This window comes from Mirounga angustirostris, unplaced genomic scaffold, assembly GCF_029215605.1.
Source record: "Mirounga angustirostris isolate CCGP_5_RB_7025 unplaced genomic scaffold, mMirAng1.0.hap1 SCAF_4, whole genome shotgun sequence".
Lineage (NCBI taxonomy): Eukaryota > Metazoa > Chordata > Mammalia > Carnivora > Phocidae > Mirounga > Mirounga angustirostris.
In genome coordinates, this window is record NW_026991712.1 from 187701484 (window position 1) to 187960607 (window position 259124).

General features: G+C 57.7%; 7 protein-coding genes across 26 annotated transcripts; 3 read left to right on the top strand and 4 right to left on the bottom strand.

The window, feature by feature from the left end:
- Positions 1 to 84957: 84957 nt before the first annotated feature.
- CUNH1orf174 (chromosome unknown C1orf174 homolog) lies at positions 84958 to 93808 on the top strand. Of its 3 annotated transcripts, none has more exons than XM_045898847.3 (4): positions 84958 to 85116; positions 91137 to 91247; positions 92303 to 92788; positions 93174 to 93808. In XM_045898847.3, exons 1-4 carry the CDS (start codon positions 85102 to 85104, stop codon positions 93282 to 93284), a joined length of 723 nt encoding a protein of 240 aa, XP_045754803.1. In that variant the 5' UTR covers positions 84958 to 85101; the 3' UTR covers positions 93285 to 93808. The 3 variants fall into 3 exon arrangements, with proteins under 3 accessions (XP_045754803.1, XP_054369151.1, XP_064446132.1); XM_054513176.2 differs by having other exon boundaries at positions 91137 to 91238; XM_064590062.1 differs by lacking the exon at positions 91137 to 91247 and having other exon boundaries at positions 84988 to 85116.
- Positions 93809 to 96829: 3021 nt separating this feature from the next.
- Positions 96830 to 112164, bottom strand: DFFB (DNA fragmentation factor subunit beta). 15 transcript variants are annotated; one of them, XM_045898854.3, is made up of 8 exons: positions 111883 to 112160; positions 110710 to 110851; positions 108694 to 108726; positions 105726 to 105941; positions 104850 to 104929; positions 104568 to 104738; positions 102733 to 102833; positions 96830 to 98038 (listed from the first exon to the last, which is right to left on the bottom strand). In XM_045898854.3, the coding sequence occupies exons 1-8, from the start codon at positions 112003 to 112005 to the stop codon at positions 97804 to 97806; spliced, it is 1101 nt and encodes a 366-aa protein (XP_045754810.2). In that variant the 5' UTR covers positions 112006 to 112160; the 3' UTR covers positions 96830 to 97803. The 15 variants fall into 15 exon arrangements, 10 of the variants coding, with proteins under 10 accessions (XP_045754810.2, XP_045754807.2, XP_045754806.2 ...); XM_064590057.1 differs by lacking the exons at positions 96830 to 98038; positions 108694 to 108726 and adding exons at positions 98045 to 98410; positions 102032 to 102176 and having other exon boundaries at positions 105726 to 105914; positions 110725 to 110851; positions 111883 to 112164; XM_045898851.3 differs by lacking the exon at positions 108694 to 108726 and having other exon boundaries at positions 105726 to 105914; positions 110725 to 110851.
- Positions 112165 to 113170: 1006 nt separating this feature from the next.
- CEP104 (centrosomal protein 104) lies at positions 113171 to 149092 on the top strand. Of its 3 annotated transcripts, none has more exons than XM_045898855.3 (22): positions 113171 to 113378; positions 117471 to 117596; positions 120259 to 120432; positions 120787 to 120925; positions 122356 to 122418; positions 122720 to 122796; positions 125193 to 125361; positions 125764 to 125919; positions 126857 to 127078; positions 128819 to 129013; positions 129563 to 129730; positions 130337 to 130510; positions 131946 to 132122; positions 134812 to 135018; positions 135415 to 135522; positions 139916 to 139952; positions 140285 to 140351; positions 140883 to 140991; positions 143118 to 143256; positions 143423 to 143490; positions 145500 to 145590; positions 146669 to 149092. In XM_045898855.3, exons 2-22 carry the CDS (start codon positions 117484 to 117486, stop codon positions 146782 to 146784), a joined length of 2769 nt encoding a protein of 922 aa, XP_045754811.1. In that variant the 5' UTR covers positions 113171 to 113378; positions 117471 to 117483; the 3' UTR covers positions 146785 to 149092. The 3 variants fall into 3 exon arrangements, 2 of the variants coding, with proteins under 2 accessions (XP_045754811.1, XP_045754812.1); XM_045898856.3 differs by having other exon boundaries at positions 146672 to 149092; XR_010411139.1 differs by lacking the exon at positions 140883 to 140991 and having other exon boundaries at positions 113173 to 113378; positions 146669 to 146805.
- Positions 149093 to 161593: 12501 nt separating this feature from the next.
- On the top strand, positions 161594 to 172720 carry LRRC47 (leucine rich repeat containing 47). The gene is made up of 7 exons (XM_045898858.2): positions 161594 to 162274; positions 167694 to 168152; positions 168949 to 169065; positions 169711 to 169826; positions 170384 to 170486; positions 170773 to 170862; positions 170991 to 172720. Exons 1-7 carry the CDS (start codon positions 161654 to 161656, stop codon positions 171237 to 171239), a joined length of 1755 nt encoding a protein of 584 aa, XP_045754814.1. The 5' UTR covers positions 161594 to 161653; the 3' UTR covers positions 171240 to 172720.
- Positions 172721 to 175088: 2368 nt separating this feature from the next.
- Positions 175089 to 177544, bottom strand: SMIM1 (small integral membrane protein 1 (Vel blood group)). The gene is made up of 3 exons (XM_045898860.3): positions 177415 to 177544; positions 175609 to 175728; positions 175089 to 175344 (listed from the first exon to the last, which is right to left on the bottom strand). The coding sequence occupies exons 2-3, from the start codon at positions 175716 to 175718 to the stop codon at positions 175218 to 175220; spliced, it is 237 nt and encodes a 78-aa protein (XP_045754816.1). The 5' UTR covers positions 175719 to 175728; positions 177415 to 177544; the 3' UTR covers positions 175089 to 175217.
- Positions 177545 to 178551: 1007 nt separating this feature from the next.
- Positions 178552 to 193128, bottom strand: CCDC27 (coiled-coil domain containing 27). Its single transcript, XM_064587569.1, has 12 exons — positions 192853 to 193128; positions 192332 to 192464; positions 191189 to 191299; positions 190455 to 190612; positions 187389 to 187682; positions 186381 to 186461; positions 185706 to 186072; positions 185410 to 185540; positions 183081 to 183158; positions 182592 to 182804; positions 180457 to 180561; positions 178552 to 179066 (listed from the first exon to the last, which is right to left on the bottom strand). Exons 1-12 carry the CDS (start codon positions 193126 to 193128, stop codon positions 178941 to 178943), a joined length of 2073 nt encoding a protein of 690 aa, XP_064443639.1. The 3' UTR covers positions 178552 to 178940.
- Positions 193129 to 208159: 15031 nt separating this feature from the next.
- Positions 208160 to 228040, bottom strand: TP73 (tumor protein p73). Of its 2 annotated transcripts, XM_045898864.3 has the most exons (11): positions 227804 to 228040; positions 214834 to 215020; positions 214427 to 214542; positions 212973 to 213082; positions 212465 to 212607; positions 212159 to 212247; positions 211448 to 211569; positions 210976 to 211124; positions 210570 to 210708; positions 210257 to 210350; positions 208160 to 209196 (listed from the first exon to the last, which is right to left on the bottom strand). In XM_045898864.3, the coding sequence occupies exons 1-11, from the start codon at positions 228017 to 228019 to the stop codon at positions 208858 to 208860; spliced, it is 1704 nt and encodes a 567-aa protein (XP_045754820.1). In that variant the 5' UTR covers positions 228020 to 228040; the 3' UTR covers positions 208160 to 208857. The 2 variants fall into 2 exon arrangements, with proteins under 2 accessions (XP_045754820.1, XP_045754821.1); XM_045898865.3 differs by lacking the exons at positions 210257 to 210350; positions 210976 to 211124.
- Positions 228041 to 259124: the final 31084 nt, after the last annotated feature.

Consider the following 259124-nt stretch of genomic DNA (forward strand, 5'->3'; position numbering starts at 1 on the left):
TTGACCCCTTTCCTGGCACCTAAAATCCTTAGAATTTCCTAAGTGCTGAGAGCAATAAAGGTGTCTTCTGTTATATTAATGAGGTGACTTTGGGACCACACCTAAGATTGGGGGCTGGAAGCCAGTGCAGCCACCCATGTGATTAGAGGGTTGGAACTTTTAGTCCCACCCCCTCTGTAGCCCCTCCCCACTGGCCCCTGGTGAGGGGAGAGGGGCAGGAGGCTGAATCAATCACCATTGGTCAATGATCTGATCGATCATGGCTATGTAATGAAGCCTCTGGAAAAACACAAGGGACAGGATTTGGAGAGCTTCCCAACGTTGGTGCAGACGTGGAGGTGCGGGAGCGTGGCTTTCTCCCAGGGCGTGGAAGCTCACGCCCTTCCCACGTACCTCGCACTGTGCACCTCCTCCAGCTGGCTGTTCCTGAGCTATGTCCTCTTGTAATAAACTAGTGAGCTCGTAAGTAAACTGTTTTTCTGAGTCCTGTGAGTCACGCTAAAAAAATTAATCAAACCCAAGGAGGGGGTCATTGGAACCTCTAATCTACAGCTGATTGGTCAGAAGCACAGCAGGTGACAAACTGGACTTGCGAGTGGCATCTGACGGGGGATAGACTTGCGGGCCGGAGCCCTTTAATTAGTGGGACCTGACACTAATTGCAGGTAGACAGTATCAGAATGCAGCTGAATTGTAGGATACACAGCTGGTATCTGAGATTTGCTTGGTGGATGGGGGAGGGCACCCCACACATATTGGAATTGGAGCTAAAATTCTAGAGGCTTCCAATGGCCCAGTAAGTCTGAGAATTAATGCTGGTTGCCTTCCCAGTTCCCAGGCAGCAAGGACCCCCCATGGCTTCAGGAGGCTCATCTCCAAAAATACACCGAGGAAAGTTTTCCAACCCTGCAGTACTGAAACCCCATCTGTCTCTCTCTGAAGATTGAAAATAGTAAGGTAGTCAATAAACCTACCTTTTGGGTGCCCTGTGGAAAATATTAATTAAAATGTGCTTGTTTACCTAAAAGTCTTATGAGAAACTGGAATGCCTAGCTAGGCTCTGGCTCCCTGACCTACTAAACAGGGCTCAACTTGACATAAAATATGGAAATTGACAATAGTTAGGCTCAGAGAAGCTCATCACCTACCGAAGGCCACACAGCTGGGATTTGAACACAGCCCACTTGAATCTAAAACCCACGATCCTCCCCCCATGTCCCTGTACTTCCCAGTGATGACCAGTACCAACCAAAATGGAAGATCAGTACTCAGGGAGCAAGTACCATGGGATGGTAAGAACCAGGGACAAGAGGGAGACAGAATACGGGTTTCTGTAGTTGAATTTGGATGTGGTTCCAAGCTCCCTACAGAACAGATAGCAGGGTATGGATAAGAGAGAGTCACTTATCAGAAAGGAGGGGGCACACACATTCCTGAAAGAAGGACTCTGTGTAATTGATGCTGGGAACCCCATGGGATAAAGCAAAACCATCCTTGATAACATTTCTGTGGAAAAGGACTGTGACTGCACTTCATGCAGCTGTTGCTCAGGAAGATCTCAGCAAACGTCAGGGGCATGGCAGAAAACGTGACTCAGTGAAGACCCGGCTTTGCCAAGATAGGGTCCTGTGGTCTCCATATGCAGGCTTCTTGCTCCAGAGAGAGGATGTAGAGCACCCAGAGGCATGGACACATTGCATACCCTGCAAATGATCATCTATTTTTAAAAGTAATCATTGGGCTTTTGTTAGAAGGCACAGAGCACATGCACTATGGTGGCTGACGATGGATGGGTGTTGTTGGTTAGGTTGACCAGATAGCCAGATGAGTAGCTTAACCAAAACTTCCACCCTGATCAAAGGTCCCTGTCTCCCAGAGATAGTCTGCAGGGAACCAACTGTTTATTCATAGGGGTGGCTTTGGCTTCAATTCCAAAGATAAAACATGATCACATCTCCCAAATTCTATACCGTAGAGCATGGCCAAGAGGACGTGGCTGCGGAAACGCCGTTAGCCCACCGCAGCTGTGGAAAACCACATGCGTGCCACCTGGACCATCTGATTTTAGCAACAGAGAGTCCCAAAACACCCTCCAGATGAAAGAGGTATGAAATGGGCCTCTGACAATTGAATAAATCAACCTTCTTTATGAAGCTATTGTTCATTTCAGTGTAATTAGATTCTCAAACATTTTGCTTAAATTTTTAAGAATCCAACAGGATTCATGGGGGGAATTTTCTCTTGGTTTGTTGGGGTTTTTTTTCCCCTCCATTCTGGTGGGAGAAGTAAAATGTGCTCATGATTTTCTTCTGGTTTAATAAAGAAAAAATAACAAACATTTATGCCTTCAAGAAAACAAAGACATCTATTTAAATATTATTGCCAGGGCAACACATTACCCATTCAGATGCCTTATCGGAACCACAGCCTGCTTTGAAGACAAAGGTTGCTTTCTCGAGGCACAAGGACACTTGCACCCAGGGTCCCCCAAGGTGCCTCTGTTAGCAGTGACGTCTGCAAGCATGGCATGCGTTATCACAGCTGTAGGGAAGTGAGTGCCTTTGCTCTGTCTTATCTTTCTGGGACATCCTTTGTGACATTAGACAGAGCCACAGTTCCCAAGCTACACCTGAGAAACTCAACACCAGTGGGCAGAAAGAGGAGTTTGTCGAGTTTCACATGCACACTCCTGAGTCATTCAGACAACGATTGAATAAGAGTGGAAACCACATCGGGTTTGTGCGGTAAAAACCATACCGTTGATGTAGGGGAGGGATCTTGATGCATCCAGAACATGCCCCACCCACCACCAAGGCCATAATGGGAATCAGGAGTCAGAGATGCAGAAGGGCCAGGGCAGCCGCTGGTCCACTCATCACTTGATGAGGGAGGGGAGGATTAGCCATGTGACCCCGTTGCAGTCACAGGGGTGAGTGGGGCTGGACTCAGTGATGGGTCAGGGTGGGCACTGGGTGTCCAGGCTCTGAGATGACCCCCGGGTCCCCACCTCCTGGTATCTACACCTCTGCACAGTCCCTTCCCTCTCTATCAGGACTGGTCTATGTGACCAATGGAAGATGACAATGTAGTTGTCACTTCCAAGATTGGGTTATAAAGGGCTGTGGCTTCGCTCTCAGTCCCTCGACCTCTCTCGCATTCTGGGGCAGGTGAGTGGCCATGCTGCAGGAACCCTGGTGCAGAGCTCATCAGGTGAGGAACAGGAGCCTCCAGCCAGCAGTCAGCAAGCACTGAGGCCGCCAACAGCCATATGAGTAGACTCGGAAACAGTGTGTTGGCCCCAGCTGAGACTTCAGATAAGACGGCAGCCTGGCCATCCACGTGAGGGACCCTGAGCCAGAACCTCCCAGATAAGCCTCCCTCCCCCCTGGATTCTACTGACTCCCAGAAACCATGAGATAACAAGTGTGTGGCTCTCACCTGGGCAGCCTGTGAGCCGCCTGCTTGAAGATGATAGGGGACACGGGGACATGCACACTGCTGGGCCACGTGAGGAGGAGGGCTTCAGCTCACATGGAGAGAGGCCCCCAGGGCCAGAAGGAGGACAGTCAGGGAAGGAGGCACGACACCATGGTCAGACCCCTGAGTCCAGCCCCAGCTGGAGGGCCACCTCCAGGAACTCCCAGTCTGCATTCCACACACCACTCTGAAGCAGGTTTATTTCAACTCTGCAAACCCCAGGCGAACCACAGGCTCTGAGGCTTGGCCCAGCCTGCATCCACCAGGACCCTGAGGGGGTCTCAGGTCAGCAAATGGGCAGCCCTGCAGGCTTCCCTTACACGGACGTCATTCAAGTTGGTGAGTCTTCCTTGACCCAGGGGCTGTGGCAAGTGGGGCTGCAGTGAGTTTGGCTGCCCCTAGCCCCCAGTCACGGCGGTGAGCAGGGGCCACGCGCACTGCCTCACCCCTACGTCATCGGAGCTCCCAGGTGGGTGCAAACCCCCCAGGGCTTGGCTGGGTGGGCTGTCCTCCCTCCCCCTCCTCCCTTGAGCTCAGCCAGCTCCCTCTGAAGTGGGGACATCACAGTGCTGTGACGCAAACCTATTTTAATGCTTGCAAAAAGCCTGCCACTTAGCAGTTACCCCACCAAGGACCTCCATGTGAGGCAGAAGTTCTCTCTGGAATGGGAATAATCCTGTGTTTAAGTATTTAATCACAAGCGCAGTCTCCTCCCCCTCTCACCGTGCTTCATGGCAGATCCTCCGGACTCGTCCCTTGGGATCCTAACTGGCTCTAGTGTGTCTGTCTGCCCCAGGACAGGCCCATGGGTTACACCTGTGTGGCTTGTGACAGACACAGCACCTGGCTCAGAGCACCTTCTGCCCGAAGTGGAGAGTGGAGGCCCCCGCCCCAGACCAAAGGGTGCGGATGTGGGCACAGCCTGGGTTCGAATCCTCATCAGGCATTTGTTGGCTGTGTGACTTTGGTTGGTTTATTTAGCCTCTCTGTGCCTTGGCTTCTGTACCTTCTACAGGGCGGGGGTTGAGGATACCAACACTGGAAGATTGTTGTGTCAATTAAACATGCTAGCCCCAGCGAATGCTCACATAACAAACGAGCAAACGAGAGAATGACCATGCCTGCGGCAAGCCCTTCCTTCCCCCTCCCGGGAGCAGAGAGCCCAGCAGCACCCCATTCCCTGAGGGCTGGCAGCTCAAGGCTCCCAGGACAAGGTTCCGTGGCCCGAGCTGTAGCTCTGGTGACTTCAGGCCACCCACCTGCCCCTCAGCCTTGGCCCCTGTCATTCTCGGGGCCCTGTATCGGCTCCTGCCACCTGCACCCCATCTTTGGCTTTGGTACGCACCCTTGCTCTTCAGGCTCCACTGGAAAAGCCTCTTCCTCTACCAAGGAGACCCCCGACCTCCCTTTTGTTTCTGAAGGTAAGGAGTAGAAGGTTCTGGAACTATAGTGATTGAGAGCAGAAGAGCGGGCAGACGGAGAGTGCAGAGTTCAAGAAGTGGAAGCTGGTGGGCTGGGCATGGAGGGTGCTGGGCAGCGGGGGGTGGGGCAGAGAGGAGGCAGGGAGCGGGGAAGCTTCCTGGCTTACTGAGCACACAGGACTGGCCGGGGTGCAGGCTTTCATTCCGACAGGAGTGCAAGGTTCAACAGGAAGGTCAGTTTGGGGCTGCCGCGAGAAGCCCCCCACTCAGCAGCCCCAGCGTCCTGAGTCTCTGACCTCCGGTCCTGCCACCCTCTTCTATTTCGGGGACCTTTGTGATTACACTGGTCCACCTGTGGGTAAACCGAGATCAGCTGATTTGCTCCCCTTTAGTGTAGAAGTTCACCTGGTCACAAGATCCAGGGCTTAGCGCCCGGGCATCTCTGCAGACCATGACTCTGCCCACCGCAGTGAGCACACGTCTCTGGCTGGAGGGAATTTGGGGTTTTGACTGACAGCTCCCCCCACCCCCGCCGTGTATCTACAATGGTGAATTACATGGAGCTGCGTTGCTGATTTGTGCGACCTATCACAGAATGGACTGACCCTATATTCCAGGACTGATCCCACGGCTCCCTGGTGTGGAAAAGCAAGCCGTGTCCCAGCCCCCACGCCCTGACCTGGACAATCTCGCCAGAGCAGGACAAGGGGCAGTCACCAGAGGCCCTGGTCACGGTGAGCCCACAACCACAGAGCAGGTACCCCTGGGGCCTCACCCTCCCTCACGCTGCCCTCTCCAGACCCTATTCAGAGATGTTTGACCTTTCTCATGCAACACAAATTTGAACCATAAACCATGAGAGATGCCAAGGGCTACTTATGTGACATAGTTGAGGACCAGCGACTCCTGGGGATGCCACTTAACAGTATTGTCTTTGCGAATGGCCCCCCTAGGGTTGTGCAGTTCTCCTGTGCAACCACATGAGACAGCCCTGAGGATAAGAGAACAGGACATCCTTCGCGTGGGATTCGAGAGGAAATAATGAAGCCCACCTTCTGCATTTTCTTGGTGTGGACACATCCATCATCTAACCTGTCTTATCCTCCATAAATTCCAACAATTTCTCAGTGGGCACCTGAGTGTTCCCTGGGTGCCAAAACATGACAGGTGACCTTTGCTTAGGTCCAAGATAGATTAGGAAAGTTAACCGCATTCCGGCAGAGGCTGAGGTAGGTAATGTCCACTCCCATCTCACAGCTGAGAGGGGGTACGGAGACAACAGTTTGCCCAGAGCCACACAGCTACTAGGGAGACCCAGGGTGACAGGTGGATAGGCAGGCTCTTCTGCCACCGTATGTTGTGTGACCCTGTCAGAGACACTGTCCCCATCTGGAAAATGAAGTCACAGCTCCCACTGGCTCCGGGGCACCCTGCGCCCCACGGGCCTGCAGACAAGGAATGGGGCCTCAGGGCCAGACACAGGCACAGCTGGAGCCGGGCAGGTGCGCTTCTTCCAACAGCCGCACAAGGAGGGGCCAGTGTGAAAGCAGCAGGCATCCACGGGGCCTTGGCTTGGGGTGAGTAATGGGGGGAGCTGCATCCGTCCCCCGAACTCTGCTGCTGGAATCATTAGCTGGGACTTCTGAGGTGGTAATGTAGCACCTGACTCGGCCCTGAAACGTGGGCTGGTAGCAGGAAGCTCGTCCGCTGGCCTCTCTGCCCCAGCAGCGCGGGACCTGCCTCCCGGCAGGGCGGGGAACACGGCAGGCCCCTGGAGCCAGCAGAGCCCCACAGGAAGACAGAGACAGATCCGAACACAGCAGGGTTACAGCCGACACAGAACCACCCCAGGAACCCTTGCCCTTACCCTGCACTGTCCCCTGTAGAAGCAATTTCCCACCCCGCGTCCTACCTCGATCATGTGACATGACACCCTCATGGGGTACTCTAGGCAGGTGTAACTGTTTCCCATTTTACAGAAGGGGTACCTGGAGGCACTGATGTTCTGCCTCCCTGTCCATCAGCTCCCCGGCACAAACCCACTACCCATCCAAAGGGCCTCCCTGCCGTGGCCCTAGGCGGCACGATCAGGCAGAGGACAGATGGAGGCCACGAGGTCCGCGTGCTTGCTGGCCCCTCCAGAGCAGCTCTGCAGAAATGTCTAAGCATAAAGGCCCATATTAACCGAAGTATTGTATTAAATACAGAAACTAGAAACGGTGTATTCCACATGCCCCGCCTGAGCCAGGCTCTGTGCTGGCCCTGACACAGCCAAGCTTCAAGATTGGACTTTGTGATCGTGTGGGACAATCTCTAGGGCCCAGGTAGCAGGGCGGTACTGGTGAACAGATGGACTGCACCTCATCTGATGCTGCACACAGGAACGTTCTCTATTATTCGGGACCAGTGCCAAATGGAGGCCTGGGGGACACATTGTCTGACGACCACCACTGCAAGCCCCCACCCTGTTTCCTCTCTCTGTTTCACAGATACCTAAGCTCCTCTGTTCAGTCACACCCATCTCAGCAAGACCCCGAGCGCTGAAGGGCTAGCATGCCGCACTCGCCCACCTGCTTGCGAGGAGCAGCACCCAGGCCCCTGCCCCAGGGATCTGCCTCCCGGACCTCCATCGTGCCATCAGCTTGTTGGGTCGGCGTTCACCGCCTCTTGGCATTAGAGGAACAAACATCCTCTTTACCAAGGCTCTGGATGCCCTTTCAGGCCACTGGGGCTTGCTGTAATTAATCCCCATGCCCCTCGGGGACCCCATATCCACTGAGCGCACTAATGCAGAAACCACGCTGGGAATGGTCCTTGCCATGGCCCCCGGTAGCTGAAGGCTGCAGAACATCTCCCACACGCCCAGCTCAATACGCACGGGGTCTTCCCCAGAACCCCGCCAGACCGGCGCTCTTGCCATCCTCCTGGTGGTCAGAACATGAAAATAAAAACCCTGAGCTTCAGGGGCGCCTGGGTGGCTCAATTGGTTAAGCGACTGCCTTCAGCTCAGGTCATGATCCCAGAGTCCTGGGATCGAGTCCTGCATTGGGCTCCCGGCTCAGCGGGGAGCCTGCTTCTCCCTCTGACCCTATCCCCTCTCATGCTGTTTCTCTCTCTCTCTCTCTCTCTCTCTCTCAAATAAATAAATAAAAATAAAATCTTAAAAAAAAAAAAAAACCCTGAGCTTCCACTGGCAGTGTGGGGACCCTCACCCTGGCCTGTGTGGCCCCAGACCAAGCCCAACACCAGAATCAGAGAAGCTGTGGTCTGAGGGTGTAAGTCACCGCCCCTCAGCAGCCTGCTCTTCTGGGGAAGCATGCTGACGGAGAGATGGGTTAGTCGGAGTCAGGGGCCAGCACCCACGTTCCTGGAGATGCCATGCATCTTATGCCCCGGGAGCAGCCCTTGGGAGGTCTGGCCCCCTCCACCGAGGAGACACCTGGGGTTCTGACCATCATAGGTCCCTGCCCTGCAGAGCCAGGAGCGGAACCTGGGGATGGCGCAGTGGGCCTGTCTGTCCCCAGGGGAGGCAGGTGGTGCAGGGGGGTGTGGGCACTGCCCAGGGGAGACCAGAAGGCTAAGGATGGACTCAGGGAGCACAGAGGAAATGTGGACCATCCCCTTCCCTCCCCTCATCTCAAAACCACACATCTTCAGGACAGAACAGGGAAGCCACAGTGCAGCCTCCTCCCAGCCCAGTGGGCGGTGGCTGACTCCTCTGTCACGTGTCCTTCTGCTGGACCTCAGAGCAATGCAGACTCAGGGACACTTGGTTGATTCATGCAGGTCACAGCCCAGCCTTGGGGCATGGCATCTTTCCCAGGGACATGGGGACCCAGGGCCCTGCACCCAGGTGTCTCTAGAACTTCTGAGATCCTCCCCACCAAGCATGGGTGCAGCCCCCTCACCTCCCCTGGGCTTTGCACACACCTCTCACGGCCCTCCCCCATCATCCGGTTCTCAGTCACAGCCTCCCTCCCAGACCCTGGAACTTCCCTCCTGCAAATGTGGCAGGTTGCAAGGCTGTCATAGAATGAAATGACTTAAATCACAGGCAAGAGTGTCCCTGACAGTGTAGCAACTGTTGCTGTATTTTATTGAGAATGTTTCACTGAATTTAAGACATGGTACATAGCAAAATGCTCCGTTGTTTTATGTACCACTAAGAAAGAAAAAACACCACCAATTAAACTGACACGATGTTTCCTATCCCTTACAATTTTTATTTTATACGTATTGAAGGAGCTCTTCTGGACTTAATTAGACAGGGCTTTTTATTGGTTATCACTTCAATGCACACATAAAAATAAAGATATAAGCAAAATGAAGTGGTTAAAGAATTCCTAAAACTTGTGCACACTGAAGTCCACATCCTCTGATTTGGTTTTCCCCACGTTGGCATCCTCTGAGCCGTCAGGGGGTTGGCTAGTCCTAAGAGAACCCACAAAAGGAGAAAAAGCAGCTGCAGGGCCCAGAACAGGCCTGGGGCTGGTGGAGTGAGCCCACTGTGTCCACTCAGGGAACTTTGGCTAAACAGCTGATTCTCCCCATCCCTGGTCACCTCCCACAACTGTCTCTTGGGGCATGCAGCTTCACTGTGGTCTCTAGAATTACACCCCCAGGCCCACAACCACCTGCAATTTGAGGCAGAGTTGAGATATTCAAGTGGACATCTTTCCCTCGTCCTCACAGGGTAAGTCTCCTGCAGGACAGATAAGAACGCACAAGGCTTCTGGGTCTCTGACTACATTAGTTGAGCATGTTAGAGCCAAAGCAGACACGTGCTCAGCCAGCCGCCCCTCCGTCCATGCTGCGAGTTTCTGAGCACTTATTCTATGCCGGGTGCTGGGACAGGGCCGCTCCCCGCAGGCAGGTGCAGGCTGAGATGGGGTGTGTGCTGTAGGTCATGGGAGACCAGAGAGGTCCTCCCCGAGGGGTGATATATATACTCAGCAGGAAAGGAAGGTGTGAACCAGGCAGAGGGAGCAGTGTGTGCTGACGGAGGTGATGGGGAAGGGAAACAAAGTCAGAGAGACAGAAAGACAGAGGTGGGGGAGGAGGGCAGGCTGTGATATGGTTGGTCTGAGGACCTACCAACAAGGGCCCTGCACAGAAAGATCACAAAACAGCACCAATTCCTTACCACCCGGGGCTCTCGAGACTCATTGCATGAGACATGGTTGGAGTCCAGCTGGGGCTGGACGGTCCTACTCAGAAAAGCCCTGGAGACCCACTGGCTGGGGTCAGTGCCAGGCCCCTGGCTCCCTCAGTCTCCTCTCGTCTTTGCAAGAATGAATGAAGCCAGCTCTGTGTCTTCTTTTGTTTCCTGGTGCGGTCCAAAGAAATGCACAACCGGGGGGCTTAGAACAACAGACACTTTTTTCTCCCAGTTCTGGAGGCTGGAAGTCTGAGATCAAGGTGTCAGCAGGCTGGTTCCTTCTGGAAGCTCTATAGACAATCTGCCCCATGCCCCAGCTTCTGGTGACAACCAACAATCCTTGGTGTGTTTTGGCTTAGAGACACACACCCCTAACCCACATCTCTGCTCTCATGTGGGCCTCTTCAATGTGTCTCTTTTGTCTCATAAGGACACTGATCATTGAATCCAGGTCCACCCTCAAACAACATGGCCCTGTCTTACCTGGATGACACCTGCAAAGACCGTATTTCCAATAAGATCACATTCTGAGGTTCCCAGTGGACATGAATGTGGGAGGGGAGGACACTGCTCAATGCTCAGCAGGTTGGAAGGTTGAAGCAGGCTTAGGGCTGGAGGTCACAGGTTGGCATCCACCACTCACGTGCCTCGAAGCCTCATCTCTGTCATCTGCAAAATTAAGGCCAGTAATACTTGCTTTATGGAGTTGGGAGGATCCCAGGGCGGGGCCGGGGGCGGAGGCGGTTTATGTGTCAAGACGCCTGGCAGAGTTGGTGTAGTATAGAGGAAATGAACGAGTGAATGAATGAATGAGCGAGTAGATGACGGGCCCCACCTGCGCCAACAGCGAGGCCCCGCAGGGCCCGGCACAGGGGACCCGCCGGGATCTGACCCGCAGCTCAGCAGCCCAGTCTCCGTTGCTGGGGGAGGTTAAGCGTATTATGCAGATGCATTTGCGTGTTTGTAAATCTCTTCCCGGCGAGGGATTTGATTCTTTGAGTGCCGATAAGATGTTTGAGCAAACTCCAATATTGTCCTGATCATCACTATTAAGTTGCAGTTGGCATAGCGTGGGCTGAAGAAGGGGATCTATTTTCCCAGTTAATAAGGTTTATTTTTACTCTAGCTGAATAATACATGATCAGTGTCAAAATAAATTACAATCCTTCCATTATAAACCACTTTGCTGTCCTACATCCGTGCGGCGTCTGCCTTTCTGTGACTCCGAGCCGCCTTCCCTTCTGGAGCTCCCGGGAAGACGCCCTTCCCTGCCTGCCGCGGCTCTGACATTCGTTCTCTCCGTGGCAGAACTGTATATAGATCGGGTGCCTCCGGGACCTGCAAAGCTGAAGAACACACTGCATTAGGAATTGGTTTTGTGGCTATAAATTATGGAACAGCTCCAATCCCAAGCCAAGCTGGTATTTTCATGTAGGGTGTAAATAAAAACATTAAAAGATTTTTCTAAGTGTTTTGATTTTTCTTCTGTGGTTTATTCCCCTACTAAATTTCTATAAAGGCCCATTTATTCATCTTTGGAGAAAAATATATTAAGCAGTTGTCCACTTGGTATCAACAGAGTTGGGGGAGCTCCCAGGCCGGCCCCTGCCTGCAGCTGACCCACAGGCTTCTCTCCTAAGCCTCTCTGCCTCAGTTTCCCCTACATGATGGGGGACACAAGTGACATTTTCTGAAGGGCTCCTTTCAAGTCGAAAAGAGGGAAATGGGAGCAGCTTGAAACAGAGCAACGCCGGTCACTGGAGTGTTTGACTTGTATGAAATGTCAATACGGGCCCAACACCCATGCCTCCTGGACCCCGGCACCAGGAGTCACATAACTTTAGTTGCAATGATACTGACTAATGTGGGTGCCAACCAAACAGAAAAAGTGTTCTGATGTGAAGGGTAAAGGGGTTTTTCTTTAAGACCCAGAGAAAGGATCTTGCCCAGAAACTCCTTTGTCTGGCCCCCAAGGCCTTCATGGTGTCACCCATCTCATATCCCACCAGCCACCATCTAGCAGGTGTCAGCCAGACGGTCTCCTCCAGCCTAAACGTGCCCTACCTGCACTTCCGTCCCCCAAGGCTCTGGCCAACCTCGACAACTCTGGGTCCAGCACAGTCCTGGGTCCAAGTCTGGATTCAGAAACTTACCAGCTCTCCATCTCCCTAATAAAGGGCCTGGCCCTGGTGCAGCCACCCACAGAAATGGCCAACCCCAGGGCCTGACAGAGGAACCCCTCACTCAACGCCCCTGGGAGGCCCATGTCACTGCCTAGCCTGGTCCTGCAGCCCCCTCCTCATGTAGTTGGAGGCATGACTATGCCCGACTTGCTGGCAGGCCCTTCAAGAAGAAGGGCCCACCTTCCCTTCCTGGGATCTCCTGCCAGGGCTCAGGGTCCCACAGCCAGGGGGCCACTCAGTGGCCTGGCAAGGCTGTCCCCGTTACCCCACTGGGGATATAAATGCCTACAGTGTTAGGGTTCTGTGCATTCAGGTGGCGTTTTCACATGCTGGTAGCTGCACAGTATCATCTTCCTCCAGAAGCCCCTTGGAGACACCCATAGAAACAGACACCCCCACCTCCCACTCACTCCGCTGCCACTTTCCTTCCAGCTCCAGAACCCAGCAAGATTCTGAGCTGGGTGTGCAAACACCAGGATTGCTCTTTTTTTAACCAAAAGGTCAGCTAAGTTTTCTTCGATATAGGCTGGCTTCCGAGGCTAGATTGACATCATGAGGATATGCGTCCGCCTGGTTCCTTTTGTCAGGCAGGAAGCGGGTCCTACATTTCCAGGGAAGTCAGGTGTGGCTGCTTGGTCATGCGTGACCTCATTTGCTTAACCTGGACACAGACCAACAGATCTGCCAATGTCACTGTCCATGCTGACGCCACGGGCGGAAAGGTCTATGTCCTGCGTGACTGCCTCCCTTTCATTAACCATGCCACTCTGGATCACTGTTATTATTAAATTATTAACTACTATTAATGGGAAGCTCCCCCAGACCAGAAAGGACAGTGGGAACCCTGCGGCCGGGGCGTGTAGGAAGAGCTCCCTCCCCACCTCACTCTCCCCACCCCCACGCCCCACAAAGATAACGAGAGCGGGAGGCACAGACGACTTTGCCTGCCACTTTTACCGATCGCAAGGTTGATTCATGCGGCAAGTCAAAACACTCTTCTGAGATTAGGATAACCTTATTTCTTTGGAACTGAGTTAATGGCTCGAAGACAAAGAACTCCCTGTTGTGTGCTCAGCTGGGCCCTCTATATGGAGACAGGCAGAAAGTCAGGCGGCCTCCGTGGTGGAGGCTGAAGCGGCTGTGAAAGCCTGCCTTGTGGAGCTTGCTGGCAGCAGAAATGCACCCCCACCCAGGGCAGGGCTCCTCCAGACCCCCGGCCCCAGGGCCCCTGCGCAGCAAGCTCCTGCTCACATCCAGGCCTGCGGTGGCCGCAGACCCTGCTCTTGCAGATGGCATCTGGCTTTCCATACTCACCGTTCCTTCCAGCATTCTATCCTTTTCTCACACTTCCAAGAACAGAAAGAACAATGTCGCACGGATAGCTGATACGGGGGTGACCGAGCTCTCTGCACCCTGCCCTATGAGCCAGAGAGAGTGAACTTTTCATGATAAAACGTGACATTGCATCTTTTTAAAAGCAAATCGGTGTTTTTAATTCAGGATGTGTACTTCCTCCTGATTTTAAAAAAGGATTTGAAGCGGAACTGCTTTATAAAAGGTGTTTATATGTCTTCACCCCAAACAAGAACAGACCTGGGGGTAGGTGAGTGTGCGTTCCCTCCACAGAAATGTTTTGCTTCTATTAATTGCAACAGGGAGAATGATCAAGAATCTTCAGACTCCCATCTGCCCTGAGCATCTAGAACAGTGTTGGGGGTCGGGGGAGACCCGAACCAATATTCAATCCACAGACACGTTGGGAAAGCTACATCGCCTCCTGTCCAACAGGGGCATGGATGGGATTTATGGAATTGCTTTCGGCACAAGCCGCTTTAAAACTCAGAGTCAAAATGATTGTAAGCCCTTGAGTCCCAATGACATGGTGATGGATGCTCCTGATGAGTCTCTTTATGACAGAGCTGCAGCGTCTGCTGGTTTTAGGGTCTTCGTCTCAAGGGACCTTTGTTTGTTTGGGTCTTTAGAACATGTTTTATGAGCACAGCAAGGAGCAGCGGAGGTAGAAGTGGCCCCTCCGGGAACCAGCTGGGGACGGGGAGGCAGAAGTCAGACCAAGGCCTCTAACTGTGCCCCACCCCCCACCCCCAACATGGAAGGCATTTAAACATGTGCATGCATTCTACAAGTAAAAAGAAATAATTTTAAAGGTTTGGTCTTGTTCTGGTCTTTTGTTTGTTGATGAAAAACCCACAGAGCCGTCTCTTGCTGTTTTTACAAGGTTTTCGGCAGCTCAGATGTTTGCTTCAGGGCAAATATATGAGACTTGGGAAGCCATCAAAGCCTTCCTTTCGGTACCCTGTGTGCATAAAGCTAAAAATCACTCAACAACAAAAATATAACAATAAGCATCCTTTCCAGAAGTGGGAATATCCTTTCGGTACCCTGTGTGCAGAAAGTTAAAAACGACTCAACAACAAAAATATAACAGTAAGCATCCTTTTCAGAAGTGGGAATAAATAGCAGTCATTTAAAGTTGGAGCTCAGCACCATGGAACGTTCCTCCATGAAGGCTCTAGAACTTGGCGTGTCCAGATCACACCCGGGCCTGGGATCCCCCAGCTGGCGTGACATGCCCACTCAGAATGCTTCCCCCGCCTCTAACTCAGGACTTTGTCCTGTTGGGGAACCCTCCCAAATACACACAAATCCAGGTCCCCAGAGGTTCAGGTTGGGGGGACCCCCCTACCCTTTCTTTCTCGATTGTGCCTGACCCAGAGTCTGATCCGAGGCCAGACTCTAAGCTGCAATAAAACAGCATCAGACCACCCCAGGAGACAGGGGAGGGGGCACCTCTTTCCTGCAAGCATCCCCCCACCACCCCAATGAAACCCACTTCCAACAGAGAAGGTAGGACCTGCTTTCCAATAAAGGAAGGTTATCGCCATGAAGTGAATCAGCAAGATTTTCACACAGGTTCCCTGCTCTTGAGTGGTGTTTCTGGCCAGAAAGTAGTCATAGTCCTAAAAGTAGCTCACATTTATGGAGAGAACGGGGTATGCCCGGAATGGCATGGAATGACTTCACTGCAACCCTTACTTGAAAGCCCCAAGAAGGTGCCAATATGTTCTTCATTTGCAAACAAGGAAATGGAACCTCAGGTAGATCATGTGGCATGTCTGAGTCCCCATGGGTTCGAGTGACAAAGAGCCCAGGTGGCAGACGCCAAAGGCCTGTCCCTCCATCCCTTTCTTTACCCAAAAGAAACAAGTTTTTTTAAATTTTATCCTTATTACTAAAAAAATAAATAAAATTAAAAAACATGTTTATTTTAGATAATTTTTAAAACAGAGAAGAGATGTAAACAAATTTAAACTTCACCCACCTTTGCACTATTGGGCTATAACTACCCCTGATAACATCATAATATACGGGAGTATATTTGTTCAATATTGTCTACATTTCCTTCTTTACAGAAATGGGACTGAATACTGTATATGCACCTTTGTTCCTCGTCTTTTTCCCCCCCAAGATGGGGTTGGTGCTCCCTGAGCAGAGGCCTCCTCCTCCTTCTCCCCCCTGTTTGGGATATTGGAGCTCATCTTCTCTGGGTGATCTGTCCTGCCGGGCCACCGGAGAGGTCTTGCCTGCCTCCCTACACCCCTGCGGGGTCAGCTCCCCCTCTCTCTGACCCAGGAAGCAGGCCCCAAAGGCCACCCAATCTGGAGATGGCATCAGGCCCCATAAGCGCATCACCTTCCCCCCAACACATACGTTGGGGGGGGGGGACCTTCAGAACAATTGTAAATAAGAAAAATCCTAAATAAGAATTTTAAAAAGGAAAACAAGAAGACAGGGGGAACCAAGTGAAGGGGCAGGAGCATCCATAGGGTCACTTTCTTTCCAAAATCTGCTTTGATATCTGTCCTGCCTTTGTTTCTGGAACATGATCACTGGCACATGCCAGCCACACGCCAGCATTAGGCAACGCGTGGGTTTGTGGGGGCTGCCTCACACACACGTGGCCTCTCGCAGTCCTGGGAGGTCCAGGTGTGGGCAGGTTGGTTTCTCCTGAGGCCCTTCTCCCTAGCATGTGGGTGACCATCTCCTCTCCTCTGAGCATCTTGAGCTGGGACGTGGGCACCCTCACATCTTCCCTCCACGTGTGTCTGTGCCCCAACTTCCCACTTACACCAGTTACACTGAGTCAGGAGGGCCCCCCCAATGACCTCATTCTACCTTAATTACCTCTCCAAAGACCTGTTTTCAAAATAAAACCATGTTCTGAGGTGCTGGGGTCAGGGCTTCAACATATGAATTTGTGGAGAAGGACACTATTCAGCCCATAACAAGGAATGAAAATACGTTTTGTCATCACAGGGCAAAACACTTGGGGAATAAAGCAGGAAAAAGCGACTATGGTGCTGTCTGCCCTGGGGCATCCATGGCAACCCCTGAGCCCTCCACAGCCCTCATCCCGTGCACAAGGACAGGGACCCTCGAGGGAATGTTCCTGTCCCGACAACCAGCTCCCAAGCATGGCCAAGATTCAAGTACTACTTGCTTCTCACACTTTACGTCCTAGGCCTCCTGCTGGGATTCCACCAGAAAACAGGACATCCCGTCACTTCTTAGTTTCCTTTGGGGACCCCACCATGGGCTGGCCAGGGTCCCAGGCAAGACTGCCAGTTAGACAAGCTGCTAGGTCAGCCCTGCCACCTGAGGGTCTCCACACCATCAAGAACACCAGCTTAGCACACAAGACCTTGGTTTCAAGTATGATAAGCCCACTCACCCAGCTGGTTTCAGGGGAAAAGCGAGTGGTTTAGAGGCAAAGCTCAGAACTCAAAGCTGGGGCATTACAGTGGAGCTCCATGGGGCACAGATGCCTCATTATTCTCTGTGCAACTTTGAAGAATGGGGGAGGCGCATGGGCAGCAGACACCTCTTGAGGGGTCCATCTCCAGCATGCCATGACCTCGTGCTCACAGCCATGCTAAAGGACCCTCCCCCGGCACCTTCATTCTTCAGCTGGAACTCAGACACGATGCTGCCTGGATGCCCTTGCCGCGGTCCCGAGAGCATGAGCACACACGCACCCTAGTCGTAACCACCAAAAATGCCTCCAAACATAGCAAGAGTCCCCTGGGAGGGCAGAGCTGCCCTGGTTAAGAATGACTGTAGAGCCACTCGATCTTAAAGGAAAGGTGAGCCCAGGGGGACCCACCACTGAAGGGCATCTGGCCCTATGACTCGTCCCTGGCTGGCCCCATTTGAATCGAGGTACCTCGTTCCCCTGTTCCCCACGCCCTGTGCCTCTGATGTTGAATCAAGATTTCAGAGATGGAGTCTCTGAGCTGCAGGCCAGCGTGTCCCTAAAGATGTCACATGCCCTGGGTTCAAGCCCAGTTCTGCCACTTAGACAAGCTCATCAACTATTTAGAGACCCTTTCTTCCTCTGTGAAATGGGATCATAACAACAGTAGGACAAGGAATGGATTCTCCCAAGTGGGGCATGCACCTGTTGGGTGTGGTTATGTTATCCAATCTCTGCTGGAAGCCCCCCAGTGATGGGCGCTGGACACCTGAGGAGGTTCTGTTGTACCATTCTTCCTTGAGATCCTCGGAATAGGGCCAGAACATTCCAGGCAGGCCTTGGGCCAGTTCACTCACCGTGTGCTTAAAAATACTAAGAGGCACAAGAAGGGATTCCCATGAAACAGTATTTCTGCAGAACAGGACGCTGAGTCTCAGGGAGCTAGGTACTGTGAATAAAGGCAGTTACTGGGTGTCCCTGACAAAGGGCCAGGGTAATAGCTCATGGGGCCCTGGTGAGGGGCTGGGAGAAATTGGGTCCTGCTGCCGATTACAGCATCATGACTCAGTCCCACAGGTTAAAGCCATGAGTGTCATGGTCGCACGCCCTGAGCTTCCACCACACCCTCCATAAGTCGTGAGCAGGAACAGCAATGCTGACTTTGTGATCATCGGGCCCAAGTCCCACACCTCCCTGCAGGTCCAGAGATAGCAGGCTTCGTGCCCCAGGTCCCACCGGGAGTTTGCACCTAAACCAGGACTAGATCCAAGCCTACTTGCTCTCAGGCTCACCAGACAGCACCATGCTCTGGGCATCGACATGCTCCCTGGTATGGACACTTCCCATCAGGGATGACAGCAGGCTGACCGGGGCCATGCTGGCCAGCTGAGGACCCAGGACAGGACCTGTCCAAACCTCAGGAGAAGAGTTCAGCAAACCCCCAATTCATCCACAAGCAATGGGCATCTCCCACCCACTGCCTAGGAGAACCACTGCCTCTCCCAGAAGAAGCATCTCCCTCCAGCTGGGACCCTCCAACCTATCCCTGGGCACTGCCTCCAGGAGAGATTTCCCAAGGTCATCCAGTCCCCACAGAGCAGACACAGGGTTTTGTTTATTGAAACAGGAGGGGAAGCTGCCCTACAACCTCGCCCAGAGTCCCCTGAGCCCTGGTGTTCTCTCTGTTTCCCATGGAAGCTCAGGCCTGGGCAGAGCCAGGGCCCTTCCCAACACAGACCCCCCAGGACACCTCGCCTTGTGTCCCTTCACTGGCCACTCCACCAGGACACTGACGGGGAGAGAGGAATTACATTTGAGCCTTGACTCCATAAGGACAATCATGAAAGTGTCCAGGTACAGGTGAATCAAGAAAACAGCACAGCAATTGGTTAAAATACACGTTGTTAAAGATCTGGGGAGGGGGACCTCCGGGGGCCTCCAGGGCCCACAGCCGGGCCAGGTGTCAACGGAGAAAGAGAGGACAAATTTGCCTGGTTGGGAGGAGATGAGGTATGGCCAGTGGGATGTGCCCTCCCTCACACAAGGGCCTTTGTTCAGCCAAAGGGTTGAGAAAGATCCCCAGACACCAAGCCACCCCTCAAGCAGCTGACAGTTGTAGGTGTAGGGAAGGTGTGTGTGGTTAATATAATACCACATGGTAATTCCTCACTGCAAACATGAACCCAATGCAAGAGGGCAGGGGAAGGAGACAAGAGTCTCCCCTGGGGTGGAGGCTTCTCGGATTGCCTCCCTGTCCTCCTCTACAACCAGGGCCAGCAAGTTAGAATGGTGACTTCTCAGCCTCCCTTGCAGCTAGGAGGGAAAGGACTGTGTCATATCATCCTGGCCAAATAGATGTAGGCAGAAGTCCCTAAGGAATGTGTCCCTTCCAAATCAAAAGAAAAACCTTCAAGAAAAGGTGGTTTTGCCCCTTCTGCCTTCTTCCTGCCTAGGATGTGTGCACAATGTCTGGAAGCATGGCAGCCATCTTGCAACCTTAAAGATGAAGGGCACCTGCTGTGGATGATAGAACAGGAAAATGGACAGAGCTTGGTTTGTGTCCAGCCTTCTACTGCCTTCTTCTGGACCTCTTGTTAAAAAGATTTAGAGGCAAAAAAGGAGGGAGAGAACACAGTCAGGAGTTAAAGGTGACGCCAAAAGCAAGGTGGAAAAAGCGTCCAGTGCTCAAAATGATCTTCTGGGATATGGCCCAAGAAGAAACCACGGGATTTGTTCTGTTCTCCAAGTGGCTGGTGCCTCCTCATTCTTCAGGTCTCAGAGCTAATCACTTGATTGGAGAAACCCTACCTTGACCACTCTGGCTAAGATACCTAATTTTAGCCTTCCCAGGGCCCTGTGTGCTCTGTGAGGCAGGGACCCCTCCATCTCCTTCACCATTCTACCCCCATCCACAAGGATGGGTGCATGGATAGATGGATGGGTGGGTGGATGAGTGGATGAATGGGTAGTTGGATGGTGGATGGATGGATGGATGGATGGATGAATGGATAGGTGCATGGATGGATGGATGGGTGGATGAATGCATGGATGGATGGTGGATAGATGGATGGATGGGTGGATGGATGGTGGATGGGTGGACCAATGGTTGGATGGCTGGATGGATAGGTGCATGGATGGATGGATGAGTGGATGAATGGTTGGATGGGTGAGTGGATGGATAGGTGCATGGATGGATGGATGAGTGGATGAATGGTTGGATGGGTGAGTGGATGGATAGGTGCATGGATGGATGGATGAGTGGATGAATGGGTGGATGGATAAGTACATGAATGGATGGATGAGTGGATGGATGGATGGGTACATGGATGGATGGATGGGTGGATGATAGATGGGTGGATGGATGGATGGGTGGATGGACCAATGATTGGATGGACAGATGGATGGATGGACCGATGGTTGGATGGATGGATGGATAGGTGCATGGATGGATGGATGAGTGGATGAATGGTGAGTGGGTGGGTGGATGGATAGGTGCATGGATGGATGGATGAGTGGATGGATGGGTGGATGGATGGATGGATGGATGGATGGATGGATGGTGGATGGATGGACCGATGGTTGGATGGCTGGATGGAGAGGTGCATGGATGGATGGAGGAGTGGATGAATGGGTGGATGGGTGGGTGGATGGATAGGTGCATGGATGGATGGGTGAGTTGATGAATCAGTGGATGGATGGTGGATGGATGGATGAATAGGTGCGTGGATGGATGGATGGATGGATTGATGGATGGATAGGTACATGGATGGGTGGATGAGTGGATGAAAGGGTGGATGGATGGATGGATGAATGGATAGGTGCATGGATGGATGGATGGATGGATGGATGGATGGATGGATGGATAGATGAATAGGTGCATGGATAGATGGATGGATGGATGGACCAACGGTTGGATGGATGGATGGATGGTGGATGGATAGATGGATGGATGGATGGATGGTGGATGGATGGATGGATCGACCGATGGTTGGATGGCTGGATGGATAGGTGCATGGATGGGTGGATGAGTGGATGGTTGGATGGATGGATGGATGGACCGATGTTTGGATGGCTGGATGGATAGGTGCAAGGATGGATGGATGAGTGGATGAATGAGTGGATGGATGGATGGATGGATGGATGCCCAGGGATCTCCCCATGTACCACACTGCCCTTCAAACACAAACTTGTTTAAATAAAATGTGATTATTTCACATGGAGAGAAAAGCAAAAAAACTCCCTCTTACCCATGAAGACATGGCTTGCACAAGAAGGAAGCACCAGAGAAGGAAGCACACAGGGCAAACCCCTGGTCCTCTCTGAGCCTCAGAAATCCACAGGGATGTACCAGGGGTTTTGCTGGGCTGTAAAAATCCAGTCATTTAATGATCAAATTAAACAAGGTTGCATTTTCCAAAACCAGTGGCTCAAAATGGCTGTCACTCCAGGTCCTTGAAATATTAGCATTTGGCTTCTGAACCCCCTTATCCCCGTGGACTATATAGTTCTGGGAGCTTGCCAGCACCACTCCAGAGCAAGAGGCAACTGGACTGAGGTTGGTTCAGGGATGGGTTTCCCTCCAGGAGGTCAGTTGGGGGCTTAGCATCCAGACATCAGGGGACCCCGAAATGCAGGGTCACACACCTGAGCAAGGGTCATACACCTGACCAAGGTCACACACCTGCCGGATGGACATGGCTCTTGTTGCAGGTTAGGGCCAAGTCCCTGCTGAGAGCAGGTACTCTGCCTTCCTGGACAAACGCCTCCCTGATGGCACTCAGGGGAGAGGGGACCTCATTATACCAAATTAATGAAACATAAGTATGGGCTCTGAAATCTAATAATAGCTGTTTTATATGCTAAAGAGGCTGTGAGGAGGAAGTTCCAATATCTTCCATCCCACTAAGTGCCACCAGGGCCTGGCGGCTCACTGCAGGTGAGTCTGTGTTCTCTTGGTTGGACACATACCTCGCAGGTAGCCCTCACCTAGTGGAACATATTCATTTATAACAATGAAAATTTGTTAGGTGAATCTGACTTCCTTTTGACTTTCATAAATACAAACAAGGACATGTTCCCTCAGAGAGAAAAAAAAACCAGTAACTATTAGGACTGGCAAAGCAGCGTGGTCTTTGCATAGTGGGGGGGGTGGCCCACAGGATATGCCCCCACAAGGAGGGAAACCGCTTCACAGCTGGATGAAGGACAGAGTCCTACAACAGCCAGCCTGTTGCCTGAACCTTGCACCCAGTGAGCCCTCAGGACGTATTTATGGACCGGAATGAGAACGGGTCCCAGCACACCCAGGTAACTAACCTTGCCCTCTCATCCCCGTGGAGGCTGGTTCCAGCCTTCGCTGACCCCACTGCCCACTCTCCCCCAATTCTTAAAGCCTTCCCACTGTGACCTTCGGAGCCCATAGCCACTCATCACCAGAATGCCCCATATCCTCAAACTCTTGTCTGGAGAGCCCCCTCAGGCTTTTGCTCTGTGGGGTCCTGGCCCTCCCCTGCAGTCACTGCTCCCCACCACTGCACCTAGAGGTAGGGGAGGTGGCCTCCTTGCTTTTCAATGTGGCTTTCTGATGAAACCAGTTAGTTTTGCTGTGTAACAAATTATCCCAAAGCCTCGTGGCACTAGAACTAATGTGACATGTGTTCTTTCTCACGGGATCCTGTGGCTGGTGAACTTTCTGGTCTAAGCTATTCTTGGCTGATCTCTGCGGGGCTCTCTTGCAGGTCTGTGGACCACAAATGAACTGGCTAGCACCTGGATGGCCCAGCTTGGCCTCCTCACCTGTCTGATGTCGGGCAGACTGTCAGTGGCTCCTTGGATCTCCTCCTACAGCGCCTCATCTTCCAGAGGCTGACTCGTGGTTGTACACATGATAGCCTCAGGGCTGTGAGCACAGAGAGAAGACTAGCCTCTGGGCACAGGTGCTTCTAGGCTTTGCTGCTAAGTCTCAGCTGGTGGTCCCCTCCAACGTCAGCCCCTCCTCCGCCGGCGCACCTCCCGCTCCTACCCTGTCAGACTTCCAGCAAACCTTTCTCCTCTGCATCTTCAATTATCCCCCTCTGCTGTGTTACTCCCAGCAATATGTGAAATTCACTGAGCATTTTTTTCCCACCTCAGAAAACTGACAAGTACACAGAGATAAAGCTCCGCTTCTCTGCCCCCCTTCACAGAGGAGCTCCGCAAGAGCTGTCTGCACTCAGCCTCTCCACCTCCCCGGCATTCCTCTCCAGAGCCCACCACCTCCAGCCACTGCTCCACGCCTCCACCACAACTGCTCCAGCGCAGGCGGTCGGTTTCCTGCAACCTGCAGGTCAACGGCCAACTCCCGGTCCTGGCCTTCTGTGACTTGTCAGCAGCTCATGCCCCGGTCCAAGGCCCCCACTGGCTTGGCATGCTCTCCTCACCTGGCCCCCAGGACACCACACCCTTCTGGCCTCCCACCTGCTTCTCTGCTCACTCCTTCACCATCTCCTCTGCTCAGGGCGGCTGTGTGTGGCCACACAGGTTTACACTACACAATTCCAGGGGCACAATGCACATGGCAATGTGGATGCCTTGCCTTTGCCCACTCCCTCCTGTCCCAACATTGGAGGCCCCAGGTTCTCATTCTTGGAGTTCTCCTCGTCTCTACCCACCCTCACTCCCAGGATGGCCTCGTGCAATGTCATTCCTGCTCTCAGGACCCCCAAACATGTATCCTCTAGCCTTGATCTTGCCCCAAATGTTTTCCTGCCAATTGCCTAGTAACTGTACTTGGGTGTTAAGCAAGAATCTCGTATTTCACATATCCAAAACCAAATTCCTCATCTTTATCCCCAGAGCGGTTCCTTTGACAGTCTCCCCACCTCCGTCATTGATGACTCCATCCTCTCAGCTCCGCCAGCCCAAACAGTGAAATCAGATGATGTCACTTTGCTCAAAACCCTCAAGTGGCTTCCCAGCTCACTCAGAGGAAGAACCTAGCTCACCAGAACTGCTTTGAGTACCTGGCCTCCTCGCTGCTCCTTGAGCTGGGTGGGCACATTCCAGCCTTGGGGCCTTTGCACTTGCTGTGACCTCTACCTGGAATGCCCTTTCCCCACAAGTCAACATGGCTCCTTCCTTACCTCCTCTGGTCTTCTTTTAACCACACCTTCCCAGGGAGGCCCTGCTCAGACACCTCGTTTTAAGCTGCAGTTCACCTCCCTATCTGCTTTTGTGCTCTAGCTTCTCCACAGGGCTCACCCTCAAACATGAACATATATTTACCTTTTCAACAACTGTTCTTCCCCCACCGGAATGTCAGCTCCACGAAGGCAGGGATTTGTCTATTTTGCTAGTCACTGCATCCTAGACAGCAGTGTCTGGCACACAAAATAAATCTTCCTTGGCACTCAGTAACTTCTAAATGAACAGTGAAATGAATGTCTAAATGAACAGTCAGGCTAGAAGCATGGCCGGCGGCCTTCCTCCCAACCTTCGAGGATGCCCCAACTCCAGCTGCCAGAGTTCACTGACTCCCCGCCCCGCCCCCCGGGTTTTGTCTCCTCTTGTAACCCTGGGAGCAGCCAGCCAGCCCGACCTGCGAGCGCATCAGATGCTCAGCCTCTCCCAGTGTGGGTCCTGGAGTGGCAAGGACCTGGGCAAGTGTATCAAGCCTTAAAGGAAAGCCCTAGAACTCTCCTGCCCTGGGAGTCTGGGCCAAGGGGGGCGGGGGGTGTGTGTGCATGTGTGGGTGTTAAGAGGCTGCCTGCTCCTTACTTGTTCCCAGCTTCAAGTTGTCCTCATGTCACCTCACAATCGTGAGGGAAAAAGGGCGTCCTGGATGTCCCCATCCTGGGATGGATCTGTAAAGTACCTCGCCCTCTGGAGCAATGAGATAAGGGACAGCGTCTGCTGCCCTCCTGGGCCATGCTCCCTGGCATAGGACGACTTCCCGAACTGGCCACACTGGGCTCCGGTGTGGTGCCTGATGCCCACTCCGGCCACACTCCCTGCTGTAGAACCCACTTCCCGCTCCAGCCACACCCCCTCCTGTAGGAACCATGGTCTGCTCAACACGCACTTCTCCAGTGAACAGTTCTCCCTACTTGTGATGTTCTCTCTTTGAAGACAAGTGTTTGCCAATCTCACAATGGATGGTGGCCCCCCATCCAAGTCCCCACTTGCCCCATCTGCTCACTGCATGCCAGAGCCGGAGCCCTACTGCCCCCCACCCCGGACGAAAATAACCACAGTGCTGACGGCTTCCAAGCAGCAAAGCTTGGCTCTCTCTGCCTTTTTGCCCTTCTTTTAAAGTCTGAATAAAAATGCTTCCCAGCTCTGTGTTTAACCTACAGCCAACCCTGGCACTGAATGAGCCGGTGTTTCCCAGCATCTCTGAGACAACTGTAATGGGTGGTCAGGCCCCACAGCAACTGACAGGACATCACAAGTTGTGGATTGCTGTGGGTTCACTCCCTAAGTCTCCCCTAGATTCTGTAGAGAAGTGGTTCCCAGAAATGTGCTAGGAATCTCAAATGCCTGGACAGCACAGTGAGGGGTGGGTCTCTGAACTCAGGTGGAAGACACATTCTCTGCAAACGGGCTTGTTCTGGACTGCAGAGTTGAGAACTGGCCATTGGTTAAGTCCCTGATACTTCAGCAGTGTGCTTATGTCCATGGACCCTTGGTCCCAGATGCCATTTACCCTCTGCATGGTCTTAGGGGAGCACTTCACCTCCATGTGCTTCAGTTTCCCCATCTGTATGACTGAGGGACATTAATTGCCCCCTGCCTTATAGGTTATTGTGAGGGATTAATGCACTAATGCATACAAAGCATTTCAAACTGTTTTGAAAAAGCATTTATAACTAAAGCATTTATAACTATTATTTCAGAGCACAAAAGCATTTATAACTATTATTTCAGAAACTCACAGGTTGGGTCAGGTACCAGGTGACCAGGTTCTCCAACCGGTTTGGAGCCCAGATATCGTATTCTCAGTTCTCAAGAGGCAGTCACTAGGATTTTCAACCCAAACCTCTACGGTACTGACCAGCAGGAAAAGAAAGATGCTGCCAAGAGCCGGCTTCTTTTTGATCTTTATTTAAAGGGGATTAGGAAATCCTGCAGTATTGAAAAAGCCTACAGTGAGGCTACTGTAAAGATAGAACTTTTAAAGCAGACAGATCAAAGAGGTAGCTCCTGGTGCTTCCAACATCTGAAGCCATCTTTATAATCACTCCTCAGACTGCCTCGAGCTCAGCGGACGACCATGTGGCTCATCGTCCCCAAACCTGTGGGCTTTCCAGGCAATGAAACCACAGAGTTTGGTTTTCTCCCTACAATTAGGAAAAGGGAAAGGGACAAACTTTCATCACGCATTCAGTTGTGTGCCCCATACGAGGCCAGCATGTCACCTGCCTCACTTCATTAATCCCTATGACAACACTATGAGGTGAAGAGTATTATGCCCTTGATTTAAATGAAGAAGCCAGTGCTTGGAGAGACTTAGTAACTTGCTCAAGGTCACACTATTTGACTAATGGCCAGCCAAGACTCCATTCCAGGTCTGCCCCCAGTGCACACTTTCTTCCACTGCCCACTGGGGAAATAGCTTTCGATCCTGAGCTCTCAGGAAAGTGAAAAACAGGTTAGGAATTATTTACATCCTTAAACCCTATATCCCTCATTTTTCCTCACTGGGTCCTGGGGGCTCGAGAGCAGAGAAGCCACAACTGAATACCCCTGCATTTAATGATGTGCTCAGGAGGTCCTACCCTAGGGACCAACCACTCATAAGCTTTCCCTCTGCCTGCATGGTCTTCACATCCACCCACATCCCAGATGCTCAGTCCCCTCATGATGGGTCTTCTGCAGCTAACAAGGTCAAAGCTACAGCACATTTTTCAGAGAGCCGCATGCAGCCTTTAGCAAGTGCTCCTGGGCCCTTCACTCATGAAAGGTGAACATTATGTCTCTTTTATGGCTGGGAGACCTATAACTCAAGGGTGCTGCAGGCAGAAGAAAAAAGCTGGGCAGACTTCAGAAGTAGAAAAAGTAATACAATTCATCGGTGAGCTGTTTAAACTCTCCCACGGGGGAGCACTTTGTTTTTGATGAACCAGCTGATGTTTGTCTCCAGGAGCCCAAACTGAGAAAAATGGAACAGCCACTATTTTTCCCAGCCAGAAATTACAGTGTCCTGACCTGACACCCCCTGAGGTTCTAGCAGACTACTTGACCAAAATACAAAAAAAAAACAAAAACAAAAACAAAAAACGGAATCAACATGATGCTTTCTCCACGCACAGATGCAACAGCTGGTTGTCTGATTTTTCCCCTCCACAAACAAGAGTTGACAAACAAGTTACAGACAGGCTCCCAGCTGGTGTACTGCCCTCTGCTCTCCTGGCACAGAAGCTGCGTGCCACCATTAATGTAAATCCATAAGGATTTTAGAGGTTGAGCTGAAGTGCCAGGACAATAGGTAAAGGAAATTAGATCTTTGAGGCAAATGCATAGTGTATGGCAGGCGAGGCATAGTGCATCATCAGACTGATGACGTAGTCAAGTGTTTTGGTAGCATTTTGGATCCAAATCTACTTGTCAGGAATAGCAGACACTGGTGGTGTTCCACACCTTAGCCCCTCAGCACACCTGACTTCAGCACTGTGGGTGTGGACAGCTCCCCCATCTCCCCCAGACCTTTTTGCATCAGGGCTCTCTGCCCTGGCTTCAGCACAGCCCATGATGTGGGGAATATTACACCCTAGAGGCAACCCTAAAAAAATATGGATGGATGGTGCAAAAATGGCCCTGTCTCACTCTCTTCAGAGGCACAATAACAAGAGGCATCCTCCACAGCGCTTACAGGGTCCCCAGTGGGACTGAAGCTCAGCTGAACACAATGGTAATTATCTTCATAGCAAATTCTTTCACTGGATTTTCCTCCTGCCCTATTCCATTCCCACTATCCCTGCTCCCACTCCTTGGGATCACTTCCCCATTAAAGTACCTGTACCCTTTCTGAGGAATCCAAACCAAACTTAGAAAGCAACCTTCAAAATGGAATCCTGAAATTCGATTACTCCCTTGTAAGACAGCAACAAGGACCCCGTTTGTGGGTGACAAATAGAGTGATGACAATTCCTGGTGTGCAGTAGCCCTGCAGCAATGGACACTCTCACCTATAGAGCGTTGAATGAGGTACAGGTGGAAGCATTGGCTTATACAGTAACTAGCCCTTGTAGTGTATGGAAGCAATGGTAGCTGTAAGACTGGGAGAGTTTGCTGGCTTTTGTTAACTGCTTTAGACGTCAGCTCAGGGTACGCCATCAAAGCCAGAATGCCTCCATGACAGCATTTTAAGTGACCCTCATCCCCTGTAGCCAGAGGGTAGTTGGTATTCAACATCAGGCATGTAATTACACTGAAGGGTAGAAAACTATAAGGGACTGAATGCATAGCCTTGGCAGGTTTCCAACGTGAAGGTCCTGGGCTGATGGAGTGAAACCCTGAGCCAAGGGGTGGGGATGTTTGGATGTATGCACCTAAGAATCTTTTTTCTTTTTACTGTCTTTATTCATTTTCCCCCATTCCCCTAACCCCATCTCTAGCACTACTAATCTGTTCTCTGTATCTATAAGCTTGTTTTGCTTTTTAGATTCCACATATAAGAGAGAGCATACGATATTTGTCTTCTCTGTATGACTTGTTTCACTTACGTAATGCCCTGGAGATCCATTCCTCTTGTTGTAAATGGCAATATTTCATTCTTTTTTATGTCTGAGTAATATTCCATTGTATATATGCACCACATCTTCTTTATCCATTCATCCATCAATGGACACTTGGGTTGCTTCCACATCTTGGCTATTGAAAATAATGCTACAATGATCAGATAGGTGCATATATCTTTCCAATTTATTGTTTTTATTTTCTTCACATAAATACCCAATAGTGGAATTGCTGGATCATACAGTGGTTTTTGTTTTCATTTTTTGAAGAACCCCCATAGTTTTCCATGGTGGCTGCACCAATTTACATTCCCATCAATGGTGCACAATGTTCCTTTTTCTTCACAGCCTCACCAGCACTTGTTACTCCTTGTCTTTATTATTATTATTATTATTATTATTATTATTATTATTATTATTATAAGCATCCTAAGAGGTGCGAGGTGATACCTTGTTGTGGTTTTGATTTGCATTTCCCTGATGATGAGTTATGTTAAGCATCTTTTCATGTGTCTGTTGGCCATCTGGATGTCTTCATTGGAAAAATGTCTATTCAGACCTTCTGCCCATTTTTTATCAGATTGTGTTATTAAGTTGTATTAATTCTTTATAAATTTTGGAATTTGTCCCTTATCAGAAATATGATTTGCAAATCTTTTCTCCCATTCAGTAGGTTGAATTTTCATTTTGTTATGGTTTCCTTTGCTGTGCATAGGCTTTATACTTTGATGTATTCCCATTTCTTTATTTTTGCTTTTGTTGCTTTTGCTCTTGGTACCAGATTTTAAAAATCATCACCAAGACCAACATCAAAGAGTGGATTTTCTGTTTTCTTCTAGGAGTTTTATGGTTTCAGGTCTTATGTTCAAGTCTTTAATCAATTTTGAGTTAATTTTTGTGTGTGGTGGAAGATAGTGACAGAATTTCATTGTTTTGCATGTGACTTTTCAGTTTTCCCAACACCATTTACTGATGATACAATTTTCCCCACTATATATTCTTGGCTCCTTTATCATAAATTAATTGACTATATATGCATGGGTTTATTTGATGTAAATGAGATTTTAAAGTCCTATACTATGTTGTATTGTTGTCTATTTTTCCCTTTAGGTGTGTTAATATTTGCTTTATACACTTAGGTGTTCCTTTGTTGAGTGCATATATATTTACGAGTGTTATATCCTCTTGTTGAATTGATCCCTTTATCACTATCTCACACCCTTCTTTGTCTCTTTTTACAGTCTGTGTTTTAAAGTCTGTTTTTTCTGATATAAGTATTACTATCCAACTTTCTTTCGGGTTCCATTTGCATGGAATATCTTTTCCTATCCCTTTACTTTCAGTCTGTGTATGTCCAGACATCTTAAGTGAGTCTTGTAGGCAGCATATAGATGGGTCTTTTTTTAAATTCCATTCAGCCACTCTATGTCTTTTGATTGGAGCATTTAGTCCATTTACATTTAAAGTAATTGATAAGTATGTATTTATTGCCATTTGGTAATTGTTTACTGGCAGTTTTTTTAGTTCCTATCTGTTCCTTTCTTTTATTTGCTCTCTTCTTATGTAGTTTGATGATCTCTTTTTTTTAGAAACAGAGAGAGAGAGCACACACATGCACAAGTGGGAGCAGGCAGAGGGAGAGGAAGAGAGAATCTTAAGCAGGCTCCATGCTCAGTGTGGAGCCCAATGCCAGGCTTAATCTCACAACCTTGAGATCATAACCTGAGATGAAATCAAGAGTCAGACGTTCAACCAATGAGCCACCCAGGCACCCCTGATGACTTTCTTTAATGGTTTGCTTATATTCCTTTCTCTTGATCATTTTGTACTTACTATAGGTTTTTGTTTTGTGGTTATCATGAGGCTTACATATAATAATTTAAATCTAACAGTGTATTTGAAGTTGATAAGGACTTAAGTTTGTTCCCATTCTAAAGCTCAACATCTTTCACTCCCCTCCCACATTTTGTTTTTGATGCACATTTTACATCTTTTTATCTTACCTTAAATAATTATTGTAATTTTAGTTACAAACAAAAGTTACTACTTTTGTCTTTTAATCTTCATACTAGCTTTATAAGTGATTAATCCAATACCTTTATTATTAAATATTTCCCTTTCCAGTGAGGTTTATTCTTTCATATATTTTCCTGTTACTGATTAGCACCCTTTCTCTTTACCTTAAGGAAATCCCTTTAATATTTCTTATAAAGCTGGGTTGGTGGTGAGGAACTCCTTTAGCTTTTGCTTGTCTGGAAAAACCTTTATCTCTCCTTCAATTCTGAATGAGAACTTAGCCAGACAGAGTATTCTTGATTGGAAGTTTTTTCTTTCAGCACTTTGATTATATCATGGCACTTTCTTCTGGCCTGCAAAGTTTCTGCTGAAAAATCTACTGATAATCTTATAGGGGTTCCCTTGTATGTAACAAGTTGTTTTTCTCTTGCTGCTTTTAATATTATGGCTTTGCCTTTAATTTTTGACATTTCAATTATAATGTATCTTAGTGTGGGTCTTTTTGGGCTCTTCTCATTTCGAACTCTCTGACTTTCTGCATCTAGACTTCTATTTCCTTTCCTGGGTTAGGGAAGTTTGCAGCCATTATTTCTTCAAATAAAATTTCTGCCCCTTTCTCTCTCTTTTCTTCTTCTGGGAGCCCTATGATACAAATGTTAGTCTGTTTGATGTTGTCCTGAAAGTCCCTTAAGCTATCTTCACGCTTTTTTCACTGTTTTTTCTTTCTGTTGCTCTGGTTGGATAAGTCACACTGCCTTGTCTTCAAGTTCACTGATTCTTTATTCTGCTTCATCTAGTCTGCTGTTAAATAACTCTAGTATATCTTTCATCTCAGTTATTGTCTTGAGCTCTGCAACTTCTATTTGGTACTTTCTAATATTTTCTATCTGTTTGCTGAAGTTCTCACCATGTCCCACCATTCTTCTCCCCAGGCAGTGAGCATTTTTAGGACCATTATTTTGAGCTTTTATCAGGTAAATTACTTATCTCTCTTTCATTCAGGTCTTTTCTGAGGTTTTTTCTTGTTCTTTCATTTGGAACATATTCCTCTGTTCCTTGTTTTGCTTGACTCTTTGTGTTAGTTTCTATGCAATATAGATGAAACAACCACCTCTCCCAGTCGTGAAGGAGTGGCTTCGTGTAGGAGAAGAAACTTGTCATTCAAACCTGCCCAGCTTTTTGCTGTCTGTCAAACCTCTGTGCTTGTCCAAGTAGCCTATTATATTTTTAATAGCTCCCAGTAGCTGAGGATATGCCAAGACCTGTCAGTATCTCAGTACCTAGATCCAGGCTATTTGCAAGCCAGACCCTTTGGTAGCAGCTTTTTAAAATGTATAAATACATATAGTCCTGTGGGACCAAAAGTGTGAGCCCCACCAAGCACCAGTGCCAGGTGATGCTCCCGGGCAACAGCCACAAGCACTGGGACAGCAGACATAAAAGCCAGGGCACCAGGTGCATGTAAACTCCCCTCCAGCAGTCACTGGTGCTCTGGTGCACAGCAGAGGGGGAGTGAAGATCACACCCACATTCTGAGGCATCTGGAGAGGATAACAGTCAGCCCCCCAGATGTCTGTTTAATTAGAAGACTGCCCTTCAGGCCACAGCCATGATGATTAGCTGTTCCAAGCCTCCTTCACAGAAAGACAAATCAGGATCTGTTGCCTCTTGCTGTGTCCTAGTTGTCATAGCAATTTAAGAATTCTTTCTCCAGGGGCGCCTGGGTGGCTCAGTTGGTTAAGCGACTGCCTTTGGCTCAGGTCATGATCCTGGAGTCCCTGGATCGAGTCCCGTGTTGGGCTCCCTGCTCGGCAGGGAGTCTGCTTCTCCCTCTGACCCTCCCCCCTCTCATGTGCTTTCTCTCTCTCATTCTCTCTCTAATAAATAAATAAAAAAAAAGAGAATTCTTTCTCCGTTTGTTGCAGTCCTGTGGGACCCACAAGTGTAAGTCCCACTGCACCATAGCCAGGTGATGTAGAGGTGTGCCCTGGCAACAGCTGCAAAAATCAAGGCACCAGACAGGGGTCTGAGCTCCTTTCTGGGTGACACCAATTATCACAGTCCATGGAATGAGGAACACAAGCTTCCCTGGCCTCCAGCATCAGTGTCTCGAGGGGAGTCCCCTGGGCAGTGTCTGCAATGATTGGGGCACCAGGCACATGTAAAAGCTCCCTTCCAGGAGATAATGATGCTCTGGAGCACAGCGGGGGGAAAAAGTGTGAAGGCGGCACCCACCAACTTCATCCCCAGAGAGCGTTCCAGTAGAACACAGCTAGATGCATGTGTTACTTTAGATGCCTCCCCTCAGATCCACACTTTAATATAAGCTGGTGACCCTCATCCACTTTAAGTCTGGGTGTGATCAGCTATCTCTGACAGAGGAGCCTTTGAGTAGATTATACTCTCCTTGGATAGGCCACATGTGGATATGTGCCTGGTTCAGGAGATGACCAGTTTTCATTAATTGGCTTTAATTGTCAGTGATTTAAAACATGGAAATACATTAAGTCATGACAATTATTGACTTCTCCCATTTTCTGGGGATAAAGTTCTTGGCTTACCTCAGTTTGCTTCAGCTTACATGGTCCCCCATGAAGCAGCTCCTCCTGACTTCTGTGACCACATATCTCCTCCCCACCCCATCCTGACACTGCATGTGTCTTGTGGAGTGACTCTGTTCTTATGGGACCCATGCTCCCTCTCACCTTCTGGCCAAAGCCCCAGGACTTAACCATCTGGAGGAAGTCTGTCTCTCCCCACCTTGTGCTCACCTGAGTCTATTCTCACCTAATTATCCTTCAGCTGCCCTGACACTCCCCTCTGCCAGGATGTGCTGGGTATCCCTCCAAGGTGCTCCAAGGGGCTTTTCATGCTTAGCCCACATGTCATAATTATGACAATATTTTGATGTGATCTATTGACTTGTGCCTATAAACCACAGTACTATAAGCTTTATGAGAATAAAGACTGTGTCTCACCTGTTCCTATAACCACAGAATCTAGCACTTTTCAGGGCACGTGGCAGATGCTCAGTAAATAACTGTTAGGAAAATGAGGTTGGTGCAAAACAGTCATAACTACAAATGTCAATATAGTCAATTCATGGATGTGCTACTTTTCCCCAGACGTTGTAAGAAAGTACCACAAGCCGGCTAGCTTAAAACAAAAGAAATTAATTCTTTCACAATTCTGGCAGCCAGGATCCAAAATCAAGGTGGCAGCAGGTTGATGCTCTATCTGAGACTCTAGATAGATCCTTCCTTACCTCTTCCAGACTCTTGGTAGTGGCCATCAATCTTGGGTGATCCTTGGCTTGCAGCTTCATCACCTAATCTCTGCCTCTGTCATCAGATAACCTTCTCCCTGTGTCTCTGTCTTCATACGGTGTTTTCCTCTTCTTATGAAGATACCAGTTGCTATGAACTGAATTATTTCCCAAAAATTCCTATTTATTTTCATAACCACATTACTGATGAATAACTGAGGCTCAGAAAGTTTCAATAACTCCTTCTCTTGGTCATTTTGGGGCTGCTGCAACAAAATACCACAGACCAGGTCATTGGAGTCTGAGCTGGAGGCTCCGGCAGATCCGGGGACAGCCTGCTTCCTGTTTGTAAATCGCTGTCTTCTTGTGTCCTCACATGGTGAAGAGCAGAGAGGGAGAGAGCTAGCTCTCTCCAGAAAAGAGCACTAATCTCAATCATGAGGGCTCCACCCTGCTGACCCAATTACCTCCCAAAGACCCCACCTCCTAAAACCATCACCCCGGGGGTTAGGACTTTAACATGAGAATGGGGGGGCACACAAACATTCAGTCCATAGCACAGCCCCCAGACCACCCCGCTCCGAGGGTGACAGCAAGGGCATATGGTCTATACGGGGGCACAGCCACTTCCAGGCCAGTAACTGCCTATCAACGGAGGCCAGCCAGGAAGATCGAGAGTGTTAAATTCCTGAATACTTTTAATGTATTCTAAAAGGACATGTTCTTTTCCCATTTTTTCTTAAGGAAGGCAGCAAGATATGGCAAGAGCACCCCCAGCGAGGGCTCTGAAGTGGAAGCACTTGCTGCGTGACTGTGAGTGACATGCGTGTGCTCTCTGTGCCTGAGGAGTCAGACCTGTGAACCGAGGCTCACGATCCAGGGGCCTGTGAAGGGCCACTCATGCATGCGTCTCAGCTGCCCGGGGCGCTCGTGGCCTGGGACACATGCATCTCTTGGTCACTCCACAGGCCCCCAGCTTCCTCAGGAGTATCTCCCGAGTTCATGCTGCTCTGGGGTGGTGGGGGGGGGCGGGGAAGGAGGGAGTCTACAGGGGGGCTGGAGCCCGCTCACTGCTTAGTAGGAACTCATGTTAAATTTTCAGGGATTTTAGGAGCCAGTTGTTAAAACATAGCCATTACTACAAATTAAAGATTGCAGATTCACAACTAAATGAATTATAAAAAAAAAAAAAAAGGTAATAAGGACTCAAAATTCCTCATTCCCTAACGAGTCTACCACATGTTACTGTTTTCTGTGCCCTGAGCTTACCGTGCGTCTGCCTGGGGGGCTCCGTGACCTGCCTGACTGCCCACCTCCTCCCAGCCCTGCTTCTCCTGATAACCCCCCAGGGGAGCTGCAGCCGAGCCATGGGAGAATTTACACCACGGGAAGTGACGATCACTATACATCAAGGCTTGATTTACTAGCTCCAAGGAGGCAGGTCAAACTTAAAAGTGTGTTCTGCGTGCATTCATTGGTGACACTGCGTAGAACACAAACAATTCAGAAAATATCCTCCCAACATTTGAAAACCATCATCCAGTTCAGCAAAGGAATCACTCACATCGTCGGGCAAACTCTCGAAGTCCAGACATGCGGCTCTGTCGTTTTACTTTTGTCTTCCTCCCCAGCATGAACAGAAGTATGAGCTCACATGCATGTCAGAGCCGTGTTCGTTCATCGACGGCAGGCATTGGTTGACTGCGAAAAATACAAGAGCTTGGCAAAAATCAACAAGAGCAATCTGTGAGAATCAATTGACCGCATGGAATTTATAATAAAGAGTATTGCATATTTTATTATTACTTGTAAATTGCATGCTGTGTATCCTCCTCATCGGTAAAAACACATACTGACTTGTGTGCACAGCTGTGCATACACTTTGTCAGAGAGCTGGTTGTTACACATCACCAGCACACCACTGACTCAAGCGTTGCCAGCCTTGACCTTCTGAACCCTCAGCCCCTCCCACACCTTCATTCTCTGTGGTCAACGGCTCAGCTCTGGTCCTAGACTGCCTAGCCGCAGTCACTGGCCTCACCACGTGGGGCGTCAGGCCCCGGGGGCTGCCAGGCGTGAGTCTTTTCAAGGCTGGCTGAAGGCTCTGGGGCCCCACGGGAGAGAGGAATCTGTTGTAGGGGACCAGTCACCAGGAGGAAACGTCATCTCTGCATACATGTGGTGTCAGCCTCAGCCTGCAGACCCACCTGCTTCTAGGGGTCAGGCAGGCAGACAGGTGGGTATAGGCTGACATACCTGCAGTCCAGAAATGCTCCCTTTGAGTTTATGTGCCTTGACAAAGACTCTCTCTTTTACCAAACTCTCGTCTGCAGGACTCGACCTTGTCCATCCCTGCGGAGCCTGCCTCAGCCGGTCGTAGCAGGAATCCTGCAACATCGGCTTGGAGGGAACCCCTGCCCTGGATCCACAGCCCCCACCGTCCCCAGGGGAAGTCTGGACACCGTGGCCTGCCGTCAGCAGAAGCCTGTCAGGCCTATTTCACCAGGATGCCCCGCACTCCTGATGTCCCTCTCGGTGATTTCCATGCACTGCCGCGGCCTGCTCCCCACTTGTCCTTGCTGTCCTCAGAGCTGAGACCAGTTCTTCCCCAAGCTCTCTTATCCCTACTGCAAAGATCCTGAATAAAATCTGATGTCACCTCCCGCTCTGCAGCCCGGGGCAGCCTCCCCCCGCCCCCCACCCTGGGGCCCCACGTGAGTGTCTGGGAAGGCATGTCCAGCTAGACCCAGTAGTGGGCTTTCTTGACAAGAGAATTTGGCTTTTTCTAAATTGTGGTAAAATATACATACAATTTACCACCATAATTATTTTTAAGTGCACAGCTCAGGGGCATGAAGCACATTTGCGCAGTTGCACAACCATCCCCACCCCGTCTCCAGACTGAAACTGTCCCCACTAAACACTGACCCCTTCCCCCTCCCAGGCCCTGAGCCCACCCTTCCACCTTCTGTCTTTATGGATCCGACCACTCTGGGGTCCTCACAGACGTGGAATCATGCTTCTGTGACTGGCTTATGTCACCGAGCACGGTGTCCTCAAGGTCCCTCCACGTTATAGCAGGTGACGGCACTTCCTGCTCTTTAGGCTGAACGATACGCTGCCGTGCGGCCCTACCCTCGTTTGTGTGTCTGCTCACCGTCCGCGAACCCTTGGGTTGCTTCCACAGTGTGGCTGTTACGAATAACACTGCTATGGACATGCGTGTACAGATACCTGTTCAAGTCCCTGCTTTTAAGTATTTGGGGAGCGATAAGGGCCAGAAGTGGAAATGCCGGACCATATGGTAACTTCATTTTTAATGTTGTGAGAAGCCACCACCCTGCTTTCCACAGCGGCTGCACCACTTTGGATTCCCACCGACAGTGCACGGGCCCCGTCTCTCCACATCCTCGCCAACGCTTGTTGTTTTCTGTGGTTTTGAGAGGGAAGCCATCCCGATGAGTGTGGGACGCTCTCTCATCGTCCTGCTCATTTGCATTCCCCTGACGATGAGTGACGTCGAGCATCTCCTCGCGTGTCTGCTGGCCATCTGTATGTCTTCTTTGGAGGAAAATCTATTCAAGTCCCTTGCCCTTCTTCTGAATAGGATTGTTTGGGGGTTTGGTGTTGAGTTGTAGGAGTTCTTTATATACTCTGCATATTAACCCCTTATCAGATATGTGATTTGCAAATATTTTCTCCCACTCTGTGAGTTGTCCTTTTACTCTGTCGACAGCATCCTTTGATGCACAGAAGGATTTTTCTCTGAAACAGCCCAGGAAATTCGGCTTTGAATTTCAGACCACAGATAATTTCAACAAGCCCTCGGATCCATCCTGGGCCTGCTCTGTGTTAGGTTCTGGATGCCCAAAGAAAGAGCCAGTGCCGCCTGCAGTCAGCAGGGTGGACAGACTGGCAAACAGACAGCAACAAACCGTCACGCCTTGGTTATGGCACCAAACGCAAAGCCCTCTAGAAAACACACACACACACACAAACACAGGTTAGCGCAGCCTCAAAGCTAAGGAAACATCTGGATCCTTCCACAACCAAAGTGACCCTAGGACCGTCAGCCGGCAAAGCGTGGCTCTCTCAGCCCCCCTGAGAAACAAAAGTCACCATGGAGGGCCCAGCAGACCCAAGGAGGCCCGGAAATGAGAGGAATGTGCTGGGGATCCCCGTCTTCACCCCCAGGACCGCAATCCCAGAACCTCAGTGAGGCCTCGTGATCTGCTGGGGACGTGACCACAGTTGGGCTCATGACTCGCGCCCACCCCCCAGCCCCATCTGTGGAAGGGAATAATGATCCATTTGTATTCATAAGACTATTGCCGGGAAGATTAATTAAAAGGCGAGGGTATTTTTAACCATCTGTACTAATTTAGGGGAAGAATTTAGAAATATAATTGTATTATCTGTAACTGAGGAATTCACAGATCCCTCTTGGAATCAGAATATTAATGTGTCTCTCAAAGAGACTCAGCAACTTGAGCAAATCACGGCTGCCATTCCTCCTAAATTAGCCCAATTAAATAAGGATAATTTTAAGTGTTTGGCTTGGGGGGTGGTGGGTGGGGGAGTGGAGTCACACACCAGCAAGAAGACCAGGCTTTCTCCCCCAAGTCTGGGGAAGCCACATCTCTGACACAAAGCTGAAGGCCAGCCCCATGGCTGCTGCCCAGGTCCCCGAGGGCTGGGATTCAAGCCCGAGGGGGTGGGAATGGATGTTCTCCTGTAAATAATGCAGCAGAGAAATCAAATCAGCCTCAGGGGTGGGAGGGACGTGTTCAGAGATGCAGCCCAGAGATGCAGCTGAATGGGTCCTCAGAGCTCAGCGTTGGTGACCCTAAACCTCTGTCCCCATGGGGCCCACGGAAAGCACCAGCCCTCAGCGTGGCCAGACTAGTCATTTATTGAAAGACACAAAGGAATAAAGCCCCAGGGCGGGTTTGAACAGGGGGCAGTTGGGAAGGCTTTTGCTGGGTGGTAGTGCCCGGGGACAGGGAAGGGTCCTTCTGCAGACCCCAGGCTGTGCCACCTCGCCTGGACCCATGCTGGCAGGGGAGTCAGCCTGGAGGACTCTGCTGGGCTCTGGGGAGGTGCTGAACTTCCACGCCAGGTCAGAGGCCCCGCAGGTGCTCCTGGCCACTGAAGGGCTAAGGAGACGGAGGGGGTTGGTTTCATGTGTGCCCAGGCACGATGAGGGCAAGGCACTGACACTTAGAAGGCACACATTCCACTAAGCTCCTTCTGCTCCTGGAAGACTTCCCTGAGCGTCCTCCCAAAGCCCTCACGATTCAGCGGCTTCGCTGAATTTCCTAACACACGTTCACGTATGTGCTGCCAGGTTAGCTGCTCACTAAGGGATGCTGCACCACAGGACATGGTGTCCTGTGTGATCTACAGGTTCATACACACGTGCACACGTGCCCTTGCATGCACACACGCGTGAGTGTGCACATGTATGCAAACGCACATGTGAGTCCATGAGTGCACATGTATGCACACGTGCCCTTGCATGCACACATGTGTGGGTGTGCACACGCATGTGAACCCACTTGTGGGTACATGAGTGCACACACATACACACGTGTATACATGTGCACACAGGCTTTGAAACGAGGGTTCAAATCTTGGTGCTGACCTATACTAGCAATGTGACTTTGGGCAAGCTTTGGAACCCTTGCTGAGCCTCCAATTCCTCACCTGCAATGACGGTGGGTAAAATCCCAGTCCACAGGGATTGGTAGAAATGTGGATGCTAGTGGCTGCTTTGTTTCGAGAAAGCACAGCTGACAGGCAGGACCTTGATTCAGGAGACCCTCTCCTCTCTCCATGTCCCCCACCCCACCACTCTCGTATGCCCCCGGAAATGGGGGAGGCGTCCATTGAGTGCGCGAGCAGGGAATCGTTTTCCTAAAGGAGCAGGGAAATGGGAGCTCAGGTGCAATAAAGCAGGCAGAATGGTCACAGCCAGCCATGCGTGCACGCAGCGTTCTCCCCAGAGGGTGCTCACCGCGGCCGGCATCGGGCACCTTCCTGGCTCTGTGAAGGTGAACCCTTCTCCAGGAGATCTCCCCTGGCTAGCGTTAGGTACAGAGAAAATGAACAGAGGAGCCACATCCAAGAGGCTCTGTGAGACACTGGGCAAGGGGGAGCAAGGACGGACCCACGCCTGCACCCTCCTGGCGCGCCTGTGAAAAACGGGGTCCAAGTGCCCCCCACTGAGCAGTAAACCCCCCATTCTCCACCCCAAACAGCTACTTTTTCCATTACCAACGCCCCCCCCCCCCCCATCCAGCTTAGCCCAGGACTTGCAGTTTTGGCTTCCAGAGTGAACGCACATTTTTGATCAAACAGGCCAACACGTGTGCACTGAGCACCTACTGAATACAAGGCCCTAGGTCACGACGAGATCAGGGAAAGTTGAATTAAGTGAGGTTTCAGGACAAAGCACAGCTCCTTAGACCATCAGAGACAAAGCAAAGGAGTTCCAGGACTAGGGACAAGGACTGAATAGACTGGGGAGAAGCTAGGCAGCCAGAGTCCCTGGGCACCCTATTCTGTTATTTGGGAGGAAATGAGATGCAAAATAGCACTAGGGCCTCTGCAGACGCGGGATAGAGAGGGTGTGGTCGAGCTGCTGTCCCCAGACAGGCTGGGTTTCAGAACTCTTGCCCCACAGCTTGGTGGCAGTTAGGGTAGAGTGGACCCCACTTTGACACACACCATCAAGTCCCAGGTGGACAAACTGAGGCCAATGGGAGAGGAGCTCAAGGTCCTGACCCAGGCCCTCCCTTCCAGGCCCCCTTGAGTTCTGGGGGGGAGATCCCCCCGTATGCCACCTTAGTCCTATTTTGCTTAGCAGGAAGCTGTTGATGCACCCACGAGGTCCTCCCGAGACTTCCCTGGGGCCTGCCCTGCAAAGCCCTCCAGGGGACGGGGACACTTGGGGCAACCCTGGCAGGGCTCTGCCCGCTGCACTGACACTCCCCGCACCCCTGCACCTGTTCTTCCAGCAGCCCTCCAGAGGTCACCAACATGCGACCATTCCTTCATCCAACAAGCACTCGTGATCGCCTTCCCCGGGTCAGCCTGCAGGCTGAGATCTTCAGACACAGCCAAAGCCCGGCCGTTTACTCCCGCCTGGGACAGAAAACGCTTCAGCCTGATTCTTGAGATGCTGACACCTTACCGTCAAAATATTTTCCCCATGACGGCAGCCCCCCCCATGACCGCAGCCCCTCCCCATGACCGCAGCCCCACCCCCATGACCGCAGCCCCTCCCCCATGACGGCAGCCCCTCCCCATGACGGCAGCCCCTCTCCATTTTGGCAGCCCCTTTCCCAGGACAGCAGTAGCCCCGCCCCATGATGGCAGCCCCTCCCCACTAACGACAGCCCTTCCCCTCTAATGACAGTCCCTCCCCCAGGGCAGCAGCCCCTCCCCATGACCGCAGCCCCACCCCCATGACCGCAGCCCCTGCCCCATGACCGCAGCCCCTCCCCCAGGGCAGCAGCCCCTCCCCCAGGACGGCAGCCCCGCCCCCAGGACGGCAGCCTCGCCCCCAGGACAATGGTCCCGTTCACCCCTTACAATAACCCTCTAGAATAAAGTGCGTCCTCCCTGAGTTGGGCCGTTTTCCCGGTGCCCACAGAAGCTCCGCCTGGGGAGCTCCAGGGGAAAGGACAGAAGCACGGAGAAGCCAGCTGTGCAGAGCTTGGGAGGAGGAGGTTCCAGGCAGGGCGAGGGGGGCGAAGGACCAGCAGTGGAGGGAGGACCCCGTGCAGGGCAGCTGGAGCGGCCTGGGCTGCGGTGGGTGAGGGGACGGTCAGCCCCCCGTGGACGGTTGTGCAAAGGGGAGCAGAGGCCTGGGGCACAGCGGCGGGTGGGTCAGGAGGCCCCCCAGAGCTGGCGCCTACGATGGCACGGCCGGCGCCCACACAGCGACCGCGACAGGCGCATGTGAGGAGGCAGGAGAGCGGATAATTGCAAGGCCTTGAGGAGGCGGGGGACGCGAAGCAACGCCAGGACCCCGGAAACAGGAATTGCCCACCGCACCCCTCTGCAGGACTGCCCGCCGGCACGGTCCCCGGGGCCAGGCTCGGAGGGCCCTGTGGAGAGGCAGACGTGGTCTGGGGGACGCACAGTCTGTCTGTAATAAACCCGCCAGTGCCCCCGCCGCTCTGCTGGGTCAGACGGACCCGGTGAGCTGCGGGCTGTCCCGTTTCAATCTGGGGGCAGCCGGCTGAGGGGCCGGGGGGCCAGGGCTTCCCCTAAAACCGCCCGCCTGATCTTATAACTCCCTTCCAATGTCTGTGTGAGCCTCACACCCTCTCCTCTCTCTCCTTTCTCCTCGAAACACTTGAGTGGCTACCCTGTTCCTGCCCAAGTCCTGACTGATAGCAGCTGCAGGGAGAGGGAAGGGTAGGCCTGTCCGGGGAGAGGAATGCTGAGCACCTTGTGCCACGGGGACGCACCCCCAAGGCGTGGGAGGAAGATGCAGGAAGAACAGGGGGAGAGCCGCACTCTGGCTGGGGTGTAGAAATGATGGCAGGAGCTGGGGCAACCATGTTGCGATAACAGCCACCTGTTGAGCGCAGTGCACCCGCGAGGACTTGGAGGAGCCGCCATATGAAGCCTGTGCTGGGACAGGTCCATGCAAGAGAAACTGACTTCGGCCACTGTGACACTCCTTCCTTCCTGTTACAGCCGCCGGAGGCTGTTTTAACTCATGCTGACCCTGAAGCGAAGCTTCGTCCACTCAGGAGGGCTCAGTGCTAGAAATCTATCCGCAGAGGCAGAAACTCCTGCTGCTCTAGGTCTGAATTTTTTTTGATCTGGTGTCCTTGGGCAGCGACCAATGCAGACTTCTATATCAGGAGGCAAAATAGTGTGTACCATCTACACCCGATGGAAGTTTCTAGTATTATATTAGGTAAGGTAATGCTCACTGTTCTAAAAAAAACAAACCCAAGAACATATAATGGCCCAACACAACAGCAGTTTACTTTGTGCCCAGATAAAGTCCCAATGGGTGTTCCTGACGACCAGGCGGCTCTCCTCCGAGCTGCGGATCCAAGCTCTTCCCATCACCAGGGCAGCAGAGTCCTCCCCTGGATCCTCTCATCCAGTCCCTCGATGGGGAGGGAGAGAAGAGAAGTGTGTGCAGGTGAGTGCTGGAGTAGCTTCTGTCCTTCTCTCCATACGTCTGTCACTTGACCCTGCCTAGTTATAAGGAGCCTGGGAAGTACGATCCCTGCCTGGAAAACCAATTCCCAGGACCAATTTTGGATGGATAGCCAGCTGTCTCTGCCATGACTCCCAAGAGTCCCATGATGGTTCCAGCCACTTACACTAAGAATACATAAAAATAAGGGTACTTTTCCCTGCATGGACATGAGCTACTATCAACCCTCCATTCTCTGCACTGAGGAGACAAAGGTGGGGACCGGAATAATGCAGACACTGTTCCTTTGGGCTGGGAGATAAGAGTCTATTCCTTTTGCAGCAGACTCGGATTCCAAATCTCTTGTTGTTCCCAGGCTGGGGGGAATGCATTTTCTTCACCAAGTGCCCCAAAGTCTCATGTGAGGAGAGAGAACCAGATGGGAGCCAGAGGATCGCATGTTCAAGGAAGAAGGGTTCTCCGGTTCATATCATTTCTTGATGGACATCCTGCCTCTGTCTGGTCCCGAAGGGATTCAGCCTAAGTCGGGAATGTAACCCAGACATCAGCTGGGGTCCCCTGCGGTCCGGTCTCCATGAGGACTTGCGTTCAAGGATCTGCACTGTGGAGCATCAATGGTCTGATTTGTAGTCCTCGGCCAGACCTCCTGGAAGCTTCTTCCCTCACTTCCCTAATCCTCTTGTTTCCATATGTGTCCCAGAGCCTCTCACGGGGAAAGCCCCAGGAGCTCTCTGTGACACCGAGCACATCCAGCTCTTGGCATCCCCCTCCTCCTCATCGCATCTCTGTGATGTTACGGAGATCCGCTCAGCCTTCTTCTGCTCCGGCCTTTCCTCTGGCCCAGCTTCACCTCAAATCCAGAGGACGAGGAGGGAAACCCCACAGTCTGTCTGGGAGGACACTGATCCCTTCAGTGGGTGGGGGCGGGGCGGGGAAAAGGCCGGGACCCTCACAGGCTAACAGATCTTGTCCCATCACCTGAAATGCGTACAATTCACTGAGACAGTGTGAACCGCGAGTGCTTGAGGACGATGGGCGAATGAAAGCCAAGGCAACACGGTAACCCGGAGCTGGAAATGCAGCAAGCTCCGTGGACCCGAGGCTACCGAGGGCCACACGCACAGAGCCCTGGGCAACCCCCCTCCGACTGTCACTTGTCGGAAAAGGGGAGGCGGCTCAGACAGCCTGCCTGACTTCACCCCCCGGCAAACGGCCGAACCAGCACTCAAACCCAGATCCATCTACTGCCGAAGCTCAAGTGTTTAATCCTTCTAAGAGGAGAAAGGACACACTCCCGTAAAGAGGAGCCTGTGTGACAGACCCGAGCTGCTGTAGAAGGACTCCTTCCAAGGGCAGACTTCCCGGCTAGCTCGCCGCGGTGCACCCACTCGAGCGTCCCCGCACAGGGTGGCTTCCCTGTCGATGTAACTTTGCCTGACCCCACGCGGGTCCCACACTTCCCCACGTGGCGCGGGGGTCCTTCCTCCCTGGTGAGCAATGCCATCTGGGGGAGGACAAGTGGCCGGGTGGCAGTGGCACTGAGGTCAACACCGTGATGAGCGTGGCTGAGAGGGTCCCCAGACTTTCTGGAGCTCACTCATACCCTGGTTTTGCTTTTCCTCGGCTGGTAGGAGTCAAGGGGGACCTGCCTCTGCCATGATATTGGCGGCAGTTCTCATCCCAAGTGGAAGACGGCCTGTTGGCTGAAATCAGGTGCTAACCTGGGAAGCATGGGTGGGAGGAGAAGAGCGGGGGGCAGATGAGGCTGGGCCTGAGGCTGGCAGGAGCAGGGAAACAGCCGACTCCAGCGCATCAGAACTGCAGGTCATGGGAGCCACGGGAGCTACCAGGGGGAGGATTTAAAAGTGAGGGAAAGTCCCTTTTGCCTTCAGATCCTAAGTCGTGGAGACCCTAACACTTTTAAGACATCCCACAGGGAACAGGGTCCCCCTGAAGCTGAGCCCGGGGGCCACCACCCCTAACAGACAGCAAAGTTGTGCAGACTGGCCTGGGCTTCCACTGGCCAAGCTCTGGTCTTTGCCCACGAAATCCAGCCATGCCTCCAGGGCTAAATCGTTGCTCCTCAGGGTTCAGGTTCCCAGATCCTGCCCTCCCCCCAATGGGCCTATTAACAACCCCACGGCTGGCCCAGGGCTCCTCCCCAGGCCCGGGATGAGCCCCCCCACCACCACCACGACACACCTGTTCTTGCCCTGGACTTTGTGTCTACCCCCGGCCCACCTGTCCTGGGGTCAAGCCCCTAAGGACTCACTGGGCGGCCCTGGGGGCTGTGCGGAGTCCCCATGTGTGGCCTCGCTGCCCCTGTTCCATACACACCACCAGCTTCACGCTCCTCTGGGACTGGCACCGAAGCGCTGGTCCCAACCGTCTGCCCATCTGTCTCTGTCACCATCACTTTTGTCCCCATGATGCAGTGTGATGTAACAGAAACGGTGGGGTCCATTTGTAATTAGACTGAATTACTTCTGGACATGACAGAGGCAGGACATACATTACATGAACCATTCGGAAGGGAGGAGCATTGGAGTGGGGGCTGGAATAAAGGGCAGGCCGAGCCGTGGGGAGGGTCCGGGCAGAGAGGGTGAATGGCACACGGGTCAGCAGATTTTCCTTGCAGTGTGCAATGGACTGAGCTGTGTCTCCCAGATTCCTGTTCTGAATCCCTAATCCCCAGTGGGACGGTATTGGAGGGGGGGCCTTTGAAAGGCGGTTACTGTTGGATGAGGTCATGGGAGGGGGGCCCTATGATGGGATTAGTGTCCTCGTGAGAAGGGGGAGAGACACCAGAGCTTGCTCTCTCCACCACATGGGGACCCAGCAAGAAGGCCACTATCTGCAAGCCAGGAAGAGGGTTCTCACCACGGACCCCTGATCTCAGACGTCCAGCCTCCAGAACCGTGAGAGCTAAATGTCCGGGTTCAAGCCCCCAGCCTGTGGAATTTGCTACAACTGAGCTGAGACAAGAGCATCTCCATCTCATTCGGTGCCCACATAACTCATACACTGAGTTGGGGAGTGTCTTCTCCTCTTTCATTGTTTGGAAGAGTTTGTGAAGGTTTGGTATGAATTCTTTAAATATTTGGCAGAATTCAGCAGTGAAGCCACCTGGGCAAAGGCCTGTGCTATGTATTGAAGGCAGAATCATCAGGAGGTCAGAGTCACTGTGAGGGCAGAGGCCAGCAGGTGCCTGCAGGGGCCTGCGGGCCACAGTAAGGAGGGTGGGCATCAGGCAGGGAGAGGTGACCAGATCTGCCTTGGGTGGTACAAGGCAGCATGGTCCAGCATGGCTGGAAAGGCTCTGGCAGGACAGGAATGGATACCACGAGGCCAGGCGGGTATTGGTGGGGTGGGCTCTCACTACACGGCACACGTGAGCTCGTCAGGGTGGGCTCTGGGATTTGGGTCCCCTCTATGGAGTCCAGGGTCAGTGCCCACGATCAGCTCAAGGTCACCTTGGGGGTAGGCCATGTCTTGGGCCCTCCCTTCCTCCCAGCTTCCTGCCTACCTGGCTTCCCACGGCGGGGTCCAAGGCTCTAGGAGGACTCCAGAGAGTACGTTTCATGCTCTTTGGAATACAAGTCATGCTCACCACAAACCATGATGGCCCCTTGAAGTCGTCTGAGTGGCTGCATGAGGAATGAAGAGGAAGGGGAGGGGGAAAAAAAAAAATTTACAATTGCAAATTGGAACTTGTCTCTCAAAGTCTGCACAGTAATCTAGCTCACGAGACAGATGGCAAAGAAGCATTCCAGGAACATGTTATAACACATCACTGAACAGCCAAGAGCAGACGGGTTCCAGAAGGGCCGGCTGCCTGTCATTCCACCTTGTGGGGCTGGGACAGGTGGCGGGAGCTGGCCCCATCCACCTCGCTCTTCTCTTCTGACTATCCCTCAGCCCTCAACTCTCTCCACTGCAGGGGCTTAGAGCCACGACCTCAGGGCACCAAGACCCCGGAGTCACAGACGCATAAATCACACACCCACCGTGTGCAGGTGTTTACGGGGGCAGGGGGACCAGACGCTGCCTGTCTGCTGCGCTTTAAGTTCAGGACAAGGAGGACAGTAAGTCCAGGAGGGGTGCCAAAGCACAGTCGAGTCTGAGCGCAGCTCAGGTGGGGGACCTGCGGGAGGGAGGGGTGGACAGAGGGAGAGAGAAAAGCCCGAAGAGGGAGGAGAGAACCCCCCACCCAGGTCGCTCTGCTTTATGCAAATGAGAACAGGTGTACCAAAACCTGGAGCATCTGCCACCCAAGACACACATCCTTGGTTCGTCAATGCCGTAAGCATGGCCTTCCTGACGCCGGAGCGGTGCACTTTTTAGGCGGAAAAGAAAGGCTTCCCTCCATGGATGGGTTTTCTTAGTCATCGTGTTGTCATTCCCTGCATGCATTCATTCACTGCACCCGCGGAGGGAGGCCCCTTGTGGGTGATCTGGCCTCGGAGAGGCAGGTGGGGGGTGGTCGGGTGTGGCAATAGCTGGACACAGGGCTCTGGCTTGACTTGGGGGCCGGCGGGGGTGCTGGATAACAGGAGGATGGCGAGATGGCCAGGCGGGACCCCAAAGCCAGGGCGAGGGCCAGCAGAAAGGAGGGTCCACCCAGGTGGAATCACCTGAGTGTAAGCACAGCGGACTGACAGCGGGGACAAAGCTGGGGACAGCTGGAGGTTCCGTCAGACCAAGGGACTCTGGAATTTTCTACGGCTGAGTCTTCGAAGCAAACTGGAAATTTTGAACGACACAGTAACAAAAGGTGTGTGCAAGCAGTAAGAACAAAAACACACGCATGCACACGGATTGGACAGAGAGGGGTGGGGGAGCCGGCGCAGGGAAGGGAGGAGAGAGGGGGCGACCGGCCCCGGCGCCGGGACCTGCCTTTTCCGGTGCCTGCTTTGCTCCTAGCCGCCACAGGGTTGTTGGGAAGCACCAAGGATCCGGAAGGTTCTCAGGACCCGGTGCTGCTCTGTGAGATGTTAAGTGTTTTCAGCGTACATCCAATACATTTCACAATTTCCTTAATGCACCGCCTGCTTCTCCCTGAGAGAGCAGAAGTGATTAATAACGTTAACAATGGAAATGAAAACCCCCAGAGATCATTTGAGGCCGTGCCAAGCCACACTTGGATTTGAATCAGGACAGCAGACTTCGCTCCATGGAGAGGGCCTTGGAGGGACACAGGTCCCCCGGCAGCCCGGTCCTCCTCTCCGGCAGAGACGGCCGCTGGGCCAGGACTCCTTGAGAGGGAGACCCACCCGCCCCCAGGCTGGGGCCACACCCGGCCTCACACCACGGCCCGGGAGAACGGGACAGCCCTGGGCAGCTCCGCTGGCCCCCGGAGAGCCCCACAGGCCGCTGGGCTCCGGGGACGTGGCCTGTGGTGGCCACGCAGGGCTGGCGTCTGGCAGTTTTCCTTGGGGAGTCATCCCGGCAGCAGGACTCACTTGCTCAGTCCTTCATTTATTCATTTGTGAATTGTGACGTTAACTCCACAAATATTGACAGAGAGCTCTAGCAAGCTCTGTGAAGGAAAAAAAGAAGAGCCTTGGCAGAGTTCCTGCCTCAGCCTCTGTCTCTCTGACTCAGGCTTCACGGGAGGCCGCAGGGCCGTCTGCAAAGTGTGCTCATGTTCCTCCTACCTGGAGACACCAGCAGGCTGGACACAGAGGCCACTGGTTCAAATCCTGCTCTGCTGTCTCTGAACCTTGCAGAGTCACTCCGCCTGTGCGTCGTCAGTCTTCTGGGGATAGTCTGCCATAATAAAACACCATAGACCGGGCGGCTTAAAACAAGAGAAATCTATTCTCTCACAACCCTGGAGGCTGGACGTCCAGGATCCAGGTGTCGGCAGGTTGGTTCCTCAGAGGTCCCTTTCCCTGGCTCGGGGATGGATGTCTTCCTGTCCACACAGTGTTCTCCCTGACGGCATGACTTATGTCCCAACTTCCCTTTCGAGGACACAGGTCCTATTGGGCCAGGGTCCATCTTAATGATCCCTCTGTAAAGACCTATCTCCAAATAGGGTCACATTCGTGGGCACTGGGGGTTAGCACATCAACATGTGGATTTAGGGACACACACACCATCTCTGAGCCTGGATCTCCTTACACCTGCTCCAGCTCCCTCCCAGAGCCTTGCAGGACCGAGCTGACCAGAGTAACCAGTGTTCCTGGCCAAGGACAGGAAAATACAGCTCTCTGGCGGGTAGGAGAGGATGCTAGCTGGTGCTCGACCAGCAGAGAAAATCCTTTAAGAAAAGCCAAGTTTCCTTGAAGAGGCATGAGCGTAGGGTCAGAAACCTGGCGTCAGACCAATCTATTTCTCCCCACTAATTACATGGTCTGCCCAGCTGGTGGCACGAGATGCTAACCAACACCAGCATAACAAAAAAAATAAATAAACTAAAAAAAAAAAAAGGCAGCCCCTTGGTGGGAGGGTTTTTGGCGTTTCATCTGAATTCCATAATGAATAATTTATATAAAGGCTTTATTGGAGCCCAGCATTGCACAATAAATGCTCCATGAGAACATACGCAAACATTTCAACATCAATTTCTCTCTGGTGGGTTCGGCTGACAGCCCAAACCAGATCCGACTTGCTACATTGCTTATTTACGAAAAATATCATAATCTTACTTTTATTTGCATTTTTCCAGGCATTCGCAGGGCGATGAATTTGAGAGGCACCGGCCGCAAATGCAGCTGGTCCTGTTGGATCCAGGAGGGAAGGGAGGTCCTGAGTTTGGGAGCAGAAGTGAGGTGAGGGGCTTTCTGCCCCCAAGCAGCAATGAGAAAAGAGACAAGGAGGGAAAGAACCACCTAGTTTCTGGGGCATAAAGGGGCCAGGCATGTTGCCACGGGTCCTGGGCGTTCCCTAGTTGGGTGGGGAGGGGAGCGGTGCAGGCACAAGGGGCTTGAGAATGCCAGCCTGGCAGCTTGGGAAGACAGCTCCAGGGAGCGGGCATGGCCGGGAAGCCTCCAGGAAGCCTGGTTCAAATCCTCCCCTCACTGGGTTACATGGCTCTCTGAGCGGTCACTGCCCCCACTCTCCAGGGCAGTCAGAGGGTTTTAATGAGGTGATGCGGGCCATGTGGCTGGTGCACTGTTACTCGTGCTCAACAAAAGTGTGTCGAATGGATGGGTACATGGATGTGCAGAGCCCAGCACCTGCCGGGAGCGGGCCACCAATTTGAACTGTCGCTGTTGACGTTACTGTCTCCATGGGCAGGGAGGGGGTGTGGAGAGGGGATGGGGACAGAGGGGCCCCCCGACACCAGCTCTGCCCTTCCCACTCCAACCAGGGGCATGGGCGTTCCTGGTTTCCAAGCTGCCAGAACCACCTGCATTTCAAGAACTCTTCGATGTGGCTGAGGGTCCCTGAGCAGCCCGTGCTTTCTGCCCACCAAGGACTCTCAGCCCTGGGTGGGAAGGAGGGGCAGAGATGGGGGCACAGTGGGAAGTCAATGGGGTGGGACCCAGTGCCCTGGAAACTGCAGAGACACCCCATCTTGAAAAAAACTTGGTGGTCATCCTCAGGCATGGTGGTCTGTGCTGGGGACACAGGCACCAGCCCCCAGCTGCGTTGCTGACCAGCTGTGCAACTTTGAGCAAGTTTCTTAGTTTCTCCATGTCTTCATTCTCTCATCTCAAGGGTGGAGTGATTGTAATGCCTTCCCAGATGGACGTCGGGAGGGTCTCTGGTGGGATCGTCCCTGTGCAGCCCAAGGCACAGCGCCGATGTGATGCCAAACATACACCCAAGAAATGCAGGTTGTTGCATATGCTTATTTGGGGAAGAAAAGAGGGACACCTAGAGTGTAGGGGACTTCCCATCATTCTTCTCTGTGTCTCCTGGGACACAGGTCACCTGTGGCCTTCCCCACGCCTCCCCATATTTGGTCTGGTGTCCACCTCTCCTTTGCACTGCCCAAGGACTTGGGTAGCCAATTCCATCTGTCATTCTGCCTGAATCCTGATTAGCCAATCACAGTACGCCATCCCCCTCGCCAGTGATTATCTCGGCCAATCGGCACAGGGAATTCTCCTGGTGATTTTATAGGTCCAGGCAGGGACACATTGTCCAGGCTGGCCAATCAGAGCGATGAGAAGGACTTGCACTCCATCTATCTTTCTCCCTCTGGGTGTTGTCCATTCGGCAGCTGGCTGCACACGTCTTAAAGCTATGAGGGAGGCTGCCTGCGGACAAGGAGAGGCAGAGTCAAGGGAATCACAGAACAATGAAGCTAGAGCCTTAAGGGCACCGTGCCTGCAGCTGACCTCACCTCCAAACCCGTGCTTAAGTGAGATGATGCATCTCTTTGTGGTTAAACCATCCTGAGTTGGCTCTCCCGTTACTTATGATCCCAGGTGTCCTCACTGGCACAAGTCTGAGAGTCATTCATTCATTCACTCACTCATACCATCTTCGCCGAGAATCCCGTACACCGGGGTACTCTCTCCTTAGTGCAAGGAATAAAAAACCAAGTAAGAAAAAGTCCTCTGCCCCGAGTGCAACAGGACATGAGGGCAGACAGATAATTAACAGACATGTACCACCAGGTGAGGGAAGGACAATGAGGGAGAGTCTGACCAAGCTTGGCTGGAGGGGTGGGGGCTCAGGGGAATAGCATCAGGGAAGTTCCCAGCAGAAGCCAACCTATGAGCCATGGTTGTGTTCCTCATAGTCCCTCAGATGAACCATCTGACTACTGAGAAATGTCCCCTATGTCTAAAGTCAGAGGGTCTCAACTGTGGCCAGACCTCCATGGCCCCTCAAACGTCCAAGCCTCGGCAAAGTGTGAGTCAGTAAAGGAGGGGGATAAAAGTAATGGCCAAATTAAGGTTATCACCAGAATTTTATTCTAAGCTTTGTGAGTAAGTTCACTTCTGTTTTCAAAGACCCACACAATGTACTTTCAAATTGAATTTAAGCTCATCCCTCACCATCCTGGAAAAGTCCATCAGAAGAGCTTCCTTGGGGGTGGGGAGGGAGCTCCCTGTTGAAGCCTAAGCCTATCCTCTAATGAGGCAGGACACTGGGGTGGCCGAGAGCCCCACTGCCTGGGATTGACCTCACCTCTCACTAGCTGAGTGACCCCTGCAAGGCTCAATCACCTCCTGTGGAAAATGGGATAACAACAGTGCCTACTTTACTAGGCACTGTGAAAAGTCTATGAATAAGAGAAATAAAGTTCTTAGCACTGTTTCTGGTATGCAGTGGGTGCTCAGTAAGTGTCTTATTTTCTAGACAATTTCACTCTAATTAAATGGCCTATCGAGAAGATTAATCCTTCTGGCCAATTGGTATAACAGGGATTTACTTTCCCAACTAAAATAACAACAACAAAAAAAAAGGAAAAGTATATGAAACAACAGTTTTCATTCCATGGACATCCGGCAACAAAAGAAAGCAATTTCTAAGACATAGGAAATGAAAAATGTGAGCCTGAAGACCTCCCCTGCTTCCTGCATTGAGTGAGTTTCCAGACGGCAGCACAAGCACGGAGAACCCAGGTGGAGGCCAAGGGACCCTGAGTGGAGAAGACAGAGCTGAGAGCATCCAGGATTCCCAGGACACAGCACTGGAAAGGAGAAAGCTGCAGAGAGAACTCTGGAGATCTGCAGAAGACCCCCTTCAAGGAGTGATCAGTGCGTGTGGGTGAGGAAACTACCCACAGCCAGGGAAAGAAGCTCCCAAAAAGGATTAGCAGAAACAGTGCCAGGTGCTCACACAAGGCTGAGAATTTACTGTTCCCACCACCAGACTAGGAAATTCCATAATTCACAGGGTATTGGGTAGAGAAGCAGAAGGGTCTTGCCTCAGTCATGGGGATCTGCTACCCCTAGACCAGATGCTGATCTCCTCTGCAGTAATTGCTAGGAATAATTGTTACTGATTTGCCAGCCCCACCTAACAAATCTTAAAAATGATATCTGAAAGGATCAGAATGTTCCCAAGTAACTTAACTGGATCCCAGAACAAAGCTCAGGGATATTTTAGATCTATTTAAAAAAAAATCCAGTAACTAGCGATGTAAAATTTGAATGTCTGGCATCCAATCAAAACTTTCTGGGCATGCAAAGAAGCATGAAAATATGATTCATGATAAAAGGAAAAATCAATGAAATCAGAGCTGACATCCATGTTAGAAATAACAGACAAGAACATTTATTACATGGGGACATGGGGAGAATGGTCAAAATTGGTGAAGGGGATTGAGAGGTATATACTTCCAGTTATAAAATAAATAAGTCAGGGGGACAAAAAGTACAGCATAGGGAATATAGCCAATAATATCGTAATAATATTGTATGATGACAGATGGGAACTATGCTTGAGTGAGCATGGAGTAATGTATAGAATTGTTGAATCATGATATTATACACCTGAAACTGATATAATATTGTATGTCAACTATACTTCAATTAAAAGAAAAAAACTACTGTGTGCCTAAAAAGAAAGCTAGCAAATTTCAAAGGTCCTTGCTCCCAAATAAAGAAAGAAAGAAAGTTACCACAGCCAACACAATATTGAAAGAGAAGAACAAAGTTGGAAGACCGACACTACCTGACTTGAAGACTTACTATAAATCTACAGTAATCAAGACAATGTGGTATTGGTGAAAGAACGGACAAATAAGTCAATGGAACAGAATAAAGAGTCCAGAAATAGAGCCCTATAAAGACAGTCAACTGATCTTTGACAAGGAGCAAAAGCATTACAAGAAGCAAAAATCAATTTACCAAATTAAGCTGGAACAACTAGACATCCACATGCAAAAAAGTGAATTTAGACATAAGACTTACACCCTTCACAGAAATTAACTCAAAATGGATCACAGATATAAATGTAAATGCAAAGCTATACAACTTTTGGCAGATAACGTAGGAGAAAACCTCGTTGACCTTAGATTTGGTGATGCCTTTGTAGAGAAAACACCAAAGACACAATCATGACAGGATTGATGAAAAAGCTGATCTTCATTAAAATTAAAAACTTCTGCTCTGTGAAAGACAACATCAAGAGAATGAGAAGACAAGTTCAGACCCGGAGAAAATATTTGCAAAAGACATATCTGATAAAGGACTGTTACCCAAAATATACAAAAAAAAAAAAAAAAAAGAACTCTTAAAACTCAACAATCAGAAAACAAACTATCCCATTTCAAAATGGGCAAAAAAATTATTTTGAAAAATTGCCGGAGAATTAGCGAGCTGAGGAACAACTTCACACAGCCTGATACAGTGTAACTGTAATCACCAAAGTAGAGGAACACAAAACCTATTTAAAGAAATAATGGCTTAAAATATTCCAAATATGATTTAAAAAAAACTACAGGCCCACAGATTCAAGAAGCTCAGTGAACTTCCTGCCCCGGAAAAATAAAAGCACATCATTCGTTTAACCTCAATGATAAAGAGAAATTTGCAAAATTAACCAGAGGAAAAAGACATGTTACATAAACAGTAACCAAGGTCAGAAGATTTCTTATAGCAAACAATGTAAGCAAGAAGACAGTGTATCAATATCTCTACTGATTTTTTTTTAAACTGTCAACTTGGAATTTTATACAATGAATTATCTTTTTTTAAGACATAGAATTCTTTTTTGTATTTGCATATGATTGACACAATATGTTACATTAGTTTCAGGTGGACAACATAGTGATTAGACAAATCTATAAATTATGCTCCACTCACAAATATGGCCACCACCTGTCACCATACAACGTGCTATTACAATACCATTGACTCTTCCCTGTGCTGTACCTTTCATCCCCGTGACTTAGTCATTCCATAACTGGAAGGCAAGGACTCCAACTTCAGATAAGATAAAGTAAGCACACTCCACCTGGTCTCTCCCACTAAACGAAACTGTAGCACCTGGACACATATTTGGGGCACTTATTTAAGAGTTTTGAAAAGTAAACAGTAGCAGGCAGATTGAGAAAGAAACCTAGATTTTTTTTTAAGTACCAAAAGTGGACACTGGCACAGAGGAAACTTAAGGAAAGCCTTCTAATTCTGACTGACGGAGAAAGAACTGAGCCTCCTAATGCTCAGAAAAAACGTGGACATCCCATATCTTTTCTCTCCTATTTTCTCACGCCCCAGCCCCCACTTGATCCTGTGGCAGGGCCACACTAGAAACCAACAAGAGCCAAAATTCTGAGGCAGAGGAATCTTCCTCTTCAGTTAGTCGATCTAGGATCCCAAGAGGGCAGGGGAAGTCCCACTGATCCTTTTCCTCTGTCTTTCTCCATCACTGGCACCAGATAAGGACATAGTCACAGAAGTGCATGTCAGGACAGGTTCACTAGAGCCCTAGGTTCCTGGCCAAAGGACTACAGAGGGCCAGGGATCATGGGGAAGACTGCAGAGAGGGAAAGGCTCTGGAAAGCAATCCCATAAAGTTGCTATGAACTCCTGGTCTCACCTCCCCAGCCACACATGGCATGAATCTGATCCTAGATGGTATACCATCTAGGATCAGATTGGAGACTTGGAGAACTGAACCACCAAGACTTGGAGAACTGAACCACCTCTAGCTCAAAGACTGGCCCCTCAGCAGAGCACACGTGAGACAGATTTAAAGGGTGTTCCAAAGGCTTTGAGAGCTGAACTGACCTCGGAGCCACAACCCACAGAAGATGCGTTGGAAAATGAGGCCGGACCCCAACCAAGCTTATTGTTTGCTGAAACAAAAACACCACCATTCCTCAAGGTATATAAACAAAGCACAGTCTCATAATATTCACAATGTCCAGGATACAATCCAAAATTACATGGCATATGATGAACCAGGAAAACCCCAACTCACATGGAGAAAATCAACAATCATCACCAATGCCAAGATGGCACGGACGTTCCAATTATCTGACAAAGACTTCAAAGCAGCTATTACAAAAATTCTCCAAAAGGCAAACTCGAATCCTCTTAAAACAAAAGAGAAAATACAAAGTCTTACTTAGCAAAGTAGAAGACATAAAGAAAAAAAAAATGGCAATTTTAGAACTGAAAAAATACAATAATTGAAATGTTAAAACTCACTGGACAGGGTCAAAGTAGATCAGATACAAGAAATGAAAGAGTCAGTAAAGATCAAGATAGATCAATAGAAATGATCAAATCTTAACAATGCAGAGAATGACAATTGGAAAAATACAGACAGACTCAGGGATCTATGGGACAATTAAAAAAGAAAGTCTACCATTCATGTCATTGGAGTCCCCGAAGGAGGTGAGCAAGAGTACAGTGTGGAAACAGTATTTAAGTAATGGCTGAGGAGCTTCCCAAATTTGGTGAGAGACATAAACCCACAGCTTGAAGAATCTGAGTAGACCACCAACCGGATCAACCCGGAGGAACTCCCTTCTCCTCGGCCAGAACTTAGCGGTGGGCCATTACGAGCATACATGGCTCATCTGTTCCCACGACGTGCCCAGATGGGGAAGCAGCTGCAGAACATTGAGTTGTCGAGAGGCCGCTACTAAAGTGACGTTGGCCTCTCTCTCCTTTCCTGCAGTTTTCTCTCAATCTCAACAGTCAGATCCAGCACTGGGAGAGGTATGCCTACAGCTTCCTTCTGACTGGGGATGGGGAAGGACTGAGAGAAGTCTAGAGCCGCCGGAGGTGTTTCCCACTTTGGCTCCTCATCCCAGGGTCCACCTCCCCTCCCCAGACTCCTCCCAGCCTCCAGGGGGTATGCTGGACGCTTTCTGCCCCGCTCGCGTGCCACCATGGCTTCATCCCACAGCTCTTGGTACCTTCAGCCCTATGTGTACCCTGTGCCCCTCTTCCCCGTGAGACCATGCAGGATGGTGACTTGGGTGCATGTATCCAACAGAGCTAGGAACAGTTTGAGCCCCTCTCCTCCCTGAAGACCCCAGCATATTTGGACCAGAGCATAGGGCCTTTGGTTCCTCCTTGGGGACAGAGACCTTGACCCCACCCTTAACATGGAAAACAGCTGAGGTCAGAAAGGACGACGGGATCCGGGAGATGCAAAGGAAGTGTCTCCACGCCAGTGTGGGAGACACATTGACTTACCGTAGCTGCTCATGGCTCAACTGCCCTTCTCTTGGCCCCCAGCAGCCCTACCCCAGCTCTGGGACCTGCTGAACCCTTTCTCCTCCTGCCTGGAGGGGAAAGCTAACACACAGACACACTTCCAATGTTTCAGCCCACCCACAGTTATGTGACTGCGATAGGGGCTCCTTTTTCCCTCGCATCTAGAGGAGCTCACAGCTCGGGCTGCTGGTGTTAACCCCCTCCCAACATTCAGCTTTCACCCACCCCCACCCCCCCTCATTTACAGGCAACAACCGAGAGGACCAGGTATTGCCCGAGTGATCCCACTGTTTGGTCTGCTAGCAATTCCCATGGAATTTCTCCCAAACACATTAACCAACCCTCGGGGCCCTCAGCTTCCTCGTTCTCTTGACATCACTGACAGAATCCCCTCCTCAGCACCAATACGGCTCAGTTGGAAACCAGGATGGGTCTGAGGTGTTGCCCTACTCGCAGGCTGATAAGTCAGCGGCCACAGCTTTACAACACATTCAGGCAAAAGAGCACAACACCGCCCTCGGGGATAGCAGAGATTTGTCACCCCCGGGCCCATGTGCCCCGGGCTGCCACACCCAGAACCCCACAAGTACAAGACTTGGGGCTCCTTTGGGGGGCTGGCATGTCTGCCCATCCCTCCTCCCAAGAGACTTCATCCTTGCTCCAGAATGAAAACACCCCGCCCCCAGCTTGAGAGGGAAGGCCTTTAGGCTTCCTGCCCCAGCTCATAAGCAGAGGTCTCTGAGCAGAGGCATGTTTGCTGTTCCATCAGCTTGCCAGTGCCCTCTGCTCAGCGAGCCCGGACTGTGCAGACCATAACGTATTCATGGAGAATTATCTCCCCCAAATTAAGGACTCCGTTGGAGGGATTTGTTTCTTGTTTGTAACTGAAGTAGAAGGGGGAAAGGGGGGTCATTTGGCCCCGGGTGGGCTCCTCCAGAGGCCACCCATACAACACTGCTGTGGACAGACGGCAATGGCTCAGGGACCTCAGACAGATGGAACAACCTGGTCTGGGAAGGACAGGGCTCTCAGAGGAGGCAGTCACCGGGTGTCTAGTTCTTGCAGGGACGGAATTGGGGTCTGTGTGGGTGGAGGTCCCCACGCGGCCTCACCCTGAGGGCAGGAGTGTGTGCATTGGGCACCCTGTTGCCCACAGTACCACACTGGACCACTCTCCAGGTGAGGCAGGGGCCCCACAGCCTGGGGACCATTGGACCACTTGGCTGCCAAGTGGCCTCTGTCTCCTGAGGCTATGTCCTTGACATTCCCCACTCTTCCCTGCAGGAGCACAGCCCCTGGAGCTGGACATCCTACGTTCCAGTCCCAGCTCTGCCACTTGCCCCCGTGTGACCTTGGGCAAGTGTCCACCTCCCCATGTCAATCACGTGGGGAAAGGGCAGTGCCTGCCTGTCTGAGCACTGAATGAGGTAATGAGGCACTTCATGCAGTGTTGACTACACAGAAAACGCTCAGGGGCTTTTAGAAATAGCTCCCCTACACTTGGCTTCCCAATGCAAGAAGTGCTGCTCAAATACAGACGAGCTCTTCCCCCCGCCCCAGTCACTGCCACCAATGAGGGCCCCCCTCTACCCGCCTCCTCCCAGGAGGAACCAATGAGGACTGCCCCTCTACCCACTTGTCCTCCAATGAGGGCTCCCCCTTCTACTCTTCTCTCCTCTCAGGAGGGACAAAATACAGCTGTTTTCGTTTCTGCGGCGGCAGTAACAAAGCACCAGAGATGGGGGCTGGGGAGGGGGCTTAAATCACAGACATCTCTCCCCCGCCCCAGGTCTGGAGGCTGAAGTCTAAGATCGAGGTGTGGGCAGGTGGGCTCCTCCTGAGGCTGAGGCTCTCTCCTTGGCTTGCCGCCGTCTGCATGTTTCCATGGCGCTCTCGCTGACTGTCCAGGTTTCCCCTGTGAGGACAGCAGTCCTATTGGAGTAGGGCCTCGTGCAACCTGAATCACCTCTTTAAAGACCCTCTCTCTAAATAGGGTCACATTCTGAGATAAGCCCCTCAGGGCTGCAGCATATGAATTTGGGGGGACACCATGCACCTGTAACCAGCTCTGGGTTAACGCCCTTCCCTGCATGAGCTCTGAGGAGGGGTCTTTGCGCCAACAGCAGGCCAGGCGAGGCTACAGCTGGGCTGTGGGCACCCCGCGCCCCCCTCGAACTGCCTGCTGTGTCTATTTTCTACTCCGTTGTGGGGGAAGACAAGTCCTTTGTACAGTTTCTTAGGACAGAGAGTGCTCTTTATACTGGCCCTTTGGGAGGGCGGGGGAGGTGAGGCAGAGAAGGGGCCTGGAGAGCCAGTGTCCAGGCGACTCTGCAGCCAGCAGATGCAGACACGTTACAAATAGGGCTCAAGTGGGCTCCCCGGCTGCCAGCACAGCCTCGGGGCTCCACCAGCCTCTGCACATCTGCCAAGAGGAGGAGGCCAGAAGCTGAGTTCCCAAATTGTCCAGGTCCAAATTTCCCTTGCCAAGAAAAACAAAACCATCAGGCGTCAGCTCCCTGGTTATTCTCTGCTTACTGTCTCTTTGGCTCCAATAATTACCCACCGCGCTGGTAGCCGCATCAGAGGGAGCCCTAGGACCCTGCTGACTGCAGCTGGGCCTGGGCATGACCCCGAGAACCCAGAGGGTCACCTGCTGGAGGAGTGTCAGCACACCCGGGAGTGGGGTCCCCCAACCTCCCTGCTGAGACCACTCGGAGGCGTTCAGAGAGGTACTTTTGGTGGGAACTTAATAAACTGTGGCATGAAATATTTATCCACTTATACCAGCTTAAGGAATTTAAGTTTGCTGGAAATCAGCATCAAGTTTTCATTTTTAATGAGCCTCTGTAAAGCAGCCCCTTCTGTCTTGGCTGTCAGGGGTTGGGGGCAGGAGCTTCCTTAGCCAGATGCAATTTTAATCTCCCTCCACAAACAATGCTGAATAAGGCACCGTTCGCAGAAGCCTTGCCCGCGGCCAGAAGGAAGCTTGGCCTTTGGTCTAAGCAAGTCCCAAGTCTGCTAAGGTGTCTCCTCCCTGGTCCCCCTCCTCTCAGAACACAAGGGACACAGGTCACTGCTTAAGCAGAGCCCACACAGGCTATGGTTGGCTGAATGATGGCCCCCAAAGGTGCCCCCATCCTAGTCCCCACAACCTGTAAACGTGTCCCCGTACGCAGCAAAAGGGACATCGCAGATGCAAGTAAATTAAAGACCTTGAGGTGGGGATGATCCTGGATTATGTGAGTGGACCCAGTGTCACCACAAGGTCCCTATAAGAGGGAGGGGTGGGGGACAGCACAGAGAGGAGGTGTTTTGCAGACAGAGGAAGGGTCCGCAAGCCCAGGAGTATGAGAAAAAGCAAAGAAACAGATTCTCCCCTAGAGCATCCAGAAGGAGCACAGCCCTGAGGACCCATTTCAGACTTCTGACCTCCAGACCCACAAAAGAACAAATGTGAGGGGCTTTAAGCCACTGAATGTGTGGTCAGCAGTTACAACAGCAATCGGAAATGGATACGGTGAGTTTCTCTCTTCCAGCTGCCCCCCAGCCGGTTGGTCCACACCGGCCACCCCAGTTCGCAGATGCTGGGCTTCAAACCCACCTCCCACCGCGTCCTGGCCCTGGGCCTCGGGCTGATGCCCGAGTGCTCTCTCAGATAAGGCCGAACCCGTGGGCGGCCGGAATGGGCTGTGAGCGGGCAGTGCGGCCACAATCCCGCCCCCTCTCAGAGCGGTCTGCAGATGGCCCGGACTGCAAGTCACACGTGGAGTGGGACTGTCTTCCACATAGCTGCCAGGTGCCTGAGACAGCGCCACCAGCAGAGATGAAGTGAGGAGCGCCCACGGCGCCGTTAGGAACAGTGACGGCTGAAGGTAAGCCACGTGGCTCAGGGTGGGGGGAGGATTCGGGCCAGAATCCCGTGAGGGACTCTGTGACTCACTGTCCAGGACAATAACCTGGGAGGCCTCTGCCTCCCTCCCAAGCCTAACACCGCTTCAAAGAGAGAACTGAGCTCCCCGAACATTTCGATTCATGCAGCCCACATTCTGAGCCCCGGGGTGGGGAGGGGGCAGACAGGGCCCCTGCCCTCCAAAAGCCCGAGGTGGGGGTGAAGGAATATTGCTGGGCTGCAGTGAGCTCCTGGAGATGAGCATGCAGGGGAGGATCCCACCTGTAGGCAGGGAGGGCTTCCTGGAGGAGAAGGTATCTGGGTACGCACTGGTCCAGATGGTCCCAGTTAGGAAAGGTGTTTGCAGTCTACTTGGAGACAGACGTGTCCACATCTCACTGTGATTCTGGAACCCCCGAGAGGTGCTAAAGGCCACCCTGGGCGGGGGGCTGCAGGGGAGGGAGCAGGTCCAAGGGCTCCTGAGGAGGCAAACAGACATAATTGGGAGGCCACTTCCCTGAGGGGCCAGGGGGTATAGGGACTTGCGGGGACTGGCTGGTTCTGGCCTGGGGGCCTGGAGCAAGAGGCCTGAGGGTGGGCCAAAGGTCAGAGCCAGGCTGGGGGATGCAGGAGTGACATTGGCTTGGGCCTGCAGACTTGGAGTACCAGGCAGAACGTCTGTGGGCAGACACGGGCTGCTGCCACCCAGGGTTTGCTCAGGAGACAAGGAACAGTCAGAGCCAGACAGATGAGGCTGCCGACCGGCCGGGAGCCCTCTCTGAAGAGCAGACCCTGTTCTTCCCACGCGGGGATTTTATCTCCCCACCCTTGTTCTTCTCCCCATGGCTGACAGCAGGAAGAGATACCTGTCACTCTCCTCGCCCACAGTGACAGGGCCCTGCCTAAAAATCCATCCGGGGAATGTGTGGGGGCAGCTTCCCTGGCAGGGGGTGCGCAGGCAAGGAGGGGGCCCTTGCCAGACAAAGGGCAAGCGGGCCCTGCAGAAGGAGGAGGAAGGAGCCAGACATGGCATTCTTGGGCTGGGCAGCAGGGCCCGAGCCAGCTCCTCAAAGATATCCTAAGGTCAGTCTCTCCGGCAAAACCCTGGGGAGGGCAAAGCTCACAAAGGCCCACTTGGGAGCCCTGTCCCTGGCTCAGCAGGAGCCGTCAGCGTGTCTGTCTGTAATGACCTTGGACTTGCTCTTAATCCCTCCAACTCTGTGAGTGCCATACATATCCACCCATGCATCACCAAGGGAACGTGGAGTGCCATGCCCCAAGTGACCCTGACCTGTCTGGACCACAGGTGGGCTGGGACAGGGGCTCCCCCTTCTTGTGGCCAAGAGGCTGCTCCCAGCTGCAGCTCCCCACAGAACCACCCACGGGGATAGCACTTCCCAGGCCCAGGGTCCTTGGGGCTGGGCTGCTGGCATTTCCCACGGCCAATTTCCCTCACGTGCCCCATAAAATGCTGGGTGTTCGGGGAGGCGCTTTGTCCCAGGCGCTTCCTCTGGGACACAGACCAGGCCTTGCACCCCTCTCACTGCCAGGCCCAAGGTGGAGTCTTGTCTCACCATCCCCTAGTCAAGCCAACCCCTTAACCCACACTGTGCGATGTCCAGGGATGTGGCCCAAACCCAGGCCCATCCCTGGGGAAAATGAGGTCTGTATTCTGATCTCCCTCTTCTCGTAAGGACAGCAGTCACTGGATGAGGACCCACTCTAACCCTGTTTGGCCTCATCATAACCTGATGCCATCTGCAAATAAGGTCACATTCACAGGTACCAGAGTTTGGACTTGAGCATCTGTGGTGGGTTGGGGTGGGGGGATAATTCAGCCCACTATAGCTGCAAACATCAAACCAGAGTGAAACCAGACATGACGTGCCTCTGGATGAAGGAACTCAGCACCTCGCGAAAGGGACCACACTGGAGTCCGACTAAGCTTCTGGTTTCAGCTGCCACTTGCCAGAAAGTCCCAAGGATGGAGGAACATGACAAAGCACACCATGAGGATGCAATCAGCAAACTCAGAGTGTGGGCACCTCCACGGCCCAACGGCCCAGGTCCTTCACAGAAAAGGTGTAAGGGAAAGCAAAGGACGGATGTAGAACCTGTCAGTTAAAAGAGAGATAAAGATAGATCAGGTTTAAAATAATGGGTAAGACTAAACCAAGTTCCATTTGTTGACATGGGTCGGGGGATCAGGGCTGTTGGCCTTAATAATCCATTAAGCTAACTAACAGTTTTCTGTATATGTGCTTTATTTTACAATGAAAAGGGTTTGGGGGTTTGGGGAGGGGCAGAGAGAAAGAGAGAGAGAGAATCTCAAGCAGACTCCATGCCCAGTGCAGAACCCGATAGAGGGCTCAATATCACCACCCTGAGATCATGACCTGAGCCAAATTCAAGAGTCAGACGCTTAATGGACTGAGCCACCCAGGCCGTGGCTCCTACAATGAAAAGGTTTTAAAAGCTAACTACTATAATTATTATTAAAACTAGCATCATCTCCATCACCATCATCATTATCCTTAAATCATTCCACAAATATTTCTAAAGAGTCCCCTATGTCTGGCACTATGCTGGGTGCTAAGTATCTGGGGATAGAAATGCAGGCTTGATCCCTGCACTCGTGGAACTTACTGCCTGGGGCAGGTGGGTGGTGGACAGGCCAACATCTGTCCGTGTAATATTGCACAATAACTGCAGTACCCCAGCTGAGCTGTGTCGGGGCAGGGGCAGAGGGAGGCCCTGAGTCTGGGGGCAGCACGTGAAGCCTCAGGAAAGGTGGACATTAGCCCACAGACATTCCCCTTTCCCACTGAAGAGAAGATGCAGGGACACCTGGGTGGCTCAGTCGGTTAAGCGTCTGCCTTCAGCTCCGGTGCATGATCTCCGGGTCCTGGGATCGAGCCCAGTGTTGGGCTCTCTGCTCAGCAGTGAGCCTGCTTCTCTCTCTCCCTCTGCCCCTCACCCCTGCTCATGCTCTCTCTCTCTCTCAAATAAATAAATAAATAACATTTTTAAAAAGAGAGAATGCATCTTGCTTCATGGGAAGGATAGTAAGATGTGGCAGCTAGCCAGTGATGATGATCACCACGTCCTGGCACGTCCCTTACTAAGAGCCCGACATGGTGTCTCAGTTATCACCATCCCCATGTGCATGTGGAAAAAGCAAAGAGAAGTACCGGATGGCACCGTGGAGCACTGTCAGCTGATGTATGATCTACACTCAGAAACAAATGTACCATCTCAGTGTTCCCCCCAGAGCGGGGCAATTCTATCCGCCCACATCACCACCGCCCCAGAGGAGAGAGCAGAGTCTTCTCCATCAGCCCAGAAAGTCCCTGGAATCCCATCCCCATCCATTGCCGCTCTTCTGGAGGCCTCCCTTCTCCGTTGTGGACACCTGATCCGGGCAGATCTGTCACAATCCTAAATCGGAGGCCAGGCCTGGTTGCCGTCCCCAAGGCCTTTGACACATCACTGCCCATCGTCACCCCCAAACCTGCAAACAGGGGCAGGGGGGCGTGGCACGCAGGTACCTGTCAGCCTCGGACCACAGAGTTCACCCAGCCCCCCTGCCTTTAAGGGGAACCAGAACAGTCCCAGGCAGCAGGCTGGCAAGATTCCAGAGCAATCCCGGGAAAGGGAGGGGATGGGGTGCGGGAGCCGTTCCTGCGTGGTTAGAAGTACCACTGGGACTGGACGGCCAGGCGTCTTTGTCTCCTCCTCCCGGGCTCCCAATGGGCAGAAGAGCTGGCAGCAGCTCGAGTTTGGATCTTTCTCTGACAGTTCTATCTGCTGTTCTATCTGCTGATCAAAACATCCCTGTTTTGATCACCCTGCAGGTGCTCAGTCCTTGGAGGTGACTTATCCCTGCCTCCTTGTGTCCCAGCTGACCACTAGCTCACAAGCTAAAGTGGCAGAGGACGTGGGGGTCTGCAGATAAGCCTAGCCCCCCACTCCCCGTCCCTGCCGCCTCACAGAGCATCCTTTCCAGAAGCAGGAAAGAGCATAGCCATCCGCTGCCACCATTGAGAAAGGGAGGTGTGTCGATGCAGATGACTTTCAAGCCCTATTTGGTAAAGGAAAAAAATGGTCCCTGTAAAAGCAGCTGATGTCTGTGGGCTGGGAGTAAGTGGCAGGAGGAGTTGACCTCTTGCTGGCCTTCCTGGCACACAAAGGCTTCCTCTGAACCAAGTAGGAGCCCCACGTGAGCCACAAAGCCACAAAGGGCACTGGGGAGGGCAAGCCCTTTGTTGCTGGTGAGTCTCCCGACAGGGGTCCGGAGGCGGGAGGGAGGCAACCAGGGGCGTCTTGCCGGAACGTTCAGGATCCCATGGGCACCACGCTTCTGTGTCCCAACAGCCCTCTGCTTCCTCTTTGGCAAATCCCTGGGGCGGGAATCCTGGAAATAAGCCCCAGTCCTATTTGCAGCCCTACGGGAGGGCTGCAGGTCTCAGCGGTGTGGTCACAACCTGACATCCCTCCACCATCCTGGTTGTTTGCAGTGGGCGTTTTTGGATGAGAAGGACCGACTCCCACTCCCGGGCCAAGAGTGCGATGTAATCCGGATGTTTTCCTGTGTGCCCTTCACAAGGCAACTGCACAAAGACAGCCTGGAAGGGGTCCCCCTGCGGAATATGCTGGCAGCCCTGTTCTCCTGGGTGACCCTCGGAGGTGAGCAGACCTGGGGCTCGCAGGTAGGGGATCTGTCCTCAATTCCTGGGCCGGAGCCCGTCCTGGTGGCTTCTCTCCGGACGGCCTGAAACCCAGAGTCATAACCTGTACTCTCCCCGCTTTCCGAGGAGGAACTGAGACGCAAAGGGGTTAAGTAGCAAGGTCAAGTTCACACAGCAGCTGAGTCGCAGGGCTAAGCTCTTCACTCAGATCTGTCCGAATCTGCCCGAAATGAATCACATGTGTCATCAGATCCACGCGCAGCATTGTTTTATAGACCACTAAGGAGCGTGGAGGGCGCCGCCGACCACACTTTCTGGTCACTTCTCATCAATCTTAGAATTCCTGGAAACAAAACTCCTGCGGGTTTACTTACAGATGTCTTATGCCCTCTCTCCCTCGTGTGCATGCATCTGAAGGGAAATGTCTGCGTGAGAAGGTGCCGGAGGTAGGGTCTCGGCCACACGTGGAGCCCCTACTCCTTCACACGGTCGTGTGTGGCCCGTGGCCTGGAACAGCCACCACGGCCACCATGAGAGCCTCCGGGGATGACCCCAGCCAGGCTGCCGTGCCCGCTGCGCCCGCACCCCGGGTCGGGGAAGAACGTGCATCGGGCTTGATGAAGTGGGCTTGTCCGTACATGGCGCTCTGCCCTCTGCAGAGCACGTGCTCACTCACTATCTCACTTGATTCTGAGAACTTCAGTGGAAGGTATTTTTATCCGCACTTTACTGTGAGGACCCAGGGATTTGGAAGTGTCCCCAGGCCACCCAGCAAGTAAGTGCCAGAACCCAGATTCCAACCCGAGCTTTCTGTTTAGCACGAAGGAAATACCAACATGGAGAAGAACAAGGTGGTGCCTTGAAAATGCTGTTTGTAAAGCTTGCCTGTCATCCAGGTCTTTGGGGGGGTGCAAATCACAGCACCCCTCTTCCCATCCAAGTTCTGAACTGAATACGAAATCAGACGAATGAGTCCGTGCATGGAGAACCAAAATCTCCCTGTGGTCGTGACGGGTTGGGGGCGCAGCTCTGTGGCGGAGCTGAGCGGGCTCCCTGCCCCAGGGCAGACCTGGCTGGCTGCCCCCCCCACCCCCACCGCGGTCCGGGCAGAGAGGAAGGGAGGAGGGAGACCCAGTCCCTTCGGCTCATGACATGCCCTCTCCTGTCTGCATCCTACTGGCAAAGGTGGGCCAAGGGTTGCCTCCCACCCACCAGGAGGTTCGCTCCACTGAGGAGGGAGGAGAGCAAGGACAAGAGGCCCGGAGCTTTCCACAAAGGGACGTCTGTTCCCTGGAAGGAAACATCAGGAGCAGGCGGTGACCACCCACCCAGACACCGGGGCCTCCCCATGACACAGAGACAGCACCCAGAGCCCCCGTGAGGTCGGACAGGTTTGGGGAAAGACCTGCTGACCCCCCATGCAGCATCCTCTCCTCGTGAGCCCGTTGGGGCCAGTCAAGACAGCAGAAGCACTGCCCACGTTTTAGGAAAAGGGAGTTTCTTATGGGATTATGGCTTCTGAGAATGTTGGGGGTGTGGCTGGGGGAGTGAGGGTCTGGAGGGAGGGGAGGGGGGAGAAGGGCCACAGCCCCCCCCCCAGCCTAAAGCAACAGCAGGTGGGGCCCTGAGTCCCAAGAGCCGAGGCCACGAGTGTCTGGCCCCAAGAGGTGTCGCACACGGGGTCTGTGGAGGGCTGGCTCAGCCCCAGCTGCCGCCACGCCTCCATGCTAGCAAAGCCCCTGTCTCAGCACCACCACCTCTGGCCGCCGGGGCCCCCAGGACACACACTGGCTGACTTCAGCTGCCCAGAGCCCCATTCCGCCCCCTCGCACACAGCAGCCCTTCGTACTGACCTTGTTAACGCTCAGTGCCTCCCCGCACTCCCGACCCCCCACCTGGACCCGTTGCCCCCATCGCCCTCAGTGGGGCCCAGCACGCCGTGCAGTCTGCTTAGCTGCATATCCATACTGACGTCTAGCAAACTCCCCCGCTAGACCCTCACCTTCCCAGGCCGCTGCTGTGGCCCCAAAACTGTCTACATCATTACCGGGCACGAAATGGGTACTCCATAAATGCGTGCTGAATCAACTGTATTCTATCCTAAGCCTGTCCCGTCGAGGCCCCAGAAAAGCCTCCTGGTTTCTGTGCACCATCCTCAACGCTAACAGGACGGTCTCGCACTCCTTCCTCAGTGTCATTTGTCAGGTGCCCCCCAGGCTTTCAGAAGCCTGACCGGCAGAAGCTGGACACTGAGTGCCTGGGCATCCCTGGGGAGAGGCGTCTACACAGGGTCCCCTGCGAGGGGAGTGAATTTCAGAGTCATGTCCGGAGTGCAGGGAGGAGCACATGCTTGGCCTCCGTCCACACCAGCAGGACCACTGCACCTGGGCACCAAAGGCCGTGGTTCTTACAGGTGCCGCTCGCCCAGGCGTTGGGGTCTAGAGCTGGGAGTGTGGTCGGGACAGAAAGAAGCGTGTGCCAAACTTCTGCGCCTCAGCCCCCACCCAGGTCACCGGAGGCCCAGACACAGTCCGACGGCAGAGTCATGAGAGTGCGCCCCCCAGGCCCCACAGCCAGCAGCGGGCCCTGGACGGCAGGCCAGAGACGGCCCTCCACATCTCGGCTCCGCCACCAGATGGACTGTCCCGGAACCACGAGGGACACAGGCTCCCCCTGGGGTCCCCATGCAGGTCCGGCAGCAGCTCAGGACCACAGCCCAGAGGACCCCCGTGCCTGTGATGGGTCTCTGGGTTCTCGCAAAGAGATGCCGCGGCCCCGGGTAACCCCTGTGCCCACTGGTCTGATGGCAGCCATGGGTGCTTAGGTCCTGCCCCATCTCTTGGCCCTGGTTAACTAAAGATTTGGGATAAAGGTGCCAGGGTGTGTCCCCCGGGGGGGCCTGGGAACCCCCGAGGCTGAGTGTCTGTGGGGACTGTTCAATCAAGGCTGGCCTCTCTGGGGAGCCTGAGGGGCACGGCCCCAGGAACTCGGGGACCCGTGGGCTGCTGGAGTCCCCCCTCCTGCTGGGCCAGGGGCTTGGCTGTGTGGCCCAGGAGTGAAGCCGAGGAAGGAACAAGGTTTGAGACACAGGACGGGAAGGAAAGGTGCGGGAAGAAGAGGGGAGGGGGTAGTAGCCGCTGGAGTGGCAAGCAGAGACACAGAAGTGATGCAGAGAACAGGGCCCTGCCCCCAGGGGGAGGCACACACCCCCAGGAGCCACCCAGCCAGGGGCCCCAAGGCTCTGTCACTCTGGGCCTCAGCATCTTCCTTCATGACTGAGGGGTGTGGACCAGCACATCCCTCCTTCCACCATGATTCATCGGAGGCCCCACAAAGGAACAGAGGTCTTCCAGAAGAAGCCCATGGATTGGGGAGTGGGGGAGACAGGGAAAGTCTGCAACCTTGACCTGGGTCCCAAGTCCTGGCCTCCTGGGTCCTCCAGAGGCCCCGTGGGCGTGGGGGGCTTCGTGTGGCCCACGTGGCAGTGTCCCGAAGAGCGCCATGGAGGGCCTGGGCTCCAGGGCTGCAGAGGGTGGGGGAGGGCAGGGTGAGCAAACTCCACCCGCCACCAGGACCCCCAGCACAGAAGGTGCGAACGCCAGCATCTGGCGGATCAGGTCAGCGTGGCCTCCAGGCGTGCGTGTGGGCGCTGTGCAGGGGTGTTTCCTGCTGGCGGGGGGGCAGGTCAGCCCCTCTGTGATGAACCTACCCTGAGGGCGGCTGCCCGTCTTGGCGATTCCCATTCAATACGCTGATTTCAAGCCCCGCATCCACCAGGGTGTTGGGAACCCAAGAGGCACTTTCTCTACAGAGGTAGCTGCTGCTCACTCGACCCTGGTCCACCTGCAGATTCCGAAGGTCGTCAGGGACGAGCCACTTTCCCTGCCCCGCACCTGCCACCCTCCTCCCCAGCCTCCTCCAAGCGTCCCCGGTTCCCTGTCTCATCCTGCCCCCTGCTGTCGGGACCGAGACACCAGACTCTGCAGGGTGAGCGGAAAGACGGCTCTCCAGCGGGCCACCCTCCCCTCAGCACGTGTTCAGCACCTGGTACTTCCCCTCCCTGGGGGACAGGGGCCTCTCCCCTGCAGCCCCACATGGGGGGGAAGTTCGGGCAGGGGCAGGATATCGAAGTCCAGAACCTGACGCCACCACCTCCTTGCTATGGGGTCTTGGGCCCGTCACCTCTCCTCCCCAAGCCTCAGCTCCCCAGGTGTAAACGGTGCAAGAAGAAAACCCATCTCAGGGTGCTTCGAAAATCAAGTAAGACAGTGCACGGAAGAAGCTTGGAACAGAGCCAGGCACGATGAATGTGCCCTCGGAACATGTAAGTGTCACTGTGATCACCCCATCGGCCTGGGGGCTCAGACGCCGAATGTCCCCAGGGTCACCTGACTTGGTTATTCCATCCACGGTCACCCGGGGCCTGCTAGGGGCCCGGCTCTGTCCCAGCATGCCCCCCCTCTGTGTTAGCCAACTTTGCAGGTGGACACCCTCTTCTCTACAAAGGTGACACCCTCGTGCTGGTCAGTAGCTGGGGTGGCTGAGTGTGCAAAGCTGGGGCCCCACGCCTCTTCTGATGCCGGCATGTCCTGCTTGCCCCGCCGGACTCCCAAGACTTCCCCAGAAGACACCAATGGCCTCGTGGTTCAGAATGTCCTTGGCATAAGAGCTGGCCAGGCCAGAAGGCTTGAGAGGTACGTGGACATTCGGGCCTGGACCACTGGACCTCAGCAGCAGCTCTGCTATCTCAGAAAGTTAGATGTTAACCTGACACTGCAAAGTTTAAAAAGCCATTGCCAGGAAAAGCCCCGCAGAGACTCTCGAGCTGAAAATATCACCATCTGGACACAGCACTATGCCCTGTGGGCAACGTTAAGTAACCACCAACTCAGGTGCCGCTGGGCACGGAACCAACAAGGGTTTACTGACCTTAAAGCACATCACTTTTTAAAACTCCAAGTAGTAAATGAACAGCAAGAACAACATCTTCCCTTTGGAGATAGAGGTAATGAGTTCGAGGCTGACGGGGACGGCTGGCCTCCGGTGAGCACAAGGGGCCAGGGGCGCTGTGGGTCGGGCGGGCAGAGGAGCCTGGCTTGGGTCCCGGGGGCGGTTCTGGGGAGGGGCAAGCCTGAGCCTCCGCCGCTGGCCCGGGGACCCGTGTTTCATCATCTCAGTGAGTTGGCGGGAGTCGTACAAATCACTGCGGTTTGGCGGCCCCTGGGCTTTCGCCGGCCTCACTTCGAAGCAGCGCAAAATCATAGAGCAAATATTAAAACATCGTTATCTGTGTGCCTCTCCGCTGGAAGATTGCATCCTCGCAGCAAAGGAATCCAAAAATTTTAGTAAATTAAAAAATTATTCAAAAGAACATTTCTCTCTCACCAAGAAAAAGGCAGGGTGCTTCTCATTTTCCTGAGAGGAAAAATGTTCTATAAAACCTTTCCCTTTGTAATCAGGCGCATACAATGGGCCTTGGTTCCAGGGAATTCAGCAGAAATCAAGAGAAAAGAGATAAGAAAGTTGCGACCAGCCTATGAGAGAGGGAGGAAAAGTTACAGACCCACAAGGTCACTATATTTCATCTTTTCCATGGGGCAGGGGCAAATAATTTAATCTGGCCTTTGCCCCCCCACCCCCCCACTTCTGGGCAGTCGCCTCTGCAATGTCCTGCCTGATAGAAGGGCCTGCCTTCCTGGGGGCCTTGGGTCACCCTGGGCAACCCAACAACGTGATGCAGAGTGGTAGTCCTAGGGTAGGGCTGGCCGTGCCAGAAAGACCAACCCTGCCATTTAGGGAGGGGCTTCGGGTCCCAGGTACCACTCATCTGGAGACTGAGGTCAACAATGCAGGCGACCAACAGTCAATAATCAGTTGATCGCTCATCAGTCGTACCTCTATGAGGCAGCCCTATCTAGTGAGCATATGGGGCAGTGAGGCTCGGGAGGGCTTCCTTGTTGGCAATCCTCCCTGTGTGTTGACCCCATGGGGAGGGAACTCGCTTTGGGCACTTTCCAGAACTCTGCTGATGCGTCTCTTCCTTCAGCTGATGTCAGTCTGTGTCCTTTCCCTCCAAGAGCCCTCGGTGAGTCCTTGGTGAGTTCCTTCTAGAGAATTAGCCAACCTGAGGGTGGTCTTGGGGACTCCCAAGCTTGCAGCTGAAGTAAGGCCTTGTGTGGACTGCGTCCTTTAACATTGAAGTTAACTCATGCCGTGTGTGTGAGAGAGACAGACAGAGACAGAGACAGAGAATGAATATCGGTCCCCCAACTCCTCATCTGGTACGAATGCATCTTCTGGGATACTGAAGTTCTATATCCTGGGACTCACAAATCCCAGGGAAAAGATTATCCCCACCTTTTCACCTCTAAACTCATGCCAACTGCGTTAGTTTGAAAATGTCCAAGAATTCCAGATGGTTCAGTCATAAAACCCTCGACAAGGCACAAACCTTGTTAGCCGCTCCCTGTCCATGAGCCAACAACCCCACGAACCAAGAGACGTGTGTGGAGACCAGATAACAAAGCAGGCCCTGCCTTCCACTCGGTGCCCAGACTTGGAAAAGGCGGCTGGAGCATGACGAAGCTGAAGCCGTTCCATTAAGCAGCCGGGAGGGACTGGGGCGGAATCCAGCCTTGGCAGCAGCACCACCGGAAAAGCAAGGTTACCTCCGTGACATTCGCCCACACCGACTAGCTGCTGCAGATGAGGCTGCAGGTAACCCCAGCTATGCCACTTAAATGTACCTACAATGCCATTTATCCGGCACTTAGCTCCCTTGAAATGCACTGACCCAAATCTGTTCTGGATTCTCAGCAAGTAGCAAGACAGGGATGCCAGCCGCGGGGACGCCAGGAGGCAGATGCCCTTCAAGGAGAGTGGGGATTCCTTCATGCAGAGCAGCCAGCCAGAGTGAGGGGCGGCTGACCACTTGCCCCGCTCCTCCCCGTGCCCAGGGAGCGGAGGAGGCCTCCGCTGACCCACGCGGGGCGGCGGGGGCATGGAGGCCCTTCTCGAGTCCCTGGGGGCCCCAGTTTACTCAGAGCAGCCTTCCGGGCTTGACCCACAGACTCACATCAGGTATGATGATTTTGTGAATGAACCACTTCCTCTTTTGGACACCTTTCTCTGTTCCCTGAGCCAGCCAGCATCCATGTGATAAGGGGAAGTACGGGGTTCACCCTGACTGTGCCATGTTTCCCAAGAAATACTGCTGATGCAAAAATCTCTACAGCCCCACGTCACTGACAGCAAAACTGTGCATAGTAACAGCGCGTCTTTGATGTGGTTGAAAGGCCACGGGAAGGAAGGGCTTCGGGCGTTGTTGGGTCCTCCGGGGGCGGGCACTTCTGCCTTCCTGAGCTGGCTCTCCCCTGCCTGCCCTCCGGCTGCCCTTGCTGCCCCTCAGAGGCCTTCATCACCTGCACTGACAGCCAGGGAGGATGCAGCACCTGAGAACATCTCTGCAGCCCAGAGGAAACTCATCTGATTTGGCATCTGATGGAATTCAGCTCTCCACAGCCAGAAACAGACCTAGCCTCGGGATCAGCTGTTCCTAGTCCTGTTGGGTCTATGTCCTGCCAGAATGTGACATCAGTGCGACCTGGCAGGGCCACCGCTGTGCCTTCTCCCGGGTGGGTGTTGGCGGGGTCCTACCAACACTCGGGATTCGGTGCCTGGGACTCAGACCGTTCCAACAGAACTTATTCCTGCACAGCCACGGACCGTGGCGGGGCCACGGAGGGGAAAACAACCCCGGTTAACGATCATATTTGTGGACAAATTTCATTTCTTTGGCGGCTGTCCCTAACGTGTCACTGATGCTTAGCCAAATGAGCCAAAAGGGCAATGGGACACGGAAGCATTTGTGAGTGGGAGGCAGAAATAAGCCGGCTGTGAGCACCTAATTTACACATCTCAACTCCGCAGCCGGAACCTCGCTTGGCGGTTAATATGATCATAAGCTGATTTCCACCACCACCACCCCGCTTGCTTGAGGGCAAGGGAGCTCTCAAAATAGGGTTTTTCATCTTTGTGTTTTTCTTCCTGCCTGCCCAAAGTTTCTCATAAAACGGCATTTTCTTCATCTAGCTGGAAATTTAGCCTTTTCCAGGCTCTGCAAATCCCAGGCTTTTTATTCAAAAGACATTATAACTGCGGTTCCCCCCCAACACACACACACACACACACACACACACACCACGTGCAGCTGGGGAGCTTCTAGGCCAGGGGGATGTCAGGGTTTGTGGTCTGAACGCTCCACGCTGACTGCAGCTCGTCCATACCCCCAATGGGAGTGTTTTCTGTGCTTCTCGTGTTGTCAGGGCAAACTGAGGCTGGCCTGGTCTCTAGGCTTCTCTCTGCTCACTTTGTGAGTGTTTCTGTCTGTCGAGATCGCAAGCCCCTCCCTCCTTAGGTCAGGGCCCCAGCGGTGTGATGTGGCCTGCCATGTTTCTGGAGCCCACACAAAGCTCCACAAATGTTTGGTGAATGAGATGAATGTACAAGGGTAGCAGTTACAACATGCTGAGGAGGTGTCAGGAGACAGTTCCTGGCTGATTCCAGCTGATTTTCGCTGGTCCAACGTTGGTGGAATGTGGAGGCATCATAAGGATTTTCCTTCATGCACATTTATATCTGACTACTTCCCAAAATGACTTTGAGTTGCTATCAATAAAAACAGAAGCACTGTTAGATTTTTAGGACACACACCTAATTGCAGAAAAGACAGAAGGCAAGAATCGAAAGCCAAGGGGACGGGAAAAACAGTGTCAAGGAATCCTGAGTAAAGACCCTCCGGGGGCAGGGGGTGGGGGGGGGCATGTCCAGGCGACCACAGCTGTGAGCATGGAGGGCACCGGGTCCCCTGTCTCCGAGGAGCCAGAGGAGAATCGGGCCCTGGATAATGACCTTCCGTTGACCATGAACTTACCAAAGCATGAGCACGTGTAATCACCCACGCTTGCACATGCTTCCCAGCAGGGTGTGGGAGATTCGAAGCAGAACACAGCCAATTGTTCTCAAACATTTTAATGCCACAAACTGTTTGATTAGCCTGCAAAGTGAGCTACAAAAATCCCACTGTGCTTAGCCACGGGGGGAGTTTTGTGAAGGCGCAGCTTCAGGCTGCATCACGCTCTCCCCCCAGCCCTCCACCCCTGCACAGGTGTATGCACACATTCCCCTCTCTGTGTGCACACGTGTTCTGCACGCTGCCTCCTCCAAAAAGCTCTTCTTGCCCAACCTAACTCTATGGTGACCACTTCCTTCTCAGCGCTGGCGGCCCTTTGGGACACCGCGGCACTTCCTGGCGGCCGCAACAGGAGCTCTGCATGCCTCTCACGGGCCCTCGGGGGCTCTGAGCCTGCACACCCTCCTTCAACGGCGTCGCGAAGATGCCTTACACCTAGTGGGGCCCCAGCGAATCTGTGTGGTATTAGCCCATGTGAGGAGTTGAGATATTTCACCCTTGGACAGCTGTCCGGCCATGGTGCTGTGCTTGGCCAGACACATACGATGAAAAACCAGGCTGTGAGCTTTGCCTTCCTTTTATTTTTTTTAATCAACGCTCAAATGTATCACATCCCTTTTCTAAGTAGACCTGTTTTTCAGGGCAGTTTAGGTTCACAGCAAAACTGAGAAGATACTGAGAGTTCTCATATTTCCCCTGTCTGCCCCCAACTATCACTCAGCCTCTCCCACTACCAACACCCCCCCCTCAGAGTGGGACGTATGTTATCATTGATGAACATATGTTGACACGTCATCATCCCCCAGAGTCCACAGTTTATACTGGGGTCCATTCTTGGTGTTATGCATTCTATGGGTTCAGACAAAAATAGAAATTACTCACCCAGAGTCGCTTCACTGCCCTGAAAGTCCCGTGTCCTCAGCTCATCCGCCCGCCCCCACCCTGGCAACACCGACCTGTGTGCCCCGTCTACTTTTGCCTTTTCCAGAACGTCACATGGTTGGAATCATACAGCATGTCTATTTTCCTGATTGGCTTCTTTCTCTTAGCGTGATGCATTTGAGCTTCCTCCATGTCTTTCCATGACTTGAGAGCTCATTTCTTTTTAGCGCTGAATAATATTCCATTGTCTGGATGGACCACTTTCTTTATCCACTCGCCTTTTCAAAAGGACTTCCCGGTTGCTTCCAAGTTTTAGCAATTACAAATAAGGCTGCTAGCAACGTGCTTGTGCAGGCTTTTGTGTGGACGTAAGGTTCACCTCCTTTGGGTGGATTCCAAGGAGCATGATTTCTGGATCACATGGTAAGAAGGTGTTTAGTTCTGTAAGAAACCACCAACATGTCTTCCAAAGTGGCCGCACCATGTTGGATCCCACCAGCAATGAGAGAGTTCCTGCTGCTCCATATTATTCTGTGAGCTTTTTTGCTTGTGGTTTTCCCTCACTATTTAGAAAAACGATTATATCTGTCTTTTAAATATAAAGGGCCAGCATATAAGAGACAAACCTTCACCATACAGGCCGCCATCTGCTGGTAGTAAGGATGAACCCCGTTAACGAGTCCACTGACTTAATCAACTGAAAATTCCCTTCAACTTTTTCGCCAGCCCCGCAGTGTTTGTGGAAGGCAAATACTGAGCTGTGGACATAGCAGTGTATGGGTGGTGAGCTTGTGTTGTGGGCGAGAATACAGAGTTTCCTCCCAATCTTCAATCCACAACTTCGTTTATATGCATTCTTACCACCGTCCATCCTTTCAACAAATATTTGCTGAGAACCTAGTAGCATGTCCCAGCCACTGAGCCGGGCTCCAGGGCCATGGTTGCGAGCAAAATACAGGCCTCGCCTTCCAAGAGCCGAAAGGTAGGGGCACAGCTAGTCTGGAAGAGGGAAATGAAGGGCATGTCAGGAGAGAGAGCATCGAAGAACATTCTCCTCCACCAGCTCTGGGCTTCTCACCTTACCAGGAGGGGCGGCCTTGGCCCAGGACTGGGCTCCTGCCTGCTTCCTCCTGCTGGACCTGAAAGGGACTTGGTCCTGGAGGGAAGAGATGACCCTGAATAACTCCCAGTCACTTCCTACAAGGAGCCTTATCTGACAGCCCCAGCCCCCACCCCCCTGCACCCTTGCTGTACCCTGAGCACCCATCCCCCACCCCCACCCCCAGTTGGACTAAAAGCATGAATGACAAAGGCAGGCAGGGTGACTCGCTTGAGTGCACCACCATTGTAATGCCAGGCCTAGCTCAGTCCCAGGCACACAACAGGAGCTCAGCACACAACAGGAGGTCAGCAAACACACACTGAATGAGTGAGCGGAGCGAGCAAATGAACATGCCATGCTCCAGGAGAGGAAAGAGGCAAGTTGCCCCTCGTCCTGAAGGAAAAGCAGAATGCCAAATAAAGCTATGATGAGGAGACTCAGCTTGTGGGGTGGCCTGGAGAGACAGCTGGTAATGCCCCCTCCCCCCAGGGACATGCAATTTAAGCTGATTTGAGGTTTGAAGTGGGGATTAGCCAGGAAAGATGGGTGGGGGGCTGGGGAGAGCAGGTTTTCCAAGCAGAAGACACAGCACGGGGCTAGGTGGGGAAGGCGATTTGCTGCACTCTGAGAGCCAGGAGGGGAGCGTTGTGAGCAGCTGAGGGTGAGGGGAGAGGGCAGCAGGGCTAGATGAGTCTGGAGGAAGGGCAGTGGTGGGCACCTCACCTCCTACACATCCATTCAACAAACATTCCCCAAGCACCTGCTATATGCTGGGCCTTAGAGGTCATGTCACGTCTGGTTCTTGACCCTAGAAGCAGTGAGGCAGGTCCCGAGAGCTTCAGGAGGGGGTCAGGCCACCACTGGTAAGTGACCACTCCGCTGCTGTGGGCAGTGTGGGCAAGAGGAGAAGGGGGACGAGCTGTGCGGTCTAGAATTAGCAGGAATGGTCACTGATTGGAAGTGGGGAGTGAGGGAGGGTGTGCTGACAGGGGTGGCCCTGGGTGTCAGGCCTGAGCAGCTGGGGGGCTGGAGATACTGTTCACACAAACTGGGGTGGGGGGAGGGGGACAGGGCATCTCTGTGACCAGAGATGAAGCACTCCCCTCGGGGAGGCTGAACTCGAGGCCCCCGGGGCTCGGGCCTCACCGAGTCGGGCGTTGCCCAAGCAGTGCTCCCGACATCCGACATCCGCTGACGCTGCCCTGAGCAACTGGAGAGCCAAAACCTGGCTGGTGGCAATCCACTCCCAGTTTATGAGAAGTGGAGTTCTGAAGGACTCCAGAATAAAACCACTGAACCTAGCCCATTAGGAAACCGATCTCAGCGAAAATGGGACACGTTAGTTGTTGAACACGGTTTGGCCTTGGGTGTCCCTCCAACAGCTAGCACTGTGTCCTTTCCAAATGGATTTTCCTGCCAGCCCACATTTGTCTTCTCCCTTCCACACAGACCGCGGGAAATAACACAGTGGGAAACACAACCCTGGGATGGAAGAAGGATCCAGCAAGCCACCAGGTAGATGAGCGCGTGTGAGCGCAAGTGAGTGTGTGAGCATGTGTGAGTGCGAGTGAGCACTGTGGGCATGTGAGCGTGAGTGAGCATGCGAGTGTGTGGGAGCACGTGAGTGCGTGAGCACGAGTGAGCCCGTGAGCGCGTGAGAGCGCATGTGAGAGTGCATGTGAGCGCGTGAGCATGTGTGAGCGTGAGTGAGCATGTGTGTGGGAGCATGTGAGTGTATGAGTGCATGAGCGTGTGAGCGTGAGTGAGCCCGTGAGTGCCTGTGAGCGCGTGTGAGAGTGCATATGAGCACGTGAGCATGTGTGAGCGCGAGTGAGCATGCGTGTGAGAGCACGTGTGTGAGTGCATGAGCGTGTGAGCCTTGAGCACGTGTGAGCACGTGTGAGAGCACGTGTGAGCGCATGAGCATGTGTGAACGCAAGTGAGCATGTGAGCGTGAGTGCGTGAGCATGTGAGCGCAAGTGAGCCCATAAGCGCATGTGAGCACGTGTGAGAGTGCATGTGAGCTCGTGAGCATGTGAGTGTGTTGGAGCGCGTGTGTGAGTGCATGAGTGTATAAGCCTGAGAGCACGTGTGAGCACGAGCGTGTGTGAACGCAAGTGAGCGTGTGAGCATGTGTAAGTGCATGAGCATGTGAGCGCGAGTGAGCACGTGAGCAGGCGTGTGAGCATGTGTGTGAGCGCATGGGCGTGTGCGAGCATGTGTGAGCGTGTGTGTGAGCGTGAGCGCGTGTGTGAGTGCATGAGCGCGTGTGAGCACGTGAGTGTGTGAGGGCGCGTGAGCGTTGTGTGAGCATGTGCGTGTGAGTGCGCGCGTGTGGGAGCGCATGTGAGCATGCGTGCGTGAGCGTGTGCGTGTGCGAGCGCGCGAGCGCGTGTGCGCGTGTGTCTGCGAGCGTGTGTGTGCGCGTGCGCGTGTCTTCAGGCGCCGCCGACCCGCGTGCGCGAGCGGAAGGGGCCCCGGGCGTGCGAGGCGGGAGCGGCCGAGCTCCGGGCTCACGGCGCCCGGGCGGGCGGGGGCGGGCGGCCGGGCCCCGGGCGGCCCTTGGTCGGAGCAGAGAACAAGAAGGCTCCGGGAGGCGGGTGTGAATGTCCGCGCGCCGGGGAGCAGCGCCCACAGGGACCCTCGAGCGGTCCGTGGGCCCGAGCACGGCCGTCGCGGTTTAACTGGAGAACCGAACGCGTCCGACGAAACCGCCTCATGTAAACGTTCTCACCTGTAAACACACGGTGACAGACGGCGCTCTCGTCGCCTGCCCGGCGCTCCTGTGGCCGCTGTGGCCGCGCCGCCCGGAGGCCAGTCCCGGAGGGACACCAGGGGCGGGGGGGCAGGGCCGGTGTCCCCCAGTCCCGGGGGTGGGGGGACTGAGGGGCGGGGGGCAGGGCCGGTGTCCCCAATCCCGAGGGGTGGGGGCCTGAGGGGCGGGGGGGAGGGTCTGTGTCCCCCAGTCCCAGGCGGTGGGGGGGACTGAGGGGCGGGGGGCAGGGCCGGTGTCCCCAATCCCGGGGGTGGGGGGACTGAGGGGCGGGGGGCAGGGCCGCTGTCCCCCAGTCCCGGGGGTGGGGGGACTGAGGGGCGGGGGGCAGGGCCGGTGTCCCCCAGTCCCGGGGGTGGGGGGACTGAGGGGCGGGGGGCAGGGCCGGTGTCCCCCAGTCCCGGGGGTGGTGGGGACTGAGGGGCGGGGGGCAGGGCCGGTGTCCCCCAGTCTGGTGGGTGGGGGGACTGAGGGGCGGGGGGCAGGGCCGGTGTCCCCCAGTCCGGGGGGTGGGGGGACTGAGGGGCGGGGGGGCAGGGCCGGTGTCCCCCAGTCCCGGGGGTGGGGGGACTGAGGGGCGGGGGGCAGGGCCGGTGTCCCCAATCCCGAGGCGTGGGGGCCTGAGGGGCGGGGGGGCAGGGCCGCTGTCCCCCAGTCCCGGGGGTGGGGGGACTGAGGGGCGGGGGGCAGGGCCGGTGTCCCCCAGTCCCGGGGGTGGTGGGGACTGAGGGGCGGGGGGCAGGGCCGGTGTCCCCCAGTCTGGGGGGTGGGGGGACTGAGGGGCGGGGGGCAGGGCCGGTGTCCCCCAGTCTGGGGGGTGGGGGGACTGAGGGGCGGGGGGGCAGGGCCGGTGTCCCCCAGTCCCGGGGGTGGGGGGACTGAGGGGCGGGGGGCAGGGCCGGTGTCCCCAATCCCGAGGCGTGGGGGCCTGAGGGGCGGGGGGGCAGGGCCGCTGTCCCCCAGTCCCGGGGGTGGGGGGACTGAGGGGCGGGGCGCAGGGCCGGTGTCCCCCAGTCCCGGGGGTGGTGGGGAATGAGGGGCGGGGGGCAGGGCCGGTGTCCCCCAGTCTGGGGGGTGGGGGGACTGAGGGGCGGGGGGCAGGGCCGGTGTCCCCCAGTCTGGGGGGTGGGGGGACTGAGGGGCTGGGGGCAGGGCCGGTGTCCCCCAGTCTGGGGGGTGGGCGGACTGAGGGGCGGGGGGGCAGGGCCGGTGTCCCCCAGTCCCGGGGGTGGTGGGGACTGAGGGGCGGGGGGCAGGGCCGCTGTCCCCCAGTCCCGGGGGTGGGGGGACTGAGGGGCGGGGGGCAGGGCCGGTGTCCCCCAGTCCCGGGGGTGGGGGGACTGAGGGGCGGGGCGCAGGGCCGGTGTCCCCCAGTCCCCGGGGTGGGGGGACTGAGGGGCGGGGGGCAGGGCCGGTGTCCCCCAGTCTGGGGGGTGGGGGGACTGAGGGGCGGGGCGCAGGGCCGGTGTCCCCCAGTCCCGGGGGTGGGGGGACTGAGGGGCGGGGCGCAGGGCCGGTGTCCCCAATCCCGAGGCGTGGGGGCCTGAGGGGCGGGGGGGGCAGGGCCGCTGTCCCCCAGTCCCGGGGGTGGGGGGACTGAGGGGCGGGGGGCAGGGCCGGTGTCCCCAATCCCGAGGCGTGGGGGCCTGAGGGGCGGGGGGGCAGGGCCGCTGTCCCCCAGTCCCGGGGGTGGGGGGACTGAGGGGCGGGGCGCAGGGCCGGTGTCCCCCAGTCCCGGGGGGGGGGGACTGAGGGGCGGGGCGCAGGGCCGGTGTCCCCCAGTCTGGGGGGTGGGGGGACTGAGGGGCGGGGGGCAGGGCCGGTGTCCCCCAGTCCCGGGGGGGGGGACTGAGGGGCGGGGCGCAGGGCCGGTGTCCCCCAGTCTGGGGGGTGGGGGGACTGAGGGGCGGGGGGGCAGGGCCGGTGTCCCCCAGTCTGGGGGGTGGGGGGACTGAGGGGCGAGGGGCAGGGCCGGTGTCCCCCAGTCTGGGGGGTGGGGGGACTGAGGGGCGAGGGGCAGGGCCGGTGTCCCCCAGTCTGGGGGGTGGGGGGACTGAGGGGCGAGGGGCAGGGCCGGTGTCCCCCAGTCTGGGGGGTGGGGGGACTGAGGGGCGGGGGGCAGGGCCGGTGTCCCCCAGTCTGGGGGGTGGGGGGACTGAGGGGCGGGGGGGCAGGGCCGGTGTCCCCCAGTCCCGGGGGTGGTGGGGACTGAGGGGCGGGGGGCAGGGCCGCTGTCCCCCAGTCCCGGGGGTGGGGGGACTGAGGGGCGGGGGGCAGGGCCGGTGTCCCCCAGTCCCGGGGGTGGGGGGACTGAGGGGCGGGGCGCAGGGCCGGTGTCCCCCAGTCTGGGGGGTGGGGGGACTGAGGGGCGGGGGGCAGGGCCGGTGTCCCCAATCCCGGGGGTGGGGGGACTGAGGGGCGGGGGGCAGGGCCGGTGTCCCCCAGTCTGGGGGGTGGGGGGACTGAGGGGCGGGGGGGCAGGGCCGGTGTCCCCCAGTCTGGGGGGTGGGGGGACTGAGGGGCGAGGGGCAGGGCCGGTGTCCCCCAGTCTGGGGGGTGGGGGGACTGAGGGGCGGGGGGCAGGGCCGGTGTCCCCCAGTCTGGGGGGTGGGGGGACTGAGGGGCGGGGGGGCAGGGCCGGTGTCCCCCAGTCCCGGGGGTGGTGGGGACTGAGGGGCGGGGGGCAGGGCCGCTGTCCCCCAGTCCCGGGGGTGGGGGGACTGAGGGGCGGGGCGCAGGGCCGGTGTCCCCCAGTCCCGGGGGTGGGGGGACTGAGGGGCGGGGCGCAGGGCCGGTGTCCCCCAGTCTGGGGGGTGGGGGGACTGAGGGGCGGGGGGCAGGGCCGGTGTCCCCAATCCCGGGGGTGGGGGGACTGAGGGGCGGGGGGCAGGGCCGGTGTCCCCCAGTCTGGGGGGTGGGGGGACTGAGGGGCGGGGGGGCAGGGCCGGTGTCCCCCAGTCTGGGGGGTGGGGGGACTGAGGGGCGAGGGGCAGGGCCGGTGTCCCCCAGTCTGGGGGGTGGGGGGACTGAGGGGCGGGGGGCAGGGCCGGTGTCCCCCAGTCTGGGGGGTGGGGGGACTGAGGGGCGGGGGGGCAGGGCCGGTGTCCCCCAGTCCCGGGGGTGGTGGGGACTGAGGGGCGGGGGGCAGGGCCGCTGTCCCCCAGTCCCGGGGGTGGGGGGACTGAGGGGCGGGGGGGCAGGGCCGGTGTCCCCCAGTCCCGGGGGTGGTGGGGACTGAGGGGCGGGGCGCAGGGCCGGTGTCCCCCAGTCCCGGGGGTGGGGGGACTGAGGGGCGGGGCGCAGGGCCGGTGTCCCCCAGTCCCGGGGGTGGGGGGACTGAGGGGCGGGGCGCAGGGCCGGTGTCCCCCAGTCTGGGGGGTGGGGGGACTGAGGGGCGGGGGGCAGGGCCGGTGTCCCCAATCCCGGGGGTGGGGGGACTGAGGGGCGGGGGGCAGGGCCGGTGTCCCCCAGTCTGGGGGGTGGGGGGACTGAGGGGCGGGGGGGCAGGGCCGGTGTCCCCCAGTCTGGGGGGTGGGGGGACTGAGGGGCGAGGGGCAGGGCCGGTGTCCCCCAGTCTGGGGGGTGGGGGCACTGAGGGGCGGGGGGCAGGGCCGGTGTCCCCCAGTCTGGGGGGTGGGGGGACTGAGGGGCGGGGGGGCAGGGCCGGTGTCCCCCAGTCCCGGGGGTGGTGGGGACTGAGGGGCGGGGGGCAGGGCCGCTGTCCCCCAGTCCCGGGGGTGGGGGGACTGAGGGGCGGGGGGGGCAGGGCCGGTGTCCCCCAGTCCCGGGGGTGGTGGGGACTGAGGGGCGGGGCGCAGGGCCGGTGTCCCCCAGTCCCGGGGGTGGGGGGACTGAGGGGCGGGGCGCAGGGCCGGTGTCCCCCAGTCCCGGGGGTGGGGGGACTGAGGGGCGGGGCGCAGGGCCGGTGTCCCCCAGTCTGGGGGGTGGGGGGACTGAGGGGCGGGGGGCAGGGCCGGTGTCCCCAATCCCGGGGGTGGGGGGACTGAGGGGCGGGGGGCAGGGCCGGTGTCCCCCAGTCTGGGGGGTGGGGGGACTGAGGGGCGGGGGGGCAGGGCCGGTGTCCCCCAGTCTGGGGGGTGGGGGGACTGAGGGGCGAGGGGCAGGGCCGGTGTCCCCCAGTCTGGGGGGTGGGGGGACTGAGGGGCGGGGGGCAGGGCCGGTGTCCCCCAGTCTGGGGGGTGGGGGGACTGAGGGGCGGGGGGGCAGGGCCGGTGTCCCCCAGTCCCGGGGGTGGTGGGGACTGAGGGGCGGGGGGCAGGGCCGCTGTCCCCCAGTCCCGGGGGTGGGGGGACTGAGGGGCGGGGGGGCAGGGCCGGTGTCCCCCAGTCCCGGGGGTGGTGGGGACTGAGGGGCGGGGCGCAGGGCCGGTGTCCCCCAGTCCCGGGGGGGGGGGGACTGAGGGGCGGGGCGCAGGGCCGGTGTCCCCCAGTCCCGGGGGTGGGGGGACTGAGGGGCGGGGCGCAGGGCCGGTGTCCCCCAGTCCCGGGGGTGGGGGGGACTGAGGGGCGGGGCGCAGGGCCGGTGTCCCCCAGTCCCGGGGGTGGGGGGGACTGAGGGGCCGGTGTCCCCCAGTCCCGGGGGTGGGGGGACTGAGGGGCGGGGGGGCAGGGCCGGTGTCCCCCAGTCCCGGGGGTGGGGGGACTGAGGGGCGGGGCGCAGGGCCGGTGTCCCCCAGTCCCGGGGGTGGGGGGACTGAGGGGCGGGGCGCAGGGCCGGTGTCCCCAGTCCCGGCGGGGGGCTGATGGCCTCCGCGGCCTCTTCCGAGGCACATGTCCTGGCCCCCAGACCTGGGGCTGGGCTGCTTAGAGGCTGCATTTCATGCTTTTGAAACTCTCAGAAGCGGTCACGGCTCTAGCGCAGGGCCCTGCGCTGCCCAGAGCCAGACACCGGAGCAGGCGGCGGGCAGCGCCGCGGGCCGGGCACCCTGGGGCCGGGCTGCGGAGGGGCGGGGCTGGGAGGGCTGAACCCGGGAGGAAGGGCCGTCCGCGCTGCGCGAAGAGGGGCTGGCTGCGGTCCCCCTCGGCCGGGGACTCGCCCGCCCGCCTCCAGCCCCGAGGCCAAGCGCACGACAGAGAAGTCGCGACGCTCACACACCGGGGGCCCGAGCCCAGAAACCGACCTTCCTCGCGGGCCGGAAGAGACCGCCCTCTGGTGAACAACCGCTTCCCGCCTTCCCCCCAGACACGTGGCCGGCGCTTCCGGGAGATGCCCCTCACAAACATGGCCGCCGCCCCGCCTCGTTGCCCTGAGCACGGAGGCAGCCCGGTGGGTGCCCCTCACAAACATGGCCGCCGCCCCGCCCTCTGCGCGCGTCGCCTGCTTTGTTGGGTCACGTGCCTGGGGACGCCGGGCTGTGATTGGCCAGCCTTCTGGTGGCGTCAGACGCCGGGGCGCGGGCGGAGGGCCGCCGGTTTGCAGGTCCTCAAAGAAGCGTTAGGCCGGGACGCGGCGACTTGGGGCGGTGCTGGGGGCGGCAGCGCGCCGCTCACACTCATGAGGAGCCGCAAGGTGAGGGGCCGAGGCCGGCTGGGGACTGCGCCGAAGAGGCTGGCGCTCCGGCCGCCCATTTTCTGGGGAGCTGAGGAGTGGCCGCAGTACGCCCAGGGCCGAGGGGCGGCCTCTGGTCGGCACCCACAGGCCGCCCCGGGGTGCGGGTCCCCCAGACTACGGCCCTGGGGAAGGGGGTTCCCAGACCGCGCCACCGGGAGAGGCGGGGTATCCTGGGTCACGCCCCTCGGGTAAGGGGCTCCCAGACCACGTCCCGGGGGGGGGAGGAGCGGGGGGAGAGCATCCTGGGTCACACCCCCCTCCTCCCCGGGTAGGGGGCTCCCAGATCACTGCCCTCGATAGAGGGGCTACCAGACCGCGCCACCGGAGAGGCGGGGTATCCTGGGTCACGCCCCGCGGGTAAGGGGCTCCCAGACCACGCCCCTCACCCGGGTAAGGGGCACCCAGATCACTGCCCTGGATAGGGGGGCTCCCAGACCGCGCCACCGGAGAGGCGGGGTATCCTGGGTCACGCCCCCCGGGTAAGGGGCTCCCAGACCACGTCCCGGGGGGGGGGAGGAGCGGGGGGAGAGCATCCCGGGTCACACCCACCCCCCCTCCTCCCCGGGTAAGGGGCTCCCGGACCACGTCCCGGGGGGCGAGAGCATCCTGGATCACACCCCCCTCCTCCCCGGGTAAGGGGCGCCCAGATCACTGCCCTGGATAGAGGGGCTACCAGACCGCGCCACCGGAGAGGCGGGGTATCCTGGGTCACGCCCCCCGGGTAAGGGGCTCCCAGACCACGCCACGGGGGGGGGGGGGGGAGCATCCTGGGTCACGCTCCCCCCCAAGGGGCTTCCATATCACTGCCCTGGATAGGGGTCTCCCAGACCACGCCACTGGGAAGCGGGGCATCCTGGGTCACGCCCCCCGGATAGAGGGCTGCCAGACTACCTCCCAGGAAAGGGGGTCTCCTCCAGAACTGGTCTGGACCCCTGGATACCGCTGCCACCACAGAAGCCCTCAGTTCTTCAGCTTGGCTGCAGTCAGCTCAAGTGCAAAGTGGGGCGGGAGGGGACTGACCGGGGCGCTGGTTCGTGCACTGGGGACCTGGCGGTGGACCCAGGCCCACAGTTGGGTCTTGGGGTGGGGGTGGGGGTGTTTTACCAGCCTGACATCTCTGTCTTTTATGGAATTGTTTGGCCCGTTCACATTTAAAGTTACTAATGGACTTGGATGCACACATGCCATTTTACTTTTGTTTTCTTTAAACATGTCTGTTTTCTGTTTCTTGTTTAAATGGGTTAAAATGAGTATTTTCTAATGCGGCATTTTAACTTAATTATTTATTCACTATTTTTTAACACATTTCCCCAGCAGTTGCTCTAGGTTTTACCATATGCGTTGTAACTTAATGGAATCGGCTGCAGATTTGTAGCCGCTTCGTTCCAGTGAGATAGTCCCTTTACCCGCGGCCTCGGGATGTTAACTTATTCCATCTCTTAGTGTTAGGAGCCCGCAGTCCCTGCTCCGATTCTGTCCATCTGTGGGCATTCCTCAGCCCAGTGCAGCCTTGCTCCCACCCTGTCCTTTGTGCTGTTGTTGCCGAATAAAGCACATTCCTTTTTGAGTTGTAGACGTGTTTTTGTCTACAGCTGCTTTTTAAATCAGTTCAGAAAGGAGGTACATATGCATGTCAACAGGGTTCTGTAAGGACAGAATTACTTTCCTGGTGCTCTCTTCCGGTGAATTTGAATTCCCATGGGGGTCACGGAACTTCCTTTAGTATTCCTTGTAAGGCGGGTCTGCCGGCAACAAATTCCCTCAGTTTACCTGAAGTGTCTGTTTTGCTGTCCTTTTTGAAGGATAGCTTTGCTAGATAGAGGATTCTTGGGGGATTTTTTTCTTTGACAACTTTAAGTATGTTTGACTGTATCCATTGTTTCTGCTAAGTTAGCGGTTTATTTATAGAGCTCCCTTGTAAGTGAGGAGTCGCTTTCTTCTGTTTTCAAGATTTCCCTTGTCTTTGGCTTTCAGCATTTAAACAGTGCTGTGTCTGTTTATGGCGCTCGTTGCATTTCTCCTATTGGGAGTTCAGTTCTTTGAGATTCCTGTGTGTGTCGGTGGTGGTTTTTCAATAAATTTGGGAAGTTTCAGCCATTATTTCTCTGAATATCTTTTCTGCTCCTTTCCTTCCTGGTACTCCCATTACACGTATGTTGGTGCACTTAAGTGTGTCCAGTGTTTTCTCAAAGACTTCCTTTTTCATTATTTTTTCTCTCTGTTCAATTCTTCAGTTGTGCTTTCTTTTAGCTCTTGAACATGTTCATAATGGCCACTTTTAAGGCTTTTTCTGATAAATTCAACCCTGGTCACTCTCATGGGCTCTTCTGTTGCTGGCTTTTATTCCAGTATAGGGGTCTGCTTTCCTGTTTACTTGCATGCTCCATGATTTTTTGTTGAAACTGGACATTTCAGATAATATAGCAATTCTGGGTTCCTGTCTCCCACCCCCACCCCCACCCCCATGGCTTGTCGTTGTTAGTAGGCTTTTTATTTGTTTAGTGACTGGGCAGATTATTCTATTGGACTCCTTATTTCCCCCCTCTCACCAGGCGAGGGTCTGGTCGGCCTGCCCCGGGAGCGCTGGGCACGCCCACATTCACCATGGGTTGATGCTCTTCCTCTCCTCCCAGACCACACCTTGGCTGTTAAACTCCCATTAAATGCCTTTTGATTGCTCAGTTGTTTTCAGCAATAGCCTGGGGCATAAATTGCTTCGCAAACTAATCTGTCACTGGGTGGCTTCTTTGAAGGCTGAGGCCTAATTTCTGTAGTTGTGTTTCATACTTGTTCCGACCCCAGGAGGGCTCCTCCAGCTTTGTTTCCCTGCTTCCCACCTGTGGACTATCTGGCCTAAAGTTTATCTTGATTCTTGTTGTGACTGCCTTTTTTCCACATCCTCTACTGTTCTTGAGAGCCCCCTAAGGCCAGACCTTCCTGACACTCCTGCAAATGAAGTCAGTTCCGTAGGGAAGAGATTAAGAGCTCCCTGTGTTAATGTCTGCCTCTCCCTCAGGCAAAGTCTGTGAGTCGGTGCTCAGTCTAGGGACAGTGAGTGACTGGCTTCACTGCAAGACACCTCTCATCCTGAGTGCTCTCAGAGAGGCACGGTGGTGGTAGCAGCCTGAGAGCCCCTCGGCTTGCTTCTCTGGGCCTGGAGCCACTTCCACAAGCCAGGGGCGGGGATGATGGGGCCCCAGTCTTCTTAGTGCTCTGCCCAGGGTGAAGCCTCTGTCCCACAACTGGGGTCTGGGCAGAAGGAAGCCCCCTCCTCTCAACCACACTCCTCCCCCAGGACTTAGCCTCAGAACAGGTAGGATGAGGACAGAATGAGAAAGGCTGACATCCAGGGGCGCCTGGGTGGCACAGTCGTTAAGCCTCTGCCTTCGGCTCAGGTCATGATCTGGGGGTCCTGGGATCGAGTCCCGCATCGGGCTCCCATCCTGCTCAGCGCGGAGCCTGCTTCTCCCTCTGCCTCTGCCTGCAGCTCCCCCTGCTTGTGTTCTCTCTCTCTCTCTCAAATAAAATAAAATCTTAAAAATAATAATAATAAATAAAAATAATGGCAAAGAATTAAAAAAAAAAAAAGGCTGACATCCTGCCCCGAGTGGGGGGAAAGCCCTCTGTCAGAGCGGTAGGGCGCCCTGTGTTCTCGCCCGTGGCGGTCTAGAGTTCACATACCGCTGAGTTTTGTAAGTGGTCTTGAGTGTTTCTTCATTTGCTCTTTGCCCATAGGACCATTTCCAAAAGCCTTAAATGGTTTTCATACTTCTGCCAGTTCTGTAGGTGGTCAGCGGGGTTCCTCATGCTGTCCTGTTGGAGGTCGGTCTTGTCCTGCTCTTTTGGGAAACCACATTTTTGCCTTTGACATTCCAGTTTTTAACAGTTTGGGAAGGTGGAAGACCTCAACAATGGGAAGTTTTTCCTTTGGGGATTAAGTGGAAGCAACCAGCTCTCCAAGGCAGAAGAAACTGCTCGATCCTTGATGTGTGGGAGCAGGCACCTTGGAGTGGGTTCCACCGTGATTGAACTAAAGCCGGCATACCGCCAGATTGGCCTACAGCTCCCGAGTAGGTGACAGGTGGGACCCAGAACAAGCTCAGCTCCTGAGTGTCGGCCTAGACACACCAAGTTTGCGTCTTCAGGGGTCTGGAAAGTCGGAGATGAACACTCCCACCCGGGAAGCCAGGTGCACCCCGAGACTACAGTCCCTGCCTCAGAGATAAAGACAGAAGGCATCTAGAAGCACACTGCCTTGGAGAAGACCCAGGACAGCTGCCCCCCTGCTCAGCCCCCTCGGAGCAGCCAAGCAGCTTCATGCAGGCAGCTCTTGGAGCTCGTATGTGGGAGAGCCGTGCGAGATGACGCAGGGCAAGGAGGACTTGGAGGCCACACATCACTTGGCTGACCTCAAACAGGCTCCTCGCCAGAGCCATCCTCGTCTTAAAGGGGGGAGGCTGCTCCTCGGGAAGCTGTTTAAGCACCAAGCACAGCGCCTGCTGCATGAGTACTCAGTGATACTCGGTGATAGCAGCAGCTGTCCTCGGGGCCAGTTGTCCAGTCCGTCCGTCCGTTCCCCCCCGCCCCCAGCCAAGCACAGTCACACGGGAAAGTGTTGGGAGGAGGACTTGTAACAGAGAAGAGAAGACAGTTGGTGGCCTGGGACAAACGTGGCCATTCCCTCCAGGAGGGGAGAGGGTTTCAGGAGGTGTGCTGGTGCAGGGCAGGGAGGAGGGGCATTCTGGAACCTCTTCAGGCTCTGCTCCCTGTGTGTGGCTATGACCCCACCGCTGCCAGGCTTCAGCAAGCCCCGCTCTCAACACAACGTGGGCCCAGACCCAGTGCACCCACCCGGCAGGCCCTTTACCTTGTCCAGAGCTCCTTGTCCCCAGTGTGTGCACAGCTGGGAGGGTACCCTGTCCTTCCACAGGCCACTGCCTTTCCTTTGCCTTGCATTTTGAATCCTCTCCGGGAACGCTCCTGGTATCTCACAGCCTGGGTGAGCCGCCACCTCTCAGGGCCTCTGGAAACCTCTAGGGCTGCAGGCGGGGATGGGTGAGAAACCACTGTAGAGATTTCTAAGCTAGCTCGTCTCCCTTTTGACTGCTTTCCTCTTCTGTTGACATGCTGCCCTTCACCCAGCCCTGGGGCCCCCAGTTCTGGGGCCTGCTGTGATGAGAGCCTTCAGCCTCCCACCTGCATGCCCACCCATCCTCGCTCACTACTCTGTGTGACCCACTTTTATTGTCAGGTTTCAAGCTGAGCTTTAAATGTATCGTTTTCTAAGTGCATTTGGTATCTACTCCAGAACGGAAAAAGGAATTAGGGGAAAAACTGGTGAAATTCAAATCAAGTCTGTAGTGTAGTGAGCAGGAAGGGCTGCACCAATGCAGACTTCGTTTTGCCAGATGCACCATGGGTTATAAGTTTTTTACTGTTCCAGTTCATTCCTTCCTTGTCATTAGAAGACTAACTTGCATTCGGAGTAAAATGGACACAGACCTTTGATAAGATTAGCCAGAAGTTCACTGCTTTACACCAATAGAATCAGGACTGTTTCCCCGTATAATTTGAGGAAGGGTGGGGTGTGGGGGTGGCTTTTGTTTTTCATGTCACCTTTTATCAAGAACTTGGACACCATGTAAAAGTTAGAAAACGTTCTGAGAAAGGGTATGTGCTGCTTCTAAACACATTTGAAGTTTACTTGATATCTACTAACTCCCAGATGGAGGTTCCTAAAAATGTGTAAGGTAAAGGAGACAAACCGCCCCAAGCTTCCAAGACTGTAGGAAAGAGTAGATCTGCATCTTTTACCCAAAACAGTTTTGTTTGAATTTGCACAAGGCCACAGGTGTTTTTCCGGAAAGATGATGGAGACGGGTAGGAGGGACTCTCCGGCGTCGTCTTCAGGTCGGAAATCCCTGTGTCCACGCTCACGTGTCCTAAGCGCACTTTCTGACACTGTGGTCCTGGTCTAGCTCACAGGTACAGTGCGGTCCTCAGCGCGCCTCCGAGCCCGCCGTTGCTCAGCCAGGTTGGCCTCTGCTCGGGAAGCCGGCACCGCCACGTCTGCCAGGACGGTATGTCAGGTGAGCCTTGTTACCGCAGAGACGCCGGGACTTGCCCGCTGGGTCCATTTTTGTACAAAATGTTGGCCCTGAGGTGTATCGGGAAAGAGTTGTGTTGCTTACACCCCAGGGAGAAGACCACGGTGCTGCGATCGCTTTCGGAGAGAGCTGTGCTCACCCCGCGGCGGGCATGCGTGTCTCTCCTCCGTCTCCACACGCACCTTTCCTAGTCACTCTTTTTTTTTTTTTTTTAAGATTTTTATTTATTTATTTGATAGAGAGAGAGAGTACAAGTAGGCAGAGAGGCAGGCAGAGGGAGAGGGAGAAGCAGGCTCCCTACTGAGCAGGGAGCCCGATGCGGGACTCGATCCCAGGACCCTGGGATCATGACCTGAGCCGAAGGCAGCCGCTTAACCGACTGAGCCACCCAGGCGCCCTCCTAGTCAATCTTGTAATGCCGCCTCCCGCGTGAGGTCGGTTGGCACGGGGCCCCGCCCCTTCACCCCTAAAGTCTTTGAGAGGAAGGTCTGCCCACGTCTGCTGTACAGTTGCCAAGCAGCCCTAGTGCCCAAGGCTGCTGGAAGGCTGAGCTCCCTCAGGCCGCGCTCACAGGTCTGGTTGGGACTTGGTTTGACACCAGCAGCTAACAGGTTCACTTCCGTGCGCTGCTCCAGAAACCGTGAAGTCCCTTTAACAAATAATTGCTGAGCCCCTGCTCTGTGCCGTAAAACAGATCCTGCCTTCGTGCAGCCTATGTTCTAGCAGAGATGCGTGGAAACGGGATGTTTTGTTGGCATTTTATAATCTGTCAATACCCGCTTCTGAAGTTCCCTCAGCAACTACAACGCCCCTGGGGGAGCTGGCAGGGGTGGGAGCGGCGGCGCTGTGTGTCTAGATCCCTCCCAGCCTTTGGAGGCAGTGACCTAATCACCCTACCGTACAAGTGTGGAAGGAGACCTGTATTGTCTAAGGCGTGAGAAGGAGTACTGGCCTCTGGGACTGAGACGTTCTGAATTTGCTGTCTGCCCCCTAATCCTAGACGTGTCTGGTTTCCCCTTACACTTTCCTCTTGACAGACCTCGTCACACAAAGCCGCCGACAGGCGAACTTCCAAGAAGTTCAAGTATGACAAAGGTCATCTGGTGAAAGCAGAATTACAGAAACTCGTCCCCAAGAGCGATAGTGCTGCTTTGCCCAAAATACCACCCGAGAGCCCTCGTAACAATGAGCCTCTGGGGTTTGCTGAAGACCACGTGCCACCTGCAGGGAAGGGAGCTGGTGCTCCCGCTCAGCCGGAGGCCGCGGGGCCCCCCCTCGGGCCCTGCACAGCTGTGGGCGACGCTGGCCCGGCAGAGACTGAAGACGGCCTGTGCCTGCCCGCCCCCGGGGCTCTTACAGGGGAGGGGCCTCATGGTAGCCGCGTGGCACGGGGCAGCTCAGCGCTGCAGGGGGAGCAGGCCCCGAGGCCCCCGCTGCAGACAGATGACAGCGTCTTTCTGGACGAGGACAGCAACCAGCCGATGCCGGTGGGCCGGTTCTTCGGGAACGTGGAGCTCATGCAGGTAAGACGGACGCCCCCACGCAGGCCGCACGCTTGGGCAGCGCTCCCCACTCAGGGCATGTGTGTGGCGCTGCCTCAGGACAGACTCACATGCCCGCGAGGAGGAGACACAGCGGCTACCTGGGAGCAGCACCCCCCTGTCCTGAGCAGAGGATCCTGCCAGGGCACCAGCTTCTGCTGGGAGGTCTCTGCTTCCTCGCTCGGCCCTCGGGGTGCGGGCTGGTGTGTGACTCTGGGCCTCCCCCTCAGCTGTGGGCAGGACGCAGCCGCCCCATGCTTGCTGGGCATCCTCTTTCCTCAAGTCAGCTGGGGGAGCGAGCCCTCACCTCGAGGGCTGACCGGTGCGGTGCGCTGGCCGTGCCTGAAATGTGTTTTCTTCCTCCAAGGACCTTCCACCAGCGTCTTCGTCTTGTCCTTCGATGAGCAGGCGAGAATTCAGGAAAATGCATTTCAGAGCCAAAGATGATGAAGATGATGATGACGGTGCAGAAATGTAGAGAATAAAGTACATGGTGATCTCCTTGCATATTTAATACCGTTAATAGTTTGACAGTTTAGCAAGTGACGAGATTTATATCAAGTTTATCTCCCAAGAAAATGTACTCTGAACCAGACGTTGAGACAGACCCGGGAAGGTCCTCGTGCACAGCACCAAGCCCCTGGAGCTTGACACTCGCGCCCAGAACCATCTCTGAGTCTGCGCAGCCGCTGCTCCATACACGTGCATTTTCTTGCGTCTGTGTGTCTGTGAGTCTGTGACGACGGTTTGAGTCCCCCGAGGGGCGTGGGGTTCAGTGGGAGAGACCTTTCGGAAGAAAACTCCTCACTTAAGCCCTTTAGTTTTGATAACACGAGTTTATTTTCCATTATCGAAATCTGATCATTCTTGTGATTGAGTCAATGCCAGTTCTTAAAGAACTCTCCTTTATTTCTGTATATGAAGCTAATGTTTACCTTGAAAATTTTGCAAAATACATATGAGAAAGAAAGAAAATATATTTTGAAAATATTTTTAAAGAAATCTCTATGTTCCTAAAACTCTATTTCTTTCAAAAATGTTGCGGACCAAGTGGAGAAAACGAATCCTTACCTGTGTTCTGTGTGTAAGGCTGGGTCACCAGGGGGGAGGTGACACCCGTGAGTGCCACCCCAGAGTGGAGAGCTGAGGCTGCGCACCAGAAGGGACGCGGCACCCCCTTGTGTAGGGTGTGGGGTTCCTGAGACAGCAGCGGTGCCCCGCGCAGTCCTCGCCCCGTGTGGTGACGAGGCTGTGTGCTCCTCGTGGTATAGCGAGCTACGGAGGTTGGGGTGAGGGAACACCAGGAGGGAGCCTGGCTCCCGCATGGCCAACACAAAGAGAGACGCTGCCTGCAGTCAGGAAGACGGGATTGAACATCCGCTCATGAGGAGGAACAGCCCCTTCTTGAGCTGTGGTTGTGCCCCGCCCCCAACCCTTGTCCGCAGTTTTAGTCACCCACGCTCAACCGCGAGTCGGAGGCAGATGTCCTCCCTGTGACGCGTCGTAGCCCAGCGCTGTGTCGCCTGCCCACGTCGCTCACCTCCATCTCCGCACGTAGGCAATCATCATGTCACATCCTCCCGGGGAGAAGGGTGAGTGCAGGCCAGGGAGAGCGGGAGGCCATGGTCATCTAACCTCACGGCAGTGCATTGTGATTGTTCTGTGTGACTCTTAGTTCCTTCCTGTGCCTCAGTCACACTTACACTCGATCACAGGTGTGTGTTCAGGAGAAGAGTTAGCACCTAGAGGGTTCGGGACCAGCCGCGCTTTCAGGCATCCACTGGGGGTCTTGGAAGGGACCCCCCGCCGTTAACAGACATTTCTGGCTTAGTTATAACAGCAGCTAGATTTAACCCTATGAAAATGTCCCGTGAGGCACGGAGGGTACCTTACAGGAAAGATCGTTTGGTTCACGCAAGTAGCGAAGGTCCTTCAAACGCCCACGCGAGAGATCTTCCCCCACAGCCCCTCCACTTCCGATGTGATCATCTTCCCATTAGCAGCTGTGACCTCTGCCTACTCTGGATAATTTGGTGGTTTATTGATCAACAAACTACTCTGTTTAATCAGTTGAAATTACTGCTCCTAAAGGGATTTTGATGGCAGCCAGGGAAAACAACGAACTACTAGAGGTTACTGTAGAAATAACTAGTAATCACAGCACCTGGGTTCGCGGTGACCAGGCTGCCTCAGATTCCAGGGGTCTCTGTGCCCCACGTACTGGCTTCTGGGAGAAGCATATGCCTGAAGCGAGCACACCCGCAGGAGATGTGCGGCCACATTCCCACCAAAACGCAAAGTGAAAACTGCGTGCTCCTAGGGGACCAACCCCTGCTCACGCCACGCAGAATATCTGGGGTTGGGAAGATGGTACAGTTGTGTAAGTCTGCTGGTTACTCCCAGGTGACGGGGGACGTTAGCAGGTGTCCCCTGCGGAGTTGGCACCGATCGGCGGAGCTCACGTGCTGCAGGCAGCACAACAGAAATGTCACCCTGAGGCCCGTGCGGCGTGACGTCGGCCATATGGAAGGAAGCAGGCTCAGCCCTGGGGACAAAATGAAGTTTCAGGAAGCCTATTAAAAGAGCTGTCAACTCTCACCCACTTGAGTTGTGAGTGCTCGGTGATCTATCCTGCCTCGGTCGTCTGCCAGTGTTTAAAATGAATGCTGGCTCCAGGCCCTGTTACAGTGTGAATTTCTAGAAACACTCTCTAACGTGGGTCTTCACACAACGACGGGCCCGTGGTTGGGTGAGCGGTGTAGGAACTAGGAGAGCCGTCCTGCCGCGCCGTCTTCAGCGCCCGTTGTGCAGGGGACCCTCAGACCCGCTCCTACAACTCCGAGGACTCAGGAGAAGCCACGATACTCACGGTCCCGTTTGTCACGGGGAAAGCACACACGGGGCCAAGTGCCAGAGGAACGGCCTCCCGCGGTGTCTCCCGGGGGCGGCACAGACGCGGGCCTCATTCTCCAGCCACCCGGGAAGCTCCCCCGGGCCTTACTGGGATCAGTCACACAGGCTCGGAGTGCACACCTGGCACTGAAACCCACCCCCACCCCCCGCCTCTCCTCATCAGCCCCGGCCTTGTTCACACCCCTCACTGGCCTCCTTCGGCACTGACCCCCCCACTCCCCGCCCCGACTCTGCACGGCCGGCTCCCTCTGGCTTCCCTGCCCAAGCTCCCCATCCTGGCTGCCATCAGAGGCTGACTGCCGGCCGCCCCCTCCCGTAAGCTGCAGGACGGGGGTCTAGAGGTCCTCCCTCTGCAGCCTTGCCGAGCAAAGAGCCTGCGGCAAGTGGAGGGCCTGCCAGTACAAGGGACCTCATGCCCAGATGTCACGGCAGTTCTGCACCCGCAGATCACCAGACCCTACACTCCCAGCTCCTAGATTTTCCCTCCCTTCCTTTGTTGAAAACAGACTGCAAACCCCTATTTTGCAAAGAGGTTGTGCTACCAACTCTAACCTGGGAGTCTGAGGGGGACATAACTGCCTGGTGACCCCCTCCCGTCTGTAACAGTCACCCAGCACCCAGGCCGAGGGCCCCGAAACAAGTAAACTCAACCGCATCGCAACCAGGAGAGCCTCGCAGCTCTTGCTCGAGTCAGACTGGATTTCCGCGTCCTGCATCCCGAGGGGATGTAAGTGCCCGTCAGAAAGGTGAGCAGGAGCCCGCTCAGGAGCGGAGGGCAGTGGGGGAGGCAGCAGAAGTCCTAGCAGATCAGATCTCTGAGGCCCAGCCGGGCGGGCGGCCCCTGCCCCGCTGCTGGGCTGGAGGAGGGTCCACAGGACAGCTCAGCAGACTCAGTATCGGGCCCACGTCCCGACCCCCCCCACTGGTGCGCTTCCCTGTGGGGCCAGGTGAACACCACGTGCTAAGGTCCCACGTGCAGGACTGGCTCATCCTAAGACATCTCTATTTCAGTGAAGAAAATGGAATGATTTGCATCATTTTTTAAAAATCACTGACCCTTTGTTTTTGTCCTTATTTTTATCATTCCCAGCAAACTTTGGACACGTCTACTTCTGAAAAATCTTTATTGGTTTTCACGATTATACAAAAGTAAAAATTCAACTACGATCTGTAGGACTTTAAAAATAAATTTTAAAAGATTATGAAATAAGTGCTTATTTCAAAAACTTCAAGTTTTATGAAATACATGATTTGGAAAATTAGCCCTTTATAATCCAGTGCACCCCCACCGCGGCCCCAGGGTTATTGTTGTCCAGACGGCACGTTTCCTCGCAGACTGTCCCGCGTGCACGAACACGCACGTGCGACACACACACACAGTTATAAAAGCAGCAGGGCACACTCGGCGTGGTGAAGCCACTGACCACCTTCTGCACCTGACGCACAGCCCCCCGTTTCCGTACAGAAGCACAAAGCTGCTACACAGCTTCGCATAATGTCGATGGGTAGGACTGAATCGTGACACCTGACCATTGCTGATTTACGAGAACAGCAATTTCCTGTGGTTCAGCCCAAGACCACAGAGAGCCCTTCCCCTACGGACACACATGTGGAGGGTCTCCCGCTCTCCGCCATCATAAACGGTAGCGCATGTCCTTGCACGTGCTTTATGGAATACGAACATTTTACCCCAGATGGGCTACAATCAGAAAAGCCCAGAGGACAGAGCTCTGCATTTGCCGTGGGAGTGGAGACCCAGCCGGGAGCTGACACAGACTACTTGTCCCTCCAGCCAGCACCGCCACGTCTGGCCCGACGCCGTGTCAGTGGGAGGCCCCACCCTGCGTGCGCACGGCAGCGGGACCTTCGGGGCAGGAGGGGCCCCTGAGCTGAGGACAGGGCCTTGTCCCTGCAGACCCACACGCGTCCCGGCCACGCACCGAACTGGTCCCCTGGCGCTTGGGCTCTCAGAGGTGCAAAGGCCGATTCGGAAATGTAATGAGGACCTCTGCAGTGTTTCCAGGAGCCATCAGTAACAGCCACTGGAATCCCGCACACCCAGGGGAGGAGGCGCGTGCGGCCCGTCACTGGCACTTGCGGGCCGGCCGCCGCCTCTTCGGCTTCGTCTGCGGTTTGTAGATCCTGCGGGGGTCACAGCTGAGCTTGTGGGTGGTTTTCTTGTGGCAGGCGATGTGGACCAACTTCAGGTTCTCGGAGGTGAAGAGCAGGCTGTAGAAATACTCCCAGGCCACTTCTCTGCCGTCTCGCTCTGTAACGGCCTCAGCCAGCGCAGGGACCACCGTGCGCTTCTTTTCTATTCTGCAAAGGAAGGGAGAGCAGTCAGCGTGCACCCTCGCCGTCCCGCGCACCTGCCAGGACACCTACTGCGACAGCACAGGACACTCCATACGGCCTCCGCTCGGCCACTGCAGCTGAACCACGAACCGACGTGGGGGCCCACAGGAAAAGACACGAGCACAGTGGTGCACGTTTCAAAAGGAGCCACACTTGGAAACACCCGAAGGAGCCGCGTGTCCGGGACCCCTCATCTTGCTGTCGGCAGGAGGAAGACTGGGGGACAGTCCTTCTCGGGGGCATCACCGCACGCGGCCACGCCCGCCGGCCCGGCTTGGTCCAAGCAACTTGGCTTGTCTCCCGTAGAACGGCTGGGGTCGTGCACTTCTTTAAGTCCTGGGAAGTACGCAGAAGGAAAGGGGTGGGGCCCGGCGTCCTCAGTCCCTCCTCAGCAGAACCCCAGAAATAAAGCCTTCCCCCTCGTCCTCCCTGGAGAGTGTCGTGGTGAGGGCTGACGTCTGTCTTTCCAACCCTAGCCTCATGCTTGTGTGCGTCCACACTGCTTTGTGTAAGCCTGTTTCACTTATAAACAAACCATTCAAAGCCCGTGTACTAATGGGGACGGAAGCTTGCGGACCGACAAGAAGGAATCAGAAGTACCACAGCTGGAGGACCAAAGCACACAGACTCGTGTCCCCACGGCACAGAAACGCTGAATAAAAGGGAAAAGAAGTACATACTTGAGATCACAAGAAAGAAGGGGGGCCCCCCTGCCAGAAACAGAGACGTCCATGCTTGATCCGCAGGGGTGAGCCACCCTCCTGCAGCCCACTAGGGCTGTGGTCCAGAAAGGGGCCCAAGGGGAGAGCCGGGGAGGTGGGACGGAGACCCCACTGCAGCTGTTAGTGTGGGAAGGGAAGTGGCAGGGAGCCCCGGGCTCTGGGGAGGGAGAAAAAGCCACCCCGTCAGCTACCTTCTGCTGCATACCCAGCCCCAGAACAGAGGCCTGTGGGGGTCAGTGTGGCAGGGCTCCTGCTGACCCTGACCCACTCCTGTGGCTGGGCTGGCCAGAGGGCTGACTGGGGGCCGGGCTTTCTCCCCAGGGAGCCAGGTCAGGCCCCTCCCTGGGAATGGCAGCGCCCAGAGAACAGGCCCCAGCGTGCAAGCACGTATCAGGCCTCCGCTGGTATCCGGTCTGCTGGAGCCACGTGGCCGAGCCTTATTCAGTGACGGGAGGCGTCGGGAGAACCCACACGGTGCAGGGAGCGGGAGGTATGATTCGGGGAGCACCAACAGCATGACCACTTCCACAGTCACCCAGGAAGCCAGGACCCTCAGCTCACTGTTCACAGACACACAGTCCGACCTCACGCCGCCACACATGTGGGAGCCAAGCAAGAAATTAATACTCAGTTGTTTCAGAGCCACTGAAAGCCCTGGGTGTCCGGCGGAAACAAATGCAAAACCACTCTGTGGGGAAGGACAAGCCAGCACACACAGGACGTCCACAGAAAACCATCCTGCTGAGGATGAACTCGGAATCCAGACCCAGCAACGTCACCAGGAGCACACAGCAACGGGCAAGGACCCCCGAGAAAGACCCGGGCTACAGCCTCTGAGGCAGACCGCTGAGAGCTAGGGAGGGCTCCCTGAGACCTCTTCCGATGCCAACCGTAAAGTCCAGGGCTCCCCGAGACCACCCACAGGTTTGAGAGTTGGCTCAACAGGCTCAGACGCCCCTGGACACTGTTATGCTCACAGCTGTGGCTTATAATCATGAGAGGATGCAAATTAAAATCAGCCAAGGGAAGGGACTCACAGGTTAGAGTCCAGGAAAGTTCCAGATGCAGAGCTCCCGCCGCCCTCTCCCTACGGAGGGCACAGACCCCTTCGGCAGCGGTGGTGAGCACACGCCTGGGGTGGTGCCAGGCAGGGAAGCTTCCCCAGGCCTCGGTGTCCAGTCTTTGTCGGGACTCGGACACGTGGGCATGGCCGGCCACCCGATGAGGAGCCTCATCTCCGGCCCCCACGGGACCCACAGCCCCCACCGCAATCACACTGCTAGACCACGCAGCGAACCACGGCCCGCAGGGGAGCAAGGACCCTCACAGGCAGGACACTCCAAGGGCTTCAAGGTGACCTCCCAGGGGCCAGGGGCCGAGGCCACACCTCTCTTTGGACACAGCTCAATTCCTTACAGCCGTAAAACAAATATGCTTAAAATGAATAAAGTGATTTAAAACAGAAATAATAATGAAAAAGGCTGGCTTGGTCAGAAGGGCATGCGACTCTTGGTCTTGGGGTTGTGAGTTCAACCCCCGTGCTGGGTGTAGAGATTACTTAAAAATAAAATCTTTAAAAAAATAAAATTAAAATAAATAAAAAATATAATGAAAACAGACTGGTATGGAAAGGCTTGTTTTACAAAGAACCCAGAAGCACTTCCAGGAAGGAAATACGGACGTGGTGGACAGACAGGAGGCGCCCCAGCTGCAGAGGGAACAAGTGAATGAACAACAGGCAAGCGTCCGAGGCGGCCCGGGCGCGTCACAGACACCATGCTCTGGGGGCGCAAGCAACAGACGTAATTTCCCCGAGTTCAGGGGCTGGGGGACTGGGGGGGCCGGCCAGGGCGAGCTGAGAGTCCCTGGCTCAGAGAGGCGGCCTCTTTCCTCACGGGACAGTCCGGCAGGTCAGGCCTGCCCTCGCCACAGCCGCCCTGGGGACCCATCCCCAGACACAGTCACGCTGGCCGTCAGGGCTTCGACGTACGAATGCGGGGCCACAGCTCAGCCCGTGGCCGGACGTGGCCGGATGTGGCCAGGAACACCGCAGCAGAGCTGGAGTCTGAGCCGATGGAGCCCGGGGGAGCCAGGACAAGAAGGCCCAGCATGCAGCTGTGGAGAGTTCCAGAAGAGCCGGACAGGAAGAAGCCGAGAAGTCGTGACTAATAAATGCTCAGGAGTCTTCCAAAATCCAGGAGGAAGTTGTCCCAGAACAAGGAAGACAAGTCCCAGGCAGAACGTGAAGGAGAGATCTGCACCCTCACACGCTCCATGTTCCAGGAGAAAGCCGCTCGAGAGCTGCCACCGAAGAGGCAGAAAGCAGCCGACGCCCGGACACCCCGCTGTCCCGCCTTCCAGGTTCTGAAGGGGGACCCCTGACGCCCCAAACAAGCATGCAAGAGTCCAGGCTACAGGGACGTCTTCCAAGACGAAGAGCACAGAGCGCCCACAGACCCGCACGGAAGCCACGCGTCTGAAATCAGAAAGGAGGCCGGAGGTCAGACGCGCAGAGAAGCCGGCCGGGCTGCTGGAAGGCGTTAGTGCCGTATTCACAGAGAGAAACTACGACCGAAGCCACCAGTGCTCCCGCGTCTGCTGCCTCGTCTGCACTCCGCTCCAGGCTGGCCTGTCCCGCCCTTTAAAGCTGGGACCGACCCCTCGATCCATGTCCCCACGCCCCAGTGAGTCACGGAAAGTAGCAGACGATGAGCTGGAGAGCCAGGGGTCATCTTGGGGTGCTCGGTGCCCGTCAGAAGGGGTGAGACCCTGCGCCCTCCCTAGAGGGGAGCTCACCCCGTGGCTCAGGCACCAGGACAGTCCTAGTCCCCTGGAGGTGCGCCCCCCTTCCCGGCACCCGGGTAATGGCCAGTGGGGCCCGAGAATCTGCCTTCCTGACCAGGCCCCAGATGCTGATGCAGCTGCCAGCCCACAGACCACACCTACATGGCCCAGAACCAGAGACCATGCTCACCCCAGGCTGTCCTATAAACGGTGGAAACTTAGACCAGACACGCCTACCGGTACGGAAATGCAGGTTCCCGTGACATTCTCACAAATGTCCACAGAGTGAAGCGCTCACAAATGTCCCAAAGCTCATCCCCGTAAGCATAACGTAGGATGGAGAAGCACCATGCGGCATCACCACGTGTGACCCCACTAGGTCCGTTCTCAAACTCAGACCTCCAGGGGAAAGGCCTGGAGCCTGATACCTATCAGAAGGAAACGCACAAACCTCAGAACAGTTCCTGGGGGCGGAAGGGAATGGATCCAGAAGGGGTGGGACGGCAGCCTCGACTGTCCCCATAACGTCCTGTATGCGCTCAGTACCATCTGATCCCCAAAAGCGGTATGGCCACTTGAAGGGCATTGGAAGATCTCTGTCTTCATAAAGCAGAGACAAGGACGTCATTATATCCCAAGAAAGCATCTCCGTTAAGATAACACAATTTTATTTCTGCCGTTTCTTAAAATGAGCTCGTACACATAGAAAAACAATCCTGCTGGCCTTCACTCATTCGGGTGAAAGTAGGAAATGCCCTACATACTGAATCAGAGCTCCCGCTCTGAGCTCATCCTGGTTCAGGCAGGAGACCCCCCACCCCCACCCCACTGAGTGCGCCCACTGGGCCCCACAGATGGGAGCTGGACGGGATAGAGGGGGCATGCGCCAGGTCGCATGGATGTGGACGGGGCTCTGGACCGGCTCCTGTCAGAGCCTGCCACGGAGAAGGACACCTAATCACACAGGTTAGGAGCGTGCATCCGGCACCCCACCTCCCCTACACACTCAGGACGAGCTCAGCACAGGAAACACAAGGCAGCCGGCCAACCACGGATGCCACGGCACAGACAGGCCCCAGCAGCTGCTCTTCGGGTCCGCGAACTTAGCTCTCAACAACAAACAGCCCTGACCTCCCCGGAACCCGTACTCACATGTGGTCCAGGTTCCACGTGCTGAAGAGGACCCGGCTCTCCCTGTTACCGTAGGGATTGATGGAGTGTTTGGACGCACAGGTGTCCATGTCAAAAGGACCCTAGGTCAAAAGAGAACAAGGTCCACCAAGTGAGCCCAGCTCTTACCCACTGGTCTTATGTCAAGTTAGATGAGCTGAGAAGAAGGTCCCACCCGGTAGGGGATTCAGTCTGTTTGGGCCTATTAGGAATTCTGTCTTTGGGATGGTACGCCCTTTTCCCTCGTGACCCCCAGTATGATACTCCACATTGGCCATGGGGACAAGCTAGCTCCTGCTATTGTTAGGAAAGCCAGCTTCCCGACCGTGCACCTCCTGGGTCTCCACACCCCGACAGACCCACTGTGTCCAGCCCTCCCCACGTGCCTGCGAGCACACGCCATCACCCGCCCTCGTGGGAATGAAGGCCCATGGCCAGCGCCCACATGCTGGCTGCTCCCTATCTGCTCCACGTGCCTTCCCGGTATTTCCCCACAACCCCAACGCAGAGGCTGGGCATCAGAGACGTCAAATAGTCTGGACTGCCCGGCTTTGGTTTTCCTGTGGTCAGCGTTCCTGGCCATGTCGCACCTTCAGTCACTCCTTTCACAGATGTCTGCTGAGCACACGCCACGTGCCGTGACCCCATCCACCGTCCTGTGTTCCAGACACCCCCAAGGCTCGCAGCTCCCCAACAGAGCCCACTGCCCCCACTTCCCCACCCTCGTGCCCTTGCGGGGTCACTTGTCCACTCCCACTGCACTGTTCTAGGGCGTCACCTCCTCCCTGAAGCCCCCGGCTCACCCCACCCAGGACTAGCCTGTCCCCCGAGGGCCTGCACAGCCTCCCAGCTCCAGGCCCACTGCCCTCACTTGCTTACAGGCCTCGGGCCTCAAGCCTCCCGATGATGTCAGGCTGAAATCTTTTGTCTTTGCTCCTCCTCCGTGAAACACCTGGGCTCAGGCGACGCTCGGGGAGAGTACGCGTGAGGTCACTCAGAGGCTAACGTGCAGTTGGTTGGGAAGGAGCAGTGTTCTGCTGGTCAGGGCCCATCACCCACGGAAGGAACTGCCCAGGCAAAAGCGCTGGGAGCCCGTCTGTGGGAGGGAGGCCGCGCCGGCCTCCAGGGTCTGTACCCTCAGGCTACCAGTGGGGGGAGGAGATTTTACTGGAAATGCAAAGGGGCCCAGGTACTCGCCGGAGCCCAGGAGGCCAGGAAGGAGGCGTGGGCAGCAGAACGGCCCCTGCCCATCCTTGCAAAGGCCACCAGCTCCAAGCCCCGTGACTCATGACCCTAGTCGGTAGCCCGTTGGACAGTGGTGCCTCTGTAATTTCTCCGAGTGCCCGGGAGGAGGTCCAGAACGCTGCCTCTGGCCGCTGCGACCCCGCCAGGTCACATCTGGCCACAAATCCTGAAATCTGAGCTGCCATCCAGAAAGCTTCCCCGGGGGGCCACGTTTCAGCAGCTGTGACACTGTCCTTCTCTTATCTGCCCATCCCCCTCCTCCCAAGGGGAGCGAAGGGGAGGCCTCCACTCCCGGGACAACCGCGCACTCCCACCACATCAGCGGTTCTCAGACGAGGGCCCAGACCAGCAGCGCCACCAGGGACTCTGTCAGAAGGGCTTCTGAACCAGCAGCTGGGGCCGGGAAGCGGGGCGTCTTGTATCGACCGTCAGGCGGGGAAGGGGGTTCCAATTCCACTGCAGTCGGAGAGCCACGGGCTGAGCTGACCCTTCCCTCATGCCGACGCCCGGAGGGAAGCCAGGGGAGGGCTGGCTCAGCACCCGCCTGGGTGGCCCTGGGACCCACGGCGCACCTGGCAGCAGAACCAGCCCTCGGACGTGCAGAGCCGGCCGCCTGCCTCGGCGCCTCTGTCGAAGTAGCTGCCATTGTACTGCGCCGCCCTGAGCTCCCGGCACATGACGTCCACGATGCGGGAATACTCCTCCTGAGCCTCCACGCCGACCACGGAGGCGTAAGAGTTCACCTGGAAGAAACCAAGGGCCACGGCTGAACGCTGGCGCACGATGTCCCAAAACCCAGAGTCGGGCGGGCTCCACGGCCTCCGCCCCCCTGCCCGCACGCCCCGCGCTCCGACCTCTCTCAGGTAGCTCCGGATCCGGCTCTCGCAGCTGTACCTCAGGTACCCAGACTTACTCCTGAATCGAGACTCCAAACCTGCCAGGAACAGACAAGGGCCCTGTGGCGTCCGCGGCCACAGGCTGGGCGCACCGCCGGCCTCACCTGAGAAGCGTGCGGTGTCCTGCTCGCAGGCTCCGGTTCTCTCTGCCTGGAGAGGGTCCCCGGGCCCCCCACGTGGGCATCTAGAGGCCACCGAGGGCCTCTGCTCCTGCCCCCCAGCCCCCTCGTCCATGGAGCTGCTCTGACCGGCTTAAAGGCCGACCCCGAGGTGGACGCACCACGTGTCCGTGACCAGGTGACGGACAAGCAAACGTGGTCCAGCCACGCAGGAGAATGTGAGTCAGCCTGAAGAAGGAAGGAGGCTGTGACACACGGGACGACACACGTGGCCCGCGAGGGCACGGTGCTGAGTGAAACCGGCCAGGCTCGGGACACACCCTGTGTGATCGTGAGTGAGGGCCTACGGGAGTCAGATCAGAGACCGGGTGAGCAAGCGCGGGCTCCAGGGGCCGCGGAGCGGACGTGGGGGCTGGTGTCTAACAGGCCACGGTCTCAGTTGAGGAACGTGAGAAAGTTCTGGAGACGGATGGCGGTGACGGCTGCACGCCAAGGCAAACGTGCTCAACCCCATTAAACTATGCACTTACACTGGTTAAAATGGAAAATTTTATGTTACGTCCACTTTTCCCCAGTTCAGAAATAAAAAGGCCAGCCCCAGGGCTGCGAGAGCAGAGGAGCCAGGCAAGGCCCCGGCCCGGGAACTGCGGGGGGCCCGGCCCCCCCTGCAAGGCCGGCTCTGAGCCAGCCCTCCCACCCCCAGCCCCCCAGCTACCTTCGAACCACGGCGGGTCCTCGGCCCTGGTCTCGGCCGCGATGTTCTCGCTGACGGTGTGCAGGAGGTCGGCCAGCAGCTTCTGCCGCAGCGGGGCCTGCTCGTCGGAGAGCAGCTGCTGGGCGGCCTGGATGAGGCCCGCGTGCGGCTTGTGGAACGCGCTGAGGAGGCGACTGATGTCACTCACATCTGCCACCAGAAGGGGGACCGACAGAAAAGCGAGCAGTCCTTGAGGGCCACCGCGGGAAGACACAGAGCTGCCGGCCTTGAGAACGGGCTCTCGCACGTCCAGCACCTCCTCGCTTCTGGAACTGCCCAACCTCAGGGATGCCCTGGGCCCCAGGCCTTGCCCAGACACCAGCGAGCCGTTCCCCTGGGCCCGCGCCCGGGTACCCGCCCCGCAAGTGATGTGGGGTCGGATGTGGAGGGGACACCACCCAAGCAAGTGGCTGCCCTTCTCATCCCCAAACGAAACCTCCCACATCCTTGGGCTTCCTTCTAGACCTCCCTCTGGGTCTCCCCCCGACGGTGCTGCCCCCCCGGAAGCCTCCACACACACCCCTGCTCATGGCCGAGCAAGCACTGAGGACCCAGCGGACTCAGAGTCTACCAAGACCCTTCGTGACGCCTCAGCCATAAATGGCTGTGTGCACAAAGAACGATGCCCCACGCCCCAGCGGGGTCGCTCCAGGGACGAGGCTGTTCGGTGCTCAAGAATCAACCAGTATCGTCCGCCCTTGATGGACTAAAGAAAAATAATCCCATGATCACGTGAATCCGCTGATGCAGGAGGCTGCGGAGAAATTCTTCCAGGCCAAGGACTTGGTGAGAAGTTTCCAGACTTAGCCTGGAGAGCACGAGCACAAAAGGAAAGCACGGACAACGTGGGCTTCACCAAAATGGGAAACTTCTGCTCCGTGAAAGAGCCTGTTCCGGGGACGCAAAGACAAGCGACAGAGGAGGAGGAAAGCCCACAAGCCACACACCTCACAAAAGACTTGTATCCAGAACACATCATGAGAAAAACCCAAAACTCAGCAGTTAAAAACTCCAATGAGAAGACAGACAAAAGACAAATGGACAAAAAGACACTTGCCCAGAGAGGACAGATGGATGGCCGACAAGCCCAGGGAAAGGCAGCCACACCGAGACAGCCCTGCACACCCATCAGGGTGGCAGGGACAGAAGACAGCCACACCGCCCGAAGCTGGACAGGGGATGGGTGCTGCCACTCTGGAACACAGCCCATTTCTCTGTTTGAAAAAAAACCACTTGGGGCGCCTGGGTGGCTCAGTCGTTAAGCGACTGCCTTCGGCTCAGGTCATGGTCCCAGGGTCCTGGGATCGAGCCCCGCATCGGGCTCCCTGCTCGGCGGGAAGCCTGCTTCTCCCTCTCCCACTCCCCCTGCTTGTGTTCCCTCTCTCGCTGTGTCTCTCTCTGCCAAAAAATAAATAAAATCTTTAAAAAAAAAGAAAAAAAAAACACTTGATTGAGATGGGGTCCCCACCCCTCACAATTCACCCACACGAAAGGTACAACCCCGTGCTTCCTAGTTTGTGAGAAAATGGGCAAAGGTTATATATTCCACCGTGCGAATGCACACTTTGTTCACCCGTTTGTCTCTCAGGGGACACTATTCGGGGTTCCACCTTTTGGCCATGATGAATAAAGCTTCTCTAAGTAATCATGTGCAAGTCTTCGTGTGGACGTGTGCTTTCGTTTCTCTGGGGTGTGCACTAGGCGTGGGACTGCGGGGTCGCAGCTGATGCTGTTGACTCATGGGGGGGCCACCAGCCTGTCCCCACGGCAGCTGCACATTTCACACCCTCCAGCAATGGGCAAGCGTTCCGGTTCCTCCACGTGCTGCTCACCAGCATGTAACTAGCCCAGCGGGTGTGAGGGGACGCCTCCCTGTGGGTGTGATTTGCATTTCCCGGATGACGAATGGTATCATCTTTCCATCTTGTTTGCCATCTGAGTATCTTCCCTGCAGAAATGTCTATTCAGACCCTCTGCCCATTTTTAAATTGGGTTGTCTTTCACTGTTGGGTTGTAAGAGCTCCTTATTAACTCTGGATACAAGTCCCTTACCAGACACACGATTCGCGAATTCCTTCGTCCATCCTGTGGGTTGTCTGTTCACCTCGATGCTGCCACAAAAGTCTTACATTCTTAAGTCAAATGTATCTATCCTTTTTCTCTGGTTGTTCACGTTTTTGGTATCATATATAAGAATCCTTAGTCAAATTCAGGGTCATGAAGATTGACTGCCCTGTTTTCTTCCGAGGGTTTTAGATTTTTAGCTCTTGCGTTTAGGTCACTTACCGCATTTTGAGTTGATTTTTGTTTATGGTGCCAGGTGAGGGCCCGGCCCACTCTTCGGCATGTGGATGTCCCGTTGTCCCAGCACCACTTATTAAAGAGATTATTCTTTCCCCCACTGGATGGTCTTAGCGCTCTTGTCACCATCAGCTGATCACAGACACATCAGTTCATCTCTGGACTATCTTCTAGTCCAATGTCTTGACTACTGTTGCTTTGTAGTAAGTTTTTAAATTAGGAAGTGTGAATGCTCCCCCTATGTTCTTTCTCAAGATTGTTTTGGCTATTTTGGGTCCCTTGAAATTACATATGAATCAGGGATTAGAATCAGCTTGTCGGTTTCTGCCAAGGAACCAACTGGAATTCCAATAGGGACTGGGATGATCTGCAGATCAATTTGAGGAGTATGGACATCTTAACAGTGTTAAACCTTCTGACCCATAAACACAGTGTATTTTCCCATGCATTTAAATCCTTATTTTCTTGGAACAACATTTTATACTCTTCAGATTATAAGTTTTGCACTTCTTTTGTTACAGTATTCCTAAGTGTTTCATTCTTTTTGATTCTACTGTAAATATAACTGTTCCCTTAATTTCATTTTAGGTTATTCATTGCAAGTATACAGAAACAAAGTTGAGTTTTGTGTATCGATCCTGTATCCTGCAGTGCTGATGAACTCACTGATCAGTCTAAGACTTTTTTTTAGTGGATTCCTTAGAATATTCTATACACAAGATCACAGTGTCTGCGAATAGTGACAGTTTTACTTCTTCCTTTCCAATCTGGATGCCTTTATTCTTCTTGACTAACTGCCCCGTGTAAAACCTCCAGGACAACGTTAAAGAGAAGTGACAAGAGTGGACATCCTTGTCGTTAAAAATTAAACACACACTTACGATACGACCCAGCAACTGTACTCCTGACATTTGTTCCAAAGAAAGGCAAACTTATGTCCGCACAGAAACCTGTACCTGACCGGCCGTGTGGGCTTTATACGTAACAGCCCCACACTGGAAACCAAAACGTCTCTCAGTAGGTGAATGGGTAAACAAACCGTGGCACAGCCACGTCACGGAATGCCACTCAGTGACAAAAAGGAACAGACTACCGGTACACACACCACGTAGATGGCTCTCAGGGGCGTACTGCTGAGTGAGAACAGCCCATACACTGTGCGAGTCCATTTCCCTCATGGTCTCGAGATGACGTTACAGAGACGGAAAACACATCAGTGGTTGCCAAGGATGAGGGACAGCGGGGCTGCGAGGGGAAGGCATGGTTATAAAGGGGCAGCGTGCGGCAGAACTTTGTGGTGGGGGTGGGACGCTTCTGTACCTTGACTGCGCACACACAAGCCCACGCAGTGATAAAACGACACAGAACACATGCCCTGCACCAAGGTCAGCCTCCTGGTTTGGATGCTGCACTATGACTATGTCAACTGCACCCTTTAGGGTTCACTATCTTTGTAACTTCCTACGAATCTATCACTATTTCAAAATAAACAATTTAAATTTTTTTTAAAAGAAGTTTACCAAGTAAAAGGACTAGTGGTCTCAGTGGAGAGAGGGGGATAAAGTGCCAGAGAAAGAGAGACATAAAGAAAGAGGGAGGGGGAGATAGGGAGAGAGGGAAGAAAGAGAGGGAAGAAGAGAGAGATAGAGGGAGGGATGGAGGGAGACAAGGAGGGGGTAGGTGGGAGCGGGGAGGACAGCAACCCAGCCTGGTCTGCTCTCAACTACATCATGAAATGGGAAGGAGAAGGAACAGCCAAAGATTCTTAGGACCACAACCCCGTCCTGCCCAGTCCCCACCTCCTGCAGGAGGCCATCCCAGGTGGCATCACGGTGACTCTGCTTTCTGGCTGCCTCCTCTAGAAGGACAAGGCCCCACAGAGAAAGAGCACGTGCGACCTCAGAGCACGCACTAGACATGTGACCCCTCACTGCTGACAGCAGAGTCCCAACGGCAAGGCAAAGCCACACGCACACTACTCTAGGGCGTCCTTCTGGACCTCAGGCCGAAGAGGTGGCTATCTCCACCCTCCGGGCTCCCACTTCCTTCCCCGGGCGACAGAAGCATCTCCTGAAATGTAAGCCACTTTGCATAAGAGCCACACAACCCTCCTAGGAGGAGAGCACACGCGCTTTGCCACTGGCCTACGGCTGCAGTGTGGAACCTGTCGTCCAGCTGGTGCTGAAATACAGACACCCCTAAGGAACCACCCCTGGAAATAATTGCTCTGATAAGGCCCCCAACGCGATAGCACGCCAGCAAGCACCAACACAGAACAGACACTGAGCACAGCTCCAGCCACCCTCGGAGCCACATGGAAAGGCGTCCCTCCCGCTGGCTCTGCCTCGCCCACAAACCCGTGCAGGCCCCAACCCCCCCAGCCCCTCCCTTCTGCCCTCGGGAGTTACCAGGACAAGGAACAGAAAATTTAAATAACTTAGAAAAGAAGAAAAGACACCTTAAACACCCAGCTGGACCACTGGGGTCCTGGGCAAGAGGAGGGGCAGCTCACCCTGATGCTGGGGGCTTCCCCCTCTGGAGTTCCGGGCAGGAAGACCCTCCCCTTCCCCCCTTCCCAGGCTGGTGTCCATGGCAGGCCCCCAGCACCTCCAAAGCCAGTCTGGCTTCCCCGCCAAGCTCCCACGTCCCCGCCACTTACAGCCTTGCCAGGTCTGGCCCGAGGTGAGAAGCAGCAGCTCCGAGTTGCCAGGGACACCCCAGAAGTAATCTCCGGTCAGCTCCGTGCCATCCTCGTAGAGGCACAGGCGGGAGCCGGTGACAGGGAGCTGCGGAGAGGGAGGGCAGGGCAGGATGCTCCTGTGCTGGGTCTCAGGCAGGCCCAGTAACCTGAGCCTTTCCGTCTGCGGTCCTCACAAACGTTTTAAAGAGTCAAGAGCGGGATGCTGTCCACATTCTACAGGTGGACGAACACCTGAGACAGGGCTGGGGTCTCCAGTACCCACGTGTCGAAACAGACACCTCCTGCAGGTCGTTCTAACATACAAGTCGTGTAAAAATGTAGACACAGCGGGGACGACTTTGCAGAATTCACCGCACAGACCTTTTCGACAGGAGCTCCTGAAGGGCTCTGAAAATCCCAGCCTGTTGCAGAACAGGCGGCTGACTGCTTCCGCTAAGCGCATAAACACATCCCCATCAAGAGCGCACATCCCCTGACTGGTGTGGAGACACACCACTCGGCGCACTCTGCATCCTAGGCGATGACTTATTAAGGGGAACATCTGACTGAAAAGGACTCACGGCCTCTGGCTGACAGGGCGTCACCGGCACGCGGTACCACTGGTCCGGTACACTTGCTGGACTCTGATCAGCTTTATGGACGTTGATGGCAAGTCCGCGCGCACCTGCACCCACCCACACCCACACCCACACCCCACGCTGCTCCGAGTCCAAGTCCAGCCAAGAAAACAAATGCGTAAGAATCCAGCAGGGACGATGACTGGAATCGCTGGAGCAACAGCGCTAGAAGGGCCTTCGTGGGCCTCTGAGCTCAAGTCCTTCATTTTACAGAGGGGGCAAACCGAGGCCAGACAGGCCACGGGGCTGTGTCCTGGGGCACACAGCAAATTAGCAGACGTGCGCTAGAACCGGAGTCCCAGGATCCCAGGCCAGGGCGGCCGCGATCCTCGTGGTCGGAGAGGGACGACTTGTCCCAGAACCGCTCCACCAAGTCCCGCTGAATGGGGCTCAGCAACTAGAGGACGACGTGAGAGGCGGCGCCCGGCCCCGGCCCCTGGCCTCGGGCAGCTGCACGTGCAGGCGCCCGGCACTCCCACTCCCGCCCCGCGCCAGGCACCTGAAAGTGGCGGCACCCCTTCTGCAGCACCTCCGGGCAGCTCCACCCCGCCACCCCAAACTTCCTCTGGCTGTGCAGAGCCCGCAGCCTGAACGTCTTGGGCTTCCGGAGCACCGCAGACATCCTCAGGGCCTCCGACCCGCCGGCGGCACGTGCTTGGCGGACCGCTCAGGCGGGTCCTCGCCCAGGCCGCAGAGATCAGCCGAGCGGCGAGGGTCCCGCGCCTTGTGGGCTCTGCTGCGGGACCAAAGTCGCGCGGAGTGCCCCGGAAACTCCATTACCCAGAAGGCCCGGGGAAGCGGAGGCGCGGCCCCGCCTTGTGCGCAGGCGCCGTCCTCCAGAGACTCCATTACCCAGAGGCCCGGGGAAGCGGAGGCGCGCCCCGCCTTGTGCGCAGGCGCCGTCCCCCAGAGACTCCATTACCCAGAAGGCCCGGGGAAGCGGAGGCGCGGCCCCGCCTTGTGCGCAGGCGCCGTCCCCCAGAGATTCCATTGCCCAGAGGCCCGGGGAAGCGGAGGCGCGGCCCCGCCTTGTGCGCAGGCGCCGTCCCCCAGAGACTCCATTACCCAGAAGGCCCGGGGAAGGGGAGGCGCGGCCCCGCCTTGTGCGCAGGCGCCGTCCCCCAGAGATTCCATTGCCCAGAGGCCCGGGGAAGCGGAGGCGCGGCCCCGCCTTGTGCGCAGGCGCCGTCCCCCAGAGACTCCATTACCCAGAAGGCCCGGGGAAGCGGAGGCGCGGCCCCGCCTTGTGCGCAGGCGCCGTCCCCCAGAGACTCCATTACCCAGAAGGCCCGGGGAAGGGGAGGCGCGGCCCCGCCTTGTGCGCAGGCGCCGTCCCCCAGAGATTCCATTGCCCAGAGGCCCGGGGAAGCGGAGGCGCGGCCCCGCCTTGTGCGCAGGCGCCGTCCCCCAGAGACTCCATTACCCAGAAGGCCCGGGGAAGGGGAGGCGCGGCCCCGCCTTGTGCGCAGGCGCTGTCCCCCAGAGACTCCATTACCCAGAAGGCCCGGGGAAGCGGAGGCGCGGCCCCGCCTTGTGCGCAGGCGCCGTCCCCCAGAGACTCCATTACCCAGAAGGCCCGGGGAAGGGGAGGCGCGGCCCCGCCTTGTGCGCAGGCGCCGTCCCCCAGAGATTCCATTGCCCAGAGGCCCGGGGAAGCGGAGGCGCGGCCCCGCCTTGTGCGCAGGCGCCGTCCCCCAGAGACTCCATTACCCAGAAGGCCCGGGGAAGCGGAGGCGCGGCCCCGCCTTGTACGCAGGCGCGGCCTGGCCCGGCCGGCCTGGTTGTCATGAGAGCAGCGGCCGCGGCCCTGGCGCTGGGCGCAGGAGGCCGGGGCTGCTCCTCGGCGGCCGCCGCCGCTGCGGCTCGGGGGTGCGGACCGGCCGTGGACGGCGGAGGAGGCGCCACCTGAGCTCCGGAAGGCGCTGCCGAGGGCAGGCCGAGGGCCCTGGGGACCGAGCAGGCGCCGAGGTCCGGGCGGGCCTTCGGTCCTGACAGGTACCCCGAGCCCCGACAACGCGCGCACCCGGGATTCGGGGCCTGGCGGGTGTGGGCGCGGCCGGCACAGTCGGGGGCCGGGCTGGGCCCAGGGCGCGGGGCCTGCCGGGGTGGGCGCGATCGAGGGGCGGGGGTCCGGCCGGGGGCGGGAGCTAGTACGCAGGGCGCCCCTGCCGCGGAGGGCGCTGCCCGCCGCAGCCCAAGGTCCGGCCGGCGGTGGCCTCCAGCCCGCGCCGGGTTTAGCGCCGGGTGCGGTCCGCACGTCCGGACCTGCCTGGTCCGGGCGCCCAGATGACCCAGAGCCCTACCTGAGCCGGGGGAAGAATGTGGCTCCGCCCCTGTGCGGTTCAGCGTCTCTCCACCCCCTGCCCCCCGTTTGGCACCTATTCAGCTTCAGACAGGCCCCGCGGCACTGCCAGCCTTTAAGATTACTTGACCAAAAATTACTTGCTCGTGTAACATTTACGTTTTCATAAGAAGAAAAAGTGGAAACAAGGTTTGTCTCCTCGTCTTGTAGCAAAATTTGGGAGGTCGCTGAATTGTTGCGGCTTAATTCAGAGATGTCAGCAATCCTGATACGTAAGTGGAAAGGTACACGTCGATGGACTTGGTGCGGAACCCGCGAGCTGCCTTGGTCCGTGCAGGCGCCCGCGTAGCGTGGAAGCCGTGGGCAGCGGGTGCCGCCTGGAGGCCCGCACGCGGACGGCTGCGTATTCAACAGAGCCTTGATCTTCCCCAGAATGTTAGTGGTGATTTTGCAGGCCACGAGTAGCATCCTTTGGTGACACCGCAGGTATCATGTAACACTCTGGAGGGTCTCCTCGAAGGGGACCTAGAGGACAAGGTGGAAGAGCTTTGGAAGAGGGTAGCCAAAAAGGAATCCCTTTCAGCTGCTTGAAGTGAGACGATAATGTTGTCTCTACAGCGCCCAGGCATGTCTCCTGCCTGGTTCCTAAATGCCAGCACTTTGTTTGGGATTTTTGAGGCGGTATAGTATATGGTCACAACCTTTGGACTTCAAAGGTCCTGTTTTAAGGCTTAGAACCGTAGCAGAGGGTTTTGGTGAAGATCGGAGGCTCTGGAACCCAACCAGCTAAAAGCACTCTGGCTCCGTGGCTTACTAGCTGTATAACTTTGAGCAGGGGCCTCTCTGTACCTCAGTTTCCATGTGTCTAAAGTTGTGTGACAACAAACCTATATCACAGATGTTACGAAGGTGTAAGTATGGTCTAGGGCTGAGGACGGTCCTCGGCACACAGTAAGTGCTTTAAAGGTAGTGTCCATCTGCAAGCGAAACTACTATGTAAAGGAATATATGTCTAAATACAAGAGGGGCAATATGAATGGTATTTCAGATTTTGGAATTTCAAGATATACTTACATTCAGTTGAAAATATTTAATGGGGCACCTGAGTGGCTCAGCCGTTGAGCGTCTGCCTTCGGCTCAGGTCATGATCCCAGGGTCCTGGGATCGAGCCCCGCGTCGGGCTCCCTGCTCTGCGGGAAGCCTGCTTCTCCCTCTCCCACTCCCCCTCCCCCTGCTTGTGTTACTGCTCTCGCTGTGTCTCTCTCTGTCAAATAAATAAAATCTTAAAAAAAAAAAATTTAATAAGGGCGCCTGGGTGGCTCAGTCGTTAGGTGTCTGCCTCCGGCTCGGGTCATGATCTCAGGGTCCTGGGATCGAGCCCCACATCGGGCTCCCTGCTCAGAGGGGAGCCTGCTTCTCCCTCTCCCACTCCCCCTGCTTGTGTTCCCTCTCTCGTTGTCTCTCTCTCTCTCTCTGTCAAATAGATAAATAAAATCTTTTTTAAAAAAAAGAAAAATATTTAATAGATGCCTACTAATTTTAAGGTGGAATAGAAGTAACGGGCCCTGCTCTTAAAGATGATTGAAGAACTTGAGAAATTCAGAGCAGAGAGCTAGAACTAAGCTTTAGTTAAGTTTGGCTGGACTTCAGAATTCGAACAGCAGATTGGGTCAGGACACAGTTGATCCTTCACCTCTGGACAGGGAGCACATCAAGAGCTCTGAGATTGGGACACAGATACTGATGACCCCAGTTGGACTTGAGGAGGAACACAGGACAGTTGGGGGGAGTGCTCCAGGTGGGGAGACCTGGCTACAGTCCATGGTCATCCTCTAGAGAAGACAGTGGGATGGAGAAGAGTGGATTCAATCATAGTCATCTGAAAGGCAGGATCAATGAGACTTCGCACATGATGGATGGGAGTGGGGAGGAGGAGGTGCAGGGTAAGTCCAGGCTGAAAGCCCAAGCTCGTGGGAGGAGCTGCAGGGTGCGGAGGACAAATCCCATTCCTGGTGGGAGCACAGGTGGGGTTCTGCATCACACCTGCATACAATCACACTCATCCAGTGTTGGTGCTTGCTGTTTTATTCTCTGAGTGGGTTTACTTTAGCGTTCCTCTGATGTACCGTGGCATCCTTCAGCGAGCTTGTTTGTGTCAGAAATTACAATCTTTAATAATGGTTTCTTTATTCTGTTAGTAATGCTTTTGTTCATATATTCGAAGAAGCATTGGCAAGTAGCAACCAATAATTAATTTATTGATGCAGGTCATTTGAGGTTCTGAATGAAAGTAAGAGATCTAGATCATGCATCAAGCATATTAAAATAAGCAAAATCATGCAGGATATGTTTATGTTACCTCCTATTCAGGATTACAGTTGACAGAATGTCCTATCTCAGAGAACTTTTTGGAGAATTCTTTATTTTCTATCTTAGTGAGGGGGAGTTTGACTGGCTCGGGAACTGGAAATAACCAGAAGTTTATGAGTAGTTTGGGCCTTAAATGTGGCTGAACCTCAGGGTTCCCAAGGTGGCTGTTTTCCCCCGTCAGCCTGCTCTTTGGCAGGACCTCCCCACTGGTGGCCGCCAGTAACCGCCCGGAAATACTCTATGGCTACAGCCCCAACAAGAAGGCTTCTCTTTCCCTGTAGCCCCAGCAGAGTCCAGGGATAGACCACACTGGTCCCGTTTGGGTCCTGCTCTCGTGTTCCCATCCCTAAACCGGCTGCCGAGGAGGGACATGGAACCCACAGACTGACAAGCCCGGCGCGGTGCGGGCAGAAACTGCAGCTGAAGTGCTGTTCTCAAACCAGGACGGGATGGATGCCGAGCAGGCAAAACCAGACATCACAACATCCATCCTCAAAATGATACTCAACTATGAACAGTTTACCAAACAATGACAAAAAATTCATGCAACCAATATATAAATATCTCAAGCAGGCCCCAGGTGCACATCTCCGCCCCTGGCATATATCTCCCTATAGTCCTGCCTTCCCTGCTCGGGTCATGCATTTGCATTCAGCAGTTACCATGCTGTTGATTAAACTGTCCCTTTTCCTCTTATTTTTGTATAATTTATTAGCACACTGATTATATTAGTTTCTTAGTAATTATAAAAAAAAAATTTGGTGTTTGTATCTTAACAAAACTCTTTGGTTTTGCCATAACAAAGTGCCACAAAGTGGATGACTTAGAACAACAAAAATGTACTCTGGAGGCTAGAAACCCACAATCAAGGTGTCAGCAGGGCCTTGCTCTTTGTAAAGGCTCCACGGGAGGATCGTTGCTGCCTCTTCCAACCGTCTGGTGCTGACAGCAATCCTTGGCATTCCTGGGCTGGCCTCCTTGTCTGTGTGCCTGTCTGTGTGTCTCAGGTGGACACCAGTGCTTTCATATCAGGGCCCACCTACTCCAGCACGACCTCTTTCCTCTTCACCCCATTACATCTGCAAAGACCCTGTTTCCAATAAAGCTCATATCCACGGGTACTGGGAGTTAGGACTGCATCCTCTTTTTGGGGGGAAACCATTCAACCCACAACACTGGTCAAATTTTCAGGACATATATTTGGAAAAAGTCAAGATAAATGGTACCTTAAGTGGAGTTAGAGGCTCCTAGGAGAAACACTTAACAAAAAAAACCTGGATCTTTTCAAAGTGATAGGAAAATTCTGATACCTTGTGAATTATTTTGTCTGTGAGCAAGGCATGAGCTAACGTGTTCAATGTTGTAAAATGTTACCAAGTTCCTTTATCTTAAAGTCTTTCCTGCCCTATAAACAGCCCAGTGCCCAGGATGCCCCACAAGATTGGCTTCGTTGTCGTCAGCTCGTCTGGACACGAAGATGGCTTCAGCGCCCGGGAACTGATGATCCACGCACCAACCGTCGGCGGGTGGAGGTCACCGAGGTGGGCCAGGCTGGGGCAGCGGGCTGCCTTCATTGGACGCTTCTGCTTTGTATTACCACTCAGGCCTCAGAGCCACGCACTCCTGTGCGGTGATGGGGTGTTGCTTCCTTCTCTTTACATTTTAAAGAAAACTTGTTGGACCTTTTTCCCTGGTAGCATTAACTGACGTTCACTTAAGAAACGTGTGCAGAGGAGGGGCAGGAGGAGGGCCCGCGCAGCGTTGTTTAGCTGTCTTCCCTGGCTGCCCGCTGGGCCTCCCGTTCCCCCCTGTGTTCTGGGCTGAGCTCCTTGGTGTCACAGCTGTGCTCCTGTGGGTAAGATTTTCGTGAACCCCAAACTTTAACCAACAACACCTCTTTCAAATGATTATCTTGAATACTTGTACACTTTTAAAAATGCCCGTTACTTGCATAACATAATACTAGTTAGTATTTTTCTGAAACTAAGCCTTTTCCTGAGGGGTCTTCAGTCTTCGCCAAAGGTAGAGTCACAAGCGGTCAGGAGCCCAAGTGCCTGATCAAGCTTCCTGCCCGTGGGGCCGGCTCCCCACCCCGGCGCACCCCCTCCCCGCGTCCCTGCCTCTCACGCTCCCCACCATCCCGTCACCTCTTAGTATCCCTGAAGGACAGCTTTGATGCGTGCTTGAGTTCTGTAAACTACATTTGAATAACACAGTCCCAGGCCCGTCTTCTGAAGGATTTTAAAAAACATAATACTTCCAAATTTTGTCCATTGTCTTTTCTTCAGACCACTTCGGAAGGGTTTTTCTCGTGATCGATCACCAAGTGTCTTTGTGCCTGGAGTGACCTCACCAGCGGTCATAACCTACGGGCTCGGCATTTGAGAGCAGTAAAGATCTTCCACACCTGGAGCCACGCTTCACGGCCATGGGGGACTGAGGCGTGCCCGCGTCACAGCCTGTCCTAGCCGCCCTCCTGCCCCACGCGCATCTCTCCTACGAGCTGTTCATCTCCGAAAAGCCCGGGCGACTGCGCCTCTGAGCTGAGAGTCCCTCTGATCTGAGCTCACTGCCCTCTCCTCACCGCACACCCTCCCCCAGCACCCCTGCGCACCCCTGCGCACCCCTCAGTTGGACACAGAGGCTGCGCAGATTGTCGTGCGCTCAGCCTGCCGTTCCTCTGCGCGCTCTTTCCTCCCTCGTTACTGTCCTGTTGCTATGAGGCCGGGCACTCGTTCGCAGCAGGGGGTGAACAGGGCCCCGGGGGTGGCCGTGCCTCTCCCTGGTGGGCACAGCAGGGGACGAGGAGATTGGCTCCGAAGGATCGGGGAGGGTGGCTGGGGTCAGGAGTTTGTTTTGTCTGTCATAGCTAATGCCTATCGTGTCTGCGTGGAAAGGTCAAGTCACCAGCTAGATCACGGCTTGGACTTGGGGTGATGTCTAGTTGGGGTTCCTTGACAAGCAGGAGGGTTTTAAAGCCAGGGTCTGATAGGCTCCCCCATGGTGAATGTAGGGAGAGGAAGGAGCCTGGAGCCCAGCCCAGAGGCAGTGCAGGCCTGGATGGAGGGGAGGGCCCCCTACAGTCATACGGGCTCAGGCCTGTGGGCTGGGTGAAGCCGGGACCAGGAGGTACACTTGTACACAGCATCATGGGGCCCAGCGGTGGCCGTGGTGAGAGTAAGCTGTGGAAATATGGGCCAAGCACCCTGGAGGGGCTGGGGAGGGGGTGCATGAGAGAGCTGTGCTGGTTTGCCAAGTGCTGGCATGGGAGCCAAGAAGGATGTGGGGTCACAGGAGGGGTTTCTTAAAATGGGGGGTTCTAGAGTGTGTGTGTGTGTGTGTGTGTGTGTGTGTTGATGGGAGTGATGGGGAGAGAAAAGCCTGGGTGGGGGCAGGCAGGCTCTGGTGCCATTCAGGGGAGTGAGTGGGGGATGGGGCACCAGCAGGGATGCTGCTCCTTTCGGGGAGCAGTGGGAACAGTCCCATTTGAGGCCAGTTTTCTCAGTGGAGTGGGGGGCTGCTGGGAGAGGTGGCAGGGGGTTGGAGCATGGCCAGTGGGCAGGAGTGGGCTCACCCACAAGGCCGCCAGGCCCTTTCCAGCTCTTCCATCCTTGGCTGCTTCCCGCTCCCAGGGCCTTCGATGCCCTACTGTTCTAGTAACCCAGCGCTTGCCAGCTCAGCGTACATAGTATCCGTGGTCTGAGCACTGTGCTCTGTTGCTCGGTCATGATCAGATCCTGCAGCCGCGGTTCTCCAACCCGTTCTCATGTGGGTGGTTGATGTGCTCTGTCACTTAGAAGGCAAAAACTAGAAGCTCCCCTGTGGACAGTCATAGGCCTCTCCTGCAGACCCCTGAACATGCGTGGTAGGCACTCATCACTCAGATTCCCTGAGCAGGTGGCTTTCCTAAAGCATTTGGGTTCCTGGGCAAAATCCTTTGACTCTGTCTTTCCCACCAGTGCAGCCTCATCTTAAGATTGATGTTTTTATCTTGTGTTGAACTTCATTTGAAACCGTTTCATTTCAGACCATTTTCCAGTTGCCGAAAGCATCGGGTGGCAGTCTGAACTGCAGCTTCAGCTCCACCAAGCGCAGGGCGCTGGCGCCAGCCCCTGCCGACCGCCTCGATGCGTGCGGGGTGCCGTGCACACAGCCGGGAACCCTCGCGGTAACTGTGTGACAAACACACGTGTTTGCTTTCAGATTTTGCCAGTTTCCACAAGAAATCGTTCTTCAGATGGTGGAGAGGTGTCGAATCAGGAAGCTGCAGCTGCTTGCCCACCAGTACATGATCCCAAGTAAAGTGGAGTTCTACATCAGCGAGAGCCTGCCCGAGTACTTTGTGCCCTACCAGGCGGAGCGGTTCCGGAGACTTGGGTAAGGGTGAGACCGAAGGCTCGTGATGGGAACTGTTAGTCCGACTCTCCCCGTGTCCGAGCGGCGGGAATGAAAGGACCACCCTGCTCCCGGTCCTGGTCAGACTTCTGTGGGGTCGGGCGCGCTGCCTCGTGGAGACGCGCTCGGTAAGCAGGACTGTGGGGTGTCAGTACCATTCGCCTCTGCTCCTCAGATGCACGACTTGTTTCAAGAGAACGGGTTAGAATACCGTTCCTGGGCTTCTCCCAAGGTTTTTGCATTCTAGACTTGACTTGGACTGAAACCCGTTGAGTTCAGTTTCGCTGCGCCCACGTTTTCTGTCAGCGTGATGCCGGCGTGTGCTCTCCCTTTCAGCTACATCTCTCTCTGTGACAATGAGAAGACAGGCTGCAAAGCCCGGGAGCTGAAGTCCGTCTACGTGGATGCAGTAGGACAGTTCCTGAAGCTGATTTTTCACGAGAACCACGTCAACAAGTACAACATATACAATCAGGTGAGATGCGCGCCCTCACCTTGACCGCTCCCCACCTCCTCGCAGCATCTCAGGACCCTGTGCCCCTTGGCAAAGGCATTTCAAATCTTTTTTTAAGATGGTAACTTTTATGGCAGAACGTTAAGCTCTCTGGGAGCCGTGTGGTGCGATCGGGAGCCACCAGCCCACGCGGCAGGACCACGCTGGGCGCCTGGCCAACCCAAGTGTGATGGGCCGCTCGGGCTAACTGGACTCTCCAACTCAGAAAAAGAATCAGTTAAGCAGTGAAATGATAATATTGTGGTGATGTTAGGTTTAAGACCAATGTCATCTGCTACTTTTTACAATTTTTTTACTGTGTCCACTAGAAAATTTAAAATTATCTACGTGGCTTGTGTTGTTTCTGTTAGGTGACACTCTTTCTAGATAAACCCGCTAAACTTTTGCAAGATAAATCCCCTGGTAAGACTTGGGGATGTGATTTCAAGTCCTCATTCTTATCTCTCCCTCCCTCCCGTCCCATCTTTCTTTTCCTTTTTCTTGTTTTTTAGTTTTGTTTTTGGCATGGTTCATGTAGTAAAAATCAGTTGTGTCCAAAGCAGGCTCTTCATTACCATGTATATTGACAACACTCCCCACCCCCTCTAAGAGGAGTGGAACATTCCACCAAATCAGAGTTTTATACCCAGCAAGTGAGTTGAGGAGAGCTCTGAGATGTAGTTCCGTTGCCGGGTCCGCCGCAGCAGTGCTTGACCGTGAACCTGAAGATTGATCCCTAACCTCTTTCTACGTCGGCCCCACCAGGAAAACCCCCTCACTTAGTTCCACCCCGCAGTGATGCTCAAGGGAGAGAGGGTGTGGGAAGGGGAGTCCTCCCCCTACAGGGGGAGCCACAGACCCAGACAAACTGAGCTGTGTTAACACAGGCTTTCATTCCATTGTCGCATTTACCAGGATTGAATAGAGGGGTCCCCATACTGGACTATGAGGGAACGGTTCGATGCGATGCTGTGTTAAAACTGTGGAGGCTTGGGGTGCCTGGGTGGCTCAGTTGGTTAAGCGACTGCCTTCGGCTCAGGTCATGATCCTGGAGTCCCGGGATCGAGTCCCGCGTCGGGCTCCCTGCTCGGCAGGGGGTCTGCTTCTCCCTCTGACCCTCCCCCCTCTCATGCTCTCTCTCAAATAAAAAAACAAAACTGTGGAGGCTTTTAGCCGTTATTGTCTTAATGTACTTTAGACGTTAAAATAACCATTTGATTAGTCATTAGAATATTAACTTACATAATTTACAAAAACTATAACAATAATTCTATAGCTTGACATTTTACAATTAAGGTGCTCTGGTGTACATCATCCCATTTGATGACAGTATGAGCAAGCAGTTTATAATAAAGGGGGGACGTCATCACAAACATTTTATACTTAATTTCGATTGGTTAACTCTTTCTTAGGTTGCTCTGGTTGCAGTAAATATCATTGGAGACCCTGCAGATTTCAGTGATGAAAGCAATATTGTAAGTTTGGGACGTTTCATTCTTAAAGAAGAAAATGTATTTCTAACAAGAGGGGATTGATTATTTTTGTCACAAAAAGTGTCATCTTTGAAAATCTTTATAAAATTGTTGAATAATTAGATAATTTTTAGCAGCTGTAGTGTATTAAACTTTCTTTTACTCAAGAATTTTAACTGTCTCTCCAAAAGACTAGGATTCTCAAAGCCCGCTGACATCTATATATCACGCCATCTCTTAGTTAAGGTTTCGTGTTGTTCCTGTTTTCCTCTGAGACACTAACCAGAACTTTTTGCTCCCAAAGACCTCTAGAGAGAAGCTGATTGATCATTATCTGGGGCACAACAGCGAGGACCCAGCTCTGGAAGGAACTTGTACTGGGTAAGAATCCTCCCCACAAGGCCATCAGCTCCTAGACTCCCCTCAGAATTGCCAAAGTGTGAGTCAGCTCTAGAGGATTGGGGGTTCGAGAGCCTCTAAATTCAGTTCCGAGCTAGTTAAGCCACTGATGGGATTGACTTAAATACACTTAAAGATTAAGGTCACTGTTTTACTTAGCACATACATCTTCAATTATTGCCCTTTGGAGACTGCTCCATTTCTTGTGTGTTCAGGTATTACTAGAAAGTTCCTACATGCAGGTAAAAGATCTATCGGTCATCCTTTGATATTTTATTGGCACAGACAACTTTGTAGGTAAGAATTAAAGGAATTAATTGACCCAGGTTATCAGTTACTAGAGCCTTCACCTTATGTCTGCTTTAAGCCCTCCCCACTCTCATCCAGCCCGTGATGGTGTGGCTCCCACCTCCCTCAGGCTGGGCCCTCGTGAAGCCCAGCTGCAGGCCCAGGGGAGGCTCCGCCAGAAGCAAGGCTCGCTGTCCGCTGGTGCGCACGCTTAGCTCAGCAAGTGGCTCCTGAGTGACCGCAGAGAGACTCTCTCCATATTTTATGCAAGCACGAGAGCCCGGCTTAAGACTGAAGAACTTTCTCATTGGTTTGGACTGCCTTGCTTCCTGTAGAGCCTCCCTGGGCCTCCAGCCTGGCTGTCACGGGGTGGATGTCAGTAGGGAGTGCTTAGAAAGTAAAAGCAGTCCCTAAATGTGTATGAAATAGTGAGGAAAGTGACCTCTCCCCTACGCAGCCCGTCGGTCTCCCGCAGACTCTCCCTGTGCCAGACAGGAAGAGCAGTGCCCTCCTTACCTTTCCAGGTGGGGACTGCCACACTGTCCCTCCCTGTCCGTCGGCACCAACCCCGGGACAGCTCTTTGGCTCTGCCCTCAGTGAAGCTCCAGCTGGTAGCACATGGGCAGCCAATCCCACTGGTCGGTTTTAGGATCTCCCACAGAAGCTCTTTGGGTTATTTGGACTCTTGTTTAAATCAGTTCTTCATCAAGTTAGCCACCTGGACTGGCAGACCGCGGTCTGTCTATCCTGACTCATCTGCAGGGCTTTCCTGAGGGTAAAGAGAGCCGTTCTTGGAAGGCTGTGTGTTGGGCCGAGCCAGGGTCACCGCGGGGGGGCGGTCGTGGGCAGGGCGAGACCGGCTCTTGGGAAGCTGCCCACGCACAGCCCTGGAGCCGTGACTCCCACGCCAGATGACATCATGTGTTTCTTTGTAGCATTTTCATAATAAATTCTTTGTTTTCATCTCCAGGACTTCAAGGCAAAGTAACTTTGACTTAAAAGTATAGTATGTGTTTAGGTAAAAATAGTTAACCTTGTGCCAGTACCAAAGCGTGTTGCTATTCGGTCCTCACTAATTGATATTGTTCAAAGCTGCCCAAGCTGAGCCAACCCCAGGCCCGGTGGTGGTGCTGTAAGCAAACAGCCTGATTTCCAGGAGTCGGGAAGTGTTGGGGGGACGTTTGATCGTTCTGAAAAGTGATGTTGTCATGTGTCCTGTTTCAATTTTATTTTTAGACAACCAAATTTTTTATGATAAATATTTTCATTAAAATTTACTTGTATATAAAAATATCTAAGTCAAAGCTAACACCTGGCTTATTTTATGTAGCTGGTATGGCAGACAGAGACTTTGAAATGTGTCCTCTGCCAGCATTTTTGTTGAGTGGTTAGGCATTATTCTAAGTGTTAGACCCAGGAGAAAGCTGCCAGCCTGCTGTAGAATCTGAAAGAAAGAATGAAGCGGTAATCAGGAATGGGTTACTCAGATCACTACAGAGATCTTTTATTCCTGGAAGGATTGTTCTGATCTACCCAGGACTTGGGATATCCTGCAGCCTGACCCTGTGAGCTGAGGCCCCGGCGTAGCCCGTGTGCATCTTTAGTGCTTGTCGTGCTCACTGTGGCGCTGGTGTTGAATATGGACGCCTGGACCACCTGGGGCCCACCAAGTCAGCCTCTCTAAGAGATGAGGCCTGGCAGTCTGCTTTGGCTGGGGCTTCCCCTAGTCTACAGATGATTCACAGGCACTGTTATGTCCCTGGTGCCCAGAACAGAGCTGGGCACAGAGTCCACACTCGAAGAACCAATGCCCCAAAGGCTCAGAAGCCCCCCGTGCAGTGTCAGTAATGGGCGGGAGCATGAGCTGTGGAGTCAGAGACCTGCCTGCACGTAAGAGCTGGGTGACCTGAAGCCCATCCCCGATTCTTCTGAGCCTCCACTTTCTCCGGCAAGAATGCTCCAGGAGCAGGTGTGGGGGGTGCCGTTGCTGCGACTCTACCTCCTCCGTCATGAGCCCCTCGGGCTCCCTCTGCCACCACGCTGTCGCCTACGGCGACATCAGCTCTAAAATACGCATTTCTCTCCTTCAGGAAATCTGACTATATTTCTCCACTGGATGACTTAGCTTTTGATATGTACCAAGATCCAGAAGTTGCCCAGATTATACGCAAATTAGATGAAAGAAAACGTGAAGCCGTCCAAAAGGAACGCTACGACTATGCCAAGAAGCTGAAACAAGCTATTGCTGACTTGCAAAAGGTACTGCTCCCGCAGGTGTGTGAGAAGGCAGTTCAGTGGTCCTGACCCTGGTACAGCAAAGGGGTAGGTCGCTAAAAGCTGTGGGTCCTAGTGTGGGTCCAAGGGGGTAAGCAAAATACAGTTACGGACGGATGAGCCCCTAAATAAAACGTAAGCGAAGGCACTCGCTCGGCCTCTTCAGACGTCACCCTCAGATGCCACACCGCCGCCCTAAAGTGCTAGAAAAGCATAAGATGTTTACCGTCCCTGTGGACTCGTGCAGTTTCTTAGCCGCCCCCGCGGGGCCCCGGCTCGGCCCGTCCTCCGCGCAGGCTGCGCGGGCAGCAGCCCCGTCACCCAGGCCGCGCTTCGCGCTGGCGCGGTGGGTGCACATCTGAAGCAGCGCGACCCCGTGTGCCTCAGGTCGGAGAGCGGCTCGGGCGCTACGAGGTGGAGAAGCGCTGTGCGGTGGAGAAGGAGGACTACGACCTGGCCAAGGAGAAGAAGCAGCAGATGGAGCGGTTCCGAAGCCAGGTGTACGAGCAGCTGCAGCTGCATAGCCTGGTGGACGGCGAGCCGGTAGGTGCCCGGGCAGCGGCCCTCGGGGCCGCGGAGACGCCCCACAGCGCCCGCGTGTCCACGTGCACGCGGCTCCGTCGCTCGCAGGTGCCGGTTCAGACGGGGGGCGTCAGCTGTGGGGCCTGCGTCGGGAGGCGCTGCGGGACGCGCGCTTGCAGGCAGACTCAGGGCGGAGGAGAGAGCGGACGGGCCGGAGCGCGGATCTCGCCCCTCCTCCCCGGCTCGGCTTCCCCGTTTGTACAGTGAACTGAAGGCAGCGCTGCCCCGCGTTCGCCCCACGAGGGCCTCAGGAGGGTCGTGTGCGGTGAATCCTAACGGCCTAAGCTTGTCGAGACCGTGTGTCCTGGGAGACGTTCCGCCGCTCACCTTTAGCCCACAGGCAGCCGGTGCGCACCCCACGTGGCAGAGTCGTGCGGGTCGGTGCGGACTCAGGAGCCTCACTGCCCGGGCTCCGGCCCGGCCCCTTGCCGGCGGTGGGATCCCCGGGCCATTCCTTAGCCACTCTGCCTCAGTTTCTGCCTCCTGGTAGAAGGGGTGTGCCTTAAATGAGAGCGTCTGTCCGGCACACTTTTCGCCCTGGCCGTGGTAACTATGTTGTGATGACACAAAACAGGCTGCTTTTACAGCCACAGGGTACGCGGCCACGCCAGGGTTGGGGTCCCGCCCGGGTGCTTCCTACCCCACGCACCACGTCTCCGCTGGCAGGTGCGTGTGCGTGTTTCCACACTGGGTGACCCAGGCACTGTGCTTGCTGTCACGCGGGCACTCCGGTGTGCTCTGTGGGGCCATGGCCACCATGGGGAGAGGGTTGAAAGGCTGCGACAGGACTGGGGGACACCGTTGATGCAGATTGTCACTCTGCCTTCCTGAATGGTCACATCCCACCTGTTGCCCCCAGGCAACAGCACTGGGAGTGAGGTGTCCCATTTTTCCCCAGATGCGAAGGCCTTCCGACTTGCCCGCCCAGCCCCTTGCTCACTCTGCCAGTCCTCACCACCAACAGCCAGTGCCGTCCCTGCTGCAAGAAGAAAGCACACCAGAAAGCCGGTTTGCAGAGCCTTTCCTTCAGGAAAAGCCTCCAGCGCATGCCCTGGGCCCTTCTCAGCACTCCACAGTGGACCCGTCACCACGCGCCACAGACCTTCATCTCAAGACCCATGTAGGTAACTCGGTTTCAGATTGTGTGCGGTTTATTCAGCAGACACATGGGGAGGACCCGCATGGTGCCAAGGCTTTCCCCATGCAGGGGATGGATCAGGGTACACAACGCAGAACCTTCCTGCCAGACATTCCAGGTGATGGGGGGTAAATGCCGAAGCCGGAACGTGGTGGCTGACGCAGCCAGCAGGTAAGACACCTCACTGGGAGGCCCTGTCTGCAGTCAGATGTGTAGGCCTCCTGCCTGCTTCTGCCCCATTCAGCCGGTGGTCCGGGACGCCCCATCCTTCTGAGCCTCTGCTTTCCTTTCTATAAAAATGTACAAATATCTGCTTGAAGGATTGTTTCCAGGAATAATAAACGAGACCATGTTTATAAAGTGACCAGAACGGACTTCAGTAGGGCCTCCATACGAGTCATGTATGGTTACCGTGCTTTGAGGATTTTCTGTGTTGTAAGTAGCAGAAGAGCTAGCTCAGACTGGGGGTCTCCTGCTGTTTGTCACTCGGGACTTGAGAGCTCATGTAGGCTTAAGGGTTCAGTAGCTTCACAGTGTCCTCAGCGCCCGCTCTCTTCCTGTCTTTCCACTCTGTTTCCTGTGGTTCCAAGTCACCCCAGAGCTAGAGCTCTCGCGTGTGACCCTCAGCTTCACGTCTGCACGTTGTCCCCTGAAAGGGGCAAGCGCGTCCCATTCTGAGTCACCGGTCACATGCCAGCCTTTGAGTGATGACGAGGACCAAAGGAGGCCTTCGCGGGGGCTCCAGCTGGCGGGCAAGGTGGCGCGGCCGGTGGGCTCTGGGGAGGAAGGCAGGGTATCAGGTGGGCACGGGCCCGTGTCTGCTGCAGCCTGAGGCCCAGGAAAGCCAGAGAAGACAGCACTCGTGCTGCTGGCCTCCCAGTGCACAGCTCTAAGGGTCCCTGTCATCCCCGCCGGGAGCATCTTGTCTGTGATGTCATTGCTTTAAGTCATATTCAGTACTTTGGTTTAAAATGGTCTTAACTGCCCCTTCGTCAGCACATCAGCATCTTTGTTTTATAGCAGAGTAGAGTTTAGAGTATGAGAACCTCACTTGCACACATAGTATGCACCGGCCTCTTCAGACGCCAGTTAATGTCTCAGTGGAAGTGACTCTGGAATCTCTCTTCCACCTAATTTCCCGAAAGTCTGCCACCTATGTACGTGTTCAGGCGTGCACCTCTGTCTCTGCATGTGGATGGAAGCCCCAGGAGGTGGGGGTGTCGTGTCGCCCATCACTTGGGCAGGGGGCCCGGCGAGCACCTGCAGGGCTGAGGGGGGACAGACAGCTGCCTGCCCAGAGCACGGGAAGGCTGTGGAAGGGTCGTTAGCTTGGCTGCCTGTTTTTAGTATGTGTCTGCCAGATAATGAACACGTTTGAAATGAGGCATGATACTTATTTCTAAGTCATAAACTAAGAAAAAAATCAGAAGTCTTGTCAGGAAAAAATAGCTTTTACTTTGTAAGCTACCTGTCCGCTGAACCGTAATTACTAGTGGTAAATAGTAACTGAGGCTGAATCTATATCGCTTTTCTGTTGGATCTACGGTGAGTTTAGAAAGGAGTGGAAACCGTAACCTAATTTTTTCAGTTGAATCCTCCTGTATAAATTATTCTGATCCGATACAACTACCATCGTGCAGAGCAGCAGGCCTGCAGTGTAGACGCGGTGTTGGCAGGTGGGCAGACCCGGGGAGCTCTGCAGCCGCCCTTCCTCCCCTGCAGCTCCAGTCCGTGCCCTACGACGAGCGGCCCCTTCCTGCCTCGCGGAAGCAGCCAGCAGTGGCCCTGGAACCAGAAAAGAGTGACAGTGATGTCAGCGAGGCTCCCAGGGGAGGTGCGGCTGGAGAGCCGGAGCCCTTGACGGAGAAGGCCCTGAGGGAGGCCGGCCCCGCCATGGACGTGCTCGGAGAGAGCCTGGTAGGCCGAGTGCCGCGGGCGGGTGTGCGGAACGGGGAGGAGGCAGGCAGGGAGGCGCCCTCGGCTTTGTCCGTGATCTTGTTGGCTCCCTTTTGGTCTCAGTGTTCAGTTGAAGTCGTTCAGTAATCATTAATTACACAAAACAGCAGAAACAGAAGGTAGAATTTAAGATTTTATGAATGCGTGTTCATTTAAGACTGGGTGTTTCTGTCTAGTACTGACAGAGCTGGGATTGAAAATCTGCCCCTTTCTGGAACACCTGCCCATCCCAGGGGAAATGGTGGCAAAGCAGAACAGAAGATGGGAGGGCCTCCGTATGGAAATGAGCCCAGTGGGTTTTCCCCTAGTTCCCAGCTTCCCAGTACTTCTCTTGGCGGAACTTCTCATATTCCCGTGTTTTTCGGGTCTTCAGTATTCCGCATTAGGACAGGCACTTCCTCAAACACGCATACTCATTCTGTCCCACCAGAGATTCTTCTCCGTGTGTCGGGTCGCACGGTGTTGGGGTGGGGTGGTGTCTGAGTCAGGCCGGCCTCCGGTCTGTGGTAGGTCGCGGGGGCCTATTCCAAGACGTGGTCGTACCGGGAGGACGCGCTGCTTGCCCTGTATAAGCGGCTGATGGAGACGCCTGCTGGAACCGCGAAGGAAGAGCTGAAGAGCATGCTGCGCGCGTCCATCTTTCTCGTGAGAAGAGCCCTCAGGGACATAGTGACCCCGGTGAGTCCCCTGTGCCCCCGGTGGCCCCGGGTGAGGTGCCGCAGGAGGTCGGGTGGCCACGGGGGTAGCACAGGGTGTCACTAGGAAGGAAGGGTCTCTCGCAAGAAGTGTGGTGGGCGAAGAGCCTGCGCGGTCTGTGCTCCCCTGGCCGCGCGCCCTGCTCTCCGACAGGGTCAGCCTCCCCGCGCCTTGAAACCAGGGTCCGCTGAGGCCCGGCTCACGGGCACTGATTAGGCGCTCGGTTTCTGTCTTTATTTTCCATGGAAGCTGAGGGGCTTGGGGTTACTCCTGGATCCCCTGACTGTGAAAGGGGCCGCAAGAGTGAGCACGCCCCGGGGGCGCACTGCCCGCGCGTAGGCAGTTAGGAGGGTTCGGGGTGTGGCCCCCAGGCCCACGCGGCTCTTTCCGTCGCTCAAGGTGCGGGCCCACGCCTTCTGTACCAAGGCCCTGTGTTTGGGAAGCGGCTTTCAGTCCGCCCTCACCAGCCCTCCGGCAGCAGGGCATCTCCAGCATAGTGTCCACAGTTGTTACTGGCGGTAAATGTTAGGTTTTCTCTGCTGGAATACAGTTACAGGAGCTCCTCTGCTTTTGCCGCTTTTTTCTTAGGTTTTTCAGGCTTCTTTGAAATTGTTGAAAATGATAATTACGCAATATATTCCTAAACACAAACTGGGTAAGCTCGAAACCGCTCACTGTGTGGAAAGAACCATCCCCGTCCTGCTCACCAGGGCTGGAGACTCTTCTGCTCGCCTCCGAGTCACAGCTTCCAATTTTATTCAGGTACAAATTTCACCATAAAATTTGAAACCGTAAATGATGAGCCTGTTACGACGCTACTTGACTTTCTGAATACCGAACCAGGTTCTGTCTCTCCTAATAGCGTTATTGGTCCTCCTCGTGACTCCCTGTCATACTTGCCTGGTGCTTCGAGAGCTGAAGTTTGCCTTCGATTAAAGTATAGTTTGACTTGTCTAGTATTTCTCTTCTTCAACGTATGCTAGTAACTTCTAGTAAAAATATACGGAAAACTAAACCAGAGTAGAAAACTGGGGGTAAAGAGATAATAAATGTGTAATGGCCTTAATCTAAATAGTTTTGTTCGTTCAACAAACATGCCTCCTCCAGGCCAGGTATTGTGGGGATACCGAGAGAGTTCTGGGAGCTCTGCCCTGACTGCGGCCCGTGCTTGGGCTTCAGCAAGTCTGTGGAGTCCTCAGATTCCGTACAACATTCTGTTGGGAAGGACTCCCTAGCTTTCCTAGTTTCTCAGGGGGGTCATTCGTCCAGTATGAAGAACCAGTCATCTCATTTCCTTTAACCTGAGTTCTGGGGCAGAATGAAAAAGCAGTACATTATATTAACAGGAAGGTGAAAATAAGTGATGCTCAAGTCCTACAAGATACTCCCTCTCAGTGTGGCTCAGTAAATCTGGGGGAGGTGGCATCTTTCAAAAGGAACATTGAAAATGAGAGTGTGTCAGTCCTTCATTTAGTCATTTATTTTTTTAAGAGAGGGAGAGGAAGGGGTGAGGGGGGGAGAGGGAGAGAGAGAGAATCCCAGGCAGACTCCCCGCTGAGCATGGAACCCAATGCAGGGCTCGATCCCATGACCCTGAGCTGAAATCGAGAGTCGGACACTCAACCGAGCCACCCAGGCCGCCCCCAAAACTGATTTCTTTCTATATTGCAACCCATATGCTTCAGTATTTTATCATTCCTCTTTCTGTGTCTGGCTGCTTAAATGCTAAATACCTTAATTGTAGAAAGACTTACTCGTTGGCAGTGGGACTTCATGCTCTCCCGTAAGCCCACCGGCGGTCCCATCAGCCAGAAACTGTGCACTGCGACCCTCTTGGCCAGTCTCATAAAGACTAACACAATACTCATTTGTTCTAGAATTTTAGAAATTAGAAAACCTTTTTCCTGAAGTGGGGAAATCCTGAGAAATGAAATCTTAAGTTTTAGATCACATTTCTTGTAAAGCTTTCATTTATCTGTGAGTGATCATGGTTTTATTTTTTATGATTTGGGGTTTTGTTTTTAATCATTATATCTTAAATAGAAATAATGAGGTTATTAGAGATAAATTATTTTACCGCTATTTTTTATTCCCTGTTTTTTCCTTCGATTTTTACTTTGAGGATTATACTGAAGTATACTAAGTTGCCTCTAGCATTTTCTAGTACAAATTAACACAGTTATGTTGGTTTTTATAGGAAATGGCCTTGTTCAAGGAGGTTAGGTCTCTCCAAATTATTCCATCTTACCTGGTGCAGCCATTAAAAGCCAACTCTTCGAATCATCTGGCAATGAGTCAGATAGGCCTCCTGGCCCGGCTTCTGAAAGACCTGGGCACCGGGAGCATGGGCTTCACCATCGATAACGTGATGAAGGTAAGCGCACCTCTGGTGCCATGTGGCCGAGCACTTGAGATGGGCCTGGAGCATGGTGGGCATCTACTCAGTGTTTGTTGAATGAACGAGTGAGTGAATGACTTCAGAAAATCAGTCGCTGCTTCATCTAACAAAGGCTTCCTGCTCCTCGTTCTGCCGTGAGTCGGCACGTACGTGTGGACGTTGGTCCCTGGTGGTGGACAGACTGTGAAGAGCCCGTGTCCGTAAGAGAGAGCTGCAGTGTCACTGGGGACATCAAGCATCTGGATGTGTAGAGCAGCGGAAATGGACGACCTGATGAAACCACAGACGTCCTGGGAGAGGAGCTGTCTGCCAGAGCCAGGACTCCCCTCTCCCTAATTTCGAATGTGCTGGAAGTGCGCTCTGAGCATGCAGCCAGCGTGAGACGAGCTGCAGCGCCCTCACGGCAGCTCGTTCTGGCGCAGCCCAAGCATCAGCGCTCCGCATTCCTTCCCGTCCGTGCGGGAAGGGAGGGCCTCCCTTCTCCGTGGGTTCCACGCATGCATCGACTCGGAGACCTGGACCAGGTCCTCATGTAATCAGATGTGCCATCAGGAAAGGCAGGATCATGTCAGGCCACTTCCACTCATGTGTTTCCTCTACGGACGAATGATTTAGACACTGAAGTAAGTAAGCCTTTCAAACACTCCCTCCCTAGACTTCTGGAGCTCTGCGCCCCACTTACCCCACGCTTGGCCTCATTGTCTGGGTCCCTTTTCTGGTTCTTCTTCATCCTCCTGATCTCGTTAACTTTGGAGTGTCCAGGCCTCCTCTTCTCGTTCCTGTGCACACACCGTCCCTCGCTGACCTCACCTGCGCCTTCCTGCCCGTCCGTGGAAGACAGAGTTTCTGTGCGTGCCCTCCCTGGACACCTGACTCCCCCTGCAAGCCGTGTCCGCCCCGCGCCCAGATGGAGCGCCTGCCCTCCTCTCTGACCTGCTCCTTCTCAGCCTTCCGTGTTTCTGTAAATGGCAACACCGTTCTTCTGTTGGCTCAGCAAATGCCGTGGGCTCTTCCTGCGAATATATCCAGACGCCGACCGGCCTCCCAGCTCCCCTGCTGCACGAAGGTCCAGCCCCCGTCATCGCTTGCCTGGCCGGCCACTGCCAGCTCCCCAGGGGACTTTCCCTTCTGACTCACTCTGCAGTCACGTGGACCAGCCTCTCTCTTGCCTCCAAGTGCAGTTTTCTTGGTGCCCGGCGCACATGGGTGCCCATTAGCTGGCGCCCCGCTTCAAGACGCCAGCCTTGGTCTCAGTCCCGGTGAGCTCTGCCGCAGCGACGAGGCACGGGGAACGTTGGAAGGAGGGGTTGGTTACGGCAGGAGCGAAGTCCCCGAGTGGCCAGTGGGGTCGGGCTCCGGTGTGTACGCAGCAGGGCTGGCTGCACGCAGAGCGGGCAACACGCATCCTCTCCACGGACGAAGTCCGCTCAAAGCCTGACGGGATAATGGAGGTTTGAGACACAAGAAGGACGTATGAGACGCCCCCTTAACATCTAAGGAAGTGAACTGGCCAGAAATGCCTCAGGTCAGGTCACTGTGCACTGCCCGGAGCCCCCGTGGCACCTGTCGTGGCGAGTCCGGCGTGGGGCCAGTCAGCATGCTTCTCAAGTTTGCAGGCACGTGACTGCACAGGAAGAAGGGGTCCCAGAAGTGACCTAGTGATGGACACGTGGGGCAGGAAAGACTTGAGCGAGGTGACAGACGGGAGAAGACAGTGTTGGGTCCAGAGTGGACCAGAGGCCCGGACAGGGTTGAGGAATTATCTGGGGAGGGAGTACTAGAAAAAGTGGGAAAGGTAGGAGGTGACCATCAGAGGGTGGGACTCCTAGAGGCGGTGCCAGCGACTGGGGTAAAACCAAAAGCCTGTGGCAGGCTGAGACTGTGGGAAGTGAGAGGCCGGCGCCCAAAGCCCCACAGGGAGATGTCAATTTACTGAGCATGGTATCGACAGCGTGGGATGGGACGAACGTGTCATGGCACAACACCGTAGAGCAGCTGAAATGGATCGTGACGAACGAACGTCCTTGACAAAGAAATGTGGAGTAGGAGGAAAGAAAGTTTCAGAAAGATAAGCACAGTATACTATTTAGAATGTCAAACAAACACCCCATGTGTGTACCCAGCACGCACGCACACACACGTAAACGCGCGTCCGGATGGGAGCGCACAGACCGGCCTCAGGAGAGCCGTGCCCTCGCAGAGCGCGGCAAGGCCGTGGGGCCCGGGAGGCTTCTGCTGGGACTCACACCATCACCACGGTGTTTCATTTCTTAAAGATCCAAAACAAACATGGCAAAATTACAACACTGGTTAATGTGGATGGTGGATGCGTGTAGTTTCTTATATTTCCTCTTCTCGATGATTGGAATACTTTATAATATTTAATATGAAGTCTACAGAAGGATATAACCCAAAAAATGTTCGTTGGCATGTTAAATGGAAAAAAGCGAAACACAAAGTTATATATAATCCAACGTGAGCTCCACTGCGTGTGTGAGGGAAACACAGCGAGAAAAACTTGGTGTCGTAATAGCCAGAATTTTGTGGGTGGTGTTCTTTTCCAAATTTTTATAATGTGCCTATATTTCTTTCATGCTGGGGGAAAATAAACTCTGTTATTGTCAGAATCAGTAACCACAAGAACCCCTCCCAACTTTATGTTTAGTTTTCAGTGAGCGCCCTGGAGCACAGAGTGTATGAGGTTCGAGAGACAGCGGTTAGAGTTATTTTGGACATGTATAAACAGCACCGGGCTTTTATTCTAGAGTACCTCCCTCCTGACGACAACACCACACGCAAGAATGTTCTCTATAAAACAATTTTTGAGGGATTTGCTAAAATAGATGGCAGACCTACAGAAGCTGAAATTAGGGTAAGTCAACTTTTATGAAATTATGACTTAATCCTCTATTGAAGTTACTTGGTCCACGAATAAACCGACAGATTACTCAAGGAGCTTCCTGTGCAGGAAACCAGGGAAACCTTGTCTCCCTGAGTTCAGATCCTAGCTCCTCCACGTTCTGCCTGTGAGACTCTCAGTTTCCCCATCTGTAAATAGGAATAGTGACAGCTGAGAGGACGTGTGCTTCTATCTGTCCGTAAACATTTATCAGATTAATTTGGTGAAGGTACTTTGACCCCAGCTATATTGTTAATCTTAGTGACTGTCATAACTTATGAGAAACATAATTTATATGCCGTGACGTTCTCCCAATTTCTAAGACTACCCTAAATGGCTATTCTAATGGAAAAATAATTTTCATACCAGGCACAGAAGAAAGCAGCTACAGAAGAAGCAGAAAAACGAAAGAAAGAAGAAATTAAAGCTTTACAAGGGCAGTTGGCCGCACTCAAGGACATTCAGGCCGAAGCTCAGGTTGGGAAGGCTCCCGTATCCTTCACCCCTGCGCGTTCACGGATGCCCTGACTTCTCATCCCACGAGACAGATGCACGGCATGCTTGCTTTCCTTTCACGGCATTATGTAGATGAGATCTGTAGGCTTTGTTGCTTTTTTAAAACTGGTTTGGGGTTACATAAAAGGAATCTTCCATCAGCTGGTTTGAATTAGATAGTGACACCAGGGACTGGCGTGAGCTGCTGGTGATGTTTAGAGAGGAAACCCCAGGGCTGCAAGGAGGAGGTGGAGGACAGATTTCCTCTTCGGAGCTCCTAGCCTCCCTCAGAGGCAAAGGAGGAAAATAGCTCGTATGTGAAGATCTGATGCCCATGCACTGAAGAAGGCAGGTTTCAGGGAAATGTTCCCTCTCAGGAAGCCCCTGGTCCTCAGCCCTGGGAGACGCCGTCTGGGGGGGTCGGAGAGTGACTGTCCTGTTTCTGGGATTTACAGCAGTGTCACAACGTTCACTTTGTCATTCAGGTCCTTCAGTTGAAAGAAAAGGGGAGAGGGAGTGGGGAGGAGCTCATCACGGAGCATGAGGTTTCAGGGGTGCAGGAGGAGAAGGTTCCAGAGTGTGCTGCACGGCCTGTTGTTGATGGGATCACACCGCCGCAGGCTGCTAGGAGGGGAGACCTCGCGGTGAGGGTTCTTGCCACGGCTCGAAGAGAGCGAAAACACAACTGAGTGGGTGTTGAAGTGCCTGTGGCCCAGAGTCACAGTGATGATTCGGGAGGTACTGGCAGCTGGGGCGAACAGGACAGAAGAGAAGGGCCCTGGAGGAGGGAGTTTCCTGGGGATGGGGCCTCACCATGGAGTCAAGGGTGATTCTTTTTTTTTTTTTTTTTTTTAAGATTTTATTTATTTTGAGGGCGCCTGGGTGGCTCAGTTGGTTAAGCGACTGCCTTCGGCTCAGGTCATGATCCTGGAGTCCCAGGATCGAGTCCCTCATCGGGCTCCCTGCTCAGCGGGGCGTCTGCTTCTCCCTCTGACCCTCCTCCCTCTCATGCTCTCTGTATCTCATTCTCTCTGTCTCAAATAAATAAATAAAATCTTTAAAAAAAAAAAAAAGATTTTATTTATTTTGCGCAAGAGAAGGGGGGAGGGGCAGAGGGAGGGGGAGAAGCAGGCTTCCCGCCGAGCAGGGAGCCCGATGCGGGGCTCGATCCCAGGACCCTGGGATCATGACCTGAGCCGAAGGCGGACGCTTAACTGACTGAGCCACCCAGACGTCCCTCAAGGGTGGTTCTTTAAGACATTCATGTTTGGTCCGATTCTCACAGCTGCTTGCTAAAGCAGGTCCGGCAGGTACTCGACTTTTCCTAATGTCATACAAATAGAGAAATGAATTTATTTTATTTATTTTATTTATTTATGTTTTTAGAGAGGGAGAGACAAGGAGCGTGAATAGAGGAGGGGAGGGAGAGGGAGAGAGAATCTCAAGCAGGCTCCACGCCCAGCGCAGGGCCCGACACAGGGCTCTATCTCTCGACCCTGAGGTCATGACCTGAGCCAAATTCAAGAGTCAGACGCTTAACCCACTGAGTCACCCCCAGGCGCCCCAGTGGGCAAACAGATTTTTAAAACTCAGGCGACTTACCCCAAGGACAGACCTCTCAGCGGTTAAGCCAAGACAGCCGGGCTGTGCTGCCCTCTCTCCTCCCCGTCTCGGCACAGCCCCAAGCCGCAGTGAGCCCAGCCCCAGATGCTGTGGGCGCTGGCCACGCCCCCCCCCAGACGTCTGTGGAAACGGTGCCGGGTGGCTGCGTCCTTCAGCTTCCCCGGAGTGCATTCGCCAGCTCGTCTGCCTTCGTTACGTTTGCTGAGCACCTGCTCTGTGCTGAGCCCTGGGAATAAGCAGGGAGCAAAACGAAGTCCCGCCCGCCCCTCAGGGCCACCACTCCAAGAGGAAGAGACAGTGAAGGAAAAGGCAGTACAGGGTGGACCAGGGGGCAGGGGCGGACGTGGGCCTGCTGTCCTAGAACGACTGCTGAGGACGACGGAGTCTCTTTCTCTGCTGCTGCTTTCGTGGTGAAGTGTCCGTAGCATGCTTCCCAGCTTAACCATGTTCACGTGTGCAGGCCTGCGCCATCAAGTGCAGTCACGGGACTAGCACTGTGCCCGCCATCCAGCTCCAAAGCTTCTGGGAATGACAGTATTTTTAGATTGCCTGATCGCTCCCGAGTTTTAGAAAAAAGGATTTGAAAATTACTGATCGGTTTTCTAAGCTATTCAAAGCATCCAGCTTTCGGCGTTGCTTACATTGTCTCCCTGCAAAATACACAAACCCATCTCTCCCTCTCTTTTTATTTAAAGATTTTATTTATTCATTTGAGAAATAGAGAGAGAGACTGAGAGCACGAGCAGGGGGAGGGGCAGAGGGAGAAGCAGACTCCCCCTGAGCAGGGAGCCCGAGGCGGGGCTCGATCCCAGGACCCTGGGATCATGACCTGGGCCGAAGGCAGACGCTCACCCATCGGAGCCACCCAGGCGCCCCCAAACCCGTCTCTCTTAAGAAGAGGTTTTGATGCCTAAAATGCAGTCCCGCTGAGTTTGCTTTCTGTGTAGGCACATAAATCATGTGAGTCCCGTGCCAGCTTCACGAAGTTCATCTACTAACCGTCCCCAGCTCTAAGATTGTGTTCTGGTGTGTGTCCTGCTCCGTGCTTGCCTGTGACGGGGGTCACTTACTCTGACATGAAGCGTGATTCTCTACAAATGCAGCAGACAGTACCCATGTTTGTAGCATATCCCTTAAATGCTACGTGTAGGGCCACCCACTGTCGCTGTTCCCTGAAACTGAAAGTCTAGGAAGGCCCTCAACACCCACCCTGACCCGCAGGCCAGGCTGGTCGGTGCTCGGGGGTGCTGTGAGGCGCTCACCACACAGTCAGGCTTTGTAGGGACGATGGCAGTGTTCAGAGAGCCGGGGAGGAGACGTGCTGACGCGGCCCCCAGGGCTCTGGGGCGGGGGCAGCTGCGGCAGGAAGGCCTGAGCCCCGCCACGGCTTGCTACCAGCAGGGACCCTCTGCTGCTCATAAGGGACCCCTCTGCCTGCTCCACGGCTCAGCGCTCCCCTGCGTCCTTAGCACCCCAGTCGCAGGGTGTCTGACCCAGGGCAGGAGCCGGCCCATCAGACTGAGGGCTGCCTCAGCGTGGGAACGCTGCTATGGCACGTTACCCGTTTAGTCCACAAGCGTGCTGGGCACAGTGTGCATCAGAGAACAGAACAGACAAGAGTCTCCATCGTTGGGGACCCTCGCCTCTTTCAGGGGCGTCGGATGGTGATCAAGATACAGAAGCGAGGGCGCCTGGGTGGCTCAGTTGGTTGGGCAACTGCCTTCGGCTCAGGTCATGATCCTGGAGTCCCGGGATCGAGTCCCGCATCAGGCTCCCTGCTCGGCGGGGAGTCTGCTTCTCCCTCTCCCGCTCCCCCCTCTTGTGCTCTCTCTCTCACTCTCTCTCTCAAAAAAAAAAAAAAAAAGATACAGAAGCGAGTGCGGGAGGCAGTGGCGGAGCCCAGGAGGGGCTGCTGGCTGGCACCTTGCTCTGGGGGGCCTCGGGGGGAAAACCTGGGCAAGAGGAGGAGAGGGCAGGAGCTTGAGCACCAGGCCCTTGGAGGGACGGCTGGAGCCAGGTCACAGTAGGCACTGCAGACTCGAGATGAGGGGACAGTTGACCTAGGAAGCCGGCCGAGGATCTCAAGCAAAAGTAAATCGGCCTGCCGAGGCATTCACAGGCCCACCAGCCACTGCGTGGGAGGACCCCGAAGCAGGCCCCCGGAGCTGGCAAGATGAGGCGTGGCCTGGGTGTGCTCTAAGTCCAGGCTAGGATTTGCTGGCAGGCTGATGGAGGCTGAGTGGGGAGAAGGGGCGATGTCGGGGGTCTCTCCGAGCGTGTGCCCGGGGCTCTGGCTCCTGATCTGCAAGGGTGCAGGCTGGTCAGGAGAAGCTGGGTCCTGGGACCCCCAAGGAGAGAAGGCTTGAACCCTTGGTCACTCGCACCGAGGGCCGTGAGCCTGGGAACCAGGAAGAGCCTGCCTAGCGTGAGGAGCCAGGAACGGGAGGCGGCTGAGGAGATGGGGCTCCTGGGGTGGCCCAGGCATCCGTGGAGAAGGGTGACAGTCACGTGCTGCCCAGAGCCCATGGGCGCTGAGGAGGGTGAGCCACTGGGAAGCGGCAGCAGGGACAGGAGCCCGTGATGGGGCTTGTGAGGGGAAGACACACATTTGGGCGTTCACGGCCCATAGAGCTCTGTTACTTGTTGGTAGAAGGTCTGAAAACGAAGAACTTATTTTCGGCATCAAAATGCGTCCTGGACAGACTCTCACTGTGCAGCCATCTGTCCCTGATCTTTCTGTTTTTGTTCTTAGGGGAAAGAAGGCCCCTCAGTGGAGGCGGAGAGTCAGGGTAGGTACTGGGCATGGGGACTGTCTGCCCCCAAACCCGTCACTCCCTGAGCAAATACCCAGGGATTGTAAGATTAACACAAGCAGGGGAGGGGCAGGGGGACAGGGAGCAGCACTCCCCACCAAGCGTGGAGCCCGACACGGGGCTCCATCCCACGACCCCGAGGTCATGATCTGAGCCAAGATCAGGTGCCGGACGCTTAACCGCCTGAGCCACCCAGGCGCCCCTCAACTTGGCTGCTTTTAAGTGTATTTCACACCAAACTGGTTACTAAAAATTTGAGAATAATTTTTACAGAAGGTTATTTTAAATCCTTTCTATTTTCGTTTCAGACACACAAGGAGGGAAAGCAGCCCCAGCGCCGGCTCCAGAGGTCCCAGATAATCACTATTTAGATAAGTGAGTAGAGGTTCTTTAGCCTGTGCTGCGAGGGTTGAAGGGGCCGGCCGCGTGCAGGTGCCGCGAAGGAAATATTTCTCGAGCGCGGGGGGATTATGTAAGCTAACCGGCTCTTCCCAGTCATTCGTAAAGGTCGGGTTGGCCCTCCGGACCGATGGGCCCCCCCGCCCCGGGAGAGTCAGGATGCCGTTCCCCCTTTACGCCCAGGGAAGCGAGCAGCCGTTTGTCAGAGCGCTGCTAAAGGCCCAGAATGTTGTGACAGCAGAACACTTTTCCCCGTGCAGCCACACGGCAAATCTACAGGCATTTCAGTAGAATATCTTTGTTCTTGTGACTTAGTGTCTCTGCCTGATTATGCTGACGGGTTAGAACTTGAAGGGACCTCGCGCTAGTTTGTCACAAACACCCGCTCTTCCTACTGCGCCCCCGCGCGCTGTGCCCCCACGGACCCCAGGCCGCCCGCAGACGGGGAAGGCGTGCGCGTCCCTGGACGACGCCCATGCCTTCATCTCCGCTCCTGTCCTGTTCCAGTTTGTGCATCTTCTGTGGGGAAAGGAGTGAGTCCTTCACAGAAGAGGGGCTGGACCGTCACTACTGGAAGCGCTGCCCCGTGCTGACGAGGTGCGCCCACTGCAAACAGGTCAGTCCCTGCAGGGCTGCCCGGGCCACGGCGTCCGCAGAGGACAAGGCCTGGGGACATAGCTGAATGGAGAGCCCCCCTCTGTGTGTGCAGCTGGTGCGTTCTCCCTGACCTCACCGAAGTGCGTGGCACGCACGTAATGTGCAGACGCCCCTCGGGGTTCGCGGGGGTCCTGCCGCAGACCAGCACAGAACAGCAACCGCAGTAGAGCCAGCCAGGGGCGTTTCGGGCTTCTCAGGGCGCACACAAGTTACGTCCACACTGTACTGTGGTCTGTTAAGTGTACTTCACTGCTAAGAAATGCTAGCCGCCGTCTGAGCTTTCCGCAAGCCCCACTCCCTGACCGCAGGTCACCGTGACCAATGCGATTACAACGAACAGGTTTGAAATACCATGAGAACGCCCAAAATGTGACACAGGACACACAGTGAGCAAATGCTCTTGGAAAAATGGCGCCAGCCTCACTCGCTGCAGAGTTGCCACAAACCCGCAGTCCGTAAACAACACGGTATTGACGAGGTGCCCGTATACAGGTCAGAAGCGTTTGAGCCCCTGAACCCCCACAGAATGGCACCGTGTGCCCCAGCTCCCCGGGCCTCGAAGGCACCGCCTCTCCCCCCAGAGTCACCACTGCCCCGATTCCCGACACCACAAGTCAGTGTTTCTCGCTTTTTGAGTTTCTATGAATGGAATCCTACAAACTAATTATTTTGTGTCGTGTTAGTCTTCCTGCTTTATAGCAGTCATTGTTCGAACAGTCCACAATCCATCCCTCCGTCCTACTGTTTTCGGAAATTGGCTGTGTCCAGTGTGAGGCTACCATGAGTGATTCTGGCATCCATCTCCCAGTGCGCCTGTGAAAGCACCATTTGGGGTGCACCCCGGGGGTGGAGTGGCTGGGCGCGCCCCACTGGGCTGCAGGGCTGACGCAGGCGGGGCTCAGAGGGGCCACACGTCCACGCACCAGCCAGGGTGTGGGGGGCTGCTCCTCATCCTCACCGCCTCCCTGCTTTCTGCGGATGGTCAGGTGCGGCACGTGTCCGTCCCTCCGTCCATCTGCTGGCTGCTCAGCTGCCTTCTTTTAGAAAATACCTTCTAGTCTCTTGTTCATGGGTTGTTTTTTTTTTTTTAAGATTTTATTTATTTTTACGAGGGAGAGAGAGAGCGGGGGGGGGCGGGGGCAGAGGGAGAAGCAGTCTCCGCACTGAGCAGGGAGCCGGACATGGGACCCTGGGATCATGACCTGAGCCGAAGGCAGACGCTTCACCGACTGAGCCCCCCAGGCACCCTCTGGTTCGCGTTTTAAAATAGATTGCCAGTCTTACTCTACTGATCTGTGGTCATTCTTGCTGTGTCTGGACCGGGGTCCTTTGCCGGCCCCAGATGCCGTAGCCGGCCTCTCCTGCTTGGGGTCCAACCTGTCCGTCATCCTAATGTGTCCTTTAAGTTTAACGTTGTCCACCTTATGCATCTTTCTCATGGTTGACACTTCGTGTATCTTGTTTAAGAAATCTTCTCCTACCCCCCAAATTTGAATCTCTTCTCTGATGCAGTGGCCTTTCTTTTGATAAAGGGGGAGAACTGAGAGAAGGAACTTCTTGCCTCTGCCTTGGGGCTCTTGCAAGCTCCCGCGTGGGCAGACCCCTCCATACCCTCAGGCAGGCAGTGCGGACTCTAGACCCCAGTGGAGGTGCTGACTTCTCCAGCAGGGTGTGTGAGTCCGTGGCATGAAGTTTCGTCGTGCATATAACCTACCAGCGTGGCAGGGGAATCTCCTACCACTCTTCCTGGGATCCTGTGCACATTACAAGTGTGAGGGAGCCGGGATTTTGAACCCAGAGGCCACATGGCTAAGCTGTTCTGCGGCTCACTACACGTGTCCCACTGGAATTAGCCGTCACTCCTCCGGCCTCACCCTTAGCCGTGGCCTTTAGATGCTACCACAGTAAGATGATGAGAGGACACGGGGTGTTGAGCAGAGCGCCAGGAAGGATGGCAGAAGCCCTGTGGGCTAGCGGGGTGAGGACGGAGCTAAGGTGCACGAGCTCGGATCGTGCAGGCTGGCGGGGGCAGCACGCACTGCAGTGTTCTCGGAGACGTGCTTCCTTCTGCACTTCGGAATGCAGGTGGTGGAGATCTCCAGCCTGACGGAGCACTTGCTGACAGAATGCGACAAGAAAGACGGGTTTGGAAAGTGTTACCGCTGCAGCGAGGCTGTTCTGAAGGAAGAGCTGCCCAGACACATAAAAACGAAGGAGTGCAACCGTGAGTGCGGGCTCAGGCGGTGCCCTCCGTGTCCGCGGTGCCCTCCGTGTCCGCAGTGCCCTGCCTGGGGGGCCCGCTGCGGAGGGGGTGTCCGGTCAGGTGTGTCCTGCTCCCCGTGCGGGTCTCACGGGAGGAACTAAATCTTGTCTTACTGACACCCTTTCAGCTGCCAAACCAGAGAAGCTGGCAAACCGGTGTCCTCTGTGCCATGAGAACTTCTCCCCTGGAGAGGAGGTGAGGGCCAGCCCCGTGCAGGTGACGGTGACGAGGTTGTCGGGGATGGACCGCGGGCAGGGGGCGGGGGTGTTCGGGGAGCACCCCGGTCTGTTGCAGCGCTGCCCGAACAGTTGCTGTGTTTACCTGCCTGCCCAGGTGCTTTCCTCCCTCCGCAGCGCCGTGGACCCTCTGGGGGGGTGGGGGGGCTCAGCTCTGGCGGCGGGGAGTGTGAGGGGCTCTGGCCTCCGTCCGGCCTCTGCGCTCCTCCGTGTGCTGGGGCCCCAGATGGCGTCTAGGCCAGACCACAGCACGCCGGTCCCCTCGCATGACTAAAGCCGAGCTCGGCACCGCGTGGAAATCCCACATCACGGGTGATTGCAGGCTCTCGTCCCTCCCTCGTCAGCCATGCTGACTCCAGCTTAGTGCTCGAGGGGCAGGGCCGTCCGTCCCTCACCTCCGTGTGCCAGGCAGTGTGGCTTTGGAGACCTGCCTCTGCTCAGCTGCTTCTGCCCCGACCCCCTTCACCACTGCCACCTGCCGCCCGGCTGTGTCCTGCTGCCAGGCTCTCCCTGTCCCAGCCCTCGGGGACGCGGTGCGCGCGAGACGGCTCTGCACGGACTGCGCCAGTCAGCCCATACCCGCGCGGTTGTCCCAGGCTCGTCCTCCCTGCCCCAGAAGACGTCAAGTCCGTAACAAAGCACGCAGCGGCGCACAGGAGCCCGCAGGCGGCCTTGGCGTCCCGTCCCCGCTTGAAGGACGGTGGGCGCGTGTTTCATCTGCACCCACCGTGTGCCCCCTTCTCGTGCTCCCTGGAGCACAGCCACAGCACGGTGCAGAAGCGCTCGTGTCCGGGCTCCGGGGAGGCCGCCCCGGGGACTGCTTCCTGGGCGGGCTCTTCCCTACAGCTCGGAGGGGCCGGTGGCCGCAGGGCTCGCGCAGGGCTCGCGTGGGCTGCGTCTGCTGGTTGCGTCCCTCCTGGCGTCCTTCGATGTAGTTCTCGTCCCCTCCGTTTCCTGTGGGTTGGAGGTTAGGCCGGGTCGGACGCACCTTTGAGTTTGAGAACTTAGTTTCTCCCGCGGTTGGTTCTTGGGTGCTGGTGTGTCCTTCCACGACTATAGGGGATTATTTTAATTAAGTCCTGTAATGACATAAAGTACTCTGCTTGTTCCAGAGCCTATAAAACGGGACATGCTCGGGAACCAGGCAGCTGCTGTCCCTGCTCCCCACCCCTCCTTCCTTACAGGGCTCCTTTCTTTTTAACGGCTTAGCCTTTTTAAAGGGTTACGTATACATAGTTCTCACACACACACGTTCTCTCGCGTGCCCTTTAGTTTTAGGATTTAGGAGCCTTTGCATCTGTGTTCTGGCTGCTCCGTGACACCCCGTCCCCTCCTCTGGCTGCCCCGTGTAGCTGCCGGCTCTGAGCACTGCAGCCCTCGGCCCCTCCTCCCGCCTGCCCCGCCCTGTCCCCCGTCCCCAGCTCCCCAGCGTTCGACTGGAGCGGCTGCCCGGCCCCTGGCTCGCAGCTACAGGCGTCAGCAGGCCTCTCAAGCTTCCCGTCTGCTTTCTCAGAGTTCGGTCCCCCGTGCTGGGTGGCAAGTGGCCCCTCGCTGGTGGCTTCAGCGCCCTTTTACGGTCTCACGGTTTCTGTGGGTCAGGAGCTGTGGGCACAGCCGAACATCTCCTCTGCTCAGGGTCTCACCAGGCTGCGATCCCATCTGTGGGCTGGGCTGGGGAGGGATCGCCAAGCTCACCCAGCTGCTGGCAGAGTTCTTTCTTCGTCATTCTAGGACTGAAGTCCCTGCTTTCTTGTTGACCATCAACCAGGGGCCACCCTGCGCTCCTGGAGGCCACCCACAGCCCCGTGCGCTCCCCAGACCCACACGGTGGCACCCGGTCCGTGACGACGCTCCGTCTGCCGGGTCGGTCAGGAGCTGCGGCTGCCCCTGGTTTCGGCTCTGGCGGAGCTCATCTCGCTTGTTCCCTCGGGTGCCGGGTTGACGCACCGTGTGCCTCCTTTGTTTCAGGCGTGGAAAGCTCACCTCATGGGCCCCGCTGGCTGCACGATGAACCTGCGTAAGACCCACGTGCTGCCCAAGGCACCCACTCTGCCGCCGGGTAAGGCCCGCGCCTTCCTGCACGTCGGTGCCCGCATGGTGGGGTCCCTGCCCTCCGTTGTCTCTCAGTCTTTGCATCCTGTCTCCGGCTCTTAGTGAGGAGGCTCGTTGCCTGACCAGAACTCTGTCAGCACTAGATGCATGCATGGATCCTGCCCTTTCTGGAGGCTCCCCGCGGCGTCATGGACGCAGCAGACCCAGCCCCCGGGTGTTCTTAGGGTGCAGACCCTGTTCTCGGCCTCTTTCTGCATCACCAAACCAGAGTGTTTAGAAACACAAAGTTAAATGTAGATTCACAGATAATGCCCACTACCTGTTTTTTAAATCATGTTTTTCACTATTTTATGTCAGATTTAGAATGCCTTAGAGGAAAATATGATATTTTTCATTAGAAAATTATTCCCAACCAAAACACTGTTGGATGCACAGCTTTACGTTTGGGGTGTGCCGAGGGCGGTGCTCGGCTGACGGCCCCCCCCCCCCCCGCCCCACAGCGGCCTCTTCCAGAAACCAGGCATACGGGCACTTGGAGGGGTTGTGACTAACTTTTCTGACCCAGTGACAGCATGTCAGCTAACATCTCCAGGGCTTCCAAGTTGTCCCAAGGGTCTCTGCGATCCTCTGATCCTTCCATTGACCTCCTTGGGAAGCTCTGTCTTGTCGTCTTCCTTGTCTCCTGCCCCTTCTGGGACCCTTCTCTGGCCTCCCCGCCAGGGCCACCCCCACCAGGGGGGTGCCTGCCCGAGGCTCCTCAGCCCGGAAACGAAGCCCTAGTCTCACGGCCGCCCCTTTCTTCATTACTGGAGCTGGGCTTCTGAAGCCAGCAATTGGCAAACAGCTCCGTTCTCTTCCCTCCGTCCCTGACGTCAGGCTCCTCCTCTGAGCCCCGTTCCTTCCTCTCTGCCGGCTCACGTGCGCGTCCGCCTCAGCCGGTGCGGCCAGTCCTCGCGCCTGCCCTGCTCAGCCCGGGCCCCTGCGGACTGAGGGGCCACTGTGCCGTCACCGCGGCCTCGCACTCTGTTCGTGTCTTCGTCTCCCTCCTAACACGGTGCCTGTGTTTTGTGTGTCTGTGTGTCCAGCAGGTAAAGGCCCAGCCGTGGCCAAATCAGGGACCTCAGGATCAAAGGTTGGAAGCAAGATCCCAACCCCGAAGGGACTGAGCAAAAGCTCTGGCAGGACATACACGAAGCGGTGACATGACACGCATTCTGCCTCCTTTGTCCCCACAAGGGACGGAGCAAGTTTCCTGACTGTGAACCATTTCTCCTAAAATCCGTCCTTGGACGTGGTGACCCGTCCACCGCCCCCGCTGTCCCTCGGCTCTCGGCCCCACTCGTCCTTACCTGTCGGGCCGGGTGTGCGGCTGACCGAAGAACCTGCATCCCGGGGCTAGGACCAAACCCGCCGCAGCCTCAAGCAGCCGGGCGTCTGACCTCCCAGCCCAGTGGGAACAGAAGAGCATCAGCGTGTTTGAAGAGCACCGACCCCGCTGCCCGGGCGGGTCAGCACGCGGAGGGCGTAACGCGAGCACAGCGCTCTCCCCTCGTGTGCTCGCCGTCACTTCCATAAAGGCTTCGCTGTGAACCTGGTGCATGGTGGTCTCTCACACGTGGCAGAATGCCCGCCGGGCCTTGGCCCCCGGGCAGTGGTAACCGGCCGGGAGAGAGACGGCGGGCGCGAGTCTCACCGGGCCCCGTCCCCCCCGCCGGGCGCGGTCTGCCCGCCCCTGCCTGGCGCACCTTCTCACCCGTGTCCACGGAGCCCACGCTCCCCACTCTCACAGGTCACCGCGCGTGGGTCCCCCTGCGGCACTCGTGAGGAGCGCCGGGGCCCGTGAGGAACGTGGGGTCCGCGGCAGTCCCCCCTGCTCCGAGTCAGGGCTATGCTCAGGGCGCTTACGTCCCCTACACGTGTGCAGCCCCCAGACAGAATTATGAAGTGACTGTCCCCTGATTGTCCTGAGCTCGCCTGACCACACGTGTCGGTCGAACAACCCTCTCCTAAAACCTAGAGGCAGACGTGGTGTTGTGGACTCTGGCGTGGAGTAGCTTCTACTTCACGTACGTCACAAGTGAGCCTCCAGCCCAGACCGCAGGGCGTCTGCCTCGGGCCTGTCGTGCTGCCCCTCACACGTCTACACTCGAATTGGGACCATAAGTTGGTCCTGTGATACTTCAAACACCAAACACCACTTCCAATGACGAACCCAGACCCCGCTCCTGGGCAGCCGTCGGGCCCGGGGAGTGGGCCCGCGTGCTTCCTCTGCGGGCGGCCGTGGCGACCAGCCGTGTGCGTCAGCAGTCTGCTGGGAGGCGCCCCGGTGTCCCCCCGCGCAGGGCTGTACTCCCCGCGGCCGAGCCTCCCGGGGACCCGAGGCGGCTGGCCCTTCCTGTCCCACCGTGCGGCCTCCTGAGCGTCAGGCAGGCTTTCCGAACACCAGCGAGAACTGGGCGCGATGGACGAAATGTGGACTAAATGACTAGTGCGTAGGTATTGTGAGTTCCCAACCGTGTGAAACAACAAAACGTATTTTAGAAAACCCCTAACGGCTGTTTGAGCGGTGTGCTCCCTGAGTGCGTTCGTGACCGTGAATCCGCACGACTCATTCTCCATTCTGGGCGAACTAATACCTTCTCATACACAGCAAGGATAAGACTAAGAGAATTACCTTTAAAAACAGTAGCCAATTAAAAAATAAAAAGTATATGGGGAGAAATAGCATAAACCTTCAGTGGACAGAGCAGAGTGCAGATGCCGACCGATGACTAAAGGAGCCTTCCTGGCCCGGGAACAGCGGCTCGACCTGCCGGCCCGTCCACGCGCAGACCAGACGCTTCCGTAACCAGAGCAGCGGTGACGCGAGTTAGTGAAGGAACCATTCGTTCTCCGATCAAAACTTTCAAATATCTGTGTCCTATTTTCTATATATTGTAACTTATGTAACTTAAAAAAATACTTGTAAAAATACTTAATTTAGTGATTGACAAAATTGGGTGCATTTAAGACCAGTTAGCATCATTGGTTACGGAAGAATCCTGCATTTACGTTGAGATGATCCCTAGCAGTGACTCGTGGCTACTGAAAGCCTTACAGAGTTATAGACTATTAAGGAACCACAAATAAAACATAAAAAATTTGGAAGGAACTGTAAGATCCCTTGGCCATTTATAAATAAATATGTAAATTTGGAACAGGAATTAATAATTGACTTTTCATTCCTGAATATGTTGTGGGTATTTAACTATTTATTTCTATTATTTTCATATTTCAGAATATTTTATGAAGCTAATTTAAAAAAATGTGTATAAATTAGGCATCAGAATACACATGTAAATACCTTTAATGAAAATTTGCAACTTTTTAATGTTTTAACATCGTTTTCTATTTGTCTTTATTTCAGTTACCAGAATTATAATATCTAACTAACATATTTTTGTTGCTACTTCCGGGGCTAGGGGTCACTTCACCCTGAGCATGTGAACATAATAAAAAGATCACTAAAAGTTTTGTCCCTTTTATTTCAAGATTACAATTAAAAGGCAAACGGAGTGTGGTCCACTCTGGCGCTCAGGCTGGGGGCTCGGCTGGGGCAGGCACGGAGGGGACAGAGCCCGGCCCCACGATGCGGGGTGTGTGTGGACATGACCTTTCCTGCTGAACAAGCTGAAGGGCTGTCAGCTCCATGTGACTTGGAGGAAATGGTCGCCCAGCTTTACCCTGTGGGAGGAAACCGGAACGTTCTTCAGACGGTCTCACGGTGCCCACTGGACGTCTCCACGCCTGGCCCCCTTGGCCAGAGGGACGGCGGTCTTGCTTTCAAATGAGTAAAAAGGCAGTATTTTCTCTGTTCATGTGTGAGTGACTTTAAGCTTTTATCAGTTTGGGGAATTGTAAAATCGCTTCCATTTTTAAGTTGTAATGTGCAGGTTTTCCCTTCCACGAATACGTAGTAACGTAAAGCTGACGGCACTGCAGTTTCGACGGGACAATGACTTGGAGTGTTTTCTCTTGTTTGGTGACTGGGGCACCTGCGTGGGGGAGGGGCCAGGTGTGCGCACCCAGCGTGTGGGGCGGAAGAGAAGGCTCCACTCACCCCTGCCGAGGTGCGGGAGGAGGAGGAGCCCTTCCTTCCATGGGCTGCTGGAACTGGGTGCTCATTTGTGCCGATGCGTGTTTGCTCCTAAAAGCCAGGTCTGCTCCAGAAAGCTGAGCATGTGGCCGTGCGTGCGCAGAAGGCTTCCTGGCTCTCGGCCGCTCCAGGGGGCCTCCAGCCACCCTCCCCGTCAGCTGGGCCGCGATTGGAGTGGTGACCCTCTGAGCTGCTCCCCTTGGGGTCTTCAGAGTGCTCACGAGGACCACGTGGGGCCAGTGAGTTATCCTCAACGGCAGCCAGGGATGCTGGCTCCCTGGAAGGCCGCAGGCCCGGATGAGAACGCTGGATCCTGACAGACCCGGGAGGCCTGTGAACAACAGCTCATCCCTGCCTCAGTTTGCCCTCTATGGGGTGAGGCCGAGGAGAAGGTGCTGATGAGGCCCAACCTGGCCAGTGGGTCTGCAAGTTTGGGGAGGGAGCCCGGCCCTAAGCTGAGGGGTGCCCCGCAGCCCTTCATCCCTCATTAGGCTGTACCTGCAAGGGGCAGGGAGCAGGGAGACTGAGGCACGGACCACCACCTGCCCGGGAGGCCTCAGAACTCCACCAAACTTCCCAGGCCCCAGGCCCATCTGAGCCCGCTAGTGCTGGGATTGCAGGGGAGGGGCAGAGAGAGTGGGGAGGACTGAGGTCAGACACCCCGTTGGGTGGATTTCCTTGTGCACAGGAGGAGCTCATCCCCAAGCAATGCCCTTTGGTGGCCCTGGTCCTGCAGGTTGCGGACTCACCAGGAGAGGCGTCCCTGGTTCCTCTCGGTCCTGGGACCAGCCCGGCAGAGGGAGGGGTGCAGTGTCCTGCCTGAAGGTGGGGGACATTGTGGGAACCACTGCCGGGGTTCTAGATAGAGATCTTTCTCTCCCCGTGGGGTAGGGAGCACCTTGGGGGTGCTGTTTACCAAATCCCGGGATCCTAGCAGGGGGTGGGGGTTCCCTGGTGGTTGGGGGGCAGGAGGGCGAGCCTGCACGTGTCCAGCTCCAAGCGTCAGCCTGGGCGGGGCCAGGCCAGGAGCGGGGCCAGGGACAGAAAAAATCACCACTCCTGTTCTTCCTACTGAAAGTTTTAAAAGCTTTGCTTTTTTTTTTTTTTTAAGATTTTATTTATTTATTTGAGAGAGAATGAGAGAGAGAGAGAGAGCACATGAGACGGGGGAGGGTCAGAGGGAGAAGCAGACTCCCCGCCGAGCAGGGAGCCCGATGCGGGACTCGATCCCGGGACTCCAGGATCATGACCTGAGCCGAAGGCAGTCGCTCAACCGACTGAGCCACCCAGGCGCCCTAAAAGCTTTGCTTTTTAACACTGCCATCTGCGACCTACGTGGAGCTGTTTTGCATTCCTGTTCCTGAATGAGACAGAAACTTGTGAAACAAGACACAAACACAAGAGCTGAACAATCAATCATTTGACTCTATTACAGTCATGAAGTCTGTGTCAAAAGGCGCGTCGAGAGGCCTTTACAGAAATAGAAAACCAGAACACATTTATTTACAACATGCAACCAACAAAGAATTAGTACCCGAAAGACACGGGGAATTCCTACGCATCATTAGGAAAGGGCCAAGCAGGCCTCTAACCTGGGTTTGTGAGCGCAAATGGGTAAGTGATTCCAGAACACAGCACTGCAGGGTTCTGCAGCTGCAACAAGTTATCGCGAGCGCAGGGACTCATGGCACACGGGACGGACTAAGATCGGGGCTCACCGGGTGCAGGGGCCCCGGGGGGAGCCCACTCCTCGCCATCCCAGCTTCCAGAGGCTTCTTGTGTCATAAAACCTACTGCATTCACAGGTTCTGCAGACTAGGGCATGGACCTCTCTGGGGGCCGTCATTCTGCCCACCACACGTGTAAGAACGCCACACGCCTAACATCTATTTCACTTTTCAAAAAGGCCCTCACCACCTGGAAGATATGCGGGAAAAGTTAAACAAAGATTAGTGATGGCAATACCAGGAAAAAAAAGAACAATACTAGCGTATCGGTGTTTATTTCACATAAAAACAGTATTTGCACTAAAAATGGTTCACAATTCATATGCTACAAATACTAAGGCAACTTAATAGCCAATGCATTTAAAATAAGATATAAACAAATTACAAACATTAAATGAACCGTAAATTCATAAATGTAAAGATTGAGTATAATTAATCATGCAATAGGTAAGTTACGAGGATAAAATTTATAAAAATATTAAAAATACACTAAACAAGGGGCGCCTGGGTGGCTCAGTCAGTTAAGCGACTGCCTTCGGCTCAGGTCATGATCCTGGAGTCCCGGGATCGAGTCCCGCATCGGGCTCCCTGCTCGGCGGGGGGTCTGCTTCTCCCTCTGACCCTCCTCCCTCTTGTGCTCTCTGTCTCTCTTTCTCTCTCTCGCAAATAAATAAATAAAATCTTTAAAAAAAAAAATACACTAAACAATATGCAAGTGGAAAAATGCAATTAGTAATACACATTCTTAAATGAAACACTATTTTCTTTTTAGTATATGTGTGTGGAGTTATTCTTAGAATATTGTAAGCCCTACGGGGTGAGTGTGGAAGCAGCTGAAACGTCAGCAGCGTTCCTGGCCTCCGGCTGTTGAAAGCAATGGCCCAGAAGGCACAGGATCCCACGATCCCCAGGGGCAGGGCATAGGTTAGGAGCTAGGAAAGAATGTAACCGTCATCCCCCCTTCCTGCTCCTCCCTTATCCCGTGACTGCCTCCCTGCGTGCCTACACGTCGTCGGGGAAAATGCAAGCCTGCCTCAAGATATTTGCCATCCCTGTGTACTCCTTTCCCACGCTTGGAGGCATCTGTCCTTGCTTTTCTGATAAAAAAACAAATAAAAGCTATGAGCAGAATCCAGCTGAGGCTGCCTCTGGCAGAGGCAGTCCTGCAGGGCCGCTCAGATGCTTGTCTGAGAACTTGATTTCAGTGCGTGACGACATTTGGCGCCCGAACAGGGATTTTGTTCAGGACTCGATATAATCCTCATCCTGCACATCACTCCTCAAGCCCGAGACAGGGAGAGGATGTGCGCTCATCCAGGTAGGAAGTACGGTGCTTGATGCCTGCGACGGAGTGACGGTTGAACTCACATTTTTCTTTCAGGCGTGCAGGATTTTACTTTCAATTTCTCTCTGATCTGTTTTTCTGTTATAAATGTGTTAGTTATGGGAACATCTTTAAGTAGGCAACAGGCTGTCCATAAGGAGCAAGTGCGAGTGCTTCTGCACCTTACAGCATGCAAAGTAACTGATAAGGATTTAATACGATTGTTGTCAGTAATAGATCAGCATAGGGCTCCCGTTCAGTTGAGGACTGGGAACGTGTGGGCAGATGGCTAAAAAATGCACTGGGTCCCGTTACAGCTTCTCATTTGCATACATGGGATCTCTGCCGGATAGCTATCCACTCTTTACAGAAAAAAACCAGCTAAAACTAATTGGCAAGACCTCATTCCTCCCCCTTCAGATCCGCCGACGCAGCCCCCAGTCACGGCAACAGCCCCGTGAATGTAGCCCCTACCACCCCACTGGAAGCTCCAATAATATCCCCCTGATAAATTGCCTTCTCCTTCTCCGCCCTCCCCAGAGGCAGAAAATAAAGCTGTCGAGGAGAGTGCCTCCTTTTCCTTGGTAGGAAAGATAGTAAAGGAATACCAAAAAAAAAGGAAGCCCAAGAACAAGAAGGCTTTATTGGAGCACGTCCTGTCCTTGGAGTGCAGGGACAAGCTCCACCACACGATCACGGAGCATCCCAGGGCCTCCGGGAGCTCCGTCGGAGCATCCGTGGGAATGGGCCCTCAAGTACTTTCACAAAGGGTATCACAGAAGGGATCAGTGGTGGTTAGGAGATGACCCGTTGGGACTGGAAAACATTGGTCAAAATGGTTCTTAACACCGCCCAATATTCTTTATGGCTACGAGAATATCGAGGCGCTGCTCAGATAACTGCCGTGGACAACTTGACAAGTAACGTACCTATTGGAATTGAAAAGTTATTAGGAGAAGGGCCTTAAGGACTGTGGACGCCCAAGTTATTTGGGTCGAAGGGCATTTCGCAAATAGCAGACGCTGCCGTTAAGGCCCGGTCCCGGATTCCAGATTCTCCTACCCCATCTGGCTCGTTCGCTACCATTCGGCAAGGAGCCAGTGAACCCTGTATAACTTTTCTAGAGAGACTGCAAACTGCTATAGCAAGGCAAGTGGATAATACTGATGCACAAACACTTCTAACTGCTCAGCTGGCCGATGAAATTGCCAATCAGGACTGCCAAAAGGTTCTGGCACCTGTAAGAGGCCAGCGCCCCAATATTGTGGAAATGAGCCGAGCCTGCCAAAATGTGGGCACAGAGTCTCATAAGGCAGTATTGCTCACCTCCGCCTTAAATACTTTAAACGCGGCAAAGAGGGACATTTTCAGAAACCATGCCGACAACAAGAGCGGAAACGTCCCACTCAAAAATGCCCCAAATGTAAAATGGGATTATCACTGGACTAACCAATGCCCTTCCAAATCCGACTCGCAGGGAAACCCGCTGTCGGGAAACTTGAAGAGGGGCGCGGGAACGAGCGATGCAAACCCGGAACCAATCCTCAAACCCAAAAGCCCAAATGTGAAATGTCAACACAAAGGAACGGACCCCCAAAATGTTCAACCACCCCTTCGCCCCAGACGACACCGAGTGATAGACTTGGTCGCTGCTGCTGCAGGCAACACAGGATGGACCTGCCTCTTGCTTGTGGTGTGACCCTTAATAGTGCTGGGGAAGTAAAAAAGGCCCCAACAGGCATATTTAGTCCTTTGTCAAAAAGGTAGGAATGATTTGGGGGCACTCCAGCGCAATTATGAGAGGCATATTCGTTCTCCCTGGGGTTATTGATTCTGATTATACAGGGGAAATTCAAATAATGTTGACTTCCTTTGCTTAGGCAGAAATATGGGCACAGCCCAAAGTAGCACATTGGCTTCTGCTTCCTTATTGGGCCCCCAAATAGTCAAAATATACGAAGACGTGATAAGGGCTTTCGCAGTACCAACGCCAAGCGTGAAGCCTTTGGGGCTGTGCCCATACAGGACACGTGACCCGCCTTACAAATCACAATTGCAAAAAGAACTGTTAAAGGCTTAATAGATCCTGGGGCCGATGTAGCTGTCATTTGAGCCCCAGACTGGCCAACAGAAATTCCCCTTGCGCCCCGTTCACAAACTCTTACCGGAATAGGGGGCCAAGACGGTCCCCTACAAAGTAAATGTCCTGTCGGATGCATTGATGTGGAAGGGCATCGAGCCATCGTAAGCCCTTTTGTTCTAAACATCCCCGTTTCTCTCTGGGGAAGAGACTTCCTAAAGCAATGGAATCTTCCCTTACAGACAAATTTATCCTGACGGCCACCGCTACAGAAACCGCCCCCACTCAAGCTGTCTTGGAAAAACCAGGTCTCCCTGCTTGGGTGGAGCAATGGCCTATAAAAGGGGACAAACTAAAACACCTATTAACCCTCGTGGAATTAACTCGTGAGCACAGAGAACCCTCTACCAGCCCGTGGAATGCTCCTATCTTTTGTATCCGCCCCCAAAATCAGGCAAATGGAGATTGCTACATGATTTACGGGAAGTTAATGCTCAAATGATTCCCACGGGGCCCTTGCAGTTTGGTCTTCCAAATCCTTCCTTACTCCCTTCAACTCAAAATCTCATTGTGACTGATCTCAAAGATTGCTTCTTTACTATTCCCTTGCACCCTGAGGATAAAGAAAAATTTGCCTTCTCTGTCCCCACGATCAACAATCGCAGAGCTGTACAAAGACACCGATAGAAGGATCTGCCCCAGGGGATGATGAAGAGCCCCACCCCCCATGTGTCAGTCTTTTGTTAGTGCAGCCTTTTGACCTGCCCGAAATAGATTACCACAAATACTTACCACTACACAGATGATATCCTGCTTGCTTCAGATAATAACACCTTCTCCATACATGTTTACAGTTTCTTATTGATTCAGTCACTGCCGCCGGTTTGCTCATCGCTCCTGAGAAAATACAAACACAGCTCCATGGAAATATCTGAGGTATAAGCTCGTGTTGCAGTCACTCCTCGATAGATGGCTATCCGTTTTCTGTCGCCACCTAACTTTTAGCTCACTGCGGCAATTCCTCGGACACATTAATCTGCTGCGTCCCACTTTAGAAATTCCTACTTGCCAACTGACCTCCCTTTTTAACTTATTACAGGGAGTTACACGATCCATGATGCGTCCACACGATCCATGATGCCTCGAGCAAAACAACAACTAGATCTTCTCTCCCAACGACTAACCTCTACTTCATTAGACTCCAGAGATCCCTCTGCCGGCATAACTTTCCTTGTCTTAAACACCCCTCACTCCCCTATGGGGATAATCTGCCAAGTCCTGCCTGATAAATGCCTTGTTCTTGAATGACTTTTCCTCCCAGCGCAACCCAAACATAGGGTCGCCTCTCATCTCTCTCTGATTACAGCTCCTACGAGAGGTCGGAAAAGAATAATTCAGCTAACTGGCTTTGATCCCCAATCTATCTACCTAGGCGTCAGCAAAGAAGAAATGGATAATCTATGGATACACGATGAAAAGTTCCAAATTGCAATGGCTAATTTTATGGGTCAATTTATCTTCTCATTGCCCTCAGATAAACATATCTAGAGCCTCAAATATTTCCACCTGTCCTCCTACTCTCTCATTTCTTTTTTTTTTTTTAATTTTTTTAAATTTATTTATTCATGAAAGTGAGAGAGAGAGAGAGGCAGAGGCAGAGGCAGAGGGAGAGAAGCAGGCTCCCCGCCCAGCAGGGAGCCCAATGCGGGACTCGATCCCAGGACCCTGGGATCATGACCCGAGTCAAAAGCAGACGCTTAACCATCTGAGCCACCCAGGCGCCCCTCTTTTTTTTTTTTTTTAAAGATTTTATTTATTTATTTGAGAGAGAGAGAGAGTGAGAGAGAGAGCGCAAGGGGGGGTAGGGTTAGAGGGAGAAGCAGACTCCCTGCCGAGCAGGGAGCCCGATGCGGGACTCGATCCCGGGACTCCGGGATCATGACCTGAGCCGAAGGCAGTCGCTTAACCGACTGAGCCACCCAGGCGCCTGTATTTTTTTTTTTTTTAAGATTTTATTTATTTGATAGAGAGAGACACAGTGAGACAGGGAATACAAGTAGGAGGAGTGGGAGAGGGAGAAGCAGGCTTCCCGCCGAACAGGGAGCCCGATGTGGGACTCGATCCCGGGACCCCGGGATCATGACCTGAGCCGAAGGCAGTCGCTTAACCGACTGAGTCACCCAGGCGCCCTACTCTCTCATTTCTAATAAAACCTTCTTTGATGCTCTTGCAGTGTCCATGTCGGCTCCAAAACAGCCGCAAGAGGGGCTGTAACATGGCAACAGGGGAGTACATGAAAATATGCTTATAAGCCTTTACCACACCCACTCACAGAGCAGAATTGGCTACTGCCATTCTTGCTCTAAAGATCTTTTCTCAAGCACCTATTAATCTAACAACAGACTCCCAATTGATGGCACAGTTATTGACGGACCTCCCGACCACCACTCTTAACACACACACACGCACCGATCGCCCTCTACTATCTATGTTTCTTGAAGCTCGGGCATTGTTACAACACAGGTTTTCCCCATTGTTTGTCCTTCACATGCTCAGTCATTCTCATCTCCCCGGTCCTTTTACGGAGGGTAACAATTTTGCTGATTCCTTACTTACCGGATCTTTATTCTCCTCTGCCTCGGATTCTCACTCCTCTTTTCACCAAGGGGCAGGGGCTTTGGCTACACCGTTTTCTATCTCTCTTTCACAAGCAAAACACATCATACGCTCCTGTCCCGGCTGCCAACAATTTTCTTCTGCTCATCTTCCTGGAGGAGTCAATCCCCGTGGTTTATCCACCAATCGACGACGGTGAATGGATGTGACCCACTTCCCCTCATTTGGACAACTACAATGGGTACATGTTACTATTGATACTTACTCTGGATGTCTATGGGCCTCCGCTCAGAGCGGTGAAGGCTCCTCTCATGTCATTAATCATCTCTTGGAATGCTTGGCCATAATGGGCATCCCCCAAAACCTGAAAACAGACAACGGCCTGGCTTGTACGTCCCATCGCATAACCCAACTCCTAAATGATTGGGGAATCACACATTCTCCTGGCATTCTCCCGAAATCCTCCAGGTCAAGCCATTGTCACACGTGCCAATGGTATCTTGAAACTACTTCTGCATAAAAAAGGGGGGGATTGAGGCCCCCCAAACGAGAATAATGAAGGCACTGTTTACTATTAATCACATACAACTAGACAGACATTTTTTTTTTTAAAGATGTATTTATTTATTTATTTGACAGAGAGAGACACAGCGAGAGAGGGAACCCAAGCAGGGGGAGTAGGAGAGGGAGAAGCAGGCTCCCCGCAGAGCAGGGAGCCCGATGCGGGACTCGATCCCAGGACCCCGGGATCATGACCTGAGCCGAAGGCAGACCCTTAACTCACTGAGCCACCCAGGCGCCCCTCTCCATTGAAAATCTAAAACTAAATATCTAAAATCTAAAAGAAAATCTAAATATCTAAAATCTAAAAGAAAATCTAAAAGCACAAATACAGGAACTCCAACAAGAAAGCCAACAAGCTACCATTAATACTCTCAATGATATTTCTACCTGGCTCTATCCAAAAAACTGGTTCTCTGAGCTCAATCTCCGCTCTTGGTTTTACATGGCTATACTGCTTTTAATAATCTTTCTCGTTATAGTCATCAAGGCAAGCCTCTCCTGCTGTTCTGCCTAGAGGACCCGAAACACACTTGTAGCGACCACACAGATCCTCGCCACCCCCTTAAATAGCCCACCTACATATCCCACTAAACAAAAAGGGGGACTGTGGAGTTATTCTTAGAATATTGTAAGCCCTACGGGGTGAGTGTGGAAGCAGCTGAAACGTCAGCAGCGTTCCTGGCCTCCGGCTGTTGAAAGCAATGGCCCAGAAGGCACAGGATCCCACGATCCCCAGGGGCAGGGCATAGGTTAGGAGCTAGGAAAGAATGTAACCGTCATCCCCCCTTCCTGCTCCTCCCTTATCCCGTGACTGCCTCCCTGCGTGCCTACACGTCGTCGGGGAAAATGCAAGCCTGCCTCAAGATATTTGCCATCCCTGTGTACTCCTTTCCCACGCTTGGAGGCATCTGTCCTTGCTTTTCTGATAAAAAAACAAATAAAAGCTATGAGCAGAATCCAGCTGAGGCTGCCTCTGGCAGAGGCAGTCCTGCAGGGCCGCTCAGATGCTTGTCTGAGAACTTGATTTCAGTGCGTGACGACATATGTGCTGCTTAAGTGATGCCTATGTTGTCTTTTTAAATTATTATTATTATTTTTAAAGATTTTATTTATTTTTTAGAGAGCAAGCGAGAGGGAAACAGCATGAGAGGGGAGAGGGTCAGAGGGAGAAGCAGGCTCCCCACTGAGCCGGGAGCCCGATGTGGGACTCGATCCCAGGACCCTGGGATCATGACCTGAGCCGAAGGCAGACGCTGAACCATCTGAGCCACCCAGGCGCCCTTTTTAAATTATTTTTAAGAAAGAGAGGGAGAGAGTGTGTGAGCAGGAAGGGGCAGAGGAAGAGGGAGAGAGAATCTCAAGTAGACTCCACGCCCAGCGCAGAGGACACAGGGCTCAATCTCAAGGTCGAGAGATCATGACCTGAGCCAAAATGAAGAGTCGGCAGCTTAACCGATGGACCAAGCCACCCAGGCGCCCCTGGACTGCTCAGGGTCAGACCCGGGTGGGGCGGGGTGGGGCTTCACTGCTTGGGGTTGGACCAGGGTGGGGGGGCCATCACTGCTTAGGGCCGTATCTGGGGTTGGGGGGCCATCACTGCGTGGGCATGGGCCAGGACCCGGAGGGGGGCGGGAGGGTAAGGCCATCACGGCTCAGGGTCAGACCCGGGTGGGGCGGGGTGGGGCTTCACTGATCAGGGTCGGACCGGGGTGGGGGGGGCCATCACTGCTCGGGGTCGGACGGGGTGGGGGTCGGACAGGGTGGGGGTCGGGGGCGGCCATCACTGCTCGGGGTCGGACCGGGGTGGGGGGGGCCATCACTGCTCGGGGTCGGACAGGGTGGGGGTCGGACAGGGTGGGGGTCGGGGGCGGCCATGACTGCTCGGGGTCGGACCGGGGTGGGGGGGGCCATCACTGCTCGGGGTCGGACGGGGTGGGGGTCGGACAGGGTGGGGGTGGGGGGCGGCCATCACTGCTCGGGGTCGGACCGGGGTGGGGGGGGCCATCACTGCTCGGGGTCGGACGGGGTGGGGGTCGGACAGGGTGGGGGTCGGGGTCGGCCATCACTGCTCGGGGTCGGACGGGGTGGGGGTCGGACAGGGTGGGGCGGGGGGCGGCCATCACTGCTCGGGGTCGGACCGGGGGGGGGGGGCTTCACTGATCAGGGTCGGACCAGGGTGGGGGTCGGGGGCGGCCATGACTGCTCGGGGTCGGACCGGGGTGGGGGGGGCCATCACTGCTCGGGGTCGGACCGGGGGGGGGGGGCTTCACTGATCAGAGTCGGACCAGGGTGGGGGTCGGGGGCGGCCATGACTGCTCGGGGTCGGACCGGGGTGGGGGGGGCCATCACTGCTCGGGGTCGGACGGGGTGGGGGTCGGACAGGGTGGGGCGGGGGGCGGCCATCACTGCTCGGGGTCGGACCGGGGGGGGGGGGCTTCACTGATCAGAGTCGGACCAGGGTGGGGGTCGGGGGCGGCCATGACTGCTCGGGGTCGGACCGGGGTGGGGGGGGCCATCACTGCTCGGGGTCGGACGGGGTGGGGGTCGGACAGGGTGGGGCGGGGGGCGGCCATCACTGCTCGGGGTCGGACCGGGGGGGGGGGCTTCACTGATCAGGGTCGGACCAGGGTGGGGGTCGGGGGCGGCCATGACTGCTCGGGGTCGGACCAGGGTGGGGGTCGGGGTCGGCCATCACTGCTCGGGGTCGGACCGGGGTGGGGGGGGCCATCACTGCTCGGGGTCGGACGGGGTGGGGGTCGGACAGGGTGGGGTGGGGGGCGGCCATCACTGCTCGGGGTCGGACCGGGGGGGCGGGCTTCACTGATCAGGGTCGGACCAGGGTGGGGGTCGGGGGCGGCCATGACTGCTCGGTGTCGGACCGGGGTGGGGGGGGCCATCACTGCTCGGGGTCGGACAGGGTGGGGGTCGGACAGGGTGGGGCGGGGGGCGGCCATCACTGCTCGGGGTCGGACGGGGTGGGGGTCGGACAGGGTGGGGTGGGGGGCGGCCATCACTGCTCGGGGTCGGACCGGGGGGGCGGGCTTCACTGATCAGGGTCGGACCAGGGTGGGGGTCGGGGGCGGCCATGACTGCTCGGGGTCGGACCGGGGTGGGGGGGGCCATCACTGCTCGGGGTCGGACAGGGTGGGGGTCGGACAGGGTGGGGCGGGGGGCGGCCATCACTGCTCGGGGTCGGACCGGGGTGGGGGGGGCCATCACTGCTCGGGGTCGGACGGGGTGGGGGTCGGACAGGGTGGGGCGGGGGGCGGCCATCACTGCTCGGGGTCGGACCGGGGGGGGGGCTTCACTGATCAGGGTCGGACCAGGGTGGGGGTCGGGGGCGGCCATGACTGCTCGGGGTCGGACCAGGGTGGGGGTCGGGGTCGGCCATCACTGCTCGGGGTCGGACGGGGTGGGGGTCGGGGGCGGCCATCACTGCTCGGGGTCGGACGGGGTGGGGGGGTGCGGCGACCCCGCCGGGCGCTGGGTCCCGGCCCCCGAGCGGCCCCGGACGCCCGCGGAGCCCCCCCCCTCCACGAGGCACCTCCCCGCGCCCGCTCCCCTTCCGGCCCGGGCCGGAAGTGACGCGTCGTGCCCCGGAAGCGCCCCTGCAGCGGCGGCGCGATGGCGGCGGCGGCGGCCCCCGCGCCCGAGGGCTGGCCCGAGCTGGAGCTGGCCGAGCGCGAGCGGCGGCGCGAGCTGCTGCTGGCGGGGCCCGGGCTGGAGCAGCGCGTGCGCGCGGCGGGCGGGCGGCTGCCGCCGCGGCTCTTCACGCTGCCGCTGCTGCACTACCTGGAGGTGAGCGGCTGCGGGAGCCTGCGCGAGCCGGGCCCGGGCCTGGCGCAGGGCCTCCCGCAGCTGCACAGCCTCGTGCTGCGGCGCAACGCGCTGGGGCCCGGCCTGAGCCCCGAGCTCGGCCCGCTGCCCGCGCTGCGCGTGCTCGACCTGTCGGGCAACGCGCTGGAGGCGCTGCCGCCGGGCCAGGGCCTGGGCCCCGCCGAGCCGCCGGGCCTCCCGCGGCTGCAGAGCCTCAACCTCAGCGGCAACCGGCTGCGCGAGCTGCCCGCCGACCTGGCGCGCTGCGCGCCGCGCCTGCAGACGCTCAACCTCACGGGCAACCGCCTGGACGCCTTCCCCGCCGAGCTCTTCCGTCCCGGCGCGCTGCCGCTGCTCAGCGAGCTGGCGGCCGCCGACAACTGCCTCCGCGCGCTCAGCCCCGGCATCGCGCACCTGGCCTCGCTCAAGGTCGGCGGGGAGCGGCGGGGCGGGCGGGGCTGCGCGCGGAGCCGGGCCGCCTCCCGGGCCGGGGCCTCCAGCCTCCGCCTCCGCCTCGCGGGCGTGGCTCCCCCCGGGCGCCGCGCCCCGCGCCCCGTCGTCGGGTAGGCAGCGGGCTCGGCCCCTCCCCGGTCGGGAGCAGGGCAGCAGCAGGGCCCCCTGGCCGAGCGTCGCAGGCTCCAGGCACTCGTGATTCCGGGACCGTGGTGGGGAGGCGGCCCCCGGCGAGGCTCGGATGGGGCGCAGCAGGCATTCGCGCAGGGCGGCGCGCTGGGGCCGCGAGTAGGGTATTTCCCTGCGCCCTGACGACTGCCGTCCAGGGGAGGAGGCATTGCTCCTGCTTAGCGGAGGCCGGGAGGGGCTGCCCGCAGGCAGCAGCAAGTGCTTGGGGTTTTCCCGGACACTCCGCCGCCGGGAGCTGCGTGCTTACTCCTCCGCGGGCCCCAGCCTAGCGCTTGGCGGCACAGGTGCCCCTTGAGCCCGCTGCGCAGGACTGGGGAGGGTGGAAGTTTCCCGGCCACACCTCAGGCCAGTCTAGAGGCTCCTGTCCAGCACCGTCTCCCCTGTGTCTCCCCCTTTCGTCCTTAAAGAGGCCGATCTGTATTTCTTTTTTTTTTTTAAGATTTTATTTATTTGACACAGAGAGAGAGAGCACAAGCAGGGGGAGCGGCAGGCAAGCAGAGAGAGAGGGAGAAGCAGGCCTCCCACCGAGCAGGGAGCCCAATGCGGGGCTCGATCCCAGGACCCTGGGATCATGACCTGAGCCGAAGGCAGACGCTTAACCGACTGAGCCACCCAGGCGCCCCCGATCTGTATTTCTTCTTACTCCTACTTTTCATCCTTTTTTTTTTTTTGTAAAGATTTTATTTATTTATTTGACAGAGAGAGACACAGCGAGAGAGGGAACACAAGCAGGGGGAGCGGGAGAGGGAGAAGCAGGCTTCCCGCCGAGCAGGGAGCCCGATGTGGGGCCTGATCCCAGGTCTCTATGATCGTGACCTGAGCCGAAGGCAGACGCTTAACAACTGAGCCACCCAGGCGCCCCCGATCTGTATTTCTTCTTACTCCTACTTTCCATCCTTTTAATGCAGACTTTCTTACACAATAGAATGTCTGCGGTTCAACAACTGGTTTATTTCGGCAGAAGTTACTCTTAAGATACCGTCAGCTGATCTTACAGACATGTGTTATGTCTGTACAGATCTGAATGCGTGTGCGTACGCGTGTATGGATGTGTGTGTACGTGTCTGTGCCATGTGCTTGCTGGCATTTGCAGCGCGAGGCTGTGGGGGTGACTCCCGGGGCACTGTGGTCATCCAGGGCTGGAGGCTTCGCTTTGTGGCTGAGGGGACAGAACACGGACAACCCCGTCCGTGTACGCCATCTTCCCACCTGTGGGCTCTCCCGGTTTTCCGGGAGGTCGGTGTACCAGATACGCAGCTGAGTACAGGTCGTGTGAGTGCAAAGTCCCTTGTTCCACTTCTCTTCCGATCCAGGATGTCTTCCGGTGGTTAGGTTTGTTTTGAGTGTTCTGTACCACGTGCGTGGCACCCACCAGCGATGCCCGTGGCCTTCGTGTGTCCTGACCCCGTCGTTCGGGGGCTGTCTCCTCTGCCGCCCTTTCCCCCGCCGTTGCTAGGCTTCCGTGGGTCTCTCCCACCTGAGGGGGCCTGTCCCTGTCGTGGAGGGTGTGGTGCCAGAGCTAGCTGGAATCTCTCGGGTTCAGATGTCCTCCGGGGGCCTTTCTAAAATGATGCCCCCGTGAGCCGTGCTCGTAGAACTGTGTGAAGAGTGTTGCTGCCCACGCTGGGGTTGTGCGGACAGACACCCCTGCAGCTGCTGTGGGAAGGCAGCTGGGGTGCGGGAAACCGAGCTCGGAGGCAGAAATGTGGGCTGCCTCAGCGTCTCGTGGCCGTGCCGCTGGTTCCCGCACCGGGTCCTTGCCTGTGGGAGACTTGCGGGGACGGCCACCGTGCCTCGAGCGGGGAGGACTCCAGGACCGACCGAAGCCTTGAGTGGGAACAGCGACAGCTGTTTCACGTGCTGACGGGTCCCCGCCCAGGGTGGCATGGAGCCGCTGTGCTCGCTCGGGCCCGAGTGCCCTGTTCCCCTGGCGGTGAGCGCAGGGCTGGGCTTGGCTGGGCTTGGCTGGGCTTGGCTGGAACGCTGTGCTGGCTGCTCGCTCCGGGACGTGCGGCCGCCGCTCTCTGCCCAGCGGCCTGGTGCACTTGCTCATGGCAGCCCAGGGCTCCTGAGAGCACGACTGCAAGAGGCGTAGGCTTGGAGTTGGCGCCTGGCACTCCCACTGCACCCAGCAGATGGTTCCTGGGGAGACTTCACGCAGGAGGTAAATTCCTGGGGCGCACTGCTCCCTAGGAGCCACCAGAGTAGCACTCGGGCCTCTGCCTGTCCCTCCCCTCACTTCCAGAGTGCGCCCTCCCCCAGGGAGCTGCCCCAGGCGGTGGCCCCAGACCTGGCTGCCGTGAAGGCCCGACCCTCCCTCCCACTCCAGCCGCCGGTGGCAGGGAAGCCCAGAGATGGCCAAGTACTCTCCGTGCCGGACCTCACCGGCTGGTTAGCGGCCTGTACTGAGCCCGGTCTGTCGCCGTCCTGCTGTCTGGCCATTCAGCTTGGCTGCCCACGGGAGGCCTTGGAGCATCTGGAGGGGTTTCTCCCCGGGGGCGCCTGTCGTTGCACTGATCTGTCACCCGTGGGGCTCAGCTGCCGAGGCAGTGCTGCGCCGAGGATGGCGGCCCCTCACGGCACTCCTGCCTGCGTCACAGGTGACGGGCTCTGGCCAGCCACGGCCGACAGGGACGGGCGGAACAGATGTGCCCCGGTCTCCCCATCCCCTCTCGCCCCCCGCCCCCCGCCCCTGCTGGTGCCTGCGCCGATTGGGGCCACCCGGGTCACTCACAGGTGGGAGTCCCCTGTGGTCAGGCGTCATTCACAGAGAAGTTGAACTTGGATTGCGAAACCTCCGTCCAGCACGCAGACACACTGAAGTTTAGAAGCCCTTCCTCCGTCTTCGTGTCCTCCCGATGGGCTGCTTGGTGCCTGGGTGGGGTTCGGGTCCCCTCCGGTGGGCACACCCGCTGGAACGAAGACGGCTCCTAGCGCCCCTCCAGAGGTGGCGTGTTCGTCTCGGGTCGCACAGCCAGGGATTTAGCACCCCTTCCCCAGCATATGGCCCTGCAGCGGTGATGTTCCCAGAGGTGCTCGGCAGCCCAGACCCAGTGCCATCTATGTGACCTGCAGGAAGGGGGTAAATGGGGTCTTCGTGTGTCGGCTCCAGGCACGTTTCGGGGAGCCGGTCCATGTGCAGTGAATTCTACTCTGCTTTTCGTACCCTTTGGGGGTCGGCACGCACAATCCGAACTCGGCTTCCTGGTCAGAGACCTGCCCTCCTGCAGGAGTTAAAGTCCGCACCGACGTTACCTGTCACCTCAGGGCTCCTCCTGAGGCTCCCTTGTTCCCTTAGTGTCCTTTTCTAGGCGTGAAACCCCACTGAGTCTGCTGCACTTACCTGCCACTGTCCACATTTCTACAGGGCCCCCAACTTCCAGAACCCCGATCTGCCACCTCCCCCTCCCAGTCCACATTCCCACGGGGCCCAGCCCAGGGCCTGAGCTGCCCTCTGGGCCCTGACCGCTGCCCCTGCTTACTGCTCTGAGATGTCCGTGATTTGCTCGTTATTAGCCCTGAAGGAAGCCCCCTGACCCAGGACCCTCACACCGTTGGCCACTGTGGTGGGGGCGGCGGCTGGGGAGGCACGGCCCCCCAGTCTCCCCTCCTCTCCGGTTCCTCCTCTGCCGCCGGCACATGGCATCCACCCGGCCGGCCTCCTGCAGCAGTGATGTGACCCCGACGGAGTCCTCCAGCTGGCCTGAGCCCTTCAGACAGTGTGGCGGACCCCACAGCTGCTGTGTGCTACCCCAGACCTGACCTCAGAACACCAGCCCTTCACGGCCGCCCACAAGCTCCGGTGGTGGGGCTGATGCGGTCCCCCTCCCCCACCCGTCCCAGTCCCGCTCGAGCGAGGAGAGCGGTCGGTGAGGCAGAGTGGCCACAGCTGTAGGAAATCGTGTTGCCCACAGCCCCTCGGGGCCGCTTGGTCCCCCCAAGGGGACTGACGGCCAGGTCTGGCTTACGTGCTTCCTTCCTCTCGTCATCCCCGGTCCTGAGTGCAAGCTGGAAGCCGGCTCTAGCTGCTCGCTGTCTCCTGAGCCCTGGCAGGGGCTCTGCAGCGGCACCAGGTGCTCGCCCGCCTGGGAGTCTGTGCGCTGGCTCTGGGCTTCTCAGCAGCCCCAGGACTGCCTCATTCACAGCCGGGGTCTGACTCGTCCCCGCCACCAGCCAAGAGGCGGCATCTCCTGGATCATCAGCCCTTGCTCCCCTTTCAGCTCGTGACAAAATCCCTCACCAGTCTTGCTGGGGCCTGTTACGTCCCAGTCAGGCCCAGGACTGGTGCTGGCCTAGCCCACCCAGTACGAGCGCTTGCTGTGTGTGTGTGTGTGCACATAGCGGGGGTGGGGGGCTGCCCCCGCACGGTGGCTGTTCTGATGGTTTCCATCGTGTCAGCGATGCTCATGCCAGCCGTGTGTTTTTGCCAAAGCCCGGTCATTAATAGCGACGGCAGGTTCTTCTGCATGGGCCATAGTGTTTCACGAGCCTCCTTTTTTTTTTTTTAAAGATTTTTTTATTTATCTGAGAGAGAATGGGAGACAGAGAGCATGAGAGGGGGAGGATCAGAGGGAGAAGCAGACTCCCCGCCGAGCAGGGAGACCGATGCAGGACTCGATCCAGGGACTCCAGGATCATGACCTGAGCCGAAGGCAGTTGCTTAACCAACTGAGCCACCCAGGTGCCCCTCACGAGCCTCCTTACGGCGCAGACAGCCGCGGCCCTGTAGCCTCCTGGGTCAGGATGGGGGCCGAGAACCCAGGCCAGCGTCTGAGCCGGTTCGCCATTCTGCACACAGGTGGAGTTGAGCGTGCTGCATCGTCCTGCTGGGGGCTTTGTGTTTACATACGAGGAGGAATGCTTGTGCCTCATGCTGTGTTCTTTCTTTTCAACTCTTTAGTTTAAGAAATGTGAGCACCACTTTGTGGGGAACCTGTTTCTCGTCTCAAGTACTTACCTGCTCATAACCACAAGTTCTCCTCGTTCTGTTCCCTTTTCTCTGTCACCTTCGTCCATTGGGATAGTTGTCACCACAAGGAACCTCGCAGGGGAGCAGGAAGCGTTTCGTGGGGGTTGTGGGCAGCCATCACCGTGGGCTGTGTGGCCGCGGTGTCAGTCTGGGCGCAGAGCGGGGGACAGGCCGTGTGGGGTGGGGCAGCGCGCGGGGAGGCAGCGTGTGACCGCAGGCCCTCCGTCTCCCTCCCAGACGCTGGACCTCTCCAACAACCAGCTCAGCGAGGTCCCAGCGGAGCTGGCCGACTGCCCCAAGCTCAAGGAGGTCAACTTCCGGGGGAACAGGCTGACGGACCGGCGGCTGGAGAAAATGGTGCACGGCTGCCAGACCAAGTCCATCCTGGAGTACCTGCGCAGCGGAGGCCGGGGCGGCGGGCGGGGCAAGGGCAAGGCGGACGGCCCGGAGAAGGAAGAGGCCCGCAGGAGACGGCGCGAGAGACGGAGGAGGGAGAGTGTCGAGGGGGAGGAGGAGGAGGTGGACAACGCCAGCAGACTGCTGCTCCAGGTCCTGCACGTGTCTGAGAACCCCGCCCCGCTGACCGTGCAGGTCAGCCCCATGGTCAAGGACGTCCGGCCGTTCATCGTGGGAGCCGTCGTGAGAGGCATGGACCTGCAGGCTGGGAACGCCCTCAGACGGTTCCTCACCTCCCAGGTGGGTGCACGCGGCCCAGGAAGGGCAGGGGCGGGCAGGCAGAGGGGCTGGTGGCCCGGTGTCGCTCTGTGTGCACAGAGCAGGTCGGACCTGGGCCTCGGTCCCGGGGGCTGCCTGTGGGAGTGGGCACCACCTGCTCATCCAGAGACCCTTCTAGTCCTGCCTTGTTTCTGAAGTCAGCTTTGTTGCAAGGGGAGATCGGTGTTTCCCGAGTTTCTGGTGTCTCTGGGGATTTTCTGGTTTTTGTAGTTTAGACCGTTTCCTACAAGATAGTATGAAAATCGTCAGCTGTTCTCACACTAGACGAACATCGTGATTTGTTTTTCTATGCAGTTATGCAGTCTGCCCAGCTTTTAAAGTAGAAGCCACTTTGATGTTTGCAGACCCCCCACCGCAGCCCCGTGGGGACGATGCAGCTTTCTGGAAGTCTGTGTCCTGTGCACTCCTAGCCAGGAGTTTAGAACTCAACCATCAGTGTTTTCGAAGAAAAACGTGCTGGGGATATTTTTCTTCTTAAGTCATATTTTTATTCAGTCAAATTTTAGTTCAGGGAGGGTTCTTTGAAGTCTCAGATTCTCTGTTACAGAAAGAAAAAATTCTGCCCCTGAACAGATTAAGAGTTTTCCAGTGACAGTTCCAAGGATGTGTTTTGGGTGGGGGAGGCCACGGGAGCAGGCAGAGGGGCAGGGCGCAGGGCAGGCAGAGGGGCAGGGTGCAGGATGGGCGGGCAGAGGGGTGGCGCGCTGGGCAGGTGCGGGGCGCTTGGGCACTGAGCTCGGCGGGTCTCACGTTGCAGACGAAGCTTCACGAGGACGTGTGTGAGAAGAGGACGGCAGCCACCATCGCGACCCACGACCTCCGGGCCGTGCGCGGGCCCCTGCTCTACACTGCCCGCCCGCCACACGACCTCAAGGTGAGGGTACATGCCCCTCCCCGTTTGCACCTGTTTTGCGTTTCCATGAGGCGCGCACGCTCTCACAGCGTGCCTGCGCTCCCAGGCAGCAAGTGACGCTGCCCCCGGCGAGTACCCCGGGTCACACACAGGCCGCGTTTGCAGTTCGTTTGAAAGTACACTCATCAGAGGAGGGAGTGATTTCAAAGTGGTTTCCTTCATTTGCTCAGTTTTCACCAAACACGGGTTTATGTACTGACTGCAGAACCCCTCATTTGGGTTGACTTGTGTGAGCTAGATTGGTCTGTTACTCCCCGGGCCGTGGCGGGGTCCCCGCGGGCAGTCCGGGAGCCCAGCTGCGCGCCTGGCTTGACCGGCTCCTCCCCCCTTGGCCTTCCAGGGGCCACAGGCCTGGGAGTCGCCGTGGCGTGTGGCGGGTTGAAGGTTAAGCCCAGCTTCAGGAGGGCCGGCGTGTGTGGCAGGTCCCTGAGGGGCCTCTGGGGGCCCCGTGTGCTCACGCCACCATCACAGGGAGAATGGAGGGTAGAGCCGAGAGGGGACGCTGTGCCGACGGCCACGTGAGCGGACGACCGGCAGCGTGTGGTGGCCGCGGCTGTAAGGAGAGCTTGTTCCATCTGAGCTCCTCACCAGGTGTTCACCCCACAGATCGTGCCCTTGGGGCGCAAAGAAGTCAAGGCCAAGGACCTGGTGCGGCAGTTACAGCTGGAGGCCGAGGAGCACAGGAAGCAGAAGAAGAGGCAGAACGTGTCGGGCCTGCACAGGTGGGCGGGGGGCCTCCCCTCGGGGCGCTGCATCCACCCCGTGGGGGCACACCTCCGGCCTCCACTCCACTCACAGGCTGCCATAACCCGAGGCTGTCCCTTACAGATGTTAAAATCTCCCAAACTTCGTTCCCTGTGCTTCAGAGACTCGCGTGGGGTGAAAGGAACCGTGTCAGACAGGCCTCTTCTCTCAGAGCGGGGGCTCAGACGCGGCTTTGGGGAGAACGGGCTTTCTTAAGCGCACAGGCCCTTTATCGGGAGGGGCGGGGTCCTGCCCACAGCACGTGTGCAGGGACGGGGGAGGTTAGCACGGTCACCCGGACGACAGCAAAGCCATCAGGCCTACAGCATTTTGCCCACCTCACCAGCGGCTCGGGTGGGGTATGGGTGGCCTGCTGCGCTAGGCCCACGTGAGGACAGGCTTTAGCACGTCTTCCTCCCAAGCTCGTAGATGCCCTGGTCTCACACTGATTAGTCTCAAGAGCTTGCATTTGTCCAGTGTGACCCGTAGGTGTGCGTTCCCATAGTTAAGCCACCTCCGTGTTTTCCCCCCGCAGATATCTGCACTTACTGGACGGGAAGGAGAGTTACCCCTGCCTCGTGGATGCGGATGGCGACGTGATTTCTTTCCCACCGATAACCAACAGCGAGAAGACGAAGGTCGGGCAGGGCCTGTGCGTGTCCGTGTGTCTGTGATGGCCCGTCCCCACGCCAGACCGTGCAGGCCGTACGCCAGGCTGCCCGCAGAGGCCCCTGGTCTCCAGAGCCCATGTCCCTGTCATGCATGGTGCTGTACCAAGCGTCACCATGTGTGTGTTCCCACCGTTTGGGAAGGGGACGGTCCCAGTTTGTGTGGCACCCTTTTTTACAGGTTTTTCCTCAGAGCACTGGCTGATGTTTCTGGTAACTTTATTCTTCCCTGAAGCCCCTCTGATTTCTTTTTAAGATTAAGAAAACAACTTCTGATCTGTTTTTGGAAGTAACAAGTGCTACGAGTCTGCAGACCTGTAAAGAGATCATGGACGCCCTCGTGCTGGTGAGTCCGTGCTCTCGCCCAGTTGGCACTCTGGCCACAGGGACGGACAGCGCGCCCTCCATCTTCCTGCCTCCCCTCGCACGCACGGCTGCCCCGGTTGCCTCTAAAAGAATATTTTTCCTTTGCAGAAAATGGCAGAAATCAACAAGTACACACTAGAAAATAAAGAGGATGGATCGCTTTCAGATCCTGAAGCCGACGCGGCCTCTGGACAGCCTCCGGGTCCCAGCGGGAGCCCAGGTGCCAAAAAGGCCGGGAGCGCCTCACTGGTGGTGGAGCAGGTCCGGGTGCTTGACGAGGACGGGCACCTGAAGGTGGTGTACCCTTCTAAGACAGACCTGGGCCTCGCCGCTCCCCACGTGACCGTGATCCGCTGAGCCCTGGCTGCCGGGTGCCCACCAGCTCCGCCACGCGGTCCTCAGCTGCACCTGTTGTGCTGACGTTAAGTTATTCGTTACGTTCTCACCCCGTGGTTTTTAAGATCCACGCCTCTGTTCGGTTGTCTGGACGGTTCCATCCTGTCACGGTGACGCCACATTACCACAGACTTGAATCGTTTTGCCTTTCTGGCACCAAACTATTCTACTAACGCTTTCTACGAAATTACTCAAATATCAGAATTAACTGTTGAAAACGTTCTGAAATCACATGAACACAGCAAATACCTTTATTCAGGGGAAAAAAGACTGAGAGGTTTGGACATTCAGCTCTGCACCGGGAAGCTAGATGACGTGCACCTCAGCGACTGCACCAGTTATTTCCCTACAACACAGCGGCTTTTAAACCCGCACTGTGCTGGCAGCGCCGCCGCGATGTGGAGTGACGTCCTGTCCCTGGCTTGCCCCAAATCATCATCTTTTTACGGAAAAAATATTTTTTAGGTGACCTTAGAATTGGCAGAAGCATTTTTTTCTTCCTGTTGCGGTTGGATGCATTAGGGGAAGCGCGACAGAGTCCCCTCGTGCGGCCCCGGAGAGAGGACCAGACGTCAGAACGCGCAGCTTCGGGCTCGCGCGCAGTTCCCTGTTGCGGACCGGCCGGGACGTTCTGTCGTCAGCCAGCTAGAGGACAGGCGAGGGGCGTGGCTGCGGAAGGTGAACTTGGAAGCCAGCAGCCACAGAGCGCGGCCAGGTGCGAACGGTTCTTCGGCATTTTGTGTTTTAGGTTATTTCCAGTTTTGAGTGTCTCGGGCCCTAGACCGTGAGTTCGCATTTGTTTCTGCGCGCAGGTACCCCTCCCTGGCCACGGGGTAGGTGGCGTTTACTGACCTCCCTGCTTCATGGTCTGGCGGGGTTACGAGACACTCAGCTGGCTTTTGGTATTTAGTGACCCCGTCGGTGTCACGTCCTGTGACCTGCGAGAGAGAGTTTGCGTGTTCTGCAGACTTGGGGAGTGTTTGCAAGAGGCTCGGTGAACCCATGCATTTAGCCATCAGAACCAGACGTGGGGTGGGGGGAGCTCACGGAGGCACGTGGTTCTCCCAGAGCTCGGCCAGCCCGCTTTGTAGGACCCGGCCCTGCTCTCTGGGCACCTCCTGGGCTGAAGGAGGTGGGCCAGATGGTGGCTTTTCCTCGTTTTGTTAGCCCCAAACCTACCAAACGTCTTTGCTGGCGGCTCCGGCTTGTCATGAGCCCTGGGCACTCAGGGCGGCGACTGCTGTGGGTGTCCTGGCTGGCGTGGGTCTGTGGCCGGGGCGGGGGGGCACGTCCTGTCAGCTGTGACCCCAGTGCCGGCCCGTTGGCTTTCTGATGCAGCTCAGCCCCGCGTGAGGTGTGCAGATGTGTTTGACTTACCACTGGAAACCAGACATCCTTCCTCTTTGCCGGTCCAGGCCACTAATAAACATCATTTAATAACATCTGTGTTCCTCCCCAGTGAATCCTTTCTTGGCAGTATTTCGGGGTAGTGACTTTGGGGAAACAGAGGACCTGAATCCCCCCTTCCCAGCCCAGATCTTGCCAGCAAAATGCAAGAGAGGCTTAATGATCACACAGGCTCTGCCCAGAGAGGCTGCTGGGCCCTCCAGGTCTGGAGCGGGAGGTGGACCCCCTCCCAGGGCACCTGCCCCCAGCCGGTCTCATTCCTGAGTCTCAGTGGGAGGGGAGACTGCCCGACAACTCAGCAGGGTGCTGTCACCCCTCCCTGGCCAGGGCCTGCGGGGCCACATCTGGTGGAGGCAGCTCACAAGGAGGTGGTATGTGGCCCAAGGGCCTCTGCCTGCAGTCTCCCCGCACAGAGGCCCGGCCGCTGGTGCAGCCCATGGAAGGGGACACGCACGTCCACCAGGGAGTGGGCTGGCGCACCCTGTTTATCCTGAGACTTGCTGGGCCTTGGGGCGCACAGAGCACGAAGATCAGATCCAGATGGCTTTTGTCATCTGTTGTTGCCCATGGGGTTCCCCCCGACCCAGGGAGGTGTTTGTGAGGACCTGCGGGGATCACTGGGCAGTGCTGGGCTGAGCTGAGCTGGGGAGGCTCTGAGGACACCGCCCCCAGACTGGTTCCCCACAGTGCCCCTCATGCGTGGACCACACCTTGCTGCCCCACCTGCTCTGTCCTCCCTCCTCAGCATGCTGCAGCCTTGGCCCCCAGCCCCTCCCGCCTGACCGGTCCATCAGCAGACTGCATCCTGCCCAGGGGCTGCTCAGACAGTGGGACCCTGAAGCCCACAAGGCGTTTCGGAAGTCAGGGAGACCAGAATGGCCTCAGAGAGGAGTGGTGGGCGGCAGCCACCTCGGGCCCTCCTCTTTTCCGTCCAGCACCCTGGCCTGGCTCTTGGCAGAGGCTGCACCCAGTCTTGGAGAGACCCAGCCCCTGCACCTCAGGAGCAGACTGCCAACGTCCTAGAGCCCATGCAACCCAGCTGTGCCCCCCCCGTGCCCCCCCGTGGTGGCTCCAGCAGGGGCACCAGGGTAAGGCTGGCCAGATGTGGGCCGGCGGCACGCCTCCCTCCTCAAGTGTGGCCGAACAGGGCCGGGAGCGGGGTCTTCTTGGGGACAGGTGCTGAGGCCCAGAGACCAGGGCTGGCTGGACCAGACCTCTGCCTCTTAACCAGCTTCCCTCGTCCCCCCCCACAGCAGACCCCCATCACTGCTTGGAGACCCCAGCGCAGGCCCGGCCCACCAGCGCCACACCCTCCTTACGGGCAGAGACAGGGACCCCCTGGGTGGTGCAGCCGTCCCTAACAGGCAAGCCAGGCTCATGGGGCCTCTGCCCTTCCCTGCCAGCTTGGCTTCTGACATGCAGGTCTGCCATGTGCCCTCCGGTGTCGGGCTCCACGAGGACACTGACTGTCCCTCATCTCCCGCCCTCAGTCCTCTGGGAAGAAGCATCTGCTAAGGTGTTTCTGGCAAGGGTCTATGGGGCCTGAGACATGAGCCTGTAGTCAGTAGGTGGGGGTGAACACAGGGCCCCGGAGGGCACCTACTGGGAACAAGGCAGGGGGACAGGACTGAACCTCTGAGCCGAGGCCTTGTCCGCAGCCGGTCAGGTGAGGCAGGAACAGGCCCCGCCAGCGGCCAGTCCTCGGGCCTGCCCCCAGGGGCTCACGGCCCACAGGACAGCCTAGCCAGGCAAAGACACATTCCAAGGCCCAGAGCCAAGTGGGAGGGAGGACGGGCCCTTCCCACAAGCCTCCCACTGTTGTCCAAGTGCCCTCCAGCTGGCCTCACACCGGGCAGGTGCCCGGGCTCCTGCAAGAGGCCCTCACCCATCCTTCATCCAACACACTTTCACTGGCTGCATTGGCACCCAGGCTCCCACAGGGCAGGGTGGGGGAAGCGCCTTCCCACCGGATCCGCTCCCTCGGGGGGGGACGGCCAGTTCACTGCAGGGAAGACTGGGTGGTGGGTCCCAGACAAGGGCTGAGGCCCCACTCCCCACCCTCGGGGGTTGGCAGAGGGACACACACGGCCCCCTCAGAGCCATCCCTGCAAAGCAGGGGTCAGAGGGCCCAGAGAGGGCAGGGGCCTCCCCGGGGCCCCACAGCCCCACAAGGTCCCCTCAGGGAGGACCCCTCCCTGGGGCTGCCAGGCCTGGGCCCTCTGCAGGGGCTCTGGAGGCGTGTCCCGCAGTCTCCCGGCCATTAGTGTCTCGGGCTGGCCGCCTGCGCCAGGCACGTGCTCCTGTGTCCCTGTTCGCCTGTGTGCCCACATGCTGGCCAGTGACCTCGGCACCCTGGGGTCCGTGTCGGGGGTGGGGGCGTGCGTCTGCGCAGAGAGAAAAGTCTTCTGTATACGAGGATCGTGTATATGGGGTTCAGTGTATACAAAGGGGGTTCTGGCGTACAGGGGTGTCCGCCCAAGCCCATGTCCCCACGCACGGGCGGCCAGCCCCAAGTGCGCGTGCTGGGCAGCCTTATTTGCACTTGTGTACGTAGTAACCAGTGAGATAGCCGAGGATGAAGACGGCCCAGAAGAGGGCCAGTCCGCCCAGTACCTTCATGGCGATGCCCAGCTTGCCCGAGCACAGCTTCCGGGAGATCCTAGGGAGAGAAGCGCCCCCACATGAGCCCAAGTGGACTGGGGGGCTAGGCTGGAAGGGAGCGGGCCCTGGGGCAGGTGGACCCCGAAGGAGGGTGGTCTGTATGCTCTGCTGACTCGGGAGACAGGAGGGAGCCCAGCGAGGTGGTGCAGGGCCCAGGGTGGCTGGGACTGCTGGGGCTGGGGTGGGGGGGCCTGCAGCATGGAAGCCGCCAGGAGGGGACGAGGAGGTGGAGGGCTCCTCCTGCGGGCCTACGGGCCCTCACCTCTCCCAGGTCCAGGCCTCCTCTGGGCTGGACCCAGCCACCACGTGGACTTCATCCCGGCTGCGGTCATCCCACCTGCTGTACTGGACGCCGCTCTCCTGGGGCTGCATGCTGCGGGGGCTACGGCAAGAGGGGCAGAAGTTGGGCTTAGGCGCTCACGGACGAGGAGACCGAGGCAGGCGTGCGGGGCCCTGACTCCCTGTCAAGCATGGTCCCAGTGACAGCAGTGGCTGGGGCTCCGTGTGGGGCTGCGCTTAAGGCCAGGGTCTGCCTGGGGGTAGGGGCGGGGGGTGGGGGGACACGACGGTGGGCTGGTTCCTTCCCCCGAATCTTCTCACCTGGCTTACCAGGGGACCAGGACGCCAAGTGGCCCAGCCACTTGCCCAGGGTCACATGGGAGGAGGCCAAGCAGGAATTCCAACCCAGGGAGGCTGCAAACCCTTCCCTCAGGAATGTGAGAGGTTGTCTCCACCCAGCCCAGTCCCGGGGGGGGGGGGGGGGGGGGGGGGGGGGGGGAAGGAGCAGGCCTCTGGCAGAGCTGAGGCCACCCTGGAGGACAGCACAGGATCCCGTGGGTCCTTGACCTGATAACTGCCTTCCTTCCCTCCCCATTCCTGACAGATAAGGCCCCAGAGCGACTCGGGAGGCTGGGAAGGCAGAGGATGGGGCGGCGGCTGGTCCGGCCTGTCTGGCAAGTCGGGGGAGGCCTGGAGCGCCAGAGCAGCGACCCAGCGTGTCCAGTGTCCTCTGGCCTGTCCAACTTGCAGCCCCTCGCCCCCGACACCGCCTGCGGGAGAAGCCGGAGCCTGGGGGCCACCTGGGCCTGCTGGGAGTCCAGGGGCTGGAAAGGCAGGGGCCTCTCTTCTAGGGACCCCCTCCCACAGAATCCTGGAGACAGGCTTAAAGGCACAGCGGGCCACTGAACGGCAAGAGGCCAACCCAGAAACTCCTGACGTGCCTCCCTGTCGTCCCTTTCCCCAACCCCAGCCCAGCGGGGAAGAAGGAAGGGAGCTTGTCTCCGAGCCCCAAGGCCTGCCTGTCAGGTGGGAGCACCTGCTTTGCCACAGCCACTCAGATCAGGGGCCGTTCTCAGGCCCAAGGGATGCCAAGTGTCTGCGGACTGTGGGCTGTGCCTTCCCAGGTGTGTCTGGGAAAGGGGCTCTGGACCGACTCTGCTAGCTGTCTACCTAACGTCCACCCCCTGTCCACCCCTGGAGCAGAGTCCCATTCTGTGCCAGGCAGCAATGTGCCACCCCAAATGACAGCCAGGGGCTAAGACAAGCTTAATACCCTGGCCCCCCAGGCCAGCCGGATGAGGGCAAAGGGCTGGGGTGTAGCAGAGCTGGGGGGTTCTTGCTTTCACCAAGGAAATAGCAGCCACTTCTTTCTTCCTGCCCCGGCGTGATGGCCAGAGCTGCAGCAGCCACCTTGCAGCCCAGATACCCATGCAACACCAGCCCTTATCGTGTGGACTCTCCAAATCACACCAATTACCCACCCTTGGGCTTCTTGGTGAGAAGAGTCAACCCCCACCTATTCAAGCCTGGGTTCCTGCCGTGGGCAGCGGAAAGTATTCCTAACTGATGGAGACTAGCCTGGCTCTCAAGTCATCTCGGTGGAACAAAGCCACTAGAAGCTGGTGAGGTGCCTAGAGCTGGGATCCTGCGGGCCTCACTCTCCAACCCCCACCAGAGGGTCACGCCTTGTACCTGGAGACACCCGCCAAGCTGGGGACCCTCTGGGGATACCACCGCATACCTTAGACCCTTTCGCCCCCAAAGCACCTCCGAGGAGCCCACAACTTACAAAGGGAGAGTCCCGGCGTGGGGCCCGGGCTCCGGCGCCCAGGAAGGTGGTCAGGTGGTCTCTGCCCGGCCAGTGGATCTCTCCCGCCTCCTCCCAGGCCGCAGGTCAAGGTCCGAGGTGCGGCCGATGCCTGCAACCTCAAACAACAACAACAACAACAAAAAACAGAAAATAAAGAAAAGGTGAAGAAGAGCGGCCCTTCGAGGAGCGGCAAGGGGAAGGGAGCGCTGGGGTGTCCAGAGACAGCAGGAGCCAGGCGGACACTTCCCGCACGTGGCCACCCGGCCCGGGGTCGCTCGGCCGCATCAGCGCTCCCCCCGCCCCCACCCCGCAGCTCCGGGACTCCCGGGCGGCCGCGCGCAGGGCAGGGAGGCCGCGGCCAGGCCCACCTCCTCCGTCCGCCTGCCCGAGGAAGCTGCCCCCGACGCGCGTCCCACCAGCGCCTCCGCCTCCTGCCCTCCGCCGCGCAGACGTGTCCCGGCCGGGAGGGGCGGGGCCTCGGGGGGCGGGGCGGCCTGGGGGCGGGGCAGGGCGAAGCCCGCACGGGGCCGCCGACCCCAGGCCCCAGGTGTTCCGGACGCGGCCGCCGGAGGGCGTGCGTGCTGCAGGGAAAAAGGCTGTAGGGGCCGCAGGGGAGAGGAGGCGACATGGGAAAGGGGGCCGTAGGGGCACGGGGTCGGCAGAGGAGAGGGGGTCCCCTGGGCTAGGGTCTGCAGGGGAGAGGGGCTGCCCGGGCAACAGGGCCCTCACGGGTCCCGGGGGGGGCGCGGGTCCACCCCCAGACCGTGCGGGTGCCGGACTCTGGAGCAGAAGCGGGCCCTGGAGCCTCAGGGCGCTCCTGAGTCTGACCCGACCGGCGAGGCGGCCCAGGCGGGGCGCCCCTGGGGAGCCTGCGCGGAGTTCCCAGCTCCGTTCCTCGGGTTCCCGCCCTGGGCCCCGGCGAGCGCGAAGCAGGAAAGGCCGGCGGCGCGCACAGGTGGGTGGGGGTGGAGGACGAGAGCCGACCCCGCGGGCGGGTGCCTGCGTGCAGCGCGTTGCTGTGCCCAAAGCCGCGGGGTGCGGGACGCAGACAGGGCGAACTGCGCAGATCAGGGTGCCTGGCCTCCTGGAGCCTCCACTCCCGCAGCAGTGATGGGAACAGGAGGAGAAGATCGCCTCCACTGTCGCCCAGACGGGTCGCAGCCGCAAAGCGGTGCCCCAGCCAGGGGCGCCCCCACCGCACAGGTTTGTGCCGCAGGTGTCGGGAAGGGGCGGATAGGCACCGGGTCTCGGGCCTCCTAAGCCTGGGCCTCAGGGGTGGGCCCTTGCTCAGTGTGGGGGTCTCCCCAGGAAGGAGCCAGGGGGGCAGATGGGGGCTGTGGTGGTCGCCCAAGCCCCCACGAGTCCCAGGAGACGGAAAAGCTGAGTTCATGGCCAATGGCAGAGTTTAATTCTAAAGCGAAAAGGCCGGGCCGCACAGGGCTGGCTCCCTGAGCTGGGTGCCGGCCTCCGCCGGGCGGGCTGGCGTCTGGGGGCCCGGGCTGGGTCTACTTGGAGGTTATCTTCTTGGACTTGTTCGGGGAGGACAAGGCCTCTGTCTGCTGCAGGGGAGGCACTCTGGCGCCTTTCTGTTTGAGCTGATTGTAGTAGTCGGCTCTCTCAGAGATGATCCTCTGCAACAGAAGCCCGGGCCTCGGTGGCGGGAACCCCGCCTCTCCTCCCCGAGCGGGGGCGGGGTGCGGGGGGCGCAGCAGCGGGGGGCGCTGACCTGACGGGCTCTCCAGCGGAGAAAGCTCTGGTCTGTGGCATCTGCTAACTTCCGTGCTGGAAACACTCCCCACCCCTGCTGATCCCGCCCCGGGATGAAGCTGCAGAACTCAGCCCGCCACGGGCTGGCGTCACCTCTCCCCTGCAGCAGCGCTAACTGCACTTCTTATGTCCTCTGAGGATGTCGAGCGGCCCAGACCAAGAGACCTCAGAGGCCATCGAGTCTGTCCCTCAAGTCCCTTCTGTCCTGCGCACAGGGAGATGGCCAGACCCTCCCTCACCTCTGCTGCTTTGGCGCATCACTGTTTTGTGTGCCGCAGAGGAAAGGGCTTCTTTCCTGGCTACTACTGGCGGGTACTGATGACTCCTCCCATCCCTCTCTCCTTCCCTCCCTCCTCCCTCCCCCACACCAAACAGCAGGAGCCAGGCCGCAGAGACCTCTCCCCGGGTCCTCTTGCAGGTGTCCCCCCTCCCCAGACTGTTGCCACCCTACAGGGGCACTGCCGACCAGGGCCCCACCCCATGACAAAGGAGGAAGGAAATCAGGTCTTGGGGAAATGTGGGTGCTGGAAGGTCATAGGCACCTGCTGGGGCAAAGGGCCATGCCGTGGGAGGCTTGGGGCGTGGGGACAGAAGCGGCCCCTGGTGAGAGTCCATATGGCCCTGCACAGAGCACGTGGCAGTCAGGGCTCTTCTCCCAGAGCCCTCCCCCCACCATGCCCAGAAGGCAGCCAGGCTCTCTCCCGCGTGCAGAGGGAGGCTCTACTGCTCAGTGAACTCAAGAGCCAGCCCACAGCTTGTCAGCCAAGGCCCACGGGTGTGGTGGCTTGCCCCTGCCAGCCCCAAAGCCTGCACTATTTGTCCTGCACCACACTGCCCCGGGAGGCCTCTGCTTGGGGTCATCGGGACGACAGCCTGAACCAAGGCCAGGGAAGGGGGGCCATGCCGGGGTCCTGGCTGAGCAGACGAGGATTCCAGCTGAGGCCACGCTGAGGTGCCAAGAAGCATCCCCAAAGAGGCTGAACTGGACAGAACCTGGTGGGGGGGGCAGGCTGCTCCTGCTGCTGGAGAATCTCCAGGACCCCAGCAGCTTGGTCCCCTCCCCACTGCACCCCGGAGCTGAACGCTGAGAGCAGCCTAGCCATGGGGAGATCTGGTCCCCTCTGCCTAAGCAGAGAGCAAGGCTGATCCCAGGGGCACAGTGAGTGGTGACACAGCCAGGACGAGAATGGGGGTCCCCTCAGCCCCCCGCTGCAGATCAGCAAGTGTCACCCAGCAGCCCAGTGCTGGATATACCTGCAAAGCTTCCAGAATGTCATTGTCAGAGATCTCAGTGGCAAAGGACTTGACCCCGGAGGTGCTGAAGGTGGCCTGGATGATCTTGTTTCTCAGTCTCTCAAGCTGTGAGCAAAGGGAAGGAGGGGGCGAATTACACCCACCCCTGAGTAAAGCCTTCCAGAAGGTAGATTTGTCCTCACTTTTCGAAGCTTTAGGAACTGGAAGTGTTTGGAGAGGCCAGCTGGTCTGCCTGTGAGCTAGAAGGTGCCAGATCAAGACCCAGACCCAGGGTGGCTGGGCATCCAGGCTTTAAGACTTTCTACTACTTTTTTTTTTTTTAATTGAAAAAGTAAAACCTGCACACAGCTTAAAAAAGAAAAAACAGTACAAGGTCTCCAAAGCACCCCGCAGGCCATCCTCTCGTCCACAAGGGAGCTGGCACTCCCTGCCCCCAGGGGAGACTCCGGGATGCCCCCAGGAACACCCTGCAGGCTTATCAGCCCCTCACTGTTAGCACTGCAGGGAACACCTGGCCATCCCTCCTATTGTACTCCCAGCCCTTCCTCCTTTTCTTGGGATGGTGAGGCAGTGCTCGCTGTTTGCATTAACCAGCCATGAACGGGGTGGTAACCAGGAGTTAACTAGGACAGAGCTAAGGCTATCTAGTCTTGCTGCCATCAGCATCATTGTGCTGATATGCATTGTTCATCTTCTCCACTCTGAGCCCCAGAAGCACTCAGATGGGCCCCCCAAGTTATGGTGGCAGCTCAGCACCCGCTCCTCACCCTCAATGAGCAGAAGCCCTGATGATGCCGAAATGCCACGTGAGAGCCGGCCTCAAGAGAGTTTGCACTGCCTCAAAAGGGCTGCAGGACGGTCCCCTTTGCCCCTGGGACAGCGTTGAAGTGACAGGGCATGTTAGGAGCCCCTGGACCTTGGGTGGGGAGGGGGCTTCCTTTCTTTCCAATGTGGATTGGTGCCAGCTCTGCGCCCCATACCCTACTGGGTGTAGGGGTTACCGAGGGAAGGGCGGCCTGCCCCCTGTACTGGAGGTGACTGCTGCTGGGCAAGGGGTGGCGGTCACCTGGAGTGTCCAGCCACAGTGCCCCACGCCCGGGCTGCTGCAGGCGTAACTCACGGGCCACAGCACCACTTCCGGAGGACCCCAGACCTGCCCCCACAAACTTTCTCAACACAGCATTCCAGGCGCTGCCAAACTGAGGCGAGAACCAGACCGATGATGCACCATCCCCTGCTCACACTCTAGCTGGGAGGACTGCTGGATCCCAAACACAGTTTTAGGAGAGAGCGGGTGGCGGCCGTCATTGATGCTGCCGAGCCGTCCAGCGGGAGGCTGGCTCCTCCGGGTGGGGAGAACACACCCCGTTACAGCAGGCACTCTGGCGGGGGGGCGGGGAAGGTGTTCTTTCAAAAGCCGACATGCACAGGACTTTCTCTCTGCTGGTTTTTGGATTCTGGTCGGCTCTTCGCTGATTTCCTTTTTGGCCTGGGTCCCTCAGCAGAGGGCACCTCGGCCTCCCTCTGTGCCTTTGCTCACGTGTAGCACGGGGGCTCAGATATGGGGTCGGGCTCTTCACATCCCAGCACCACCCCCACGCAGCTCTGGGGGCGCCAGAGGGTTATTTCGCCCCTCCGGCTGCAGGCTCCTTCTGTGAGCAGTGAGGACGCTAAGAACACCTGCTTCCTAGCTTTGTTCACGAGGTTAGACTTCACTGGGCTGCTTAGAACGGTGCCCGACCCCTGCACGCACCCCGAAAGCTATAAATAGATGGTGCCCCTGGCCCCGGAGTGCTCCTTCCTGGCCGGCTACCCAAACCCTCGCGCGCCTTCGCAGCACAAGCCAGACACGGCCCGCCCCGCCCAGTGTGCAAGCCCCATTGCACCGACGCTCTCCGCCACCATTTCTGCACCGCCGACTCTGTGCCGGGGCGGGGCTACGCGGGGGAGTGAGCCTAAGCCCCCGCCCCCTCGGCGCGCGGCCCGCCCCCTCGGCGCACGGCCCGCCTCCCTCGGCGCGCGGCCCGCCCCCTCGGCGCGCGGCCCGCCCCCCTCGGCGCGCGGCCCGCCCCCTCGGCGCACGGCCCGCCCCCTCGGCGGTGGGCGGGCGCGGGCGCTGCGCACGCGGGGCCTACCCGGGACTGGGCGCTCTCCAGGGCCACGCGGGCCTGCTGCTCCGCCTGCTGGATCATTTCGTTCTTGCTCAGCATCTCCTCCTGCAGCCACTTCCGTCTCTGCAGGTGGTTCTGGTTCTGGCTCACTTGGGCCTGCAGCTGGCCGACCGTGGCGTCGAACTCCGAGATGGTGCGCTCCTGCTTTTCGAGTTTGCTCTGCAGCTCCAACACTCGCTGCAGGGGAGCCAGGGAGGACAGAGGAGTAGGCCCACCCGGCCCAGACGGGTCACCCGTGTTCCCCGCCCGTCCTTCCCCCGCAAGACCGCCGGCCCTCATGGAGCCAGCAAGGGCAAGGAGCCTCTGCGTGCTGCGCTCGCGCTCCTGCGATGCGCTCACCGGGGTGCTGCCTAAGGAAGGGGGGCCCGACTCACTGCGAAGGGGTTTCCAGCTCATCTTGCCCGCGCTGTCAGGACTTACAACAAGAACAGCGGTCTGGCTGTTTAACCACACCTGGCGGAGAAGAATGTTGTCCTTCTCGATGATGCCCATCATCTCTTCGTGCTTCTTGTCTTCCCTGAGGTTGGAGAACTGGAAGGCAGACGGGGGGGTTGGCTCAGGGGGAGTCGGGGACAAGAGGACAGATGGAACACTTGCATCCGGCTTTTCTCCCTGAGCCTCAGTACGATGAAAGCCGCGGGACTTCTGCCAAGGACAAGAGGGGCAAACACATGGGGAGCTGGAGAGCAGAGCCCGGAAGGCCAGACCCTAAACCAGCAGGGGTGGAGAGCTGAAAACAAGCCCAGCTCACTCTTCTGGTCCTCAAATCTCAGAAATTGGTGGTTCTTCTGGATCTGGAACCTAACATGGGGAGGATCAGTGGATACTTTTCCAGAAACTAAGAGCTGCAGACCCGTCCCAGCCCTCCAGCAACTGGAAGCCTGTGTCTTGTTCACCTGGTGAGAGGCTGGATGTCGGGGGCATAGCAGAGTCTCTGGCTAAGGAGGTGCCAGGTGCAGTGGAGGGTGGACCCCCCAGGCTCCAGATGGGGGATGTGGGTGCCAAATGTGGATGCCCCCGCTGTCTTCCCATCTTGGCTCCCAGAACACTGGCAGCTAGGCCTTCTCATTCCAGGCAAGAAATTTCCCGGTTCCCCGAAGAACTGACAAGATAGCCTCTGCACGCTCGGCTGAAGTGCCCACACGTGCCCATGCGTGTGAAGCACAAACTTACTGCTGTGTGCTCAGAGACCCCACTCAGCTCTGGCACGAGTGAGGGTCTCTCATGAATGACAGACACCAAGACAAAGGGACCCAGGGCACTTGCAGGCGATCAAAAAGATTCAGGAAGTTGAGCCCGGCGATCATGAGTATTCCGCGGGGCATAGACAAGACACTGAATCGTGAAACAAAAGAAGAAAAAGGAGGGCACCTGGGTGGTTCAGTTGGTTAAGCGACTGCCTTCAGCTCAGGTCATGATCCCGGAGTCCCGGGATCGAGCCCCGCATCGGGCTCCCTGCTCAGCAGGGAGTCTGCTTCTCCCTCCGACCCTTCTCCCTCTCATGCTCTCTCTCTATCATTCTCTCTCTCTCTCAATAAATAAATAAAAATCTTAAAAATAAATAAATAAATAAATAAAAAGAAGAAAAAGGACGTGGGAGAACAAGAGAGATCTCGGAAGCCGTCCGTGCAACAAAGGGGAGCACAGGAGGTGGCTGTGGATAAAGTGCTGGGAACATGGGCCGTAAAGCAAACGACCCAGAGATGGGGAGCAGGAGGGAGTGGACAGCAAGAGGAGGAGGAACGGGGTTCCGGGGACGCCAGGAGGAGTGTTCAAGAAACAAGACGGAGAGAAGAAAAAACAAGATAACGTAACCTTCCAGAGCGGAGTTTCAGGACACCTGGGACAAAGAGCCCAGTGGTTTTCTGGAGATGCAGCAGTGCACCCAGACCACGGTCCCAGGCAAGTGAGAATTGGGAATGCCCAGGACTCCCCCCCCAGCAGCCTTGGTTGCTCGGGCCCATGGGGCAGTGCCGTCACTGTGGACGCAAAGTGCTCTCCCAGCTGTGGTTTGGCATCCCACCAAATTCTACTGACGTGTAGAATAAGGACATTAGCAGAATATGCTGCCCCCACAAATTTACACCCACTCATTCTTTTATCAGAAGACTACTGCAGGATGTGCTCCAGTGAAAACATGGGAGTAGATCAGAAAAGAAGGAAACTTAATCCTGTTCGGCAACACCTGTGTTTGAGTCCCAGGTGGGCATGAGCTGCTGACAATCATACCCCGAGCATCCCATCATGGTGGGACGGCACCTGCGGGAGGCCGACTTGCCTGTGCTGGGGGCCCCAGGCAGGGGAGGAAACAGGGAAGTGCTTGATAATGCTAGGATGGAGAAAATTCCAGAATGGGTGTTAGAAGCATGCCATTTGTAGACCTGCAAAGTGATTCCTGAAGAAGAGTTGAGAGCAGTCGCCCTGGGGGATGGGCACATAAGAGGGAAGAGGATGGGACACGCCCCTGTTGTGTGACAAGCCTGCGGGACTATTTCATTCTTTAGGTTGTGTGCGTGAATAACTGATAAAACAAAACATGTAGCAAGGGGTGGGCTTGGCGGAAGGGCAGCCTCTCTAAGTGTGCGTGCGCTCAACCCTGGGACTCGAGCACGTGGGGATGCTGGAGAAGTGACCGGGAGCCAAGCAGCCAAGGGAGGACAGTGCGGGCCAGCGGGCAGTGCAGGGCCAGGGGGCTTGGTGTGACCCAGGACAGGCTGCCCCAGCTCGGGATGGGGGGGATGGGCGGGGCTGCTGGTGACCGCTGCGTGACGGGCATGGCCACCTTGTTGGACATGGCTTGTAATTGGTCCTTCCGCTCCCGGAGTTCCTTCTGCAGGGTCTCGTTCTCCATGTTCAACATGTGCAGCTGGGATTCCTGGAAATCCACTTGGCGTTGTAAAGACGTGATGGCCCCTGTGTGAGCCATGCATGGGAAGGAGGGGAGAGAGGGCAGGGGGCTAGGAAGCCGAGACAGAGGGGCTCTGTGGCCCCAGGCTGAGGGCTACTGCTTCCTGCCCTGCGTCCCTCGGTCCCCTGGGCCACCCTCTAACCTGTGGCTCTGGGCCCCCAGCACCCCACCTGTTGCGAGCGAGTATCTGGTCCTGGTGACCTCCAGCTCGGTCTGGAACTCCTGGATCACGTGCTCGTACTCCTCCAGCTGGGCTATCAGCTCCTGCTCGAAAGCCTCCTCCAGGGAGCGGGAGCTCCTCCTGCGCTGGCCCTCCTCCTCCTGCACCTCCTTCTCCTCCTCCAGCTCCACCACCTCCTCCTCCTCCTCCTCCTCCAGCTGCTCCTGCTCCTCACCCCCCTCCTTGGGTGCGGCCCCCTTCCTGCCTGCCGGGCCCTCCCCTTCCCCATCCGCCGTCTCCTCTGCCGCCTCTTCTTCCTCGCCGCCAGCTGCTTCCAGGTCCTTGCCTCTGCCGGTCACGGCATACTCCTCCTGAAGCTGGGAGAGGGAGGGGGCACTGGGCAGGCGAGCAGGGCGCAGGGAGCACTCCCCCAGCCGCCGTGCCGGCGTCCCGCTGCACCGTCTCGGGAGACCGCCACTGCCCGGCTGCCCCGCACCTGGGCAGGGCGGGCAGGGGAGCTGGAGTCCCTTTTCCGGGAGCTGCCCTGCCCCCCTGCACCTGTTCCCCTCAGGTGTGGCTGAGGGCCCACGACGCGGAGCTGCAGGGAGGGCACCGGCATCGCCGGGCAGCCCCGGAGATGTAGCCGGGGCCAAAGCTGCCTGCTCAGGATCCCGGCGGCCCGCACCTGCCTCCAGTGCTGCAGCTCCTCGTCTCGGAAGAAGGTCTTCAGGATGCTCAGCCTCCCGCCGAGCTTTGGCACTGGCTCCTGCAAGGTGGCCACAGGAGCCTCAGCGTCCCAAACTGCCCCCTCAGCTCCCCCGGCTGATGTCCTGAGACCCGTCCTTCTGGAAGGGGACAGCAGCCTCTCCATGTTGCAGGGGAGAGGGGGGTCAAGTGTCTTCCTGCCAAGGGTGCTGTGTTGGTGAGAAGGGGGGCAGTGACCGGCAGATGGGCAGCCCTGGGGGGACGGTGACCTGCAGATGGGCAGCCCTGGGAACAGTGTGGTTTCTCGCTCCCCTGGACCCGCCCCAGGGAGTGGCCTTGCAGCAATGGGCACCCCCGCTTTGTTCCGAGAGTGGAGGGCCAGCCTGCCATGCCCACGTTGCATGTCCCTGTAGGCCCAGTGTGGGCTCACGCCTCTCTAACAGCCCCTGAGAGGCCGGGGAACAGGGAAGGCAAGCCGATGCTCCCAGACCTCTTCAGACTCCTGCTGCCCCTGCCTGCTGGTACCGCACCATCCGTGTCCAGGCAGCTTTCTCTGGTGGCATCTCGGGGATCTGGTGACGGTCCGAGGCCCCCACCCCCCTCCCATGTGCCCCTAGCATAATGCCAGGCTGGATCCTCAGGTATGAAAGAAATCAGGTTTTAGAAAGACCGGGTGACTTCCCCACCAGGACCTGCCTAGTTCAGTCCTCTGCCCAGACCTCCCTGCTGTATAGGCAAGGACACTGAGCGTCCTGGAGCCAGAACAGATCAGGCGAATCCGGGCCACCACGCCCACAGGGCCCATGGCTAAGCCAGGTCTGGAGACTTCACCTGCAGGGGGCCTTCCGTCCTACGGGATTTCAGAGGGGCTGGCCCTCAGCTTACAGGTAAGGAAACAGTCCAGGGAGCGACACGACCTGTCCCAGGTGGGAAAGCAAGCTGGCAGCCAAACACAGAGGTCTAGATGTCCAGCTCACAGCTCTTTTACCCACGAGGATGTGGCAGCCTTCCAGGATGACGGGGCATTTGCCGGAGGCCTGAGGGCCACCAGGAGCTTTGGACACTTTGGAGGCAGAGCCTGCAGCCCGGGCCCTCCACTCACCTTCATGCACTGGCATACCCATGTCTCCTGGCCCTTGCTTTTAAGGAGGCATTTCAGCTGTTTCTTCAAGGCCTCCCTCTCCTCCTGGAGGGCCAAGACCTCCTCATCTTTCTTCTGAAGCAGCACCTCCATCGTGGACAGCCGCTGCACTTCCTCCCCCAGCGTGAGCAGGCAGTGATCCTGGGCACAGAAGCATGGACAGCCCCTGGGTGCACGCAGGCTTCCCCCCCAGCCCCGGACCCACCCTCTCTGGGCGCCTGCAGGAAGAGCAGACCTGGAAATCCCAGCCACTCCTGCCCAAGGGTGGGGACCAAGTCCTCGCCTGGGGAAACTCCTGGCAGCCTCCCTTTCAGGCCTGGTCCTGGCCAGCCCCCCAGTCGCAGTGGGAGACACGGTTCTTGGGCACGGCCCCACAACGAGCCAGCAACACCCTCCGAGAGCCACCCCCTGGGGCTTGCAGGGAGCCAGACCCTCTGCCCCTCCACCTTCCGTGCTCAAAATCTCAGTGCCCTCGATTCCTCAGCGGTGGAGACATGGCACCAACGTGTTTGGATAGCTGGAAATGGAAGGACTTGCCGTCGGCAGCTCTGAACTGAGAGCAGCGTAAAGGAAGGCCCCGGGCCCGCAGTGCACCCTGCACAGTCCCAGGAGGGAAAAGAAAGGAACTTGGAAGTCCTCCAAATGTTTGGGATTTAAGTGCCAGGTTCCTACGTGGCCCGTGAACCAAAGAAGCAGAAGGCACAGAGGAAGTTAGAAAATGTCTTAAACAGAACGATAATGAACACTGTCAAGATGTATTGAGACTTGTGGGGTGAAACTGAGCTGCGGAGAGGACAGATTCACAGCCCCCCATGCATCGGCTAGGGCAAGCAAGGGAACCAACACCTGAGCATCCATCAGAGGGATCCAGGAAAGAGCTGCGGGCTACGGTGGGAGGGACCGAGCAACCAGGATGGGAACTAGAGGACCCAGCCGGGAGCGGGGGAGAGGGAGGTGCAGGGGCAGGTGCTGCAGGACTGCGGGGATCTCAAGGGTACGCGGAATTATTCACACGGCTAAGCTAAAATAACCTGGCAGAAATCACCGTTCTTCCCCCGGGCCGTGGTGATTCAGACCCACGCACCTGTCCCACACCAGACAGTGGTTGCTGGAAAGGGGATGCTCGTTTCCACTGGGGCCGCTGAGGGGACACCATGCTGCCATGTTGCTGCAGGTGACTCTCTTGCCTCCAGTGGAGACGCGCTACCTCTTCAGCTCAGACCAGGTGGAGATGAGAGAAAGAGAAGCCTAAGGACAGCTTCCAAGCTCCTTCCCCCGGCCCTTCACACACGTGAGCTTTCCCCTTCCCTCGGTTTGCAGAGAACATCCTTTCACATAGACCTGTGTGGTTCTACCTCATGATAGCCTCAGGCTTTCCCCGACGTGGAATTGCTTTCCCCAAAGTGGTCACAGGATATCGACACTTCTAAAATTGTGACATCTCTCAGAAAATGCAGAGTGTCAGGAATAAAGGTAAAATGAAGACTCGTGGAGCCACACTATCTGGGCTTTGCACACCCACCAGCTGCCCAACATTTTGTGGTGCTCATTCCCATGACTGTCATTGAAGCCTGACCAGCTTTAAAACACCACCAACAACAGAAGGTGATTCTAAGAAAAGAGAGAGAGAGGGGCGCCTGGGTGGCTCAGTCCGTTAAGCGGCTGCTTTCGGCTCAGGTCATGATCCTGGGGTCTTGGGATCGAGCCCCACATCCGGCTCCCTGCTCAGCGGAGAGCCTGTTTCTCCCTCTCCATCTGCCTGTCACTCTGCCTACTTGTGCTCTCTCTCTGTCAAATAAATAAATAAAATCTTTAAAAAAAAAAAAAAAAAAAAGAAAGAAGAGAGAGAGAGAAGGCCCAAGTTAGCACTGTCAGGAATGGGAAAGAGGCTCTCTCTCCTGCAGAAATGGAGGGGGGGAGGCCCTGGGTGGCTCAGTCGTTAAGCGTCTGCCTTCAGCTCAGGTCATGATCCCGGGGTCCTGGGATCGAGCCCCAAATCGGGCTCCCTGCTCAGTGGGAAGCCTGCTTCTCTCTCTCCCACTCCCCCTGCTTATGTTCCCTCCCTCACTGTGTCTCTCTCGGTCAAAAAAAAAAAAAAAAAGAAGTTAGGGGGTTATTAAGAGACCATTATGCACAGGATCAGGCTAACAAATCTGAAAATTTACATGTAATGGACACATTCCTCGAAAAACATAGCTTATCCAAACTGAAACAAGAGGGAGAAGGAAGTCTGAGTATCTTTCAAGGACGTGAATTTATTATTTGGAAAACCTGCCCCATGAGGACTCTCCAGGCACACACGGCCTCAAAGATGAATTCTTCGCCAATCTCATGCAGACTCTTCCAGAGAATAAAATACGAAAGAGAAAATGCCTCCCAATTTTTTGATTGTTTGTTCTGAGGCCAGAATTACTCTGACACCGAAAGTAAACAAGGGAATTACAGACAGGTTAACTGTGGGCCGGTCTCTGTCACAAACAAAGACACAGAGCGTAACATCACAACGAGTCAACTCGTAGGTAGATCTTTGCATACCAAGCTGATTATTACTGTTTTCAAGAATATATTCTATAAGTGGAAATAGTGAGTCAAAAGCTATGTGGATGGTTGACATCATGATACGTGTGGCCAGCTGCATGCTGGAGGGGACGAGATCCATGCCAGCTCAACCCGCCACGCGCTGGGATGAAGATGCACAGAGCCCAGAAGGTCTGGAAAACAGTTGAGTCATGGGAGCCTAAGGAGGGTACTGGGGGTCATTTTTGGCCACGTCTGGGGACCTGCTTGGACAGCTAACCAGATACCCCAATAAGAGCCCCGGGGGGCTGGCTGGGCCCTCCTATCCTGCCGGACGTGGAGCTGGGGCATTAGGGTCAGGCTGTCTGCCCGGGCTCTGCACACACGTGGCCGTACCTTCTCATGGATGACTGAGATATACCAGGGTAACCGCTTCTTCAGGTGGCTCTGTGCCAGGACCAGGCTGCTGGGGACCGGGCTTATGATCTGGGATTCACTCCTCTTCCGCAAGTAGTTGAACTCACAGGCACTCTTACTAAAGGGAAAGAGGCACCCTGTGGGGAAGCCGGGGGGCGTCAGACTCCGAGTGCTGAGCCGCCCTGGGGCGTTCCACGGTAGTTTCCCCCTCGCAAGACGCCCCTGGGAAACCCTTCGCTGCCCAGCTGGGCTCCTCCAGGCCTCCTAGTGCTGACCCCCATCGTCCATCCCTCCCCACCTGCCCCTGCGTGTGTTGAAGAAATGGAGGGAGATCATCAAAGCAGCCCTTGGAGATCCCCAGAGCCTAGGGGTCACGACACCAGGGGTCACAGTGATGGCCCAGACATTTGTGAGGGGTTTCCTCACATTCAGGCAGAGGAGACCTCTGTGTGCAGAGATCATCTTTGGATAAACCAAAGTAAGTATATTCATGCGTGGGAACAGTGCATTCTACTCAAGGAGGGATGCATCCTGTGTAAGGGGCATAGGGTCAGGCAGGTGGTCCTGGGAAGGGAGTCCCATGGGGGCATAATCAGGGAGCCCTGAGGGGAGCAGAGGTCCTGGTAGGTGCAGGCAGAGGCCTCAGAGCTGGCCTGCCAAGAAGAGGACCCCAGGGGCATGCTCGTCCCAGCGGCGGCAGGCCCTGCCCTCACCGTCCACCTTTGTGTCTGAGGACCGCTGGCTGCAGGATGGGTCCCGGGTCACCTTCCAGGAATCAAAGCCCATGCACAACTCCTCAGGCACCCCAGCTGAGGTGGATGAGCCTGCAGAGTGTTAAAAATGCTAGCTGATGACAGCTAAGACCACGTCTTCACAAGACCTCCTGGGCAGGGACAATGATTTCATTTCTTTTTAAACTTCAGGTAGGATTAAAGGTGACTTTTGTGGGTGGATGTATGGGATTGAACCCTGGGACTAAATCGAACCGTGATTCTGTCCTCCTGCCTGCTATTTGTATGCCCACCTGGAACAGACTAGGTGCAACTTCATCTCTGCAAATTGATGCATCCCCTCCCCTGGAAGGACCCTGCATTCCCATCTGTAAAAATGGCTCAGCCTCAAAGTCTCCAAGAGGCCCCTCTACCCCAACGGCAGACCCCGTCTCCCCTCGGCCGTCATGAATCATGTCAATGGCGGGCACATGCAGGACACAGTGTGGTCTCTCAGCCCATCCCAGCCCTGTCCAGAATTCATGGACCTGGAGTGCTGGCTGCTCTCTGAGGTTCCAGCCCTGAGAAAGGGGAGCTTAGGGCCTGAATGGGTGGGGGCTCCTGCTTCTGACATGAACAAGGCCCCCATCACTAGCCACAGGCTCTAAGCTTCCATTTCCCTGTCCCTAACCACAATGCCATGCGTGGGGCCCAGGAACTGGGAGGTCTAGGGTGCTGCCTGGCCTGGCCACTGCCCCCTGGTGACTGCTGAGCACCTGTTCTCCCAGATCAGAATGGCGTGCAGTCTCACCTGATGGTGGTTGGGCTCCTTACTGGGGTTGGTTCCTAGTAAGGCCTCATGACCTCTTTACTGCAGCTTCTAGAATTTTGAGCCTTCTCCCTCTCCCCTACCCCCAACCCTATTGAGTCTGGTGAATGAGACAAGAGAAAAGCAAGAAGGCTTTTCCTTCCCCCCCGCCCCCCTTGCACTGGGCGTGCTGCGTGCTCCAGCTGGTGCTTCTTCATGCACAGTGAGTTCCCACCACTGGCCACCACTCTGGCTGACGAGCACCAGGAAGGTCGCCCCACTCCTCCAGGGAGGGAGGTGGTTTCCATGTGGGGGGCCTCCCCGTGGGTGGCTCTCACCGTAAAAAGACATAGACGTGGCCTTGGTGCCGAACTGAGGGCAGCCAGGGCGCTTGAGAAACGCCTTTCTCAGCTCCTCTAGTTCGGCCATGAAGGTGGTGTCCTCGGGGCTGGGGGTTTGCTTGTATTCGCCCTGGTGGAGTGGAGACAGCAAGGCACTGGGAGAAGAGCCCCTGGAAGCTGCGTGCACTGACCATAGCCATCTGCCCTGTTCCCGAGAACCGAAGGCTTCAGGACAGGCACGTGCACCCACTAGAGAAACCACGGACATCCTCCTGGGGGGCCACGGGTGGCTCTCTGGTCTCCCTGAGCCCACAGTAGATTCAGGAGCCACCCAGCTGTGCTATCCCTTCCTCGTCCTCTCTTCCCCCAACTTCGCTCCTTTTTGAGACCCCCCCCCCCCAGGAAGGCTCAGGGCGGCCGGCCATCTTCTCTTCCAGGCTTTCGGGTTGCCAGTTCTTTGCACTCCCAGAATTGGCCCATCTTCATCCGTCACCAAAGCGTATTTGGAAGGCCTAGGCCCTGAGGCCTCCCGTCAAGGGGGAGAAGCAGGCCAGCCCCGAGTTAGCTGTGCCGCGGCCTGGCCGTCCCCCTCCAGGACCCCGCACCTTCTTCCTGTAGAAGCGGCTGATGGCCTGAGCCGACTTGCTGAGGGACTGCTGTCTCCGGCGAAGTTTCCAGTCTGGGACCAGGTTGTCCCGGCCGGCCACACACTGGAGGAGCATCAGGCCCTTCTCCATCAGGTTGGGCACCACGCTGTGCTTCTTGGGCGGGCTGGCTCCGCCGACTGGCAACATCCTTGGGGCGGGGAGGAAGGACTGGAGGACGCCTTGGACGGACGGCCCCTGTGGGCCTCTCTGTCTGGAGCAAGGTGTCAAGGGGAGCAGGGGCTTGAGTGTGGACCTGCCGCCAGGCACAGCCCTGGACACGACCAGTGTCGGAAGCTCCGCGTCCTGTGGAATCCTGGGAGGGCGTACGGCATCACAGATGTCTCCATAGCAACAAAGCGTGTCATTCGTCTTAATTTGCTGGGATTTGTCTTCACGAGGAAGAGCTGTGTATCTCCACTTGCACTCAGCCTTCCACCCATGCGGGGAGGCTCTTCCCTCTGGGGCAGCGCACAGCCCAGAGCTGCGCCCTGACTCCCCTCGGGGTCTGGCGTCCACGTCTTGGGACTTTTGTCTTCTAAGTGCTTCTCCATCTCATTTCTTCATCTCTATGCCTGATGCAGCTGTCACCACTCAAATTTGTCACCTTTCCCTTGCAATAATCTCCCCTGAGTTTTTGTGACAGACTCTTAATTTACATTCACTCCTCTACATCCGTCCCCGCCCCATGCCCAGCATCCTAGCCCACTCCCTCACCTGCACTTGATCCTGTCCCAAAGCTGTGCTCGGTTATCACCGCCTGAAACAAGGAGCGTGCTGGGCACCCCGGGTTGAGTGAGGATTGAGGTGGCCCCCTGGGTTCCCGGAAGACCCTGGCATGGGTACCATTGTCCTCACCCACCCGCAGTCTAATGCTCTGCACCTTCCCACCGCACAGACCTGTGCAACCCACCGTGTCCCGCCAAACATCTGTGAATTTGCTAGCACGCGGTGAGATGCGCCGGGTACTCTGTGCAGACGTGGGTCCAGGCATCTGCCCGCAGTCCTCCTCACGTGTATGGGTATGCACACAGGTCTGTGCAAACATCCCCCGCATGCACACATTCACACACAAAGCCCAGCCTGTCTCAGATGTGAAACCACATTGGATTATGACCAGACCTGAAGCAGGGAGGCCGGAAGGCGGCTTGAGTTCAGATCCCAGCCCCGACACAGTATCTGTGTGTCCTTGGCTAGTCCCTCCACCTCTCTGTGCCAATGTACTCGTCTCCACAATGGGGATACAAATAATACCCATCTCCTGGAGTCGCTGTGAGGATTTAATTAGGAAACAGGGAGAGAGAGAGAGCTTCCAGCCGTAGTGGCACCTAGTCAGTAAAGCTCCCCCCCCCCCCGGGGACTGTGATCATTGCTAGCTCCTCACGCCGCCTTTGGCATCACCTTGCTGCCTGTCCTGGAACTGAGAGCACCTGGTAGTTAAGAATGCGAACAAAGGGGATGACTGATAAAAACAAGTCGTGCTGACCCCTGCTTTCACCCGTACGCCTTGTCAGCAATCTGGGTCCCCTGGAGGCCCTACAGCAAATTCCTTCTACCCTTGCCTTTCTCCCTGTCATTTTGGCGCCTTTGGTTTTTCACGGAGTGTCTGCCAGGCACCAGACACTGACTGCCCTAGGCCCCAAGGGCACCACGGAGTCTGCCCCACAGCCCGCGTGGCACTGGGACTGAGGCTTTTCTCGACCTTGTGTCCTATCCTTGCAGGGCTGCTGCTGGCCGAATTTAAGAAAAATTGCTCTGACCCCGGTTCTAACAGAAAGGAAGACTTAATTCCAGGATTGCAACAGGGGAGAGAGATTGAAACTCAACGCTGAATACGGCGGGCGGGTGGGGCTTCAGCCCAGGAGCAGCGAGGGGGGTCGTGGGTGGAAATTGCTAAGAGGGGACAGCAAGGGTGGGGGGATTCTCCCTAAGGGCAGGCTGAGCACTCAGACGCAGGGCCTGGCCATTAGGGGTGTGGAAGAGGAATTCGGTCACATGTCAAGGGTCCAGGGACTCTCTGAAAACCGGCCTAGGATTCTTGCTGATCTGGGCTTGGCAAGGATGGACAGGGGGAGGCCATGAGGGAGGCCCCGACGAGAAGAGGGCCCAGAGGGGTCTGAGGAAGGTTTGGTCAAGGACAGAGTTTTTGTCAGTTGTAGTCGGTCAGGGACCCAGGCTGACGAGGCTCCACCTCCATGACCAGCATATGGGTCTGGGTCACGGATGCAGGAGGAAGCAGCTCTCAGGGCCCCTGGGTAGCTGTGCTTTGGCCTGGAAGTGAGGCCCTCGCTTCCGCTCACATTTGACCCCCAAAGCAGACCACCTGGGGTGCGGCATTACAAAGGGGTGGGGAAATGCAGGCCCAACCTGGTGGGTTGTATCATAACCAACCCCCCCAAAAGGTATGTTGAAGTCTTAACCCCAGGACCTCAGCATGTGGCCTTATTTGGAAATAGGGTCTTTATAGAGGTCATTAGGGTGGGTGCTGATCCATATACTGGTGTCCTTATAAAAAGGGGAAACTGACACACAGACTCGCGGAGGGAGAGGTCTCGTGAGGGTGGAGGACTGGAGCAAGGCATCTATTAGTCAAGGAATTGCCGCAGAAGTAGGGACAGGTGAGAAAGGGGCCTCCCCCACAGGTTTTCCAGGGAGCACAACTCTGCTGACATCAAGACTTTGAACTTCTGGCCTCCCAAACTGTGAGAGCATCCATTCCTGTTGTTTAAGCCCCCAGGCCGTGGTGCTTCATTACAGCACCATGTGCCGGGCCCTGAACGTCGGCAGTCGTGGGAGCTGTACGGACGATCACCACAGACAGGATGCCCCTCTTAGGGGTGTGTGTGGCCTGAGCAGGCTTTCTTTCATCCTTCCTTTGCCCTGACAAACACGGGTGTCTCCCATGCATCTCCCACGTGCCTGGCTCCACGCTCCCAGCTGGGAGATGGTGGAAACTCCCATCTGCTGGGTCCCTTCTCTCAGGAGGCCTGCAACCCAGAGATCAAACGAGGAGATGAACAAAACAATTGGCTCCTTGATAATGTAGAGTTCCAAATAGAATCGTAATCACTCTGGTTGCAGATTAAAAAGTTAGAGAAGATATTTGCATACCCATAGTCACAACAGCATTACTGACAATTGCCAAAAGCCAGAAGCAACCCAATGATCCATTGAAGGGTGAATGGATAAATAAGAGAGAGTATGGCCACCAGATGGAATATTACTCAGCCCTGAAAAGGAAGGATGTTCTGAAGCATGGAGGAATCTTGAGGACATCATGCTAAGTGAAATGAGCCAGCCATGAAAGGACAAACACTGTGTGATTCCACATATATGCTGTAGCTAGAGCAGCCAAACTCACAGAGACAGAAGGTGTGAGGGTGGGTGCCGGGAGCGGGAGCGGGGGGTTAGTGTTGAGTGGGTAGAACTTCAGTCTTGCCAGATGAAAAGCGTTCTGGAGATGGACAGTGCATGACAACGTGAATGTCCTCGATGACACTGAACTATATGCATAAATGTTCAATTTTGCATTACTTCTATTTTGCCATGATTTTATTATTTATTATTTAATAACTTTTTTAAAGGTGTTTCCTTTATTTTTTTTTTAAGATTTTATTTTTATTTATTTGACAGAGAGAGAGCGAGAGAGCACAAATAGGGGGAGCAGCAGAGGGAGAGGGAGAAGCAGGCCCCTCGCTGAGCAGGGAACCTGATGCGGGGCCCGATCCCAGGACCCCGAGACCATGACCCAAGCTGAAGACAGTCATTCAGCTGGCTGAGCCACCCAGGCGCCCTAAAGGTGTTTCCTTTAAAGGAAAGTTCTCCTCTGCCCTTTCCTCCTTCTCTAGCAGATGGAGAGGTGACAGCATGAGAAGAGGTTGGGAAGGGCCCAGAAGAGCTCTCCGGGTTGTCACGGGCTGAATGCCAGCAGTGCGTGTTCTAAGGTCCTCATCGGCACCTGTCGGCTCCCTGCGTGGTTTGAGCATCTCCTGTGAGCCTGACCCTCTTCTGGGCACTGGGATGGAAAGATGCTAGCCTAGTCCTTGCGCTTCTTACGTTGCAGCAGAGGAAATGCAAAAGCTGAGGAGCAGACACACAGACACATTTCGGCTCATGGTAAGGGCTCTGAAGGAGAGAGATCCATGGGGGCCGAGGGGGAGGTAGTGGCAGATGCCGTGGGCAGGCTGGAGAAGATGGGCTCTCATGGTGATGTCAGGGCCCAGAGCTGATGCCAAGGAGTCCAGCCCCGGAGAATCAGGAAGGAGAGCATTGCTAGCAGAGAGCTGCTCACCAGCTGGAGGCAGCAGTGAGCTTGGCTGTTCTGGGAACAGCAGAGGCCAGATTCTTGGGACCCGGACGCCTCACGGTGGGGAATGGCTACGTGGAGAGTGTAAGAGCTTTGGGGGTACAGCCAGAATCCCCGAGGGTGAGTTCCACTGTACTGGTTTCCTGGGGATGTCAGACAAAACACAGTAGGCCGGGCTCACACAACACACAGTTGTTCTCCCACACTTCCCGAAGCCCAGGATAAGATGTCAGCAGAGCTGTTTCCTTCTAAGGACTGTGAGGGAGAACATGTGACAGCCTCTTCCCTAGCTGCTAGTGGTTTGCTGGTGACCTTTGACTGTAGAAGCATCATCCCCACCTCTGCTTCATCTTCGCATGGCATTCTCCCTGTGCGTGCGTCTGTGTCCAGATTTCCCCTTTGTATAAGGACGCCAGTCATACTGGATGAGGGGTCCCCCTACCCCAGTAAACCTCATCCTAACTCAAACAATTCCATCTGCAATGACCCTACTTCCTAATAAGGTCACATTCTTAGGTATTGGGGGTTAGGACTTCAACATGTGAATTGTGGGGAGACACAATTCAACCCATAAGAACCTCCCCTTGGGTGGGGGATGGGGTAACTGGGTGATGGGCATTAAGGAGGGCACGTGATATAATGAGACAGGGTGTTACACGCAACTGATGAATCACTGAACTCCACTCTGAAATTAATATTACACTTTATGTTAATTAACTGAATTTAAATTAAAAAAAAAATGAAGACACTCCTTCGGATAGCAATATTAAGTGCAAGGGGTTCTCCAGACCCGATTCCCCAGCCCCAGAGCACCTAAAACATGCCTGGCGCCTAACAGATGCTTGAAAAATATGTGGCTGAATGAAGTACCATTTCTGGCTTTAAGGACCTGGAAGAAAAATGCAGCAAACGCGGAGGGCACTCTAGCTTCTTTTCATACTCAACTCAGTAAATATTTAAGGGCAATGGAAATGTCAGCCTCGTTTTAGGTGCTGGGGACAGTGCAGTGACATCTCTGACCCTGCAGAGCTTACATTTTATCCTGAGACATTTTGCTTTACCTTTCTGGTTACTCAGCTGTGACCCAGGAAGGCATCCTGAGTTCAAAATCCAGAAACAAGACCAGATCACAACTGGACAGCTGCTTATCCAGTATCCGGTTTTCTCTTTAAACAGAATCTGGGTTTTATGCCTGGCAGGAATTAACCCAGCTGAGACAACATTCCTCAGCTGCGCAAAAGAAGGCACTGGGTTTCCAGAGAGGTCTTTAAGGGGAGAGGGGCTTCTTAGGGTCGAGCTGTGATCTTCTTACCTTCAGTTTTTCCATCTTTAAAGCAATGTCCAAAGTTCCAGACCAGGAGTTGACCTAGAGAATGAAACCATTTGGCTAAGAAAGACCAAGAAAAGAGAGAGAAGCCTGGCTCCCTGCTGATGATCTCCTAGCCCTCAAATGCTTATCTCAGGACATCTTTAATGACACAGAAAGAAGACCCCAATTATACAAGCTTTCAGCGGGGCAGGAGTGGAGGTGGGAAGGTCTTCTTTTCTTACTGGCTGAAGGAAATTCATGATATGATCCCTTGCAAGAAAATTATATAAAAAAAATAAATTCACCACCCCAAAATGCTTTCAGATTACTTTTGCAGCTAAATAGGAAATTATAAAACAAGCCTATTATTGGGATGCCTGGGTGGTTCAGTCAGTTAGGCGTGTGCCTTCAGGGGCCCCTGGGTGGCTCAGTCGTTAAGCATCTGCCTTTGGCTCAGGTCATGATCCCAGGGTCCTGGGATCGAGTCCCGCATAGGGCTCCCTGCTCCGAGGGAAGCCTGCTTCTCCCTCTCCCACTCCCCCTGCTTGTGTTCCCTCTCTCGCTGTCTCTCTCTCTGTCAAATAAATAAATAAAATCTTAAAAAAAAAAAAAAAAAGCGTGTGCTTTCAGCTCAGGTCATGATCTCGGGGTCCTAGGATCAAGTCCCCTGTAGGGCTCCCAGCTCAGCGGGGAGTCTGCTTCTCCCTCTGCCCCTCCCCCCGCTCATGCTCTCTCTCTGAAATAAATAAATCCTTTTTTAAAAATTAAAAAAAAAAAAGCCTATTATATTTGGTTACCAGAAATCCAAAGTGAAGTTCCATCAATAGAGAAGTCAGTATGAAATAGGGAACTTATCTTGGGGCAGTCAGTCCATTTCACCCCATCACGCAAACCAATCAACTTTCTGGTCTTGTCACCTCGATAGAAAAGGACTCGATTTTCTCCACATTTGGAGGGTATGTATAGAGTTGGCTTGAAGAAGGGCGGGGTAGCACCAGAAAATGTATCTTGGAGGGGGTGGAGGCTGGCGCCCTGCTCAGCTCGGAGGAGACAGGGCGCCACACCTGCGGATGCTCGCGCGCACCCGAGGCCGCGCAGGTGCCCGAGTCCAGCACCCTGGCGGTTTCAGGGCCCTCGTTCATAAAACCCCGGTGAAATTCGGATGCCCCAAAAGCCTATGATTTTTGTTACTTTTTAAAAAGCTTAACTGCAAAGCCAGTTTTTGCAACGATAGACATTTATACGTGAAAAAGCCCCCTCGCCGATCAGGGAAACCCTGTAGGGGTAGACGCTCTGCAAATAGAAGCTGAGCAACCGCCCAAAGGTGAGGACGGCCGGAACCTGGGGACTTTGGCCGTCATTCCATGCCACGCCCAGGCCCCGCCCCGAAACCGGAACCACGCCCTTCCGGGAAAGGGCTCCGGCCCCGCCCCGCGCCCAGAGTCCCGCCCCTCACCCGGAGCCCAGCCCCCAGCCCCGCCGAGGCCCCACCCCTCATCCAGAACGAGGGCCTTCTCAGAAGCGCTCCGGCCCCGCCCCGCTCCGACCACACCCCGAGGCCCCGCCCAGACCCCGCCCCTCAGTGGAGCCCCGCCCCTCACCGGGCGCACCGGTCCCGCCCCGCGCCCAGAGTCCCGCCCCTCACCCGGAGCCCAGCCCCCAGCCCCGCCGAGGCCCCACCCCTCACCCAGAACCAGGGCCTTCTCAGAAGCGCTCCGGCCCCGCCCCGCTCCGACCACACCCCGAGGCCCCGCCCAGACCCCGCCCCTCAGTGGAGCCCCGCCCCTCAAGGGCGCACCGGTCCCGCCCCGCGCCCAGAGTCCCGCCCCTCACCCGGAGCCCAGCCCCCAGCCCCGCCGAGGCCCCACCCCTCACCCAGAACCAGGGCCTTCTCAGAAGCGCTCCGGCCCCGCCCCGCTCCGACCACACCCCGAGGCCCCGACCAGACCCAGCCCCTCAGTGGAGCCCCGCCCCTCAAGGGCGCACCGGTCCCGCCCCGCGCCCAGAGTCCCGCCCCTCACCCGGAGCCCAGCCCCCAGCCCCGCCGAGGCCCCACCCCTCACCCAGAACCAGGGCCTTCTCAGAAGCGCTCCGGCCCCGCCCCGCTCCGACCACACCCCGAGGCCCCGCCCAGACCCCGCCCCTCAGTGGAGCCCCGCCCCTCAGGGGCGCACCGGTCCCGCCCCGCGCCCAGAACCACGCCCCTGGCAGGACCAGGCGCCCTACCGCCCCCGCGCTTTCGGTCCCGGGTCCGTGCGGGGGCACGGAGCTTTAAAGCGCGGGGCGGCGGCAGGGGCACTCCCGGTGTGGCCCTCAGGCTGCACTCGAACCCTGGGGCGCCTCCGGCCTGGGACCCTGTCCTCCCCGCTGGCCTCGCGCGTCTGCTCCCGCCTCCAGCGCCGTCAGCCCCGCAACACCAGGGCCCCGAATGTGTCTGCTCGCCACCCTGCCGTGTCCCCGCTCTCCAAATGGCAGCGCCATCCGTCCCTTCTCAGCGGGCCGGCGCTGTCGCCAGAGCCCCCGGCCCCGGGCTGTCCCGGGGCTGGGGAGCGTGGGGCGCACGCCGGCGCCCGCTGCCCGCTCTCGGTTGCTGGGCTTCGTGACCTGGAGCGGGCCGGCAGAGCGGGTGTGGCCGGCCGGGATGCGGATGCCCGCACGGTGGCCCACGAGCGCCCGTGGATTTGCAGGCTGCCCACGACGTTCACTTACCGCCCGCCGGGGCGGGCACTGCGCAGGGGCTGGAGACTCGGCCCCCGGGGCTGCAGAGTCCTCGCTCGCCCTGTGCTGCTGGATTTGGCGGAGAGACCGACAGGGAGATGCCACGCGACGCCGGCGGCACTGGGCTCCGCGACGGAAGTCAAGCTGGGGAGGGAGCGGGAGGGCGGAGAGGCTCCGCAGAGCGGGCTCGTGGGCAGGGACCGGAATGGGTGAGCCCGCCGCGCAGGCATCCCGAGGAGGTGCACCCTGGACAGAGAGGAAGCCAAGCCCGTCCTAAGGCCCCGAAGGAGGCCCTGTGCGGCTTGTTAGGAACAGCAGCGAGTGCAACGAGCTTGTGGTGAAGGTCAGACTGGTGGGCCCACACGCTTCGGGTTGTGTTCACAGTGCCTTGGGGAGCCCCCGGGGCACCGTGCGTGGAAGGCTGGAGTCTTGCAAGCATTGCCCCAGCGGGTCCTTGCACTGATTTGGAAGACCCCACCCTAGTGGGGCCAGGGGCAGAAGGAGGCAGGGAGACCCAGGGGCGGGGCGGGGGCATCACAGCAGTTCAGGCCTGGACCAGAGTGGCAGCATAGTTGGATCTGGGGTGTTCTGAACGTAGAGCCTTCGAGACCTGCTGAGTTCCTCAGGCCCAGCTCCCTAAGTTGCGCAGCTGAGTGGGACCTGAGCTCTTTTCGGGGAGCTGTGTCCGGCCGCCGAGGGTAACACTGTGAGCCGGCAGCATTCGGGGCTCGCCTCCAGAGCCGCCTGGCATGATGGCAGCGGCCTAACTGGTGGTTCAGGTGCAGCCCCGCCAGCCACGGGGGAGCAGGGCTGGTCCCCTCCCAGTGTGTACTGTCATGGGGCTGGCTGCCAGGTTTGCTGTCGGGCTGACGGCTCCTGTCCACCCGTGACTCTCTCTCCCGAAGCCGTAACTACTCTGAAATCTGTTCCTAATGACCATGTTAAGGTTTAATCCCGGCTTAAGGCACATAGACCATTCTGAAAATGTTCAGCTGAATGGTGTGCGATAATAGTCTCCTCTTGATCACCCAAGCACGTTCGTGAGTGTTTAAAATTTGCATGTTTTTGGAAAGCTGCCAAATTGTAGTTTTAGATTATATATGATGCTGTCTTCCTGGTACCTCCCTTCTTGACTTAGGAGAGTTTGCACCCTTATAACTGAAGCATAACGTACGTAGAATAAACACATTCGTGCGTGACCCATACACGGACAAGTGCCTGAGCTCCACACATTTTTGCAAACTGAACAACATGTGTGGCCAACCCCCGGAATGTACCCTGTCCCCAGGACCCCCTCGGGCCCCCTGCCAGTTCAAACCCAAGGGTAACTGCCCTCAGCTGCGGAAGGAGCCCAGCAGATCGTTACTCCGACAGTCTTACTAGTGTTGGGTACGCGGCATTCTGGCTTCCTCAGAGGCCAGCGGTAAGTTAAATCCAGTGGCCAGTCGTTTGCCTTGAGGGCAAACATTGGGATGCTGTTGAGGTGACCCAGTCAGAAATCCATCTCCCATTGCTCTGATCGGTTCCCTACCCTTTCAGCAATGCCGCATCTTGATTCCTGGGGCGTCTAGTAAGGTGCAATGAGGTAGCGCGAGTCCTCCAACTTGTTTCCACGTTGTTTGGGTTATTCTAGATCCTTTGCCTTTCCATATACGTTCAGAATCTCATCTGCATCTACAGCAAACATCCTGCCGGGACCGTGATGGGAATCACTTTGAGTCTGCGGGTTGGCGTGGGGAGAACCGACACCCTCACGGTAGGGCCACAGCCCATCTGTGCATTTGTTGCCGTCTTCCTTGATTTCCTTCATTATTGTTCTGTACTCGTCAGTGTCTAGATCTTGTGTTTTGTCAGATGTTTTTGGTGCTATTGTAACTGTTACTTTTGTGGAGATTCATAAAGGGAAACCCCACTGAAATGGAGTCCCACACCCTACTGCTCTTGCCCAAGAGTGCACCTTGCACGTGGACGGGAGGAAGGAGGGTCTCCTCGCCCCCTCCCCGGAAGCCCAGCCGGTGAGAGTCTGTCACAGTGCAGACAGTGAGAAGCCCCTAACACTCTGAGCTCCCAGTTTGCTTCAGCGGACCTTTCCTTTACCACAGCCCTCCCAGCTCTCTGTTCCTTTATAAAGTGTACTTCTCCTCTGTTCTCCAGACCCGCCTGTGGTTTCCCCATCACCTGCTTGTCCCAGATGGCAGTTCTCTGCTGTTCCCCCAAAACCCATCCTTTGCTGGTAAAATAACTGGCAGTTTTAGTTTTAAGGTTAACGGTTTTTTAATTTTCTATTTCCATTGTTTCATTGCTAGTGTATAAAAATACGATTGATTTTTGCACAAAAAATTGTATTCCATGACCTTGCTAAACTCCCGTGTTCCATTCATTAGCTTTGTTGTCGATTCTCTGTAGAGATGATTTTCTTCTTTTCTTTCTAGCTGGTGTGTTTTTCTTTTTCTTGTCTGATTGTACTGGCAGGGGCCTGTCCTATGATGTGGAATAGGACGGAGAAGAGCCTTGTGTTGTGTCCAGTCTTAGGGTGGGGGCCTTCGTCTTTTACCACGAGTACGGTGCCAGTTCTGAGTCCTGTCAGGTTGGGAAATTTGCTTTCTGTTCCTACTTCGCTGAGAGTTTTTATGATGAGTGGATGTTGAATTTTATCAAATGCATTTTCTGCATCAGTTGAGACGATGAATGATTGATCCTCTAATATCCAGCCAGCCTTGCATTCCTGAGAGAAGCCCACTTGATCGTGCTGTATTACCCTTTTTAATATAGTGTTGAGTTCCATTTGCTAAGTTCCTGTTAAGAATGTTTCTATCTGGGGGCGCCTGGGTGGCTCAGTCGTTAAGCATCTGCCTTCGGCTCAGGTCACGGTCTCAGAGTCCTGGGATCGAGCCCCGCATCGGGCTCCCTGCTCGGCGGGAAGCCTGCTTCTCCCTCTCCCGATCCCCCTGCTTGTGGTCCCTCTCTCGCTGTGTCTCTCTGTCAAATAAATAAATAAATAATCTTAAAAAAAAAAAAAAAAGAATGTTTCTATCTGTGTTTATGAGAGAGGTTTGTCTATAGCTTTTTTATGGTGTCTTTATATGGTTTTGGTATCAGGGTAACGTTTGCCCCACTGAGTAAGCTGGGCATGTTCCCCACCCCCTTGCCCCTCAGTTTCCTGGAAATGATAGAATGGGCACTAATTTCTAAACATATAAAAAGCCATTTTGAGATCCCTAGGGTGAGCCGCCACGGACCTATGGCTCTTAAGACATAACGTTTCTATTCAGAAACTGTGGGCTGACCATTACTTATGGGAAAGAAGTTCTGGAAGTACTCCCGGGACTGTTTCCGAAGAACACGGATAGTGCTTCTCCCAGAGTGCCACCTCACCTGGGGACTGATCTCTTGGCCATTCGGAGACAGGAAGGCTTAACTACAAAGGGGGCCACTGTGCTTCTCAAGCTGGAGTGTCCTTTGAGATCTGAGATTTTTCTGCAAACATTTCCTAACTCGGCATTTACGTTTTGGTGATCTAAGAATATTAGACCATATTTGGTCATTTGTAGAGGCCACATAGACTCAAGCCACTCCCCGGGGTTCCTGCCCTGGCTCGGCCACTTGGAGCTGCGTGACCCTGCCACGTCATAGGAATGGGAGCTCCTGCTGGGTTCGCAGCACCCCACTCAGAGTCCGTGCCGTCACAAATGGCAGTCTTGTCGCTGTTCCTGACCGCTGGGTGGACACTCTGCAGCGAGTCATGTGGTGTAATTCCAGTGACCAAACCGTGGTGTCCACCAGCCTTGAGACATAGACTCTGATCGCCCTGACGCTGCACCGCGAGGCCTGTTTTGCTGGGGCAGGGCCCCTGTGTCCTACAGCCCGGAAATCCAGAAAGCCGAGAACTGGAAGAACGGAAGCTCACGTGGCCTCCAGCCTGAGTTGAGCGGCCGTAAGCTCTCTGCTGTCTTCTGTGCTCTAAGTTTTGCAGAGAAACGTGAACGTGTTCGCCTCCAGGCAGCTGGGAGGGTATTCGTGGTCTACCCGTGTCCTGTGTAACCTTTCTGAAGTCGAGACCTCCGGCCCCCCCTTGGATGAGGGTTCCGGAGGCCGAGGCCACAGTAAGGCCTGTGAGGTCAGGCAGCTTTCGCTCTTGTGACCCCAGGCAGCCCTGAGCTCGCGGCTCTGCGGTGCCCACAGCCTCACCCCGCTGAAAACACGGGAGAAGCCCAGTGGGGCTGCTCGAGCCCGGCATGGAGGCTGTAGGTCCCCCTACCTGTTGGGAGCTCCCTGCGCGCACACGTTATCTTCCTCGTCTGAGTTACTCAGAGACAGCCTTCAGAACGTGCGCTTTATTATGTTACAAAAACAAAATTTCCCGCCAAAACACAGCTAAAAAAATAACACATTTTCCCAAGGTTACATTACCAAAAAAAGTTAATATCATTGGAATAGATCCATTAATACTGCTTGAAGACGCATCAATTACATTAAAAATGTGGGTGATATATATATGGTTTTTTAACCTTAAAGCGTTAAAGTGCTTTACCCTATGGAAACAGAGAAGTGGCTGTCTGCATCGGAGATGCTGACCTGTCCCTGATCCGTGCATGCTGGGGGCCTGGGCCGCGGAAATGACCGCTCCCCAGCAGCCCAGCCCTGCTGACGAAGCTCTGCACACAGCCAAGCCTGTGGGGGCAGCGAGGGGCGCGGGGCGGGACAGGGCCCCCCCCACCCCCAGCAGCGCGCTTTCTGGCCTGAGCTCGGGCCGGCTGGTGTCGGTGTGGACGCGTGATCCATCTCACTCTCTGGGCTGCTTCCCATCCAGAGCATTCCCTCCCGCCTCTTCACCGCTGGAAAACCCCACACCTTCAGGGTTTATTCGTTCTTGATTCTTGAGTTCCGTAGAACCGGAGTTTCAAACCAGGAGTGTTGCTCCTGTCAGTTTGCAGGTTCTCCTAAGCAGGGCCGAGTTTCTACGCCGTTGATTCTCGTGGCTTGTTCTCCCCAAAGGCGCTCACCCTCCAGCACAGTGGGAGAAAGGCTCCAGGACAGCGTGCGCAGCCTGGGGCCCCCACGGGAGGACGACCTCCTCCCTCCCGCCTCGATGTTTGGGGCTCTGCCTGCCCTGCACCAGCCCTTTCCAGGGTACCTGGGGGGGCCCCTGTGGCATTTCCTGCTGGACTCAGGCCCCCAGGAGGGCGCCTCGGAGACAGCCGGGGGCCTGGGCTTGCCCGCATCCAGCCGGGTCTGTGGGAGTTGGGGGATGGGTCCCAGTGCCTGAGGTGGAACAAGGGGGCACCCCTGGGAGTCCCAGCATGTGGCTGCAGGAGCGAGTGCTGGAGTCTAGCCCAGCCTTGAAGCCCAAGAAGCAGGACTTCGCCTATTTGCTCATTGGCAAACCGGCACGAGCAGGGTACTTCTTTCCCCAGCCTCGCTGTGTGTGTGTGTGTGTGGGGGGTGACATGAGAAAACGGGGGGGCACATGGGCAGCCGCACACGGCCCCCAGTGGCCCTGAGTCTGTGGCCCGTGACTGCGGGCCTCTAGCGCAGCGCGTACCTTGGGGAGACTGCAGATCCCCGTGCACACGGAGCCCCTCTGGGCTGCCCGTTGGAACGAGCTGGTTCTGTTTCCCCGGGTTAGCCCCGGCTGGGGGTCAGAGCCTCCTGGGTGCACGGTGGAGGGGGAGGGATGGCCGCGTCACCCCAGACGCGGCGCTCACAGCATGCTTTCACGTCAGTGTGGACTGAGGACGAGAACAGCACGACCCTCCAGGGTGAAGTCCTGGTCTGGACACGGCCCCGAGGCCAACTGGGGCTCCCTTCCCCTGCTGGCCAGTCTCTGAACCACCATGCAGCGAGGAACACCACTCCCCCTTCCCAGGGCTGACACGGAAGAAGGAAGCCGGCATTTTAGCACCCACTCTTCGTCCAGCGTGGAAAGGGACGGGGCTGGAGTTCTGAACAGCCATCTCTGAACACGCGGCCTGAAGAGTCGTCCTGCCTTCTCCAGAGAGGAAGGCTTCTCCTCGGGGGCCCAGGGCAACGAGAGCAAACCCGAAGGGTGCTGAGGGCTGTGTCTACACCTTCCCCGTGGCCTGGAGGCTTACCTGCCTCAGTGGGGACATCGGCAGAGGACCCACACATTCCGCAGGCGCGGCGAGGGAGCAGGCTGTGCTTGGGAAGTGCCACACGCCCGCACGCGGGGCGAGTCTCCGCTGTCCCTTCATCCCGCCTGCCTGGAACAAGGTGGTTTGCCTCGTTACCCATTGCCCGCATTTCTCTGTGGCCCTGTGTCCTGCCCTGGACAGTGCGCTCGGTCTGTCAGTGTGCTGCCCTGAGGACTCGTGAGGTTCCTTGCAAATGAAAATGGCCCCACGCCTGCGCCCAGCCCGCTGATGCCTTGGGGAGCCTCATGAAGGCTTGCACCCCTGCCCCCTGCCTCAGTGCCATCCCTAGGAGGCCAGGAGGGCCCTCCCAGCACCGGGCCTTCCTCTGAGCCCCAACGGGTGCACCTTCCTGCCGAATGCTCCCTCTGCCTGGGAAGGGCTCTCCCCACGGCCCTGAGAAAGGTGACCCACTGCCCTGCTCCCAATTTGCCAGTGTCGCCAACGGAGCAGAGCTGTCCCAAGTGGAGAACGTTGCAGCCAAACAGCGGGCGGACCTGCCCTGCCCCTCCACGGCCCCGTCTGGCATCTGGGCGCGAGAAGCTGGCCCTCGCCTGGCTTGCCCTCTGCTGGGAAGCCAGCAATGCCGACGGGTTGAACCCTGAAGGGAATGTTAAGAATGAAAGCAAAAAATAAAATAAAGGCTGACCCACCAAGTACAAAGGGTATCATTTTATCAAATATCGACAATTTCCAGTAGTCTAATGAGCATGCTGTCCACGTCTGTGCCGAGAAGGTCACCGAACGGAGGCGGCTGTGGCCAGGGTGTTGGCTGGTGGCAACTGACCAGAAGTGTCCTTGCCTCCCAAGAGGGACCACAGACGCGGCAAACGCACTCCTTCCTAGGCCCTTCCAATTCCAGGGAGGTTCTGGCTTTCCTCTTTGGGCAGGAAGTGGAAGGTAGCTGCAGGGGTTTGAAGTGAGAGGGACAGACTGACCCTCAAGTCCAGCAGACGGACCCAGCCTTGAGCAGAAACAGGGTCTGAAGCATCGACCCCCAAATAAACATGTTTTAGATACAAACCCAGGGCCGCTCATTGCCAGGAACCAAAAGACTTCGAGAAATACTTTTTGGCAGTCCATCAGCAGAGGTGACCCTTGTATTCCGAAGGACCTCGCTGGGGAGCAGCAGAGCCCTAAGGAGGACGAGGCCTTGGGGGGCGGGGGGCGCCGGCCCTCGGGGGCACCCCCCGGGCACAGCAATCCCGCCGTCCAGGGTGCTGCAGGGTGGACCTCGCCTTTTCCCCGGGCATAGCCTGCGGGTCCTGCCTCCCTCGGCAGTCTTTGCCAAAAAGCAAGAGGAGACCAAACACGGCTTCCGGGGACTCCGGGCCCCGGCCGCCGCCACTGACCCTGCCCGTGCCCTCCGCGCCGACTCTCCTGCGAACCCCGGCCCCTCAGTGAATCTCGCTCTCCATGAACTCCTCTTTGATGGACTGTTTTCGGGACTTGCAGTCCGGGAGGTCGAAGCCGAAGTCGGCCCACTCGTCAGGCCCCGCGCCCCCGGCCGGAGCCCCGCGGTTGGGGATGGTGATGGTGTGGCGCACGCGGAAATGCACGGCCTCCATGACCCGCTGCCGCTGGAGCTCCCCCGAGCTGCCGATGGAGATGGTCGAGGCGTTGCTGCTGGAGCGGATCAGCTGCTGGGCGCCGTAGTCGTGGCTCTGCTTCAGGTCCTGCAGGCCCCTCCAGATGGTCATCCGGTGCTGGTCCGGGATCTTCAGGGCGCCGAGGTCCTGCACGAGCCGCGGGCGTGCCACCGTCAGGAGGCCCGGCCCCGCGCCCCCCACCCCCGCCGTGGACGGGGCAGGGGCAGCCAGTGCTGCATGCGTGAGACCGTGGCCTTCCGTGACCGGAGCCAAGAACGGGCGCGTGCGTGTAGGGGTGAAGCCATTCCTGGGCTCTGCGGACCGCGCCCCTCCACAGCAGGCCCCGTGGGGGCCGGAGCAGATGGTCGAGCCCCCGCGCCCTCCCCCGCCATGCCAGGCACAGGGCTCGCGTGGGTGAGGGGCACTTACCATGCACTGAACTAGCCTGGCAGGGGCCGGTGGGGACAGGGAGGGGGAGGGCGTCCGTCCCAGTGACTGGCCCCGGCGCCTGCGACGGGCCCGCAGCCCTGGGCGGGAGCCGAGCACCAAGCTGGAGAGCGGGGGCTCGGGAGGCTTCCGGCCGCTGAGCTGGAACCCCCCCGGGGATCTGGGGCTGCCCTTGCGTCTCAGGGCTCTCGAGGCTTGCGCTTCCCTTGGCTAACCATGCATTACAGCTCAAGGTAGCCCTAGGCTGCGAGCAAGTGACGTCTGTCACAGTTCAGGAGGGACTCGCTGCTGGTGTCTTGTCTGACCCAGAGATGAGCCATGGCCCTTTGCTTCTAGCCTGGCACGATCTGAACCCAGGACACACAGGACATGTCTTGCCTCCTGTGGGCCTCAGTTTCTTCCCATGTAAGTGGAGAGCTGCACCAGCTCCAAGACCCTTCCGGCCTTGGCAACTCTCTGTGCTTTGGGAACAGCCTGTCCCCCAAATCAAAGGCAGCCGGGCCTCTGGGTCCACGTGAGCAGTCCGCTGCCAGGGGCCCCGGCGGGGGTCCCATCCAGCCACTGCCTGGGCAGCCGACCACACCCACGCCTCGAGAGCTGACTCGATAGGAAGCCAGACGTGAGAGAGGACGTTGGGCTGGGTCTCGGGAAGAAGGGTTTTCCCAGATTTCCCCACTCCGCCTCCCTCGGAGAGAGCAGGAAGCAGAGCCCCGAAAGTGGGCCAGGGCGCTGGGCTCTGGTCTGTGGGCAGGGCGCCTACCTCTATCGTCAGGTTCTGCAGGTGGTAAATGTTCTGTAGGCCCTGGGACGTGAAGTACTCGATGCAGTTTGGACACCCCAGTCCTGTCAGGAAACTGCGGGGAGAAGGCAGGGGTGGAGCGGCTCTCACTTCCAAGCACACGCTCAGCTGTGTGGCCTGGCGCCCCTGCCCGCCCGTGGCCACGCCAGGAAGTCCCGTGTTTCGTGCTTTCTCCCGAGCACCTGTTGGGTGCTCACTCCTGACCTCCCCCCGCCGCTATCCATGCTCGGACATGCAGCGGAGTGCCTGAGGACAGGCGGGACAGCCCACGCACCTGACCAGGCTGGGGTCGGCGTGGTAGGGGGGTGGTGGGGTGCAGTGGGACCCTGAGACCATGGACTGGGCGCCGTGGCTGCTGTTCATCTCGCCGCTGGTCGGCAGGGCGTGGCCGTGGTTGTTGAGAATCCCGGGGCCTAGGAGAGGGCAAGCCGGACTGTCAAGGCCAGCCGGGTCAGGCGTCCCCCACTCTGCACGACCGGGAAGCTAGCACGGTGCAGACCTCCCCACGGTGGGGAGCGGACAGAGGGGACTGTCCACGGCTGTGCCTCCCGCCCGGGGACAGGAGCTGCCGATGGGAGGCAGTCATCGAGAGCCCCGAGCTGGGCAGCAGGGTCTGCAGCCAGACCTACCCTCTGTGCCTCCCCAGCCCATTCTGCAACCCCCCAACCCGGGCCACTCACCCATAGGCCCCAGGTTGGGCCCGGCCGCAGAGCTGTGCGGGGGCGGCTGGCCCACCAGCTGGTTGACGGAGGGCAGCTTGTTGACGGCCGCGTGGGCTTTGTTCATGGGCGAGAGGACCGGCCCGTAGGAGGCAGGCTGCAGGTGGTTCCTGCTCAGACAGCCACAGCTCCTGGTTATTTCCACACAACGCCCCGTGCTGCTGGGGGCCTCCCTCCTCGCCCGCGTTCCCTCCCAGACCTGGGCCAGACAGCCCCTGGCCTGCCCTCCAGCGGGGAGGACAGAGCCAGCTCCCACCGCTGGAATCCGCCAGTGGGGCCGCCTGCTAACCCCCCGCCTTGCAGTCAGTGGACACTCAGGAGGCCCCCCGTGGGAGGGGCGGAGCCGTGCACGGAAGGCTCCCGGGAGGAGGGCCGCCGAGCGGGGGCCCTGGGGGCCTGTCCTGGTGGGGGTCCGGCCAGGGGGCGTACTCACGGCCTCTGCAGGAGCTGCTGTTGCTGCCGGTATGTGTCGACCAGCTGCTGCGGGACCAACTCCATCAGCTCCAGGCTCTCCTTGACCTTCATCAGGATCTCAAAGTTCTCTCGGCCCCGCACCTGAGCACAGACAGGGGGACCCTCTGCACGGCGCCTCTGGGGGTCTCGGGGGCCTGCCACCGAGCCCCCTAGCACCCTGTGGCCAGGGAGCCCCCCCGCTTCTCCCCTCTTCCCCTGGAGCAGGTCTGGGGCCCGGTGAGCGCCCACCGTTCCTCCCGCCCCCGGGGCTCTGCACACGCAGGCTGCTGGGGCGGGGGCTCCCGCCAAACACGAGGCTTTGAGGATCAGGGACTCATTCTGGAATCAGGGTTACATAACGGAAGAGCCGTCCTAGCAAAGCTGGTGGGTCATCTGACCCAGGTGACAGCCATATAACCTGGGGTCACAGACTTCAGGATTCCGTGACCCCTGACGCACTGTCCCCTGGAGGGGTCTGCATTCCCCGCCCCGTCTCAGCGGGACTTCTTGCTTGGCAGGAAGCAGCACGCAGAGTCACTTCCCCGCAGTCTGGCTGCCTGGGGGCTGCTTCTCCTGGGTGCCCCCCCGCCACCTGCAGAGCCCAGGGTCTCAGCTCTGAGCACACCAGGGCCACTCCCTGCCTGCCCCCAGCTGCCCCAGCACACAGGCTCTGCAGACAGAGGACACTCACGTGCATGTAGTACACGTCCTCGTCCCCGTGCCGCCTCTTCTTCACGTTGGTGCCCAGGGCAGGGACGGCAGGGGGGCTTTGTTTGAAGGCTGCAAGGGAAGGCAGGCCACACGCAGGTCAGGCCGGCAGGATACCTGCCACCCGGTGTGAGCCGCCCAGAGACCGGTAACCCGTTCAGGAGGGGCTGACCCAGGGCAGGGCCGCGCTGGATGGAGCGGAGCCGGGGCGGCCACGGCTCGTGCCCCGAGGGGTCCAGCCCTGCCTGCCGTCGTGGCCCGCCCCCATGCCCCGGCCCGGGCCGCTCACCACGCTTGCTGGCCGCCCCGTGCTTTGCGGCGCTCTCGCTCAGGGCCTGCTGCTCCCGCTGGTGGTCTTCATCAGCTTTGCGGTCTCGGCCAGGACAGGCGCAGATGCGGCCCTCAAAGGACCGGCGGCCCAGCACCTGTCCACTGGCGGGGGGCCGGGGGGAGGCACAGCCAGAACCATGAGCCTCGGGGGCCTGCCCCCAGCCCTGCCAGCCCTGCTTACCCTCCCAACCCACCTCGCACAGGGGGGTCTTGATGGGCCAGGGGCTGAAGGCTGAGCTCCCAGCCACTCTGGGACACCAGGTCCCCTGCTGTCCTCCCAAAGCCCAGCCCCTGCTCAGGTAGCCATATGCAGCCCGGGGTGGGGGTGGGAGGGTTGTCACTCCTTAAACTCACCTCCAGGGCTAGCACCATCCCTTACCATGCCCCAGATTCATGCACAGCCCCCAGCAGCAAGGCCCCAAGCCCCCCAGTCCAGCCTCCCCACCCCACACGCCCAGCAGACTCACTCCCGGGTCTCCAGGGTGATGATGATGAGGATGGGCCGCCGGTTCATGCCCCCCACACAGCTGCTGTTGCACATGAAGTTGTACAGGATGGTGGTGAATTCTGTCCCCACCTGCACACAGGAGAGGTGGGGGGACGGCTGTGCTGCCAGCATGCAGGCCCCAAACCACTGAGGTGGGGGCTCCTGGGCTGGGTCCTGACTCTGGGTAGGCATGGGGTGGGGCAGCTCCTGCACTGTGGTCCTCTGCCATTCGTCCAACCACCTGCATGCATCTACCTGCTGTCCACCCATCCATCCATCCATCCATCCATCCACCTCCATCCACCCACCCACCTACTCATCCATCCATCCATCCACCTGCATGCACTCATCCCCCCATCCAAACCATCCAGCATCCGCCTGCCCGTCCATCCTTCCATTCATGCAGTACATGGAGTGCCATGCACCATGCTGGCTCTCGGAGGCAGAGTCCTATGGTCTGGTTGCTCCAGCCATCTCCCCTAACACAGATTAGAGGTCAAGCCCTGGAGGCTGGGTGTCAGTGGCGGGCAGGTGCACAGGTTTCTGTGGGTACAAATGTGTGTTCTGCTTGCTGTGGGCTCTCCTGGGCAGAACGGTGCACGGCTCTGGCAGGGACGGACCAGAGCCATCTGAGAGGACCCCCATCTCCAGCTCGGGCCGTTTCCCAGGGAGTCTGTGGACAGCTGAGGCATGAACCCAGGACTTTTGACCCCTGGGCATCCCAGGACCACAAAAATGGGCAGTTGTCATGGTCTCCCTGGGTCAGGAGCTAAAACTCGGTCGCTGGCGTAGGCAAACCCAACCTTTCACAAAACTGCTGACACATGACAGCCACCAGGGGGCGGGAGAGCCCTGCTTTCCTGGCGGACTCTGGCAGGTGAGCGTAGGCTGGGGAAGGAGGGCTGGCAGGGTGGGGGGCCAGGTACAGGGATGGGGTTTGAGTGCAGTCTGGGGGCCAGAGCCAGATAGAGGAAAGGTGGAGGCTCACTGTGCCCACTCACCCTGGGAAGCATGGCACACAGGGCCCAAGCCGGCGGCACAGCCCCCACCCCCATCCCACCACCAACCCACCATCCCTGCTCAGCCCCCCACCCCCACTTGACTCCACCCCCAGCTTTTCACTCCAGCTGAGCCCTCGGCAGAACCTTCTGCGGCCTTTGGGTCACAGCAGAGCCCTGGCGGGGGTGGGGGGGCTCTCCACCCCGCCCACCTCCCACTCTGGCCCCATCCCTCACCTGCAGACCCTGCGTGCACCCTACCGGCCTCTCTCCCACAGCCGGAGAGGGCCCGAGGGGGTCCCACCTAGACCCGCACACAAGTGGTCGGAGTGGGTGCCGGGGGCTGGGCGGGGGAGGGCGAGGAGCTTGCTACGTGGCAGGAGATGCTGGGGCCAGCGGGGCTGGCTGAGGTGACCTGAGTGCTCCCCCCGCCTACCTGCGGGGGCTCGTAGGGAACCATGACACTCTGCCTGCCCGTGACGGGGTCATCCACATACTGCGAGAGATTGTTGCCCTCCACGCGGATGAGGTGGCTGGCCGGAGCAGACTGTCCTGCCGCGAGGGGACACCGCTTCAGAGGGGCGCCCAGCCGGGGTCGGGCCAGCCCTGTGGCAGCCAGCTGGGGACCACAGGGCCGGCCCCACTGGCCTCCGGGGTGGGGGGACTCAGGCCAGCAGCCCGCGGTCCCGTGGGCACCCGCCCCCGAGGCCCCAGGTGCCGCTGGGACGGAAGGGGGCTGGGGAGGGGAGACACCGAGCCCACGCCGCCGCCCCCTGCCGCCCCCCAGCCAGGAGGCCCTTCCCAGGGTGCACTGGCCGCTGGGCATGGGGCTGGAGGTCTCACCTTCGTTGAAGTCCCGCCCGAGCTCATGGTTGGGGCAGCGCTTCACGACCTCAGTCACGTGCTCCGCCTTCTTGTAGACGGGCATGGCGCGGACGATGGTGCCTGGGGGCGGCGGGGCGGACACCTTGATCTGGATGGGGCAGGTCTTGGCAATTTGGCAGTAGAGCTTCTTCAGCAGTGGGGAGTACTGGTGGGGGTGGGGGGCAGGGTTCAGGCCCAGCCCCGACTCAGCACCCTGGCGCGGCCGCGGCCCCACCCCCCGTCAGGAATCCCGCCCCCAGCTCTCCGGCGACCTGCTCGCCCCTTCGCTGGATGCCTCCAGCCGTCCTTCCAGTGCCCCCTCCGGGCCCCCCCTCATGCACGCAGCAGCACCTGGCCGGTTTGGGTGCAGGGAGAGCAGTTGGGCTGTCTGTCTGGATCTCACTGGCTGCAGAGGTTAGCACGTTACGTCCATCTTATGGGTGAGGACGGTAAAAGCCGGGGAAGCGAGCTGCTGCTGGAGAGCGGGGCTGGGAGCCAGGTCTGCCCTGCCAAGCCCAGCTCTTCCCACCGTCAACCTTCAGCCCCGGGACCCACAGTGGTTGGAAGGAGGGGATTTGCAGCATTGCATCTCAGTTTTTAAAAACCCAGAGTTAGGCTTTTCTGGTATTTTGATGAGAAACGTGTAATTGTGAGATAGGCTGGGTGCCCCTATGCACCGAAGCTTCAGGAAGAAACTCCCTAGAACAGCAAGTCTGAGGGGTTGAGCTCTGCAGCTTGGTATGGGCCACTGGCTTGGGGGGCCCTCTGACCTCAAAGCTCTGGTCCCTGCAGCCTGGGACCCTGTCCCAGGGAGGATCAGCACCCAGGGGACCCCATCACCCACCTAAGAACCCTGGCCAGCTCTCATGAGTTCAAAGGTGACCCTGATGGTGGCCACAGGAGTGCCCACTGGTGTCAAGTTGACTGACTTCTGGGGACCCATCCGTGCTCTTCATATCTCCTTCCCTGAGGCACAGTGGGCAGTGTTCCTGTCCTCAGACTCACAGGACACTTCCCGTCCCCACCCCATAATCCCTATGCCCCCCACAAAGCCCCAGTGACCTGGAGTTATCCCAGCCACAAAGCCTGGAGGGAGCCCCATCACACCCCACCGCAGTACATCCAGGGAAACCGTACTGAACCAGGGACACCACTACAGACAGGTGTCCGGCTGGGGTCTGGCCCCCACCACGCGGTGCATCGCAGCAGACCGGGGAGCACAGACTGGGGCTTAGGCTCACAGCGGGAACTGTACCCACCATGGTATAGTCAGGGCGACTGAGGCCGGGTGCCGGAGCGGCTGGCAGAGCCAGAGCTGGTCTCAGCCCACTTTTGCCAAGGAGGCTGGGGGGCCCGACACCCTCATCCTGCAAAGGTAAAACCCCCACCGGCCACCAGAGCTCCATCTCTGGCCATCAAGGGATACCATGGGCCCTCAGGGACTCATACCTTCAGCAACTGCAAGTATACAAAAACCAAGGGGTGGCAAACATAGAGATGGGGCTGACCTGCAGCCCGAGAACGAGGGGTCCCCAGGGCCCTCAAAGCCCTTGGTCCCACAGTATGAGCCATCCCTCCCCTGATGAGCTGGCAGGGGCTCCATCCCGGAAACACTCACCCGTCCCCAGAGTGGAGTCCAAGGAGACTTGGGGGACAAGTGGGCTGGGGTCTCCCTAGTGGTGTCCTCGGACCCTGTTCAACTTTCCCGTGGCGCAGAATTCAGTACGCACCCTTCCCACCCCCATCACAGACAGGAACTGGATGCCCCTGGGGCTCATCCCCTCACAGGTGCCCCACTCACTGGGGTCCCCAGAGCCCAGTCCCACCTGCCACCCCATATCTGGGACCTCCACCTCTGGGGGGGGAAGCAGAGTTCCCAGACCTGTTTAAAATACAGGAAAGAATGATCCCGCACAGCCCTGCGGGTGGGGGTGAGGCACTGCTGGGAAAAGCAGAAAACAGGGCTGCCTAAGGGCGGGCTCGGGGCCACAAGGGGAGTGGGGGGCTCCCTGCTTGTTGTGGGGGTCAGTCCTGCTTCCCAGGGGGTGACCGCTGACTTCTGCTGTCCCCATCAGTATATATGCTCCCACTTCACTCTCCAAAGCAGCAGTGTGGGGCATAAGCTGGGCACCCTGCCCCAAGGACTGTGCCCAGAACAGCCTCAGCCCAGCCCAAAGCAAGCACTAGGTGCCAGCCAGTTCAGCACCCAGCTCTCTGGTCCGCCCACAAGTGAGGCTTCAGGACCGGTCCCTGACCCTCAGACAACGTGCAGGTAGAGTGTCAGGCAGGGAACGGCCTGGCAAGCATCCTGGAGGCACACCGAGAGGCTCAGCACAAGAGCAGTCACCCAGGGGGTCTTCCTGGTGGAGGAGGCCCCCACAGGGAACCATGAGCCTTGGCTGGACTGCAGGGGCCCAAACACAACTAAGGACCCGGTGAAGCCAGCAAGCGTTTGTTGAGTGCCTACTGTCTGCCAGGCCCTAGACTCACTGGAAACTGGGCTGAGAGCCCCTTCAAGCCGCAGAAGAATCTAGACTTACTGGAGGCTCACAGCTAAAAGCCACGCAGCCCTGGTACTGGCCGGCCTCAGCTGGTGACCAGTGGGACCCTGCCCTTCTGCGGCAGCTGGTGCATTCCAGAGGGCATCCCCGTCCCCTGCAGGGTCAGCGGGGACCCCAGGAGGCCCGCAGAGGTGTCCAGTGAGTGAGGTGACCGGGGGCTGAGAGGTGGCCTGCCTCGTCCCTAAGTGAGAGTGGGGGTGGGCAGACACGCTGAGAAACAGGCCTGGCCTGGGAGGGGCAGGTCATAGTCACGGGTGAGCAGTGGGAGAATGGCCTTTGAGATCTGGCTCTGGTCCTCAGCCCCTGGGAGGCTGTAAACCACTGGACAAACCTCTCCGAGGCTTGGCGGGGAAGGGGCACAGTGACTGACTACACTTAATACCCTTGGACCGTTTTCGCAGCGGACTTGTTAGTGCTGTGGTCATTCCCACGTGAGATGGTTCCTGGCCCCTCGGTGAGCAGTGGAGAGTGCCCCCAGGGGCGTGCAGACCCTGCAATCCCCTCCCCAGAGCGACCAACCAGCGGCTCCCCTCAGTCAATCACCCGACCTCCTGCTCCCTCCGCAGCCCGAGGTGGGGTCTGTAGCCTCCCCCCAGCCTCCGCAAGGGCCAGGCGCCTTGGCTCACCAGCCAGCAGGGATGGAGTAGGACTCCAAGCGCAACCCGGGGCTCGGTTGCTCGGAGCCCCCCTCTCGAGGTCCTGCAGCCCAGCGGGGCGGGGGCGCCCCGGGTGCTCTTCGTGTCAGGAGTCGGGCCGAGGTCCCGGTGCGACGGGGAGAGTGGGGGGAACGGCGGAACCCGCGGCGGCGCGGGCGCGGGCGGCGGGCGGGCGGGGGGCGCCCCGCCCCGGGGAGGAGCCGCGGGGAGCTGTCCGCGGTACCGGCGCGGAGCGGGCTGGGCGGTGAGCGCGGGGCCGCCTGGGGTGGGCGAGGAGAGTGCGCGCGGCTTCCTCCCTCTGTGTCCCTGGCAAGGCCACCACCAGCCTTGGGCCTGGCCCCGCTCCCCACAGGGGTGTCCCCAGCCCAGGTCCACCCCCAGCTGGCTGCTAATGTGGCCTTGGGCACGTGCACCGGCCAGGCCCATCCCTGCAAGGGGTTGAGCCCACAGAAGCCCAACCGTTGGGGCGTTTGGGGCGTTGGGGCGCTCGGGGTTGAGCATCACGCTGAGGGATGCCTGAGGTCTGCCTATACCTGGGGCATCTGGCTGGGCTACACGGGCAGGAGCGGGGGCCTGCGCTGAAGAGGGCATGAGCCCTTACAGCTCCAGCAGCTCCGTCCTTCCTCCCGTAGCTCCTGGGCCCCAGGCCCTGGGCAGGTGGGAAGGAAGACTCCTGGGTCCCATCTATTCTATAGGAAAGGTCACGCGAAGACGCTTCCTTTCCCTCCCTCCCTCTTGCCTCTCCTTCCCTAGAACCGCTAGATGGATGTGTTTCAACAGATTCTGAGCTGATAAAATCTTATTTATCTTCGGCTGTTGACACAGAGCCGCCTGGACTTGCCTGCTCCGGGATGCGTGTATTCCTCCGCGCTGGCAGGAAACGGTTTGTCCAAATGCTGGTGTATGCCCATCCCTGCCCTCCCCCACTCGGACCCTCCCCCTCCCTCCCCCCATCACAGTCTGCGATGGGCTGGGTCTGGCTGGGAGCCCAGGGCCTGGGAGGGCTGGGCGGGGGTGGTGGGTGGCAGGCGCCGCGGCTCTGTGGCTGTTAATTTCCTCGCACCCGCTCCCCAGCAGCTGGGTGCCCGGCACGGGCAGGTTTGGACAGGAGGAGAGTGGAGAGGTGATAATAAGTTGTCTGTCATTTTCCAGGGACGTGTAGCATCTTGCAAACCGCAAATACCGTTAACCAGCTTGGGCGAATCTGTTACAACAGATTCTGGAAGATGGGGCCTGCATTGGGGGGGCACTTTTATTTTTTAAATGATTTTTTTTTATAGCCCACTTTTATCTGCTTCCCGTGCATGCGTGCAAGCGTGCAGGGCACATTTCTGTCCTCTCTCTGGTCACGGGCCCCTTTGAGGACCTATCCAAGGCCACAGACCCATCTCTCCCTAGAGAAGCTCTGTGGGTTCACAGGGCGACCCCCGAGACCCACAGGGAGCCTAGGCCCACAGCCCCCATTGACAGACCTGCTGGGTCCCTTTCTCCTTCCAGGTAAGGAGGGGCCTCCCGGGGGCGGGTAACACAGCCACACTGCTGCACCCCCTCCTGTGGCCTCTCCCACCCCGCGGAGGGCTGCTGGGAGCATGGGGTGGGCTCTGATACATGTCAGGGAGGCCTGGCAGGACAACAGGGAAGCTACCAGCCTGTAACAATCACCCCAGCCCACTTCGGAGCACCCAGGGTCAGGAAGCAGTGAGGGTCCGGACACAAGGAAACCCACAGCCAACACCCCACCTTGGCCTCGGGCCTGCTGGTCGGAGGCTCCGGGGAGCTCAGCCACAGCCAGTGCCTGCAGACTGATGAAGAAGCTGCTGTGATCCCCCACGTGCTCCTGGCTGGGGGAGGGGACAGATGCATCCGCTGACAGACTGGACAGCGGGGGCTCCCCTCACTGGGAGCCCAGAGAAGGATAAACTGGAGGCAGAAACAGGCTTTGCAGGTGTCCAGTGACCCTGACCACTGTCCAGGGGTGTTCCCAGAAGCTGCTACCTGGAGAGGTGGACCTGGGGCTGGCGGGGACACTCCTCAGGAGCCAGGCAGCCTGCCCCACCACATCCTAGAGCCAGGTCCCAAACAAGAGGGTGGGGGCCCTGGGACTGTCAGGATCTGGAAGTGCCCTAGGAGAAGGAGAGCGTCCCCCTCTCAGCTGCACCCCCAGGCCACAGGGCCCTGGGCCTGCTCAGTCCCTTGTCACACACATGGCAGCAGGCCAGCAGGGACAGCCCCCCATGGCTTCTGTCCTGGGCTAAGATCGGGGGTGGGCAGCCGTGTGCGTGGAGCTGACCCAGGAGAGAGGCGGATGGACACCAGGTCTGCCGTGCAGAGGGAAAGAAGGCCCAGGGGGGCCGGTGGGTCAGGAGGGGAGGCCCACAGCAGCAGCCTGGGCAGTGGGCGATGCAGTGGGCCCAGAGGGGAGGGGAGGGCCCCGGGGGGTCTGGGGACACGGGGAGAGCTGCAGGAGAGACCGGGAGACAGTGAGCCCCGAGATGGGGTGTAGTGGCCCTGTTTCTCCACAGGGCCCCCAGGGCCACCCTCGAGGCCACCCCTCACACTGACACCTCCTCTGCACCGGGTCCACGCACACATGGTCTCCACCCTCAAGGTCATGCACTGTCACCAGAGCGCCGCTTCCAAGAGCTGCCAGCTCAGCAGGGGTGGAGCACCACTGGGACCCCTAAGCTCCCTTTGTCACCACCAGGCTTGACCCAGGTCCAGGAAGACTCAAAGAGGCATACAGGGGGATAAAGCAAGGACATGGGTGCCAGATGTGACATGCCTCGGGTCAGGGGCAAGGGGACCAATGGGTGGGGCAGTGTGGGAAACTCTGGGCCTCCATCCGGTCCTTATTCTGTAACCCAGGCCTGCCATCCGGCCTCCCCTGGACCTCGAGGAGGGAACCTTGGGGATGGAGTGGGTAAGGAGGATATGCCTCTGGGGACACAGCTGGGTTTGCAGAGAGCGCGGGCACTCCCACCAGGAGGCACCCTCCTGCTCCAAGGGCACAAATCTCCCCTGCATCTGAAGCACCAAGATCCGCCTCGGCCAGGTCCAAACACCAGTTCCTCTGCCCATGAACTTTGTTTCCAACTTTGCCCGCTGGAGAGCCCATGCCTGTCTGTCCTGGCTTCCTGGAGAAGGCAGACACCACTGGTTGGCCTGTGGGGAACACGCTCTGGCAAGGCCCCAGCAAGCAGGGCTGAGAGCCAGCCCACATCGCTGCACGGCATGGGGACAGAGCAGGGAGGCTGGCCAACCGCAGGGCTCTGCTCGCCGCAGAGCGTCCCCTCGATTGCCAGGAGAAAGAGCCCCCTATGGCCCTCACCCCCACCTGACTTGTGGCCTTTTGAGCAGGCTTGGCCTTGTCCATGCAGTGATCATAAAGGTCAGCCCACCTGGGCGGGGTGCTGGGGTCAGCAGCATCTTCTGCTCAAAGGATAGTCCTAGATCCTCCGCCTGTGGGCACACCGTTCCAGACACCACGGCTGGTCTGGTGAGCGCAGGCACGATGGGCTAGCTCCTTCCCCCAGTGCCCTGAAGCTTCCAGATGGCCTGGGGCTGGTGCTGGCCCAGGTGCAGCTGGCTTGGGAGGGGGGGAAGCTGGCCAGGCTGTGGCCATAGTGGGGGCAGGTGCTCAGGATGGGCCTGAGAGCCGTGTCAGCCAGGAGTCCGGAGCACAGGCTCTCCTGCCTCTGATCTTTCTGCCCTGGAAGCTACAGGTACGTCTCCCGTTCCGGACCTCAGTTAACATGTGCCCTCCGGCCAGGGAGCGGTGCACTTAGTTTCTTCAACTCTAAATAAACTCCACTCTCAGCCAGCAGCAGAGGAACCCACTGCATCTCTAGTGAGCTCCGGGACACCCTGGACACGTGGCGGCGGGGGCAGTGGGGAGGTGGGTATCAGTTTCTAGCTCTTAAGGCAACCGTTGGCTGGAATCAGAAGTTTTCACTGGAACTTGTAAATATCCAGCGAAGTACGTGGGGCAAGGAGAGTTTTGGCTCCTAAACATCTGATCCCCCTGCAGAGGGCAGTGGCTCCTGGTGCCCACGTGGCCTCATTTCATCCCCCCCATGAGGAATGGGGAGAGGGTGCCGCACCCTGGGGCACATGGCCACGGTGGAGGAGGCAGGTCTGCGATCCTCGGGAGACCCTGGGCTTTAGGCCACTGCGGGGCCCCCCAACAACCTCTGATTGTCCACTTCACTGAAGCCGGAGTGCTAGTCAGTTTTTCAAGGGGGCTCTCCTGCCCTAACAGGAGCATCACAGCCCTGCGGCCCGCCGGGGGGGGCTTACACACACTGCCCCTCCCCCTCCCCCTCAAGGGAGCTGCTCCTCTTTCCAGTTCTGACACCCTAGAATTTCTGCCCCTCCTCTTCCTGGGGCTGCCTGGACAAAGCCCAGGTGCCGCCAGTGCGCTTCACCTGGAGGCCAGGGGCTGTGGCCATGGGAATTCTGAGACCTGGGGTCTGTGAACTTGAGCTTGGCTTCCAAGTTTGGGATCTGAGAAAATCCTGACACAGATTTCCCCCACAACTGACCACGGAAAAGTTCCACTGGCTGGTCAGCGGAGACCCTCACCCAGAGCCGCACAGGGCTGCAGGTGCAGGATGCCCAGGAGACGCTTCCCCCCATAAAGGGGCTACTGACCCCGGGTGGGGGGCCAGGCCGGGGAGATGCGCAGGGGGAGGCGGGGAGGGGCCGGTCCTGGGTCGCTCCCGACTCCAGGCCCCAGTCCCTCCTTCTTGCTCTGCTGGTCAGCCGGGAGTGTTCTAACCATAAAGCGCTCTTGAGGGATGGTCATTTGTCAATCCATAGCGGCAGCGAAGGCAGGCGGCCGACTCTCCCCTGTGGTGGGAGTTGTCACTCACTCATTGGCAAACAGGAATCCAGACTCCTGGGGCCCCGGGACCTCCGGGCCTCCGAGGGTCAGCCTCTCTTCCCAGTGGCTCCCTGGGGTCCCAGGGCATCCCGGAGTGCCCCTACACTCACGGGGGTGCATAGATGGCCTCCCCCCACCGGCTGCTTGACGAAAGCCAGGGCTCAGGACGCCCGCGCCTCCTGCCTTTCCTGAGCCTTGGTGTCCTCACCATCATGGCTGCTGGGAGAGCGGCCCTCTCCCGCACACAGGTGGGGGGTGGGGGTGACGGCCTGGCTCCACCACAGTCAGCACCGCCAGACAGACATTCTAGAATCTATGGAGCCATACCCATTTTGGGAACGAGTCCCAGAAAATAGGATTCTTCATAAAACACTGATTACATCCAAACCCATGGACTCCTACCCCCCCCCCCCAGGGGGCTCTCCTTCGCATCCCCTACAAGAGCCCAGGTGGGGGAAGGTGGAGGCCGCCCCGGGTGCACCCCTCAGCCCCTGGGACTCAGGGAGTGGGGCCTCCAAGGCCAACTTCTGTGACCTGGGGCTCCAGCTGCAGAGGTCAGAGAGAGAAGAGGTGATGCCCAGCTCAGGCCAGCCTGCAGTAAGCGGGTCCGCCTCGGGAGCTCCCCACAATGCAAGCAATCACCGCTATTTCCCCGGCTTACTCCTCGTTTCGTCTCCACAAGAAACACTGTTAGAGCTCTTCCCTGGCCTTAAATACGCGTAATTGCTTCGGGTGCCAGTAAAAGGTATTAATTCCACTTATGCATTCCATAAACTTTTAGGATAACGCAATTGATACCGTGATCGTGTTGGGACACCTCCACTATTATTTTCCTGCTTGCAAACCTCCGAGGGGCTGGAAAGTTTTCTCCCGAATCCATTAGTGTTGACTCAGCCACATTCTACCAGGAACCCCGCGTAGAGTCTTTGTGCCTCCCCGCCTGCCTTCCACAGGACCCTTCCCGGCCAGGAGGGTGGCGCTCACCCTGTGTGCGCTGGCTCGCCCCCAGGACGGACGGACTGGCACTCGCCCACGGTCATGTGTGGGGCAGTTGGAGGTCACTCAGGGGGTTGTGTCCAGGCTGGCGGGCTGTGTGGGCTGTGTGGGGCCCCCCCTGGGACTCGCTGAGACCTCACGCCCGTGTACTCCCTCACTGGCCTGCCTCACACTGCTCGGATGGGCCAGGGCTCCAGCCATACCAAGCCTCTTGGCTGACCTCAGAGCCCCCTCCCAAGCCTACCAAACCCCAAGGACAGTCCCCTCCCCTGGCAAGGCCCAGCCTAGGAGCTGGAGGAGATAGAGCTGGGCTGGACAGCATCCAGATGTCCCTCTCATTGGGCTGCTCCTTGGGACTCCTGGGACTGGCCGGCCGTGTCATTGCCAATCCCTGGGCCGGGGGGGCCCAAGACGGGCCTGGTCGTCAGGGCCCAGAGGCCAGGCTGGAGTGTGCTGGGCTTGGGAACAGGGACAAAGGCATGAACACTGCCATCCCTGGCCGGGCTCCACCGCCCACCAGGCCAAAGAGCATCAGTGCCCAGGGGAGCCAGCCCCCACCCGCAGCCCTAACCTCCCAGCGTGTGTCACCCCCTGACGCCCCCAGAACCCCAAAGCCCCTGACACAGGACAAGCCCCGGCCAGGTGACTCAAGAGCAGCCACGCGTGGGGCGCTCCCCAGGCTCCAGGCCCTGCTCACAGTGGTCCCAGGACCCAGGGCACTTGTCCCCACTGACCCCTCAGGCCACAGCCCACTTTCAGACCACAGCAGATCTGGGACCTGGGCCCTACCAGCCACACTCCCACCCCGTCCGGTCCCTGGTCCCCAGTTTAGAATCTTGGAGGCTGAACATACCCCACCCCGCTGCTCGGTTACGCCCGTCCACCCGTCCTGGCCTCCCGTGGGGGAGGGGGCGTTGTCACCCTGGGCAGCGGCCAGAGGCCTGCACACGTGCACACGTGTGTGTGTGCATGAAGCATGCACACCTGTGCACGCATGTGAGGTGCCGTGTGTGTGTGCGTCCGTGTGTGCGCACACGCCTGTGAGCGCAGGGCTGCCCTCGGTGCCCAAGGAGCGCGCATGTGAGATCTGGGGGCAGAGGGACCGCCTGGGGCGGGGGCACTCGCCGGGGGGCTCGCCAGGCAGAGGCCAAAGACCCCATTAACAGCTGTGATCCCGTGGGGACTGGTGAGGCCTTTTTCCCGAACGAGGAGAGGAGTGAAGGCAACAGTCAGTTTGGAATTGTACTTGAGAAAAATATGAATTATCTATCAGTTACCAGCCGGCCGGCATGGCGGGGGCCACGCATGGCGTGGTGCGGAGGCCCAGACAGCACGCCCGGGAAGCAAGTCTGGGCAGCGCTCGCACAGCCGGACCCCCAGAGCTGTGAGCAGGCGGGCTGCCCGCAGTCCCCACCCTGCACCGTGAGCCCGCCCGCCCCCTCCCCGGGCAGGGAAAGGAGCCTGCGGGGGGTCTGCTCCCAGAGAGCCAAGGTGCCAAAAATCTCATTATCAATGTCTGTCCCACCTGCACCCCCTGCACTGATGGGGGCTGGGGAGGGGAACCGGGTGGGCCAGCAGCACCCCCCCCCCCCAGCACAGCTGCGAGAGAGCAGAGGGCCCAGGCAGGGGGGTGGGGTGAGGGGTGGACAGAGCCGCTGAGCACAGGTGAGCCTTCCCCTGCCCGTCCCCCCACCCCTGCCCTGTATGGCTGGCCAGGACGGACCACTCCATGGGGCCACGTGGGGCCGGACAACTGTGACCCACCATGGGCCCTCTAGACCTGATGCTGCACCTCTGACAGGAAAGGTGGAAGCAACTGGGGGGCGGTTGGCAGAGGCCCCAGGCGGGTGGTGCGGGGACAGTCAGCAGAGGGGCAGCTCCTGTCTCTCCCTGAGGACCAGCTCAGACCATCTAAGCCACTCCAAGTCCCCCAAGACACTGCAGAGACCCCACCAGCATCCTCAAACAGCAGAGAGAAAGAGAGCCAGGACCCCCCCACCAAGGCTTGTCAAGATTCCTAGGGGTCCGGCAGCTCAGGCCTTGGTGACAGTATTGGTGCGGGAGGGGTTGGGACCCTCGCCCGAGAGGCCAGAGAAAGGGCTTAGGGAACAGTATGAACATGGGAGAGGGGAGGGTGTGAGCCTCCTGTCGCCAGAGGTGTGCAAGGGTGGGATGTCTCAGGCGCCTCCTGACCTGGCTCACAGTCACACAGCCAAACCTCAAATTTGGGGTCAGGGGACCAGACCCCACAGGAAATAAGAGACTCCTCCAGCAGGGACAGCTGCTGCGCAACGACCTCACCCAGGAGGACCAGCTCTAGGGCACCCCATCCCCAGCCCTGCTGCTAAGGAAATACTGATGTGATGCACCGCTCCTATGCATAGACAACATCTCCTCTAAGGAACAACAAGGAACACTGCAGGAAAGCTTCACGAGTGAGGACGAGGTACCAGCTCAGGGCAGCCAGCGATGGGTCAGTGGCTGGGGCCCACAGCCAGAGCGAGAACCAGAGACAGCCGCAGGGGCGCCGTGCCTTGGATCCCAGACCCGGACTGGCCGCTGCAGAGAGCCAGACCCGTCTCCCTGTGGATCCACACCCCCTCCGGCCCCCCAGGAGTGTGGGAAAACCACAACCTGGCCAGGGGGCAGTGGGGACCGTGAGACCCCATTATTAAAGCGGCAGAGCCTCGGGGTCACCTGCTTGGTGCTCGGCCACCCTGCGTGGACTTCTCTGTTTCCAGGGGCTGGGGGAGACCACGGAACTGCTGTTCGCTGGAGGGGGTGACGCTGCCTCACGGCCAGGACCTGCTAGGCGTCCCCAGGGCAGGTGCCAGGCAAGGCTCACTGTCCTCTTCTTGCGTGCGGGCAGGAGACCTGGAGTGCCCCTGGGGCTGCCTTTCCCGCAATGCCCTGTGTGCCCTACCCTCAGAGGGGAGCCTGTGGTCTGTTCCAGGGTCGCAGCGCCCCTGCAGAGCCCCTGCCCCTGCGGGCATGTCCGGCAGCCCTGTCCTCTCCCAGCTGCACTGTGGTTAGGAAGCTAGAGCCCCCAAACCCGGAAGCCCGGCCGCGGGGTCCGGGCGAGCACTTACTGCCTGCGTCACTCTGAGCGAGCTGCTTCCCCTCCCCTCCGCAGCCTGTGGCCTGGGCTGTAAAATGGGACGGTCACAGATTCTACCTTGGGGGTCGCTGGGCCATCTCAAGAGTCAGCGTAAACTCAGAGCACCCCGCGGAGGCCACGGGTGCGCGGCCGCCATCCAAGTCGGCGAAATCCCCACCAGGGGCCAGAGTGCTGCGGAGGGCGGGTGCAGGGGGCGAGGCGAGACCTGAGTCCGCAGCGCTGTGGACCCCCCACCCCTGACTTCCCAGTCTCTCACCCATGCTCGTAGATGACGGCGCAGAGTCAGGGCAGGCAAAGCCCCAGCCCGCCAACCGCCAGACTCCAGACCTCCCTGCCGATGGCACTACCTGGAGGAGGCAGCCCAGCGAGCCGAGCATCCCACTCACCCAGGACAGGATTCAAGCCCCACCTCGGGGCAGGGACGCCGGTGGTCTGCCTCCACCCCGTGGGCCCGTGGACCTTGCTGCGGAGCCTTGTCTGCCCCTCTGGGGCCCCGCGGAGGCCGGCGGCTCTGGCCGCACGTCCGAGGGGTGGGCACGCCCAGACTGCCCAGCCCCAGACCCGCCTCCTGCCCGATGCTCCTCCCGCGGCGGTGGGTCAGGCGGGAACCCCGCGCGGACACCTGGCCGGCCCTCCCTCCCTCGCTGCCCAGACGGCCGGCGGGGGCGGGGGGCGGTGACCGCCCCTTCCCACCCCACACCCCACAGATGCCCCTGGGAGCGGGGGCGCAACTCACCGTCCAGGTGGCGGACTTGGCCGTGCTGGACTGCTGGAAGGTGACGTCGAAGTGGTGGGGGCCGGGGTAGTCGGTGTTGGAGGGGATGGCCGGTGCCGGCGACATGGTGTCGAAGGTGGAGCTGGGCTGCGCGTAGGGCGAGTGGGTGGGCACGCTGGTGGCGTGCTCTGGGGTGTAGGGGCTGGCCGAGGCCGCGCGGCTGCTCATCTGGTCCATGGTGCTGCTCAGCAGATTGAACTGGGACTAGCGTGGGAAGGGGGAGGGAGGGGGACACACAGTCAGGCTGGAGAGTGGAAGCGCGAGGCCAGAGGTGTCCTGTTACAGGAGCCTTAAAGGGCCAGGAGCTCAGTCATCCCAAATATTTCCCGCCCCCCCCCACCCAACAGGTCACTGCTTGTGTTGGGATAAACTGACATATTCACCTCACCCTCCCCTCTCCATCAGCCTCCCCGTGCCAGGGTTTCCGGGGTTCCATGGAGCGCACCTGGAGGGGAGCTGCTGGTGGAGGGGCAGGCTCCCTGCCCCTGGACCTCCTGGCAGGCTCGCAGGAGGGGCTCGGGCTCCGGAGCAGGGTCCCCGTCCCCAGTCCCCCGGCACAGCCCGAAGTAGGGAGATCCCTGGCCCAGGGAGCCAGACAGGGGCAGGGGGTGGCCCCAGTGTGGGGGGCCCACGGTCCCCTCCTGCTGTCATGCACAGCCTCTGCCCTAACCCGGCCCTAGGAGCCCAGCCCCTCCCCCCGGGGCCACATGCTGAAGGAACAGGGACTCCGAGCTGCACAGTGTGGGTGCATCCCCAGGCCCTGTTGGGGTCAGCCCCTGCCTGGAGCTTAAGGAGGCCCCAGCAAAGGAGGGAGGAGACAGACCAGATCCCTCCTGGAGGGCAGGCCGGGAAGACCCCTTTCCCATGAGACTTATTTTAATCTTCTCTTTGGGTCTGAAGCAGACACTGCTATTATCCCATTTTACAGATGAGGACACTGAGGCATGTAAGGGACTGACTTGCCTGGGGTGAGGCGGTGGTTCTGACAAAGTGGGGGCACCAGCCACCCTCAAGGCAGTCACCCTGAGAGCTCTGGGGACAGGAGGGGACAGTGAACCGGGGACAGAGGGCCCAGGGTCCCCAAGGGGGGCAGAGGCAGACCAGCAGCCAGAGGCTGCTGCCCTGCACCCCCTCAGCAGACTGCCTCCTCCAAACTGCAAAGCACAGGAGTGCATCCCTCAGGTTGGGAGGTGACCGGCTGCTCAGCCCTGGGTCATCTTCTCCGTCAGGAGGCTGGTGCTCCTCACCCACGGCCCCCCCCAGCTCAGGACCCCCCTGGAAGGCACACGTCCACCCCCAGCTCAGGATCCCCCTGGAAGGCACACGTCCCCCCCCAGCTCAGGATCCCCCTGGAAGGCACACGTCCCCCCCAGCTCAGGATCCCCCTGGAAGGCACACGTCCCCCCCCAGCTCAGCATCCCCCTGGAAGGCACACGTCCCCCCCAGCTCAGGATCCCCCTGGAAGGCACACGTCCCCCCCCAGCTCAGCATCCCCCTGGAAGGCACACGTCCCCCCCCAGCTCAGGATCCCCCTGGAAGGCACACGTCCCCCCCCAGCTCGGCATCCCCCTGGAAGGCACACGTCCCCTCCCTAGCTTGGCATCCCCCTGGCCTGGAAGGCACACGTCACCCCCCCCAGCTCGGCATCCCCCTGGAAGGCACACGTCCCCCTGGCCCAGCTCAGCATTCCCCTGGAAGGCACACGTCCCCGCCCCCCGCCCAGCTCGGCATTCCCCTGGAAGGCACACGTTCCCCCCCCCCCCCCCCCCCGCCCAGCTCGGCATCCCCCTGGAAGGCACACGTCCCCCCTCCCAGCTCGGCATCCCCCCTGGAAGGCACACGTCCCCCCTCCCAGCTCGGCATCCCCCCTGGAAGGCATATGTCCCCCCCCTCCAGCTTGGCATCCCCCTGGAAGGCACACATCGCCCCCCAGCTCGGCATCCCCCCTGGAAGGCACACATCCACCCCCCAGCTCGGCATCCCCCTGGAAGGCACACGTCCCCCCTCCCAGCTCGGCATCCCCCTGGAAGGCACACATCGCCCCCCAGCTCGGCATCCCCCTGGAAGGCACACGTCCCCCTGGCCCAGCTCAGCATTCCCCTGGAAGGCACACGTCCCCCCCCCCCCCCGCCCAGCTCGGCATCCCCCTGGAAGGCACACGTCCCCCCTCCCAGCTCGGTATCCCCCCTGGAAGGCACACGTCCCCCCTCCCAGCTCGGCATCCCCCCTGGAAGGCACACGTCCACCCTCCCAGCTCGGCATCCCCCTGGAAGGCACACGTCTCCCCTCCTAGCTCGGCATCCCCCCTGGAAGGCATATGTCCCCCCCTCCAGCTTGGCATCCCCCTGGAAGGCACACATCGCCCCCCAGCTCGGCATCCCCCCTGGAAGGCACACATCCACCCCCCAGCTCGGCATCCCCCTGGAAGGCACACGTCCCCCCTCCCAGCTCGGCATCCCCCTGGAAAGCACACGTCGCCCCCCAGCTCGGCATCCCCCTGGAAGGCACACGTCCCCCCCCAGCTCGGCATCCCCCTGGAAGGCACACGTCCCCCCCCCCACCCCCCACCCCCCACCCCCGGCTGCCTGCTCGGGACAAGGTTTCCTTGGAGCCTCAGCACAAGTGATGCCCAGGAGGAGGGAGGTGACAGGTGACATTCTTACTGAAGCCCTGGCTTTGTGCCTCCTGGAGCCCAGGCCGTTGCTTTCCTCAGATGCGTCAGCCCCCTGGGGACGGCCTGGCTGAAGCTGCCATCGGAGGGGCCCCTCGGTGGTCATAAATGTGTGGCCGGGGCCTTGACCACCACCAGCGGGACAGGAGACCCCCTACAGGGCACCGCTGAGAACTTCTTCCCTGGTCTGGCTCCCCACCGCCTTCCTAACTTCCTGTGCCTTCACCTGTCCCCTGGGGAGGCCCCAGCACCCACCGACCATGACAGGCAAGTGGACAAACTCTGGGTCTGTGGGTGGAAACAGTGCTGACCCCCCATTAAGGAGCAACGAAACAGCCAAGGGGACCACAGCCTTACTCAGAGAACAAAGCCAGCCACAGAAGCGTACCTGCTGTGGGGACCTGCTGTGGGGTCCAGGGGCTGGGTGGGGCTGGGGCCTCGGCTAAGGGGAGCCTGGCTTCCTTTGGATGTGATGAAGGTGCTCTAAGATTCACAGTGCTGATGGGAGCACAGAGCCGTGAATATGGTCAAAACCACTGAAATGCACACTTTGAATAAGTGAGTTGTGTGTTATGCAAATGTGACTCAATAAAACTATTTAAAACAAAATGACAGAGGGGCAAGAGAAACCAGCCTTCCACTCCACACAGGCCGGATGGGGGACCCCCGCGTGCTCTCGCATCCTGAGGGCGCTTCCCTGTCCCCCCACCTCTGGTCTCTGTTTCTGGACCGACAGGACTGCAGGCCCCACAGGGGCTGTCATGTGATCCCAAGCGTGGGCCCGTCCAATATGCAGCCACCGGCCACTTGGGCACATGGAGCATGGCCGTGGCGAGTGAGGCGATTCTGGGGGGTGCACGGCACCCCGACTCCACACACCCGGTGCCACAAGAAAAACATAAAAATGCAGGATCTCATTCTGTTTCATGCTGAACATGCACCAAAATGTGCATCATTTCTGATAAGAAGGGTAAATTATTAATTACATTATTTCCATGGGTTTCTTTTTACTGTTTTTCTATGTGGCTACTGGAAAATGCAAAATCACACCTGTGGCTCGCGCCGGGTGGGGGTCCGGCCCCCAGGCGCTCGGGCATCATCCCAGCTCCCAGCCTCACCATCATAGGCAAGGCTGCTGGTCACACCTCCTGGGGGTGCTGAGGACCCTCATTCCAGGCTCCTCACTGAGTGAGTGGCCCAGCAGAGGAAGGAAGGAAGGAAGGAAGGGAGGGAGGGAGGGAGGGAGGGAGGGAAGGTGAGCCAGGTAGCAGGATGGCTTCCCCTGTGCACATGCCCAGGAACGTGGACAGGGCATGAACCCGATCCTCCCATTCAACCAGGCTGAGAGCCCCATGGGTCCTGGGGTGGGGAGGACGGGGGTGCCAGCCTGCTCCCCAGCCAGAGTCGAGTCCCCATGACCTCTGTCTTCCAGGGACGAGCCACGGCCCCACAGAGTGAGCGGCTTCCCTGTGGCCATAGGGGCCCTGGGCTACCCAGGGGCTGCAGGAGGCTTCCCTCCTCCGGGGCTCAGTGAGGACAGCCCCACTGGGCTCAGGTCTGTCCTCCCCGCTCCATCCCCAACAGGACAGCCCAGGCCAGCAGGGAAAAGGGCCCCCCCCACTCAGGAGAAATGAGAGGAAGGCCCACGACGACAACAACGTTGTTCAGATTTTAACTTGTCCACATTCTTTACCGATCTGAGGCGGGTGCCAGGAAATTAGTCACTGAACCAAAAGAGCCCGGCTGATAGCATCTCTGCGCCCGGCAGTCACAGGGCAGGAGGGAGCGGGAGGCTTCCAGCAGGCAGGTCCCTGGGGAGATGTGAAGGAAGTGCTCGGCACACACAAACACCCAAAAGGCTGCCCACAGAGCAAACCAGCGACCCCTGCAGGGTGCACACCCTCCCTCTGGCCTCTGGCCCCGGGGCACTTTGCCGTCCAGGAGTCTGGGGAGCTCCCCCCTCCCCAGAGGAGTGAAGGACAGGGCCCTGTGTCGGGCCACTGTGCTGGGGACAGCCGTCCCTGTGAGTCCTTCTCAGGGTCCTGCACCCCCAGGGGCTCCTGGTCCATGCCGTGTGGCAACTTCTGTGTGTGGCTCCCCAAAGGCCCCTCCTCCCCTCCCTCAGCATTCCTTCCAAGTCAGGATGGGGAGCGCTGCGGGGGGCCAGCCCCTGCCCCCATTTTGATCTCGCTGCCCAAACTGGCCCAACACAGCCACACAGAAGCCTGGGGTAGAGCTCCTCCAGACCAGAGGCCCCTGGAAGCTGGGGTGAGACCCACTTGGCAGCAGGAGGAACCCGGGCAAAACCAAGACTCTTGGTTTGTTTTGCTTTCAATCAGAACTCCCAAGAGAGTGGGCTAATTAGGACATGCCCGGCCCCAGGCGGCCCACATGTGCCTACATGTGCTTGCAGAGCTCCTGGGCCCAACCCAAAGAGGGCTGCGAGCAAGTGGGCGGGAGTGAAGGAGCCGGCGGGTGGCCTCCCCTCTAGGTCCGGGGCAGAGGATGAGTCCGGCCTGCCGGGAGGCCGGAGGCCATTCCTGGCTCTGGGTCGGTGGCCCATGGCATGGGAGCTCCCTCCACCAAGATGAGACAGGCTCCCCAAAGCACTCTCTGTCCATTTGTTCCACAAACATGTTTTTTTTGCTGCTCTCTGCCAACTTGGAAGGGACACTGGATGGGGGCAGAGAGGGTCAACCTGCCCTCAGGATGCAGGCAGGGTGTCCAGCCTCCACAGGGGGCTGGGCTTGCTCCCAGGGTCAGCACCTCTCAGACCAGGATCCCAGGGGGGCCCATTTCTGCTCAGGCAAGGGCACGCATAGGTCTGGGGGCCACATGCACACATGCGCTCGCACGACAGGGCTCAAAACACACGCTGGGATGGGGCAAGGGGCTTAGACCTCAGGCTGCAGAGGGAGAAGGCCACCTGATGGGATGAGGGTGAGCGGAGGCCCTGCCCCTGGGTGGATGACCTGGACTGTGTCTGAGCACCTGACCTCCTCCCTGAAAGGAGCTGGACTGTCAGGGCTCAGAGTCCCAGGGAAGGAGGGTGCTGCCCGAGGACCAGTAGGGAAAGGACGAAGGGAACCACCCTGGGGTAGAGCGGTCCCAGCTTCCAGCCCACCCCACCTTGTCACCATCTCTCCAGCCTGGGGCCCTCCCCTCCTCTGCAGATCAACTGGGGGGCCTTCCCAGCCCAGGCAGCCACAGAGACTAGCACCCGGCTGGGGACAGTGAGCTGGGAGAGCTGCCTGCATTATGCCTGGGGGACACTCTGGCCATCTCAGCTTTCAACCCCAACCCCAGACCTTGCTGCTTTGATCCATCCCATGCCCAGGGGGTGGGGGTTCAGAGGCCCCAGCTCCCCAGCCACACCTTGCACCCCCCCCAAGGAAGCAGAGGGTCGGGCCTGCCCACTGGTCCTCCTGCCCAGCAACCTGAGCTCAGCCCAGCCCCGTAGCCCCTGCCCCACAAGCTCCCAGTGCCCTTTGCTGGCCAAGCCAGTGTTGGGGGCCCCTGCAGCTGATCAGGAGATGGTGACTGGGTTGGCTATCCCAGAACAATGGGCTTTCCTGGCCAACCCACTGCCCACCTACAGGCCTCTCTGTGTGTCCAGGTCCGGGATGAGTACTGCCCATGAGGACCATGTCCTGGGGCAAAAAGAGAGGAACAGAAGGGACTTCCCAGGCCCAGCAGAGCAGAGCAGGGCTCCACGGTCAGGAGGCCTAGAGGCCGAGGTCCCAGCACCACCTGTGTGACCCAGCCGGGTAATCCACCTCCCTCGGCCTCAGCTTTCCCACCTGCAAAGTAGGGGTGAAGCCATAGGTCGGCTGTGGGGATCAGGAGGGTCCAGAAAGGCTATAACCCGTTACTTCCCATCAGGAGGAATGACCCTTGCCCAGGAGACTCCTCAGATCCAGGGAGCCCACTGTGCACGCTGCACTCATCTCCCCTTGTCTGCACAAAAGCCCAAAGAGGAAAGGGCTGCAGCCGACGAAGCAGTCCTGGCCAGCCTCAGACCCTCACCCCGTTGCTTAGAGGCCAGGGCTGAGCCCCAGGCACAGGGACGGGGCGAGCAGGAGACCCCCGTGCCCCAGAGAGGCCACTTCCCACCGTCCCGTCACGCCCAGCCCCAGATGGGATGCTCAGAAGCTCTGGGCTGAATGCAACAGCCCCGAATCAGACCCCAAAGCACACGTGGACCACGGCACCCGCCCTTGCCCTGGGCACTCTTTGGGGTTGAAAGCAGCTGCTGCAGCCCTTCCAGGAGCACCCGGCAGGAGCGGCCACAGTGCATGCGGCCAGCCCGCCCTGCCCAGGGGCCAGGCCACCCCTCTGCACCTGCGCCCTCTTCTGCCCCGTCACCCGTCCTCAGCAGCTGGACTTCTCCGGCCACACTGGGTCAGGCCCTCCCTTCACGGTGAGCTGGATTTTGCAGTTGTAGAAGATTCCTACTTCATGTGTTTATTTATTTAAAACTGATAAGCCCTCTCAAGTGAGTTTTTGGGATGTAGATGGAAAACAAATTGTTTTTAAAAGCCTGCACCCCGATTCCCTCCTCACGCCCTGCTCGCTTCCCAGTGTCAGTGTCTGTGGCCACCTTTGGCCGACTCCAGGCGATTGAGACAGGAAAAGCAAGAGCACAGGTGGGCTGTGACCGTGCGGCCGCAACAGGTGTGTATGCAGGTGTGTGTCCCACGTGCTCTCCGGAAGGGACAGAAAACCTTGCCACTGAAATTTACAGCGACTCTTAGTATGTCCCCAAAGGCTCCGTTCCAGGCTCTCACTCAACTAGTGGAGGGGACTGGGGGGAGAGGGAGGACATCTCCTGCCCCGTCCCTGCATGGGGCCAAGCCAGGGACACCGGGCTCAAACTCTGGTTCAGGAAGCATGTTTGTCCCTGACACGAGGACACACAGATCCCAAAGACAGAGCTCCTGCACCTTCAGGTGGTGATATGGGTCCCCAGAGGGCCCCCCGTTCCCAGCCTCCTTTGTACACTGCCGTCCGTACCACAGGACTTTTGCTCCTGCTGGTCCCTTCCCGGAACACTGTCTCCTCCCACCTCTAGAGCCTTTCAAGGCTCACGTCCTTCTAGAAGCTTCCGGGCTCTCCACCTGCCTGTGGTCTGTGCTCTGGGGCTTCCTCTCCCCCTTCTCTGGGTAGAGTAACAGACATCAGGTTGCACACCCTTGTGGGTTCATCTCCCGTGGGGTGTCCGTTTTCCCCTGGCTGTAAACCTCTAAAATATGGTTGAACCTTGACCAACACCAGGTTAGGGGCGTGGACACCCCGTGCAGTCAAAAATCCAAGTATAACTTTTGAGTCCCCCAAAACTGAACTACTACTGATAATCTATTGCCCGGAAGCCTTATCGATAACGTCAAGTCAGTTAACACAGATGCTGAATGCTGTGGGTGTTATAGACGACGTTCTCACAGCAAAGTAAGCTAGAGGAAAGGAAATCTCAATAAGGGAGTCACAAGAAGAGGAAACCCATCTCAGGGCTGCGCCGTATTTATAAAACGAAAGTCGGCATACAAGTGGACCAGAGCAGTTCGAGCTCGTGGTGGTCGGGTCAGCCGCCCCTGTTCCTGCCGGTTTATAAACCTGCAGCAAAGGGCTTTCCTGGCTGACCTGGCTGAACCTGTCCAGCTCCTTATGCCCTTGACCCACAGGAAGTTCTTCCTGGACACGAAAGCCCATCCCCCTCTAACCCTGTGCAGGGAGCAACCCTCTTCTGCTTTGTAACCTTGGCCGGGCTCACGAGGATCATGCAGGGGACCCCCAAGTGCCCAGAAAGTGAGGTGTGGCTGGCGGGTTGGTACTAACAGAGTCCTCCATCCGTCGTCCCCTGAGGCTCATGACAAGGGGGACTGAGGACATTTCCAAAGCCCTTCCCAAGAAAGCCGAGAGGCCCAAATGGAACTCTGAGCAAAATCCACCCACGACCTTCCCAGATGTGGAAGGTGGTGACACAGCTGGCCAGAGGCTTCACGGGTTCCTCTCTCCTCCCTCCTTCCCTCTTTCCCTCCCCACCAGGCCCTGCTGGGACCTGGCACCATGCTGTGTCCACTGCTCCCCAAACCTGCAGCACCATGGGTGTCCCGTGCGGCCCTAGGGCCTTGCAAACACGTCTCCCTTCACAGCCCCGAGTGAACAGTCTGAAGGAACGGTCTTCGTGGCTCCCCCCCAAGGTCAGCCCCTGTATACCCCACACTCGAGCTGCCCGCTGCTGGCGCAGCACAAGGCCACACCCTGCAGCCTTTGGCAGATAGCTGTCCTGGCTTCCAGCCCGTGGTAGGGCTGCCCGGCTTCCCTGGCCCCTTCTTCATCCCCTCGGCCGGGTTCTGCCCTTCAGCCTCCAGGCCCCGCACAGAGCCACGTCCCCAGGAAGCTTCCAGTCCTGCTGCCCTTCCTGGCCAGGGGCTGGGGCTGGAGGTGAGCCCATCTGGCAAGGCACCCAGATCCATCCTGTTCCAGGTCGGGGCACTCCACAGTTGGGAACCACATCATGGGGCCCTGGGCTTGGCCAGGGAATCAGGGGACTGGGGCCCCAGCTTCACCACGGCCTAGCTGTGTGGTCCCTGTCTTTGTGGAAAATGGGTGAACAGCGGCTTCCTCATGGGACCAGCATGGATCTGACTGAAGGAGTGGGTGCAAGGGTCTTCACTGCGACCAGCTCGAGGAGGGGCCACCGGAGCCCCCGACAGTCTGCTAAGCCCTCTGCCCAGACCTCCATGGACGGGGGGTTCCCTGCGCCCCACTCAGACGTCACCTCCTGGGGTGAGCGCTCTACTCCCAGGACCCGGCACCGCCTGATCGGGGTGCGGGTCACTCTCTCCCATACTGGGGAAGGATCTCTGAGCCCGGACCTGTAGCCCCTTTACCCCCCGCTGCGGGCACCCCTTTGATCTCGGAGGGCTCTGCCTGGTGTCTGCTCTGCCCCCCGTGTCCCCCAGTTCCCCAGAGAATACTGAGACCAGACCTTTTTTTGTAGAGTATGAAACTCTAAGCCCCCTCTCTTCTCTGGCAGGCATGTCTGGGCTCGGGTGCGACCTCACCCAGAGGTGAGTGACTGGCACGTCTGGGCTTCGGGGGAGATAACCCATCCCACTCGGAGCAGGACCTCCATCCCACGGTGTTTCCCACAGCATCTCCCGGAGTCTGTGATTAAACGGGTGGAAATGCCAACAAGACCGGACTTGTGCCGGGGGGAGGCACCCTCTCCTTCTGAAAATATGCACTTACTCTCTGTCCTCACCCGGGGCTGAGGCAAGGCCTTGCCCAATCCTACGCCAGGGCCATGTGGAACTTTCCACACCTCGCGCCGGCGGAACGTGCCCCCAGAAGCCCGCTCCTGTAGCTGCCGAGGCGTGTGTCTGCAGGACGTCCCTGCCCGCACACAACACCGGCGAGACGGGGGCCGCAGCCCGGGGCGGGGGCCAGGCAGGGTCCCCGTGGTTCTCTGGGATGCGCCCTGCTGGCCCCTGCGGGGCTGCCCGTGACACAGGCAGGTGGCCCACAGATGCACAGACTTTATTTTAACCCCCAGGACACAGCCCCGTCCGGGCCCCACCTCCCAGGGTGCCCAGGGCCTCGAGCAAAGCTGGGGCACAGCTCATGGGGTACCCCTCGCACTTGAGCACCACTGGGGACAGCCGGCCTTCCCATCCCCCTGCCTGCCGCCCCGGAGCCTGACCCTGACCCAGGCATCTGCCCTGACCTCCTTTGCCCGTCTCCCTTGTCTGCCTGTCTGTCCATTCTGCAGGTGCTGATCAGGCCCCACCCACACCAGACCTCCCGGGGGGCTGCAGCTCTCCTCAGTGACAAGTGTGATGAAGGTGATAGGGAGGGTGAGGGAGAGTCACGAGTGCACCCCCGTCGATGACCGGGACCCAGGGATGGAGAAACCGTCATGCACCTCCTCAGTGAGGTGCTCAGGGCCACTGGTTGGCCCATTCCCTCCCCAATTCAAGGCTCCGGGGTGGACAGACGGGCCAACCCCAGTCCCTCCCACCAGCTCTGCTACCTGCCAGCTTCCTGGCAGGTGAGGTAGCCCATCCCCTCCCCACACATTTCCCGGGCGCCATCCGGGGTGCTGGGAGCCAGCATGGCGGCGAGCAAACCAGCAAGTGAGCGTGTTGGGGGCTCTGGGCTTCAAAACAGGCTGAACACAAACACAGCCGGGGGGGGCAGTGAGGGATGGGCAGGGCACAGGGAAGCCTCCAGACTGGAGACTAGAGAGCAGTGCCTGCAGCCCGAGGAAGGGCTGAGGGGGTTGGTTCAGCCAAGGGACCCTGGCTCCTGAGTCAGAGGCCGTGACGTCGGCCGTGGATTGGAGCAGGGGGCTGGCACGTCCTGAGGACACGCCGATGGGCTCCTAATGAAGGGGACGCTGGGTGTTGCAGAAAGGAGGGTCAAGAACAGCTCCCAGGTTTTGGCCAAGCCAAGGAAGAGCGGATTTTCCACTTGCTGAGGCCGGACGCGGCCCCCCTACAGGGCAGGTGGGAGCTCGGTGTGGGCTGCTAAGTGGAGGTGGGGCTGTGGACAGGCGGCTGGCCCTGGAACTGCGGGGACAGACAGAGAGTCTGGCCAAGGGGGCAGGAGTCCGGGCAAGCGGAGTGTCAGCTCAGCAAGCCTGGCGACTGGGGGTGATCCCTCTGTCCCCCCAGGGCAGGCTCTGGTATTCCCCTTCTGGGACAGTCCATCCCTTCCCGGGGCCCCCAGAGCCTTGTGCTCTCCCTGCCCCCGGTCAGGGAGAGGACATCTGTGGCTGCCAGCCCATTCTGCAGCCCAGACGCCCGGCCACTCAGGTTCGGCTCCAGCCAGCCACAGGAGCCCCTCCCGCCTGGTCCCCAGAGGCCTGACCTCACTGCCCGCCCCTGCCACCCCCTTCCCCTCCCCGTGGCACCCTCTCCTGGCTCCCAGGTGGCCCCTCTTGTCTCTTGGGAGGTGCCTCTCTGTCTCCGATCTGGTTACTCTTGCCCCGTGCAGCCCCCACCCAAGCCGGGACTCCCCACCCAGGCCTCCCCGCCGACACCTGCCCCGAGCGCTGAGCAGCCACTCCCCCAGCCTGGCTCACACTCCCCCTCCTCCCCAGCTGCTCAGCCTGGCCACGGCTGGTGAGTGGCTCTCACACAGCAGTCACAGCTGAGCTCACTCTTCACCCCAAATTCCCCTCCCACAGTTTCCCATCTGAATAAACAGGTGGCGACTCCCTTCACCCAGCCTCCTGGGTCCAACCGGGGTTGCCTTTGCCCTGCCCCCCAGCCCCCCAGCAAATCTGGCTGGCAACCCCCGGTGCTCGTGCTCGCGCCTCCCCGGCTCCCACCTGGCCCAAGGTGCCATGACTCTGCGGGACTATCCAGCGGCCTCGGGGCTCCCAGCCTCGGCCCTGCCCTCCCGCGGCCTGCTCCAAGCACTGCAGCAGGGGCTCCTCCCAGAACCCCTGCGCCCTCTCCTCCCTCCTCCCCCCGCATGCCTTGGATGCAGGAGGCGCTTCCTACTATTCCTTGATGCACCGGGTGGCCTTTCCCACCTGGGGCCCTTCCTGCCCAGAGGCTGCGCTGTCTGCAAGAACAGAGAGTGACCAGACCCACGTGGCACAGGGGTCGCCAAGCGCTGTGCCCGCCCGTGCGGCTCCAGGACAGAGGAGCCCGGCGTTCTCCCAGCACACACCTGCCAGCCCCCACCACAGACTGGCGGACGGTGGGAAGAGGCCAGGTCCAGACGCCCATGACCCAGCTCACGATGATCCTGCAGCCCAGACAGCCCTGGGCCCCAGTCAACACACATGCACGAGAAGAGCCAGTGGGGTCTAACATTGACCTTGCTTATCTCTTGAGACTCTAAAGCTTTGCCAAATAGTGAAACGGCCCCAAAGAGTAGCGAATGGGAAATCTCGAGATTTCCAACCGGGAAAGGTCAGTCCCAGGTGCCTGCTCTGGGTTGTGTCCAGCGCGGCCCCAGGTGAGAGGGCCCCTGAGTGGGGGCGGCTAGCGGGCTGCAGCGGGGAGGAGATGCCGCAGACAGAGCCCCCAGCCCTCCCAGTGCCGGCCAAATGCCCCCAGTACGTGGAGCCACCAAGGGCGAGGGTTGCTCAGCCCTCGATGGAGAAGCAGACCCTGAGTACGGCTAAGACCGCAGGGCAAGGAGGTGCCCCAGTGCCCCGAGCTGACCCCAGCGCAGGGCTAGCTGAGTAGGGGCCGTGGACAGCACGGTGCTCGCGGGCCACGCAGGAAACCGGGCTGCGCCCTCCTTCCCTGGGGCCGGCTGGCCCTAAGGGCCCCAGCAGCCAGGGAGGGGGCCACACGAGCTCCTCGGTACATCCCCATTTGCTCATGCTGGGGTTTTAGGTGGTTTGGGGCAAACGCCCCTTCCTCTTTAATGATGTTTGCATGCAGAGGAAGCTTCTGTCTCCTGGGACAGAAACAGGAAGTAGACACTTTTATAAATCAGCGTGACCAGCCCAGCCCACCTCCCCCGGGGGCAGGGGCTTCGGGCGCCGTCCACCTGCCCTGGGCCCAGACACACCCGGGCTGCTCGGCAGATACTCGCTGACGGAGCTGTCCTTGGTCGACAGAACCGAGGGATGACGCATCGACCCTGCTGGTCCCGGGGCATGGGCCAGAGCTGCAGAGTGGACACCAGCGGCCCTCTGCCGCCCACCGCTCATGCGGGGAGGCGATGCCCCCTCCACGGTGCCAAGGAGGGCCCCGCACCCCGGGAAGGAGGCCACGCGCAGCCGTGCTCAGCCCTGCCTGACGTTTCTTACTGTGACAGCTGCCCTATCCGAGAGAAAAGTTATACCAGAGGCCCCGTGTGCCCCATGTGTCCCGTGTGCCCAGGCCCCTCGGCTGGCCAAGCAGGCACGCTGGCCTCCAGAGTCCGGGGACCCTGGCTCTGCCTCGGGTGAGAACCCCGGTGGCAGGGACACAGCCCCTCCTGGCTCCCACGCCACCTGCATGGAGAGTCTGGGGGTCAGAGGCTGCTTGCGTGCCACGCGAGCCCAGTGGCACTTGTTGCGGGGAAATGAGTCGGTGACAGAGTGAGTGACGGAAGGGGGGACGGGGAGGAAAGGTGTCCCCTCCCCGGCCCAGCAGTTGCCCACATTGGGTTTCAGACGAAAAGCTCATGTCGGGGGTAGGGAGAGGCCACGGGGTTTCCACATGTGAGCGCATGGAGCCGGGGCCGGAGCCGGGCGGTGGAGACGAGTCACCCACACCCCTCACCCCTCCTGGGCCACACACACACCTGTCTCTCTTTCCATGGCCCTGCTGGGGACACATGGCCACAGGCACAAACACAGACGTGCCTATCCCAGCACACAACACACGCACACACACGTTCTCACGTGCACACTCACGCTCTCGCACATAAGCACACCTGTGTGCCCGCGGGCTCCAGAGGCTGCCGCGCCCCCAGGCTCCTGTCCTCTGCCCGTGGAGCTCGGCGGCGCCTGCACTCTGTCCAGCCGTCCGTCCTGTCCCTCTGCCCGCTGCTGGGTCTCCCACAGGGTACCAGTGGTCCCCACTCTACCTGCCTCCCTGGCAGGAAAAATGGCTCCGCCCTTCACCTGCTCAATTAGCCGCCTGGTGCCTGCCTGGCCCCAGGGACCTGGCAAGTCTGGAAATGAGCCCAGGTCCCCACGACCCAGGCTGCAGGGGCCAAGCAAAAGCTGCAGTCCCTTCCTTCCCCTCTGCCAGGCCGCTGCCCCTCCTTGAGACCTCGAGGCCAGCTTGCTGCAAGTCCTTGACCTTGAGCCCAGACCTAATGAGCAGATTCCCAGGAAAGGATGCTCTTGACCTGGGAGCAGGCGGGGCAGCCTCATAGCCCAAGCCCCGGGGGAAGGACGACCTCCAGGGTCCCCTAAGCTCCTGGCAGCTGGGGACAGGGCAGGGCAGGGCCGCCAGCCCAAAGCTGGGGAGCCTCAGAAGCCCCCGCATCTCAAGGCAACTACCGAGTCCTGACTGAAAACCACCCACCCTCCTCTCCCAGCCCGTGGGCGCTCATCCCAAACCTCTGCAGGATGGGCAGGCATCTGCCCCTGCACCCGGGACCTGTCCCAAACCCTCTTGCCGTCTGCCTGCCTCAGCTTACCCTGGATTGTGGCCCCCAACCGGCAGCAAACACCTGACCGGGAGGCAGACGAGAGAATGCCCCTCCTCGCCCTCCATCCTGGCGAAAGCCCCAGCACGGCCCCCCAAGGAGGATGGAGATGGGTCCGCACCTACCGTGGTGAAGTGCTGCATGGGGTCACTGACGTAGAGCATGGTGGGTGCGCGGGGGCCTGCACACGCCGGGGAGTTGGCGTGCTGTGGGACGAGGCATGGGTCTGGGTGGCCGGGGGGCGAGGGCTGCAGGGCTGGCCGCGCGGCGGGGTGCAGCCAGGCGGAGAGACTCCGTGGCTAGCGGGGCGGGAGCCGAGGATGCTCCAGGACATGTGGACTATTTGCTGGCATTTTTCTTCTCCCTCCGTTCTGTCAACCAACTGCATCTAACAACAAAACTGGCGGCCCGCCCCTTTATCCCTCATGCCTATTCATCACAGTCCAGGCAGGCCTTGGCTTGCCCACCGATGTGTCGGACCGCACCACAGGGGCACCCTGGGAGGGCGGCGCGCCGGGCCAGCATCTGCTCCACAACCGGGCCACACCCTGCTCCCCCGGAGACACCGCCCAGGGGAGGCCCGAGGGGCCGCAGGCCTCCGCCCCTGAGCACCGGGGGCCGGCCCGGGGCCCTTGAGACCTCTGTAGGTGAGGCCGGGGCCACCCCGAAGGGAAGAGAGGGTGCTGCGGCCCCAGAGCCCTGGGCGGAGCACCACTCCCTCCTGCCGAGAGCATGGTGGTCCACCGGGGACGCCCCAGAGGGCTGAACGGAGAGGAGGAGCACCCCAGGAGTCTGCTCCTCCTGGTCCACCCGCAGGGAGCCTCCCTCCTGGAACGAGCCGCCGAGGCGTGGCCCAACGCAGGGACTGAGTGGGGGATGCAGAGTCCACGTGCTCCAGCCCTACCTGGGCTGACACTGGCCGTGTCCCCAGGGGTGTCGCTCCCCTACAAACAGCGATGTGGCCCAGAAGGAGGACGGCTGGGCCCCACCCACCACACTGTGCTGACCCCAAGGCCTCGGCAGCTCCAGGCCGGGGCCTGCATACTGGTGGCCCGCCCGGCAGGGAGCTCGCAGTGGTCACCACGACTCCCTTCCTGCAGTCTGAATGTACATTCTAACGGAACCATCTGCGGCACAATGTTGCTTTGGGGTCGGGGCCAGGACCCTCACGGGAACAGGCAGGGCATTGGTCACACACAGATAAGTCATGTGACCCTGGACGTGCCACCCTCAAGTTCCAAGCCCCCCAACAAGGGCTTACAGACCACGAGGTGCCAGAAGGACAGTCCATTCTCGCCACCTCCCCGACCACCTCCAGGCTCCTGGGGGCCTGGGAGCAGGGGGGCTCAGGGCAGAGGGAGGCTCTACCCGAGGCCCACCGGGGCGTGCGCTGACCAGCCCAGTGCCCCAGAGAGGGAGAGCAGGGGCCGGGGGCCTGGGGACAGGGGCAGGGGCCCACCACTCATCATGAGCCGACGGAGGAAAACAGAGGTAGGGAAGGGGGTCTGCAGAGGGCCCCAGGTTGGGAGCTCTGGCTGGAGGCAGCAGCAGAGGGCCTTCTTCACCCAGAATGCTTGAAGATGGGAAGGCCTGGGGTGGGGAGCCCTGTCGCCCCCCCGGGGTCCTGTCCTCCAGTGAGGCTTTTGGAGGAGGCTGGAGGTAGATGGACAGGCGGACGGGATGGAGGGACACAGAGCCAGGGACACAGTAGGACAGGAGGAGGAGGGTTCTCAGACCCCGCTCCCACAGGGCGTTGGGTGAAGTTGGGCCCCTCCCCAGCCTCTCACAACGGTGTCCCCGCCGGTCAGGCCAGCTCCGTGCACAGCAGCTGGGGCAGCTCAGCTGTCTTCCTAATCGTGCTGGGTTTGTAAAGGCCGAAAGGGGGGGAGCAAAGGAAAAAAGAATTTGAGGGGAGAGACCCCAGGAGTCTGGGAGTCTGGCCCAGGCTGGCACACAGGGGACCCGGTGTGGGGACTGACCCCCAAGGTTGCTCCAAGACTCCCACTCCAGGCCCGTGCCCTGCACCCCCCTCCCCTTGAGAGGTACTGTGAATGCGATGACAGCCCCTGGGATTAGGCTGCAAACCAGTCAACTCTGAGTTGATCAGCAGGGAGACTATATGGGTGGGCCAGGCCTGATCAGGTACGCTCTTCAAAGCGGTCCGGAGACATCCTCCGGCTGGCCTCGAGGAGCCCACGGCCAGGTTGTGGAGGCACGGCAGGGCAGACGGCAGGCAGCCTCTAGGCGCTGAGAACGGCGGCCCTCGCCAGCAGCCGGTAAGGAAGCCTCCATCTCAGCCGGACAGCGGCAAGGAACTGAATTTTGCCAACAAGCGGAGTCTGGAAGTGGCCCGGGCCAGATGACACTCAGCAGCCCGGGAGACCCCGAGCGGGGGCCCCGGGGAAACAGGCCAGACTCCTGACCCACGGAGACCGTGAGGCCGCGAGTGCTCTTTGAAGTCACCAGCTGAGACCTTGAGCAGAGGAAGCCGGGGCTCTGGGGGGGCTCAGGCCACTGGGAGGGCCCGGGGGCACAGGCCGGCCCAGGAGACATTGGCTAGCCCAGAGGGAGGGCATCAGCTTGGAAAGAGGTCTTCTCTCGAGCCCTGGCGGGAGCACCGAACACACAGCGTCAAGGACAGAGGGGCCACGCCCCACCCACACTGTGGGGGCACCACAGAGGAGGCTCGGGGCGCCTGGGCCGACGACCAGCACTGTCCCCCACAATGCGAGCCGGGGCCAGGCTGCGGTCCCAGACGGACCAAGAGCAGGTGTCCATGTGTGCGGAGCCCCAGCGTCTTCCAGAGCAGCACCCACTTCCTGTGCGTTTATCCTAAGTCCTGGCTATCCCGGGGACAGGGACGGGGAGCTGGGGACTCTGTCCTGAGAACCAGCCCCCTCCTCACTTGGCCCTCAGCTGCTTCCTCCAGGTGGCCTCCCAGGTGGCCTCACTGGGCCATCGCACCTACCCCTCTGATTCTAACTCCCCGGAGATTCTGCCCTCCGTCGGGTCCCGCAGAGACGCAGAGACGCGGTGGGGTTTTCTTCCACCTCCCACAGGCACAGGATCCACCAGAAGCACACCAGTGATGTGCCAGCTCAGGACCAACTCCTAACACCCACAGGCAGGTGGCTCTGCTCACCCCGCAGGGGACGTCACGGAGCTGGCTCCATGACCTGGCGCTGGCCAGGGCTCAGCTCTGTGCACCCCAGAGGAACTCCCACTGTGGCCTGTAGAAGGAAGTGAGCTTGGGGCTCACTATGGAGGGTAGGCGGGCTGGGGTCCTGGAGCTGAAGACCGTGGCGAGCTGAGCCCACTACATTACCTTGAGCTCCACCCCCACGCCTTCCTTGGGTCTGCAGAGCCTCCCTGAGGAGGGGGCGTCCTTTCCCTCCCCCTGCATACCTGTCCCCTTCTTCGGGCCAGCCCAGTTTTCTGAGAATCTACTCCCGGGGGTCCACACTGGGCTGTACCCTCCCTTCTCCTGCACCTGGGCAGAAGTGACCCCTCCCCAGGCCAGGAAGGTCTGCCCTGGGTGACTGCTGGGGTCTCGAGCCCCCGGAGCATCTGCAGGTTCTAACCCCAAGCGTCTGCCCGGCTGTGCAGCTCTCTGTGGGCACCTGCTGCCCCTGCCAGCCACAGCCCTACCCCCTGTGGCCCGCCCGCCCACAACAGCTGTCACCAGGGAAAGGCGCCAGGTGAGGCGGGAAGGGCCGCAGTGAGGGAGGGCACTCTGGATGGGCGGGGGGGGGGGGCAGGCAGCTCCACAGACTGTCGGAGAAGCTGGGAGGATCTGGTGGAGGGAGGCCAGCCGGCCAGGCTCAGCGGAGCACCTGCCGTCTCTGCCTTTCCTGCATCATCAGAGCTGGGAGGGGGGACCCGCTAGGCTTCACTCCCCTTGCAGGAGGTGGGAAGCTACCTGACAAGCTGCTGGTGCTGGCCGTGAGCCACGTGGGGTAGGCAGCCACGGCCACCACCCAGGGCAAGGGCTCTTCCTACAGGGACCCCAAGGTGGGCAGGTGGCCACAGAGGCCCTGGGGCATTGGGTCCTTCCTGGGCACAGCTGCTCCCAGGCCCTCTGGTCCCTCTTCAACACGGAGCCTCACCCCTGCCTCCCCGCCCCACCTTCTCCTATGCAACGTCTAGCTTTGTCACACGCTCCCCGTGGACCAACCACCACCCTCATCCTCGCCATCCTGATGATGCTCTTACCGGCTCCACACACAGACAAGTGAACTGAGGCCCGGGGCGTTAAGTAACCCCACATGCATCACCTGGCAAAGAGGCGTAGGGATGGGATGGGTCTCAGCGCCCCACACCCACGGCGGCCTCCCAGCTCAGAGGCCTCCCTCTGCGCCCCCTCAGCTGCATGGGGTGGTGGGACCCTGGCGGCAGTGACCTCAGGGAGCTCTCCGTCCCCCCAGGAATCTGCTCCGGGACCCCTCCAAGGCCTGCCCAGGGGCCAGATGGCCTACTGGGGCCCCGTCCTCTTTACTGCCCGACTCGGCTACTCGGCCGGTCCAGCGTGGCAGGAAGGAGGTCCGAGGACGGTGACCAGTCCTTCCCGCAGGGCTGGGCAGAGCCCCGTGCTGGGCCCCCACACACGCTGACACTTCCGACTCACAAGCAAGGACCCAGAGTCGCGGGGGACTTGATCCCAGGACAGACCGGCCCCTCAGGTGGGCCGTCAGCCCCTCTGCCCTGGCCACGAAAGTGGTGGCTAGGGTCATTCCGTGGGCCTGCAGCGGCCTCTCTCCTGAGGGCAGTCTGACTGTGCGAACCTGCCCGCCCCATGGGAAGGAATCTGCCCAATCACCTGCAGGGCCAAAGAGCAGAGGAGACCCAAGGTCCAGACAGCGGGACGTGCCAGCCCAGAGGACCGGTGTCCCCCCACTCAAGGACTGTGCCTGCCGTGCCTTGTTGCTGGGCCCCCGCACGACTGGGGAGCCAGGTCCCCAGCGGCACAGAGGACGGCTGGCCCGCGGATTATGCGCCCGCCTTTACGCCCGGCCGCGCGCTGAGTCACAGCCCCGGGAATACAGGACTGCACAACCGCTTTCTCGCCCCAAGGCCTGGCCTGGGAAGCCTCTCGTCCAAGGTCACCAGCCTGGAGTGGGGGTGGCAGCGGCCCCGCCTCCCCCTGAGCCGCTGGGTGGGGAGGGAGCTGTGCCCTCAGGCGCTCAGGCTGGAGGTCACGGCGCCATTGCGTAGCGCGCCTGGGGGCTCCCCGCCCGCACCTGGCTCCGGGCCCCTGGGCACAGGCGGAGGCCCTTGGGCAGGACAGCGGGCAGCGGGCTCGGCCCCAGAGGCTGAGCTACCTCCATCTGTGGGTCTGGGCTGCGTCGGGGCCTCACGAGGCTGAAGAGTGGGCAAGCCGTCTGCACGGTCATTGCGCTGAGACCGTCCCGGTGCCCACGACGGGGCCAAGCAGGGGTCCGCATGAGGCCGACCAGGCGGCTCCAGGGAACCCCCACCTTTGTGAATGGAGCTTTGCACACAGGTTGTTCCTGCGTGACTTTTACTAAAAGGCGGGTCCCCACCTGACAGATTCGGCCCTCTCGCTGTTTGCAGAGGCGGGGGCCACACCCTTGCCTCCCTACGGCAGGTGAGAGGCCCGGCCCCCCATTCTCAGCACCCAGCATCCTCCCGGGTGGACATGGGGGAGCGTATCCCGCCCCGTGGGAATCGAGAGCCGCCCCCTCTGACTACTGGAGTGCAGAACCCCTCCTGATGCCGGGGCCGCAGGGTGTCCAGGGCCCTCCGCCTTCAAGGGGTGAGCTGGGCAGCTGGGGGGCGCAGCTTCCCAAACTCAGGAGACAGACCTCTCAGGAGACCACACTTGGGGTCCTTCCTCCCTAGAGCTCCTGCTCCTCCACAGAGTGGACGGCGTGAGTGCCCGACAGTCGGCTTCTGATCGAGAGGCGGCCACTTCACAGACACCCATCTCGAATAATCGCGCAGCCAGCTGCCAAGCTAGAGAGAGCCAGGCCACCCCAGCCATGCGGTTCTCCTCGTAGAAAGCCCCGAGTGACCTGGAAGGTGGACCACTCAAGTGACCCTGCTCTCCCTGCCCGGCCTTTAAAGCCACTCGTAGGTTTTAAATTCACCAATAAAGAGTGAGCCCCCGAAACCCCAGGCCCTTCTCCCTGCCCCCCCAATAAAGGCAGAACCCCCCATCTGCACTCTCTCTCTCTCTCCCTGCCACCTGGCTGTGTGGCCCCGGGCCTGCCACGCGCCCTCCAGCCCTGAGAGTGATGAACCTTTCCTTTCAAAATCACTGACGTGCGTCCTGCCATCATTCGAAGCACAAGGGCCGGCCCAGTCTCGGCAAGGCTCTGTCGGGAGCTCACGCCCCGGACACCGCCAGCCGGCAGCGACGTTACTCACACGCTGTGGGGGACACTGATGTCTGGGAGGGAGACCCGGGAGGGGAGAGGTCAGGACCCTCGGCCCCTGGGAAGCAGCTGGTAGGACAGGGAACGTTCTGAAGGGACAGGACACAGCACCCCGGCCCGTCGAGACCCACCCTTCCCCAGCGTCTGCCTCAGCTTCCCCACCTGTATAATGGGAATCAACAGGTGCTCTCACTATGATGGCCTCCTGAGCAAGGCAGGAGGCTGGGGCCGGGCAGTCAGGTTCTCAGACCCAGTGTGAAAGGTTCCTCAGAGGCACGGACATCACGGGGCTCCCTGCCCACCGCACCCCCACCCCCGGGCGGCAACTGCCCAAGTCGCATGTGGGCCAGCCCAGTGTCTTCGACAGACACAACCGAGGACACGGGGGGCCCTCCTGCCCCTGCCCCCAGCACGGTGTCCCCCGGCTCATTCACACGCCTGGAGCCCACACGGCCCTGGCTGGCTGCCAAGGGCTCAGGGTTCCTCAGACGGGGTGAGGAGCTCCAACTGTTTTAGGGAAAGGGGGCCAGGCCCTCCTGGCCTCCAGAGTTCCCAGCACTGCCTCCTCCCTGCGCCCTGGCTCTTGGCCTGGTGCTGGGCCGTGGGGAGGCCAGTGGCCAGCACAGCCACCATCCAGGGGGATGGGGCAGCCTGGGGCTCTAGCAGTGCCTGTCCCAAGGAGGCAGTCGGGAGGCATCCCAGGGGATGCTGGGGATGGCAGGCAGCACTAGGCCTCCCTGGGGCCAGCGGTCCTTACACCCCTTCTCGTGCTTTGCCTGCGGCAACCTCCTCCTGACGCACAGGGCCTTGCAATGGGTGGTGCACCCAGCTCCCACAGCCCTGCCCTCTTGCCAGGAGGACCTGGGACACAGCAACAGGGTATCAGGGCCTCAGTGGTCCCTGCACGCCCCCATCCAGTCCCTCCTCTGGAAACAGCAGCTCAGTCTTCCTTCGGGGCCCTCTTCCCACTCCACTCCATCCCATCCTGCCCCTGTCCCATGGAACCCAGGCTGATCAGAGGTACGAGGATGGCTCAGAGGTGGCCACCAAACCATGTTCAGACCAGTGAGAGGCAGGCCTGTTGGACAATCAGCAAAGAGGGGTTCTCCCTGCAGGGAGAGTGATACTGGTGGAGCCTGGTACCCCTCCACAGAAACCAAAGGCTGCCTAAGCACAAAGTCACCATGGAGAAAGCAGGGCAAGAGACAGAGAGGCAGCTATTGGATCACCTAGATCCAGACATACCTGAATCCATTCTTACACCCGGATCTAGCCATGCCTGAATCCATTCCTACACCCGGATCCAGCCATGCCTGAATCCATTCCTACACCCGGATCCAGCCATGCCTGAATCCATTCCTACACCTAGATCCAGCCATGCCTGAATCCATTCCTACACCTAGATCCAGCCATGCCTGAATCCATTCCTACACCCGGATCCAGCCATGCCTGAATCCATTCCTACCCTTACACGAACGGTTTCCTGAGCTGACACATTTTCTACTTTGCCACTGAAATGTCCTGACAAACCTACAGAGGAAGCTGCTTCCTGGCTGTGCAGGCTTGCGGTCAGCATGGTCCGTGCTTACCGCCCCCACCCCGAGATCTCCGCACACAGCAGCCCCACTCACCATGACGGGGGTGGTCATGCCCTGCAGGTGGAAGACGTCCATGCCTGCCTCTGCGCCGCCCACCACCTCATTGTTTCCCTGGCTGGACTGGGGCAGGTCAAAGTAGGTGCTGTCTGGTTCCCTGGGAATACAGGAACAGAGCCATCAGCCCTGCCCAGGCCCAGGGCTCGGGGCTGGCCCTCAGCTCCCAGGGGGCCTGCCCTTCAGCCCCCCGGCTGTCTCCTCTGCCCCCTCCCTCCTCCTCTGGCCTCTCCAGGGCTAGGCCACCAGGGAGGCGCAGCCCCACCTGAGCTCTGTCCCCTGGACCTCTCCTGGCCCAGACTCCTCTGGACCCTGCATCCCCAGGAGAGAGCCCACACCAGCAGCCCCCGCCTCCCCCTCACCTAGCCTGAGTCCAGCCTGTCAGCCGGAGGAAATACTCACAGGGAGTTCCAGAGATGCTCGAACGTGGCCCCCTCGTCCACGGTGTTGGGCTGGGACATCTTCTCGGCACCCGGCCCGGAGGGCGGCTCGCTCTGCAAGGAGGGAAGAAGGACAGTGAGTGCTTTGGGAAGGCCGGCCTCCGCCCCGCTTCATCCTCCCCTGTCCCAGGCAGGACCCCACCTAGCAGAGGGGCAGGCCTGGCTCCAGACCCACGTCCTACCCTTGGATGAACGGTTTCAGGAGCTGACACATTTTCTACTTTGCCACTGAAATGTCCTGACAAACCTATGGAGGAAGCTGTTTCCTGGTTCTGCAGGCTCACGGTGTCAGCATGGTCCACGCTTACCGTGCTGGGGGGTGCCGCGGGCAGCAGGGGTTTCTATTCACTCTGAACTGTGTCTCTAGGCTTGGCCTTCGGGGCTCAAGCCAGATTTGGGGGCTCCCGATGCCCCAGGACGTGAGGACAGCTCAGATCCCGGGTCACCCCCTCTTGGGAAGGGCATGTGCAGGGCAGGCCCTGAGGCCGGAGCCGAGCCCCGGGTCTGAGGTTGGCTGTGCCCTGTGGCTGTAGGATATCAGCCAGCCGTCCACCTCTGAGACAGGGCCCTCCCCTGTGGCCTGGACACAAAAGCAGTTTGGACCCCAGGAGGCAACCCCGGGCCAAGGCTGTGAGGTTGTCACCGGAGTGGGATCACTGCACGGTGGTCCCCCTGTCACAGGAGATGCCCAGGGCCTGGGGTGCCCAGACAGGCTGGCCTCTGTCCCCAGGGTTTCCTCTCCCGAGAGTGTCCACACCCAGCTCCCACCCCGCAGTGGGCCTGCCATCCTGGAACCGGGCCAGGCACAGCCGGGGCCCCTATCCTCCTGTGGTGGGGAGGGGCAGGGAAACCAGAGCCCGCCCTGCCCACCGCCCCACCCAGGCCAAGATGGTGTCTCCCCGGAGCCGGCCTCCGGGTCCTTGGCTTGGCCACGGTCCGCCTGGCAGAGCCCCAGCCGGCAGGCCCAGACCTGCCCGCAGCCGCCGGGGGAGGGAGGGCACACCCGCAATCTGTCACTTTGTCCCCAGGCAGGCGGGCGCTGGTGGAGGTCTGCGATACTCTCCCGGGGGCCGCCACGTGCCAGGCCACTGGTCTCCGGAGCAGTGGCGTGGTCCAGGAGGGCTGCCCCAGGGGCTGGCCCGAGCGCTAAGGCGGGCCGAGCAAGGACGGCCTGGGACTGGCAGTTTAGAGAGCACTGGCCCCAAACCAACTCTCCTGCAGGCTCAGAGAGGTTAAGTGACCTACTGAGGTCACACAGCACAGCCACATGCACGGGAATGAGAGTGGTTTCCTCAGTATTCAGAATTAACTGAGTCACCCCCCCCGCACACACCCCTCAGCACATGATCTACCCACAGGGCTGTTTGTTTTTTATTTATTTGAGAGACAGCAAGCATGTGCACGTGCAGGCAAAATCTCAAGCAGACTCCGTGCTGAGCGCGGAGCCCGACGCGGAGCCCGATATCACGACCTGAGCTGAAACCAGGAGCCGGATGCGCCACAGACTGAGCCCCCCAGGTGCCCCAGCCCACAAGGGTTTTAACAAGGCTGGGCAGTGCTCACTTGCATGTCTCCTGTTCTGGGGAGGTCACTCCCGCCCTGGGCTGAGCTGTCCAAAGCCCAGTGGAGCGGAGTGCTGGGCGTGGAGCTGCCCACCCGGTAATTCGGAAGGGGGTGGACTTGGTAGAACAGCACCAGCTGCCGGGCTGTGGAGCCAGCGGCCAAGCTGAGGCTCGGCAGAAACCCGCCCCCAGCCGTTCCCTAAGGCTGGCCCTTTCTGGGCGAGCAGGGATTACTGGTCGAGCGGCCCTGGGGTGTGCGGGGAGCGCGCCAACAGGAGGTCCTCTCGTCTAGGCCGTTTGGGCCCACCCTCTTCAATTTGCAGATGGACCGTCCAAGCCCAGAGATGGAAAACACTTGGCTAACGTCACACAGCAAACGGTCAGCAAGACCCTGCGAGTCTAATCACAGCGGCCGAAAGAGGCCCCAGCCCACATGAGCCCCAACGGACGAATGGACAGACCAACGGGGTCCATCCACACAACGGGGTGCCGCTCGACCACGGGGAGGAACGAAGCATGGCGGCTCGCTGCTGCGTGCGTGAGCCTTGAGGACATCCTGCTGAGCGAGGGAAGCAGGCATCCCGGGACTGCGCAAACGTCGCGCCCACCACAGACAAGCCGGCAGGCAGCGAAGGCAGGTCTCCGGTACCAGGGCTGGGCCGAGGGGGCCAGGGAGTGACTGCGAAGGGGAACGGGGTTTCCCGTGGGAGCGGTGGAACGTCCTGGAGCCGGATGGAGGTCCTGCGCAGATTGTGACTGTACGAAATGTCACTGCATGGCTCACCTTCAAAGGGTTAATTCTATATTACGTGAATTTCACGCGATAAAAAAAATTAATCAAAGACACAAGAGACTCAGTGCTGCAGAGAACGTGGTGGGTACTTACCCCACCAGCTGCAAAGAAAGGAAAACCCTCCATGTCCCAAAGCCCAGCGTCCGGGAGCCGGCACAGGGAAAGGCGAGACACTCAGCCTCCAGCCCCGGCACCTCCCTCCCAAGGGAACGCCTAGGGAGGTGACACTCCAGAGCACCCCCCCACTCCAACCGCCAGGGGACACAGCCAGCGTGTCTGCCCTCCCCCCTCGCCCTGCTTCACCCCGAGCTGCGCCCGGTCAGCCCGGCTCTGGCCGGGGGACCTCTCACCCGCTGTGACAGCAGGGCGGGGGGCAGGGCAGACGGAGCCGGCCCGGCCACACTGGATGGCAGCAGGAAACTGACACCCAAGTCCCTGGGGCCCTGGCGAGGGGCGGGGAGGAACTCCATGGGGTCATCAGACTCTGTGCTCAGCAGATCCTGCTGCTTTTCCACCAAACTATCCCCAAACCCAGGACCTCATGTCCACTGCCCTCCCTGGGTCCACCCTGGCCCCTGCAGTGCCCACACCTGTCCCCTCCCTGTCTAGCCACCCGCCCCAGTGGGCTGTCCCTTGCGCTTCGGATGAAGCCCCAAGTGCCTCGCTGTGGCCCGCAGGCCCTGACCGCAGAGCCCACCCCCACCCGCCTCATCCCCCTCAGGCCCCTGCCCAGCACCTGGGGCTCAGCTCAGAGGCCACCGTCTCGGAGAGACCATCCCGGTGCCCAGTCAAACCTGCCGCCACCACCCAGTGTTTGCTTGCTTCCTTCTCTGTCCCGAAGCGGCTCTAAGCTGAAAGACAGAGACAGACAGACAGACACAGAAGCCTGTCCAGCCTTCCGCACTCAGCCACCAGCGCAGGCCCCTGCAGCTGCCACACAGGCCTGGAGGGACTTCACCCACTGCCCCGAGACCTCGGCAGTGGGCCCCCACCTTCAGGGACACTGATCAGAATGCATATTCTCGGGGCGCCGGGGCGGTGCAGTCGGTTGGCTCTTGGTTTTGGCTCAGGTTGTGATCTCGGGGTCACGGGATCGAGCCTGCTTGGGATTCTCTCTCTCTCTCCTTCTGCCCCTCCCGCTTGTGCTCTCTCTCTCTCAAATAAATAAATAAATCTTAAAAGGAAAAAAAGAACGCATATTCCAGGGCCCCACGCCAAGGGGCTCCCATGGCGGGAGCTCAGGAATCTGCATCTCTAACTGGCACCAGGGGATTCACCAGCACTCTGGGACAGACCCTCAGGGAGAAGGATCATGCAGGCCCAGCTCCCCCACTCTGTGGGGGCCCTTCCTTGTCCACCCTGAGGGTGGTCAGCAGCCTCCACTGGTGACTTCTGCTCAGGTTCTTCATTTTAGCAAAATGAGGGTCCAGACACCTGCCCTGTCCTTACAGGACGCCGTGGGGCCCGAGCCAGGAAGCCACCGACTCCATGATCTCCAGTGTCCCTGGGAAGCTCCCCAGAGCTGGCTGCAGTGAACCCAGGCCCCCATGACCATGAGTCAAGGGAGCTGTACACCCTGTCCCCGTAGGCCCCAGGAGCTCCTGCCGGGGCATGAGAAAGAGAAAATGCTGATGTCGGGTCGAGGATAGGGGCCCCTCACTGGGCACTGCCCCTGGACCCCGTGGGCCCCCCTCCTCTGTCCTCAGGGCAGGGGCAGGATCTACCCTGGACCCACTGTGGCATTTGGTGGAGGACGGCAGAGGTGAGACACAGAACAGCTCCTCATAAGGAACACCAATGGCCCCAGTGACCTGCATTTTAAGTTTGGAAACACACTCACAAAGGAAACTTGGCTGCCGGACCTAATGGCAATTGCTTTTGCAAACGTGGGAGATCATCTTAAAGATTACATATTAGTGCGGGAAAGACGGACTCCCGAGGAAACATTCTTTAGGTCGTAACCGAGGTGCAAGGTGCAGATGCGCCCTTGGCCGCCTGGGCCCTTCCATGAAGGGTGAGTTGCTCTGGAGGGAAAGTGCGCTCAACCTCGCGAGGAGCAGGGGGCCCTGCAGCGTAAGGTTGTGGGTGCAGGAAGTGTGGGGTGAGACACCGCTGGGCACGCACGGGCCTGCCCAGAACCACCAAGCCAGAGGCACCCACCAGAAAGGGTGCCATGTGTGTCCCTGTTCTCGGGGTGCTGGGCCGTGTTGTGGGCACCGCTGACCCTGCAGCACCTCAGGGAATTTCCAGCAAATATTTGTGACTCAGGGGGCATCACGGGGCTGCCAGCGAGGCTCCAGGACCCCCAGAGCTCAGGTGGGCTGCAGGCACCGTGCAGCCCAGAGCCGGAGTGAAGGTGCAGACCCACCCCCCTCACCACCGACTCAGGGGTTTTCTGAGTCCTCAACCCAAAGGTCTCTGATGGAGCCACTTGGCAACATCCGCCAACATGTTCGGTTGTTACCACTGGTGGGGGAGGGGATGCTTCTCAGCACCCTACAATTCACAGCAGTCCCCCCGCAGCAGAGAATGTTCTAGATCAGGGGTCAGTGCCGCAGGGGAGACGCGGGGCCACACCACTGCTTCTAGCTGCTGCTGGCCAAGCCCTGGACGGGGCCTCCGGGTGCTCAACACCGCCTGTCATGCCCAGTCCCCACGTGTCCCCTCCCTGCCCCCGTCCTGTCCCCACGTGTCCCCTCCCTGCCCCCGTCCTGTCCCCCACGTGTCCCCTCCCTGCCCCCGTCCTGTCCCCCACGTGTCCCCTCCCTGCTTCCTACCCTGTCCTTACATGTCCCCTGCCCCCCCATCCTGTCCCCACATGTTCCCTCCCTGCTGCCTACCCTGTCCCCTCTGTCCCTACCTTTCTCCACATGTCCCCCCACCCTGCCCCCCGCCCCATCTGTGTCCCCCTAGGCCAGGCCAGGACCCAGCCTCCTCCAGGAAGCCACTGTCCTCCCTGACCCCTAATCAGGAACCCCTTCCTCTGCCTCCCAGGTCATGGAGCGTGGATTCCTCTGTGTGCCTCACAGGAGAGCCATGTTGGTTGGGCAGGATTGTGTTCCTGTCCCCTCCACCGGCCCCGGGCCCCAAAACCACCTCCGATAAGCTGGGGCTCCTGTGACCCCCCCGACAAAGAGAATCACCTTGTGCATGGGGATGGCAGTCCCCACCCCTTGCCCGAGCCTCTGTCACCCCCTCCCACTGCTTGTAGAGTCCTGAGAGCAGGGAGGGCCAATGCAGGGCTCACAGCCCGCACCCAGGCCTTCGGGAAACCAGCGTCCAGGGAGGGAGGCAACGCCCTTCAGTTCAGTGGAAAAGTGACCCAAAGAGCTCCATCCTGACCCTCACCCCCAAACACTCCATCTCCACTGTTCTTCTGACACCACGGGTATGACAGGGCTCCTTCCCACCGTTATGTCCCCTTTTTGCTCAGTAAACTCAGACCACTGCAGGAAGGGACCCCAGGGCCTTCCCGGGCCCCTTCCAATCAGCCCTGTGGCCTCGAGGGGACTGAGAATGCTCTGGTGCCCAGAAGTCCCCCTACTACCTGGGTGGAGGGGTCAGGCGGCCAGCAGGCGAGGACACAGGGGGCAGGCAAACCCTCTGGAAAGAGCGCTCTTCCCCAGCCGAGTTCCAGCAGGACGCTCGGGGCCCAGCCTCCCGGGGCCCTCGGTGCTGAGGGGCCTCTGCTGTCCCTACCACCCCCAGAACAGGGGCTGCCCTCACCTTGTGGGGTGCAGCCAGGACGGCCCCAAGTGCCTCCCTCCTCAGGGACCCAGGGCAGCGGCCATCTGTGCCCGCCCCTCCGGCCTGTGGCCCAGGCCACGTGGCCACGGGAGTGCTAGGCAGCCCTGGCCACGTGGGGTGGGGTGGGGTGGGTGGGGTGGGGTGGGTCAGGCCATGGCTGGCCGGATCTGCGCCCGGGACCTCCTGCAGAAGGACGGAGTCCTGCAGGGCCTGGTGAGGAGGACGTGGCCTGGGGCCTCCGGTGGCCCTGAGACGGCTCGCGGTTGGCCCTCTGCCCATGCCGAGGGAGACCGGGCGCTGGCAATGAGAGACAAATTTAGCCTCCCCACCCCGGGACAGGGCACACTTGTGAAATATGAAAACAGCAGGAGGCGCCCGATCAAGCTGCCCTCCCACCCTCCCTCCTGGGCCAGGGCCCACTCGAAGGAGGCAGGGCGGGGGGCAGACTCCAGAGCCCCCTTGGCCCTGCTGCTTCTCACCTGCCGGTCTCTTACCCCAGCCGCCAGGCTCCGTCACAGCAAATGGCCTCCTTCTGCAACCAGGCCCGGGTCGTGGGGCCTTCCCCTGGCACCTGGGCCCAGTGTGGAGGACTGTGAGGGCGCCAGCACTTTGGGTGTGAGTCTAGGGGTTGGCTTAGCACCCATGCGAGGCAGGGCAATGGCGTCAGCCCCCTGAGCACGTGGGCTTCGCACACTTGCGGAAGGAAACCACGGTAAAGCAAGCCGCCCAGGGCTGTAGGGCTCCGGGTTCGGGCCTTGGCTGGGGGAGCGTTCGGCTGAGCAGTTTTGGGGACCCACCAGTGAATACCCCAACCCCCGGCAGGAAAGGGCTGTCACAGAGCAGCTCCTGGTAGGGGAAGTAAACCAAGAAACACCCAAGCATCGCTAATCACTACAGCATCCCCAAGGGGGTAGTGAGACCAGCAAATCTGCAGCTCGTTTTAAGGTCAACGTGGAAACATGCACAGGGAGGTGAGGTCATCTGCCCAAAGGCACACAGCTAGTTGGGGCCGAAGGTCAAAACCAGCAGTCTGCCTCCAGCAACCCTGATCTTGACCCTGCCCTCTACCTGGCCTGACCCTCCGCAGCCTCCACACCGTGCGTCGTGCCTGGAAAGCCCCTTGCCCACCCCTTTCTTCACCCAGCATCTCAAAGTCCGACCCGCCCTGAGGCCCACCTGCCCTCTGCGGATCTGGCAGCGTCTTTCCTCCAGCCCCCCACCCAACACGTGCAGGTCATGCCCGGCCACACAGCTCCTGTCCCGTGGTTTCCCACTCGGCGGCTTGGCACTGCCCACACCCCCTGCTCCCTCTCCCTCTCCGTCCACGTCCACACAGCCCCCCTCCGCTGCTCTACAGCCCCTGGACAGGTGTATTGCCCATTCGGAGGCTCTGTTTCCTGCCATGTGCTCAGCAGGGCACTGACCCGGACACATCCTAGGAGCTTGAGAAACAGCAGTGATTACCAGCTGACCAACAGTTACTTAGAATCAGGTGTCAGTGGGGGAAGAAGCCAAGCCCTGATCAGGAGGCAGCGAAGCACACAGGCGGGGCCAGGTCGCTGCCCTGTCCCTGGTTCGTTAGCAGACGCCCCTCTGCCCTGGTCTGTCCAGGAACGAGGCGCCTGCAGAACGAGGCAGACCCCCGTCCCGGTCTGAAGACAGACCTTCAGAATGCCCGTAGCAGCTTCCTCTACTAGAGGTCCCCTCCCCGAGGGCTCGTGGCTGCTGATTCCCCAGGCCCGAGGCTGCCCGGAACACTGAGGAGGCAGCCGGTGCCCGTCTGCACAGGGCAAATAGCTGCCTTCTCTGGAAGCGCCTCTACCTTGGGGACTGCTGGGACGGGGTCGCCATGGGGCCTGGGACCAATGACCAGACCGCGTCCTCTCGCCCGCTGGGCTGCCAGGCACCGCT

Excerpts from the sequence above, each read along its gene's own strand:
- CUNH1orf174 (XM_045898847.3), top strand. Across the intron at positions 91,248-92,302 it reads CTGCCAGGACGGTATGTCAG|ACCTCGTCACACAAAGCCGC; the intron begins GTGAGCCTTGTT and ends TCCTCTTGACAG. Across the intron at positions 92,789-93,173 it reads GGAACGTGGAGCTCATGCAG|GACCTTCCACCAGCGTCTTC; the intron begins GTAAGACGGACG and ends TCTTCCTCCAAG.
- LRRC47 (XM_045898858.2), top strand. The coding sequence starts at position 161,654 with ATGGCGGCGGCGGCGGCCCCCGCGCCCGAGGGCTGGCCCGAGCTGGAG. Across the intron at positions 168,153-168,948 it reads GACGGTTCCTCACCTCCCAG|ACGAAGCTTCACGAGGACGT; the intron begins GTGGGTGCACGC and ends CTCACGTTGCAG. Across the intron at positions 169,827-170,383 it reads AACGTGTCGGGCCTGCACAG|ATATCTGCACTTACTGGACG; the intron begins GTGGGCGGGGGG and ends TTCCCCCCGCAG.
- CEP104 (XM_045898855.3), top strand. The coding sequence starts at position 117,484 with ATGCCCCACAAGATTGGCTTCGTTGTCGTCAGCTCGTCTGGACACGAA. Across the intron at positions 129,731-130,336 it reads TCAGGGACATAGTGACCCCG|GTTTTTCAGGCTTCTTTGAA; the intron begins GTGAGTCCCCTG and ends CTTTTTTCTTAG. Across the intron at positions 135,019-135,414 it reads CTACAGAAGCTGAAATTAGG|GCACAGAAGAAAGCAGCTAC; the intron begins GTAAGTCAACTT and ends TTTTCATACCAG.
- DFFB (XM_064590056.1), bottom strand. The coding sequence starts at position 106,209 with ATGTGGGAGGTTTCGTTTGGGGATGAGAAGGGCAGCCACTTGCTTGGG. Across the intron at positions 102,177-102,732 it reads ACGTGGAACCTGGACCACAT|AGATCTTCCAATGCCCTTCA; the intron begins GTGAGTACGGGT and ends TTATGAAGACAG. Across the intron at positions 98,411-102,031 it reads CCCCCAGGAACTGTTCTGAG|GACTTAAAGAAGTGCACGAC; the intron begins GTTTGTGCGTTT and ends CGTACTTCCCAG.
- SMIM1 (XM_045898860.3), bottom strand. The coding sequence starts at position 175,718 with ATGCAGCCCCAGGAGAGCGGCGTCCAGTACAGCAGGTGGGATGACCGC. Across the intron at positions 175,345-175,608 it reads GAGGCCTGGACCTGGGAGAG|GATCTCCCGGAAGCTGTGCT; the intron begins GTGAGGGCCCGT and ends TTCTCTCCCTAG.
- CCDC27 (XM_064587569.1), bottom strand. The coding sequence starts at position 193,128 with ATGTTGCCAGTCGGCGGAGCCAGCCCGCCCAAGAAGCACAGCGTGGTG. Across the intron at positions 192,465-192,852 it reads CCTTGACGGGAGGCCTCAGG|GGCGAATACAAGCAAACCCC; the intron begins GCCTAGGCCTTC and ends CCACTCCACCAG. Across the intron at positions 190,613-191,188 it reads CTCAGACACAAAGGTGGACG|GGTGCCTCTTTCCCTTTAGT; the intron begins GTGAGGGCAGGG and ends GCTTCCCCACAG.
- TP73 (XM_045898864.3), bottom strand. The coding sequence starts at position 228,019 with ATGGACCAGATGAGCAGCCGCGCGGCCTCGGCCAGCCCCTACACCCCA. Across the intron at positions 210,351-210,569 it reads GCCGACCCCAGCCTGGTCAG|TTTCCTGACAGGACTGGGGT; the intron begins GTGCGTGGGCTG and ends TTCTCCCCGCAG. Across the intron at positions 209,197-210,256 it reads TGCAGAACCTGACGATAGAG|GACCTCGGCGCCCTGAAGAT; the intron begins GTAGGCGCCCTG and ends CGGCTCGTGCAG.